A 280,965-nucleotide genomic window follows, 5' to 3' on the forward strand; every position below is an offset into this window, starting at 1 on the left:
AGCGCACACAAATTTAACTGTGCGAGCGTGCATCTTATCTTCCTTTTCCCTCCTCCAGTTACTTCAATTATCAAAATGATTCTAGTCTCATGTTTAGTCTGTGAAGTGTCAGTATAAAATTATGGCCTTAATCATGTAAAAATATTTCTTTTGAGCAGACCTCAAGCTTATTGACCAAGTACAAAACAGTATGAAGCACTATGGAGCAGTTTCTTGAAGGTGGTTATAGAAAAGGTTCTGAATGCCTAATTTTTCCTGTCTGAAGTGCTTAAATGTCTCTTCTTGTGAGATCTAGATATGCCTAGCAAGATGATGTAGTAAAGCACTATGATCCAAAGACACAGAGGTATTTTAAATACCACAGTAGTAACAGGAGGAGCAACCTTCAGAGGGGAAAAAAATAAATTCTCTACTAAGACAATAATTCTATTCAGAATTTTAGGTAAGTAACAAAATCTGGCTGTTCTTTCTATACATTCTTTGTTACCATTCTGAAAGAGATGGAAAATGCAAAACTAGCCGTTTTCCTCTCTGTAAGGTAAAAATGGAAATTCTTGCAGTAATTATGAGTAGGACAAGTCCTTTTGTCTGACAGGTTTGCATGTGGGAGCAGGGAGTGTGTGCTTAGTGCTTCACTGTGTCTTACCACTTGTTAAAATGTTTTGGCAGTACAGTCTGAAATGGACTTTTCATAAGGAGTTGATCCAGTGTGAGATTGCAACTCCATGTTTGCATTATCTTCCAGCTGTCACTCAGATTTCTGCCTGGCAAATGTACTTCAGGACAACCTGTGGCAAAGGTTTAATTCAGGCTGTGCTTAGAAAATAGGATTCTGTTTAATGAAAATAAGCTATGTAGTGAATGCCAAAGTAAGAGGAAGGGATTATAACTTAGAGAAGAGACACAAATATTGGTGGAGATGGAATTTACCACGAGTGGTCAACCTAAATACATTAACTGTTCCTAGTATCTGACCTGTGACACATCTGCATAAACTTAAAACACTGGTGTTGTCTAGTATGTGGTTTCCAAGTTCTGGCTTCAATATGTTCAGGTCCCCTTGTCTTACTTTAAGTAGGTGAATGCTGTCTGTTAATGTTACTAACTAAAATGTACTATAGCTTTTCTTCAGGGAAAACTCAGAAACTGAGTTGCAAATTAGAGCAATGCAAAGTGATCCCCTTGGGCAGGTGTCTGCTCTGATCCCTGCCGAGCCTGGGGAGGGGGGCCTGGGCTCTCCCGCTCTGCTCAGAGCTGAGCATCACAAGGAATCTCTGCCACTGTGCTTGACTAACCTGTTTGCAACTTTGCTGTGCTTTTTACAGGAGAAACCAGTAGTGAAAGCTAATAAATTCAGCCACACCAAGTCAGAGTACATCTACAGCATAGGCGTGCAAACTTTTTTAGGTGAAGTTTCCAGTTCAATTACTGAAAATGACTACTATGGTTTTACAAAGTAAAACTGCAGTATCTTTAAAAAAGGGACTCTTTTGTAGGTGTTTTTGTCTTGTGTGGGTATCCGTCTCAAACTGAATGTGGGGTTTGTTTGTAAGTAAATTCAGAGTATAGCCAATGTGAGCAAAACCAACAGCTGTATTCTGCTGCCCTCTGTTTGGACCATATTGTTTAATCAGTGGTGTTACCTTAAACTTTTAAGGGTATCTGATGTAATTACATTATAATGGTTTACAATAAAGTCTGACTTATTACAGATTTGTACACTTGTTTTATACTTCTGTTTCAAAGTGCCTGTATTTCAGTGTCTATGGTGTGCCCTTGTGGGAAGCAAGTTCTGCTACTTGAGTTTAACTTCAGCTCTAATTGTGCATCCTGTTATGTTGATTTTAATTTCAGTATATTTATTTACCTTAATGGCAAGTCCCGTTTGATTATGAAGAGCCATTGTTCTTAAGTTGCACATTTTGTTTACAAGTTTAAGAATCCTTGCAGGCTCCTCTCAGATCCATTTCCTGAGGAAGATTTTTTTAGGGCTGGAGCTGAACAGGATGGACCCAATCCTGCCTCTGTAAATCCTCTGTTACATTTTCCTATTATATTCATACTTTCCACCTACCACATCCAAGCAGCCCCGTACCCACTGCACCTGTACAGGGAATTCAGCATATAATCTTCACTCTGCCTAAAGTGTCAGTCCCCTGAGAGGTTGTTAGCACTTTCCTGGAGAAATCAAATCTTCCCTGAGATTTGGAGACCACAGTGGCAGCCGTGTGTACATTCACTTAATTCTCTATGGTCATTGCCATGTTTATTTGGAACCATTCCTCCAGCAAAGGAGTTTTCCACAATTCCTATTGCAGTGGAAGATTACAACTTGTATTTTTAATAGTCACTGTTGGATAAATGAGCCATCTTGTTCCATTGTCATTCATGTCCCGTTTAACAGATCTCAAGAACCTCAACCAGGTGAACAGGATTTCTACTCTAAAAATAATGTAGATTTAGGCTGGGTTCTTTCTTTTGCTTTGAGGAAAAATAGCCCATAATCTGTGCAAGAAAATGGTTGTGCCCCTTATTGAGTGCTGGTTTAGGAAATGGAATTGAAGAGAACAGAACTCTCCAGGCTTTGGGATGTTCTAGAAACCCCAGGATAAGCTGCCTGCCTCTCTAAGCAATTCACCTGCCCCAAATGGCAAGCAAGGTATGAGTGGTTTGATTTTGTTTGTATAGATTAAATTGCTATGAAAGCACAACTCTGTTGCTTTTGAGTGAGGAATATGCAGTACCAATTAACTGAAGCAATTTTGAAAGCTGAAGGGAAAATAATAGTTCAGTGTCTTGAATTCTAAATATTTGCTTTAAGCACACAGAATGTTATTTTGCTGTCATAATAGAATAGTGACGCTTGTGGGACTGTAGAGAAACATCTCAGTAGAGAACTGTTACTCTGTACAATAGAAAAAAAAATCCGTTTTTTCTGAGGTCAATGTTTTATTCTTCTGTTTTGTTGGCCTACTAAGGGCACTGCTGCTCTGCAGAAATGCTTCATCTGGTTACTAAGACATGGGTTTAAAATAGAAAACCTAAGGAATAGCTAAGGACGTAACATCCAAACTGCTTCTTGGCCTACAAATAATTCCCCCAATAAAGGAGAAGATCTCAGGCCTGGAAAGAGTTCAGCTTAAAGGCAGTTTGGGCATTGGAAGGCCTGGGAAGTAGTTCATAGCCAACAGATCCCACAGTGCTGCTCATACAGTGCTGGAGCTGTGGTTTGATGTCATGTTTTCATAGTGAAAAACAAATTTTTGTTATCTCTTGTGCTTCTCTGTACCCTAAAAGCACTGGCAGAGCCTGAGGAAAGGCTAGGGCAGATTTCTACCACTACAACAGTTGATCTCTCTAGTGGAAGGTGTCTGGAGGTCTGCCATGCCTGCCCTTCTCACATTAACCTACCTGGCTGGAGTCTTGGTTCTTTGAGTGCAGTCACAAAAGCTGATTTATTTTTATTTGCATGATGTAAAGATTTCATATAAAAAACCAAAAGGGAAGCAATCTCCCACTCAAACCTCTCCCAGTATTGAAAAATAGAATTAATGCTCAGAGATGGCAGGGCTTTACTTAATTAAAAAATTGTTTAGAGAACAAATATTAAAAGTTCAGAGAAAGGTTTTACTGCTGTCAGCAAGTAGAGTGGGGAACACTGAGTTTATCCATGTCTGAGTAAGCTGTTCCTGTACAGATGTGGGTGAAATGGTTAAACTTGCTGATAGTGCTGGAAGTAGAAAGTGATTTTACTCTCTCAGTTGTGTAAGAGCCAGCACCGGAGCATGATCAGAGATAGAGCTGTAAGGGTAAAACCATACCCTACTTTATTAGCTCTCCAAAAGACACAAAACACTCTCCCGTTAAAGATTCCTGTGCTGAAGTGATTCAGGGCACAGTTATGCTTTGGACTTCGGGTTTGTATCATCTTTAGAGAACACATATTTTGTTATGCTGGGAAAGCAATGCCCACTCTTTTTTCCCCCTCCCTCCCCCAGGAGTGTTCAGAGTCAATTTTGTGTCCATAACAACATTTTGCCTTTTAAAGCTATAAATAGAGCCCCAGCGGGCTCCCCGGGAAGCGTTTTTGCAGGGAACCCGGCTTCCCCGCTGTCGCAGCTGCCTGCCCCCGTCAGCCCAGCCCGGTGAATGCTGCACGCCCGAGTCATCGCCAGGAATAAACCTCCGACAACAACAGCCTGCCTCGACCTGAATCATCCCGCCGCTGCTTCGGGAACATGACCCAGCCCATGACTTCACTCGGATGCTCTATATAAGTCCAGGAAAACAACAGGCGCTCGCAGAGCTCACGGGCTGGATTTAATCAAAGTCGGGAACGACCTGGGAGGGATTTCGGCGAGGGAGCACCGCAGTTATGTCACAGGTACGGGGACATCTGTGCGCTGCCAGCTCTCGGAGCAGCGCCTGGCAAACCTGCTACTGGTTTGGATGCTGTGCTTGGAAAAGCTTATTAGCGAGTTCCTCTCATGAACCAGTGAATTCAGCTTTACTGCTCTGTGACTTGTGTGATTAAAATACTTTAACAAGTACATACTTAGGATGGGTTATTCGGTGAAGAATGAAAGCAGCTGCTCTCTACATGGTTAATTAATTTAGCTTTAAGGTGTTCTGGTTTACCTTAAATATTTTTATTTGTGTAGAAAGGGAAAAATCCTTTCCCCTGCTCTGCGTTGGGATGTTTCACAGATGGAGGAATCTCTGCCTTTCTAACACACTTTCTCAGACAGTGATTCTGAAATTCTGTTTTGCAAAGAGGTGCCTGTGCTGAAATGTCACTGTGTAAAGCTTGGTGCATTAACATGCAGGAGAAAAGAGTGTTACTGAAAATTCTAACTGTTAGGATAAGATATTTGAAAATTTGTATAAAATGAATACTTTAATATTTATTTTATAACTAATTGTTTGTCTTTATTACATGCCCCAATAATCAGTGTTTCAAAGTGCTCTTGAAATGAGCTCAGAAATGGTGAGGTTTTAGGTAAATGGTTACATTTGCATCACAAGCTGCATGTGCTTGGCAGAGCTCTCCTCAGCCTGAGAGTTTTACAGGAGTGGTGTGATGGAGAGTAGGAACACAGAGAAAGTAGGAGAGCACAGTTCTTCAGCCATAGAGAGTAACTCAGTTCAGCTGATTTTCTTTACTCCAAAGAAAATTGTACTTAAAACCCAGTTGTATGTCTTGTAAAGTAGCGCTTTCTGTCTTGTGACAGGAGTAGATAAAGCACAGGCTGCACTCCCGTGCCAGGAATGGCTCCTGGCAACCCCTGCTCAGGAATCCTGGCAGCAGATAGCAGTGGTGGGGCTGTGACAGTGGCAGCTGCTGGCCAGGGCTAGCCATAACCTGTCTATGCACCAGCTTTGCTCTTCAGCTGGGGCCGACTAATCTGCAGCAACTGTCCCGCTGGAAAATCCTCTGCGATCAAAGCATGAGATGGTTCATTTTAAAATAACTGGGTGACATTCAAGAGCTCTGCTCAGCCTGGCAGTATCTTTGTGCATGCCAAGAGCCACCTTTCCTTACCCTGTCCCCAGGAATTCCCTTGTCCTGGTGGGTAGAAGCCTCACAGTAACTGTCTGTTACCAATAACGGGTGACGGACCTTTGCAGATTTCACATTGCTCTTAAAGCAAGGGGCTTTTTCCCTTCCTGGGTTGGCTGCCTGTGGAGCATGCCATGGGCATGAGGGACTGTTCCCATCATGTGCCAGTTGTCATTCCAGAAGGACAGGTGACTCCTGGCTGTGGGGATGTTTGGTTCACCAGCTGAACACCCATGCACGAGGTGCTGTGAATTTTGAAGGGTTTGCTGACACCCTTTCCACTCGCTTGCTTTGGCTACTCATGAGTGTTTTCCCCAGAGATCTTATAAATGTTTTGTTTCCCACAACACATGCAAGTGGGATTGACAGTGAGCTATTCTGAGCGTTCCCAGGAATTTGCAGCAGGCAGAAAACGTGCTGAAGGTTCCAGTGGAGCCAGCCCACCCGTCCAGGAGCCAGCCATGCAGGCTCTGTCTCTGCAAGCTCCCTGGGACATGCTGCTCCAGCCATCTCTGTAGGCCTTGAGGGATTTGTTTCCTTCCACAACTGCTTTCAGCCTCACAGGCAGTGCCTGGAAGTGCTGAGTGGGCTCCACCACTACCAGAACCCAAATATCAGAAGCCCTGTGTATGTAGTGATGGTCAGAGAAGTTTCTTGTTGATCTTTCAGTGTGCAAATCTATTAGAGTTGGAGTGTGGGGGGTCTTCTGTTCCTCTTAATCATATCCCTGCGCCCCTGAATCTTGCCACGAGGGCTGCCTGGTGGGACACTGAAAATCTGTCCATGAAATAATAAACTGATGGAGGAATGCTTATGGTGTTGGCTGCTGCAGAGTGGGGCTGTGTATGACTGGGCAGTCCTAATTTAAAGATAGGGGTAGGCTGATGAAGCAATGTTATCCCTGTTTCCTTGTAGTGGAATAAACTGTGAACAGATTAGTACTTGGCTTTAGCAGTGCACCACCTGATGATGCATCTGTTTCTGTATTAGGTTTCCTTCTCCTTCTTTGGGTTCCAAGTCCAGGGCTTTAGATGTGTTCAGTAGAGAGCCCTGTTGAGTACTCAGATACTTTTGTTGCTTAAATTTAAGATGATCAACTATGGGTCAAGTGTTTATTTGAAGACAAGTCCAGATTTGGAATCTCTCTGACCGGTTTCCCAAAGAAGTAGTAAGTAGACTGAGGCACAAGCCCAATTTAGTAATAAAGTGATTTTTCCTTTCCAAATATTGGACAGGTTCTTGAATTACCAATCAGTACTTGCAGAATAAGCAGGTAGGGCTGGACAGAGAAAACCTAAGATTTTTTTTTTTTTTAATTAAGCAGTCCATCGCTCTTTCAAAGGCTGTACAATAAAAAAACAATTTCAGAGCAGTGAGAATGGTAGTAGATTTTAGAAAGGGCAGTGAAATTGTGATTATGGGAAGATCTGAAGTAGTTGAGTATGAATTTCAGAACGAAAATAGGTGAAATATTGTGATAGCAACTCTGTATGTTGTAGCCTTTGGGCAGAGGCAGCTCTGTTTCCTGTACTTTAAACACAAAATACTGATGTGTGGGTCTGTTTCTTAGCCAGCCCCTGTGAAAAAGAAGCGTCCTCCAGTGAAGGAAGAAGACCTCAAAGGAGCCAGAGGAAACCTTGCCAAAAACCAGGAAATTAAATCTAAAACCTACCAAGTGATGAGGCAGTGTGGTAAGTCTCCTCAACTGGAAGCAATTAAGCAGAGTAAAACATTGACTTAATTGCCCTTTTCAAGTGAAAGGGTTCCTCATCTGAGGGACAAGTGAGGTATTTATCAAATGTATATATGTATTTCAGCAGCACTAATTTGACTCCCTTGAATTTGGGTGGTATTTCACTGATTGTCTCTCCTGCTTTTCTTTTCTAAGAACAAATGGGCTCCGCAGCACCTTCCGTATTCAGCGGGGCTCGGACAGGGGGTGAAACAGTCTTTGAGAAACCGAAGGATGAGCCAGCCAAGAGCGTCTTTGGCTGACAGTGGAGCTGGACATGACTCACCAAAATGATTGTTGTAACGTTTTTCAAAATTTCTGTTCCTTGCACTAAAGTCACTGTAGACTCAAGTAGATAATTTCCACTGTAAGTCCTTAAGTAGGGAATATACTCATGTCAAAGAGTAAAACTTCCATGTTAATTTTTATTACATGCTTTCTTTCTATATATTGGATAATGTTTGCTATAATTGTTTAATAAAAAAGGTTGTTGGACTCAGCTTGGCACACTGTGGTGACTCATTTCACTTGGGGCTCAGATTAATTCCGTGGGCACTTTGGCACTACAGGCAATGATTTTGTCTGTCAAATGCAAAGAAATAACACCCTGATGACACAGTGTCAGAGTCAGTGCAATTTCTTCACATCGCGCCCTCACCAGGAGGGAGCTGATGAAAGGGGCAGCACAGAAATCTGGAGACTTCACCCAGATCTGTGTTGCCTACAGCGGCGCCTTGGCGAGGGCCCTCAGGGGGGCGGCATGGCTCAGGGTGGTGGCTCTCCCCTCACGGCTTCCCCTCACGGCTTCCACTCAAGGCTTCCCCTCACGGCTTCCCCTCACAATTCCCGCTCACAGTTTGCCGCTCACGGCTCTCCCCTCACGGCTTCTCCTCACGGCTCTCCCTTCACAGTTCCTGCTCACGGTTTGCCGCTCATGGTTGTCCCCTCACGGCTTCCCCTCACGGCTCTCCCCTCGCGGTTTCCCGCTCATGGCTTTCCCCTCACAGTTCTCCCCCACATCTCCCCCCTCACACCCTTCCGGGCAGCAATGCCATGATTTCCCTTCATGCAGCTGAGCTGTGAGGGCAGAGGTCCGGCTCTCAGAGTGCCCCAGCACCGAGGGAAGGATTTCAGCTCATTCCCCAGTGGTTTTTGCCTCCTGTCCCACTGGATCGAAGAGAAGTGGGGTGCCAGACCCAACCACCATGTCCTGCCTTACCATGGAGAGGAGAACCCAACGAGTGTCTCTGTACAACACCAGCACACTCTGATGGGAAGCTGGTTTTTTTCAATGCTGTTTGCTTCTTAATTTGCTGCATTAAACACCAAACCTGTTTCCCCCAAACCCCAGAGTGTTTCCTCTCAGCTGGATATTTGTGCTAAAACACAGAGGAACCTCTGTGGGCACCTGCCATGCTTCCCACACACCCTGAGTCTCTGCAGCATGTCTGGGATGGTAAGTCCTACGCCACCTTTGTTGAAGAAACTACTTTTATTTTATACAGACTAGACATGATTAAGAGGTAAAAGTGATGCCAAAGTTCTCTGTGCACCATGAAACGCATCATATTTGGCTTTTGTGTCCCAAACACTTAGATAAATTGTGACAATGCCCACACAGATCCCAGAGAGGCTGTGGAGAGGAGCTCACTTAAGGCAGCAGAAAATCCTTTGGCTTTAAGGGAAAAGTTTCTTTAAAGATATTGCTGGTGCATTGCCTTGCCCTGCTTTTTTCACTTTAAAAGATCATTATTTGCAGCCCAGACCCCACCTCTTCGCTTTAAGGGGCACAATTTCTCCATGGAGCACAGGCTCCTCACAGGTATGTACCTGTGGTGGAGCCTTTTCCCAAGATCCTTCCAGAGCATGAAAAAAGTCACAGTGGAAAAAATTCCTACCCTGATAATACTGGAGCTGCCTTTGCATTGGGTTTAACAAACTCTCCTTAATTAACCTGTGTTGAGAAGGTGGAAGGAGGTTGTTCAATAGTTATAGAAATGATGGCAAGGGGCAAGTAGGGCAAAATGTTGTCACTTTTTGCAGTACAAGGGCCTGACCTGCTGGCTTGCAGGTGGGGTAGCAGGATAGGGGGGTGCTGTATTTCAGACCCTGCTTTGGATATGTTGGTGCTGATTTAACAAAGCACAGAAACCTCTGTGTCCTACACGGATTCTACAGGGAAGCCAAGAAAGGTATCCACCAGAGAAGTGGGATTTGGCAAATAGCTCTGTTTCCAGGATGTTGTCAGGTTCATTTACTTGTGCTGCTTCCAAGTATGACAATAAGGACTGGGCATTGGTTTTGGTCTTCCTGTCTTTTAATGTGGACCTCATCTAAAAAATGGGAAGGGCAGAGCTGACGCTGCAGCCTAAATCTGTGCAGCAAAAGCAGCTCTTTAACATCCATGTGATTTTACACATGGTCATTAGAAAACTGATGACAGATCTACTTAATTAAAGCTTTGGCTCTTGCAGCTCTTAGGCCACTAAGTGTCTAATCCTGTGTATTTTAAGGGATTAGAGCATTACATGAGTTGTGCAAGTTAATAGAATGTATTGCAGTTTAATTTTTTGTCTTTTAAAATATATATATTTATATGTCCTGCTATAAAGGATATGGTATTTGCAAGTAGTATAAACAGTCTGCCTGAGAGGAGTAAAGTTTATTTTTTTTTAAAGTTACTTAAAGCACAAGGCTTGTAAGACCAGGCTGTGCTTAGCACATTTCTTTGTAGTGAACTTGTAGATGTCTGGAAAGTAATAAATTATTGAGCTGGGCTTTAGTGTCTGCTTGCAACTCTGGGGCCACAAGAAGCTTGCTCTCCACATGGAAACTTTATAAAACAGGCATGAAGAAAACACAGGTGCTTATATTTCCACAGGATCTTTCTGCTAAGTTATAACAATGAATGGCATTGCCTACCAAGGATCATGGCCAGCTGGGCAGGGAGGCACAAAGGTTGAGAAAGCTACCAGCTGTAATAGCTCATGTGAATGCTGCCTGTCCTGGCAATCTCCAAATCTCTGAAGTGCTTGTGATAATGTTAAGGATGTGCCCTTTCAAATTATTACTGTGGAATATGGTAAAGATTCCTGCAGCTTGCTGCACAGAGCAAGTCATCTGCCCAAGGGATTTCATGTGACACAGTGAAATCTAATTTAAAAAAAATATAGAAATTTCTTAATGTTATGTGTTATGAAACATTAAAATTCTAATGTTTAAGAGCAAAGATCTGTTGGGAAAATAAGCATTAACCAAGTCCAAGTTTTACCTATGTTTAATGGGTAAATATTACATTTCTGTGTCTCTTCAAAGCCCACATGATATCCGCAAGTACATGTTACTCATTAACTGATTAAGATAAATAGAGATTTCATTTGAAATTTTGTTTTTTTCCAAAATGGAGCAGAGAACATTGCTTGCATTGATGGTCTTTTCCTCACTCATAGTATTAGCAGAAACTAGTGATCAGAAGGTATTTGCTCTATTTTTATTATCAATATCTCGTTTGCTCATTTGCTGATGGGGTCATATTGTGGTAACTGGCCAGGTAGTGCAGGTAACTCCTTTGGTAACCGCCTCCCAGGGAGACTTGGGTGGATTGTGTTGAGATTTTAGAGCTTTGGGTCCTTTTATGGTCATTTTGGTTGTTTGTTTGGGCTATTATAGTATAAATGTAACAGGAGGCACTTGCAGATGTTTGATGATTCTCTTCTTTCAGAATGTAAGATATCAAATTTGAGAGATCAGTAACTCTGCTTTGGCTACTGGATGAGGTTTGGATCTTGACACAGGACCAAGCAAGCACTGTGCAGTGCCAGGAGGTTTCTGAGAAGTGTTTAATTATAAATATGGAATGGAAAAGAGGGAAGTAGAAAGTTATTTTCACTGTCTGGAGGAGCAAACTCTCTTTTGTACCATCACAGTGGTGACTGGTGGCATTGTAAAAACAACAACATTAGAGAGGAAGAGGAAGCTTTAAGTCAGAAGATTTCTCTGTCCATTGTGCCTATTCAGAAAAGAGTGAAGTGGAACTGAAATGCAGGCAGGTGTGGGTGGGCCGGGCCAGGCCTGATGACTGTTTCAGGGGCAGCCAAGAGCTCTGCAGGAAGCCATGGATGGGGTGTATGGGCCCACAGTGCCTTTGCCTGTGGGTACATGCCTGGGGCTGGTCCTCTCTGCTTCTTTTACCTCTCTGCCCAGCAAAGCTCCTCCCCATGCTGCATCCTGCCGACCCCTGGTTTGTTCTGGCCACAGCCTAAAATGCTGCTAGGGCTGGGTGAGTGCAGGAGATGCAGGTCCTGCTCCCTGCAGCATCCCTTGGGCATGTGGCAGCGGAGTAGATTCTGCACTGGGTACATTTTGCACAGGACAAGCTCCTCCTGTGTTGGAAGGATCCTCAGTGGGCAGCAATGGCCACATGTGCCTGCACTTTCCCAGTGAGCCACAGATTGGGGTTTGGTGTTCCTTATGGCAGAACCTCGCTCTGAATGTGCCATGGGCAGGTTTGAGTATGGCATGGCAGCCAAGTTTTGATTTTCAGCCAGTGTCCTAATGGAGAAGAAGCCACTGGATACTATAAATTGGCAAGCAAAGTACAGGACATTAATTATCAAAATAGCGAAAGATCAATTAGCCATTCAAAAGACTTGGAGGCTGGAAAAGAAAAAATAGAAGTGCAATGATATGCTCTGTTGCTAAGCTTTTTTATTTTAATCAACTATTGGACTGTTGTGAGGTTGGTGATGCCCAGATCAGCCTTAGTGCCACTGCTGGAACATGGGTAGGACCTTTAGGGAGACATCCCAAATGCAAAAGGGGGTGTCCATGTAGGCAGGTGCTCCAGTCAGTTCTCAGTCCAGCCACCCTCTGAGGTGCTCCAAGCAGCTCTGGAATGGTGCCCTCCTCCTTTGGCCATCAGGGGCCCTGGAAGAACCAGATCAGGAGAAACATGAGTGCTCAAAGGGCATCTCTGCTTGTGTAACCAGTGATGGGTTGGGAAGGCCATGCAAGGTTTCAAGCCTGCTAAACATCCTGTGGGATACAAGATACCAAGCAGGAAAACAGGAAGAAAAGTCAACAGCTGGGAGAGCAAATAAACAGTTGCACAAAAAACAGGGACCTTCCCTGGGTCAGGCTTAAAGAGGCTTCTGATCTTCCTGAGGAAAATCTTGGGATATGCACTGGGATGATGCAGCAGCAGCTTCACTGTACCCCAAGGAGAGAAAAAGGTTCAACAGAAGCTTCTGTGGTATAGCAAAATACAGATGTAGCTGCAGGTTTTGCATGGGACAGTAGCTATGGCTGCAGAGAATAAGCAGACTGGTTCAGAACAATCCCCTCCCCAGTTCTAGCCAGGCTTTCTAACAGGTCATTTCTTCATCAGACTTTTCCAACAGCATCATCCAGGTAAGGATGGTCTGGGACTAAAACCTGCATGTTTCTGTCTCAGTCTGCTTATTTTTTTCCCAGCCTGCTATTGAAATATACAGCCTCCACGTGGACTGCAAGGTCACATCACGATTTGCTCACACTGTCATCACCAGCAGAATTGTCAACCGAGCCAATGAGTCCCGAGAGGCCACCTTTGAAGTGGAGTTACCCAAGACAGCCTTCATCACCAACTTCTCCATGTAGGACCTGTCCTCACCTGCAGTATAAAGGAGGCAGCTCTGGGGGAGGGGGTTCATCTTTCTGCTCAAAGAAGGAGCACAAAGAGGGTCCTCTGCAAAAGTGCTCTGTGGGGCTAAGTAGTAAGCAGCCAAATAGAAAAGACGTGCCCAGGCCCAGGCTGCCTGCTGCATAGGGGGGTGATAGATGTGCTCAGTGGTGGTGTTTCTCCTGCTCCAGCCTCCTTGAGCCTCTGCAAGGACAAGGACTGTGTTGTGGTGGTGGCTCCTGGCATCCTCCTGGGTGGGGAGGGATTTGAGAGCCAGTGTCCCTTGCTCATGCCCAGAGAGCCACAAAAAAACTTCTGTTGAGTTTCTTTCCCCGGTGTATTCCTTCTATTATGAATTAATTTTCATGGAAACCAAACAGGTCTATTGATGGCGAAATATACCCAGGAATAATAAAGGAGAAAGCTGCTGCTCAAAACAAATATGACTCGGCAGTCTCACAAGGACAGAGTGCTGGCCTCGTCAAGTACGTTGCTATTCTGAGTAAGACTACTCCAACACCCCTCCTTGGCTTCCTGTTTGGCTGGGGGCAGATTAAATCCTGGAGATAGCCACATCCTAGCGGGGCAAATCAGTGAAAATCAGTCTTGGGTTCTTGGTGGGAAGGACAGTTATCTTTGTGTGTGTGTATACATACATACATACATACATACATACATATATAAATGATGTATAGGTGGTCCTGCAATGGGCTCCAAGTAGGAAGCATCCCTGTTTAGCAGTGCCTTAGGACTTGCTGTCACAGAATCACTGAATCACAGATCATGGAATGCTCTTGAAAGGGATCTACAAGGATCACCAAGTCCAGCTCTTAAGTGAATGGTCTGTAGAGGGATTGAACCAACAGCCACAGTGTCACTAGCACCATGCTCTGACCAATTGAGCTAATCTCTGGGTAAAAGGTCCTAAAAGATCATCTAGTTCCAAGCCCCTTGCCATGGGCAGGGACACCTTTCAGGTTGCTCAGAGCTCCATCCAGCCTTGGTCACTGTCACTCAAGAGCACCTTGCCACGCTGGGATGATGCTCAGTGCCAAGTCTGCCTCCTTGCAAGCACAGAGGACCATGGCACTTGAACAGGTATCACAGTTTCAGGGTATATTTAATCTGTGCTTCACAGGTATTCACTCTGAGGCACGCAGGGGTTTCTGCTCCGTTTCTCAGCTTGCACCCATGACATGTTTATCTAATGTACAATATGTGATGTGCATAATAGCACCTGCAATGTGAAAAATCCTCTCTATGATGAAAAATATTTACTACTACCCTTTTTTTTTTTATTTATCCCATGTGGCCCCTTGGAGGGGCCACAATAAAAGTGTGCAAATTATTTTGTACACTTCACAAAGTGTGGTCGCTTTCCAGCCACCACACGGAGATAAATCACAGTTCTTCCCCCCAGGATTACAGACAGAAAGATGGAGCGGTTCCACGTGTCCGTCAGCATCGCAGCTGCCAGCAAAGTCACTTTTGAGCTGACCTACGAGGAGCTGCTGAAGCGGCAGCTGGGGAAGTACGAGCTGCTCATCAAGGTCCGGCCCAAGCAGCTCGTTAAGCACTTCCAGGTGGGCTGTCTTGGGGAGGGCTGGGCAGGGAGCAGTGCTGTGGGTTTTAGCAGAGCCATGTTCCCTCTGAGACGCTGATGTTCACTTCTCTGCTGCCAGATCGATGTGCACATCTTCGAGCCCCAGGGCATTCACTTCTTGGAGACAGACAGCACATTCATGACAAACGAGTTAAGTGAGGCACTCACCAAAGAGCAGAATGAAACCAAGGTAAAGCAGCAGCTGCCAGAGGTTACTCCAGTGGCAGCTCTAAGTTATATTGCTTTAGATATTTCCTTCTGATTGCTTTGCAGGCTCATATTTTATTTAAGCCAACTCTAGACCAACAGAAGAAAAATTCTGAACTTGATGAAACGCTCCTCAATGGTGATTTTGTTGTGCGTTATGATGTTAAGAGAGAAGCCACTGCAGGTGATATACAGGTAAAAAATATATAAATGAAAATGCTTTTGGATCACAGATAAGTATGAATGTGAAGTGCAATCAGCGAAACAGCAACATTTGCTTTGAAACACTAAGAATGACAGGAAAACCTCTTCCCATTAGTCCAGGGTCAGCAAGAACTGAGGGTGATACTTGGTAATCCCCAGAGACACCAAGTAGATTGAAAGAAAGATCAATCTGGAAAAAAAATCAGTCTTTCAAATTTTATTCAAATGCCCAATCTCTATTGGTGTTTCATAGATGTCTTTTTACAGTCTTTTTTAATTATTATTTTGTCTCCTCTGAAAGTATATTTGTGGCTTCCTGTAAATGAAGTTTAGAGTAATGGGATTTATATAACTTAAAATGATGCTTGGTCTCTGTGTTTTTTTGTGATAACTGAGGTAATAACTAAATACAGCAGGAACTTAACAAACATTTATGAACCGATGCATATTCTAGGGAATAAAATAGAGTATTTTCCATATAATTTCACTAATCAAGTACACACGGGTGTGCTAAAAGGTGGCAGCCACAGTCATTCAGAGATGTACTCATAGGTAATGATAAATGTGATACACAGTGATAATATGCATGTATCATACTTATGGCACTGAGATATCTAATATATATGTATGTATGCATGCATGCTGCTCTCTGGTAATTTTCTCTCTACAGACCATCTTGCTTCCAGCTAGGAAATACATTTTACTTTCTTTAAGTTCTTTTATTTGGGCTTATCGAGAGAGCAGAATGCTGAGCATGCTCCCCACTTCTTGCTGTGCCAGAATGTTCAGATTTATTCTCTATTTCTTTAGATGTACTTTAATGGGTGATTTCACATTCTGTATTTCAGATTGTCAATGGGTATTTTGTCCATTACTTTGCACCCCAAGAAATGCCAGTGTTTCCCAAAAATGTTGTCTTTGTTATAGACCGAAGTGGCTCCATGACAGGCAGAAAAATTGAGCAGGTAACATCCCTCAAAGCATGACCTCTGTTAGCAGCAGGCACACACCCTTCAGCCTTCTGAGGAAGCAACTGGGAATTTTTCATTGGAAGCACACACTGGTTTTGTACACAGCAAAAGGTTCAGACATATAGATGTGCTTGAAAATACAGATGCATAGATTGAAGTTATTAAGGAGTGACTCTTGTCTGACACAACTATTTTCATGGGTATTAAACACTGAGGCAGAGAGAACTTTCTGTATTTTTGCAGAACTTCTTGTGCTTATATTTTTCTTTAATGAAGCTTAGAGAGTTAATTTATCTGTTATCTGTTTTACGTTTATCGATGACTGTGTATGCAGCTCTGTTTGAGAGCAGACAAACCCCCTACAGCCCTCATAGGTTGGATTTTGTGTCTGTAAGTTAAGTGAATTTTCTATTTCTGATGGTCTCAACCTAAAAAATACCATTAAGGTGTAATAAAGGCGTAGGGCTGCATCTAGAAAAGAGCTGTGGAGAACTCCCTTATTACACTGTAATTTCAATTCCAGTTCTGGCAAAGTGGAAATAATCAAAATCATTGTTTTCTCCTTGGAACAGACAAGGGATGCCCTGTTGAAGATTTTGCAGGACCTCCGCCAAGAAGATCATTTCAGCTTTATCACCTTCAACCACAAAGTGGTGGAGTGGAAGAGCTCTTTGCTGCCAGCCACTGAGGAGAATGTGGCCAGTGCTGCAGCACTGGTGCAGACTCTCACCGCCAGGGGAGGTACACGTGCTCGGAGCCACAAATATGCACCCAGTGGAATTAATTGCTTAGAAAATAATTATTTTTATTAGTTATATAGTGTCCCAGAGCTACCACCAGTGCTTACAAAGCAGGTCAGTTTTCAGACTTGTAAGTGATGAGTGGGAAAGAAAGCCTGTGAGTGCTCAGACTGGTGACTACATTTTGAGATAGATCTAGTTATATAGTATATAAGAGATGCTTATATCACATCTATGAACCAACGCTGAAAAGTTTTGTTTCCAATTTTTATCACAGAGACAATTAGAAGATTCCTTGGTAGCACACTTTTTCTACAGAAAAATGGCATTTCAGTCAACATTTGACAGCAATTTGTTGATTTTTTTTTTCTATTTATATCGTGTCCCCTTGTAAAAAAAAAAAAATAGAAACACATCCAAAGCTGTACTCCCTTGTAAGCCATGCCACATAAATAAAACAGGCAAAACAGACATGGCATTTCTTGCTGCACCAGTCAGTGTTTTAAGCACATCTGAAGGGCTCTGTCTCCCTTTAATGTTACACTGTCAGTATGAACAGAAGTTTCTTTACCCTAGACACTAACACCAATGAAACCACCCATGCTCAGCTCTTTTCTCTGACTTCTTATAGAAGGCAGGGAAACTTTTCTTAAATATAGGTTTACAATGACAGTATGTTTACTTAAGCACTTTTTAATGGCTCTAGACATGTTTGTATTTCCCATGACATACGTGTGGAAAATCCTCCCAGGAGAATACTCTGGCACTGCTGTTGCAATATAACACCCGGTAATTAAGTCCAGTAGGCTAAGTCCCTAAATCCTCCTCTCTCAGAAGGATTACTTCCTGCAGAAAACTTTAAACAAGTCTGCAGGGCCTCTGCAGATGAAGGGCAGCAATCTCTGCAGATGATTCTCCTGTTGAGGTGAGCGATGCCTGCTCTCTCTTTGCAGGCACAGACATCAGTGGTGCCCTGCTGGCTGCCGTGGGCGTGCTGGACAAAGCCGAGGGGCTGCCAGAGCGCAGCGTCTCCATGATTATTTTGCTGACAGATGGCCAGCCCACTTCTGGTGAGTGAATGCCATGCACCGTCTTCCCTCCTCTGGGGTTTTTTATCTGTTACACTTGCATCCTAATATTGATAGACCTAGCCTGTGTTTTAGAAGAGCTTTGGAATACACAGGCTGAGCTACTGCTGGATCTGGAGAGGTGGATTATGAGAGGGCTCTGCTGAGGGCAGTAGGGAGAGATGGCACAGCCTGCCTGCCCGTGACTGCACATCCTTTAGCTGGGAATTGTTTTGCTGCATGCCGTTGGCTTCCCAATTTATAAACTCAAGGGAATTGGAGATACTCCAGGCACAGCTGAAACAGAGAAGTAAAATACCTAGAGAAAAAATAGGGCCATTATGCAGATACTGTGTACAGTCCTATTTGAGAGATACTGCTTGTGCTTCTTCACCCTCTGGGCCCAAAACGTAAGGTATTTTCAAGGTGCTTCTTGTTCTGTATTCTTTGCTGTGTCTTAATTAGTGATCAGCTGTGACAGCACAAACCAAAGGATTGAGATTGAAATATCAGGTAAAATAAGCAGCTCCCAGAGCAATGGCACAAACTCTCGTGTCTTGAACAGGGTTTTGTCTTAGTTTTGTGTAGCACCAGCATCACTCCAAGGTCAGCAATAGTACTTCATCTGTAAGCCCATAATAAGATCATTCTGCCTCTTAGGTTGTGTAAGCCACTCTGCTTTGGGTTTCTTGATTTTGTTTAGATTTTAAAATAAAATTCGGCTCACAGTGCTGCCTCCCCAGCACAGCCACAGTGAGTCTCCAGTGCTCCCTGCATCCAGCAGTTAGAAATCAGGCCAGGGTGGAGTGTCAGACATTATTGCCTACACTGCCTTCCTTAGAAAAGCAGCTAAAAAGGAAAAATCTGAGCTGCTCCCATGGTATTGCTACAGGCAGTGACAGTTTCTGCCTGGAAATGCTGATGGAAAAGCTCTCACTACATGGCCATCAGCAGCTCTTCAAATGGAGTAAGGTGATGGTGTGAAAATATTTTCCTCTGTCGAACAAAGGGGCTGGGAGAGAAGCATGGCTGAGTTCATTGGCAGTTTGTTGGAATTGCACCATTAACCAATCCATTCTTCTCCGAATTGACACACATAATTTTTATAGATAGTACTTGTCTTTTCAATGCTTGATGAAGTGTATCCATCCCTCATGTTGTTAACTTGTAGTGTGTGTCCCTTCTGTACTAAAAACCTCCTCTGGCCCTGTAGTTCTATGAAATATTTTGCACTTAGCCATGACAACATCAGTAGAACCTAATAAAAGTCATTAAGGGGGGAGAATTGCATTCTGGCATTCCATATGCAGAGTTGTGCTTTCATTTCCAATTCGATTGCTAGCGTTCTATCCCCTATCTTTTTATTATTTTATTCTGAATTATTTTTTAAAACTTCAGGCAGAATTTTCCATTAACCTGCTGCAGTTTTCTTGCACTTCACCCAAACCCACAACAGTGTTTTTGTTTCATTTACAGGTGAGAGAAATGTAGAAGTAATTCAAGAAAACGTTCAGAAAGCAATCAATGGGAAGTATGCTCTTTTCTGCCTTGGCTTTGGGTTTGATGTCAGTTATCAATTCCTGGAGAAAATGGCCCTGAGCAATGGGGGAATAGCACGGCGTATCTATGAAAATGCTGATGCAGCCCTGCAGCTCCAGGTCAGGAGAAGGGAATGTGCCAGGAAACCCATCCATCAAGTTCTAGCAGCAAAATCACAGATTTTCTGAGATGAGATGTTGGGGTTGAGTTTGCCTGTTACTTTAGCCAAGGGAGGGAGGCAATTTTGGGGCATCTGAGGGTTTGTACCCCCCACGTTATATCCATGACTTAAAGTTTTCAAATCAGCCACACTCAGATAAACTGGGAAACTCACACATTTCTCTACTGTAAAAAGAGAAATTGTCCAGGGGAAGTGGACAATTTCTGAGTTTGTAGTAGTCTTGCACTGCTAAAGAAAAAGCTTTTTAAGGGGGCTTTCAACATATTGCTTTGCACAATTTTGCTGTCATTTGTATGTGTTCTTTGTCTTATCTTACTGCTTTTCTTTAGGGCTTTTATCAAGAAGTGGCTACCCCAATATTAATGCAAATTGAAATGCAGTATCCAGAAAATTCCATTGAAGGATTAACCAAGAACAATTTCAAGCTGTTTTTTGAAGGATCTGAAATTATAGTGTCTGGAAAACTTAGCAACGAGCTGGATCTTTTGCCAGTGGAAATTAAAGCTCAGTCAGTAAGTATTTAGTTTACTAATTGTGAAAAACATCTCTCCCTTCTGTCTTCTGCCTATTGTGGCACAATAGGAGGCTTCAAGAAGTGTTTTTTTGTTTAGTATATGTTTGTTACATTTGTGCTCTCAGCTGTTTTTCCATTGTTTGATCTCTCAGATAATTTGTTAAAATTACCCTCTCTGGAATTTGCTACAAAAGAAAAGCCTTGAAGAATATCCACAAACAAGTAAACAGAAATTTTAATTCAATTTTGTTAATTCTTTAACAAAATTCAAATATTTTAGCCTTTTAAGCACTTTTAGGTTTCTATTGTTACAATGAAGTAGGAAATCTCAATTATTCATCTCAACAATGCTGAGACAGAATTTAATTAACTTCTTTTTTCATCATTGTTTCAAGTGCAGAAATACAGATCTAAAATACATGCTTTTTAGATACTTTGGGGATGCATTTTCCAATGGGAAAGAACAAAACTGAAGGACAGCTGGTACTGAAAGATATGAAATCTCATAATGTGACTATAAATGAAGTTTATAGAGCTGAATTTTATGGAGCTGTTCTTTTGATGGTCAGTTTTCTCCCACTTCAGCATACAAGTAACTTGACTCTTAAGGAAGAAGCAAATGTCAAAGAGAAGGAGCAAGTATTCCAAAATCAAAGATACATCTTTGGGAATTTCATAGAGAGACTGTGGGCTTACTTGAGCATTCAGCAGCTTCTGGAAAAAGCGTAAGAGGTTTTAATGCTTCACATAACAAACTTCTAACTTCTCAAAACACAAATTCCTAATTCACAAATTACATGATCAGAAAATACAAAGAAACAGAAATATTTTCCAGACAGTATCAAAAACATAAGATACTGGGAGAATATTACATTACTGTATGATAAACATGAAGTGCCTTTCAGTTGATGGTAGCACTACAACATTCAATTTCATATATATACGAACACATAACACATTCTACACTAAATTACTATGAAATATATTTCAATTGTCTTGAGCTGTTCTTGCACACCCAGAAATATTGTCTGTAGATGAGGAAACAGCAATAGTTAGGGAATAGAACAATATGGATGTCCATAAGATACTTAATAGACTATGTATCTATTACTTTTATGTATTTAAACCATACATAGACTCCAGTGTTACAAAGAATGGAGCATTTCATTTCCATAATTTCAGGCACATTAACAGCTGAGTTATCCCCATAAGATTACTGACCCTTCAATAATAAATATCTGTGGAGACACAGCTAATACATAAAGGAATCTGAAGATCATTTGTTCACAGTCTCTGCACATTTTTTGCTACATCATTAACACAGACTTTAGTATTGCAGCCCAAGAAGAGAACCAGAAGGCCCTGGAGGCCCAAGCCTTGGATCTGTCCCTGCAGTACAGCTTTGTCACACCGCTCACTTCCATGGTGGTCACCAAGCCCCAGCAGCAGGAGGAGCTGGCAAACAAACCCACCGAGGCTGGTAAAAACAGCCCCTCTGAAACACTCTGCTCTTCTTGATTCATTGTTGTTGACTTCCACTTAGGTTCATTTGATAGTGATATAACAAGGCAAATCAGAGGTAGGAGTTCAGGGATTGGCTTCTTTTCAAAATAAAGCAAGCAGGATTTTTTTGAAAGGTGAAGTGATGAAACAGGCACTACGATTGAAATGGAAAATAGTTTGTTTAAATAGTAATTAAAGGTAGTCTAATAGTTGTTACTATGAATGCAGGGGGGAAAGTATGGCCTCAGTCAGAGTTCTGCAAGTGCTATATATACACCCATCCTTTAGCCCAAAAAACATCATCACGTGAAGCCCTTTTCCCAGTTTGCTGGTTCACGTGGGTAAAGTAATTCAGTCTTGACTGTATGACACTCATCTGTCCCTCTTCCTCCTCACAGATAATGAGAAGCCCAGCAATCTTCCAGGAGGAGGTAAATGTTTTCTTCTTTTCCAGTAGCATATTTTCATAGTCTCTAATTAAAAAAACCCAAAAACCACCAAAGCAAACAAAAGAGTTAATGGTGGTTGTCTGTAGAGGGAAGTATCTGAGACTTGAAAAAACGTGTGAAGTAAATTATAAGCAATGCCTGCCACAGTCTGTGCAGGTTTTAGGTGGATAACAGGGACAAAGGGAGAAAAATCTTACATTCAGAAAGTCTCAAAGGTCAAAATTATCTATGCTCTTGAGGAAAAGTAGTTCTTCAAGTCAATAGTATGAAGGATGCTTTCTGCTTCTTCCTACCACATGTGAAGCATCTTCCAAAAGATTCCACTCAAGAATGCCTTGGGAGGATGATGCAGGTATGTTTTTCCTCTCTGGAAACTGCATTTATTTGAATAACAATTTAATAGGTGAAGAACCTTGGTTTTGCTCTAGGTCTTCACAGAAATGTATTGAGAGAATCACAATGCTGCCCTGTTTCTGGAAGCTGCCTCTTTCAAAGTGCTTATGGGGAGTTCAATAGCAGAACCACTCCTCTAAGGGATGTAATGCAATCATGAGTAAAACACAGATATTCTTTTTTTTCTCTCCAGTTGTAGTGAGGGGTTGGCGACCTGCTGGTGAGTACTCCTCCTCTGTTTCTCCTCAGAATAATTCCATAAAATTCATTTCATATGTAGGGTCATATCACCCTTATTTTACATAAATGCATTTGGATTGGAGATGCCCACTTGATATACAATTTAGTTTTTATTATATGTGTTTCAGTACACAGATATTTTATAATGAACTATATTGAAAACAATCTTGGTCCCTTTTCAGGAATAAAAAAAAAATATACCGCCTGAAAATAAATGTGAAAGATATGGAAAAACATGTGTTAGTAAGCTGAAAGAAATGGATGTAAGAACAAAATAATTCACCAATCCTGGGGTATCCAGAAAAGTCAGTGGACAGCAAGCAGGACAGATCCCCTTTTTCAAAGTGTGGGGAGGGAGGTGCAAGGCATAAACTCAAAGCAACAAAACATTGTGAAAACCCTTTTCTTTCAGCTGGACTGCACTCGGAGTTCCAAACTGTCAGCAACAGGAAGATGTTTTCAACAGGTAGCTGCTCACAGTGGGGTCAGAGGGGCTGGGCTGGGTGTGCTGCATTCAACACTGCCCAGTGACCCTTGAAAACACAGCTCTAAACCCTCCTACAACTCCAGCTGAGCACAGGCCCATCCTTGTGCTCTTTTCCCTCTTTGGGACAGCTCATCTTAGGCAAAGCTCTCCACAGTTGTCAGTGAAGAGCTCTGTTAAAAAGGTTTCTGTACAGCATTTGTCCTGGTTCATCAGCTGACTTACAGAAAAATGTTTCATTAAACTCTTCTTATTAATTTTGACCATTTCAGTTCCCAGGTTCAGAGATGCCATAAGAGCACAACCTCCTGGTAAGTGACACACATCCTACACCCATTTCAATTTCTAATGTAACTGTAATGTACACTTCTTCATGCTACAATGCTTTTTCTGACTGCATCAACCATGTGAAAATCTTTTACCTCTCCTTGCAAACCTTGACTAGTTCTTTCCATTTAAGTAGAAAGTATCCCTGTATTCCATGAGTAGACCTCTCTTGCTTGAGGATATAAGAAATGCAGTACAGCAAATCTTCAGCCTGAAGCCCCTTCTTAAGGGCTCTTTAAGGGCTCTATATTTAAAATCTGTTGGTTTCATTCATATCAGGGTGCTGTGTCTGGGTGTGCTTTTCAACAGTTATTACTTTGTTTTAATCATTCTATCCTTTAAAATCTATAACTACTGTTTTAGGTATAAATCTATAAATTATTTTTGCTGTACCTATCCAGCACAGAGTCTAGATTTTTTTTGTTGCTGATATTTTTCTTCTTTCTTTTCAGCCAATGGAGATCCACAACTTCTCTTGCAATTACCCAGACAAAATGAAAGAATCTGCTTAAATATTGATAAGAGAGCACAAACCTCTGTCGACCTGCTGTCAGATCCAGAGCAAGGTGAGTGAGCTGTGTTAGCCCAATACCAAGATAAGGAAAGTCACTGGGTCTGTGAGTGCAGTTGGTGCTTTTGGGAATAAGCGCCTCTCATGAAGAGCCATCTCACACCTGCTGCTTTGCACTGACCAGACAGGCTGTGGTAAATTCTGTCTTTGTGTTAGGCAATATTAATGGTGTAAGAGCTGGGGGCACTTCTCAGATCTGGCTGCGAATCCCCTTCTTCTCCTGGTGTCACATCCTCCTTGGTCCTTAGGGTTTTCTCCTACTGAGGCTCTCTTGGGGCTTTGGAGGATATAGAGACCTTGAACCTTATGGTCCCTGTGTGCCAACAGAAAGGTGCATGCTCGGGTGCACAGCAGACTTTCTCTGGTCCTGTCCTTGAGGAACCGTGGCCCTGCTCTGATTATGGAACAGAGACACCTCTGTGCAGGAGGTGGAAGCATGGGGTTAAACCGGCTCTAGTGACCCCACCACAGACTTGGGGCATGTGGAGCTGCAAGCCAGAAATGCCCCACAAAATTAGATTTGAGACCCTGGAGTAATTTCAGTAACAAAACTGGAGCAGGTTTATCAGGATCAGAAGAATCACCTGACAAATTTGTATTAAAGGACTCACTGTGACGGGGAAACTTGGAGATGGAATAAACCACTTTGTGCAATTTGATATTAACTATGTGAATCCCCCCGTGCAAATCCATGTCTACACTCATGCGATCCTTGTAAGCCACAATAACAAGGACAATTGGCTGTCATGGACAACATCAGCCTCCTCCACCATCCAGGGGTAAGAAACATCTCCCTGTCTTTTCCTAAACTTGAAAATGTGTCAGATCTTTGTTCATTCAAGGTTCTACTTTCCCATTTACCTGAAGTAAGTGCTTCCAAATGTCCTTCTCCAGCAAGTATATCAGTGCGAGTAGCAGCAGGGTATCTTCATAATCCCCCATTTCAAATTTGGAGAAGAAAAGAAGTTTAATTCCCCATGCCTGTGTAAAGAGAACCAGAACAACTGCACCATCAGCCTGCTGTTCATGTATTTATGTTCCAAACGAAAGGATGCAGAGCAGCCTGGTGCTACCAGCAGCCACTTTGTGTTCCTCCAGGGCAGAACAAACACTGTCAATGATGGCTTTGACATTTACTGTCCCTTTTATACAGCACTTGGCTCCACACAGGCTGGGATTTTCTTTCTCCTCCATTTTAGCAATAACTGCCATCTGGGAAGCTGACATTTTTTTATGGGCAGGCATAAAGTGTTGGAATAGCTGTCTGTAAGTAAATGTCCACTGTAGGAGAAGGGATACTTTAAAAGCAGACTTCATTTGTTGCACTAATTAGAGCAGGATCCTTCAGTGCCACAAGGAAGAGCTGAGTGGAGCTGGTTCCCCCAGCCTTTTATATTGCTGGAACAAGTCTCCACAAGGATCCCCTGCTGGTCTGGGGCAGACAGGACACACATCGCTGCTCCCACACACACAGTTCTAGACAATAACAAGTCCTACAGCAAACTGCTTTCAATTATTCTTGCAATCCAAACAGAGCCAAGAGCAGGCTGGATTTATGTCCTAGTATAATTTGCCAAGCAGAATGATCCTCCTGCTTCAGTCCAGCACCCGAGCCCTTGCATCACCTCTTTGGGGGTGGCTTCGATAATCCTGTCTGCAGGGAGCAAAATGACAGTGACATTTGTGTTCTCCAAGACCACCTGGGATCACAATAATATCAATGAGTCAGAAGAAAGGCAAGATCTGAAAAGCTTGTGAAATACCCAAGAAAAAAAATATTTGACTTGTTCATTAAAAAAAGATTGAATTATTTTATTACTCTACCTTTTTTCTCATTAGAATGGTGAGAATTATTTTCCCCCATCCAAGCATTTCTTGTCATTATGGATAATAAGGTGTATTCATCAGCAAAAAATTGTCCCCTGGTATATTTGCAAGACCTATTGTGCAGCGTGGAGAGAAAAGCTGTTCTCCTCAATATTTTCTAGTTTAAAGATAACTACAAACAGATGAGGAAAAATGCAACTGCAAAGAGATAAAAGCCAAAAATGAAATTATTTTGATTAATTAATGTCAGTTAGTTAAAAACATATTCTTTCTTCACATTCTTCTTGGAAATAATTTCCTAATTTACTTCCTAGGCTGAAAGTGTCAGTTGAAAAGGAAAGAAGTGTTACAGTATCACTGCCTGATACGGTCACAGTAAAAATTTCCTTGGTCAAGTTTCCAGAAGATTTCCTTGGGCTCTATTTCTTGAACACTGACCGTTTTTCGGACAAAGTCACTGGAGTTCTGGGTGTGTATCAGCATGGATGTGTGCAGCAAAGAATACTCCTGTAACTCAGCTCCTGAAATGAGACTGTAGTCACGGGTTTGTTTCAGGGAGTTCTTGAGAAACTTTGCATTTGATTTATTCCTTTTGGACATTTAACTTCTACTGACCAGCAATTCCAAAAAGGAGAGGTCTCACCCTAGAAACATAACACACAAAACACAATGCTTTTCCACTCAGCAGTGGCACAACTCTAAGTAGCCCATTATGGGTTTAGAAGATGTTAAAATAAGACAGAAATAATAGTTGGGCTTAACCTCAACAGTGCTGTGGAATGACATGATTAATGCAGAAAATCCATTTGATGTCAAGTAACAGACTATAAATAATGGACATAAAATTGTTAACAATCGTGGTTAGGAAATGAAAGCCAGCTGCTCCTGAGCATCTTGGCTCCAAAAATCCTGGTGGGACCTAAGCTGAAGTTGTTTTGGAAACTTTGCAAACAGGGAGGCTCCATATTCCAAAAACCACAAGGAAGAAATAATTGTGAAAAACCATCAGAGAGAGGCTGAACCTTCCCGTGGAGAGCATTAGGGATAACAGGAGATCACAGATGAAACAGAGAAATTTTCTAATCTTACTAATGGAGTATCCAAACTTGATCTTTGGTTTATTTTCTGAGATGAAGAGCTGGTCTCCTGGTGTTAGAGCTGCCATTTGGCTTAAACAGACAGCAACACTCAGCTGGTTTATATTTTTTAATAATTTCTGTGTCTGTTGCTTAGGTCAATTTTATTCAAAAGCTCAATTTGGGAGTAACTCCAACAATGATCAGAGAGCTGTGGAAAGACTCCTGAGAGTGTCTGGATCTGAGCACAAAGTTTCCAGGTACCAGATATGGAAGGAGGGGAGGGGGTGTGCTTTGAGATGTATTTTATCAGCAAATACCAGAGATCTAAAGAAATGAAACTGAGGGAGTGTTTGTAAGAACACACCTCTTTGGTGTAAATAACTTGCATTTTAATTTTTTCCCAAAAGCTTGCATTTGTCGTTTAAGTGATGCTACAGGGCTCAAGGCTCCTATTTCACTGGGGGGAAAAAATTACACCCTGGGGGTACAGCTTGCATTGTTTTCCTGGAAAGGGAGGGTGTTCCTTCAATTGGATTTACCATGAGGAAAATTTTCTATCCTTCAACTGCTCTTAGCAACATCTGTGATGGGGAAAAAATGTTGTGAGTGTGCAGGTCCTGGCAGTGCTGAGGTGCAGCTCTGTCACCCAGACCTCTGACTCCTGGTACCATCTGCACATCCGGCCGATTCTGACCCTGCCCCTTGATTGTGTAATCACATTTTCTCTTGTTTTGATTTCATTTCAGGCCTGAGTCAGCCAGTGAACCTGTTTCCTGCTGGTCCATAAATCTAACTCCCTAGAAAAAAAAAATCTTTGAAGAAAATTATGCAAATGAAGCTCTTCCAAGCATTTTTGGTACTTTAATCAAGAAAACCACACAATTAAATCCTTACTGTTGCTCTATATATATGTCACAAATATCTTATCTTGAAATAATTATACTTTAAAGATATGACGGTCCTTGCTTGTTTGCTATTTGAAAATGGTTTCTAATCTGCAATGTGGTTTTGTTGTTGAAGATTTATGTGAATGAACTAAATAAAATTGACATTATCAGCTCACAGTTTGACATGTACACATGGACTTAAGTTTCCAAAGAAAAATCAGCAGTGGCATCATCCAAGCCAACAAATGTGTCATGCAAACAGTAATAGATCTCTAAGACTTTATCCAGTTATAGTGGTGTTCTTGAACCATGCATTTTGTGAAAACACCATGAAGTTTGAGGCAGTATTAGTTTACTGTGTCTCTCATTTTCTATTTTATTGCTGTATCAGTGCTCTCTTGGAGGTTCTTCTGTGAGACCATTCAAAGATCATGAAATCAGCAGTGAATGGGACGATGCAAACCCACACCAGCTGTGCTCTGGTTCATTGTTACAAAACTCTCTGAGGCTCCCTTTTGAAAACATCTGCAGAACAGCCATTGGCTGGTTGCAAAACCTCTAGTTGCAAAACACTGGATTTCAACCCCAAAAGTTAGCAGCTTTTTTTGGCTCCATTTCATACATTTTGCAAACATTGGAAGATGTTTTACAAATAATGAACATCTCAAACCCAACCTGCTGTGCACGGAGGTAACACTGCAGAGTAAACACACACACAGAAGCCTCTACCCATGAAATCCAAGCTGTAGTTTCAGTCTTCTGCTTTTTGTAAGTTTTAACTCCAAAATGATTTTGTTTTAGAATTTCAGTTCCTTTGTATCTTTGAACCAGTAAATATGCCAGCATTATAGGCAGTTTGACAGAAGTTTCTTTCTATCATACCAATAATATATAACTGGAAAACCTTTTAATTTCAAAGCAATGTACTAAAAGTGAAAGAATTTCTTGCCAAAGTCAATAAGCTAAAACAAACTGTGTAATTAGAAGCCTGTTTTTTGAAAGAACTGTGCAGACACGATGCCAAGATATGTTTGTGTGAATTGCTTATACTTTCAAGGTGCTGATTTTGCTGCACAAACTACATGACAAACTGTGGAATTTGAAAACTGGAAGTACCAGATTGCTCACTTCACTGCATCAAAACCAGGCTTTCCAATCTAATTCCATTATAGATGAACTTGGGATTTGAATCACAAGCTGTTGATCCAGCGTTATATCAGCAGGGTTACATGCAGGGTTATATCAGAAATTACCTGTTTTCTTTCACCATTTCTGTCTGGATTTAGCAGGCAAAGATCTGCAGACACTGTGACACCCTCTACTCTCTCCTATTTATTTTCTTCTACAAAACTGCTGCTTTCAGTAAAGGATTTTTCTCCTCAAAAAGGCTTGTATCTCCCATAAATTTTGCAGTAAGTATATATTTCCTCAATTTTTTATCTCTTTGATTTTTCTGCTGTATTTTTGTTCACCTCTACCCTTTTTCTTTCAATTTGACCTGTCATATATTCTATCATCTGTTTCTCCCACTACACTCCTTTTTTCTCTGTATTCTACATTCTAGTTTTCCACACAATGGCTTTCTTTGTCCTACTTCTATTGCGGAAATTTCTGCTTTACCATGTGAGACCACAACTGCCTTTTTGTGGCTGATTTGAGTAAAAGAAATCTTGAAGTAAATAAGAAATATGGGAGGGAGAGAACCTGTTTTTGGTTGGGTGGATTTTTTTTGCTTTAGAAGTAAGAGCTTGCAATGTCTTGCAGTAAAAAATGAATATATAAATAAATGGGGCACTTGCTCTGAATGTGTTCATAAATTCTTTTATGGGAACAGAAGGAAGAGTCTTCCTCAAGAAAGATACAGCTCAAAAGAGCTTTCATTACTCAAATGTGAGCACTGCTTGCAACTTTAGTGTTTCATTAATTTATAAAGATTCAGACATTCAAAAGAGAGGTTCAAATTAAAATGCTAAAATACAGAATTCCTGGATACCAACAGTCACTTCCTGTGCTGGCAGCAGTCCTCAGCTCTGCACAGTCAGGAGCTCAGGTGGTTCCAAATACCATGGGATTATCCCAAAATCTGGGCTGGGCTGTCAGATGTCCTCTTATGCTCAATTTCAAAATGCATCTGGCACCCTGGGCTTTGTGAAACTGGCATGAGAACATTGAGCTGTCAGAATAACAGAACCAGACACTGAGTACTGATACTTTTATTTAATCACTCCTGACACTCAATTATTGATTAGAAATTGGGTAGAGGGTTTCTGTTACGTAACAAAGTAACATTTTAAGTCAGAATTTTAAGCCTAGTAAGGAGGTCACTTCAGAGGATGAGGGATCTTGCACTTCAGATTGGATCAAATACACAGTAAAACTCTCTATGAGAATCCATCATACCTTGTCCTTGATAAACAGAAATGCTTGTATGCTTTGAATAGATCTTATATATTGAAAATGTTGTTCTTTCAGACAAATATTGTCTGTCTGTGCATTTGGAGGAAGTTGCTTAGAAGAGACTGGAAACAATATAATCTGTGTGAACACCATCTATCAGCCCAGCTCCATTGTCATGCACAAACCAGCAAGGAATATCAACCCCGTGTGTAGGATCTCTTCTGTAATCCTTCTGCCAGCCCCTGAAAGGGAAAACACAGCCATGGGAGTACTGAGGTAGGAACTGCTCCTGGACAAGGAATCTTGCCTCATTCTTTGCTAAGGGCTTCATTATTTTGTACCTTGTTACTGTCAGTTCATTGTTTTTAACAATCATTGTGGCATCTGGTTTCTTGGGATCAGACCCAGGATGAATTTCAAGTATGGTGAAATCAATGGGCTGGAAAAACTGCCCTAAAAAGAGAAGCTAAAATTACCATTTCAGGCATTAAAACAGAAGCAAACCAAACAGAAATCACAGAATTTCTACATTCCTGTGCTGGTTTCCATGTCCCTTCAGAGTTTGGATTGGATAAGCAAACACCAAGTTTCAGGTAAGCTGAACATATGCCTGAGGTGTTATTGGTATTATTTTCTGTTTATAACCCAGAATTGTATCCACGTCACCTGCATGTAAGCTACAGCTTCTGACTGCACAGAACAATTACAGCCTTTTCTAGATATCCTTCAAGATATCACTCAGTGTGTTGTCTATTCTGTTGAATTTATTATATATTTTCCAAGTCTTCCACTTTTAAATAATCAAATAATCCATGTGTTGATCTCTGAAATTTCTGGGTGTGATTATTCTCAGCACAAGTAGAATATTCTGTCTATAAATTATGTAGCCTTATAAGGAAAGGCCAGCAGGGAAACACTAAACAAAGTCATACCTAATAATCCATGGGTCTGTTCAGACAGTTTATCACTTTTCAATGTATACAGTCCCAGGAAATCTTGGTGGAGAGGATGTTTCTTCCACACTTGGTGCAAAACAACAACAAATGAGGCACCACTGCCCATTGAGAGCACCAGATTTTTTTTCCTATTAATTATCAAAGTTAAACTGAGGAAAAAAAAAAAGAAAAACATTAAACATTGTGTTTACCAGAGTTATCAGCAACAGAAAGAAATGTGAGGAAAAAAACCCCAAATGTAGCCTTATAAACTACAGGGCTTTTTAAGAGAGAGGGTTTGCTGCCTTGTTTGGTCCTAGTTTGGTCTCTGTGTGTTCACAGACAGTCACAGAATCACATTAAATGACACTGGAAAAGGCTGCCTGGCCTTTAAACTTTCCAGTAAGATGTTTTTAGCAAAACCTGTCCCTTAAGAGTATAATTGGTTACAGATAGGTTGGTGATATGTAGATACAGCACCTGATGCTCAGTGATACAAATTCCATTATTAAACCATCAGTTCTTTGCCTGAATGCCACATGACACTTTTTCCTTTAGTCTTTCAGAGAAGTCAACTCCCAAACTGTCTATTTTAGTGCTAGGAAAGAGAAGATTTGCTTCTGATTGTGTCAGTGATATCATCCATGTGTTTATCACAATAAAAAAATCATGTGTATGAATGAGAGCTTGCTCTTTCTGCTGCTGGGCCTTGAGAAGGCAGGGATTTTATTCTACACAGTGAAATGTAAAGGAGGGGGAAGAGAAAATGTTGCCTGTTCCTTCTAGAAACCTTTTGCACAGGTAAAAATGATTCTGTAATAGATCCCATGAGAAATATACCTGCTGACAAGAAAAAATATACCAATCCTGTAACTGCCACAAGTTCAATTTTTAAAATGGAGATTTGCTTTTGGAACACTATTATGCCTTTGAAAGATTGCACACTATGTCTGCAGTTACTCCTCAAGTATTGCAAGATGCTGCTGTACAAAGCACAATACCAAATCTAGTTTTACCTTAGTCAGAGCAATAGAAGATCAGGGAAAAGTCTTCATTTACTTATTTCAAGCAGAGAAATTTGTGAATAATTCAGCAATTACACAACAAAGTAGAGAACAGAATCCAGCAAGGCTTGAATCAATTGCTTTTGTAGATTCCCACACAAATCTTAGAAATTTATTATTGATCAACATTTTGAAATATTTTAAGAAGAGTAGAAAGTAATACAAGAGCCTGATACCCTTTCTGCAAGTCTTACCCTGCTTGTTGCAAGGTGACTGAGTCCAGCCAGGTGAAACCTGTTTTTTCATCACCATTCTCAATTGTGATCTTCTCAGGAGTTACTGTCAGCTTTACATCCAGGTGCTTATTTGCAATACCAAGTTTTCCAAAATATGAGTTTTGGACCTTTGCATCACTATTTGCTCTCTTATCACCAATAAGTTCTCCATTGACTGTGATGCCTAGTAAAACAAGTATTGTTTTATAGACAGGACCTGATCAACTGATGTCAAGGAGTGTCTTGAAAATTTAACAACTTAAGAAATTAAACATGAGTTGAAAAATAGATCAGAATTATGTGTATGATTAGAAATGTGAATGTTTGTACCAAAGCAAAATCAAGTTCTGGGGATTGTTCTGTGAATTTCCACAATGCCAACAATCACTTTGTTGAGAAAAGATCAGTTTTTCCCAAAGCACAGAGAGTTTGTGATGTGTACAGAGTCTGAGTGACATCAGTCTCTCTTTACCAGATAGTCCACAAACTGGTGACCTAATGATTATTTTATTGTTTCTGCTACAATTCACTGAGACAAATTACTACTCTCAACTCTCACAGTGGTTTTTAAAGTAAATTTAAAAGTTAATTTTGCTACAAGAAGTGAAAACAGTCATGGTAATGGCAATCTATCATAGCTACAGGACCTCCTGCTAGCTTTGCTGGGAAAAAAAGCTTATGCATTATAAAGAGAGAAATAGACTTTAAACATATTTTGTTAGAAGTATCCTGTATTAAAAGAAAAAAAAAGTTTAAAACTCACCTGTAACTGGATCATTTATTAAATTTAAGATCATGCCAGGGTTTTCATTGATATTGAAACAAATGGCATCTTTTTTTTGTGGCACTGATATAATGAAGTGTGGATCTCCATCAACTGTAAAGGGAAATCACTGATGTCTCTATTGTGATACAAAGAGTCAAAGCTCCACATGAGCATTTAATATTGCTTAATATTTAAATTTAATAACTAAATAGAAATTATTTAATAGAAAACAGGCAGTTAACAACACAAACATTACTGATGGGAAGGAGGACTGAGAAAATGACCACATATAATTTCAATTACTTGATCTTTAGATGACACTAAAAGAAGTTTAAAAAGTAAATTAAAATACTTGCCCCTTAAAAATGAAAAAATGGCTGCTGTTATGGAAGGGAAATATTGAAAATAGTCATAAGAATTATGTAATTTAGCCTTAAATACCCTCTTGTGTTCTCCTAGACAGGCACCACTCGAACTACTCACCACTAGTATACCATGTGGGTGATGATGCATATGTGTGATAGAGTGGTGAAGCTGCAGAAGGAAAGAAAGTTGTTAGAAAACTCACACCAAAATGGAAAATTGCATGGCCTATGTAAGATGTCAGGGAGTTAATACGCTAGGTAAATCAGTAATTTTATCCTAGCTTTTAAAGCATGTAATCTATGGAATGACAGTTTGTGTGCTATTTTTGAATCAAAAAAAGCTTCAGGATAGACACAGATTTCACTTGTCATCTAAATTGCTCTGAGGGTTTCCATATAGTCCAAACAACATATCTGTAGGATACAAATATTTCAGACTTGAGGATTAAACAATCAGCAAGGAAATGCAACATCATCCACTGAAAACTTCTGACACTTTGACATCTGGGGTGGTTTTGTTTGTTTGTTTGTTTTACTTTTTTTTTCAGAATGAATTTAAATCTTTTCAGAGAAGACTTGAAAAAACTGGACAGAGATTGGCACTAATATCCAGAGTAAAAGCATAACTGTAACTTTCCCATTTCCAGGATTGCCCAGCTGATCCTGATGGTGGATCAGTTGCTGTCTCTTGAATAAAACAGATGCTTTTTGTACAAATGACTGAACACATTAATTTAGCCAGAGATGCTGACATCACAGTCCCTTGCTTTATATAATTCCAAAGGAAATGCAAAGTGAAGTCCAGCCTCTGTTCTTGGGAAACAGCTTTCAGGAAAAAATGGTGGTTTATGAACAGGTATTTACTCCTTATAAACTATTTAGCTGAAGCTCTGTCACCTCCTATTGTTCAACCTTTAAGTGTCTTTTCAGCAGTGAGCAGAATTTTGTAGTATTTGTGTAAGTCCAGTTGTACTGCCAGAAAAGGCATCTCTGCCTCTGGTAATTTCAGTTGACAGATCCTGCTCTGTTCAGAAAAGTAAATTAAATTACTTACCCACCAAAGGACCTGTGAACATCCCTGCTTGAATGAAGCAAAATGTTATTTTAGAGGCTACAAAGAACAAAACCCAATCTCACCCACTTCATTCCTCCCTCCTTCCAAAACCAACCCTAAAATCTTGTAATTATGTATAAATTTCTAAATATTACAAAGTAAAAATTTAGTCAAAACATTTATTTAAAAGCACTACAAAGCAGCAGTCTTGAAGGGGTTGGAAGCACACCCTGCTTTCCAGCACAAATGTAATTCTCCAAGAGCACGGGGTTTGCTCTCTCTGGGACTGAGACAGCCTGCTGGTCTCTGATCCCTCTGTGCCACCTTCTTCTAAACTGCACCAATGGGAAGGAAGAATTGCCTGCCTTGTTCCACATTTTTCTACTCTCCTGCTCTTTTTACATCTGAAATTCTGTCAGGATGTCTGTGCTTTAGAAGTGGCAATCATGGCATAGATGAAGATATCTTTGTATGAGATTGCTACACACAGGTACCTGGAAGGCCCTGGTGGCAGCCCTGGAGAGCAGCTGACTTGTACTGGGCCTGGATTTTAGCAGGGTGGGATGCTGCAATCATCAGAGACAGGAACTGAACTGAAACCACTATTTACAAACTTACCCATCTGAAAAGTTGTATATCTATTCATAACACGATCTTGATTAATTCGTCATGAACTTTATGAAAATATTGCATCCTATATCAGATAATTAATGTAGAAAATCCATCTCTATTAAAAATATTAAGTAAATTTAATAAAAATTTACATACCTTCAGCTGTTACCATGGGCAGGTAAGAAGTAAAAGGAAGAAAAAGAGAAATTTACAGCATCAGTTATACAATTAAACAGAAGGGTTCTGACCCTAATAAAACACTGTAAAAAAATTAACTGTTTGAAAACTCAATCAGCTATCTTTAGTATTTTGTAATGCCCTTTCTTCCCAGCGATACAATTCAGTATTTGTAGCTCAAACAGAAATGTACTGAAAGTAAAAAGCTGTTATGTGGGGCAGCAGAACTGCAATTTATTATGTATGGGACAAGAGCTCTATTTGGAACTGTTTTATTGTTGTGCCATACCTATATTGCAAAATGTTCCTTACAGGTTTTATTATTTTGTGGTTTTCCAAGCATTTGGATGATTCTGTTAATACTGACTGGATGATTCAGTACATTGATTTGTGAACTGAGACTTCAGGGTGAGTAAAATTGGGGTTTTTTCTTACACAGGTGCAGAGCTTTGAGTATTGTTTCCTATTACTATGCTATACTATCTATATACAGAGAGGATTTCCTTTGAAAAAGGTTCAGAAAAGAGCTTTTGTACTACAAATACCTGGAAAGGGAAAGCAAAGAGCTGAAGATGACTGAGTGGATGCCACTTCTGTCAAATGTTTGGGGGTTTCCATCTTATGGAGACCAGCTGCAAATTTTAAAGTCATTGTGTTGTATAGTGACTTGAATGTTAAATTAATCATGAAGGGATTTCATGTCAGTATTCCATTACAGGAGTCATGAAAAATAATGCAAAAATTTATCAGCAGAATGCCTGAAGAATGATTCAGAGTTGAAGGGCACTTAGCAATTCACTGGTTTCAGGACTTACTGTAGCTGAAAAAACCTCACCAATCTCCAGTATCTGTTGTGCTAAAATGCCTTAAGTTTCTTTGCCAAAATCAGGAGATTAGAAAGTTTTTCATCTAGAAGGCAGCAGAGAGCCCACACAGAGCCTCCAAGGAACTTTTGGGGGTTCTAAACAAAAGTTGGAGAAGAAATAAAAGATGCTGATAGAAGAGATTGGAAAGCCTCTGTCAGACCTGTGGGGTGAGGGTGGCTCAAACAACACAAGGAGATGAAGTTAGGATGGCTGGGGGGCACACTGAGCACAGGGCACTGCTTTACTCAGCCAAAGAGCAAGGAGGAACACAGTATTTGTTACACAGGGGTTAAACAGAGAGGCTGAGCTATAAGAAAGAAGAATATTTCACTGAGCAAGGAGTTCATAATTAGCTAAAGCATCAGAGGAGTTGAAAACAAATTGTGTGTTTTCAATATAATTGCTTCTCTTTCTGCAATATATATATGACTATTGTGTTTTACATAAGTAATCTCAATCTTTTTACAACCTGATATATCCTGCCTGAGGAAGAGTTAATGCAAATTTTCCCTTTTCATGTGGAAAGAGGTTGCTACATCTATCCCTAGGCTGAAGTATGTAGAAAAATAAAGGAGAAAGTGATGGTAAATCATCTGAATATAGCTGGATTATTAGATTAGAAATGCTTCTTGGTTTTCAGGGTCTTTTTCTGTAACAGTTTTTCTATTTAGTTTAAAATACATTTATTTTAAATTTATAGTACTTTGCCCATATGATTTAGTAATGAAGGATAGTTTGATGGAAATGAGCTTTACAATGAGAAGTAATTTTGCATAAATCACACACATGCCAGGCTTGGAAAGTAGATTTGGAAGATACATATTTAAAACTGTGCCCACATGAAAGCCTTCCTTTAGGGTAACATCAAAGGAACTTTTAGCTTGTCAAATACAGTACAATTGTGAAGATATCTATACCTTCAGTGGGTTTATCAGCAATCCCCTCTTCATTTTCATTCTCTTCTGGTTTTGTTACCACCATGGATGTCAGTGGTGTTACAAACTTGTACTTTAGTGAGAGAGCCAGGGCTTGAGCTGTAAGGTTTTCCTTTTCTTCTCCTGTGGCTGTAATGCTAAATACAAGAAGAGACTCCCAGCATCAGTGATTGCTGAATCACTCACCACATCTCAGATTACATATTTTAAAGTAAAGTCATTTCTCTGCAGGTAATTTATCAATAAGATATAACTGTTACAGCCTAAGAGCACTTCTGATTCTACTGGCTGTCCAAGAGAAGGCAAAACTGTGCTTTATACTTGCAATAATTTAAAATTGTTTCATTTGCAACCTGAAACATGAATACTGAGGCTAGGGAGGAGAATGGGTTGATGGATTTCCCTCACTGATTTTTATGATTTTCCATTGGCACCTCAGTGGGATGTGAATGTCAGCTTCACATCCTAGGAATTGCAGGAGTCAGAGGCTGTAAGGGGCTCAGAGCTAAGGTATAATTCCAGGTGTAGTTACCGTTTTTCCAAGAGTTGTTCAATGGTAAGATAAGCCCAGAGCCTTTCAATGTACTCTCCAAATATGTATTGCTGTTCTTGGAAAGCCTGAGCTGTCTGCTCAGCTCCTTGCTGTGTAGTGTACGACAGGGCGTCGTGAGCCTGTTGGGAGTAAGAATGTTCTCTGCATCACAAGTAGCCAGGGACTGACTGAACTTCCCAAAAATTAAGACCTTCACACCTGAAATTCTTATGAAATTGAAAACCAGTCTGGTTCTACACCAGAAAATTGCCAGTGTTATATGAGGAATTTTGTCCCACTGTTTCTGGAAATTTTAGAGGTGTACACTACAGAACGTAACCCAGTATTCCACATTCACATGGCATTTTTGTTCATCACAATGGAGGCAAAAGAAGCATTCTGAGATTTTGTGTAGCTTACATAAGTCAAAGAAATCCATACTTACACCTTCGCCTCTAACATCTACAGACAAATGGTTTTGGTTGCTGTCTACAAAACGCCCAGCCACCACAATCTCAGACCCATCATAGAAATGCTTGAAGCTGTTAGTAGTTAGGTCTGATATTTCATTTTCTGGGTAGTTTAATTCCACATCTATGAGCATGGGATTTGACACCTCATCATAAAACCCCTGTAGGATTGAAAGAAAAAAAGAAAAGATTTAACTATCATTGTTTCTTTAGTTCGTGGATAGATCTGTAACCAGAATCATCCTGCTATTTCAGCAATGAAAAATAAAAGTGTATTTTATAAGAAACACTTAGATATATAGTTAAATCTCAGAGTGTAAGGTCTAGAAATCTACAAATAATGGAAATGAGAAAGGACATACAAACTCTTTAGTCTTGCTAAGAGAAAGGAAGAATATTTGAGAACCATGTGCTGTGATGATGAGTTCCATCAATATAAATCAAGAGGGATACCAAGCCTCCTGTTATTTGATAGAGATAATTTTCTACACCTCTTCTCTGCAGAGACTGACATGACAGCATAATCAAAGGAGACTGGGTATTTGATTTTATCAGAGCTTCAAATGAAATCTAATATCTAATTCTTTGGTGAATTATTTGAATGGCTGCTACTGGAATATGAGAAGTAAAAAAAGACAACCCTGTATGGCCTATACCAGTTTTCATGTCTTATACAACTCTAAAATGCCTCAGGATTGTGGTAAGATACACCTGCTTGTGGTAAGCTTCTTGAGAAAGAATATCTAGACCTTTGTGATTTGTTACTCTTCTTGTCCCTTGACATGACATTAACCACATGATCTGTGAGGTGCAGGAGATAAAATGACTGCAGCAATTCCACCAGAGTGTCCTTGAGAACTGTGAGTGTCACCCTATGCCAAGTTTTAAACTCCCTGCCACAGCCCACAGCATGTCCCTTTTACTGTCCCCGAACTTCCTGCTTATATAAGGGAAGGGGAAAATTAAATGCAACTAAAGGTCCCTTCCAACTCAAACTATTCTATGATTTTAATACTCTGACCACAGCAGACTCTGGAGCATCTCAGATTATATACTGGGATTTTGATTATTTGAAAATAAGAACATGAATAGTTATCTGACCTAATGTGGTAACCTCTGACCTCATGATTGTGGTGATTACTTCACCTGAAGCTGCAAAGCTGCGTCAGAGTCAGGGTAAATCCGACGGGCCAGTCCTTTATTCTCCAGTGCCATCCTCTCCAAGAAGCCATAGTCAACACCACTGCCAAAGCCAAGGTTGTATAAGGTATATCTGCCATCAATGGCTTTCTTCACTGCTTTCTCAATCTCCTGAGTATTTGATACACCTGCATCAAACCAGGAAATGTTTGAGCTGTTTTCAAAATAGATAAAATGATCACAAGATTAAATGTGACTTGGCATGTTCAGATCTCTTAGGAGACATTACCAAAAGCTTGATTCAGTACTATGATGCTGGGATAGTAGCGTTCAAATCATGAAAATATCCAGAAGTCAAAGATAAAGGCCATTTTTAACTAGCATTTTTTGTTAGTTAATGACTATCTTTATTATTCCATCCAGCACAAACTTACCTACATTTGGCTGACCATCTGTTAACATGATAATTATAGAAGCGCTTCTCTTGGGCACAAGGTTTTCTTCATGAGCAGCATTCAGAATATCAATTCCTCTCATCAAACCGCCATGTAAATTTGTCACTATGAGATAAACAAAGAAATTTGGGTTCAGCAAAGGCTGTCAAAATAAAGGTCCATTTTTCACTGGGGTCTGAAGAGATTTCATCACAATAAGAAAATGAAATATTTGGATTTGCGAGCAGGGGGATGTCTAGATAGAAAAGTACCTGGACTTTGGAAACATAAATAGATGTCATTTTCCAAGTAAAACTGAACTTCAGGAGTGCCTCATCAGCAATCCGAAACCCCAATAAACTGTAGCATTGTGTTCACAGAACCAATCAATAAATTAACTTACACAATGACCTCCTGGCAAGGCCCATCAAGTACTTACGGCCTTGAGCAGAAATTTGCCGAACAAACTTCCTCGCTTCATCCAGATTCTCAGGAGTGGCCTTGATTAATGTTTCTTTCCAGGTAGATATTTCACTATCAAATAATATGAAATTGAAGTAGTCATCTTCTTTAATGTCATCTAGGATTTTTAGCAGTGCTTCTTTTGTCTGTAAGGCAAAGTGATTTAAATACACGATTCAAAATTTAACAGAATATGTGCTTACAGATTTTACATCATTAATCTCTCAGCATTGGGCTATTTTTCACTCCTACACAGTATATATTGCAAAAATTCTGAGTTTGTTCTGTTCTTGCCAGTCCCTGTGTCAATTTCAGAGTAACTCTAGGGAAGTCAGCTGCAATAACATCTGGTAAATCTTTGTAGCTGAGATGAAAATCCAGTTTCCTGTCATGGTTGGTTGCTTACACGGAGATAAACTGGCATGGCAAATGGGTAGTTACAGGTTAGAGGAGAAGCTCATAAACAAGTATGCCTGGATATCTTGATGCAGCACCAAAACCTGAAAATTCTGAACAGTCATAACTCTGAAAAGACCTGCTGCTTCCCAGATACAGAGTGAACAGAGAAAATGCACATAATCTGTATGCACAGCTTATTTTGGAACTGTCAAGCACATGACAGCACTCTCTGGAAATGCTGATATTTAGAGTTTTGAACTAATGACATTTATAAGTAAATATAAGCTAAATGAATAGATTTTTGTTCTACAGCAACGCTGCAAACTAGTACATCTGGCACTGTACATTAGAGAGGTCACACCATTGAGCCACTTGGTAACAGCTTGAGCAGCACATGTGCACTCTAAGGCATCATGTCTCTTCCAGCACCATCTCTATCCCAGCACTTTGTTCCAGCTCTTTAACTGGAACTCTATAGTAATGTAATAACTTACTTGTTCTATTTCTCTTCCAGACATTGAGCCACTAGTATCCAATACAAAAATAATATTCTTGGACAACTTCGGAAGATTTGTTGGTGCAAAGAAGTGTACAAAATAGCCATTGACAATCTGAAAAAGAAAATGTTAAAATAAAAATTCACACCACCACCAAAAAGTTTGGTACATTATAAAGGTAAAACAGATAAAGGTGATATTACTCTCATTAAATGTCTAACCTCTGAGTGGTCTAAAAAGTTTTAATGGCCCTGATCAGTCTCACCTCTGTCCATGGGCCCAGGGGGGTCATTTAAGTGCAAGACTGGGCCTTTAGTCTTTAGACACTGAGCTAGAGCGTCAGGACAGCTTCAGTGTCCTGTCTCCAGCTGTGTCACAGCTACAGCTGTTCCTATCCATGGATTCCACTCTTTTGGATCACACACTGAAGACCCCACTGAGTGCTCCCACTCAGCTGCCTGTCCCTTAGGAAACAGCTGGCCCTCGCTGCTCCCTGACCTTTACTGTGCAAGTTAAACTGTTCAGCAGTTCAAAATTTCAAGTTGTTAGACTTACCTGCAAATTATCTGGAGTTGTTCTCTTCACATCATATCTTACAGTAAAATCCCCATCCAAGACAGACTCTGAGCAACTTGCACATCTTCGCTGCTGGGCGAGGGTTGGTTTGAAAGAGATATGGCCCTAAAAAGAAAAGCCTTCCTTAGATCTGACCCTTAATAGCTGAAAATCTTCTACAGAACACATCTGCATTTTTTTAAAGCTACTAGATTGTACAAATCCATATGTACTTAGAAATTTATTGGTGGTAACTGACACATGAAGGCTGCTATCCACAGCTTTCTCCATATGAGTACTTCCCCATCTGCCTCGGGTCAGCTCTTCACTCTGAACAACCTTTGATAAAGTTGTTGTATGTTTTAGGAATTCTACTATTCCCATACAAGAGAAAACTAGTTAGTAATTCAGTTTTTCTGTAAGAGATAATGTTACTGGTATCCAGGTTTCCTCTGCTGCCATTGCTAGCATTGAAATTATCATTTCAGAATTATAACCATAATATGTAAATCATGAAATGCAGTAATCAATGTACCTTTTTTCCTGAAAAAGTTTTTTTAATGGTATTTTGTAGCTCATTGGTGATGAATGTTCCTTCTGCTTCCAGCTCAGTGATACCCTGGGGCTCAAAGATATCTACTTCAATCTGAAATATTAATTAAAAATTTACTGTCGTTGATTAAACCACAATGGATCAACTCAGCCATTTACAGGAGGATCAGCAATACAGATGTGAAAGAGGGATTTTCATAAAAATAAAGAAATTTACTTTTGTAATACATAATAAGAGTCCAAATCTACACTTGTGTGGTGGACACATCTTCAGCCAAAGGGGCCTTTTCAAAAACAGAAGTTAAAAGCAAAGCTAGAAATAAGTAAACTTTAATAGAAATATGACTTGTTGGAAACCTAGTTAGTAGTACCTTATCAAGGCAGATAGACACAAAAAGCTGCAGTATTGCAGAATGTGACATATGCACCACTGTCATTTAAAGATGGTGTTGTTTCACAGTGGTGTGAGAAAGCTGGAGTTTATGCTATAAAGCTACAATCAGTTACTCCAAGGCATTGTAATAGCTTTTTCAGTTTTTCATACAGGATTTCTTTTGGAATGCACAGTAAATGAGCAAATTTGTCAGGTTTACAAGTAAAAGCCTGCATTAAACCATACCAATGAGTGGTCCCCATAGAAATGAGTTATCAGAAATGTTATCGTGGCCTTTAGCTGACCTGTGAACCAATGGGAATGACCATGGTACTCCATTTTCAACAGATATACAGAATTCCATCATCTCTTAAATTGCAGTCAAATTTGATCAGTTTGCCATTTACCTCAAAATCTTTGACAAGCTGCTTTGGTTTTACTTTGATGAACATTTCATATTTTCCAAACTGTCGCTTCAGCAGTTCCTCGTATGTGAGCTCAAAAGTGACTTTACTGGCTGCTTTAATGTTGACTGAGACAGTGAATTTTTCTGTTTTTCTTCCTGAAGCTCTGTATTTAAGTGGGTAGGAAAAAGATCTTTATTCTCTTTCACAGTATTTACTGTTGGTGGCATATGATTTTCAAAAAGAAGTAAAACAAAGATGGGAATTTTCATATACTGCTAAAAATCATTAATCAATACTCAAAATCATACTCAACCTGTAAAATTTATTCAAGTTTCTCACTGACCCTAATTCCAGGAATAGGTCCCACAAAGCCAGTGAAAGTTGCAGGAACAACCTTTCCATAGTTGCAGACAGTGCCTGTGCAGTCAGAGGCTGTATTTCCTTTCTACAATTTGTGCTACAATAACTATAACTTAATGATTGGTTTTTTGTCCCTTAATGCCAGCAAAGTGCCAGAATACAGCATTTCCAATGTCACAGTCTGCTATGGAGTGATGGTGTGGAAGCCACACAAGACATGATCCTTACTTGACAAGACCAGCAGTCTGTCCTCTTGAAACAGCCTTCTCATATTGCTTTTTTGCAGCTTCTTTTTCCTTTATAGTTCCAGGATAGGTGACACCATCAATTGTCCTGCAGATGAAAAAGTCCTAGTTCAGTGGAAGGTTATGACAGGAATTCTCCCTTTAATGATTTGTTTGCTAATAACCTTTCAGAGACCTGCTATTGCCAAGATTTGGGCCCTTTCATTGAAGTCAGGCTCCTCAGAGAATTCAGCTGGAATGAAGAGCTCTATGCTCAGTATCATAAAAGAGTCTAAACCAATTTTTACATTGAATTAGATCAAAAATTTGGCTACAGCAACACAACTTACACCTGCCATATTCCTGCATTTCAGCAGCTTCACCATCTCATCTCATCTAATGGCAAACCAACTCTCTGGATGTGACTCACCTGTCCAGATGTCGTCATCTACAGAGGAGCATTTCATCCTTGAGCTCCTTAGAGAATTAAGCAGCCATTTCTCATCACCTCATTCTACAAAAATTTCTAAAATGCATTTATGAGTGTGTCCTAAAGCTACCACTCCTCTTCACTGGAGATAAAGCAGGCACAGTGCGATTAGCAGAGATGGATGTGCTTAACTGAATCAAACCTCATCATGGTGGAGGACTGCACATGATTGCAACTAAAGGTAAAAATGTAAAAGAATAATTCTACTTTCTGCCTTTCATTCAAATATGATTTTTAAATGAAGAGACAAATCAAGCTATAATGCCATCAGGGAAATTAAGTAATGGAACTTTCCTGGTTTGATAATACCACAGTAAGTAAGAGGCATTTCTGAAAAGGTGGATGAACCTGCACGAAATGTCCTGCATTCCCTAAGGTTTCCTTCTATTCATGATGATGAATAGAAATAATTGAAAATTAGTCATCTTTTCTAGAGATGTACCAATGTTTGCCTTTCTCCACATATCTTGCATGTTAAGTTAATAGTACCAGAAAATTACCCAGGAGGTAGTTAGAAATCTATTCAAACGGCAAAGTAAAAATGAACATTCAGGTTCCATTTCTCCCAGTTGAATTAGCACAGATTTTTAGTCTTCTTTAACAATGTTGTAAAGATTACACACATGCTGAAGTTGGTAATGAAGGCTGTCTTAGGGAGTTCAACATCAAAGAAGACTTCTTTGGACACATTTCCACGATTGACAGCTCGGCTGGTGATGACATTGTGTGCAAAGCGGGAAGTCACTTTACTATCAATTTTCATGCTATAGATTTCCATCCCATTGACAACCTGTAGATTGAGAAATGAAAAAAGACAAAAAGAGCACTAGCTGCTACACTCATGTGTGTATCAATCAGTTGTGATCATATTTTTAAAAAGAAACCACAGCAGTACATTGATCACTCCAGAGCAAAAAGAAAGAAAGATCTAATATAAGAACTGGAGCACAGCTGTGTTTCCTTGGATATCTATTTCACTGACATGATGGTGCTATTCCACAAGTCATAACTATAGACTTTAACAAAATACTACCACCAAAAATATTGCCATTATAGGAATAGGTTTTTTCTCTGCTGAGTGAGTGAGTTTTTATGGTTATTCAAAGAGCACAGCTCTTTACTGCTGCCTCACTGTATTAGTGACTGTAGCTATCAGAGGAGTGGATGACTCCTACAGCAGGGATGTAAGTAATCCTCCTGTTTTAAAATAGCCCAAATGCCTCCAAATTCCACTTCATGTTTTTCTCAGCTTCCTCCCAGCTGGAGCTCAGTCTTTTAAAAACAAGGAAATGGGCAAGGCAATATTTAATTTCTTTGAATGTTCAGGTATAAGGTTTCTGGACACTAAGTAAAAGCATGGGAACAACAGATGTTCCCATTAGGAACTCCACAGCAAGGTCTGCTTCTTGCAGCAAAACCAGCACTGGAAAGAACCTTGGAGTTTTTATGATGGGTCTGATTTCTGCTGATTAATTAAGAAGGTCCCCAAACAATCAAAGCATTTAAGTATTGCTGAAAGGGAATCCAGGTGCCAAGTGGAATCAGCTCCAGAGATGAGGTCTCTTGCCTTCCTTCTAGATGAAAGTCTAGAGTCTAGTTAGAGATACAGAGGTGACTTCAAAAGAACTTAGGTATTTATTCAAATGCAATGAGATTAAAAATCATCTGTTCATTCTCTTTCCTTGTCCAGGAGCTTCCATCAGAGCTTGGAAAGAAACTGTCTAGTTAGTCCTACTGCCTATAACAGGCAGCTCTGGGCTGTTTTCCTTGTCACACACTCAGAAATATCCATTTGCTCACAGAAACATTTTGTGAACACAGTAAGAATATTCTTGTCACAATAAAATCTTGGTAGCCCAGACAAAACCAAACCTTACTCACCAAGTCATTATCAGCATTTCGCTTCTGTAAAGAGAAAAAAAAAGGGGGAAAATCATGATTAGGTAGGAAAGCTGCATTTTGAAATAAATCTCTTAGCATCCGTGTGTGTCACAAATTAAAAGAAGTCTGGGAGAAGGAAGGCTTGAGAAAAGTCTTCATTAATAAACTGAAGTAAATTTGAGGTTAAAGCAAGTAAGGGATGTGAGGCAAGTTGGAGGTATTTTGGCTTATGGCATTCCCAGCTTTGGTGAATCTTTTGGTTTTCATTTGAGGTCAGTGTACCTTAAATATTGTGTTTTTGAAAGGTAACTTAAACTTCGAATGTTGCTGGCTTTATGTTGCTCATGTGACACAAAAAATGTCTTCTTCCAGCTGAAAATAAACATAGACCTTTGAAATATGAGGGAGAATGAGAGGAAAAGAGGCTCAAATGCTATGGACCATTTGTAATTAAATGTCATTGAGACTAAAGAACACATGAAAATCTGTTAAATAGGTCTTCCTTGAGTAAGGGTTGGCTGTATGGTGACCTCAAGTAAAACCAAAATATCTTGTCCTCATAGTAACATCTTTTTCTTGAGAATTCCTAGATCTGAGTCCTGCAGCACATATTTTCTCTTCAAACTTATTTTCCTTTGGAAGAAAAAGAAGAGTTGTATCAAAGCATAAAACCCCACTTTGCACAGTTTTTTTTCCTGTCACTCAAATCCAAACTATCATGCAGATGCAGCCTTACATTTTTTTCAGACTCCTAAATTTTTCCCATTTCAGCCCACCAGCCTCTCATCCTAACATGACCAGGTAGGAAGGTAATTCAGCAGGATGAGATAGGAGAGGCTGTCACTACAAAAAGCTGCATGGAGGGGGAAAAAACAAGCAGTTAAAACGTGGGGGTTTTTTTCCAATATTTGCTCCTAGAGTAGGTGCAAATATCAGAAGCTGTACACCAGTATCTCGTACTCTGTTCTGAAAGAGAGGACAGGCACTAAACAAACTTCCTGAGTGCTGTTAAAATAACAGCTTGTGTAACTCAATTCCCATCAGCTCAGCTGCAAACACCTTATCTCATCTGGCTCTGAGAGCCTTGGGGGTCACATTTTGTGGAATTGTGTTTACCTGCTCCATCAAAGGCAGGGGTAAGGACACAACAAATCAGACACACATCTCAAGTACACTTAAGGCTTTCAGTACCTTTCCCAGTTGGAAAGTGAAATACAGAGGGTTATTTTTTCTTTATTTTGGGGTTCTTTTCAAGACACTATATTAAATCTGTGGTAATGCAAGATTTGAGGGAGAAGGCTTCTCTTCTGCTGTAAGAGTCTGGCAAAAAATGTCAGTGTGCATTCCTTTAGGTTCATCTTTCAAACTGTTAATGCCATTCAGATGATTTCTGTGTGTCCATGTCTCCTTTTCACAAGCATATATGGATTCCTTTAATGCCAGTGTAGAGTGTGCACCAACTCAAATCTGACCTTTCTAATATTGGAAATATTTTTTCTGTATCCATACTGTCATTACAGCTTGTCATTTCCACTTACAATACACAAACTGAGGTATACACCCTGGGAAATGAAAAGCTGGAACTGTGTGAAATGTCAGTTTGTTTGATACAAACTTTTCCTTACAGTAGAATCACCACACAGTTTATACAAAAGACAAAAAAAAAAAAAAAACCCAATAAAAATGTGTATAGCTACAAATTCTTCAATTCTGACTACTGCTTCCAAACTGAAAGATACTGTACCTACATTTGAGTTTTACAGAATTGTGTGCACATTCTTTATCAGAATCATGGCTTCAACTGTAGTTTTGAAGGAGTTCTATTTTGATTCTGTAAATGTTTTGAGGGGTACTCTGCAATTTCCATTGAAACTACAGAAAAATGTCTCTGTGAAAGGTACTACTCACTTTGCACTTGGGCTGATCTCCAATGGAGATACGCAATCCAGGTGGACATCTCCCAGCTACCTGCTCTAGCTGGCCCTGGTTTGTACAGGGGAGGGGATTACATGACTCTAAGTCTGTGATTGGTTTTTTCATTTTTAATGATTCACTTGGGTGGAACTTGAGCCATCACTAACATCAAGGTCGTTCCGAGCTATGTGGGCAAAAAGCAATAGTGTCCCAATCAAAATGATGGTGCAATTCTAGACTACAGTGAGAATTAACATCCTCTACCCTGGGTAATTGTTACTTGATAAAATGTTTCTGTATTATTTTCATATACTTGCCAGGTGCACCAATTATTAGAATTTTATTATTTTTCAGTTGTGCAACAGCAACAAACTTCTTTTGTTTAATACTGTTTTGCTGTGGCAGCAGAAAAGAATAGAGGTGCAAAGAATCTATGGAAATTGGAAAGTAAAAGAGAAATTTGAACTCCCAAGAAAACAGAGAGGGAAGAGAGGAGTCCATTACAGTATTTGCTAAAAGAAGCCCTGATTGTACAGCTTGGGAAACTAAATCACAGCACAACTAAAAGAGTCAGCAAAGACTGTGCAGTTATCTTGAGGTGACCTCTGGGAATCCGCAGCGCTGAACGAGGTATTTGCATATATCCCTAAATGCTACATAGGAAAACAAGGCATGAAAATTATCTCTGAATCTACAGCAGCACTGAAGATTTCATCACCCCAGGTGATGCCAATTGGATGCCCAGAGAAGAGCCCATAATGCAGCTCATAGGAACACAGTGTGCCAGCACACTCAGGGAACTCTGATGCAGATTTTTGTTCCATTTTCAGCAGAATTGGGTCTGCCAACTGTGTCTACCTGGCTGTGGCTCTAAAAGCAGCTTTGACAGCTTAAAGGTCACCAGACAGCCAGAATTCCAGCCACGCTCCAGCACTGGATACTGCTTGCTCAAAGGGGCCAAGACACAGATGGGCACTGAGACCTTCAGCCTGCAGAGCAGTCTTCCATTTCAATCAAATCACACTTGCATAAAATACAGAACAAAACTGGGAGAATCAGCTGGCTTTTCCATAGTGCTCTGCATGTATAGATGGAACATTGCACAGAGCTTTGGCAGTATTCCATTTAGAAAATGCTTTAGCATTGTAAAACACATAGAGAACTCCAGACACTACAGTAATCAGAAGAAAAAGCTACATCATATCTGGGCTACATGATGGTTAAATAATAAGAATCCCTGGCACTTCCAATTTGCAGCATTAGATCTCATGTTGACTTTCAAAAGTTAGGCATGTTACTATCCTGATTTTCAAAGAAAAAGTCTTGGCAAAGATCATAACCTCATCAACAGCAATCAGCTGTAAATTGTTTTGTCCTGTTCTACCCACTAACTCAGAATGCTCCCTAAACAGATTTGTCCTCTGTAACTTTTCAGAGCACACAGCCACTGAGAGAGAGGGAAATAATTTATGGAGGCAAGGAGTATTGGCCAGCAAGATAATCAAAGAAAATTAGGCAAAACATCAGGCAGCACTGCCTTAGTCAGAGATCCAGTCAAAACCAGAATGGCTCCTTTGAGAGATGTCTCTCATGTTGTGCTAACATGGAAATCTTTTGAGAAAAATCCTACCATGTCATTTGGATTGTGGGCATTTATCTTGATATCATATTACAGCTCTGTTTTCTGCTTCTTAGAGCCATCTTTTTCATTGTATTCCTTAACAGGTGCCAAAGTCAGTTCTCTGGCAGCACTGATTGCTCTACACATTTAAATATTTTACTAAAACATGTCACCATTACGTGGTGATGACAGGGAAAACAGAGGAAATGGATGTTTTAAAATGAGAGAGAAAAGGATTTCAGAGCTGGTTAAAAACTGAGTCTGATTAGAGATCAAGCAGTTTGAGTTCCAGCTTTTATTCTGTGTCCAGGGGTACCAGAGAACACAGAGCTCCTGTTGCCAGCATTGTATGAACTCTCTGATAAATGCTGATAAACTGCAAGAAATTAATCTCTGAGGAGTGGGAGACCCATACAGGGTTGATTACTTACCTTGATGTTTCTGACATGTGTTAGCAAAAAGTCTGAGGATGCAAAGACAGGAATCAATGCCAAAATACAAAGCAATATATTGTTTTCCATTTTGGGAAAAAAGTGATGTTCCAATTGGAATGATATGCATAAATATATAAAGCTTTGTTTACCCAGTGTTAATAAATAACCCAATGACAGAAATGGGATTAAGCATTAGGCATTTAGAAAAAAAATCAGGCGCTGATTTTTGAATTAGTATAATCTACAGAATACTGTTAGAAAATCTCTTAAAGAAGGTACAGAATAATTCAGCAGTGTCTCCTCTATGTAATAGCTCCAAACAGAAATTCACAGCCATTTCCGTACTGAGATTAATCTCCACCCCATACCCACTTTTTTCCCATATGAAAACTGTCATCTTTCTGATATTTCCTTAAAGGCTTCCCCTGGCTCAAATTTACTGCAGCCGTAACAGAGCTTGCAGTCTGTGAAAGCCATTTAAACTCCATTTCAAAAGCACCCCTGTAATCCTCCGTATCACTCAGGTACCCGATTTAGGTATCGCTATTTGACATGTATCCTGTCTAACCTAGACACTTCCCATTCCATGGGTTCCTATTCATCTTCGTGGCTGAAACCAGCTCCGAGCTCCCAGGTCTCGCATCTTTTACACTGAACGCGCACCCAGCCTGCGGCTGCAGAGCATTTTCCTGTGTTTGTTGCCTTGACGGTGTCAATTCTCTCATTCTCTCTTAAAACTTTTTAGCTGCTTCATTTCACCCTTAATGAAAGACAGACTTCGAGGACTGGGGGTTACATGCACAGTTATAACAAAACTTTTCCTTTTTTTTTTTTTTTTTTTCTTCTGCAGCCAGTGTTACTACAGGTGCTCAGCCACGGGAGAGCTCCAGGAGCTCCTTTTTACCCAGCCTGAGGATTTTTAACCAATTCTCTACACCATCCAAAGGGACGGGATGGCTCTGTGGAGCTGCTGCGTCCTGCCAGGGCTCATGACAGGTGGGGTGTTGTGGCACAGCCGCGTCCCCGTGGCCGTCCTTGGCCCGGGCTCGGCACGGGGATGTCCCGGAGCAGCGCGCCGGGGCGGGCCCGCTGCCTCCGCCGCGCTGCCCGCTCTCAACATGGCCGCCGCGCCCGCTTCCAAAATGGCCGCCGCAGCGCCGCGCCCGCGCCGCGCACCTGCGCGCCGGACGCTGCATGGCCGCGGCCGCCCCGGGCATCTCTATGGCAGCGGGCGCTGCCCGGGCCCGGCGGCGGGAGGATGCCCCTGGCTGCCTACTGCTTCCTGCGGGCCGTGGGCAAGGGCAGCTACGGGGAGGTGAGCCTGGCGCGGCACCGCCAGGACCGCAAGCAGGTAGCGAGGGGCTGGGGCACGGGCGCGGCTCGGCGTGAGGGCATTGCCGGGGCTGGGCTGGGCGGGGGTGCCGCGGCGTCTGGTTCGGCTGTGACCCACACCCAGCTGTGGCTCGGCTTCGGCTGGTGGTCCTCACCCACCCTGGGCACGACCAGAGACGTGGCATCGTGTCGGGGTACAGATGTGGCTACGGCCTGGTGTCAGAGTGGGGCTCTGACTATCACCAGGTGTCGGGGTGTTTTTGTGACCATTATCTGGTGTCAGGTGGGGTTGGGACTATCACCTGGTGTCGGGGTGTGGTTGTGACCGTCACCAGGTGTTGAGGTGTTTTGTGACCATTATCTGGTGTCAGGGTATGGTTGTGACCGTCACCAGGTGTTGGGGTGTGGCTGCAGCCACCCGAGCTGCTGTTTCTGTTCTCTTCCCTTGTCTAAAATAACTTTTATTAAAGGTGCGGAGAAGACTCTTCCCGGGAAGGTTTTGGTTGTGTCAGAGTAGAAGCACAAGCATTTTTGTTGGAAAACTGGAACAATCTGTCTAGTCTGGCCAAAGCAGAGGTGTTTGTTAGGGAATGTGAGAGGGCGAAGAAATGGGGATGGAGAACATTCAGAGAGCAGTGCCACAGGAACCTGCTGTGTGCGTTTATGGCCGGGATTTTACTGGAGATGATGGGAGGAGGATTGTTCCCAGCAGGGAGCAGAGGTGTGTCCTTCCCGGACCAGGGCAGTTGTTCCCTGCTTGGAATCCCGAGGTGAATCCCTGTGACCCTTGGCGTGGGTAGCAGTGATGGCAGGACTTGTTCCCTCCAGGCCACCACCACGTGCACAGTCCAGTGTCCTCAAAGAGTTTCTAACCCAACCTGATCCTACAATCAAACCGTGCATGGAGGTCACTTTCACTCGGATACAGGTCCTTGGATTTCATTGTGGTGCTGCTGGTCATTAACACTAGCAAGAGCCTTGCTTCCTGATTGTAGTTGCATGATAGATATTTGGAGTGCTGTACTGTGTTTTATCTTTTGCCAACTTTTAAACTTTCTTCTGTAGCAATGATCAGGACTTTTTGTTGTGGCTTTGGCACAGTGCCACATTTTCTGTGAAAGAAATTGTTTTATTTTCCCATATTTGCTATTAACTGAATACCAGATTTTTGTGGAGAAGGTCAAGTAGCTATAAGTGTTTAAAACAAAACTAAATGGAATTCATACACAATTTGGTATCAAATAAGGTGGAAGAGCTTTGCAATAGATTTTGGTAGAGAATCTTGCCAGGAAAACATGCTCATTAAACTAAATATAATCAATGCCAAGTTTAAAGTAAGGCTATATGTTCTTTTTGCATTTTGGTGTGTATTTTCTAAAAGATGCTGATATAAGCTTAAACAATTTCCATGCCCAAAGAGTTGTGGTTGATTTGTCACATAGACCACAGTAGTTGCAGTATTTCTATTTTATTTTGAAGTTAGGTGATGCTGTACACAATTAGCTTTGTGATATTCCTCCTGGAAGCTTTGCAGCATCACGGGTTCTATCCAGAAGGCTTCTGAAACACAAAGTCACAAGGTGCTGTGGGTTTTCTGGGTAATTGGTTCCCTTGGTATATAGGGGCATCTCCTCAGCACTAATTAAATGTGCTGGGCTAATTAATAGGTGCAGCCTGGAAAGCAGACACGGAACCATCTCTGAGGATGCTAAAATTCAGCAAGTAAAAATATTTTAGGAATTTTTATTTACAACCTCTCCAATAAGAGCAGGCACAAATGTAACCATGATATGATTGCTCTGTGGAAAGCTGATGCTCCAAAGTGATGTCCTACAAAATTTTCATCAGGATTAGGGCCAGGTCAGACCTAAATATTGGTGTTGTGGGTGATGAAAGTGTTCTATGGATTTCATTGTCTCATCTTCAGCTTCATGAATGTTTTTGCTGAAACCTGAAATTCCTTAAAATTACATTTAATGTAGTTCATATTAAGGAAGTAGATAACAACTTTTGTATGTAGGTTTGAGAAATTCTTAACCCATCCTAATGAAGAATAAAGAATTTAGGCTTGAGCATAAGACCTTTTGTCTCTTTCAGATGACTTTTACAATTTGTTTGCCCATGGCTGCATACTTTATATGTATTTAATTTTATTATTGATGTGGCCTTTTTGAGAGTAACTGTGGTGCACAAACAGGTACTTCAGGCTTAAAAGATGAGTGACAGACACACATTTAAAGTGAGAGAAAGAGGAGAAAAAAGGGGGAAAAAAGAGAAATGTGAACATTAGTCGGAAGAAAGCAAAACACCACGAAATTTCTGAGCAGAGTTGTATTCAGGTGGATGAATGGAACACACCTGTTTCATTTTTATGGTGAAAAAGTAGAAGAGAAGAAGTTCTACATAACTTTCATCCAAACTGCAGCCTCCATGTAGATGAGTCAGTGGATATTTCAAATACTGCATTTCCTTTAGGTCTGGGGAATTCACTAGGGCTTCTGCAGAGTCACTTTCATCTCTTTCCATACACCTTGCCTTGTTTTTTACAGTATGTCATCAAAAAGTTAAACCTTAGAAGTGCTTCCAGCCGTGAGAGGAGAGCAGCAGAGCAGGAGGCACAGCTGCTGTCCCAGCTGAGACACCCCAACATTGTCACCTACAGAGAGTCCTGGCAGGGGGACGATGGCCACCTCTACATTGTGATGGGCTTCTGCGAGGGAGGAGACCTCTACCACAAGCTCAAGGAGCAGAAGGGAAAACTCCTGCCTGAGAATCGGGTGGTGGAGTGGTTTGTGCAGATTGCCATGGCACTGCAGGTACAATGAAGTGTCATTTTGTCACCTTCAGATATAAACTTCATTTGACTTTTTATGTATTTAAAAATTCCAGCTAAGCTGCAGCCTTTGGATTCCTGTTTGGCCGGGTTAGCATCTAATTACAATGGTTATTAGTCCATTAACAATGGATCATTGCAGTCAAATCAACTATTTAAAGTAAGAAATTGCTGACATAGTTTATTCCACGCCTCTGTAGCACAGTAGGCAGTGGTTGCCTTTAGGGTGTTTGCAACTCTTGTCTGATATGCTTCTCTGGTTTGAAAGTTTACATTAAATTTACAAAATGGAGGTTTTTTGGGGGAAAGAAAAAAGCTATTCTTTCAGAAGCGTTTTGTGTTCAGTCTTGTTATTATTGCTGTTTTTAATGGTAAATTTAGACTACTAATGCATCATTTCTATTAAACCTTATCCTACTCTTTAAAATTTATAATTGGAGGTTATCAAACTTTAAAGGCAATTGTTACAGCAATAAAGACCAGATATAGATGTTACCATTAAAGAAGACGAAATTGGACAGAAAATTCTATCTGAAAGTTTGCTGTCATGTCAAAAATACACTAATTATGTGTACTGCTTGTTGTTTATTATGACTGATTTTCTTCCCTGTTTACACAAACCTCACATTATAATTTCCTCTGAAATGTTTTTGGACTAAGATTGTCAAGAAATAAAAGCAGCAGAAAGTGAGTTACTGATTTAAGTTTACATTTTTATGTCTCCTTTTCTGCTGATTTATAAGGGCCACGCAGGGAGATTTGGTTAAAACAGTGCCAAGTTTTGGGCTCCTGCCTGTATCAGTCACTTTTAATGTTATTTCACCAATACTGTCTTAGCAGGTCACTCCTGACCTTGAGAGGTATTTCTGTGTTTCTTCCACTTTTGTGTTTTCTTTCTTTGACTTGTATAATGAGAGTGTACAGTTAAAAGTTGATTAACCTTATTTATATGATTTTTTTTTCCCCCTAGTATTTACATGAAAAGCACATTCTGCACAGAGATCTTAAAACTCAGAATATTTTCCTGACACGAACAAATATAATCAAAGTGGGAGACCTGGGAATAGCCAGGGTGTTGGAAAACCAGTATGACATGGCCAGCACTCTCATAGGCACGCCGTACTACATGAGCCCTGAACTCTTTTCTAACAAACCCTACAACTACAAGGTACAGTATGACAATGTCACTTCTATTTTTTAGGAACCTTACTTTATTTGTCTGACATCATTACAGTGGATTTTGGTTTCTTATTGCTTCCAAGTCTTTTTAATCTTCCCAAATGCCAAACAAAAAAATAGGAGATAGATTTGTAGGAACGTTTTTTTTTTTTCTCAAACTGTGTTTAGGAATTCAGAGCATGTGCTAAGTTATCACAGCCAAGGTGTTCAGCAGGCTGCCTGTACCTCTTACAGCTGGAGAGATAGAGAATGGGAACAGAAATATCAGCCTGTGTTAGAGAGATGCACTTTCTGAATTTATTATATACCAGATAGGAATTTTACACTCAAAAATTGTATTAGAAATAACAGCAGCATTAAAAAGTAAAACAGAAGAAGGAAAAGAAAATTTTAATGAGAGGAATAAGCAATGTTATTGTGAATTTAAAATATAACAGAACAAAACCAACATGTTCAGCTCTTGCTGTAAACACACCATAAAAATATGCGTGTCTGTAATGAGCAAGAACTGAGGGGAAACTTCTTCCAATGAAAAATCAAGATTTTTCATTTACAGTTAGGACAGATATTGTACTAAAAAAGGAAACAAGCAACATTTCCCCCAGAGATGGCTAATTTCTACCCTTCCTTTTGGAAAAAATCGGGGATATTTTTAAGGAAATAATTGACTTGCTCAAAATTAAAAACACAAGAGTGAGACTGAAGCCAGAAGTTTGCAATGGGATTTGGGCTTTATTAGCTTAGTGTCATTAAAAGCCTGTTTGAAAGCAGGTAACTAAGTCCAAAGATAAAACTTGTACAACTTACAAGAAGCTTCCAAACATTTTCTCTTCCTCTTTTTTCAGTCTGATGTTTGGGCCTTGGGCTGCTGTGTTTATGAGATGGCCACACTGAAACACGCCTTCAATGCCAAGGACATGAACTCCTTGGCTTATCGAATTATTGAAGGGAAGGTAAAAACTCCTGAAATTTTCTATGTACTTGGATTTCCTATCTAGAAATTGAGATGATCTTTTCTAATCAGAAATATTGCATGGAGTTAAAAATACTTGCATGTAATGTACACCATCATGTGTAAGACTTGTTTCATGGTGGTGGATGATGTGATACCAGATCAAGGGAGTTATTCCTTTGTAGGTATGGCTAGAGTTTCTTGTTACCTCTTCATTTAATGAATATACTGAGTAATTTTCAAAGTTCTGAGACAACTTTCTCAATTTGCTTCTCGTTTTTCATAAACATTGCATAAAAATTAAATTTCTGTGTGATGGCATTTTCCTGGTATGTAAGATAAGTTTATTTAAGTGTCTTCTTGCTTTGGCATGCAATGAAGTGAATGTGGATGTATTTTATAGGAATGTTTAAGCCTATTTACAGAACTTTTACTTTTAATATTAATAAAATTTGGAGCAGTTTTTAACCACACACTTGGAATTTCATTATTTTGTTTAACATTAGGCAGTTGAGTAACTTTCAGCATTTCAACAATAAGTCTATTTTTTACACATATTTTTTTATGTATCTGACCATAATGATGGCATATAAATGTTCTAGAAGTAGCCCTTGTTGATGAATATATTAAATAATATCAGGCTTCCCTTTCCTTTCACAGCTGCCACCCATGCCAAAGGATTACAGCCCACAGCTGGTAGAAATAATACAAACTATGCTCAGTAAAAAACCTGAGGAGAGGCCGAGTGTGAAAAGCATCCTGAGACAGCCGTACATCAAACAGCAGATTGCTTTGTTTTTGGAAGCCACAAAGGCGTAAGACAATTTCATTTTTGAGTGATTCTGTGCAAAATATTCATGCTATTGTTGTCTTTTTTTTTACAACTTTTCCTGGGTTTTGTAGCAGGATAAAGTAAGTTTTGTTATGTGCAGCTACAAAACATATGAACATCAGTTTCTTTGAATTCTTTGAGAAATATGAGAGAATTAGAGTGGAAAATATTTTTTTTCTGCAAATGCAGAATAAAACTCCGTAGTGCTTAAAAATATAGAATTGGTAGAAACACACACCTTTCCATATGGTTCTTGAGGCCATTTATCATCTGTGAGTTGAAAAACCAAGTTCCTTTTGATATACACTGATATAATTATTTTTCTTTGTCAGGTTTAGTCAGTTATTTTACTGCTTCCAGATAGAACTGACCTTGGTGCTCTGCAGACCAAGAGTATATTGCTGGCAGAGTCTGAATAGAATTTTTAAGCTCCTTTTCTAGAATTGAAAATGAGGTTGTTGTGCACAGTCTATTGAAAAATCCCAGTATCTGATACTCTATGTATGAAAGCTCTTTAGTGAAGCAGGGTTTTTTGAATTAGTATAATTAAAAAAAAAAAAAAAAATAAGACCTTGTTGATGGTGATTGAATGAGCAACTTTCATTTTCTTTACAGGAAAGCTGCTAGAAATCATAAGAAAACAGTGGATTCTAAACCTAAAGACCCTTGTTCTGTCATCTCAGCAAAGAATGAATCTCACAGCAGGAATGTTACACACCAAAACCACTCCTCTGAACAAGCCAGAAAATACAAAGTTGTAAGATATGGGGGTTTTTACCTTAAAAAAATGCCAACAAAACCCAAATCCCTCTTGCTTTTTCTAGATAAAAACCTCAGTTTTATAACAAGTGCCTTGAGCATCCCTGAGAACATTAGATCTGAATCCCAGCAATGTGTAAAATTCATATTAGGGAAGGAAATGTTTTTAGATAAGAGTGGAAGTCATTAAACACCTGTGGATCAGTGCAGCTAATTGCAAGATCTCTAAGATTTTAACTAAACAACACCTGGTTTTATGTGAGTTACCCTTGGAGTATTTGGGGTCAAATAATTTTTCAAATATTTCATGACAAGTGGTTATAGTTTTTTCCACTCAGAAACATATTTAAAAACTAATTATAGTCACAACCAAAATTCTTTATTGTTGAAATTCTTTCCAGTGGTCACAACAAACCTTTTGTAATGGTTAATCTTGTGCATGTTTTTTGTTTTCTGTAAAAAGTCTTCTGTTCTTTTGAGCTTTCAATGTTGAATTACTGAATATATGTGGTGGAGCACATCCTAAAAACTCTTGGTGCTTGTTCCTCCCGTAGGGAAGAGCCAAGTGAGTACAACTTTGCTTTCATGGTCCTGGTGAAAAGCAGCTGTATTCCATGTGTATAAACCAGTACCTGAAATAGGTCATTTGCAAATCTGTATCTCTTTAAAAATGTGGATTTTGACTTTTTTGAGGCTCCTAATCTGTTATTGATCATAATTTCCTTTCAGTTTATATGCTGTGGTATGTTCTTGATTATCCTTAGTGCTTAGAGAATTCTTTTATATGTGTGTAAAATGCAAAAGATTACTTTTTTGTTTTTCTTTTAATCCTAGGATGAAGAAGATTGCATCAGCAAATGTAAAGCCAGCAAATTTTATCCCTCAGAGAAACCAGCTGTTGAATTGGAAAGAAAACCAAGCAAAAATGATCTGAACAGCTTGGGAGACTCCATAGCTACAGTCAGTGGAGTGAACATTGATGTCCCCCTGTCTGAAAGGATGAACCATGGAAGTGACAAGTGTGGCAGTGAGAGTATTCCAGAGAATAACAAAGCAAAGCATTTACATGTCCTAGGCCATTCTAAAATAACATCTAATAACCCACCAATTAAGGAAGATGGACAACAACAAAGAGCAAGACAGGCTTTTAAAGCTGAAAGTGTTGAATCAAAGCCATCTTCTGTGGATTCTGTAGAAGATGAGGATGACACTTTGAAACTCCTGCAGCCTGTATCAAAAGACCAAAAGCAAACTGACCTGGTAATGCATTTATGCTTATTTGAAGTAGATTTAACCAGTGGCCAGCTCTTAAAATTTAGACAGCTGCTGCACGTTTTTCTGTCAAAGTAAGATGTTGCTGATGTAATTATTCAGATTCTTAAGTAGTTTGGAGCCTTGGGTTCAGATTTACAAAGGCAGTATGGTAAAGTGGTTTTGGGATTGCATCTATCTAGATGATTGGAATTCTGTTTTTACAGGGAAAAAATTTGCATTCCCAGCTGTGAACAGAGAGCGTAAGAATAGTTTTGTAACTTTTGTTCTGTGTTGTAACTAGGCCTGAATAATCTTGATTTGGATCAGGGGGCTAATTGGTAGTGATTGTCTTTTCACTTAATTTTGGTCTACTATGAGATTTTTAATGAGAAATCATTATTTGTTGTAGAGCTTGGATTCTACTGAAAAGCTGCTAGCTCCGTTTGTTCCTGTTGTAATTCAAGTAAGTGACCTTCTTTGAAGGTTTAGTAGCTAAAGATGCTGGTACAGCAGGTACTTTATCTCTCAAATAAGAATTTATTGTGGTTGTACCTGTGCTATGTTAAGGTGGTTGCAGTCCAAATCGTAAAGGGGCCTGTTTTGATTTTTTTTAAAGTGTGTTTGTGTAAATCTGGAAGTGACAGGTCTGCATTTTTTTAAAAGTGCTTTTACTTATTAGGATGATGTCAGTCATGGAGCTTCAGGAGATGCTCAGGGAAAAATGACCTTCCACAAGCAGCCTCAGAGCTGTGTCAGTGAGCCCTCTCTCCCACGGCAGCAGCAGCAGAAGAGAGAGCTTGCTGAAGGCTGCTCAGAGAAGGTGCAGATACTTGAAAAATACTTCTCCTCTCTCCTTTAAGACTCCTGTGTTTTTCCTCTTTAAACGTGGGACCTATTTTCTAAAAAAGGGTGGGTGTTTTTATGCTGTTCTTGTTTCATGTGTGTCTGTATCACCTCAGTGGTAACAAATGCAGATCACTGAAGGTGACTGTTAGAAGCAGCCTGAGTAAATCTTTGAAAATCCCCAGTACCTTTCAGGAATGAGGTGGGTGTGCCAGATGGGCTGTGCCTTTACTGGGTTGCAGTGTTTCCTAGGAAATTCCATCAGGACTTCTCACTGTTTGTGACTACAAGTCAGTACCTTTGTGGGTAAGGATACTTGTGGTGGGTAGTGGCTTAGTAGTGCTTTAGAACAGATGTGTAATGGCTGCCCTAAGCTTCTGAGTGCAAACTGTAGGAAGAAAATCTTGGCATGCAGACAGGATAGAGCTCCTGTCAGTTCCTCCACACTCAGCAGGGCGGTTTCTTTGGGGAAAGGCACAAGGCTACAGAAGAGGGTGATTGGTCATTGATAACCTGGTTTTCTCTTTGGGTTTTGCTGTTTGGACGTGGGGACAGTTGTTCCAAAGACATTGGCTGAAAAATAGTCTGGGAGGAGGGGGATAAGATGTAGGGATGGAAAGAAGGGAAACAGATGCAAGCAGACATGGGCAGAGGGAAGGATCAAGCTGGGAGATGTGAAGAGGTTACAGCAGGATTCAGAATCTCTGGCATCCAGCTTTACCATGCAAGAATGTCTTCTAGGTTGCAGAGTACTTGAACTTTTAATTTAAAATGTATAAATTCTTGCTCGCTTCTCTGTCAAGTTCAGAGCAGTTTCTCCTCGGCCTCTACCTGTTCCTTCTGATGTGACCCCAAAGACAGCCCAGAGGGGTGCAGAGCACCCTGAGCCTGCAGATAGTGCCAAACCCAGCCAAGCAGCCATTCCAAAGGTTAGTGGTGAAAACTGTGTCTGCTGGTTTCTGTCTCTTTCCTTCTGAGCAGTTTGTTCCATGTATGTGTGCACAGTGAGTAAAGAAATGTTTGGTAGCTTCCTGCCTCATGGAAGCCCTGCTCAGTGTGGGATGAGCCTTGCTGAGCCTTGGAGGTCAGAAGCCCCTTTTCTAGAGTTCAGATTGGTCTCATTGAAGACAGTTCTGTAATAAATAATTAAGCATTAAATAATAGCTCCATCTCCCATATCAGTCCAAAAGGATTTTTTGCTAATAGGTGATTAGAAAACAAAAGCCATAATAGTGATTGCAAATTAAGATCAAATTAACTTCCTTTGAAGGAGCGGCCCTTGTCAGCAAGAGAACGAAGGAGGCTGAAACAGTCTCGGGAGATGCTTCCCTCTGGTAATTTTTATGTTTATATGTTAACAGTTTATGTATAAAGAGGCTAATGACTTCTTTGTGAAGAAATTATAACTTGGTAATGCATTCAGAACGATGCACTAAGGGGCTAGTTCTGTGTTAAATAAAAAGTTCTGTTAACATGTCTGTATTTTTCTGCTTTTTAATTATGTTGTGTTCTGTGTTGACAACTTGTCTTTGAAATGTACATAAAATGTAGAATATTCACTTTCAAACAGAAGCTTCAATGTTTTCTATTAGCAAAATACCTACCTCCCTGCCTGTCTTCTGCTAGGTGATAGATTTTTTCTTGCATGAGCGTGAAACTAATTCAGAATACACACAGCTTAGTTGTAAATATTCTCAAAATGTCATCCTTCCAGTGGTTCCAGTGAGACAGTCATTAAATGGTGCAGCAGTTGAAGCTAAGTCACGTGTGGAAAATTGTGTTAAAGTCCCTCAGTCCTCATCAGATCCCAGTATTTCCCAGGTAAACTTTGTCAAAAGCATTTCTTCCATGTAGGAACAGTAATAAATGCCATATTGCTGAATTACTTTCAACTATTAGAATTGTTATTTATCTTCCCTTAGAGAGAAGCCCATTGCCTGTCTGATGATGAGCTAAGCTCTTCCACAAGCTCTACAGACAAGTCTGATGGTGATTCCAAGGAGAAGTAAGGATTTTGTTTAATACTCTGCAAGAATTTTCACTGCTATACTGGACCTTGACTTGGAGTGGAAAAAAAAGGCTTTCACACTTAATCTGTGCATAGTGAGTGATTGAAGAAGTGTGTGATGCATAGAGGAAAACAGCCCCATTGGATTATTGTCTCTCTGTGACTATACACTTTCCATGCTGAACTTTCTGGGTTGTGGAATTGTGTACGATGGTTTTGTGAACTGCAGCTTCCCAGGAAACCAATCTTCCAGCACCAAAGGACATCTGCTGTCAGGATGCATTAAAAGCACAAGTTAAAAGGTGCCAATGTGCATCCTTTCCACTATAAATGAGGCTGAATTTATTTCTGATTTTTGTCAGTGTAAGCAGCTTTCAAAAGATGCAATTTGTTGCATTACCAGAGTCAACGGTAGCCAGTAGGATTGTGGGGTTTTTGCTGGGCTCTGAGCCTTTGTTAAATGAAATAGTACTGATGTTGCTCTTGATAAAACTGCACCACAACAAGGAATTTAATGTAGAATACTTATTAGGACCTCAGTTAACTCATTGAAAGCCCTTGGAATGCAGTGTGGAAGTTGCATTATGATGGTGACTGAATTATTCCTTCTCTCCTAGGAAAAGCAATGTGAATGAAATGAATGACTTGGTGCAGCTGATGATGTGGACACTGAAAATGGACTCCAAGGAGAACTCTGAGTGCTGTGTAACCTCGACCCCAGCCCCAGAGTTTAAACTTCATAGGAAGTATCGAGATACTTTGATTTTGCATGGAAAATCACCTGATGAATCAGAGGAATTAAAAATGGAAGAGATTCCTTCAGGTCTGTTGCTCTGGGATTCTGTGGTAATACGTAGAGTCGTCCCATATTCTTCTGCAGAATATGAAAATTGTCTGTACTGAAAGTAATTAGTACTGCACCGATTTTTTAATTGTATTTTATTTTTAATAGATATGTCATTGGTCCCTTACAAGATTAGAAGAATGGTTGAAATCCTGAGATCTGATGTGGTACAAGGATTGGGAGTGAAACTTCTTGAGAAGGTGTACAGAATCATGGAAGAAGATGATGAAGCAAAAAGAGAGGTGAATGTCTTCCATAATAAAATGGTCTAATTTCTTTACAAACCTAGATAAATGAGCAGGCTCTTTATCCTATTGAGCTAGGGTAAACCATGACTCCAGAAGGTCTTTATGTAGCCATGGGCAGGCAAGGACCTAAGTATATTGTCATTTTCATGGTTGAGTAGACTATGTTCAAATGCAGCTTTTGTTAACCTTCACATTACTTGCCTTATGCCCCTTATGTCCAAAATAAGAAATAATTTAACATCAATCCTCAGTAGAGGTGAATAAGGAATTACCTCCAGGTCCTTTGATTCAAAACATGGTTACACTTACCCAGGCAATATTTGATTTGTAACCTGTGAGGTTCTTGTATTTTAAATTTTTGGGTGGGATTTGAAAGTCTCTTGCTTTTAAACAACAGTGTTCAGTATTCTTCTCTCTCATCCACATTGCCAAGCTTCACACGCTTCTTTCAGCTGAGTGCTTTGGTATTTTTCTGTTAATATTTTGTTAGCATCTGCTTTTTTCAGTGGCAGTAAATGTTGTGGGTTTTGTTCTGTGTGTGTTCTGAGCAGCTGCAGTTGCGGGAGCACATGGGAGACAAGTACGTGAGTTACAGTGCAAAGGCTCGGCACCTGAAATTCCTTGAAGAAAATGTGAAGCTCTGACCAGAATCTTTTCCTTGGAGAAAAGAACTGTTTTCTAGCTCCTTTGATAGACCGGACCAGCTTACAAAGCATGTTCATCTACTGATCTCCTTTGCTGGAATAAGGAGGTGAACTTGCAGAAAACGTTAAGAGTTCATAGTAATATTTGTCATGTTAAAATGTGAACCAGGCTATCACTTTCTCAGAAGAGAAACTTCTGAGTTTCTCTTTGGTTTAGTTTAGTTTTTATTCTCTTAAAAAGTTGCTTTCCATAGGGGTCGATACCAAGTTTTGTATACTAAGGAGTGTCAAAAAAGATTATGTTCTGGTTTGAATTTGTCATAGCAAAAGGTTTTTGGTATGGTCTCACACTAAATACAGTAACAAAATCTCTGCCAAGGCTCTGATGTGATAAACTATAACCTATTACATCAGATAGTTGTGAAAATTTAGCATGAAGAGACAATTACTAATTTTTGTGGAACTCAAGCTCCTCAGGTTGTGTAAATTGCCAAGTCCAAGTGCTGAAGGGGGCAGCTGTACTGTTTGTAAGGAGAGACTTTGCTCTTGTGTTTTGTTGCTGAGGCAGTCACCAAGGTGGGGGAAAGCATTTGGTATCTGGATAAAGTAAGGCTGAAAATGTTTGAAAGGAATGCAGCCATGGTTACCATGGTTCCAGCTGGAGAAATCCCTTTGCCTTACAAATACTAATTCCTTTTAGGAATGAAAGTGCCCAGGACCAGAATCTCTTAGGGAAAAGATGAAACACTTATTTCTCTTTGTTTGAATCCAGAGTGTCTCGCTACAGCCCCCAGGCATTGTTGTGTACCATACCTACAGGAAAAGCACACGTTTTTTAAATAATAAAGAAGTCAAATGGAATCGAATTTGTAAAATAAAATTATAAACCTGTCTCTTTTCCTGCCTGTAGTTGAAATACTGTAACCTCCAGCAGCTGTGAGGGAGCTTACTGACATGACAGTAGTAAAATAAAACACCATACCTATGGATCCTGCTGCCTCTCACACACTACATGCTCAAGTTACAATGTTTCAAAAGCTATTCTTACTTGTTCTTCCCAAGGAAATTTATTTTAAACAAAAACTGGCCCTCTACAATCTCCTATCCAAGAACAGTAATATTCAGGACTGTGGGGTATGTCCCATTTCACAGTATTTGTTACAACCTGGCACTACTGACAACTCGCTTTACACACAGTTAGAAACATTCCAGTAGAAGTTCAGCTGTTTATTAATCTTTTAGGCTATGGCAACAGCTTAACTAGAGTTCATTTGATTCACTGTGTTCCTTTTCAGTGAAATACTGAAAATGTGACCTCCAGTAGCCTTCTGAAGTTAATCCCCCCCCATCTGTTTGTTCCCAGTGACTCCCCTGAACCTCCAGGCCCAATTTCCAGCCTTCATGCTCCCTGCAGAGCTTGGTTGTATTCGTGGATGGATACAAAGTACTAAGAAAAAACCCAAACACTAAGCCAAGAAGTATTTCTCTGTGGAAATTAATTTAACAAAACTTAACAACGTAACAGCCTGGAAACCATAATTTTTAGCTTTTAGAATGCCTCTTTGGCTTCCTGTCTGCTGCCTTCTTCTCTTCCGTGCCAGACTCCTGGACAGGCAGCCACTTGAGGGGATTGCGGCGGTACATGGGCCACGGAGGGAGCGTCAGCTGAGGGCAAAGGAGGCGGTCACAACATGGACACTGAGTGCTGAGGGGCTGTTCTGGACAGCTCCTCAGGAAAATCTTCACCCCTAACTCATTATCTATTAGTCCTTAAAAACTCTTACAATTTCATATACATTTACAGTTTACATTGCAAAGTCATGCTTAAGTATGTGACTAAAGCACCCCCGAGTGTTGCAAGGAGGAGGACAGCACCCACCCTGAAGAAAAAAGGACTCCTGAGGTGACACCAGCATTCCCAGCACCTCCCACACTGCACTGAGACCTTCCCCTTATGTGGCATCACAGGTAAGTAACTCAGGAATGTCTAAGTAAGTAAGGAGAGGAATGATGATGCCAGAGAATTACAGGAGCTTTTCAAATGTGTGTGTGTCTTGAGTAGTGATTGGTCAAATTGTGCTGTATCTGAGCTCTTGAGAGGTGTAAGAACCATGTGTAAAATGGGACTGGGAGTGCCCCAATAGGAATGGGACACCTCTCATATATAGATAAGGAATTACTCCTGAAATTCCATATTCTGCCTCATTGTCTCCTCAGGCAGCAGGAGACAGCTGCAAAATTGTCATGACAAGTTGCTACTGCACAGAAAACCTCCCTGTCCTTTCTGCTACTAATGCTGTCAGCTGGACTTACTCTAACTTTTAATTGAAGTGAAAAATGAACTCAAAAGTGATATTAAATTGTAAAAATTCTGCTAGCATTTCAAAAAAAGCACTTAATGGGCTGCAAAGCATTTTATGCAGATCAAAGGAAGCACAAAAATGTATTAATAAATCTGAACTGCATAGCAAGCATTAGTCTGTGCTGACAGCCCCTCAATTTAGCAATTATTCCAGATTAAAAAGTGCATGTGTTTTTTGGTTTGGGGAAAAAACATTCTTACCAAACACGATAAAGCAAATCCAGCCATAACTATGTAGACAGTCCAACCAAACTGTTCAGTGATGTATCCATAGATGAAACCAATTACCTGGAAAAACAAACATTTTAAAAAAAATCAAACTTTAAATGAAGGAAAACTTTTCCCATGACATGATTAAGATGCAGGGGGTGGATTTAGGTAGGAAAATACAGGTTTTTCAAAAGCATGTACATCTTTCATACCTTTTCAAAAGTGCAGGCCAACAATGAAAGTAAAAGATGGGAAGTAGAAAAGTTGTAAACCATGATAGCCCCTCTGACTTTGTTTAAAACTTTTAGTGACCCCAAACAATAAGAAAAATATTTATAAGATCAGAAAATAAAATAGTCCTTTATGTTCTCACTCACAGGTCTACTATACTTACTGCAGAGACAAGAATGATTCCTTGAAAAATCTGTTCTGCTAATTTTTGGCCCTTGTAGTCCTGTGGAAAGAGACACTTTTTAGTCAGTTATTCAAAACACAGACCTGCCCACTTAACTCTTTCAGGTTAGATCCTACAGTCTACCTGACCATGGATTCTCAGCGTTTTTGTTCAACTTTCAAACCAGATTGGAATTATTTTTCTTACAGTGGCTGAAAACACCTCCTCTGCAGGCTTGACCACATCACCTAGAAACAGAAGCAAGCACTGTCTGATCAGGGTAAGTAATACAAGTTCAAAATATCATTGTAGTCACTTTAACATCACTAAGTAAAGCTGTATCACCACAGAAGAGGCTGTGCCTGAGAGGGCAGGGTGTGTGTGGCACCTGTGTTCTGGAGAAGGCTGACAGATAAATATCTCCAGGGTGGGTGCCAACAGGATGGTGCCACACTCTTTTCAGTGGTGCCCAGGGCCAGGATGAGGAGCAATGGCCATAAACTAAAACACACCAAGTTCTACCTCAACAGAAGGAAGAATTTTATGTTGAGGATGGCAGAGCTGGGACAGGCTGCCTAGAGAGGTCATGGAGACATTCCAAATTCACCTGGATTCATTCCTACTCCAGCTGACCCTGCCTTGGAGGGTTGGACCGGATGATCTCCAGTGGTTCCTTCCAAACCCAACTAATCTATCTTTGCATGACGTTAGAAAACGCGGCTCTCTGGGAGCACACGCTGCCTTCTGTCCTACAGCAGAGGAAGGAAAGCACAGAGGGGCTTCCCTTACACAGACAGCTTCCTTTTACAGCATGACAGTCCCAACTCGTAGGTCAAAACCCGAATTACATGGATTCATTCTGCATCGCCCTAGCCGTGCCAAGACCGCGCAGGGGACACTGAAACGCGCGCCGGCCGTGTCGCCCGCAGCGCCCTGGTGCCGAGACCCGGGCGGGCCCTACCATCTGCGTGGGGATGGAGCGGAACACGCTCAGCATCGCGGCGGCGCTTCTCCGGCTTCTTCCCGTTCCTCTTCAAAGCTGTCTCCGCGCTCCCGGGTGGGGCCCTGCTGTTGGCGGGACGCGGCGCGGCCTCTCCGCTGCTACCGGCAATCGTCGCGGCGGAGCGGAAGGCGGCTGCTGAGCTGGCCGGAAACGCGCCCCGTTCGCCCCGCCCAGAGCCCCGTCGGTCGGGGGTGCCGCCTCCAGCCCCGGCCATCGCCTCCGCGCCGCCGCTCCGGGGCTGCTCCGCTCCCGCTCCCCCCAGCCCGCCGGGACGCATCTCCTCGGCAACGGCGGCTTCGCCCCGCAGGACCCCGGCGGAGGCGCCCTCCCCCGCAGGTGCGAGGCGCCGCGGAGCCGCCTGTCGGAAACCCGCGCTGACTCGGGAGCTCGCGGGCCGCCCTCTCGCTCCAGCCTCGGGCTCGTCCCACGGAGCCGCCGGGCCCCTCCGCGGCCCCGGTATCGCGGGGAGGTGGGCGCGGCGGGGGTTCGGCGCCTGGCGGCGGTCAGGCACCTGGGCGGGCACCCGTGGGCCGCGCGCTGCCGCGGTGGCGGAGCGGGCGGACGGTCCGTGAGGGGCCGGGGCGCCGCGGGCCGTGCGGGAGAGCCGGGCACGGGCCCGCCGGCCCCGGAGCGGGGCTGTGCCCGCAGAGCAGCCCGGGGAGCGCGGTGTGGGTTTTATTGTGGTCCGTGACCATCCCTGTGCAGGGGACGTTCTGTCACTGTCCCCAGCCCGGCTGCGGCGTGTCGCTGAGGCGCCGGCCGTGGCCGTGTCCGCGTCCGTGCCCGCCTCAGCCCTGCCGCTGGGAATCGCACCGCGGGACGTGGCGTTGTGCTCCCAGGCAAAGCTGCGTGTCCCGCCCCTGCCAGCAGTGCGGTGGTGCTCGGAGAGCTCAGGGCAGGGATTTGTTGGGCTCCGCTGATGTGTCTGCAGCAGCGGGAAGAAGGTGGTTCTGATGCATGTAACAGTCACAGCACAGTCTGAAGAGTTTTAATTTAGGGATTTCGCAAGTCTTTCACAGTTTCTGCAATTTTGCGTGTTGTTAAGGAGCTTTCTGTGTGTCATTTGACAGCTCCTTCACACACCAGGATACACAGCTCTTGTTCTGATTTCACCTCGGCCCTTAAATAATGAACAAGCATGTTTGAATTTCATACCGAAATTGCATTGGTGTTGTGTTTCTACCCCCTTCTATAACATGATGGTGCTGCCTTCTTTCCTGCTTTTTTTTTCCCAGTTCAGATAGTTAAATAAATAGTTGCCGCAGTAAAGAAAACATACATAATTGTCCAGATCTTTCAGATTACTTTTGGCCGGCAGAAGGAGTTTGGCCCTTTTTTTTGTCAGTGAAGTGGCAAGATCTGCATGTTTCCTTTTTATCTCTGGGATCTTCTTTAGATATGTGATTGTAGTGAGGGGGTCCCTAACGCGAGAAGGACATGGACCTGTCAGAGTCCCTTCCAGTGCCTACAGGGGCTGGCCAGGGACTTTGGACAAGGGCACGGATGACAGGACAAGGGGGACTGGCTTCCAACTGACAGAGGGGAGGTTTAAATGAGGTATTGAGGAGAAATTCTTCCCTGTGAGGGTGCTGTGGCCCTGGCACAGGCTGCCCACAGAAGCAGGGATGATGTCTGTGCCCATGGCAGCGGTTGGAGCCAGGTGATTTTGAAGGTTCCTTCCAACCCAACCCATCCTGTGATTCTGTGGTTGAAGTTAGGAACTTCCTGAGACCATACTCACCTTTTAAAATGTGACATGGAGTTTTATGTATGTCATAAAACTGACAGAGGGAGACAGTCACTGCCTTGGACACTGAAACTGTTGTGAGTGACACTCCTTGTGATAGTGTGCTGTGCCTCATGGAAGAATGCACTGACTGTGACTGCTTTATTTTTTTTCTTGCAGATTTACGGGAACCTTAAGCTAATAAAATAAGAATAGTAAAATGACGTTAAGGAAAGGTATGTGTATATGTGCTTGTCTGATTTATTTTTTTATATCTTTTGTATCTGAGTTTCTCAGTTGTTCTCTGGTTATATTGATAAAGATTTTTCTTCTTAATTTTCAGTGAACATTTCTATCCTTATAGTGGCTGTTGTCATATTTTTGCTAGTTATTCATCATAACTTCCTAAGCCTCAGTGACTTCTTGAGACGGGAATTGTCAGGTACGTTGGGTTTTATTTTAATTTTATATATATTTAAAATTTGATGGGAAAGCACCTGCTCTGGCCAGACAGAACCTGCCATGTGATTGGAGTGAATGGGAGGGGGAGGTTAATGAGGTTATAGGTGTGGCAGAGGGGACCAAGGGCAAGTGCAGACTACTGTAGCTCAGCCTTTTAAGACCTTGTGCTGTGTGTGAATATGTGTGGTTAAATGTGTGCAGTTTTCTGTAAATGTGTTATTCTATTCAGTAGCATCTCAGATGCTCAAAAGCTGATGCTCTGAGTGTTTGATACTGGCTCACTGTAATCCACACCTCAGACATCCAAGGAAATAGCAGAAATAATTGAACTGTTGGGAATTTTAGTGTGGTAATAATAATATATAAGAATAAAAACAAGTGTGTCATTTTTACTCCACAGATCCAAGTCCCTTAGGACTTCAGCCTATAGATTTCATTCCTGCAGCTCCCCAGAGGCTGGCAGATGAGAGGAATGACAAGGAGATTCCTGTGGTCATTGCAGCCTCAGATGAGAGGCTTGGAGGTGCAATTGCAGCCATGAACAGCATTTACCAGAACACCAGAGCCAACGTGGTTTTCCACATTGTTACTTTGAATGATACTGTGGATCACTTGAGGTAATGGTCTTATCATTGGATTCCCACAGCACTGTGAACTCTGTATTTCTGAGAGGAGAGCAAGCTGCCTTTCCCTGGAGCTGCACTCTTCTGACTCCCAATCCCAGCAGCTTTTTGACAGAGCTGCTGTGGGAGTCCCACCATTCCTCCTGGTCAGGTTTCAGGGATGGAAAAGAAATATCTTTTCCAATGGGCTTATATCCAACCAGTGAGGAGTTTGTTGGTGGAAGGGTTGTAAAAGGTACTTTTACATTTCATCTGAGCAATTCAAATGCAGGCAATCATGTTTCTCCATTTTTGTAGATTGTTCTTTGACCCTGTTATTCTAATCCCCTTCTGTCTGCACTGATGGTTTTGGGAAGGGCCTGTGCTAACAGGAGTGTGTATTTCTGATAAAGCAAGAAGTGACCTCGTACCTTTCACATGCCCCAAGTGTGCAGTTGCTGACCCTGGACTTGCCCCTGTGGCCACACAGGACAGCACTGGTGTCAGCATCACTTACATCCCAGATGTGTTTGTTGGGCAGGGAAGTGAGTGGCCACATCCAGATCTGTGTCACTGTTAGCTGGGTCTCCTGCTTTTCCCTTGATTTTGTCTCATCTAACAAGATCTGTGCCTTTCTCCTGCTTGCAGGATGTGGCTGAGGAGCCCTCCTCTGAAAAACATGAGGTACCGAATTCTGGATTTTGACCCTCGTGTCTTAGAAGGCAAAGTACAAGTGGATCCCCAAAAGGCAGACAGCTTCAAACCAGTGAGGATGATGCTGATTACTTTTTGCAATTAGTAGTTAATAACATTATATTTTGATGTTGGCTTTTGAACCCAGCTGGAGATCAAAACTAAGTCGGTTAGCATAGAAGCAATCTTTCATAATAAAATCCCTACATTTCAGTAAAACTAAATATCTAGATAGTGAGAGAAGGATTTGAATATCTACATATGCATGCCTAGGATCATTTTTTGCTGCTAGCCACAGTGAAACACCGCAGCTGGCACGTCAAGCATCCCAACACCTCAGAGATGCTGCAGATCTATGTGGAGAAATAATAAATTCTTATATAGACCAGTTTCAAAGTTAGTTTATCAATGCATACATTCATGGTAAACCAGGAATTGATGGAACCTATTTATTTTAAATTGCAGGATATTGCTGCCTATTTTACTTCCTTTATAGAAGTTGTCTTGGACATTAATGCCATAGATAAGTGCCATAAAAATCAATGTCACATTTATTTGGACATTTTTAAAATTTAATTCTCCACTTCTCTTACTTTGCTGTTCTCACAGTTAACATTTGCAAGATTCTACTTGCCCAGCTTTGTACCTCATGCAGAGAAGGTCATCTATGTGGATGATGATGTAATAGTGCAAGGTATGGGACCTTTGTTAGCTGCCACTGGCCTTATGCTGAGGTCAGTATCTTATCCCTCACAGAACCCAAACATGTCTGTACACAGTTTGTAAATATGAGTGGATTGTATTAAACTGAGTAGCTTTATCTGCTGTAACAATGGACTGAACAAAGCCTAACTTGGCACTTAGTCAGGATTGCTTTTGATTTTCTTGTGCTTGCTTCCATTTTCCAGATGATATTGTTGAACTTTATAACAACCCATTGAAACCTGGACATGCAGCTGCATTTTCAGATGACTGTGACTCAACCAGCAGTAAAGTTGCTGTCCGTGGAGCGGGCAATCAGGTTAGTTTTAGTCTTGTTCAGTGATAACAATATTGTAGATCTCAGGTATTTGGGAATGCTCTGAATGCTGAAACCTAAACATGTGACTGTCCCTGCCCAAACCAGTTTTACAAATGGGACCTGCAGTTTCTGTTCAGGCACAGTAAATTACCTGGAATTTTTGCTGTGCTTTACAATGAGAGCAATTCTCGTTGTGGAACAGTGGGAGGTCTGAGAACATTGGAGGGACAATTTTCCATTCCTGAATGCATAAAAAGTACTTTATCTGAGACTGGTACCATATTAATAATATGGTATTATTAAGACCATGCAGCATTCCTTAAAATATGTAGTCTATATAATCATATTTTTAAAACATTTCACCTCTTAAGGTTGCCTTTCTCTCATTTTAAGGGAAGGGATATTTACTATAACAACTTTACTTACACCTGTCTGCTGTGAGTTGTGCAGAATTTTTCTTTAGGAATTTCCCCATATATTCTAATCTAATTTCTACTCTCTTTTTTCCCCCCAGTATAATTACATTGGGTTTTTAGATTACAAAAAAGAAACCATCCGAAAGCTTGCCATGAAAGCCAACACCTGCTCTTTCAATCCCGGAGTTTTCGTTGCCAATCTGACTGAATGGAAATTACAGAACATCACTAAACAACTGGAGAAGTGGATGGCACTTAATGTGGTGTAAGTACCCTGGCCTAGGGGTGCCAGCAGCTCAGGGCTTGGGTCCTGCTGGTGGCATTTCCCTCTTGAACAGAGGGCTGTGTGTGTATCTCTGCTGCAAGTGAAAAATCAACTGATCAGCATCCTTTCAACTTGCAGAGAGGAGCTCTACAGTAAGACTCTGGCTGGCAGCATCACAACACCTCCACTGCTAATTGTGTTTTACAAGCAGCATTCCAGTATTGATCCCATGTGGAACGTCCGACATCTTGGTATGTATGAAGCGTTTGTGATGCTGCTCCCCCAGGGTGTTTTTCCAGGTCTGTAGCTGGACATCTTGTTGATGATGTAGCAAAGTGAGCTTTTATTCCCCTATTCTGTCCTTTGTTCTTTAGGAAAAACAGCTTTGCAATTCCATCGTGGGGCTTGTGGGCCTGAGTCTTTCTCAAACTGCTGGGGGTTAGTTCTTGAACTGACTTACTCAAAATCCTTCTCATTTTCCACAATATTGTACAATATATTGTATCTGATGTAATCCAAGGTGTTTCTTCCAAAACTTTTGAGAACTGCAGACATTCATGTCTGTTCTACTGGTGAAACCCCAGTGCTGGGAGAGCTTTTTCAGGTTATGTTTCTGATGAACAATACATAGGCTGCTGAATTCATCTGGGTGTTAAGTGGGTCTTAAAGAACTTGGAAGTTAAGGCAGTGTATGAAAATAGACACACAGAAATCAAAGTGACATTTAGTTGCACTTGATTGTTTTTCACTTTGCCCTTATTTCTGCTTCTCCTATTACCTCCTTTCTCCAGAAATAATAAGATTTCCTTTGTTAAGTCCTTTGTTTTGAAGTTAATGTTTTGCACGTTGGTGTTTTGGCTGCCTTTATTTCAAACACTAATGCTTCTTTTTCAATTGAAGGGTCTAGTGCTGGGAAAAGGTACTCTCCTCAGTTTGTGGAAGCTGCCAAGCTGCTCCATTGGAATGGACATTTCAAACCCTGGGGAAGAACAGCTTCCTATGCTGAAGTCTGGGAGAAGTGGTATGTTCCTGACCCTGCAGGCAAGTTCAACCTGATCCGCAGACACTCGGAAGCAAATGAAGCAAAGTAGAGTCCATTTGAATAAATGATGACGTTTTCTCAGGAAGCTTCTGGAGCCAAGCAGAATATTTTTCTTTAAGCCAGCTTGTATTACAGAGCCGACCCTGCCTTCTGGAACACAAGGTGATGCACTTATTCAGGTGCAGTTCTGAAATGCACAGGTCAAAGGAGGCTTATGTCACCTGTGTGACAAGATGCTACTCCAGCAGCACTACAGGAAACAAGGGAAGATCTCCAGAAACGAGCACTTTTTTGTTTTGTCATTTCAGTTGTGTTCTCCTGCTCCTTACTACAGGTCTTCTAGCAGGGGATCATTCTGTCAATTACAGAAACAAAGTTTCTAAGAACAAGATACAAATTCAGCTGGTGCTTGCACTAGCAAATCTTGCACAGCAGTGTACTGTAATTAAGAGCTGCCTGGGTTTTGTTTTGTTGTTTATTTTGTTATCCTGTGAAATAATTCCCTCAACAACCCTTTCTTGCATGAAATCTCCTCCCAAAAATTTCTGTTAAAGTCTTACAGAATTCTGCAAAATTGAATCCTTTTTGAAAGATTAATCCTTCAAGTATTATTTCACTATGCAAAATGGTTTTAACTGCCAGTGAACACTAAACCATTTTTTTGTAAAGTGGTGGATGAAACTTTGTTCAAAAATAAAGCTAATTGTAACATGCTGACTCCAGCCTCAGGTAAATGGCAATCTAATTCCAGTCTGGATATAGGAAGTGTTTCTGGTGTACACAGTAGCAAGTGATTAAGGCCAAAGTGAATTGATCTGGTCTTTGTGAAAGCAATCTAATTATAAAATAGTACAAACTACTTATTTTGGGGACCAGGCTGTATTAATTACGGATTAATTTTGTTATTGTTGAGTTCCTCATAGTTCTCTCAAGTGACCTACACTGATATAGTTTTTCCTGCTGTGCCTTTCCCCATCTGGGAACTCATCAGATGAGAAGCCTGTGCCCTCTGCAGCCAGCTGCCCCTCACCTGAGCTACTGGTAAGTTGGTTTGTTTTTTCTAGTTGTACTGTTGAGTGATAGTTATTATTAGCTGATACATCCCAGCAGCTACTGTGCCAACTACTCCATTTAACAGAGGGTTGCACTCAGGCTTGTGAAGAGCCCTCGGTGGAGGATGCTCAGACAAAAGGCTTTGTGTTCATGCAATGACAGCTGAGTCTTCTGGTCTGAAACACAGGGCAGCAGAGGTAAAGGACTCCTTCTTGACTGTTTTAGTTTTGCTTTAAAAGGATTTCAAACTGCTGCTCTCATTGCAGTCAGTGCCTGTAGTTCTGTATATGTCATGGATAGCCCGATCCGGTTTGTTACCTGTTTCTTTTCCTGGGTTTTGATGAACCATTACAACAAGAACCATTATTGTCCTTGAAACAGTTAGGAGTAATTAAGTAAATTCACTTACCAACTTTGAAAGATTTTACTTTGATTAGCTGACAATGCAATTCAGCTGAGCAAGCTGGGTTTTAGCAGGCTTAAAGGAACTGCCTGTTTGTGTATGAACTTGACACCTTTTTAAGCTGCCCATGAGAGTCTATGCCTCAGCAGACATTGAGAGAAAACACACTTATTTATCAAAGAACACAGAAATCTTACTTTTCAGTTAATAGGAAGAAAACAGATGCAGAGGAGATACTTAGTGTCAGGCATTTATTACAAACACTTAATTCTTTGAGCAGCTGCAGGGCCTCTTGGTAATTCTCTTGCTATCCCACTTCTGCTACAGGCCGAGCACAGCAGCACATCCTTATTGCACTTCTGCTCAATACTGGCCAGTTATTGCCAGGTGTAACAGGTGCCATCGGGAAACAACACTCTTGTTCAAGAGCACTGTTCAAGATCAATCAACTTGTTTCCCAGTGGAGATGGATTACTAATAAAATCTCATCTACCATTCCCAGTGAAGGTTCAGAACATAAAAGTGTGTTTGGGTAAAATACCTTATATCTAACTGAAATAAGGAGCATTTTCTAGCCAACCTTTACAAGTTTTGCAAAAATGTACTGAGAAGTCACTGTCTAAAGTCATGCTCTAAGGGTAAAATCTTTGTAATCCCCTAGGAAAAGATTTGTTGTCTGAACATGACTAGAATGAAACATCTTTCAAAGACAAAGGATTTATCCTCTTGAAAGGTATTTTAAAAGGCAAAATGAACAGGCTAAGTGAGTCTATTAGGAATTTTTAAAATAGGCTTTAATATAGGAAATAAACCTTATGACAAAGTTGAACAACAATCGGTTTCCTAGACCTGGAAAATCTGGAACTATCCAGGGAGATGCACTATTATGTACATTATTTGACACAACAACAGCTGAGTCTTTGCAGCAGCTCTGGTTCTGCAGCACTCCTCCAGCTTCTGCTGCAACCCCAGTGCTCCTGACTGTTCTGAAAACCAGAAGCAGCTCTCCAGACAGTGCCTTCCCACCTGGTTTGTTACACATAGTCTGTATTAAAATCATAGGCATCATCTTCATCTGCTGGTTTATCTAAGCTGAAGGACAGTGATCTGGAACGTTCATTTCCTGAAAAGAGAAAATCATGTGTCAGTGACACCAGTGCAAATCCTGGAGGTACCAGAGCCCATCCATCCCTAAGCCAGGGTTCTGAATACACACCTGCCCTCTGCTCCTTGGAATTCATAGGATTCGTTTGGCGTTTTCCAGGCTTTGCTTTTCTGGTGACCTGAACTTGGCTTTCCTACAAGTCAGAGGTCAGACATCATTAACATATTTTAACATCATTAATGAAATCTCCTATGCAAATGAAGCCTAACAGAGCCTGGGGAAAGTGTGGATGGCCCCTTGTAGAGCTGAGCCTCACTGCTGAGGCCAAGTGACTTGGAACAATGTTGTTTCCTTAATTCAGGAAAAAAGGCCAATCCTAGTGAAAACCTCATTTACCTCTTTGACATCATCATCATCTTCTTCCATATCATCTTCATCATCATCACTTTCTGTGAATTCCTCTTCCTCCTCCTCTTCTTCTTCTTCTTCTTCTTCCTCTTCTTCTTCTTCCTCCTCCTTGCTTCCTTCCATGTTTCCCCACTTTGATCCTTCCTCTATCACTTTATTTTCCTCTATTGTCCCATTTGTCATTCCAGCTGACTGAAAAGCAATGCTGCTTGCTGGACTGGGGTGCTTTAAAGCTGCAGGAAACACAGGAAATGTCTGTTCAGTCTCTGTCATTCAGCACAGACGTAATGCCCAGCCCCCAAGTGGGGACACTGCAGTTTTGCCCCTCTCCCTGCCACAGACAGGGCTCCCACACAGGGTTCTGCCATCAAGGCAAGGAAATTCTCTGAGAAAAGCTTTCCCTGAGGCATCTACAGAAAACTGCTAGGAGCTGGAAAACCTGGATTTGATTATAGGTAAGTTTACCTAAGTGGGTTTAGTTTGGATAGCAGGAAAAAATTCTTTACTGTGAGGATGGTGAGGCCCTGGCTCACCAGGTTTTCCAGAGAAGCTGTGGCTGCCCCATCCCTGGAAGTGTTCAAGGCCAAGCTGGAGGGGGCTCTGACTAATCTGGTCTGAGTGAAAGGTGGCCCTGCCCACAGCTGGGGGTTTGGAACAAGATGGACTTTAAGGCCTCTTCCAACCCAGGCCAATCTGTGACTCTGTGGTTAATGGTAGTCTATTACAGGAACAGTCCTACCTTGAACAGTGTTGCTGTTTTCTTGTTCTAGGTTATTTAAATTAAAGCCTTCTTGCATTTCAGCTATTTTTTGTTCTGTAAGATAGGGTGGTGGTTTCTGAGATCCTGGAGGTTGTGAGTAGTACTTTATTCTGGCTCTGAGAAAATAAAAAGCAGCATTAAAAAGCAACTGAAGATAACACAGTTAAATCACTGTTTTTAAAAATAAAATCCAGAGCACAAAGCTCTCAAACTAGTAAGTGCTTAACAGCAGTTCAAGAGATATTAAAATTTGACTCTGAAATTGTCAACAGTATTAAGGGCATAGCCCACTCCTGAGAGGAAAATGCAATGGCACTTTTGTCACCATAGACCAACCTACCTGTAAAAGCAGCTGTGTCACTTGAGCAAGGGAGATAATCATAGTTAATTACTGAATCTGAATTACATTTATTCCTACCCTCAGAATATAGGAACCACCCTAAATTCCAAAAGAAAGCTTGCCATATCCTTTCCTGTCTAGAAGAGGACAACATGGATTTGGTATCTGAGAGGAAAGCAGATTTCCATTACAGAAACTGTCTATGAAATAATGTGCAACAGGCTTTGATTCTTTTCATGTATCCTTCACTACTTCAGAAAATTATCTGTGGGTGGCATTCTCTAAATCTGATGGACAATCCAGCTCTTTAACCAAGTGAAATGTGAGAAAGGAAGGGAAAAAACCAGCCTCTCCTTTTAAAGTAGTTTGCTGGACTTTGTGCTTCTGCTGTTCTGGATTAACTGTGAGGAAAAGGTGAGCAGCACAGAGCAAAGTTCACAGCATACATACCCTGTCCAGTCACAAAGCACTAATTTAGCCATATTTTCTATGTCAGGAACACCTCCCTTTTTCAGCATGCCCCTCTTCTGAGCCAGTAAAGACAAAAACTCTTCAGGGTCCCTGAAATCTGGGATATTATAGTGCATCATTACCTAGGGCAAAAGAAAATGGCACATTTAGAAAGAGATGCCTATCCTTCTCATAGTTTTAGGAGTAAAAGAGCAAATAAAGTTGGATAAGAGTGAGGATAAGAGTGAGGACAGAGTAAGAGAAAAGCTGTTTTTCTCACACATGTGGGAGTAAACATTAAAAAGCAAAATGCCTACTTCATCAACAAGCTCATCTGCCATTCAAGCAGACTCGTGGGTGTACAGACAGTGGAGGTGCACAGTTTGTGGTAACTGGGAGTGGGGCTGGCCCAGCCTCATCCCCATGGGCACAGCTGTGAGCAGCAGGTGAGCAGCACTGACAGCAATGAGCCAGGGAGTGCCCAGGGGCACTGAGCAGCCACCAAGGGGAGCAGAGGGCACACAGGGGCCCTGCATCAACAGGAGGGGATAGAAGGTTGTGCTGAAGAACAAGGGCAGATGCTTGCAGCCTTCTGAAGGGGTAAAGTGTTACTGTGTGGGCTGAAGCTTTCTGATGTTGTATGGGGATACACAGTGCGACATGTGCTGCAACAGGACAGCACACTGGTCTGTGAAAACACTTCTCAAAGAACTGAAAGGCAATTAGGCTTAGGTTAATTTGCTTGAAACTAGAGTGAAATCAGAGTTGGATCTGAGGTCTTCACTGTAATCTAGGCAGTATACAGGCAGTATCATCATTTTTCACTCTCTGATTGTGTGGTGATGAGGTCTTAAAAGCAATGCTCTTTACTCTAGCTGTCAGGATCACAGCATGCTGTTCTGCCTTCTCTTTGAAAGGATGAAGGATCACTCTTGGCATCACTCTTGCCACTTTGCATGCTTAGGGAAAGCAGTTCAAAGACTAGCAGAATTAGTTACAGCAAAATGAACTTTCATTACTAGGCCTAAGAAATCTACAAGTAAGTCTGATGCAGTGAGAGATGTAAAAGACGGAGCTCACCTGCTGCTTACTGCAGTGATTTATTATGGCATTTACTCCTTCAAGCACATCTGCTGAGTCTGATCCTTCAGGGTCTATGATACTTCTCAAGGCCAGAGCAAGGGCACTGTTAGAAGGATCTGCAATTATACTTGGACTGTCCAGCATCTTTGTCTGCTTATCAAGGTGCACAGTTTGCACAGACCTGTTCAGAGGAAAATGCACTGTGAGCAGATAATCAGTGAAGGACTGCTAATAGTGAGGGATGCAAGACACAAAGCTCAGAGTTGGATTGAATGTACTTCATACAGTCAGTTTCAATGTTTTGTCATCATGTGCTTTGTGCAGGACAGAAATACAAACAAAACATCAAGTTTGCACACTGTATCCCCTGGAGAGAGTTTCCATCACATATCAATACTTTTCATCTTGCAAATTTTAATGTGCATTGAAAACTGCACACTGGTGTGCTTTGCCCCTAATGGACTGAAACACAAACTCATGGTAACTGAAACACAACAAACAAGGGAAGGAACAGCTTTGATCACACTGAGCTTACTTGGTAACACCTCTTGCCAGGCCAACATTACAAGCACGCTTTCCTTTGAGACTGTTGATTATGCTGCTCTTTCCCACATTAGGGAAACCTAAGGAAAAAAATCCCATAAATCCTTGTAAGTTAAATAAGAAAACAGCTTTTTAACACCCATCAGAACAGCTTCTCCCAGGTATCTTTGCTAAGGTAAGCATCAGTGTGAGATCAGAGTTGGATCTGAAGTCTTCACTACAGAAGTAAGAAAAAGAATGTATCCTCATTTCTCACACTTGTAGGATTTGTAGTGCTATGTTCTGTGGGATTTTTGTCAGGCATGAGGAAGGCAGGGCCAATGGAGCACATATCCTGCCTTCCTCAGGCTCCCACAGATCCCTGTGCTACACATGGAAGTGCACCATGGATCCCTGGCAGCTGAAGCACTACAACACTGAGAGCCTTAGATCAAAGAACAATGACTAGAAAGCTCACTAGCAAACCAGCTGTTAGCAGATTTACCCAATTCAGTAATACAGGATCCCAAAGCTTTATGGGAGAAGGAAATGCCTCCTGTTTCTGCAAACACTTACCTACCACTCCAACCTGAATGGCTTTGTCTTGGGTCTTGCCATACCCGTGAAGAAGCTTCAAAAGGCATTTGCTTCCAAAATACTGAGAGGTTTCTGAGAAATCAACACGTGCATGTCTTTTTGTGACCTGTTCCTGCTACAGGATTCAAAGGCAAAAAAACCCCCATGGTCAGGAGCTATTAAGGAAGATAAAATATGGACACTTAGAGTTATTAATCTACTGTAATTGCAGAGGTAAGAATTCCCCCACTGTGCAGCAAAGCTCAAAGTGTAAAGGCACATCCATCAGTCCCAGAAGTGCAATCAAACCAGGGGAAAAGGAATTTTAAAGATGTTTCAACATGTATGACTGCAAACACGTGTCCTTCTCATGGGACAGCCTGCAGTGCTCTTACCATAGTCTTGTCCTTCATCATTGTTGCTGACTTAAAAGCAACAGTTGGAAACTCCTTCTTCAAATACTTCAACCATTTCTCTATGTTGTCCTTTGGCACTAAATCTGGAAAGAAGAGCAGTTCTTTCACTCCTTAAATGAATCTTATCATGACAAATGCCCTTTGGCTGAGAACTAGTACAAAGTACTTGGTACGTTCCCCAAAGGCACACAGACACATCACAATTACACTTCTGGCCTCTGTATTAAGTTTTTAATGCTGGGGTCTTATGAGAAGACTTTGTATGGTACAGAATGATGTTCTGTGAAGGGTTATCCCACAATCCTTGCAAAGGCTACTTTACCACAAAATTCCCTTTGCTCTTCTTATTTTATTTTCTTTACTTAGCTGCTGGTACTTGGTAATTTCCAGCCTTTTTAGTGAGCTCAGAGTTGGATCTCATGTCTTCAATGGAATCTCAGATTCCTTTAAAATCTTCATAGCTCACCTACCACAGAACCACAGTGCCAGTGACACTGTGAGAAAACCTGCGTTTCTTACCAATTTTGTTCAGAACCAACAGCAGCTTTTTGTTCCCTCCAGAAGAAATGACAGCTTGCTCCAGCTGAGGACACCTGCAGCCCATTGGATCTCTGGCATCCAAAACCTCCAGAACCACATCTGAGGCCTCAAGCACCTGGGTCAGAAAAAAGACAAGACTCAAACGTGACATCACAGACCAGATGACAATTCTGGTATAGCTGTGGCTTACAAAAATAGTTGTTAACGTTTTCTTTTGTAAAATCCCTTATTTCAGTGTTCCAGTTTCTCACAGACAAACTTTGTGTTCTAAAGAGTAACACAAAAAAAGGAAAATAAAAAGTGGTCTTATTGCTAACTCTCATCTAATGATATAAAAATAGTTAAAGCATTTCACCTTCATAAGCTCTCTGCAGAATGATTTCTTAGAATTTTTATTCAGTGTTTTCTTGGTCTTTCCCTTAGATTTGCCAGAGGATTCCTAAAGCAAATAAAAACAAAGGGAAATTGTTTAAATGAGGATTAGTGTCTAATATTTGTGTGCATATTCAGCATGAAAATGTAACATGCTGCTTAAGAAGGTGCAGTTTCAGGATGACTTCTACAGATTCATAGAATCAAAATCATACAGGACAGGACCCTTACCTGTCCCTCTGCTTTCTCCTTGATTGTGGCTGCATTCTTTTTAGCTTCCAGCTTCCTCTTCTTCTCATGTTCTTTCTGTCTGTTGAGCTTCTGCTTTTGTTTCAATTCTTCAAGCTGATTGCAAACAAAAACCCAGGCCAGATAAAACATCTTTGAAGGTGATGATGAGGAATGTTCTTTCTCCCCATTCCTCACCCAAGCTCCCGAGCCAGCTCACTCGGAAGCCCTGGGTCTCCAAGTGGCTCTGGTAACTTTTTTTTTTTTTTAATTTTTTATCCTACCCGGAGGCAGCCATGCATTAGCTTGATCCCAAAAGAGCAGCTCTGCAGCCACTCCTACAGCTGACAAATGTCACATTAGTCCACACTGCAGACAGCAGATCCCTATTTTCTGTGTAATCACATAATGCCATGATGTAACTCCCAGCACCACAGGGAATTCTGACCCTTAGAAATGACCCTTCCAGTGTCTTCCCGTGCACAGTGAGGAAACAAAAGTTAAAATAAAAGAGCAAATCATTGCACACTGTACAACTGGAAATAAATACATCATTCTTCCAAGGCATGAGTCTGCAGGGACCATCTACCATGACTGCTCCTCTGAGAGCACACTTATACACACAAAGCCTCCTTAAAGAGAGGGATGCTCTCGGGTTTTGCCTTCTTTACCACAAACTGTGTTTTACCCTCTGCTTTCTTTGCTCCGCTTCCCGCAGAAGCTCCTCCTTAAACGGCGCAGCACTGGGAATTCCGGGATCCTTCTTGGGCTTTTTGTGTCCGCGTTTCTTGGCCTCCTTCCGGACTTTTCTGTGGTGTTCTCTGATCTGAAGCAGGCACAAGAAACGTTCTCAGCCTAAGGCCCCAAACTGCAGCGCAGCGGCCCCAGAAAGGCCAAGCGCGGCACCGGGCCGGGCCTCACCTTCTTCTGGATCTTGTAGCGCTTGTGGCAGCTCAGCCTCTTGCTCGCCTTCCGCAGCTCTGCAACGCACCGCGCCCGTCAGCGCCGTGTACCGACCCGCACATCCCCGCCACCGAGCTCCCTGAGCCGCCGTTCCCCCGAGCCCAGTCCCCGATTCCCGCCCCCTCGATCGCCGCCACTCGCTCGGCCACGGGCGGCCGCCACCCGCCGGGCCGCCCCCCCTGCCCGTGCCCGCGCTCGCCTCCTCCCTCCTTCCCTCCCTGCCGTCCCGGTGCCCGTCCCGTCCCGGAGCCGCTCCCGGCGCTCACTCGGTCGCTTCATGGCGCCGCCACGTGCTCCCGCCGGCGGGCGCTGCCGTAAAGCGCGCCGGCGCTGCCCCGCCGGGGTGTCGCGCGGGCTCGGCGCGTTGGGCGGCCGGGCGCGCTTTGCGGCAGCGGCGGCGGCGGCACCGGCGGTGTCGGGACGGGCGGTACCGGCGGGACGGGACGGGCCGGGTCGGGCGGACCCCGCGCACCCACCCCGGGTCGGCCGCGGCTGCGGGAGGCGGAGCGGAGCCGGCGGGGTGAGCGGCGCGGGCGGGGCGCGGGCCGGAGCTTGGAGGCCGCTGCCTCCCTTTGTGTGGCGGCGCCGCCCGAGCGCGCAGCGGCCCCGCCGCGCCGGGCCCGGGGCGCCGAGCGCCGCCTGCCCCTGTCACCTGCCCCGGGCCCGGGCCGTGTCGCCGGCCCGGGTGCGCCTCAGCCCTTCCCTCCCGCCCCGTTCCCGCCGTGTTCTCCGTCCCGGCGCCGGGCCGGGCCCGCGGGGTGACAACGGCCGCTCCCGGGGCGGGCCCGGGGACAGCGGCGGGTCCTGCCCGCGGTGGCGGCAGCGCGGGGCGGGCCCGGGACACAGTCCTGTCCGCCCGGAGCCCTGAAGGGGCTTTCCTTTGTTTCCTGCCGGGGATAACCCCTCACCTCCCGGGCAGGGGCTCCGCCGCCTCGGGGCAATTACGGATTCGGTGTCTTTGTTCCTTGTCCCGGTGTGGATAAAACGGTGGCTGTGTTGTCCCTCTCGCTTTTTCGCCAGCTTTGCCCTTTTACCGTGCCTCGTCGCTGCCAGCCCCCTCTTTCCATCCCGTGGCAGCTTTCAATGGGATCAGTCACCGGGGAAATTCCGGCTGCGTTTCCCTCCTCTGTTCCCTTGGCTAAGTTTACCGTGTTTGGTGTTTCTGGTGAAACGTGGGAGATCCTGATAGCAATATGTACTACCCGTGGTATCTATTGGCTTTTAGCTCTCCTCTGCCTGGAGGCAGAAAATGAACCTCTAGTGTGCTAGAACGTTTTATTTTAAGTGTATGATGTCCGACCTGTGTAAAACCTGTTGGTGTGGGGAGGTCGGAGTGGGTGACACTTCGTGGTCCTTCTGTACAGCTTTTGGGAGAGACAGCCTTATTTCCCCTGTTGTGTGTATCAGTGTACGTGTGAATTAATAATGGCCAAAGCATTTCTTGCTGTGGTTTTGTGACATTTTTATGGCTGATGGGGGCTATTACCAAGGAGATGCTCAAGCTGCTGTTGCATTGGAGGTGCTCATTGATAGCAGTGGAGGTTCTTGGTGTGACTGTTGAGACTTGTGAGCCAGCAGTACAATTGTACAAGAAGCTCTGGGAGAAGTTCTGCAGTAAAACTGTGTTTCTGTGCACAGCTGAGTTCTCTGTGCTTAGGAGTGTGGCAGTTTAGGGAGAGGTTTTTGTTTTGGATATCAGCAAGTCTCTCACTGAGTGTTTGTGATGTTGTCCAGACTGATCCATGTTTTGCATGGTCATTAGAAGAGAAAAACTTGTTTTGAAGGCTGTGTGTGAGTGATGAGGGTACCTTGATCGCAGCAGTGCCAGAGTATGGCTGAGAGCTACAGCATTGTGCCTCGGACAGTGGGCACGGAGCAGCTGATGTGCAGTCTGCAGGCAGGTGCTGGTTGGGAGGTTTCCAGATGTTTATTTCAGGATGGGACTGGACTGAGTGTACTCCTGAGTTCCTGGTTGAAGCAGAATTATTGATTCTGGTAGTCCCTCCTGCCTTTCTTCCACAATCAAGGGCTTGTGTTTCCCAGCACATGCCTGGTAGAGCCACTCCAGGCTGTAGCCCTCAGATGGAAGTTGGAGGCAGTGTCAAAGCTTGAGGCTGTTGTCAGTTCCCAAAATGAATTGCCTGCTGATAAACCACAGAGCTTCTCTGCATGTCCATGTTATGAAAATGTCCAGAGTGCTGAACAGGAAAAGAACCTCTCTGAGGTTTGATTGAAGGCAGAATTTGGACGAACTACATAGAAGCAAACATTTTGCCAGATAATGGTTCTGTATGTTTCACATGGAATTTCTGTGAAAAGAATCAGGCTTGGAGACTGTATAGAAATTGAAACTGGTTTTTTTTTAGTGTATGGCTGCATATTTACTGCCTACTTCTGAGTATAAAAATGTACTCTGGAGAATGTTGGAGGTGCATCATCTTAGAGTTTATTAAGTGTTTGTTGACCTTAAGATTACATTGTTATAAGCCCTTTACTGCTTTGCATTCTGTAACTTACAGCTTTCTGGTTTGTACTCTCAGGTCAGGTATCACTTCTGTTTACTTTCTGCTCTGCTTGATGAATCATTCTCTAGCAAGTGGCTGTGAAATCTGTAATGCATATTCAGGAACATTAGCGACATGTATTTTTACTGTGACAATGACAGAAGTGTCTAGCATTCTGTGTACAAAATTACATTGTAGAGTTTCTGATGGGCTAAAAAAAGTTGCCTTCTGTTTCTTGCTTTTTTTCTCTGTCACTGTAATTATCCATTTTATTCTTTGATTTTATTCTTTACCTACCTACTCTGAATTTTCTTCCCTCTCTCTTTCCTTTTTTCTTGTCTTCCAGTTGTGGCTGTACTAACACCATTACTGGTTTGCCACTCTTAGAGTGTCCCCTTCTCGCAGTATCTGTGCTTGCCCATCAGACACTATGAGGAGATTGGCTTTTCGAGGTGCTGGTTCTACTCTGGTAAATCTGGTAAATTATTGATTGTGTCTCCATCCCTCTGCCTTGGCCTTTTGCTTTTCTTTTCCCTAACTGTTAATTATTCCTACCTTATTCATCTCACGTGTGTGCCTGAAGTTATCTCTGTCTCTAACAAAAATGCTTTAATGCAGTTACATTGTGCTGCCATACCTTGTCAATCATCTCTGAGTGTCTCCTAAAAGAAATCCCTGGGTTTGGTTGGAAAATGGGGATAGGCTGGGATAGATGCATCTGTTCTGTCCTCAGCTTTTGAGACAGCCCCAAATAAAGATACTTTTCTGGTGCTGTCACTGGAAGTTGGGAAAGAGCCAACAACTTGTTCCATAAATTACCATAGTTTTTGGATGGTGATTATTCATTGTCACTGCTTGTGTTGGTAAATGCAAAACTATGGCCAAAAGAGGAGGGGGCTTTCCCTGCTTCTTCATGGTTGAGCCATTCATCCCACACATAAAGTGGGAGTGGGAGGTCCCACGGTGATCCATACCTTTTTTTCACTTGAGTGTAACACAAGGTATTCTGTGGCCCTTTTCATTTGTAATTTGTTTTGGTTGTTTGTTTGGTTTTTTTTTTTGTCTGTTTTTTTAGTTTGAAATGGAATGAAGAGTTTTTACACCAGAACTGATCATGTGTCTCTGTACAGCTTTTTTACTGAAAACAGTAGTTCTTGCTTAGTTGTTGTGCATGGGATGGGGTATGAAAATGTAGAGTTTAAGAATATATTCTGTGAGGGGTTGCTAATTCAGTGTGAGCTTGGGGGTTTCTGGCCTTGCTGTCGTTGGTGGCTATAAAACTGTTGGAGCATTTTGATTTCCCTTTACTCTTGGGAGTTTCCACCAAGTTGGAGTTTACAGGAATGGCTTAACTGGCCTGTAGTATTTGGCAAACGTATCATTAGAAGCTTTGCTAGCTCGGTGGGTAGCTCTGAGCAGAGAGTTTGGATGCAATGCCAGGGCTTTAAGAGGGTTTCTGTTCATTATAGAAGAAGTTGGATTCCATGGGTTCCAAGAGGCGAAGAGCTACCTCTCCTTCCAGCAGCGTCAGCGGCGGAGACTTCGACGACGCCCATCACTCCACCAATGTACCAGGCCCAAGCAGGAAGAGGAGGAGACTTTCCAACCTCCCCACTGTAGATCCTGTTAGTACCTTCTTACTGATGGCACCTTTTTTCTTGGGGGTCCTGTATCCCTGTGTGGAATATGCTGGATTGTAAAATGAATGACCATATGTAGCACATGTACACTGGTCCTGAATCGGTTCCTGCCTTGGCTGAGCTGTGCTTAGGACCTCATTTGGCTTTGGCTTAGTCCTGGCTCACCACTTCCATGTTTTTCTTTGCTGTTTTGTTTTTGCTGCTTTTCTCTTTTTGCTGATGATTTTAGCAGATGGAAGGATGTTGGAGAATGAGCTGAAATCATAATGTGCAGAAGTAGAGAGCTGTGTCTGCATAGCAAATGCAGAGGGATGAGTGGGGAATAGCACAGGCAGTGATTGCTGAAGTGTACAGTGCCTCTGCTATGCCTTTGCATGAGCAGTCTAATGTTAATTAACTGCAGGGCAGAAGAACCCCTGTTGTTATTGTTGATGCCTGTAACTTGGAGAGAATTGCACTGAATTAATTTATATGTTGGGTATTTTACTTAGAATTAGTATTGAAATAAAGCTCCCTGTGTTCAAAAAATAAATGGAGATCCTGCAGTACCTGGCACACTTGTCAGGTATCCTGCTAAAGTGTGAGGTGCTCCAGTTGCTTCTCACTTCAGCTTTAGAGCGTGCTGTGGATTGGCAGCTTGTCCTTCCCTTTGTAAGCAAGCTTTTGTTTGTTACCTCCTTAAAATCCTCTCCCTTTTCCTCATTTCATTGTGCTTGCCTTTCAGATTGCTGTCTGCCATGAGCTCTACAACACCATCAGAGACTACAAAGATGAGCAGGGCAGGCTCCTTTGTGAGCTCTTCATCAGGGCACCCAAGAGAAGGTGAGGCCACAGGTCTGGTTAAACCTTGAACCTGAGATTTAATCAAGGAGAAGTGGAAATTGATAAATACTTCAGCAGTAATTTGTGAAAAATCTAAGCTACATTTGTCATCATTTTGCATCAGTGGTGTATGTAATTATTCAGTGGGAATAGCTTACATTGGTGCTCTTTTTCAGGAAAAAGAAAAAGGATACACTGAATTAATTTGTGACACCTGCTAAAACATCCATGCCTTTGATTATAAGATATTCTGTATAAGTGGTGGGATGTAATACTAAGGACACAGCTTGGGAAGGTTAATAGAAGCGACCCTTGAAAATGCAGTAGCTAAGAGGCTGAATTTTCTCTTAAAATCAAAACATTGAAGACAGTAGCAGAACATACATGAAGTGAGCTGACTGATAGAGCACTGTCCACATCTTTTAGCTGTAACAAAAATGTATTGGAACTTTCTTAGGTTTATTTAGTCATAAACATGCACAAGCTTTAGTGCTGTGGTTTGGGTTTTACTGCTTGGAATATGATGCCTGTTTTTGTCATTGCAACAGAAATCAGCCAGATTATTATGAAGTGGTTTCTCAGCCAATTGATTTAATGAAAATCCAACAAAAGCTGAAGATGGAGGAATATGATGATGTGAATGTGCTGACTGCTGATTTCCAGCTTCTCTTTAACAATGCAAAGGCTTACTATAAGGTGAGCAAACTAAAGGCTCAAATCCATTGTAAAAGGAGTAGAGATGTTCAAATTCTGTCCTGGTTTGGCCAAAACCTCTTCAGTTTAGCCTGAAGTATTATTGGTCAGAAAAACAGCACACATTGCAGTTATTTGCATGTATTTCCATAATGTTGACTGTATCTTTTTCTAAGATGCCCTACTATAGCAATTTTTTGTGGAAAATCATAAAATAATGTGGGGATGATCTTCATGTAGTTTTACAAAAGAGATCAAAAGCAAAAATGGAGATACAAACTGAGAAAAATATTTCTCTTTCAAAGCTTTCTCATTTTACAACCTCCTCTGTGTAACCCTTTGAAATGGAGAAAGATTTTTTTTTTTTTCCCAGAAGGAAAAGTTTCTGCTAACAGTAAGCTTATGATAGGAGTGTTGAATCTTTCTCTTCCATTTGCCACTTAAAAAAAGTAAAAAAGGCACATTGACTGTCATGGTCAGTGATGATAGATGTGAATGTAATGTCATCAAGACAACCTCCATGGCAATTCCCCCAAACTGGGTGTGTGTTTTATTATGGATACTAATGGGTTTTATTGCAGTTTTCATAAGGAATTGAGGAAAAAAATGGATTGATCTTGTTTAATGAAAGGCTATGTTAAATCCATAAACCAGTGAAACTGTATGTGGTGAATGAGATGATACAGCAAATCTAAACCTGCTAATACTGCCTTTCACATGTCTTTGACTTTGGAGATGATCCAGATGAGTCCCTTCTGAATAACCCAGCTGGGATAGCCAGGTGACATCCAGAAAGGCATTGTTTGTTTCACTTGTGTGTGTGTGTGTGTGTGTGTGTGTGTGTAGTAGCTTCTTGAAAACAGATTTATGTCTTAATGCATTTGCACATTCTGCTTCCAGGAGGAAAAGCACAAAGATTTCCAAATCCATTTTGTACTCCTGGAGCTTTGCAAGGCAGTCAGTGTGAAACCCCCAACATTAATGGAATGGAGGCAGCAAAGAATGATTGGGGTTTTACAGATTGTGCGCTGCCCTTGCCTATAGAATTGTGGGCTCAAAATTTAACTGTGTTATAGAGATCTTGCATTAGACTAAAAATAGGTATCCATTATTGCAGGATGAAGGAATGTTGGCATTTCCAGAGAATTATGGAGCTGTGGCACACAAACTTAACCTCTTCTTCTTTTCAACTTTTACCTTTCCCAGGCTGCTCCATGGCACGGACAAACCAGGGACAGTGATTGATTGTCAAGGTCTTTATTCCAGCAGATGTTTTATTGGCAGTGCTCCAGCAGAACAGCAGCCTTTGGGTTTTTTTTGTATTTCTGGTCAAGTCTCTCACTCCTGAGCATCTTGCATTAATACAGAAGGAAGCAGATTTGTAGAGCAGGATACCCTTAAAAAATCTGCTCTTCATAAGCAACAACTGGTCTAATGTGCTGAGAATATTTAAACCTAATAAGGCAAGATTAAGAACAGTTCTCATGTTGGTTTCTCATTTGTATTACAAGCTGTCAGAGGTTGAGAGAGTGAAGTAAGAAGAGTGCAATCAGCAGTAATAAGGTGATATTATCAGCAGGAATACCTGAAATAGAGCCTAAATGTCAGAGGAAAGGGAAGGAAAAATACATGGGTGGAAAAGCTCTCTTTGTTCTGGGTAGTGGTAATAGGCACATGCTTGTCTGCCACTGCCAGCTCTGTATTTTTAAAAGCTAATTTTCTAACTAATGCTTCTACCTCTTCTAAAAGATGTATCCAGAGGTGTACCCAGGTGGTAGGATGTTGTCAGGTTCTTTGGAATTTCCCAGTTAATGCTGAGTAAACCATTGCAGTGCTTTCAAAAATGTTTATTGGCATTCTTCTATAGAAATTAATTTTCAAGTGCCACGCAATGACAGCAGTATTGGTTTAAATCAAATTTCTGGCACACTGAAATTTAATCTGTTTTAAATGCTGGTGGTGTACTTCAACAAAACCCAGTGATTTCTCCAGATTCATCTAGTTGGCTTGCCTCAACCCAGCTAGTTTTATTGCAAAGTTTTCTGAAAGACTTGGATGCTTTTGAGTGATAGAGGTTATATTTTCTAATGCTTATTGTGATTCTTAACTCCTCCATCAAAGAAAAAATGAAGCAGGAATTTCCCAAGTTTTCTATTACTCATATTTAATAACTTTCAGCTGATAACTTACAAATTTCCCCCAGATGAGAATGCCCTGAATTTTGACTGGAATGTTTGATTTGTTTTTGCAGCCAGATTCTCCTGAATATAAAGCTGCCTGCAAACTGTGGGAGCTGTATTTGCGCACAAAAAATGAATTTGTTCAGAAAGGTGATGCTGAGGAGGACGATGATGATGACGAAGGACATGACAATCAAGCAAATTCTGAATTAGTAAGTGTGGGCATGACAGCTGCAGAAGGGGGAGGCTGTAACTGTGGATGTCAGCTGAGGGTGAAATTCATTGAGTAACATTTTCATTGTTAAATTAATGCCCCAAAGGGTATTTCTTATGAAAGTTTATTAGTTAATCACTTCACAGCGTTGTATGTTTGTTTCACTTTTGCCTAGCAAAAAAAGCTGTGAGGTTTTCTGATGTGGGTAAAGCAAGGTTCTGGTTTAGTTGGGATAATATGAAGTGTGCTTGAGTTCATGCCAGCACTGAGGTTTGTTGAAAGCAAGATACATGTCTAATGACATCAGTTATCAGCAAGTGCCCCATTCAGTCAGTGCAGCTGTTCCTGGAGTGTTATGAGAGAAAATTTGGACTAGCCTGGTTTTTGTGATGTTGGAATGCACATTTTCAGTAACTGTGATGTGTGTCTGACAGTCTGCAGTGTAAAGCTGAAATTACAGTTTTTTAGTGTACCTTTACGTGCATAAACAATACTGTCTTCAAAAGCTGCATCTGTATTTTGTAGCTGATTTTTTCTGCCTTTGAAGTGCAAGTTTCTGTATTTCAGCAGAATTTGAAGCCCTCCACTCTGGCTGCTATTAAAACTTTCTGTAATTTTTGTTTCTTACATTAGTCATCTCCAGGTTACCTGAAGGAAATTCTGGAACAGCTTCTTGATGCTATAGCTGTTGCCACAAACCCCTCAGGACGACTCATAAGTGAACTGTTTCAGAAACTTCCTTCTAAAGTGGTGAGTATTTTAGTAGTGTAGGTTGTTTGCTAACTTGGAAGCCTGGACATTTCAATCACTGGTGTTACAGGCTCTGATGGCCACACTCAGGGTGCAGTTCTCTGTTTCTGCCTCATCAGTGGCAAATTCCACTTGTTTGTACTGCTGTTTCAGAACAGTGGTGTTCTGGTTTTGTGGTGAAAGTTTTGATCAGCAGAATAAATATTCTGAAAACCATCGCCATGGATTTGATTTTCAATCAGAACTGGTCCCTTATGTCAGTTTATTGATGAATTATTCCTTGTATCTGCCTTATTTGAGACTTACACAGTTCTTACCTTCAATTCATGGCTCGTTCTGTGAGCTGTTAGAACAAAACCTTTGTGACTGTTTATAGTAATACATAAATTATTTCTGTTTTCCAGCAATATCCAGATTATTATGCAATAATAAAGGAACCCATAGATCTTAAAACCATTGCCCAGAGAATACAGGTATGAACATGTTAATGTGTCAGGGTACAGCCTTTTTTAACAGTAAGCATTCCAGAAATGTTAAAGTCAGGATTTATGGTGGCAGGAAAGGCAGTGTGTTTTCCCTCTGCTATTAAAAATCCTGCACACTGTGGTGATTCAATGTTCTGTGCTGGGTTAGTGCTGCAGAAGAAGCTGTGTGAAAGATCAAGCATTGTGAGCTTTGGAGTGCTGGCTTTGAGCCAGAATATCTCAGGTTCCTTGATGTTTAATGGCTTAAAGCAGTTCCTTGACAAGTGCTGCTCATGTAAAACATTGGAGTACTGAGGATTGGTTGTGCATTATCATCACCTACTTCTGTTCTAGTGCTATAAATAGATGTTTTGTACTGATGCATTTTTCATCTTACTTCTCCAGTAATTTGAAATACTGTTCTGTAATTCTAGCATTTTGTATAGTAGGGTTGGGACATAGACTGATTAAACTAGAGAATCAAGTTAAAACAGCATTTTGTCAGAACTCTTCAAAATAAGGGCACTGTTATCTTTTAAGTGTTTTTTCAATCTTAGCATATATGAGCTTTATAAAGACTTAGCATATATGTATGCTACTGTCTTTGTCTGATGACTTTTTCCAGATACTTATCTGTTGTCTTTACAAATAAGTTGCTTTTCTATGAACATTCCCTTTATTGAATATGAATTCTTTTGCTTTTCACTATTGGCTTAGTTCCCATGCTGTCTGAAGGTTGCCACTTTAACCACTTCTGCTTCTTCTTGTATAGAATGGAACTTATAAAAGCATTCATGCCATGGCCAAGGACATAGATCTTCTGGCAAAGAATGCCAAAACTTACAATGAGCCTGGATCCCAAGTATTCAAGGTTAGTTTCACTTGTTCATAGTGTGATTTGAGTTTAGATTTTCTTGACTACTTTCTATGCTGGTTGATCCTTAAATAAGTCTTAAGCATAAAGCTCTCAAGACCCTGATTGCATTTTTTTTTTAAATAGCTTTTAGTGGGTTTTTCTTTTTTATATTGCTTTTTTTAGAATTGGGGTGCAGCAATGACAGAAAATGAGCCTGCAGCTGCTCTGGTCTTCTATTCAGTTTTTTTCAGGCCACTGTAAAAATACTGTGTGGGAGTATTTCAGGCAGACTTTGTTCCATGCTTCATTTCTCATGCAAAATTGTTTTATATCTAAATGTAAAAACACCTTAATTTTTTCTTTAGATAGCTGAATATATCTGATTACAGTATTATTCACTTTCAACATTAAACAAAAAAAAAAATCTTTTCATTGACAGGATGCAAATGCAATTAAAAAGATATTTAATATGAAAAAGGCTGAGATTGAGCACAGTGAGTTGGCCAAGTCAAGTCTCCGAATCAGGTACTGCAAATAGACTTCTTTCTATAATCTTGAATGAAAACCTCTATGGACATTCCCTTAATTGTGCTGTGGAAGGTATAGTGGGAAATAATGGCTTGAAAACTTAGATTAGTGTTGTTTTATAAGTTGTACATTGGTTAAAGTAGTTGAATGAAAGAAAGCTTTTTTCGTTGGAATACTTCTATGGTGAAATATTTTTGTGATGTGCTTGATTATGAAAAATACTGTCAGTGGATATTTAATAAGTTATGGCCAACTTCCACCACATGTTTGTAAGTTAATAACAGAAAATGAATAGTAAGGAACAAGATGCTTTGTTTTATTGAAAAGTGCTAGATATTCTTGAACCTTGTTAGGAACTGAAACCAAAGGGCCTACAGTTAGGTAAGGGCAGAAACATAGGAACAGAACCTTGGGCAAAAGATACTTAGAGGGAAATCCACTCATGTTTGAAAAGCAATTTTAGCTATGAAGACAGGCACAGGAACCTGAAGATCCAGATTTCTTAATCAGTGAAGCAGAGATTTGGCCCTGAATATGCAGGTATAAAGCACTTGATGAGAGTTGATAGCTCTGTTTGTTTCATGGGGTGATTTTACTTAGGAAACAGCTTTTTCTTCTTGTGAAAATCCATACTGTACAGAGAAGTGATGCAGTCATTATAAATGTTTCTTAACTGAAATGCAATTAAATTTCTTCTCATATAAACATTTTACTTATAAGTAACACTCAAAAGTAGGTTTAGATATTATTTGTCAGTGTGAGCTGTGTCACTTATCCCCAAAAAATTAAGCAATATCCTGCAAGCCTATCAAGGATTTTGAAAACTTACAGGGTGGAATCTCTTTATCTATTGGAGCTGTTTACTTATATTTCGTGCTGGGAAACCACTGCTGTCATTTCCTGCCAAGGTTTGTATGGTACAGCTGGAAACACTGTCACTGCCTTATGTAACTGAAAGCTGCTTCAATTTTTTCTTGTGTATATGGTGTCAGTATTAGAAGTGTTGCCTAGGATTATTGTGTGAAAAAAGTGGAAGTTGTCTGGTTGATTTTTACTGCTTGGTGTTTTGAGAAGTGGTTTTTTTGGTTGGTTTGTTCAGCATCAGCATCCTTCCCTTGGCTGGGTGAATCACTGCTGGAGCATATAAAAATAAAAACCAGAAATACTCTTTAAGTAATTCCTGACACATAGGTGAATAATTCTCCTTCCTAAAAGTATGTGTAGTGCCAGAAGATTTGGACTCTACAGACACATACATATGTGTTTGCTTTGCAGAAACTAGAATTACACAGAAACACAGAGGTTTTCTATTTAAATTGTGATTGTATTTTATCTTTCTCACTGTGTTGGCCATTGATGAAGCTCAGCATGTCAGGGTGTGTGTCATATTTTTTTCTGAGGCTCAATGTTTTTTCTTTAAAATCTGATTGTGTGAGAAGGGATGACAGATAAATCACACTGATATTTGTTAGCTGAATTCCTCTCTTGCACTGCCAACCCATTTCCACTTCTGAGCTGCCTTATTCTAGATGTTCCTCTTGTGTATTGTGTTCTCAAACAGACCTTCAAATCCTGAAGTAATCTATCTATCAGAATAGAATCATTGACAGCTCCCTTCTTTGTTTCTTTAACTTGGGGGGAAAAATTAATGCCTGAAGCAGGCTACAATAATACTGGGCTGAATGCAGAAAAAATGTGCATAAGAGAAGCAGTGTCATGAAACCAAACCTTTCACCTGCTATTGTGTGTTTCACTGGTTGCTTTTTCTGTTGAACCATTCTTTTTTGTTTATTTGTTTCTTTCTCAAGAATCTGCTTAACAGAATCATTATTTTTATTTAAATTCCTTAATGTTTAATTGTGTTAAAGGGGAGTTCTTTACCCATTGCTGATTTGGGTGAAACTCCTTCATAAGTTCACTTCAAATGATTTTCTAGATTTTTCTTCTAAATTTGCATCTGTTGTTCTTTGTCATTGATGGTTCAATCTCAAATCATCATAATGCTACTAACCTAAGCTTTATATGTTGCCCCTGTGTCAAAAATCATGGTTTTTATTGCAGAGCTCGTTGTCTCCTTTGCCATTCTAAACTGCTCTTTGTGGGTGCATTTAACTGTCCTCCCTTAAAGTGACAAGATTGAATTCTTTGATAATATACTCTGTCAGCCAATCTGACAGTGACTTTAAGTGTTGATAAAACATGACTGGACCTGTATGATTGGCTTTATCTGGATGCTAAGGAACATTTGTTGGCTGCTTTCACTGCTATTTAGGCTGAGCTGTGTGTACAGCTATCAATGCTTGAGCTAAACGTTACTTTCCTCTGACTTTATAAACAACATCCACATAAATGCTGGAGCACTGAAAGGATCTCACCTTTTAGCTTCCAAACATCTGTCTCTGAACTTTTTGGCTGATCTATCAAAGTGATTCTGTAAAAAGCTTTTTTTCTTGCTGCGTCTTTTTCATGGGTTTAAGGTGGGCCTGTTTTTTTTCCTCCCCCCTTTCCTTGGCTTGCCTCTCCTGCCTTAAGGACTGCATCAAATTTGGCTGCTTCCAAGCTGACAGGTCCTTCCTCACAGGGTAAAGGCAGTGTTGGGGATGAGAGAAATTCTTCTAACAAATATTATCGGTAAGTAAATTGTGCCCTTGGAGGAAAAGCTGGGTCCTCATCCTATGGAAATGCTGAATTTTGTTTGATTTTCTTCCTCATACCTGCTGTGGTGCTGGGCTTTGGATTAGCATGAGATTAATGCTGATAAGACACTGATAGTGCAGTTATTGCTGATTGGGAGGTGTGTGCAGTCCTCCATACTGACAGTGCTCCGTGGGGGTGGCTGCAGCAGCTGACACTGCAGGGACAAAGCCACCTGGGCTGCTCAGCTGGGCCTGGTGCTGCTGCTCAGGCACAGAGCCTGCTGGTGAAAGTGCCTCATGCAGGTGCCCCTGGACCCAAGGGCTGGGCCCCTGAACAGCAGCACAGCAGCCAGGGCTGGGGCAGGGCACTGAGGCTGGAGTGGCACATCCATGTGGATCTGCACTGGCAGTGGGAAGGTGAATTCCAGCTCCTGTGGCACCTCAGGCCATCAGGAAAGAGGTGCTACAAGTGGATGTGCTCGTGATCCAGGTGTGCACTTGCACACCCTGTCAGTGGTACTGTAATAAAAATGGCCCAGGTGAATGAATGAAGCTTTTTTGGTGAAAAGAGGCAAAGCATAGCAAGGATAGAACCAGAAGTGGCTTCACCAGGCAGCAGCCCAGCACCAGCACTGCTGCCCTGCAGGACTGCAGGGACAGATGGAACCCAAAGTCACGGACTAAAGGAGCTCAGTGGATGCTTTAGAGGGATGGCCCACACACTAAGGAAATGCTATCTGTGTGTTTGTATCAAAAGGCAGGAAAGGATGTGTAGGAGAGTGCAGGGCCCAGGCATGCCCTCAGCCCATCTGCTTTTTCCCAGTCTTAACTTGGCTCCTGCAGGACAAGGCTGAGCCCATTTCTGGAGGTGCCTAAAGAGCTGATCTTGTAAAAAGGCAGAGAATGTCAGGCATAGCTTATATAGTGTGCTGTGCCCCAGGTTTGGGACAAAAGAGAGGGGTGCTGAAGAAATGTAGATGAGACTGTAGCCAGTGTGGATGCCAGTTTACTCCACCTAAGAAGCATAGGAGGCTGCTTCATGTGCAGGCACTGTGTGTGCTGAAAATGCCAAAGGTGGGGATGAGGGAATGGGAGGAGATAGAATATGCAGTGTGTTGAATTCTTCCCTGTAGACAAATCCCAATAAAACAGGATCAAATAACAAAGTTATTAATTGGGAGAGACTTCTTATCATTCCCCTTTTCTTGCAATTAATGAAATACTCAAGTATACAAAACAGGATAGAAGGCAGTAGGCTGGAGCTCAGTTTTCTGACTGTGTTGGATGCACCAGCTCATAAAATAGAGGCAGACTCATGGCTTGGTAAGGATTTCTCCTATTAAAGGCTCTGGCCATCTTTAGTCACAGCGGTGTTCCTACTTATGGAGTCATGACTTGTTTGCTCACACACTCTGGGTGACTGTTAATGGTTAATGTGACAACCCTTTCATTTTTTTTTATTATAATTTTCTCTTTCTTTTTTTTTAATTTTCATTTAAAAAATTCCTTTACTTTTTCTCTTTCATAGTAACAAAAGGTCAGCCCAAGGGGATCGTTTATCAGCAATAACCATGGCACTGCAATATGGATCAGAGAGCGATGAGGATGCAGCTTTGGCTGGTAGGAGCTGAAATGCACTTTCTCTAATTCCTTTCATTAGAATGTTCACAATGACCAAATCTGTAGAGCTCCTGATACACTCAGATACATTTATTTCAAAAACATTTTGTACTCAGTGTGTAATTCCTTTTACAGCTAGTGAGATAGGGTAGGCCAAACTTGTTGGCATACTTTGAGTTTTCTGTGTGTTTTCAATTATATTTACCCAAGCTTTAGGGAGCTGTTGCCTGATTTTATTCCTTCTAAAATGGAGCAGAATAGGAGATACTGGAGAAGACTTTGGGTGCTCTATGCAGCAAAAGAGATTTGTAGTGCTTGAATTGTTTCTTTGTTTATTTTTTTGTTTACATTACTTCTTTGATGTTGAAAGATGCATCTGTTCAGTATGTATTATTGGGGCATTTTTTTCTTATCTGATAATTGAGCTGTACTCTGCACAGTTTTCTAGTGAATGGGTATGTAGATTTTAGCTCTTGCTGTAAGCAAAAGCATTTTGATTCCTGGTTCGCTCAGAATTCAGTTACTGCTTCAGAGCAGCTGTTTTCTGGGAGGTGTGGGGAGTATTTATTAGCTAGGTTTTGCTTGTTTGTTAGCTGTTATTTTTTCTAGTTGCAGTGCTGTAAAAACATGTAGCTTTTTATGTTTTAGTGATTTGAATTCTTGCACTGATTAAACCACTTTCAGGTGCCACCTTTGCTATGGACATTATTATAATTTTTTTAAAGACCTCTCTCTGTGTGTGAGGCTTTTGCCTTGCTGCTGTTGAAGCTCTCCTATCTTTATTGCATTCATCTAAGAGGCAATGTTATTTTCTTTGGCAAACCTGTCACCCCCTAAGATTTTCTGTGCTTCCAGTGTGCTACTTGGACAACCCTGTGCTGCCAGTCTCTGGGTGACAAGGGCTTTTCTTTAAACCAAGTGGTATTTTTATTAATTGCTCTGCTGTCTCATTTTTTTTCATTCCTCTAACACTTGTTAAAATAAATGAGAACAGGGCTGCATGACTGAACATTAATAGAACTCTCTCCTTCTTGAGACAGAGAGCTGAATCTTTATGAGCTTCTTCAGTTGTAGCTGTTGCCTAAGCAATGAACAATATCAGTTTCCAACTGAGAGTTTATCCTGACAGCTGCAGATGGTGTTTGCTGTGGTGGAGCTGGTAGAACATTTCCAGCCCCAGTGTAGAAGGTTGTGAGCAGCTTCAGCTGCTCCCTTGCTCCTCATTATAAGCCTACAGAGGCAGGCATAGGTGGTCATTATGTATTACTTGCATGTATTTCATTTTGTAAACAAGGGTGTTTTGTTTTTACTGTCTCATTTAGAGATGGTTTAAGACTGGATGCTGCTTTTGGTTTTACTGGCAACCATCTTCAGTTGGACATGGAGCATTCATTGTTGTTTGGGTGCTCTGGGACCTCAGAGGAGACAGTGGGGTTTTTTGTGGTGTCTGCAAACTGTAGTTGTGGTAGCAGCACAAAAGGGCAAAAACTGCCTGTTCCTCTCCTCTGCCAGTGCTTGCTGGGGATATGGGACTTGGTGCTACTGCACATTAAAGAAAGTATAGTCTTACATCACATTGTTTGCTCTATAAGAGCAAAAATATTATTATTGCAAAAATAAGAATTTTCTGTCTTCTGGTCTGAATAATACATTCTTCTTTGGCTCTTAATAGAGCAGGTTTCATATTAGATCAGAATAATTTTCTAGTTATGTAAGAATATATGATGTTTGCATATCACTTTTAAAGAACATGCACATCATAATGAAAATGCAGCTGTATATTTATTTTTCTTTATTTATAGCTGTATATTATTTTAAAATAGTTATATTATACATTTATAAATATAATGTATATATGTATTTATTTATAGCTGTATATTATGATACAGTAAAACTGTAATACATAAATACTTTCATTTTAGTACTCTTTTAAATCACTAATTAATGTCTAATTTACTTAGATATTCCCTTTTTAGGGAATGCCTCCTTTCAACACAGTGAAAGTACATTTCTTACTTAGGGAATTGAACTGTTTTGTTGCTGGCTCACACACAGCAGAGAACAGCAAATACTTGACTAGTCCCTTTGTGTTTTTTCTTTCATGGAAACAAGTTATTCTGCTTTTCCAGTTTCTTACTCAGAACTGAGCTATTTGAGTAAACAAATGAAACTGTTTGAGTAAACTAAACCATAATCTATTTCTGAAACTTCACCTGATTTCAGTGATAGCTCCAGTGGTTTGTTTCTACCTGAGTTATTCTGTCCACCTCCTGCTGTGCTGGCTGTGGTGTACTAGATGCTGGGTCATTAAGTGATGCTGATTGGCATCATTAGGGTAATTTTGAGTGTCTCCCCAAATCAGTAATGCACATCTTCATTGCATATTTGCACATCTGCTGATGCCTGGTTGTGTTTTAGCTTTGCTTCTGACCCTGGTAGGTCCCGCACACTGATGCAGATCTGGTGTCAGGCTGCAGAGCAGCAATGACAGCACTGTGTTGTTTCAGTCTGAGTGTCCCCTGGCTTTGTCACCATTTCTGTATGACCTTACTGAAGGTGGATAGAGAGCTTGAAGCTGTGGCAGCCTCCTCTGGGCAGTAATGGAAGTGCCAGCTGGAAAGCTGGTCTTAGAGACCTGTGTGGCTGAATGACTCAGTGTGTCACCTGCCAGGCTGTCCTGCAGACTCAGAGGGGAAAAGGGGTGAATAATTTAACTCTAGCATGTGCAAAGTCACGTAGATTTTATGTTATGTCTGTCTGCAAGGTACAAAGTGCACTGTTTATGTGACTTGGAAGTGTAGAAGGATTGGCCATTTATTGCTTCCCATCCTGTGTTTCCAGTACCAGTGTTTCTCCTTCCTGTTGTGTTTCTGTTGTTCATGTAATGTTTCTCCTAATTTTATCTGCAGTAAGTGTTAGCTCTTCATAGCTTTACTTTCATTCATCCTAATCCTGAAACAAGATAACTGGAAAAGTTTGCTATGAGATTTTTAAGTACTTACTATGAATTTTTTAGGCTTATTATGTAATCACTGTAAAACATTTATTTCTTCTTCATTTGCTGTATATATTAGAGGAGCATCATCAGGCTTTAGTGTCATTTTTTTTCTGCTAAGCTTCACAATTTTGTATTGAGCTGTGATTAACATTGTCCAAAGGATTGCAATAAAGTGGGTTTTTTTTGTTAGCTTGAGGCTCATTAGATATTCACACCTCATTTTCTGAGGTGTGAATCTGATTGCCAGAGAGGGCTTTCCTTTTCTTCTGCTTTAGACCTTTATCCAACAAAACACCCACTCTGAGTTGTCCTGCTGAGTTTCCTGTTTTTCTTTTCTCTCTGTGCAGCTGCTGCTCGTTATGAAGAGGGAGAGTCTGAGGCTGAGAGCATTACCTCCTTCATGGACACCTCTAATCCTCTCTACCAGCTTTATGACACAGTTAGAAGTTGTCGTAATAACCAGGGCCAGCTCATCTCTGAACCCTTTTTCCACTTGCCCTCCAAGAAGAAGTATCCTGATTATTATCAGCAAATTAAAACACCCATTTCATTGCAGCAAATCAGGTAAGAGAACAGAATACAAACTACATCTGCTGTGAAGCTATTCAAGAGTTTATCTTGAATAATCTTCTCTTATGGTCAAGTTGTTGGTACCTAATGCAGTGTTTGCACCGTCTCTCCTCTACATCTGATTGCTGCTTGTTTCAGCTCAGCTGCATCAGTCTTTAGATCATCTGTGATACATGGCTGCTGTTTGGTTTATTTTTCATTAAATTTCGTTTGTAATGTGCCTGAAAATTACCATATGAATAATTCTGAAGGCTAGGTGTGCAGCAGAGATGAAAGCTTTTGCATAACTCTATTTTTCTTTTTCCCTGACCTGATGGCTTGATTACCTCTTACTGCCATATTCTTTAAGTTCAAAGTCTTCAGTGTGAACTGTGGGAAGATGCTTGCAATTACAATCCTCCTGTCTAGGTCACTGTGTAACTGTGGAGAATAATTATTTTCATGATGATGTAGCTGGTCTGGACTGAAGCCAGCATTTATAAATGTGTGAGCCATGAAAGGTCTGTGAGTTGCCAGAGTGCAGCTGTCAGATTAAAGACCTGGGTGAAGTGAGCAGTGTGTTTCTTTGGTGGCTCAAGATAAGCCAGTGTGATGGGTGTGAGCAGGGCCCTGGCAGCATTAATAGGCTTTAATGGTGCTGCCCAGCCTCAGGGAGCCTGGGCCTCCTCCCCAGAGGCCACACCCTGGGAGTACCAGTCCTTCAGCTCCAGTGAGGGAACACTGGGCCCTCCCACTCCTCATCCCTTTGTAATCCACTCTGATGCACAGGTCTGTACATTTTAGCTATACCATAATACAATCTGTCAGACTTGATGGAATTGTTGAATGAGCAGGGTCTTTGTTAAATCAGAAACTAACAAAGCTGCTTTTTGGTTTTTTTTCTTGTCAGAGGGTGTTTTGCATGTGCTGGGGAATAAAAGCTGCCACACTGGTTATCTTTCCATCAGTGGCTTTAAAGCATTTTTTCTGATGTCTTAGTACAGCTGTAATAGTGGCAAAGAAAGTGTTTTGCCTTGAACAAAGCACAAAATGTTCTTCATGAAAATAACCAAACAGTGAAATTAAGAAGAATCATTGACATTTTGTGTCTGAATCTACCTAAAAGTACTGGCTCAAATTATATATGAACAGATTTGTTTGGGAGAGATTTTCCATTAAAAATACCCTTGATATCAGTTATAGAACAAATAACTTGCCATAGAGAGGCAGCTGCATTTTTGCTTTCCTTACAGTGTAGGCAGGTTGCATCTGGCTGTGTGAGCAGCACAGAAATTCCATACCAGTGTGTGAAGAACTGTAGAAAAAAGTAACTTGACTTACTGTCTGGGGGCTTAGAAAATAGAAAAAGGAACAGCCAAGCTTTTTAGAAATAGTGTTTGAGGCTCACAAATCAAAGTACAACGTTCATAGAATCTAAGTTCCTGCAAATGCTGAAATTCAGCTGTCTTTTAAATTACCTTGTAATCTTCACTTCTTACTGTACCTCAGAAGCCTTGAAGTCATGCATATGTATTCTTAGTTGATGGGCTTTAGGGAAAACTGAAGCATCATGGCTTTGCTGATACTGCTAATGTGTCTTTGGTATTCAGAACTGCCACTCATTGGGGTGGAGATTGTTTATGGGGTTCTGGGTGTTTGGTTTTCTGTGGGGTTTTTCCCCTTCTTTTCTTGTGGTGGTGGTTTGGGGATTCTTTTGAGATGTACATAAATAGAGCATATTGTCTGTTCCCAGATGGGGACAGAAAAGTTGAATGTCCCAGTGAAAGGCTGAAGGAGGTGGAGTGGAGCCTGCCATTCCTCTTTCATGTCTGTGGGGCTCTGGCATCTGCCTGCCTCAGCTGTCCTGCCAGAGTGAGCTGTGAAATGTGTGGCTGTTGCAAATTTTACAGCTAGTCATGTATTTCATGGGGGTTTATGTGGGCTAAATGCAGGAAAAGTCTTTAAAATAATTCATGATTTCCAGAGGGAGTGTGTGAGTGTGTTTTGGTTTAATGAGATTTTACCTATCCCAGCCTCTCAGTCACTTTGAGTGTTATGAACCTCAGTCATTTGAGCTGAGTGCTGATCCTGAGCACTGCCTGGGTGTGGGAGGTAATCATGCTGATGGCTTTTAGTTGTCTCCTGATTTCCTCCTGGCTTGCTGCTCACAGATCACAGAAGAGCTGAGGCTGGGAGGGAAACCATCCTGCCCAAGCCCTATGGCAGGGTCACCCAGAGCCTCATGTCCAGACAGGTTTTGATGGTCTCCACAGATGGAGACTCCACATCCTCCCAGGGCAGCCAGTGCCAGTGTTTGACCACCCTCACAGGGAAACACATGTGTGTTCAGCTGAAATTTTCTGTGTTCCCCTTCGTTCCACTCATCTCCTGCCCAGTCAATGCTGTCCCTTCATTCCCTCCCAGCAGATGTTGAGCACATTGATGAGAACTCCCTGCCTCAAAGAGAGCAAAGCTCAGAGCTGGAGAACAAGAAAATCCTATTTAAAAAGAAAGGCATGATGCTGTCAAGGCTATGGCTTGGACATGTGGTGAAAGTGCCTAATGCAAAGTTGACATTGCTGGGGAAAAGTCATTCTGTTAATTACAAATAACCACAGAACAGTCAGGAAAAGATGCAGGAGAATGAGTTCAGTTACCAAGTGCACAAGTGCTAGATCCTGGCAGGCTTACAAGAACACTGTTCCTTATTAAATTTTACAGTGTTGGGAAGTATCATCCCCTAGGCAAGTGGGTCAGGCTTTTTTATCCCAGAGGAGGAAGGTGTGCCAAGGAATTCCCTGGCAGCAGCTCTTTCTGGAACACATGTGGGAGTACAGGCACTGAAATTGGTACCTTCACAACACACCCTGGTCTCTTGTGCTCCTGGGGCTGCTGCTGAGGTTTAAAAATGTGTGGGGGTCTGGTGTCAAACACACTTGGCTTTGTGTTATAGCCACTTTTTGGGGAATTCAAATCAGTTTTTCTTAATGAGTGTGATCTTTTTTGGACAATGCTCTGTGGCACAAGAATTTAAATGTTGGCATTTATGTGATGTGTTGGGGTTCTCTTGAATTTTGTGGTGGCTCTTGGTGGTTTTGGATTAGTTATAAATGGTTTGAGTGGAGCTTATAGTAAATGTTATCACCTGGTCACGGATATTTTTGCCATATAACTTAAGCAGTTTTAGCAATATGGCAAATCAAAAAGTGGAACTAATTTTGAAGTATTAGATTGGTACCTGGACTAAAGTTTTTGAAGGGTTTATGGAGAACTTCTGTGTTTTTGTTTGCCGGATTCATAAATGAGTCAATTGGGAAGAGAAAATGATGCCTCTAATATTTTGAATACACTGTAAATTTCCACTTTATCTGAGATTTAGGACTTCTTTCATTCCTTTTGTCACTTACAATATTCACCAAATAATAAGTTATATTACATTTTTGAAATCTTCGGTTTGTGTAACCAGATTTCCTGCCTTAGGAAGTGTTTTCAGTGCATGTTGTATGTTTATAAAAATCACAGGTTCAAGTAAAGAAGTTTCCCAATATATTCTAGAAGAAGACTGTCATCTTCAATAGGACATTTGTCAAATGCATCTCTTGACCCCACTCATTCTTTGTTAGTGGGTTGTTTTTCCCTGAAGAGGCAGGACTAGCACTTCACAATTTCTGAATAAAAGAAAATAAGTTGCATAACTGATCTTATCCTGGTATTTGAATATTTTTCAGTAGGGAATTTTTAGGCTTTGTCTAATAAATTGATCTTTTGGTTATTTGGAAAAGTATGTCTCACCTGCAGTCCTTGCAGATATTCTACCTGGATGGACTGATGAGTTTGCAGTAGACATTTTAGGGAGTTGAGTGCCAACTTACAGTATTCTTTTAATTAATCCTCTGATTTCAACCAACTTAAATGTCTTGTCAGTGTTGTTTTTGGCTTAGTGGTCTTATTTTTAAACTTTTTTTTCTTCATTTTGCAAAGGTCATTTTGTATGAAAGGAAATTCTTTCTAGTTTTACTCATGCTTTCTGGTACTGTTATAGCCCTGTCAATAATTTTCATAGAAATTTCTCTTAGTTTCTAGTATATGAATTGTGTTATGTTGGCAGTGGCTTTCTGTAGAGCCATGAGTTTGTTAGTTTCAGCCTCGCTTTGTGAAATAAACTGATGTTTATAAAATCCTTTCTTCCCAAGATTGGTGAGATGGCTTGTTAAAAATATATTGTAAAGCTGCACTTCATCCTCCAAATCCAGAGAAGTCATGATGCTTGAGTTCTGCTGAGTTTGAGTGTAATTAAATCTGTTCAAAGTACTTATGTAAATAACCTACCTAATTAATCAGCCTATTGTTTGCTGACAGCAGCACAGAGAATGGTAGGAGAGGAGTTTCTTTGCAGAGGAGAACAGGATCACTTCTGTGCCTGTATATTTTTCATTCCTTATGTCCCTGGTTGAAGCTGTCAATTTCCAAACCATTCAGTCTAGGTATGGGTTTTTACTTTTGCTTCAGGCCTTTGATGAGCACAGCTGTGAATGTAAATTGTTTGCTTAAAATCAGATGGCCTGCACCTTGGTTGTTGGGTAGTGGATAAGCAAATGATGGTGGGAGCAAGCTTGGGACTGAAAGGTTTTATATTAAATTTATTTCATGGTAGTGATGATGCTCCATCAAGCAGGGACGCATTCAGCCAGGTGCTGCAGAAGCCAGGCTGGGTGTAAAGCTGCTGTGTGACTGCTGACTGTGCAGGCAGGAGGAGGAGGAAGCTCTGCTGCAGCTGTGACAGCCTTTGGGGCTTGTGTTGCTGCAGATTAGTACTTTCTGTGTGTGATGAAGTATTGGAAGGTTTAAAAAAGGTGGCTAGAACTTCCAGCATTGTGCAAGAAAACACATTAAGTTAAGTATTAACTCCTGTTCATTCATGTGTTTAGCATGTGAAAAATGACTTTGTTGTTGTTGTTGTTACTCCTTTTGTAACTGTTTTCAGGTGAAGTGCACTTTGCTGTACCACCAGTCAACAATCAGATGTTTTTCTAAGGGGAGGCACAGACTGAAGGGTTTAACATGAGAGGGCTGGGTGCTTTTGGCTCTCACTGAAGATGAGTGGAATTGACAGAGGGGAGGCACCGTTTGGGGCTGTGCAGAACTGGCCTGGCCTGAGGTCAGGGCCCAGGGGCACTGCAGGAGTGTCAGCAGCCTGTGCTGCTGCCTCACCTGTAACATCTCACCCCAGTGTGAAAACGGGACTTCAGTCAACACAACTTCCAAAATTCCTGAAACCATTCTTTGAGGAGATACATTTCCCTAATATAGTTACCAGTGGAAGAAGTTACTAGAGAATCAAAAAGTAAATCTCATTTCTGTAATTAGAGCTCTTTGACTATTGCTTTATCATGAAAATGAGGATATTAAAGAACTCTTTTGCACTGTGTAACTAATGAAATAGCTGACTAGTATTTCTCTTTTGCAGAACCAAGCTGAAGAACCATGAATATGAAACTTTAGATCAGTTGGAGGCTGATCTGAATTTGATGTTTGAAAATGCCAAGCGCTACAATGTCCCCAATTCTGCCATCTATAAAAGGGTGCTGAAAATGCAGCAGGTTATGCAGGTATGTGGAGGAGAACAAGCAAAAGGATATAACTTCACATGTAAATTTATTTCCCTAAAGGATATTTTTCCAGAAAAATTTTTAACTAGACCTGTATTTGCAGAAGTATTTTCTTGCTTAGAGGGAAGTATGGGAATGGAGAGCATCATGAAGTGATTTTTCCTCAGCACACCTGCTGCCTTCTGTGATTTCTTTCAGTCACTTTATTCCTTACTGTTAACTGCTAACCTAATTAAATTGCGAGAAAATTGATGATGTCGGGTTTTTTGGAGTTTGCCTTTAATTGAATAAGGCTAAAACCTTTCAGATTTCATTAAGTGTTCCAGCTAAGTGCTGTAGTCTGACATGGCATTGTTTTCAAGTTGGTTCCTCAAAAGTTGTTCTGTCAGTTAGAAAGAACTATACTGCTCTTTAATTCTGTTCTGTAAGTGTCCAGCAATGAGTTTGGCTTCAGGGCTTTGTTCTTTTTTCAGGCAAAGAAGAAGGAGCTTGCTAGGAGAGATGACATTGAGGATGGGGACAGCATGATTTCTTCTGCTACATCTGATACTGGAAGCTCAAAAAGGAAAAGGTATCTACTTCTGTAGTTCCTGCAGGCCATAACATTGCTGCATCTCTTTTTGTTACAGAGAGTATTAAACCATGGTTTTTAACATTTGTGTAAGGATTTGTAATTCTGAAACATCATTAAGAGTTGATTCTAATTAATTCAAAACTATTTGCTGACTATTAATTCCCTATTTTGTTCTGTTAGTTGGCAGTTGTCAATATCAGTTCAATAAGTAAAATGGGCACTGTGATTGCATGAACTAGGTGATTTTGTCAGTGGATTTCAGGATTTTTTGGGGAGAGTTGTTTTATTTTAGTCTGACAAATAGATAAACTGATTATAAGAGGTTGATTACTTAGGGTCCTGTAACATAAACAAAATTCCCAGTGATTTGCAATAGACTCTTCTACTGAGCATAATGATGGCTTATGGAAGGTATTCTTTTTGGTGATAGCTGTTTTGTAATTAATACTAGTGATGCATTGCACTTCAGCACAAGGCAGTTTCTCTAGTCTGCCTTATAGTGTCATTTGAAGTTAAGTCAGCTCAGATAATATTGCAGTGGTAGCAGCAGCCAGTTGCAATTGCAGTTCAGCATCTCTCTTTGGTGTTGCTTATGAACATTGGCTTCCTGGGTATTTATTTCTTGTTTTGTCAAAGGAACAACAGTCATGGGCAGGAGAAGGGAATGGAGTAGAGCATCAACAGAGAGTCACTGAAGAACAATGAAATAAGTGCAGAAATGTACACTCATTAAAAAGCTTCAGAGAGAAAATATGAACATGGATTTAGGAGGTGATGCAGTCTAGGGATTCTGGGAAGAAGAAATGTAATGGAAAGGAAAGGCAGACCACAGAACCAAGTAATCAAGAAGGAACAAATTGCAAAAATCACTTGCTTTGTGATCTTCAGATTTAAAAAGAAGTACTAACCTAATCAAGCAAGTCAAATTGTCATCAGAGTCCTTTTAACCCCATGTTGCTTTTGATCACCTTATGCTAGACACTACTGAAATGCTTAAAAGGAAAAAATCTGTCAGGCCCTGTCATCTAAGAACAATAAAAGAGGAAAGGGAGCAAGGGATTTCCCATGTTGGTAGGTAAGGGAGGTCAGAATGATGCCTGAAGAGCCCCTGAAAATGCTTTTGATGTTGTCAGTTTGATGCTTGTTATCCATTCACTTGCTGAATGATAGCAAGGAAAAGATCATAAATGGTGCTGATCACAGAAGTGCAGCAATGAGGGGAATTCCAAAATGTTGCTGGAAAAAGAAACCAATAACCCATACAAAATTCATCCTATTGGGAAAATAACAGAAGAAAGTTGTTTGAATGTCCCCTTTTATGTATCAGATGCATGACATGAATCTTGAGTATTGGCAGGCTTTTTGCTGTTTCTGCTTTGGTCTTGCTTTGCCTGTATCTGTTGAAATGAGTGAGAAAAACCTGGAAGTACATTAAAATGGGGGATTTGGCAGCATGTCTGTGTTCTGGCATTGCTCATCTGCTGGTGGGAGCAACTAACCAACATTTGCCAGCAGTGGTAATGTTTAGCCTGTAGAACATGTATTTTGACTTTTCTTTGTTGTTAGTTTTCTTTAGTTATTTTGGTGATCTCACCAAGGAGTAAGAGATATCTGAGGCATGAATAAGTTATGTTTTAAGTGTATAATGAAAGGATGCACATCATGGGAAGTCTGTGTTGCAGTTTGGTTTCTAATAAATTGCACTGGGATATTTTGCACATTCTGAATTGAAGGTAATTTTTTGTGGTGGTTGTTGTCTTTGCAGATAATGTAAAAGTCAAAGTTATAACTACCTGAATAAGTCTTGAGGAGATTGCAGATTGGAAGCCTGTTTACAAGTGCTTTGTAGTGAGTGTACTGCTGAGTGCCACAGTACCTGAGCTGAGGCTATGCATTATTGACATAAGTTTTCTTCTCCCTTATTTGATTTGCTTATAGGCCACGTACTACGTGTGCAGGGAGCCATGTACTTTTTTGTGATAAGCTGTGTCTTGGTTGTGCTGTCAGATTTCTTGAGACAACCATCACAGCTACACACAGAGTGACTGTAACATTTGTGGGGATGGCATGTACCATTTTCTACCTGGGCTTGCAGTCTTGGTGAGCTTTATTGACTTCAGACTTCATTTGGATTGACAGATATTTAAGCAATTCTTTCTACTACATCCTTGATGTCCTTACTTGGTACTGAAAAATATACAAAATTTCTCTGAGATAAATAGCTCATGTGTTTGATATTCTGTGTTCACCAGAAGTAATCATGAAGGTACTGACTGGTGGTTTTTACCCTGTTCACTCTGGATCTTGAGCTCTGGGATTCACGTGTCTGATCTTGACTGGTCTGTTTTCTCTGCAGCTGGAAGGTGCTCAGAGCTCCTTTTGGCCTTTGCACTTTGAAAAATGAGTTAGTTGGTTTCTTTTGTAGAACACTTCAACTCAGGGGCAATGAGAGAACAATCATCTCAAAGAGTCATTTCCTGTTTCTTGTGTCAGGCTCTGGATTGTGGTGTTGTCATTTGCAAATTCTGGTCTTAATGTTGAAATTCTTGGGTGTGTTTAGGTGGTTCTGGTTGTCTCTTCATGGTAGAGGATAATATCATTTTGATATTAGCGTTGGAAGTGGGGATAGGAACCCCTGACATTTATTCTTTTTCCTTTGTGTTCTTCTTAACCCAACAGTAAAAAGAACATCCGGAAGCAGCGGATGAAGATCTTGTACAACGCGGTTCTGGAAGCTCGAGAGCCCGGCACAGGCAGGAGGCTCTGTGATCTGTTCATGGTTAAGCCATCCAAAAAGGACTATCCAGACTACTACAAAATCATCCTGGAGCCAATGGACCTGAAGATGATAGAGCACAACATCCGCAATGACAAGTACGCGGCGGAGGAGGCCATGATCGAGGACATGAAGCTCATGTTCCGCAACGCCAGGCACTACAACGAGGAGGGCTCCCAGGTACTGCTGGGGTCAGCACCACGCTGCTCTCTGCTGCTTTGCAGACAAAAATTGCTTTTAGGATAGTTTCACTTCGACTATTACACGTATTAATTATTGTCATTGTTTTTTGAACTAAAGTAGAAATTCTCAGAACTTCTGAGAAAGGGTGGCTTAGAAGGAAAACAGCTTTGTTTTCATGGAAGTGGATGGTGTAGGAGATCAGACTAGAAGACCTGACTTGTTTAGCTTAGCAAAAGGAGTCTGAAAGGGATATGGTTTTCATTTACAAGTTTATTGTTGGGTGTGTCAATATTGTGGTGTTTCTCAGGCAGCAGGAATGATGTGAAACAGGGAGGTGGTAAGAAACCTCCAGCTGTTTCTAATAAGGAACTTGGTCAGCAGCTGCACTTCATCACCAGGACTGGGTTTGAAGAGCCAGGACTGTTATAGTCCTTTGTACCTTGATGGAATCTCAGTGGTTCAAGGGATCTTTCATTGCTCAGCAGAAGGGTTTGAGGAGGAAGTTCATAACACAGCTTCCCCTTGCCATTTTGTAGTCTTTGGAATAGAGATGCATATTAATTGAATAATTTTTTCAACATTTGTAGCTCCCTGATTTAGAGGGTGTCATCAGTTCTGTTTACCTGTGTCAGTTAAAAAGAAAGGCTTATTTATCAAAGGTACAGTTTAAATAAAATACTCCATTTTGCTTTCAGCTTCTCCAAACATTGTGTTAGTGTTTCTTAGTGTTTCTTAGGAGCTAGTTCTTAACTAGTAAACACGGTAAATCTTGTTTTGGTTGGATTTTGATTACTTTACTGATTAATAGGTGTACAATGATGCCCATATGCTGGAAAAGATCCTTAAAGAAAAAAGGAAAGAGCTGGGACCCTTGGCTGAAGATGATGATGTTGCATCCCCTAAACTAAAGCTAAGTAAGACAACCTTGTGCATTGCCTTGTCTCATTTCAGTACTTACAACACAATACAGGTGAACAGATCTTCCTTTTAGACATAGACATGTTCTGCACAGTTGTTAACACTGACAAGGAAAGTAGAATTATATTTTCAAAATCTTGATAGCAGTGGCATGTCTGTATTATACAATATAATTAAGTTTTTACACGTAGAGTTTTCTATAGAAAAGTAACTTTGAGTGAAGAAAAAAGACTTGGGAATGGGTGGAAGGATTAAGATTTAGTCATACAGTGTTATCCAAATGTTAGATGGTGCATTATGAGCTCAGTCAAGTAAGGGGCTTCTCAAATTGAGCAAATCTCTTAATTTCACTGGTTAAATGTCTAAGATTTCCACAGAATGATTAAAAAAAAAGTGAATCCTGTTTGGCAGATTATTGAAAGCCACGAAGAACATGAAAGTAAACTTCCTTGAGCTATTGCCCTTACAGCCTTGCTACTACTCAAATCCTATGTTCTCTTTATATGTGTTCAGAGCTGAGCAAACTGAGATGGATAAAATTGCACAAAAACCTTAAAGAAAATAACTGCAAACAGTCCTCTTGCAAATTAAATGTGCAGCTCCTGGGTAAAGTATAGGTGTAGAGTACAGGTGTAGACTTAGAGTCTGCAATGCAGTAACAGAGATCCTGAACTAGTCAAAAAGCCAACCTGATAATCCCATGGGAGGCCTTAATTTACATTTTACTTATAGTAATCCTTTCTAATTTGGCATAAACATGTCATAAAGAAGTCTGATCAAATTTTGAATACTTAATTTTAGTGATAGCCAAACCCTGTGATGGCAGGATTTTTAGCAGCTGAAGAGACAAATTCATGAAGAGCTGTAAAACCAAAATGAATTTAGAGGAGTTTGTTAATGCTGTTAGGTAGGAAAAGATGTTTTCCATGCTGAAGCCTGAGGAGGCCTTTGTCAGGTGGAGTATGGAGCAACACAGAGTTATGAAAAATAAAGGAAGCTGCAGCCTGGAACAGGCTCTGTGTTGTGAGGCTTCCGCTCACACCATGGAGCAGTTCTCCCATGAGCAAATCTCTGGTGGAGCTAGAGCTGGACAAAGAAACGTGCGAGTTCTCAGCTTTGTAATTTTAACTCCTTTTTTATTTCTGTGGTGTTAGGTAGGAAAAGTGGCATTTCTCCCAAGAAGTCCAAGTACATGACTCCGATGCAGCAGAAGCTGAACGAGGTGTACGAGGCCGTGAAGAACTACACGGACAAGCGCGGGCGGCGGCTGAGCGCCATCTTCCTGCGGCTGCCCTCCCGCGCCGAGCTGCCCGACTACTATGTCACCATCAAAAAGCCCGTGGACATGGAGAAGATCAGGAGCCACATGATGGCAAATAAATACCAGGACATCGACTCCATGGTGGAGGACTTTGTCATGATGTTCAATAACGCTTGCACGTACAACGAGCCCGAGTCTTTGATTTATAAAGATGCCCTGGTTCTCCACAAGGTTCTGCTTGAAACTCGGAGAGAAATAGAGGGAGATGAGGATTCTCATGTGCCCAATGTCACGTTGCTGATTCAGGAACTTATCCATAACCTCTTTGTATCCGTTATGAGCCACCAGGATGATGAGGGCAGATGCTACAGCGACTCCTTAGCTGAGATTCCTGCTGTTGATCCCAACTTCCCAAATAAACCTCCTCTGACTTTTGATATTATCCGAAAAAACGTTGAAAATAATCGCTACAGAAGATTGGACTTGTTCCAGGAGAACATGTTTGAGGTGCTGGAGAGGGCCCGGAGAATGAACAGGTGAGCAAACCCTTATTTTTCAGATATCTTTATCATGAGGTTTGCATTTAATGTAAGACAAAGGCTGAAGTTTCTTAAGGTGTTTGCTTTCCTTGATATGGGTGTTTGGAAAACTAAATCTCAGAAGCTCTGTCAGGTCCTCAGTGGAACATTTGCTTTGATTTAAAAACAAGGAAGAAGTTAGTTTTCTGCTAAGAGATCATTTTGATAATGATCTTCCAAAGGAGCACCTCATGACAAAAAGGTTCCTGCTAACTTTGAAATTGAAAAATGGAAGAGAGCTGTTCTCTGACTGTTCAAATAGTGAATTACTCTTTTGGAGCAGTCATACTTGGGTGAGTTATGGTGCAAAAACGGTGAATACTTGCAACTTCTAGTAGTGTTTTTCTTGAATTCAGTGGCCTTTTTGGGAATGTGCAGGTGAGAGCTTGACTGGGAAGAGAGTAGGTAAAAAAATGATCTTAAAACATCTCCTGAGGGGAGTATGGGTAGTTAAAGTAAGTCACTTTTGTTAAAAGCATTGTTATTACTCAAGTTTTCAGAAGTTAACAGATTATAGAGGTCCAGTGACAAGTAGCCTTGGTCACAACTAGTTACCTTTGACTTTCCTGCATTTCAGGACTGGTATATACCAAAATACTCTTGTGGGTAAACTATAATGGCAAATTGACAGTGGACTAACAGGTGAAACATCACTTAATGCTTCATGGCTTCAAGCCAGTCTCTGCTGCTGCTTATGAGTAAGCAGAGAAATCCATTGGCAGAGTGAAACTTTCAATTGGTCGCATAGAGTGGTGATTGGTGGGTGTGTTTAGGCTCCTGTTTGACCCTGCACAAACTGTGTTTTTACCCTGTTGCTCATGTTTTTGTACAGGACTGATTCAGAGATCTATGAGGATGCAGTGGAACTTCAGCAGTTCTTCATTAAAATTCGAGATGAACTGTGTAAAAATGGAGAGATTCTGCTGTCACCTGCTCTCAGCTACACCACCAAGCATCTTCACAATGATGTAGAAAAGGAAAAGAAGGAAAAGCTGCCCAAAGAAATAGAGGAGGATAAACTCAAAAGGGAGGAGGAGAAGAGAGGTAGCTACTTTTGTTTCAATAATTTTGAATGTACCAAATGAGAAATGTACCCACACATATAATGTGTTGCTGCAGCTTTGCCTGCTGAAAGGGCCTCAGTAGTCTGCTTGTCCCCCAGTCTTTTATTTTCAAGTTATGAGAGATATATTTTATTTTAATCTTTATCAGCCAGGCCAGAGAGCTTTTAAGAAAGAGATGTAGGTAGATATTGTCCCTATGTGCACTCTTTAATCAGAATACATTGGGGTACCAGTATTATTTCAAGAACATTATAAGAGAAAACAGTTTTTTACTTTAGCTTTCTGCTGATAATAAACTTAACAATAATATTCCCATTGACCTTTTAGTAATTTTCTTTTTGACAAGTACTGGTGGTGTTGTCTATGATCATGTTTTTAACACTGCCGAAGAACTGAGATTTGATAAGCCTTTTTTTTTTTTTTTTTGCTGCTGTGGATGTGTAGAGGAGTGGGCTTGCACTATTGTAGGGCATGAAGTGTACCCTGAAGGTCCTTTGTTTCACAATTCCTGGCTGTTTCTGTCTGTGCTCCATTGTGCACCATGCTTAAAGGAATAAATAAGCTCTCCAGTTGCACCTTTCCACAGTCAGGAGCAGAGCTGTTGGCAGTTTTGTCCATGAATCCTCTTTCTAACATGGTTGATCTTCGCTCATAGATGTCAGCAGCAGCAAAGCCTGATTACTCCAGGCTCAAAGCAAGGCACTGGCATCAAGAATCATGGCTAATATGGAAATGTGACATTACTAACATCTGGTTTTCCCTTTTTGAAATAAGAAGCTGAAAAGAGTGAAGATTCCTCTGGATCAGCTGGGCTGTCGAGTTTGCATCGGACGTACAGCCAGGACTGCAGCTTCAAGAACAGCATGTACCACGTGGGGGATTATGTGTATGTGGAGCCTGCAGAGGCCAGCTTGCAGCCTCACATTGTCTGCATCGAGAGGCTGTGGGAAGATTCAGCTGGTAAGGATGTCCTTGCTGCAGGAAAACACTGGGGTGAAACTTATTATTATTGTTTTGAGCTTCTGTTGTATTTGCAGGGACCCCCATGGCAAGGAGGAATGATCAATCTGACTCCATGTTCTCAGAAGGCTAATTTATTACTTTACAATACTATATTATAGTATATTAAAGAATACTATGCTATACTAAAGAATACAGAAAGGATACTTACAGAATGCTAAAAAGTTAATAATGAAAACTCGTGACTCTCTCCAGAGTCTCAACACAGCTTGGCACCAATTAGCCAAAAAGTCAAAACAACTCACACCAGAATCCAATGAAACAATCTCCAAACACATTCCACATGAGAAAAACAGAGGAGAAGCAAATGAGATAAGAATTGTTTTCCTTTTCTCTAAGGCTTCTCAGCTTCCCAGGAGAAAAATCCTGGGAGAAGGGATTTTTTCAGAGAATATGAATGCTACAAGCTTCCAATTTGATTTTTTTTTTCCTGTGTAGTTGTTACTTATTTTGTTTGCAGAACTGTTTGAACCAGTGAGTAATTTTCTGTTGCTACTTCTGAGTTCCTTTTTTCTAAAGGATATTACAAGCAGAAAATTCTTGGGACAGCATGGGCTTTTTTGGTCTTCATTTCTGCCTACTCTCAAATTGCAGGGATGGAATTCTGAGTGGGATGGACTCCTTATAATTTAGGTACAGAAGAGCACTGTTTTTCTGTGCTGAGAAATCTGAATAAAAGATGAGCACAGCTTTCCTTTGATTTAGAAAAATAGTACATATTTGTAACTTCTTTATACATCATTGTTATCAATTTGAGTTTGTCATCACATTATTTGTCACATAATAAAATGAAAGAAATTGTTATTAAAAAGCTTAAAAACAGTTAGCTGAGATTCTTTAAATAATCAGGTGATTGTTGTGTGGACTTCAAAGCCATTTCAAGGCCTGAAAGTCAAGATCTATAAGTAAGAACAAATTTCTCCTTTATTTTGCTGAGTCAGGATTTACTGGAGAAATAACAATTGACAGGCTTTTTAAAACAACTTGTTTTCCTTTTCTGAAAAGTTGAATATTTTCCTGTTTAAAAGCAGATTGCTCCTAGTATAAATGACTACATGGCTATTTGATTAATCAGTCAATTGCTAATTGTTCTTACTTGGCTCATGCACTAGAGAATGTCATTTTACATTTTTTTCTTTCTATCTCCCTTCTCTTTTTTTTTTGGTTGTTTTCTAATTTAAAGGAGAGAAATGGCTCTATGGCTGCTGGTTTTATCGACCAAATGAAACTTTTCATCTTGCAACACGAAAATTCCTGGAGAAAGAAGTTTTTAAAAGTGATTATTACAGCAAAGTTCCTGTTAGCAAAATTTTAGGCAAATGTGTGGTCATGTTTGTCAAGGTGAGAGACTGTTCAGACTAATTTATAAAACAAGTCATGCTTTCTGCTATTTCCTGTAGAGCTGTAGGCACTCTAACATAGAGACATTCCAGTTATACCTAAATAAAATAGGACTTGCTTCTGTGGGCTGTCTGGATCTTCTTTACTTCCTGAGATATGTGGTTCACCCAGGTGTTGGAGATTCTTGTGCTGGTTGATTTGTGGTTGTGGTCACCCCTGGCTTGGTGAATGTGTCCTTTTCCCAAGTCAAGCTCAGAAATCTTCTGAAGGTGATTTCAGGCTGCAATCTTGTGGTTGTTAATGCACTGGTTAGGAAACCTAAAACCTAACTTTTCTCACATACCAACCTGTACTGAATTAGCTCCTTCTCTAAAGGTGGGATCTCTTGTTTGTTGTTATTCTTGGTAAAACTTGGACATCAAACTGGAAGAAGAGAACTCAGGCAAAAAGGCTTCTGACAGAAGCATAGGAAAAACTGAAGCCATGAGAGGGAGTTCACTCTGTGTCTGTGGAGTGTAGGTGTTGCTGAAATATTTCATATTTTTTCCTTCAATCTGCAGGAATATTTTAAATTGTGCCCTGAAAACTTCAGAGATGAGGATGTCTACGTGTGTGAGTCGCGCTATTCTGCGAAGACAAAGTCTTTTAAGAAGATTAAACTGTGGACCATGCCTGTGAGCTCTGTCAGATTTGTCCCACGAGATGTGCCCCTGCCTGTGGTCAGAGTTGCTTCTGTGTTTGCCAATACAGACAAAGTAGATGAGGAGAAGCACAGTGAAACACTGGAGGACAGTAAGGTGGGAGAAAGTATCCTTCATCTTGAAAAGGTATGCAAGGGGAATGTTGGTTGTATTTGACAGATAGAGAATGACAAAATATTAGCCCTCGTGGGGTTTCACCTTGGGTTTCACCACATCCAGACACAATAAAATATAAATTAATAGTTTTGTTATAAATTACATTACAGACATTTGTAAATTAACACCATCAAAATATAAAGAGACATAACAGAAAATAATGAACTGTGTAAATATTTGTTACAAACCTCTTTCTTGTGATCATGTGATGGCATTGGATTGGGTTTTTTACCACTCCAGAAAATTACACTTTTGCTGTAAAGCCTGCCCTAAGCCTTAAAGAACCAGTAGAAGTAAAAGTCTAATTTTAGTTCATGACAGTGCTGAGATGCTTTATTGTGTAGCATTTCAGTAAAACAGTCAGTAGCTAGGCAGCAGAAAGTAACACATAATATTCTATTGTTTGTGGCCTGTTTGTGGTTGATAACTAAGTAGTTTATTGTCAAAATGCTTAAGAATATTTCTGTCCAACATAGTGGATAAAATGGTTCATTTATTGTACCTAGAGTAAGAAAACAACTAAATTTAGGTAAGTATATTAAAATCAGGTTAATTTAATTAGTTTTGTCTGAAATAAATTTAGAGCCATTAAAAAATAAGAAATTCATAAAATATCATAAATCACTAAAAAAACCATGAAAAATCCACTTTGCATTTTCTAACAGAACCTGAGAACACAGTACTCAGCACATCCATGGTCAGCTTTTGTCAGACACCTAGTATATATTAGTATATTTATTCACATCCTGGCAAAAGATGGAATTAATTCTACTGAGAGAATGAAAACTCAGAGGATCTTTTCCTTCCGTGCCTTGGTGAGACAGCCTGTGTTTCCTTGGCTTTCTGGAATCCCAGGCTGAAAGATGGACTGAAGCACAATTTGAATTTTTACTAAAAAGTAAGAAATTAAATAGGGCAGATGATATGAATTTGTAAGCAGTACATGGAGTGTTCACATTATTGTATAAGAGAGTTGAATCATTACATTTTTGTGTCTGTTAGCTTGGCCATATATTCAGTTCTTGCTTCCCAAACACATTACTGGGCTTTAAACCATCAAAGCTGACAAGGCATGGCTTGGCCAGTTTACTTTGCAGCACTAGAACAAAAAAAAAAAAAAGACCAAATTAGATCTTTGTAAAGTAGGAAAGCTTGTGACAGACATGGAGGGTATCTTTGGCTTTGCAGTTTTTAATTCAGGAAACTTTTGCACGCCCATCTCTGCTTAGTGCTTACCTATTACAGTTAGCATAAAGATAGAGCAAAGCCTTTCACTGGTACCTGACATCTCTTTATTCCTGTGCTTGGTTTTCCTCCTTCCTCAAGTTTCTAAATGCTTCTTCTCCTGCAGGACAAAGAAGATGTTCCAGTAGAAATGTCCAATGGGGAGCCTGGTTGCCATTACTTTGAGCAGCTCTGCTACAATGACATGTGGCTGAAGGTCGGGGACTGTGTCTTCATCAAATCACACGGGCTGGTGCGGCCTCGAGTGGGGAGGTAGGGACAGCTTCTTGTTTGCAGTTTACAGCTGTAAAAATAACTTGGATAAAAGAGGGACTGGTTGTAAAAAGGTATAAAAGAAGGTGGGAAAAAATGTGAGTGAAGTGTTTCAAGGTGTTGATAGATTGAGGTGGAATTTTAGCTGCCTAGTAAAAACCTGGTCTGGTTGTACAGTTGGAATTGGCTGTTCTGTATTCATCTTCCACTGATAGTTTTCCTGAACATCCTGCTGCCTCATTTGGGAGAAATGGCCTTTTATTTATGTTGCTGGGTTGGTTTCTTTGCAGAATTGAGAAGATGTGGGTGCGAGATGGAGCTGCTTATTTCTTTGGTCCAATCTTTATACACCCTGAAGAAACTGAGCATGAGCCAACTAAAATGTTCTACAAGAAGGAGGTGTTTTTGAGTAACTTGGAGGAGACCTGTCCCATGACTTGCATTTTGGGTAATTATTAACAGCTTTAATCTGATGGACATCTTCTTTTCCTACCCAATCTGAAGTGATTGAAGGCTATGTGTAGGCTTGATATTTTTCATTGAGGGAGGGAGGAGATACTATTCAGTGACTTTGTAATGTGCATTCCTGCCTGTGGGACCGGTGATGAGAATTCACTATTAGGAAGATTTTTGCAATAAGGGAATTACATGTATGATATAAAAGTGAACATTGCAGCCAGAGAACAGAAAATTCCATTATTCTTGCATATTAATGTAATGACTCCAGTACATATTACCTGCAGAGTTGAAAGGAGGAGTAGGAGGTTAAAATTTGATTTGTTGCAGAAGATGATGGCTGTGTACTTTGTTTTGGAGTAATGATGCTGGGATAAATATGGTAACTGACGGTGATCATGGGGGCTTTTGATTCTGTGGGTTCTCTAGGTCTTAAAAGAAATCCAAAAGCTGCATTAAGTTGCTGTAGTTTCTTGTGAGTGGCATTATTTGATCAGAATATCAGTTGATGTATTTCCGTAGTTGCGCCAAATGCCTGGAGTCTTCCAGACTTATGAGACAGGCAAAAAAATGGACTTGCCACACTTCTGAAAGAAAATCTGCACGTGTGGCTGCCTTCTTACCCAGCTCTTTCATTTCTGCAGGAAAGTGTGTCGTTCTGTCATTCAAAGACTTCCTCTCGTGCAGACCAACAGAAATCTCCGAAAATGACGTTTTTCTTTGCGAGAGCCGCTACAACGAAAGCGACAAACAAATGAAGAAATTCAAGGGCTTGAAGAGGTTTTCACTGTCTGCGAAAGTTGTAGATGATGAAATATATTATTTTAGGTAAAAATGTGAGGGGAATGAGAGGGTCACCTGAGCACTCTTCTGGATTGTAATGGACTGGCAGCTAAGCCCCCACCCAGCCTCTTGGTCACTGCCCCACAGTGGAATAGGGGGGAGAATCTGAAGGGCAGAAGGAAGAAAAACTCCTGGCTCAGCTTAAAAACAGTTGGAAAAGTGAAGCAAAGCTACATGAACAAACAGAACAAGATCAGGAATGAATTCCTACTTTTCATCAGCAGGCAGATATTTAACTGTTTCCTGGAAAGGAGGGCCATGGCACCTGTAATGGTTACTGGGAAAGACAAGTGCCATAACCCTGAATGTACCCTGTCCTCTCCTTCTCCCCATATTTTATTGCTGAGCACAGTGTCAGAGTTTGGAATATCCACTTAGCTGGTTTGGCTTAGCTGTCCTGGTTGTCTCTTCTCCCAAATCACTGCCCAGCCCCAGCCTGCTGGGGCACAGAGTGGGGAAAAGAAAAGCTCTTGAGGCTGATCTGTTCAGCACTAATTACAGCAGGATGTGTCATGCACCCTATTGTCTCACAGATCCAAAACAAGGCACCTCTCAGCTGCTGTGCAGGGAATTAACCCCATCCCAGCCTGACCCAGGACATCCACAGAAGTCAGAGGTGTAATTTCAGATAACCACACTCTTGGGAAGAAATGCAGATAGCATCAGTCTTTTTATGGTCTTAATACCAATGGATGTTTTCTTTTTCTTCCTCTGACTTCAAGAAAAATCATTACTTTATCAGATTGGTACATTCTCTTGGATATTGTGAAAATACTTAAGTCCTTGTTAAGAGTAAGGAAAATCTTTTGGTGAACTTAAGTTCTAACTTAAGTAAAATGTGAAATCTAAGGAAGCTGTGGTGTTCACTTCTACAATAGAAGACAATTAAGTACTTGTATTGAAATCCCCTTCTAACTCATAAAAAAAATCCTTCTGACAAGTGACTGAAATGAACACTGGCCATAGACACAAAATTAGTTCTGCTCAGGGTTCTCAAAGGAAGCATAGGCACATCTCAAGACACCTTTGTTTCTATACAGTCAGAAATTAAGAAAAGTTGGTTTTTCTCTTCAAAAATGAGTTCTTTCTCCTGTAAGGTATGAGTCTGTTCTCAGCTGCTTTTTGTCTTCCTCCTCCACCTTCCAGAAAACCCATAGTTCCTCAGAAGGAGCCATCTCCTCTCCTGGAAAAGAAGATACAGCAGCTGGAAGCAAAGTTTGCTGAGTTGGAAGGAGGTGATGAGGACATGGAGGAGATGGGAGAAGAGGAAGGTGACATGACTGAAACACCTTCTATGCCTCAGCTTCAGGCCCCCTTAGCCAGTGATTTGGATATAATGCCTTATACTCCACCCCAGGTAAGGACTTTGCCTCAGGAACTATTAAACCTTGATAGTCCACATTCTTTTCCCAATCCTAATAAAGAAAGTAACATTTTATCATATACAAAAAAGGGATTTATACTGAAGTTTACAAGTGTATGGAGTAAATTGCACAAAACAATGTTGGCATGTGCAATATGATATCCAGGTGATAGTGTTTCATTCCATTAAAACATTTTTAAAGGAGATCATTCAGCTGAGGAAAACCCAGGGTACATTTTTATGTGTTAATGTTGTTTCTAAGGATGAGGTTTTGTGTGACACTTTTCCAGAAGTATCAGGTCTTTATATAAAATTCAAATACAAATTTTCTTACACAAGGCCTGGAATTTATGTTACTGAGTGTGGTAGCAGAGTGAGGAACTGCTTTAGCTGGAAATTCAACTAACCAAAAAAGTTTGTTTGCTACTGGTTTAAACCCTGTATCTGTGTCACTGTACTCCCACATCCAAGCTAGTGCCAGTCTTAAAGAGGCAAAGGGAAGGATCTGCTGGAACAGGAGGGAGTTCCAGACTCTTTTGTGACCAGCAGTGTGGATTTCTGCTGCATTGCATTGAAAGGGTGTGACCCCGGGGTAGAAATGTCTTTGGGTGTTGGGAAGGAGTTGCTGAAGTTGAAAGCTCTTGCCTGGTTTGAGTGTGATGTTTGGCCACGTGGGCAACCACCAAATGCACTTTCCCTTGCAAGGTTACTCACTGCTCTTGTTTAACATGCTGAATTTTATAAGCAGCTTGAAAATTCTTGAAGAGTATTCCAGTAGAAGTGGAACTTTATCTAACAACTGTTAAGCCCCAGAACTTTTAAACATTTTTTTTCTTCTTCTGCCAACAAAGCTCTTATAACACCTAAGAGGAGACAAGACAAGTGACTGTGTGGTATTGTGGGGCTTGGCAGATAGGTGGGTGATGCTTTCCTGCTGCAGTTTGCTGTGAATCAAGTCAAAGTACTTTAAAAAAAGATGCTCAGCTTCATTGTTTGCTTCAGCAATGGCTGAGAAAAGGCATGAAAAGGGGTCCTGGTTGGTTTCTTCTTGTAACAAGTCTGAAAGTAAATACACAGTTATCTGGCTCCAATGGAAAAGACTGTTCTTTTAAAAATGTGTGGATGGGAAAAGAACAGAGAATGCAAGAACCAAATTTAGAATTCTTACAATTTCTCCAAGTCCTGTTTGCCCTTCCAAACTGATGGAAAGGCTTTTTGATTAGGTTACTGTTATCAAAACTGTATATACTGTTGCAAGAACTATATAGGCTGAAACAGCTGGTAAACTTGTAGCTCTCTATTTGCAGATGTATCAGGGGCCAAAAGTGCAATTATATTTCCCTCTTTTTGGTTTGAGAGCTCTCCATCTGCCTCTGTGGCTTGCCCAAGAAGCCAGATGGAATTGTATCTGCCCTGTGTATCATCCCAAACCCTGTGTGGGGTTTGCTTCACTTCCCCCAATCTTTATGTTTATAAAGAAAACTTCAAGGGTGGATTGCAAGCTAGTACGGTGAAGTTTGGAGTTATATTTAAATGGGCCTCAGTTAATCTTGTTTAAATTGATAAGCAAGACTTTTTAAGCATCTTGGTATTACTAAAACTTTGTTTTTAGCTGAGAGGAGAGTGTTGAACTGTGGGGTCAAAGCAGCAAGTAGGAGGAGTCAGTAACACGGTCAGAATTTCAGGAGAGGAAGGAAACAGTTGAATGTATTTTTGTTTGCTTTTTTGCCTCCACCAGGTACTTGGAAACAATGGCACTTTTCAGGATGTGATAGATTTGTAATGTTTGAGTTTGGGAGAGAGGCCTTTGAGGGTTTTGATGTGGTGATACATTTATGGGTCCTACTGGTCAGAGTATGGATGAATTATGGTCTCCTGTGATGAAGATGGGTGGAAAGGCCTTCAAAGAGGGGCTCCAGCTGTGGAGATACAGCTCCAGCTGTATCTCAGTATGGCCATGTTAGAATAGGTTCATTTTTTGGTGGCTGAAAACATCCAGAAGCTCTCAATGCTGGCATCCATAGTAGGAAAAGCAAAGGAGCAGAGTTTTTGTTGCTCATCAATATAAGAACATGATGGGAATATGTGGTGCAGGAAAACAGTGATCAACAAAACTGGGCTTTGGTTTTTCAGGGAGAAATGACTACTTATGTAATGAGAAATGAACACTGGAGAGAAAGGAAGGTCTGGCAGGCAAAATAACATTTAGAAGGTGGAATGAGGGAGAGTAGAGATTGTAAAGGCAAAGGAGGAAGTGGAGAAGCATTTTCCTAAAATGTGTGATGGCAAATAAAATATTTTACTCAACTCGTGTTGGCAACATCTCTGAACAGCTCAATGGACGAAATCTGTGACATGACACAATTCCTTTTGTTCTCTTCTGGCCTTCTCTTTTGTACACTTGTGGTCATAACTGCTTTTTCTCACAGTCCACTCCCAAGTCTGTTAAGGGCAGCACCAAGAAGGAGGGATCAAAAAGGAAGATCAACATGAGTGGGTACATCTTGTTTAGCAGCGAGATGAGAGCTGTGATTAAAGCTCAGCACCCAGACTACTCCTTTGGAGAGCTCAGCAGACTTGTAGGAACTGAGTGGAGAAACTTGGAAGCAAACAAGAAAGCAGAATATGAAGGTAAGTAAAAACTGAGATGCTGAACTCTTTTCTACCTTTTTTCTTTCTCAACACTCTGTTGTTCAGATGACAGGTTTAATAAAAGAAAATATTTATGTTTGTGTTCTGGACGTACCTTAAAGAGAAGCTCATACTGAGAGATGACTGAAGAGGAGCAAAGAGCGTGTTTCAGTTATGTAGAGCACAACTGATAATTTAAATGTCTTTGCCACAAATAACCAAATTAACAAAGTCCAAGAAAATGGGGACAAATTAGAAATAAAGGGGTATGGAGCTCCTGGGCTACAAGGCGGTTGGAAAAATATTTTGTCAGTGTTTCCTTAAAGAAGGACTGAGGGGTATTTTGGACAAGAAGCTCTTGAGAGCTGTAGCAGCAGGTAAGAAAGGCTTACAGGGGAGTGGGGAAAAGTTCATTATTAGCAGTACTTAGAGTCCTAAGAGGCTGTGTACTGTAGTGTAAATATGACCTATTGTTCAGAACAGTATTAATCAACTGTTGTAACTCATTTTGTTGAGAGATTTTGTATCCTGAAGTAAGCCTAGGAATATTTTATAATCATGAGATACTTTAGACCTATCTATCTCCCCTTTCCTCCCTTCTTTTCCTCAGTTCCTTCCCTCTTTTCCTTTCTTTGCCTTCCTCCTTTTCTTCCCTCCCTCCTTTCCTTCCATTCCTTCCCTCCCTTCTGATAAATAGTCACTGTGTTTTAACTTTTATTTGATTGAAATAAAATACAGCTGATCTTTAACAGCCAGCCCTTACCCAAGCCAGTCACATGGGTTTAACATCCATAGTTACTTCTCTAGTTAGTAGCATGTCAACACTATTAACTACTGTATTGATGCAAACTTTATTTTAAAAAAATGCTCCTTTGGATAGGAACATTTCAACACCTGGGAAAGTTATGGCCCAGTTCAGTTCTAACTTTGAAAATGAGATTCGATAGGTTTTCTGCACACTCATAACTTAAAGGCAGCTTTGATCTTGAGGCTGGAAGCTTGCATGCTGTCACTGTCCACTCTCAGCCACCTCAGTCCTTTCTGATTTTCAGTAGCTCCTCTTTGCAGCTCTGGAGGGAAGCACAGCACCCTTTGCTCTGTGCAAGTTTGCTTTGCAGATGCTGAGAAAGGAAACGGTAACGCTCTTTCTTTGTGAGACTGCTGGGGCCTTACTTTGTTCTGTAGTTGTTTCCTTTTACACCCTTCTAGGTGCATGTGTGATCTTTTTATTGGCAGATGCCTCCTTACAGCCTCATCCTTCAGCAGGAGGATAGCTGGCATGTCACTGCTTCCTTGCTTAGAGCAGCTTGAAGTCCTGCACTTCTGTGGGAAGGCTCTGTTTGTCCACCATGTTAATGATTGTCTGTGTGCTTCCATTTGAATCTTCCTTCTCAATTCAAATTTTCCAAAGCTTTTGGGGTTTGAGCTGTAGTTTTCCTGGCTTGGTGTCTGCCCTGAGCTAGACTTGCTTTTACTTGGTTTTGAGGGGTTGGGATGGGGTAACAAAGTGTCCAAACTGTGTTTGCTTACCATGTGTGAAAGGAGAGAAACTCCACTCCTTCCACTGTGATGGGTCAGAATTCATGTGTTCCCTGGTGTGGATGTGAACCAGGGAGCAGGGAGTGGGCATGATTTGACATCTCAGTGGAAAAAAAGGGCTGCCACTTTCTCGTGAGAAGTAGTTTACATTTTAGATCCGTTTTGACCCACTGAAAATTTCATTTTGTTTATGTTCAGGGTATTAGTTGGTTTTTTAGCAAGAGTTGGGTAGAGAAGAGGCTGTGTTGGAAGTGCCTGCGTGGCTAAATAAAAAATAAAATGGGTTGGAGGAAAGGCCTGTTGTAAGGAAAAGCTCTGTTCAAAGCAGAAGGTCTCTTCCCTGTCTCTTGAGATGTGATGGCAATGTTTGAATGATCTCAAGTCCTGGCCTATGTGATTTGGGTTTATTATTGAGTATTAGGGTGAATGCTTTAGGCTGAACTTTCAGATATCTCCTCCAGTTCCCTTTGGCAGTGTTATTCCATTTGTTACTTCTTTGGCAGTCAGGGCATGGAAAGGGGCTATGTAAAACTTGAGTACTGTCCTACGTCAGGTCCTTCTTCAAACCTCAGCACTCTGAAGTCTGATAAAGCTGAACACTTCACAGTAATTTCTCATTCATCAGAGTGTCTCTTTTGCTTTTGTCTGACCATTTTTTGTTTTTTAGCTGGCCAAAAGTAGGTGAGAGTCAGAACAACTGCTTCATCTTTTCCCAAAGTGCTTGCTCTGCTCTGGAGAGGATTTTCTCATTTTTTTACTTCAGGATCTACCTTTTAATATCTTGTGTATTTTGTTTTCAACTGCTTCTGAGTTGCCTGTATAAATGTAGGAGTTTTTCTGCGTCACCATCACTGCCTGAAATTGCAGAAGTGGGAAGAAGGAAGGAAATGCCTTTGGAAATGAAACTGGTCTTTGAGTGTATGGAAGTAGTGCTAGAAGCTGCACAAACAGGTTCTAGAGGAGTCAAAAGTGTGATAATTGCTCAAAGTCATGTCCTAGAAGAAGCAAGTAGCACTGGCAGGATGCATAACTGAATCTCCTTGATGAACTTCTTCTTAGCCTTCGTTTGACAGAGGACCTTGATTGCTGGTTTAGTGGCAGTTTCCATCTTTCACCAACTGCAAGAGAGAGCTCATAGCCCTGCATTCACTGTTGTTAAAAATTGCTGGAGATGTATTCTGCATCCATTTATTCTTCCTTGTTCCTCATTATGCCAGTCAGACACAACGTTCAGAGTAAACAAAGCAGGAACTTGCATGCCCCCAAAGCACCTGGAGTGGGCATTCAGTATTTCTCCTTTTTTGTTTGCTTGGGTTTTGTTTTTTTTTTTTTCTTTCTTCTTCCCATGACCCTTTGCCCTTTCCTTAATATAAAATTGTCCTCTGGTCAGATTACCCTGCAGTAGATCTTTTGTTCTTGCAGTCACAGTGAGAGACTTGATTGAGATAATGACCAGATTCATCGTACAAAGGACACACATGACCTCCAGTGAGCAGCACAATGTGAGTTAGACATCTTCAGAAAAAAAAAAATAACTCATAGGGGACCAAACGGGGAAATGACAGAAAGAGGCAGAGAAAAATATTTTTGGATTATCAAACTGCTGCTTGTTATGTTCCAAAAGCTAAGGACCAATCTGCACTAGGGAAACTTTACAAGTGCTCCCCTACTTTGCCACCACTCTTCAGCTGCATCAGTAGTAAAATACACAGGGAGCCCAGAAATGACCATGCCACCAGCTGGCACTGCTGTCTGCTCTTTGCAGCATTCTTTAGGGCACACCTGGCAGATATGGGGCTTCAGTTCCCACAGCAGCTGGTAGAGGATCCACCCAAGAGCTGCTGGCCTTGGCTGCAGCTGGTTTGGCTGAGCCAGTGGTGTCAAAACAGGGAATGTTTTGCCATGCCCTAGTGCGGACTGAGCCTAGTGCTGTACTGCTGCTTCATGTTGGTAACACTGGTGTTATTATCATCAAATTTGTTTTTTTAATTTTTTAAAAATTTTATTTTATTATTTATTTTAATTATTTATTTTTTTTAAGAAAGAGATAAAACTTTGTGGAATATTTTTCATGAAAGGTTCTCTAAAAGTCTTAGCCGCAGCCACATGAAATCAAATCATATGCTGTATAAAAAAAGATTCATCTGTTCTACTTTATATTTGACTAAACTATGCCAGTGTCTGACTAGTCCTTTTTAATGAACAGATAATATTTTGAAAGTCTGGGTTACAAAACAGAACTGAAAATCTAAAATACTTTTACAGAGCGGGCAGCTAAAGTTGCTGAGCAGCAGGAGAGAGAGCGAGCAGCACAGCAGCAGAATTCCTCCCCCCGGGCAGGCACTCCTGTCGGGGCTCTTATGGGGGTGGTGCCGCCACCAACACCAATGGGAATGCTCAATCAGCAGTTGACACCCGTTGCAGGTAAAACGTAGGAGCTATGACCATTTTTTCCTCATCCACTTTATCAACCCCCTTCATAACTCTGAACAAACACTCTCTTGGGTCACTTTGGAAGCAAAAGCTCAAACTCTTCAGTCCTTCTTCATGATGAACGTGCCTAGTGCAGCAGTGGCCTGGTGTCCAGGGAAGCAGGGTCCTCCTCGTGCAGTGCTCCTGTTCTGGTAGTGTGCAGTCGTGTTTATTCACTCTGCCTTGCAGAGTTCACCTTCAGCCCTGCTGTGGCAGGAGGCCAGCAGCTAAATAGTCTTCTAGTGCATGCAGCATCTGTGACAGTGGTAAAGCAGGAGGGAAATTGTTGGGGGCTTAATTACCAGGGAGGTGAGAGGCCAACAGAGTCTAACCCAGATTTTAAATCCAAGCAAAAGCTTTGTAGAATTGCCTGTTAGGCACTGGTAAGCAGAGCAGACCAGGATCTAGAGCCGTTGCAGAAACAAAGCCAAAATGACAACATTGCTGGTTTTATCAGGTTATTTTTCAGAATAGAACTGAGCTTGGAGAACTCTTCCACGAGGTCCCTGTTGCTGGGTGTTGAGCTCCTTACCAGTTGTAATCCGGCTTGATTTCATAGGGAGTATGCTCGGAGTAAGTATTTTCAGGATCAGATCTGAAGACAATGTAGTCCACTGAAGATTCTTGTATGGAAATCAGCCATACATGGGTGAGAAAATTAATTAGGTGTGACCTGATAGGTTGTTTTCCTTCCCCAGTTTCTAATTAAAATAAGAATTAAATTGCTTCAGTCAAGGTCAAAATAGTGTCAAGTAGATAAAAATGAGTATTTGGAGGGTTCTGGGTTTGAGTTTTGGGATCTTTTTAACTTTCCCTTAACACATTCCAATTATTCCATTTATTCTTTTGTCATTTTTCTTTTTCTTTCTCATCTCACAGGCTGTGGCCTTATTTCAAGCTGACAGCCTGAAGTGTTTTTCATCACAATCTCTAAATCCCCTTTCAGTAAATAGGCTGCATGGATGTTTAACTGAAGGCACATTCCTTAGTTGGCTCATGATCTCCAGGTTATAAAGCATTTATTTACACTGAGTTGCTTTTTTCTTTTGGCTTTTTTTCACTCTGTTCATGGTAATTTCCCTCTGAACTGTTTGCAGTTGGTGTATGTTTGTGTGTGTGTGTACACTTATCTGTGCATATATTAAGAAAAAGGAGGGGGGAAAAAGAGTTCCCCAGTGCTGATCTCTTTTGTGAATGATTTACTTCAATCTAGAATATGTAGAAATACCATCCTCTTGTGGTTGTGTTTTCTTCCTTTGGTTCTTGGGTGTTTTGGCACTGAGTCAATTCTCCAGTTTTTGGAGGCAGGTGTTGATGGATGGTAATTCTTGCTGTTAACACTTCCTTAAAACTTCCCCAAAAATGTGCATTCTGCCAACTACACATGCTACCTTATTTCCTGTGGCAGCAAACCTCTACTTCAGGCCATTGTCTTATTTGAGAAGATCACACTCAACACTGTTCACTTTGGCTTTGGGAAATACTTCCTTAAAATAGATGATGGAGCAGATCCTTTTAAACTCCTTCTCCTTCTGTGGCCCATTTGAAAAACACAGTCTTTTGTCTTTTGGTTTTCACAAGTCCTACTTGGAAGTATCTTATTCTGTTTGGACCTCTTTCACATCTTCCTCCATCCTTGGATTGCTGATTCAGAGAGCTTCTCCATCACAGAACTTCTTTATGGCCCATGGGGCCAGGAAATCTGGAAGCCTTCTGAAGTGTATTTCTCTTAGTGTGCAGCACTTTGGTGTCTTCTACATTTAGGTATTGCAAAAGTTTACTTAATCTTGCATTGCTATAATAAAAAACAAAAGAAGAAGTGATTTCAAAGACATCCTAAATCACAGTTGTGGGAGCTGGAAATAGTTTGGCCATGTTTGGTAGTTTAAAATAAAAGTTTGCAATTCATACATGGGGTAAAAAATGGCTGCTCTTACTTGGAATGAGCTACAAGAAATGACTTCTCATGGAGGTTTGATGGCACCTTTATCAACCAGTTGTTGAGTATTTTAATTGGAAATGTAGAACTAAGCTTCCATGATTGATAAATATGGGTTTGATTCCTTGGAGAGTTTTCTGTTTGTTTGTTTGAAAGCTTCAGAAGTGCATTGACTGCTCTGAAGATGTGTCAGCAGCTCGGGGTGCACTGGAGGTACCAGGCAGTAGCTACAGGGTGAAAGCTCTTCGTGCCAAGGAGGCTTTTGTTGTGTTTCTTCTTTTCCTTTCTCCATTAGAAATACGGATTTCACTGTAATAAAGAGGTACAGATAAGGTTCCAGATATTTGAAATATGTACCTACAGCATATTTCACATGTCATTTTAGGTGCCTTGTGGAAAATAAAGGCTTGAGGGAGATTAGTTCTTTATTTTCTTGTTGTTTTCTTCATGTGAAGCTTTTGGGATTAGAGGTTTCTCACTTCTGTAACATCCTGAGGAAGGTTTAGCTTTTATTTTGTAGCTGCTTCTCCTATTTAGACCCTAGGCTTGTTTCAGCTTTGTTCTCAGTCAGAACTGATGAGAGTTTTTGACAAGTCTCATTCCAGAAATCTCTGTTTTTAAAGTTCCTTCTATGAATCACAGGGAGTGTGGCAAAGACTTGATGGTTTCTTAGAGCATACTATAGAAGCCCCAGCAAATCTGCATTTCTAACTTACCTCATCTCTCTAGACCTGCTTCTGTCCTCTGTCATCTTTTCATTGTCTTTCCAGCCCCTTTCCTTGCTTACCTGGCAATGCATCCATTCATCCATTTAAATTAAACATTCCAGGGCCTAACAAGAATAGTGCAGTTACATGGATAGCAGAAAATCTGAGCCAAAGCCAGAGAAAGCTCTCCATTTTCTTCCCGTACATGCAGAAAACAAAATTTTTCAGCAGCAGCACAATACAGTGTTTGCAGTGCCACTGATTTTCCTCTAAAGACACCTTGGACAGTGGAATTCTGTGAGGAACTGCAGGTGCTCCTTTAACTTCAGTCTAGTGTCATGAGTGTAAGTTACTGCAGCCCAGCACTTTAAACCCAAGTTTAAAATTTGCGTTACTGCCTTGGTTCATTCTGGAGATGGTTTAATAAAAATCACCCATCACTGCCATTAGTTTCAAGTATGTGAATGTTGTAGGGCTTTTGTGCATCAGTTTTGCATGTGTACTGCAGGAAAATGACTGGGGTTTGATTTTTGTGGCCTCTGAAGTAGCCCACAGAGCAGGGCTGTCCATGGGGCTGGCCAGGCAGTGTTGTGTTTGTAATCTGTATGCAGATGGCAGAGCTTTAAGCTGTATTAAAACTGCTTGCATTAGTAACATTTAATTGTGGCTGAATTTATTCCTTGTGTTAACATATCTGAGTATTCAACATTTATTGCCCCTTGAGAAACATACAAATACACTAAATACTAATTCATCAGAAGTATAATGTTTCATATTTATTTTTAGTTTTTGTTGTGGTTTTTTTTTTTGCAAGATACTAATTGTAGTATTGTCTTGCTGTACTAAAGGTGCTTTTTTTAATGTGTGTGTGTGGATAGTGCATGTCTGTGCATACTGTGTAGACCATATTGCATGTTATTGATGCATGTTTGAAATTTGTTGTGTCCTTCAAGGCATGATAAGTGGCTATCCACCGGTGCTGCCACCTTTGCAGGGCCCAGTTGATGGCATTGTTAGCATGGGCAGCATGCAGCCACTTCACCCAGGGGTGCCCCCACCCCACCAACTCCCGCCAGGTATGCCAGGCATCCCAGGCATCCCAGCACCGGGTAAGAGCCTCATCCTCATTCCCTCTTTATTTCATTGTCATGTACTTGGTTTGACCCATTCTTACAGGAGTTCTCTGCAGCTTGTTCTGGTTGTGCCTTTGGTTTGTGAGCAGCAGCACTGCTGGATGTGAGGGGTGTGCAAAACACTGACACTCCAGCATGTCCGGTGAGCCCTCAGGGAGAGGGTACTGGAGAAACTGGTGCTGCTCCAGCAGGAGGTTTGTTCCAGCCAAAAAAGCCTTGGTGATTGTACTTGAGTTTATCAGAAGTGTGAAAAGGTGAAATCAGCCTGTTCATATCCTTATGTCATTTGAACAGTGTCTCTGCACTCATCCTTTTCTTATTGGAAGTGAGCTTATAAATGAAATTTATTGTTCTCATTCCTTACCCAAGTCTTTTTCAGTGTGTTAATGTCAGACTGCACTGAAATAAGCCTGGTCATGTAAGACTCCTTGGCCACTGGGGCAGTGATGTGTTACTGTAAAACAGTGTTCAGCTGATAGAACAGTGACTGGAAACATGTGGGGACAAGGTGAATTCAGTATTCTCTGTGGCAAAATTTTGAATTGATTTTTGAGACCATTTCTACTGCATTTGCTGTATTTTTGCCACACTTTTGATGAAAAGTGAGGCTTAAATGAAACAAATATTTTGCCAGTGTTAATGCCATTAATGTGTCCCAATTAAGGGGAAGAACATTCATTTGCCCTCTGTTCCTGTTTCCTGCTGATTCATTTTTTACCTCTGATAACTCATGTGCCTGTGAAAAAGATCTGTGCCATCCCTCTGTTCAGCAGTAAACAAGCTGTGGACAAAATGGTCTCATTTTCCTCTCCCTAGCCCCTTGCAAGTGTGTTTATCAGAAACTCTGTTAAGAATTTTATCTGTACATAAATGATGTGAGTTGAGGAGTTTTTGTTTGCCTGCCTGGTTTTCAGCACTACCCTGCAGCTTGGCTGGTCTGTGGATTCCCTGCCATGGCACCAGAGGGAGCAGCACAGCAGCTGTGCAGTGACACTTAGCACACAGCAGCCAAACGTGTGGGAGGTGAATCCAGGACACTGCATCCCTCTGAAGGGCTGTTCCCACTGACAGGATGTGGATTAGCAAAGAAACAATATCTGGGAGTGAAGTGGTGCTGAGCTGGGCACAGCAGGCTGAGGGTGAAGCTCTGCTCTGATGCTGGGAAGGGGAGGGTGCCCTCTTCCAGAGCCCTTCCTTCCCTTTGGACCAATTCCAAAGCTGGTGTTGCCAATGTTTTCCCAACTTCTGACATACTGTTGGTACAGATACGTTTAAAATGGGAGCTGTGATCAAATGGAAAGTGCATTTGAAAAATGCTTTAGTGAGTGAAACCCAGTGGCACATCCTTTGATCACTGATACAGAAATCATGCATTTAATTCATGGAAATTAAATCCTCAGGAAGAGCACAGTTAGTCTGCAGCTTTTCCAGTGAATGACCATGAGAAGTGGCACAAACAGAAAGGAAAGCAGCAGCACACATAACTTTCAAGCATCTGTATGTCAAATGTCAGGAACTGCATGACTCTCATTTAGATCTGTACATTTTTGTGTGTAAGACTGACACAGTTGTGCTGCACTCTGTGCAGTTGGGAGAAGTCCCAATGTGCCTGAGAAAAAGAGCTTTTATTTTTTGTCATTGATTTCAAATATTCATTGTTCTGTATTTAAGGCTATTGAAGCTTAACCTGCAAGTTGCATTTTGTATTAGTGAGAAGTAACAGAATTTGTGCAAAGGCTTGAATTTCATCCTGCTGTGAACATATTTTACAAAACCAAACACAAGGAAATGTTAAGTGTTGCTAAAGCAGATCAGCATTTCCTTTCTTAAAGGAAAGGACTTCAGGAAAATCCTGTCAAGCCAAAGGTGTATATTATAAATAAAAAGATGCAGTCAGGCAATCACTAAGTAACATCTGAAAAGCAAAACCTATTCAGTGTGCATTTCTCTAACTAAAATAATTCAACAGGCCACATATTAGTGTTTGGTAGTTATCATGTTGGCTTTTTTTTTTTTTTCATTCAGAAACTTGTGGAGTTTTTTATTGGGGGTGAGGGGCATATTTGAATGTTGTACATCTACTTAAAATAACTGTGAGCAGTGATATCAAAGTATAAATTCTTGCTATTGAAGACCAAAGAGGTATTTGTCACTGCTCTGAAGTAAAACTAATTATTTTATATTTTGGAATATAGGTGTTATAGGCCAAAATGTGTCCCCTATGGTAGGCACTCCAGCACCAGGAGCAAGTCCTTTTGGACAGCAGGTGAGTCATTTTTGCATTATTTATGAGGCTTTAAGGCTCAGAATTGGGATTTGAGCAACATCCCAGTTCAGACATGCAGGAATGCACACAGGCTTTCCCAGGGAGAATAGAAATGAAATGTTCTGATGTGTTTAGAACCAGTTAATATCTCACACTCAGAGAGTATGTCTGCATTTGATGGTGGAATTGCTGTTACCTCACTGGACAACCTTCTGAGTGTAACTTCAGTATAAACAAGGCATTGTTTTGTCTTAGTTTTCTACTAAACTGAGTCATTTCAGCATAGTGTGAAACTGCTGATAATTTAGGTTTTGCTTGCTTTGTGACACTGCCCATTTTATCAGCTCTTGATGAGTAGGTAAAAAATACTCATATTTCACAAACTGATGAAGTAGATGTTCATTGGCAATTCAGAATTTATGACTTTGAGTAACTGTGATGATCTGATGTTTCTTCTCAGTGATTAATGCAGATTTACTGTTCAGAACATTCCCAATTTTACTGACCAAATTTTTGCATCATAAAGAGAAATGTGGTTTTGTCTTGAAAAGGAGGGAGAGTGGCTATGCACAGGCAGGTAGTGGTAGGAGGCAGTGGAATAATTTTAAACCAGAAGAGGAGGGGTTTAGGTTAGAGGCTGGGGAGAAGTTATTTATTCAGAGGCACTGACAGAGGGTGCCCAGAGAAACTGTGGCTGCCCACCCCTGGAGTTGTTCAAGGCCAGGTTGGATGGGCTTGCAGTGACCTGATCTAGTGGAAGGTGTCTCTGCACATGGCAGGGGGATGGAATAGGATGAGCTTTAGGACCTCTTTCAACCCAAACTATTCTGTGATTCTGTGAGTACCAGAAATTAAGTGGTGAAGTGTTGGTGTAATGACATTGAGTTATTCCAGACCACAGGATGTCTGTCCTAAGAGTTCTAGTGCTGCTGGTTAATCACAGTGGTGGGAATACTTCTGTGTAACTGGGAATTTTCCTGCCTGAGATTTTTGACAGTGGTTCTGTGGAAGTAAGCCAGTTGTCCAAGGATCCATATCAGTTTGGATTAGATGTTTAGAGTTAAATTTTGCACTTCACAGACCACATTATTTCAGATCAAATTGGAGAAAACATGCAATAAAAAGGAGATAAAAGGTGTAATTAAGGTTAGAAGAGATATGGTGATGATAACCAGAGTATATTTACATAAATCAGAAATATGAACAATATCTGTTGAGTATGAAAGGAAGCGCAAACCAATCATTCTCTGCACATCTCCAGGGAAATTTCCCCAGCCTTTTGCACATAACCTCAGTTGAAACTGCATTGCAGGAGGATGCCCGAGGCTGGGGTGTTCCCTGCAGTCCCTGCTGTGCCCTCTGGGGCGTGACCCGTGGCCGGTTTGCCTTTCAGATCGGGATCCTGGGCCCGCCGGGCCAGCAGGCGCCGCCGCCGTACCCCGGGCAGAGCCCTGCCAGCCAGCCCGTCATGCAGCAGCCCAGCACGCCCATGTTCGTGTCCCCTCCACCAAAGACACAGAGGCTCCTCCATTCTGAAGCCTACCTGAAATACATCGAGGGGCTCAGCGCTGAGTCCAACAGCATCAGCAAGTGGGACCAGACCCTTGCAGGTAAGGCTTTGTGTTCTTCGTCACCTGTTATTTTTGTTTTCATAGAAAATGTGAAATAAATCTGCTGTTTGCTTATTAAAACATAGACATGTAATCAATTCCTAAGGATAGATCAACAGATTGAGAATATATGCGTTATCCACAGGCAAATTCCACCGGTGCTGCATAAACCTAAGATTTAAGCCCAATGGTATGGGCTTAAATACTAGGAGCAAAAGTAGAATATCTTCTATTGTAGAGTTACATTTGCCTTCCTCTAGAATAAGCCATGAGGTGTTGTATTGCACTGGGTGTTTTGGTAATTTGCGCTGTTGACATGATTTGTATCCTATGACCTCATGGTCTTCCCCTTTTTTTCCCCCTAAGTGTTAGCCCTGGTGGTCTCTTCCCTGCTCAGTCCTTCCCCTTATATCCCGTTGGTTCTGGTCCTCCTCCGGGGTATAAAAGTCATGTTCCCCGCCACCACCCCCATCAGGCCATGCCCTCTTTCTCACCTGGGGGGTCACCAGAGCCTGAGGTGTCTCCTAGCAAGTCAATAATCAGAGGACATTCGTCCCCACGTGGAGATGATCTGATCTTTTGCATTGTGTGTGTGAGGCCGCGTGGGCTGGGGTCAGTGCCTGGCCGGAGCGGAGCCAAACGGCCCGTGCGGGCACGGCCTCTCAGTGAGGTGACGCGGCCCCTGTTGGGTTTTGCAGCGCGCAGACGAGACGTGCACCTGTCCAAGGAGCAGGAGAGCCGCCTGCCCTCGCACTGGCTGAAGAGCAAGGGCGCTCACACCACCATGGCCGACGCGCTGTGGCGCCTGCGGGACCTGATGCTGCGCGACACCCTCAACATCCGCCAGGCCTACAACCTGGAGAACGTGTAGGCGCCGCCCGGCCCCGCGCCAGCCGCTCCGGGACAATGGCTGCTCCAGTCGCTGGGGGGCAAGAGATAACCAACAATAATTTGTATTGCATTTTACTGTACATTGCAAGACCATTTTTATATAAGGACACTTTTAATAAGCATATTTCACTTTTTGTTATATTAAGTTGACTTTATCAAATACACAGATTTTTTGCATATGTTTCCTTTGTTTGAAAGGCGATTTCATAATTGGTTGAGTGTAGTCAAGGATTCATCTTTCTTATACTTTATTGCTGAGAATCTGATGCCATTGTTTTTATATAAAAAAAAAAAAAAGGAAAACAAAGTATTTACAGATTGATACAGTGGAATGTGAAGTAGTCATAGTTTACATCCTATAAGAATGTGTGCACCTGTGCTTGTGTGTGCTGGCCGCTTCGGGCAGAGCTGCCCGGGTGTGAACAGGGAGGATCTCTTAAAAGAAGCTGAAGGTAAGATGTGCTTTGGCCCTAAGGAGAATTGGCATTCCAAGTCAACACTGAGGCAGCTGAGTGGGCCACAGCAGCCCTGGAAGTGCTGGTGTGGACGGGACAAGGGTGTCTCGACTGCTCATGTTGTCCAGTCCTGTCCAGTTATTTAACTGTGTAGCCAAGGCCATTGTGATCCTAAATCAGTAACACAGCCCCTGTGCTGGCAGGCCCTCAGAGGAGAAGTGTTTCATCTGCCATGGCCTGTGCTGGGGGTTCTGTGATGTCCCCAACACCCAGCAGTGGGACAGGGAAGCTCCTTCCCTGGGAGCTTCTGTCTGTGCTGGAAGAGGCTCGCAGAACTGAGAACCAGCCCAGGTCTTGGAAGGTAAGTTAGGGGAGAAAAGTGGAGCTGTTCTGTTAGTGAAGTAATGTGATGTTTTTTGAAATTCACACAATTGGGCATTGTAAGACATTTTTGTATGCTTTCTTTAAGTGTATTCATTAACCTTAGTGAAAGTTTTGCAATGCAAATTGGAGTGAAATTTGATGCTCAAATTAACTTGAAAGTAAAATACTACTGTATGGTATGGTATGTGTAAGGTCAGCATACCCAGTACATTGGAGAAATAGAGTACTTGCATTGCAGACTTCAAAGGGTTTGGGGTTGTTTTTTTCTTTTTTTTCTTTTTTTCTTTTTTTTTTTCTTTGTTTTTTCTTTTTTTTTTTAATCTAAGTAAAGTAGGTATTGACTCTTCTTGCCAAATTTCAAGGTTGTGGCTGCCTTCTGCTAAAAACTTACCTGTCCTCAACTAACCAACCTTTTGGACTACAAAGTTATTGTTTAAAGGTAAATCCTTTCATTTATTTAATTTTGGTAAAAGAATTAATACTTTTGGATTGCTTTAAGTAACTGGGAAAGCTCTATGAATTTGGGAAAAGCCAGCAGGAATGTGGGCACTCCAACTCAGCCCAAATGAACTGATTTACTGTTACACTTCATTTATGCTAGAGATTGTTCATCATGTGGAAATGAGTTCTAAAGTCTGTTGGTACAGAATATTTTCATTTCAGTATATTTGGCAGAAGGTTAAATTAAATATTTTCCTTCAAATACTGGATATCTTGGGGTTTGTTTGGCTGATGTAATTAATATTCATGAGGGAAGTGACCTTGCAAGTATAAACTGTGATTTAATTTTACTGGCCAATTCCTCTCCCTCTCCTACTGCAATCTTCCAGTCATTGCACAAAATACCCCAGGTAATTACAAATAGGCACTTAAAGTTAGTTTAGGTCACATGTGCAATGGATGCGAAGGAAATGAGCAAAACAACATGGAGGGAAATTACAGTTTTGAACTCTACAAGTAGCACACCCATGGTACAGAAGTTCTTTACTGGCCTTTGTAAATTTCTAATTTTATTTAATAAAGTAGCAATTGAATAGTCTTAGACCACCCCTATAAAATGTGTTTAAGTTACCATAGGTTTTGCAGGTTTTAGCCACAAAGATGGGATGTTGAAGTGAATCAGGCAGCAAAATCCTAGTTTTTGAGCATTTGGAACTATCATGGATTGTACTAATACACCACCAGATTCTCCTACTTCTCAGCATTAACAAAAATTACACCAAAGAACCTGGGATGAATTTTAATTAAATTATTGTTTTATTTATTTTCTTTTGAGGACTGGATGGGACTCCCTTTGGAGCCTGTATAACTCAGATGTTTAATTTATCTGAAGGTCAGTGATGAGCAGATGTGCAGCACTGGCTCTCTCCTGCCGAGCAGCTGAATCCCTCCTTTCACTGCTCTTTCTGGCCCAGGAGCAAGAGATTGGAAGTCCAAACAAAACCTGGCTCCTCCCTCAAGGCAGTGCAGAGCACTACCACTAAGGCACTGGGCTGGCCCTGATCAATTATTTTAAGCCTTATTTATTTCAAAATCGTTTCTCTCTATACTGGAGGCATTTCAGTCGATTGCAGTGAAATTTAGGATATAATGGCTACAGTCTAGAATTCAAAACCAGCAAAAGAAACTTTTCTCACTCTGGTTTAAAAAAAAAAAAAAGACATGTCTGTCTGTCTCTTTTTCTCTCTTTGTGGGTGTTTGAGCCCCTCATCTGTTTTTCACTGCCGTTCATTGTACTGGCGTAAACAAAACTTTCATATTAAAATAAAAGGATGTGTGGCAATGGTTCGCTTCTGTGAGAGTGGAAAATAGATAAAACCAGGACAGGTATTTTCATAAACCAGTTGGAGACAACTAATAATTATTTGTTCTCTTCCTCAGTCCTTCCCTTCCATGAGAAAATTTACTGTTTGTGTAAAAATTCAAAATGTTGATGTTGGTGACTTTTTTTCAGCATATGTTTTTGTACCTGGTTTATCCATGCTTGGCTTTTCATTAGATCTTGTACTGCTGAAGGCTGAGCTGCTAACCAGGTTTATAACATGTATGTACCATCACTTTGTTTACCTGAGTCTTTTTAATTTGAATAAAAATAGTTTGCAAAGTGTTTTGGATTAACCAGGTTTGAGTGTTCCATTAAGACTTCTGTTAGGATTTTATTTCAAGTAATTCTGGCTGTAGATGATCCAGATGTTCTCAAGTCCTTGGTACATGTGTGCTTGTGTGTGGATAAAATATCCTTTTTCTATTGACCTGTGTATTTTGAGGTGTTCCTGTAGGTGATAAGAACAGTGGTGTTGGAAATTGAGCCACCACGAGCATGAACAGTGAACCTTGAAAAATATCTGAAGCATTGGAAACCAGCTGAGTGGAGGTGGTAAGATTCAGTCAGTCCCAGATGCCCCCTTATTAATTGGCTTGAAAATAAACAGCAAGCCTTAATTTCATATGGAAGCTAACATGGTTCAGGACTGTCTTCCATGTAGCTGTTTAATAGAGGAAATGAGATGAGTAACATGGAAAAAACATCTTTTACACAATTCAATTAGAACCAAGGATAGAAATTTTCTGTACAAACTGCAAGAAAAATTAGGTGATAGGAACCTCTCAAGGTGCCTGGCATTAAATTTACAGAGAGCTATTTAAACAGTCAAAACATAGCATTATTTAATTAACACACAGCCATGTTTTCAGCCTGGGGGATAAATGCTGCCTTTCATACAGGCTGCCAGCTTCACAACATTTCTGCCCTTCTGTTGCAGTTGCCCAGAGGAAACTAATTTTAATCATCCTCCACATCTTAGTTGCTCAGTCTGAAATCTAAAGATCAACCATAAATGTATGTAGCTCCCTCTTAGCTACAAGTGCACAAAATTGAAGTTTCAGAGTGTCTGGGCACTGAACATTGTGTGAGCTCTAGTTCAATGAAATTTTGATTCATAAAATGAAACCTTATATTAATTTTGCCAACTGCGTTTGCCAGTGAGTCTAATTTGACCCTCATCTTTGGTATAAAGCACCAGCCTCCAGTACTGATTTCAGGAAGTTCCTCAGGAGCAGCATTCATCCCACCAGTGTGGGGAAGATTTTTTCCCCTTTGAAGGAGCTGGGGATGGCCAGGAGCAGAGTGCAGCTGCAGTTTGGATCTGTGTATTAAGTCCAAAGTGAAAGCACGCCTCCACTGATGACAGGAAGAGTTTTGCACCAAGGAAAAATTCCCCAATACATCAGATGGCTGTTACTTCCTTTTGCTGCTTTTGAAAAGCTTGGACAAAACTGCTGCAGCCCTGTGCCAGGGAGGAGTGCAGGCTGGGCACAAACACCCTTCCTTGACCATAACTTTTTTTAGCTCTTCCCCTGGCTCACCGCAGGTTTTTCAGCAGATCCTTGTGTGCACAGCTGCAGGGGAATGATCCACAGGTCCATTTTTTCCACAGAATCATTCTGGATTGGTGGTGGAGTTGTCCCCTCTAATGCTGGAGCGGTGAGCAGCATTGCTTGTGCGTAGGTATTGCTGTTTGTTCCCAAGTGACTTTTTACTGCTGCTGCCTTACTCAGTTTAATTTTTCCATGCTTGGTATCAATCTTGCCTAACTTCCACAGTTTGGAAAGCTTGCAGCAGGAATGCTTTGCTGAGTTTTGCCCAGAAGCTGTTGCTGTGGCCGTTGCAGAGCACATGAAAATGCTGTTGGTGGTGTGAGCTGTGCTCCAGGTGGACACAGCTGAATTCCCTGCAGAAGAAAGGGATGTGCTCAGCCCTGGAGCTGGCAGGGGCTGGCAGGGCTGGAAGTGAAAACTGTAACCCTGGCTCACTCCAGCAGCCTGGAACAGCCACACTGTTGCCTGAGTGCTGAGCCAAAGGAGAGCTCTTGCTTCCTCCCTGTTCCCTTTGCCACAGCAGATGGATGGGGGAAGCTGGAGGATGGGAGGGAGACAGGGACACGAGAGTCAGAAAGTACTGGGGAAGGCAAAGAGCACAGAGTTAGGAGTCAGCAGGAATAAAACTGCAAAACCAAATGAAGGCTTTGGTTGCTGAAGATGGGGTATAGTTTAAAACTGATACTAAATCCCCGAGTGTGCTCAGCTGTGGAATGGGCTGGAATTTTGGAATGGGGAATTGCAGCTATTCTGGTTTCCAGCATTAGTGAGAGACTGGCAAAAATCTAAAAATGCCAAAGGGTCAGCACTAGCAAACACACTGAGGTTTGGAGACTACAGCTCAGATTTCTATATGTCAAGCTTCATATTCTGTCACAACAGCTCTGTGTTGCCTGAAGTGGTGCGATGCCAAGTCAGAGGATTTTATTCCTGCAGCGCTCAGTGACATGGAACTCCCTGACACCAGACATCTTGTGAGTGACTGCAGCCTCCCTCCCTCCCTCTCTGTTTACCTGGCTGGAGACATCCCAGATGTGCCTGGCATTCTCAGCTGCCAATGGGAAACAGTCACTGCAAAACAAACAAGAGGTCTGAAGTGGGAACTGAGCTTGGCTCACTGTCTGTGGAACACTCTGCTGCTATCGCAGGAGTGCTTCAGGGAAGCCTCAGGAAGTTTTCACATCAGGCTCCTGAGTCCTGGGAAATAACTAGGGCACATGGCTCTTGCTTAAAAAAAAACCCATATATTGAAAAACTTACTTGTTTTATGACAACAGAGCACCAGAGAGTTTCAAAAAGCTCAAGAAATAAAATCAGATGGAGCTAAAGTTCAGCAGTTTTCAAAATCTGGCTTTTTCATTATTCCTTTATTCTTTACTGCTACAGTCAGGGTTGACTTCAGCATGATGGTCTGTGACTTCAACAAGCAGCTTGTTCATGAGTTTTGGGCTCTACCTTGGAACTAAATCAAAGGTTCTTATTCTAGAGGAATAAATAGAGGCTTTCCTCAAGTTGTTCACTCACTGCTCTGTCAAAATATGCAGTGACATAGTCACATCTTTAATTGTCTGTTTTTATCCCTTGAAAACACATGTAGCACTCCAGATCAAGTCCTTGGAAGGCACAACAGGAAGGTTCCCCTTTGTTTTGCAAGTAGAGAACCTGCCCCTTGACCTCTACAGAGCTGCCCCTGTCTCTGAGTTGATGAAGACTTAAAAAGGCTGGCAGGAGGGAGCACAGGAACCCCTGTAGTGCATTAACTCCCACCGGGTTGATTTTAGGCTAATCTTAAGAATTGGCTTCTTTGTTGCACCTTCAGCCTGCAGCCCTACCCTCAAAAATTAAACAATTGTATCAAAGCAGGATCCTCGAGGATTACACTGCATCAGTCACCGACCTCACCACGCTCCCAAACCCTGCTGGGACACACAGCCAGCCCTGTTCTCCTGCCCTGGGGACAGCATTCCCACCCCAGGACTCAGGGGTGCCAGGACTGACACTGCACATTGCTCTGCTCCCTGTCAGACCTGGGCAGCACAGCCCAAACACAACGGGTCACTCTCCACACACTGTGGGCTGAGCAAACACCAAGCAGCAAATCTGTGCTCTCTGTATCCAGTTAAAATTGTGCCACACTGCAAAGAAAACAAGTCAGCTGCCAGAGCAGTTCCTGTAAGTACAAAAGAAACTAACTCAAAATTACTATTTCCACTATGCTGAGACGGATGCACCCTGTAATGTTTCTTTCCCACTGGTCTTGTCACAAGGGGGGTGAAACAAGCTTTGTTTCACCAAGCAAACAAAAGCAACAGTCAGACTGTTTACTCAGTTTATTTAAAAGCACTAAGCAAACATTAAATTAGTGGCAGAGCCCCAAATACAATGAAATTTTCACTTCATTTAAATATGAATATTACTGATATGGAAGAACCATCTGAGTGTATTACACACATGTGTGGATCACAGTTCATCTTGCAGAGCCAACATCTTCCCCCACCTTCAACGTGGCAGTGCTGTGGCTTTGGCACTTGTACAGTTGAAGCACTCAGGAGCTCCCCCTTGAAGAGTTGCAGCTAAAATTCCCCTTTCTCCATCCTTGCCTGGTACAGTCTTTCAGATTGTTTCCTGCGGTAAACATCATCTGCAGAAAAAGATGTTTTATGTTAGAGTTTCCCCAGTACAAGCTGGTGTTAAATACGTGAATCCTGTCAACTCTTTTTAAACTTTTCAATCCAAACTTCTCTTGCAGATGCTGACAGGCAACTGGAAATTCAAGCCAACAGAAATCCTTATTACCACTTAAAATAGCTCGGGTTCTCTCCCATATAGGCTAAAGTTCTTCCCATCAGTCCCAATGAAATATTTTTCTAGGAAAATTAAGTTTCCAATGTGAAACAGTTGTTTCTTGTCTACTTTCCCACGAGGGTAATTAAAATTACAAATGCCCTAAGTAGCTGAAGGGAAATAAAATTATAGGCATGAAGTCAATGCCTGAGGGCTTCCAGCCTGACTTCAGTATTTTAGTTTTTTATATCAACAAAATGCAGGAATATTCCCACCTCCATGGTCTTCCCAGTCATTCTTCCTGCCTCCCTGCTCCCTAATACCACATACAATCCCTTCAGTGAAGTACACAAAAAATTTCTACCAGGGTTTATTAAGGGGAGGAATGTCACATTAGAAATAAATGCTTTGACTTACAGAAATTAAATGCCATTAGCCAAGTTCTCTTGAGCTGTTTTCATACTTATTTTTTAAATTGTAGAAGTCACGTTTCAGATAATGCCACTCCTCTGCTTACATGCTGGCAACCCTCCTGAGTCTTTTTCAGTTATTGTAGAATAGTTTGAGTTGAGACCTTAAAGATCACCCCGTGCCATGGACACTTTCTGCTAGAGCGGTTTTCTCCAAGCCCCATCCAACCTGGCCTTGGACACTTCCAGGGCTGGGGCAGCCACAGCTTCTCTGGGCAATCTGTGGCAGGGCCTCGGAATCCCGAGGGGAAAGAATTTTTTCCCTAATACCCGATCTAAATCTACCCTCTTTCCATTTTATTCGGTCCTCTAAACCCAGGATTTTTGGTTTTTTCTGCCCAGTGTTTCTGCTGGGGAGGCAGAGCCGGCAGTGCCCGATGCTGCCCGCGCAGGAGCAGCCGGAGCGCTGCCGTCCGGCGGCTGGGACCGCGCACTCACAGAAGGTCTCATTGCCGATGCGGACATGGATCATGAACCACTCCATGGCTCCGCCGAGCACAAAGAAGAAGGGCAGGAACCTGTAAAAGCCAAAGCGCCGCTCCCCGGGCACCAGCCTCAAAAGGCGCTTCAGCCTCTCGCTGACCAGCATGGCCGGCGGCACCGGCGCCTTCGCCCTTCCCGGCTGCAGGAGAGAACGGAGGGGGGCGTGTGAGAGGCGGACCGGGACGCGGAGGGGACCCTGCCGAGCCCCCGCGGCCATGGCGGCCCCGCGCCCCCGCCGCCCCCTCCCCGGAGGCGGGAACGCGCAGCCAATCAGGGCCGCGCCCGCCGCGCGCGCGACCCCGCGCCGCTCACCTCCCGCGCGCGGGCCCCGCGCGCGGCCGGACGGAAGGACGCGCCGAGCGCCACGTGACCCCCACCTCGCAGCGCCTCGCCTGATTGGCCGGGGTGGGGCGGGGGCGGGGCCTGGCGTGAGGGAGCCGTGAGGCTCCAGCCCCGCCCCCCGGGCCCCGTCCGGCCCCTGTGGGCGGGGCCCCGAGCCCCGGGGATTGTCCGCCCGCCGGTGCCGCCGCGGGCCGGGAGCGCAGCGGAGCGGTCCCGGCAGTGTGCGGAGCAGCCCCGGTGGTGTGCGGCGCCCCGAGGCTGCGGCGTCCGGCGGGGCCATGGCGGCGCTGGGCTCGGCGGCGCTGCGGAGGGGCGGCGGCGCGGCCCCCCGGCTCCTCGCCGTGGCTGTGTCCTGCCAGAGCTGCCGGCACAAAGCCACCGGGGACGGAGGACACGGGCAGCCCCGGGAGCAGCACCCGGCTGCCCCCGGCAGAGTCGGCGGCCAGCCCGTCCCGGCCGAGGGTGCCGACACCAAGACCTACCTGTGGGCCAGGTACCACGAGATGAAGAAGCTGGTCTACGGTAAGGGGCTGCCACGTCCTGCCGGGCCGGCCTTTCCGTTCTTTTTTTCCCTCTCCTTTCTCCGCTTCGCATCTCGGTGCCTTCCCTCGCCCCGCAGCCCTGGGGATGTGCCCCTGCTCTGCAGATGCCGCGTTAGGAGCCTTTCTAGCCGGCCATGCCATCCACATCTTCCGTGGCCCGCGGGTCTCTGGGTTGGTTTTATTTCATTGAAATCTGGTCTTGATCTTCCTCTCCCTACCCTGGGCTTCCTTCTGTGCAGATTCCCCGTCTGCACTCAGCGCTGCAGGAGATGCAGGGTACATGGGACTTTTCATAACTAGCCATCGTCGGCATTGTCGTGGCAAATGGTCTAAATGAAGGGCTTGTTGCCTTTTTCTCCAGTTTGCCTTTGCTGGCACACGGAATCGCGTTAGATTCGGATAAATAGATGGCGATGCTGAGTGAAGGGGTGACGAGTCTGAGTCGCCACTGGCACAGGGGTGAGCCTGGAGAGTGCTGATGCTGCAGCTCCGGGGACGGGTCCTGGTCCTGAGCTCAGTTTGTGTTCCACATGTGTCACACTTTTGCTCAGGAGTGAGTTTTTGCTTCTCTGACCAAGAAGTTACCTGGCTCTGTCGGGTCCTTTGAAATCTTGCCAAGTGAGGCAAAAACTCAGGCTGCTCGCCAAGTCTGTCTGTGTGTAAAACAGGATTGTGGTCTTTTTGGCAGCAGCAGACCTCCACTGTATTAAACTCTCCTAAAAATAGCTTTAATGACATGAGGGTAGGAAACTTTTTCCTGTTGGTTTCTTGATTCTTGGAATGCTGAAGGTAAGCACTGCAGAGAGCTAGGAAGGGAGTTTGTGCCTGCTCTTACAGAACTCGCTGTTAGCTTTTGTTTACTTAAGGGCTTGGATAAGGAGAGCAGTCAGCCCCAGGCATCTGGAAGAACTTTCTCCCTGTTCTGAGATCGACAAGGTCTGTCATTCCTTCCTCCCCCATCTTCCAGTCCACTGGATTTGACATCAAATCTGAGTTCTTTATGATGCACAAAAAGGAATTGGCTGCTGATCCATTAGGTGCTCAGGCTGCTGCATTCCAGGATGGGATCTGCTTTCCCAGCGCTGTTGAAGGCAGTTCAGGATGCTGACAGAGGACTGGGGCTTTGATAATACCCTCCAAGACTGAGTTGTGGTTTTAGCCCCACAGCTTGAAAGAAATTCCAATTTACAATGCTTGTATTGCTGTTTGGCCCTTGCTATCCTCAAAGGCATTATTTTCTTTTCCATAATGGTGTTGAAACCATAAATGCAGATGTGTGCTAATAGGCTGTGTCACGGTCTTTGGCAGAATGCTTGGTTTGCTATGTGAGACTGTGAAGTTTGTGTTCGCATAACTCTGTTGTGATGCAAGAGATGCAGTTTTTAATTGAGGTGGAGCAATAATCACCAGGGGTAAATGCCAAATGAAGTCAGGTGAAGTAGCCCAAGTGTTACAGAGCAGACTCTTCACAAACCTTCAGGAAGCCATCAGATATGTTGAATAAGGCCTTTGTTCAAAGAGTATCTCCCCAAACTAAAATTTCAAGACTGTGCTGTTATTCAAACCTTGTCAGGAAGAGACAGAGTTGGTCCAAGTTTTAATTGTTGCTTTGATGACTGAGCAGTTGTGCAGAACGTGGCATCAGTCTGTTCCTTCGGGCTTGGTTTCTAACCCTGGTGTGAAGGTGAATGTCTGTGCTTGGCTTCCCAGTATTGCCCAGCACTGAGTTTGGGCAGACTCCTGTGGTGCCTCTTCTCCTTCCCCCTCTGAAACACCACCTTTGTGCGGTCCCTTGTCCTTTGTTGTCAGTGACTGTCACTGGTTTGGAGAGAGTCTCTGCCTGGAGAATTCCTGGTGTGTTTTCTGCCCAGCCCTTGCTTAGCACCAGCTCCATGGAGCGCTGTTTCATTTCTGCACCATAAATGCTGACTGAGTTGGACAGGGCAGGACGTGCAGGACGAGGTTCTGTGCAGTGGAGCTCAGTGGTGGTGCAGGTTTGGGGCCAGAGGAGAGGCACAAGGAGTTCCCAACTCTGTATAAAGACATCTGTGCTCTGCCAGGCTGGAGTGGGGTGATATAAATGACAGCACAACGCAGCTACACAGAGAGTGCCTCTGAGGTAAAACTTCCTCTCGAGAGAAACCATTCTCTTCATTATCCCCCCTGCCTATCGCAACACTGACTTATGACCAAATTTCATTACCTGTAAAAACTTGAGGCTAAAAATTTGAGGCACTTACTGTGCTTTTTTTTTTCTTCTGCCAAAAGGAAAGGTACATTCACAGTAATCAGAGAGATAGGGTTGAGCAAGACTTGCTGTTTTCTGATCTGATAAATGTCAAGGAAGGCTGATAAGCTCTCTCAGTAAGCTTTGAATTTTTGTACTCTAGGAAACATTGGGACAGCAAAGCCAGTGATGCTTTGGCTATAAGCAAGTGTTTGTTTTTTCCTAGGTGTTCCAAATCTGTAAACAGTGGCTACACTAACTCAGCTTTTCTACAGAACTTTACAATACCTGCAAACTTCTTGCCTCTGCATGTCAAGTTTGAGCAGGGTTAAGTGTGAGAACAGCCAGAACTGGAAGAATGACCAGTTATGTAAACTTGTCAATTTTGCTTTCTTGGCTATAACCCATTTTTTTCTTGTGAAGAACTTTTGTAGCATTTCTCTAGTGCCTTTGTATAGTTTAAATATGTAATTTTGGAATGAAATTATATTTTTAATGTTGCTTTTAGTTAACGTAGATTTCATTGGCCGGAAGTCCCAAAATATTTAGGCATAATAGCATAAAAATCCAAGGTCTTTTAACGTGGTTCCTATGAAATTAAATGGTCTTTAGATAATATTTTTCCCTTCCTACCCTATTGGTAGAAGGATCTGCTTTGGCTGGTGGGAGTGCTTTGCAGGAAATGGCACAAAACAACACTTCAAAAGGATAAAGGGGAACTTGGAAGGGAGGAAAACTGGCAGTTTGTCTTTAGAAAGCAACTTAGTGTGAACAAGGGAAACTTTTTGATTCATGAAGGATGTGGAGGATGATGGCCATCTGCTTCTCTGTGCCCTTCTTTTCCCTGCGTGTCTTATGAAGAAATTAGTGCAGATGTCTGCTGGGTTGAACTTCTGGGAGTACAAAGGGTGTGAGACACACGGGTGAGTTGCCTTGTTTGTGTATTATTCTTCACCAACATGCTGGATCTGAGGCTGAGAGAACAGGAGGGTTTCCTGCAGGATGCTGTTGGCACCCCGGGAGCTCAGAAAAGCAGGAGACGTGCTTGGCACCTCCTGCCCAGAGCGTTTTTCACATCAGAAGGGGCCAGACGGCGTCTCTAGTGTCTACTTACAGTTAATTACCTGCTTTTGTTTCCATCTCTGCCCTCCTGTTGGGGATTGAGGGTTATTGCTTTCTAACAATGTGGGTTATTGCCTGGGAAGAGACACCTGGGCCCTCATGGAGACACTGATTTCAGCAGCTGCCCAGGTTCTCACAGTGGGAAAATGAAGGAGATATTGTGTGTTTACTTTGCATTTACAACCAGGTGTAAGCGATGCACGAGATCAAACACACTTTCTTGTGGTCTGCCTTTGCTGCTGAATTTCATCATGTGCTGTGGACATGCAGGCACTTCCCTAAAATCTGTCTGAGTTGCAAACAGGAGCCAATTGTGCAAGCAGGCAGATTCCTGGGGCTGCATCCACTGCAAGAGCAACTTTTTCCACACCGTCCTCCCATGTGCTCATGCTGCTTCTCCCTCAGATCAGACTTCCTGGGTGAAGTGCTGAGTAGGCAGTGACTAACTGATATTGTCTGCCTTTCTAGTTAGGACCCAGACAGAAAGAATAATAATCCCAACTAGTCTTTTTTAATAACCAAAACTGGTCCTCATTTTGTTTTGTGTGGTTGTTTTCTTTAATTTATCATATCTGTCCAGCAATTTGTTATGGTGTCTTGGCAAAGGAGAAAAGCAAAAGCTGTGATTCTTGAAAAATGGCATCTTCATGAGCTTCTGGTAGGTGTCTGTTTGTTTTGATTTGACAATTGCCAGGAAATCTGAGACAAAGATCCCTGGCAGATTACGTGCAGAGCGTCAGCAGAGCAGCAGCAGCGCCCAAGCCTGCAGCCCAGGACTTGATTAAGCACTAAGGATTGGTAACCACCCAGGAGGATATCTTTGAAAAACATCCAAACAAAGCACCACAAAAAAGCAAACCAAACCCCCAAACAAACACAATTAAAACCAAGCTTCTTGAAACCTGGCTCAGTAACCCTGAGGCATGTTTGGACTCTGGTATTGAAGCTGATTTTATGTGTGTGCTCCCAGGTTGTCTTTTCCCTGCTGTAGTTGGAACCTGCCTGGAGACTGCATGAGTTTGAGGAGATGGAGACCTGCAGCTCTGTTGAGGAGGGTGCTGCAAAAGGACATTTACACTGAGACAAATGTGCATCATGGATCTCTAGACTGAACCACAGAGATTTCCTCCTTCCCAGAAGAGCAGTGACTTTGAAATTACCGTAAATTCAAGATGTAGGATGATGGGGGGGACAGAGCAAGCTGCAAGTTGTGAGTGATGTGGAATAGGAAACACAACAAGGAGATGTGTGGTGCTTGGGGAAGTGAATATAGGGAATGTTGTGTGTGAGCCAGTGGGTGTAAATCATTTTGGCTGGTGTGTGCATCTTTTTTCAGCCCTTAGGGGGTAAGAGAGAATATGCTGTGTAAGTGAATGACAAAATGTGAGTGGGGAAAAAGGACCTGGGCAAGAAGCTGTCAGAGGACAGCAGAGAGGCTCTGTACCTTTGAGGCTGGCAGGGAGGAGCATTGCTTCACTCTCTGGGTCTAAATGTACTTCATAAGCTGTGCTGTGGCACAGTAACTGCTTATGCTTCCGATCACAGATAGGACTTGCTTGGTGAAGCTCAGACTGCTCTCTCCTTGTTACAAAATCATACTGCTCCCTTAGTTTTTCCTGATATTTTTGCAAAAGTTGTGGCTGGCGTGTGTGGTTGAATCTAGAAGATTCTCTCTTCTTCTGTGAAAAGAGAGGTGGGGTTCAGGCAATGGTATTTTGTGATGCTCTCAGGCTATCAAAATGTATGGTCCTGCGTACATTAGCAAAAGAGGAATGTTGAAAGAGCTTGACCTCTCTGTAGGGACACTGTAGCAGCAAGTTGGGTACATTGATCATAAAAAGAAAAAAGTGCTTTAATAGAAGAGGAAAGCCCTGCACATTTCCCCTGAGATATGATTAAGGTTGTGTCATCATTTTTCTTGTGAGGGAGAAAAATAACACCCAGCAAATCCCAGTGTAAGCTTAGGAAAAGGTCTTTCCACAAGTTGACTGGGGGTGAGGCTAGGAAGTGGAACTCTGTTTATTTATGGTGCAAAGAGCATTTATGATGAAAGTATGAAAGTTGTGATAATCTGAATCCTATTTACATTTCCCATCTTTTAAAATCTCAATGGAAAGTACTTGGATTGCATCCTCTCTCCTAAGCCTCTTCCTGGAACTTTGCCACCAGCTGAGCCCTGACAGAGAGCATTTGTTCCTGGTGTGTAGCCAGTAAGTCAGCCCTCCTGCCTTAATACACCGCTTTATTTTCTAGTGATTCCTTGCCACATGATCTGGTGAATTGTATTTGAAGGCCAAATGGAAGTCACTTAGGAGAGAAGGAAGGGTATGCTTTGTAACAGTGATTTTTTTTTTCCCTGCAAAAGAAACATTTTGAAATATTTGAATCTATTTCTTTGGTTACTTCTCTGAATTAGAGATCACCAAAGAACTTCAGCTTTTTTCCTAATTTCTGTTATAATTCCAGACAAAGTCTTTATTGGGAAGGGCTGATATCTCTTTCTAATAATGTATTTTTTGTCCTAGACACAGATGGAACTTGGTTTTATAGCAAGGAAGCAGTAAAGAACCAGGACAGGGGTCCTTGCTAAATGCCAAAAGTTAAGGTAGGAAAAGAAAAAATCCTACCCACTGATGCTGGCTAGGATCTGGAAAATGCCTGCTCTTTAATCATTCAAAGAGAAAATTACCCATCTTTGAGGAGGGAGGAAATATCTCCTTACCCTCTGTCCCCCAGTGTGGTTGTGACCAGGCAACCCCCTACAAAGAACTATTTTTATTGCCCTTTCTTGCAAGGGACAGTTCTCATGGAGAGGGAAGCCTGTGGGAAGATCTGTTCCTGCCTCCCCCATTGCAGTGGAGCGAAAGCTCTCCTCTCTGCACTGGCTCTGGGAAGGGATCTATATCCAGGTAGTTTAGCTGCTTGGTCACTTAACCCCATTTTCTCAGTGGTCTGGGGAGAAAAGTGTTATTCCCAAGCACCTTGAACAGTGACTCTGCTTTGCAGTGACAAACCACATGGGAGGACTGAGCTGTGTCCACAGCTGTTTATCAGAGGAAAGCAGATCACTTGCTGCTATCAGCATTGCATGCTACAGGAGCATAACTTAGTGTGGGGTATTTTTTAGATGCAGGTGTTTGTACTTTGGTTTTTCCTGCCAATTAATACAAAAATTTTAAAAGTCCTAATGGTATTTGCAGGAGTTCTCTGTGAAGTCTGGTTGCCTCTTTGAGAAACAAAAAATGCCAAAAGACAAGCCTCAAAATTTCTGATTTGGAGTAATCTGGACTTTTTCAAGAGCCTGTTTGCTTGTGTGAGTTGTAAGTGAGGGGTGTGTATTTTTCTGGTGATTTATCACAGCTGCCTTTCACACTGAAGCCTGCAGAAACTGCAGCTGCTCTGAGATAGAAATTTGACACTTCAAAACCTCGGGTCTGCTTTTCTTCATGTAGACCAGAGACCAGGGGGCATTGTTTTGCAGCTTCCTGACACCAAAGGTCGGTCTGGCTGTGCAGATGGTCAGACAGCATTATCTCCAGGTGCAGCCAGAGGTTTCACAGTGTGTTTTTTCACGGGGACATTATTCGAGTGAGCAAACGGCAGCAGCCTTCCACAGCAGCTCTGTGCTCTTTGCTGCTGCTGTGTGGCATTTCCAGCTGCTGTCAGGTCCAGAACAAAAAGTCTAAACTTCAGTGATGCTCTCAGTTTCTCTAACTTCTCCCCTTTCCCTTCTTTTAGATCTCCTTCCACCAGGAGTCTGCAATCTCCTCAACCCCGCTGCCATCTATGCTAACAATGAGATCAGCCTGGGAGATGTGGAGATCTATGGCTTTGACTACGATTACACATTAGCACAGTATTCTAATTTACTACACTCCATGATTTTCAACACTGCCAGAAACATCCTAATAGAACAATTCAAGGTAATGAGGTGCTAAGAGTTTCCACTCAATTAAGCTTGCTGCTGTCTTTGCAATGCCCCAGACATGCTTGTGCAGGCATTGTGCACACATGTCAATTACTTGATTTATTGAGATAAACTTAATATTTCACAATCTTTGATTGCAGAATTAATTTCCTTTGAGATTATTTAACATGATGTACATTCCTGAGGTTTTATAAACGTGGAGTAGGAACCTTAGTGTAAAAAATCCTGGTCAGCTGTACTCAATTATGGAAATAATGCCTACAGGATTGCTGGTTGGAGGTGCACATGGTGCCTGAACATAAATCATGGGCCAACACTGAAGCTGTGCAGGACTTGGAATATGCTGGTCGATGGGATGATGCCCTAGAGCATGTCCCAGAACAGACACTCTGTTTGCAATGGGTGACTGCTTATGCATTTTTTCTCATCGTGCCTTTCTGTTTAGAGGGGCTCTGCAGTACCAATCTTTGCCAAATATATGCAAAGATTACAAGAAGTGTCCTCACTGCCTCAGTGAACCTGGTGCTTTTTCACTACTGTCCCTTGCATGAGAAAAACTAGTTTTGGGTATCCTGGTCCCTTTGTATTACTCAATTCATCCACTTTCTTTGCTGAAGGGGTAAAATTAGGCAGGACTAAATGACCTCAGGTGAAATGACTTTGTTGATTATCCAGTGCTTATGCTCTAATGATGTCGCTGTTTGTCTTCCCAGTATCCAGAAGGGCTTGGGAAGTATGACTACATTCCAGGGTTTGCCATACGTGGACTTCACTATGATGTACAAAAGGTAAGCTGTACAAAGTTCACTCTCCTGGGCTTTGTTTTGCTCTGTTATGTTTTTAGTGGAAATACTTTATGTCATTGCTTGCAATAACATCTGTCACCAAATGACCAGTGAGTCTGTCTGGCTGGGCTTTTCACTGCTTGTGTTCTTCCCCAAAGAAAGATGTCTATTGTGCCAGCCTGGCCTCTAGCAGAATGGGGCATTCTAGCAAAGGCCTCTGGTAAACAGCCTTGCCAATTTAAAAGTCAATCCATTGCACAGGCTAATTAATAGAAAACTGAGCTTGTTTATGTGATCATTTCTGTCTTCCAGGAAATTTAAACAACAAAACTCAGTCCTGCATCTACAAGTACTTGCCAGGAGCAGAGGCATAAGTCTTACTCTAATAATAGAAATGACTTGTCAGGAGAATGCTTTAGGAAGCCTTCCCCACCCCCCACCCCGAATAATAGGACTGCCTGGAATAAGATCCAAGCTACTTGAGATGCATACTTCTTAAGAACTCAGGCAGCAGAGTGCAGGCATTAGCTTTAACCCTTTTCAGTGCTTTGGCCTGATTCCCTGATGCCCAGTTGTGTCATGCTGGCTGCTGCAGCCGGGCAGTCAGGTGGGAGCGCAGCAGAGAAAGTTGCTTCACCAAAGTAGCTTTCTTGTACGTTGAGTTTGAGTGAATTCAGAGAAGCAGGCAGTGCAGGCTGGAGTGTGTGTGGTGTCCTCCAGCAGGAGGGAAAAAGGAGAATGAAGGAAAAAACTATAGAGATTTTCTGTCTTTTGTCCTATCTGTGGAGACAGCATGGCAGCAGACCACTCATGCCTCTGGCTTTACAAAGTAAGAAGTAGATCTGTGGGAAACTGAAGGTTCTTTCTCTGTTTAAATCTTTGGCTGCTGTATCTGAGAAACACGGGTGAGTGGCCTGGCCAAGCAAAGCACCCTTTGAGTGAGTGGAAAGTAGAGAACTCTCTTTTCTCAGGATCAGAGTTTGCAAAAAACACAGAAATCTGGGTTATGCCTGTCTAAGTAAAACTTTCAGCACATTTACATGCACTCCTCACAGATTACTTGGAGGTCTGCCCACAGTGTAACAACATGCACTGATATGGGATCCTGATGGAAGAAGTTCAATGCCACGTTCCTGGTGCGAGCTGTGGAGTGATGTGGGTTTAGTGTGAGGCTGCTTTCCATCCCAAGGACTTGTGTTACAGCTTCAGAATGATGGATGGAGAAGGATGGCTCATGATTAGGGGAGTGTCTGTTAGCAGCCTGGTGTGCTCCTGAACATCTTTCCTTCAATGTCTGCTGGGGAGGGGAGAGCTCTCATGTGAGAAAAATGACTGAGTGCTGCTGTGCTCTGAACTAAAATTTGCCCACTTTGTTCTGCTTGAGATAAAGGTGGGGGGAAATAGATTTGTGCACACAAAGCTCCTTTGGAATGTGTGTTTTCTTGAAGGCAGATAAGAATATATTGTCTTGAATCACAGAAATATTGTCCCTGTTTTCAACTGCATCCCTGTCTACAAACTGGGGTGTAACAGACTTTGGCTCATAGAAGGATGGTCTTTTGCCAGAGAGGCCAATAAAGAGTCACAGTATGAATAAGTGTGTCTAAAAGTAGCTGGAGAATAAGTGCTGTCTAAACTGCATAGAAGTGGGATGCTCATACTGAACTTTATTTTCTGAATGTCATTTGTGTGGAACTTTAAACTTGAATAAGGTTTCAGTGTAAATTTTAACAATAACTGAGTTCTAACAGTAAATATCTATCCCTTGTCACAGAGTCTCCTCATGAAGATCGATGCTTTCCATTATGTTCAGCTGGGGACTGCATATAGGTCTGTCAGTTCTGAAAATCACTTTCTAAATGCTTATATATGCAAAAAAAGTGGATTTCTACATCTCAGTGTATGTTCATGGCATATGTTGTTCTGCTTCTTTCCTGAGCAGAGCACAGTCTTGTCTGGCTCATCCTGTTTGCTCTTGCTTCAAATGCTTACCTGGCATATAATTGCAAGGAGTTATTTTTTCTCAAGCATTTCAAGCCAGGTGTGGGTGGGAAGACCTGGAGCTTTTTTGTAATGGTTAATAGCACATCTGGTCACGTACACTGCCTGGTGTTTCAGCTGCAGCTACAGCATGGCTGGGTTAACACCTGAGAGCAAACAGAGCCAATAGGGAAGGGCTCTTCTGTTCGTGGCTCAACACGGGCCTGTCTTTTCCAGGCAGGAGTTTGTCCCAGCAGCGCTCTGCTGTGCCTTGGAGAGTGATCTGGGTGTGCAAATTACATCTTAAAGCAACATAGACATGCCAATAGAGTAATAATGCATCAGAATCTGGCCTCACTTTACATCCCAGATTGTCCTATTTTTCCTTTAGTTCTCCAAAAAGAGCTGGGTATGCTTTGGAATAAGTGGCTGAAACAGTGCAGAGCAAATTCTTCTCCTATGAGTTGTGAGACTGGAGACTGAGAAAACACCTTGCTCCAAAGAGGAGTGGGGCTGGTGTGTAAGAAGTAGTAATTTATAAATATCAATAGCAAACCTCCTGTAAATCCGATGTTTTATTTCCCAAGCATGGAAGCCAATGTGGTTTTTTTTCTCTTGATCTCTGCCTTTTTGCTGTTAAGCTTTAGTTACAGTAAACACTCTAAGAATATTAAGAAGGGAGTTTCATAACCAGAGAGAATTGGCTTCTTTGAGTGCCAGCTTGGGGGGGAGGGGACCAGCAGTTTGTACTGCTCCATATTTTACTTCAGCTTCATAAAGAGATTTTTAGTGAAAACACATTTTAATTTTTCTTTTCCCTAGTGTCCTTTTGTAACTATCTTTTTTGGAGAGTCCTTCTAAACCTTCCTTTGCTGTTGTGCACAACTGAGGCAGCATTTAACTTCTTAAATGCTGTGTCATAACTGAGTAGAAATGGAGAAAGGGAAAGTTGCTGACTGCTTGAGCAAAGAGTCATCAAAATTGTGCAAGAGGCAAAACCTGCAGCAGTCAGATAACCTGATGTTATGAACTACACAGATCAGCCATACTCCTGGCTTTGGTGTTTTTGAGAAAAACAGCCTTCTCTGTTCAATGGTCTTAGTGTCAAGATCTTGTTCTGTTTAGGAAAACTGAATAGAAGGAAACCCTGTTTTCAGGAAGCCTTTTCCTACACCCTTTCATTAAAGGTGATGTGTTTCATGGAAACAACATCTCCAAACTAAGTTAGTTACCCAGTGCTGCCCAAGTCAGGTCCTGGGGCTGATTTGGTGGGGCAGTCCTGTCAGCAAATTGACAGCAGACAGAGAGAAGCCTCTGGCTGGACTCTGCTGGAATGTGGATAAAGCCCCTCAATTAACTTGTAGGAGCAAAAGAGGTATCTGAGGAATGTCTTGGGAAAGATTTTGTGTGAATCTGTAGAGCTGTTGGGCTCTCTGCCTGTCTCTTTTGAGCAGGAGGAATTTTTGAGTTTTAGGAAAGAGTCTGTTTGCCCTGTCCTGTTTTTCCCCACTGTTTGTAGCACTGCTCAGACTGGTGATTGTTGACAAACTGTGTTGTTTTGTGTCTAGAGGGCTCAAACCGGTGCCTGATGAAGAGGTGATCGAGCTCTACGGTGGTACACAGCACATCCCCCTGTACCAGATGAGTGACTTCTACGGCAAGGTATTGTAAGCCCTTGGCTGCTGGGATGCAGCAGCTCTTTGAACAGCTTGGAAAACAGAGGGAATTGTATGCGCATGTAAATGACTGCAGCCTCCCTTGGAAAGGCTGGTCCCCAGTGAGCTGCAGTGTGTGTTTTTGTTCTAGTGGGAATATGCCCCAGAGGTTATTTAGCAGTTTAGCATCTGAAAGACATCTGCAAAGCATTTTTAAATACCAGGGCTATTGGCCTAGAGCTGAATGGCTTTGAAGACTGATAGGGAGATGTTCCCTGCTTGTTTCTTGGCCAAATCCAACTCCCAAGCTACCCCGGCAGCCTGCAGTGCTCATGTTTGCAGTGAGCTGTTGGGGAGGAGGTCTCTGTGGGTAGCAGCAGTAGGGTGCTTGCAATGCCTTTCTCTCTTTGGTTTTGGGTAAGGTTTTTTTCCCTTCATGTTAAGGATCTCCCTCCACACTCTGTCAGAACTGCTCAAGGGAAATTATTTATATGGTTGTAGTCCATGAGTGTAGGGATAGTAAAATACTGACCTTCTGTTTGTAGGAGCTGTAAAAATCCTCTGGTTGCCTGAACCTAGAGGAAGTTAGGAGAGATTTTTCTTCCTTGAGTGTCTCTTGTGGGGCAGTGGCCAAGCAGGACCTTTCACATCCCTTCTTCCAGAACTGCTTTGTTTCTTGCCTCAGTTCCGGTGCCTTAGGGGAAGCTGGAAGGAGAAGGGCACACTTCCTCTGTAATACCCCTGTGAGTCTGCTCTGTGAAGTCTCCAGCAAGGTCACTGCTTGATTTTTCTCTTTCTCTCTTGGGAACAATTAATGAGTGGTTGCTTTCTGGATAAGTATATATTCTGTTTATAGCTCAGTGATGTTTCCAGCTTTGAAATAGGACATTTTTGTTTAGAATTTGATCTGTCTATAAACTGGCCTTGATTGGCCTTCTCCTGTGCAATTCTCCTCACTCCTGCCAAACTTGAGCTGATTTCATCTTTCTTTGTAAATAATTGTAAACATTAAACCTGCTTCAAGTTGTGGCCTTCTGGAGGACCAGGTGCTTATGCTGAGGTGCTTTTCTGTGCTTTGTATGTACCAAGTGCTTTCTTCTTTCCTGTACATGGTATTGAAAAATTTGGCTACAGAAGTAGAGACATCAGCTTAGTCTTTGTGAAGAGGTGAAGCTCTTCTCCTAGTAATGTGATAGACTCCATGAACTAATAGGTGGATCCCAAAGAGAACAAAAGGATTTACAATTAATAGCATTTGCATTCAGCAATGTCTGCTCAGCCTGTGCCACTGAGTGGGACATATTTTCCCACATTAGTCAGAAAGGTGAAAGAAGGGTTGTGATGACTGCTGGTGTGAATAGGTGCAGTGAACTGGTGGGGAGTGAGCCTTTAGGAGGGGTCTTTGATTTGTTCTCCTCAGTCTGCCATGCTGATGTTGCTGTATGAGCAACAGGAAGGTTGCCAACAGGCAACAAGAGAAGTGGGACTGATATGGCTGAAGTGTGTAAATACTGAAGTATTTACTTAAATACTTAAATAAATCCCTTCAGTGTTTTCCTGGTTCTCTGTTAGCAGGAGTGTGTGGACAGCTGCCAGCATCCCAACACCTGCAGTAGGTGGGCACAGATCTTTCCCAAGGTTCAACAGTGCAGCTGGTGTGGCTTTACATGTGATGGCCTGTAATTAAGATGGAGATTTCAAGGGAGTTGTAGAAAAAGCACATGTAACATTCTGAAAGCACAGTCCAATTTCTGTCACGACTCCTGTCACTATGTCTGCCTAAGGAAGTCAAGGCCATTAAAGAGAATTGGGAGAGGTTGGACTTGCCCTGTAAAAAATGAGACAAGGCACAAAAATTTCAACTGTATGAAATCAGAGTTGACAAGGTATATCTTTGCTGTTAGCACTGAACATTTACCTCTCTCCTCTGTACTTCAGGTATTGAGAGGCAGGACAGGTCGTTGCTCTGCTGCGTTCTGCTAGATCCCATACCTAGTTATTTCAGTAGGAACTGCCTGTCTTTGTCCCTCTTGCTTCTTTCCCAGAATCTCTGAACAGGAAAAAAAGATGAAGGCTGTTTACAGAAACTTTTGGGTTTGCTATGGGAGAAATATTCCCTTAGCTACCAGACATCAAAATGGACAGAAGTGTTGGAAGGAGTCAGTGAGTATCCTAAGGAGCACCACTGTGTGTGGTATGTGGCCCTTTGTGTTGTCTTCTGCTGTAGGTGAAATTGTCCTGTGCTGGGTGGATGGAAGTTATATAACCCTCAGCATACCCACATAGCTTTTGATTGCAGCATTTTTTTGGTAATACACCTCAAGCAAAATGCTGTTTGTTATTCCTTTGCCCTTTTGACCCCAATTTGCATTGCCCCAGGTGTTGCCTTTAGACAGGGCTGGTCTCCTGCCACCCTTACCCAGCCAGACTAAATGGGAGATGTTCTCTTGTTACACATCCTGGCATGACAGGGCCACACTAGGCAGCAGGCAGCATTAGGCAGCAGGGGCCCTATCAGCTTCTCACATCTGCACCTTCTGTGGTTTCTGGATGCTGCTTTCATGTCTGTCACACAGCTCAGATAAACACTTTCTGAAATGGGCCAGTACTATCCTACAGTATTTCAGCTTTACAGCTATCAGTCCTGGATTGCTCAATGCTCATGCACAGACATGATGGACCTGGATTGCCAAGGCACTGCTGGTGACCAGGTCATGGGGAGGTCTGTGTGCTTCCCAAGCTACTTTCTGTACACGGAACCTTAGCAATTGTCACTATTCTGGTCTGGAACTTTATCAATGGAAAATGAAAAAATTGATCCCCAGCTTCATCTTGCAAGGCAGACTCACTGCAGTCCTCTGCACAGGTGGTATGTACAGAATAAACAATGTTTATTTTACTGGAAAGCCTCTCTGGGGCCAAAGTTGGCTCTTGGCCTGCTGATAGGTTTGTGATTGATAGGCAATAACAGCAAATGTGGGTGAGAGCTGCAGCTCTGCATAAAGCAGGGGGAGTTATTCCTTGGTCAGGATGTAATTGTCCATTTCCACTTGACTGCTGGTGGACTGGAGTTCTTTTTCCTCTGGGCTTTCTCTAGTGACAGACAGGCATTGACAAAAGGCTTGTTGGAGTGATTCTTACACTGCCTTGTGAAATCTCTCTGAATGTGGTTTGAGCAGCTTGGTGCCCTGTGTAGCCTGGTTAAGATGAGCAATGTGGCATCTTCAGCAAGGCCTCTGTCTGCTGCTGTAGCAGAGCATTGTCTGTTGGCACCTGTATTAATGCCAAGAGTCCAGGGGGAAGCAGAGGTTGAAATAAAAATACATGGGACCAACTCCCTGCTTCTTCCATCTTCACCATGTGGTATTAATGATGCTGGGTTTGTGTAAAGATTTATGTGAAGGAGACACTTCTCTCTCTTCAAGGTTGGTGTTTTGGTTGAGAAGAGAGGGCTGCTTGCTGAGTGACTGGGATTTCCCACACTAGTGTTTTTATTAGCCTGGAATGTATTTCAGATGATGCTGGGTAATATGAGTTTTTTTGTTGGCTTTACTATTTTTTTTCCAGTATTTTCAGTCTAATGCCTCCCTTTCATTTTTGCTTTCCAGGGTCCATCACTTAAGCAGTTTATGGACATTTTTTCCCTTCCTGAAATGACATTGCTCTCTTCAGTCATTGATTACTTCATCACTCATGGCATTGAGTTTGACCAGGTGCATCTCTACAAAGACATATCTGTAAGTGAAATGTCAACTGCCCCACAACTCACACCACATCAGAGCTGTGAGCTCTGCAGCACCTAAACCCAAGAGGTTTGCAGGGACCAGCTTGATATGACAGCTCTGTTGTCCCTTTAGATCAAAGCATTACCAGGGAATATTCAAAGCTGTGTTTTCAGAACATGTTTGGGCTCTGTCTGTACTACAGAGCTGGTGTTTCTGGTGTATCTCGTGTAGGAGTGCCTAGGCTGCTTAGGCTGAAGGTCCTTCCATGGGATTATCAGCATTGTTGGGGCTGTTTAACTTCTTAGTGAATGCTGTATACAAAGATGTAAGTGCTTGAGATTGCTGCTCTGAGTGACTTATGCTGACAGACAACATGTTTTCCTTATTGCAATCCTTTTTCCATGGAGAAGGGTTTTTGATTGGTACCTTGTGGGAATCTTAGGTTCACCCACTGGCTGTTCAGTTCTGGGAGGGAAATGGGGCTCCAAGTCTGTGCTGCTGCCTTGGGATAAGGATCCACCTGTCAGCTGTGTGTCCTGGCCTTCTGTAGGTCCTTGATAGGAACCTGCCAGCCCATTTCCCACAAGACCTTAACATGTTTCAAGGGTGTTGGGTGTTGTTTTTTCTCTTGGGGTGGGGAAAATGTGAAGAGGGGATACAGCTGACTCCTGAGGCCTTTTGTGAAGAGTATCTTCTGAGAGATTAAAGTATCTTCTTTTGAGATCAAATGGATGTGTTCCTAATTGAAATCTTGAGAGGAGGGGGATGGTTGCCACAGCTGATACATGTCCAATGCAGGGCAACTGGTGTGGTCCAGCCCTCAGACTCCTGAGTGCTAATCCTGGTTTTGTGTTTTTGGTGGAGAATGTGGTCATCCCTGAGGAACAACTAAAGTAGGCAAAGAAGAGAGCTATGGCAGAAAATCTGTGGCAATGCCTGAAATCTCTAATTGAAACTAGGGACTATCACGTGCTCTCACCAGAAGAGTTCTTGCTTTTTTCCTGTACAAAGAGGATAAACAAACATTTTTGCAAAACTTATCCCTTTGCAGTGCCCAAGTTCAAGTGCAAATAAATGCTTTGTGAACACGAGCACAGAGATCTTTCTGTGCAGGACTTGCACAGCCCAGCTGTCAGGACAGCACAGGCTTAGCCTGACACCCTGCTGTAACTCTTGGTGGTACTGCTGATGCAGCCTGTGTGCTTGGGAGCAGGCTAAGTGCTACGGGCACTGCACTGAGTCAAAAGGGCAGACCCTGGGGTATGGCATAGGCTGAAGCTGACATGTAATTAAAGTAGTTCTGTCTCACCAGTTTGGTCACTTCCTATTTGAGAGTAAGAATGTACAGTTTACCCTGCTTCCCCTTGGAGGCATTTTTTTTGAGCTCTGTTTGATGCCTACCAAGGCTCCAAGACTTTACCTGCAGACACATAGTTTTCCTTTTTCTTTTCTTCTTCTTTTGATTTTTTGGAGGGCAAGAGTTTAGAGGGAAAGAGCACACTGAAATTTTTCTTCTCTGCAAAGGTAGTTTTGACACAAGCTGTTTTCTTGTCAGAGCTCCTGCCCTCTTTTCAGATTCCTTCCAATAAGCCAATGAGATATGACCTCTGCCTTTTTGCCCTTCAAATCCACACGGTGGAAAGAAGCTCATAAAACTCCATTTTGAGGTGGTTATGCCTCCACCTTCATCATCCCCTTTTAAGCTGTAAATTGTGGTTCTCTCCGGCTCTGAAGAAATTTTTTTGGGGTCATGAGGAGGTTTCCCCAGCATTGCCATGACAGCAGTTGACTGTGTGGCAAGTGTTACTGTAGTGATGTCAGTGGTGAGTGTGGGACTCAGTCTGAAAGGGCAGCTCCTGAAGGGGTACACACAGTGTAATAGGAATTTAAGGGTCCTGGGGAAAGGCAGCAATTGTTTACCTGTGTGAATTGTCAGGGATGAAAATGGTGCTGTTCAAACAAGCATTTGCATGTGCAAGCACTGCAAACTGTGTTGCTGCTCTGGAAATGGTTTTGTGGGTCTGGCATATCTTGCTGGATGGAGACTTGTGGAGAATCTCAGTTGGGTGTGTCTAAAACTGTGCTATATCTTGGCTTCTGGCCTGGAAAATAAAGAATATTTGGATGCCCTTGACAACATCTGTTTTAACTTGCTTCCCTCCCAGCTGTGTTTTGTGCCACCCTGTTAGTGGGAGCTTCTGCTCTGCCTGTGCACACTGGTCACCCAGGGCTAGGAGCTGTGGGCCTCCTTGGCTTGTGGGGAGCACTTGGGGTCACAGGTGCTCCCCTCTGGTGCTGTTCACCCTGGCCACACTCCCATCCTTTGGGCCATACCTGGCAGAGCTTCCACAGGCACAGGGGGAAGAAAAGCCACCTGGTGTCTGAGACAGTACAGTGCTGGGACAGTAAATGGTTTTGGAGTGGCACAGTCTCTATTGCCTTGGAACCAGTGGGGTAACATGTGCTTGTTTCCAAGAGCAGGAAGGAGCTTGTGTTTCCATAGATAAGTTTTGAGGTTTGCCCTCTTACACTACATCAGCTGAGCCAGCCACCCTGTTCTTCTTCAGGCATCTTGGTGAGCCTTGCTGGGCAGGCTCTGCTGCTTTGCAGTGATGAGCTTTTGTTCATTCAGCAAGGAGGGGATGTATCATTACTGCCTTGGTCCTCAGTGGTGGCAATAGGTTTGCATGCTGGGAAACAGGAATGCCATGTTGTAAAACTGAAACATTTTCCCCCCTGCTCTTTTCTTTAGGATGCAATTAGAGATGTTCATGTGAAAGGAGTGATGTACAAATGGATTGAAAAAGATATGGGTGAGTTAAATAGAGCTCTGGTGCCAAATTCACTTGTCCCTTCCTCAGTCTTGCTCTTTAGGCAGAACTGCTGGGGATGAGGAAGGACACTTTGTCACCATGGTGGTTCATTGCCTGCCTGCCTGAGGGGGATCTAACTCTGACCTTTTGCATCTTTAGTGGTATATGGGCTAGGTTTGGTTTGGTTTATAGAAATGTGGTCATGACTTATGCCAAAGTGTTCTGATGGATGCTGTGTGTTTCATTCGGGTACAGAACAGTATATCCTGCACGGGGACGAAATCTATGCCGTACTAAACCGCCTGGTGAACCACAAGAAGAAGCTGTTCCTCATCACAAACAGCCCCTTTAGCTTTGTGTGAGTACCATTACTGCTCATCAGTGGGTCACCATGGCACAGCAAGAGCTGTGCAGGGCACTCCCTCCTCTGAGTGCCTGGAATTTGTACGGGACAGGGTTTTGTGGCAGTAGTCATGGAGCTCTCTGGGAACTGTTTGTGGTAAATATTGCAGCACAGCATTGATTTCACTTTTTGGAGAAGTTACAAGGCTGTGGCTGGCCACAACATAAGAGAGCTGACACTTTCTGTTGCCTCTAGCAGCGTTTGCTGTATCACAGACTTCCCTGGGCTTCCAGCGTTGCAGAAGAAAGCGTGTGACAGCTTGAAACAAAGCACAGCATCAATACTTCATACAATGAGGCAGCCTTGGGGGGTTTGCAAATCTGTTTTCTTCTCTGTTACTGAAATAAGAGTGAATTTAGGGCACACTGTTGTAAAGATGCAGTGTTGGGGTGAAAAAAGAGTACTGGATCTGTTAATTTTTCTGTTCCTTTGCCCTTAGGGACAAAGGAATGAAGCACATGGTTGGCAAGAACTGGCGGGACTTATTCGACATGGTCATTGTGCAGGCGGACAAGCCCAACTTCTTCACGGACCGGCGGAAGTACGTGTGCAGGGCAGCCCTGCCTGGCCTTGGGCCCCCTCCCTCAGGGAGCTGCTCCTCTGGCCTGCCAGAAAGCAGGGGTTTGCTAAGCATAGCCTAGCTCCAGGAGGTATTCAGCCTTACAGTGATCTCTCAGGTACCCTCTGAGGAGGCAGGAATTGACCAGTCTGGGAGTAAGTGGATAGAACGTGTAGAGCCAAGCAGAAAACGTGTTTTTAAAACTAGCATGAGAGATGGCCATTTCTTGTCCTGAGAGTGTGACAAAATCTTTCCTTTTCCCCACAGCAAAAATCTGTGTGGTTTGTTTTTTGAGGTTTTTTGTGATCTTGTTTGTATTGGATACGTGTTTGGGAACTGGCAGTTCTGGAAGCCTTTGTATGTGGCAGCTGAGTTTTGTGGTCAGTTAGGAGCTGCCAACAGACAGGCTGCTGTCCTTACTTTGCTCTTTGGCTTCTTTGCTTTGGGTACTTGTGTCTGCTTAGTTAGGGGATTGGTCTGTTTTTTCCTTGTGTGTATTTTCCTCTCTCACTACCCACACCGTTGGCATATGCTGGAGTAAACCTATGGAATGGCTTTATAAGCTGTGCTGGCCTGGTAAAGGTTTTCTTCATGCGCTGCAGGGGAAGTGCTTTACAAGCACAGCTTGGAGCTATGAGGATCTGGCCCTCTTGGAAATAAAATCTACAGCTGTCTGGTGCCTTAGATCCACTCATGGAGTGGAGAATGTCATGGCAAGTCCTCAGGAAAACAGGAGACAGCTCAGTTCACCTGGTGAACTCAGCATGGGGGCTGCTTTCCATTCTCTCTGCAGACTTGCTTTACCCTATTAGGACATTCCATGGTCTCTGTTGGGCTGGGGCATAGCCAGGTTGAAAGAGCACACAGAGTGTTTCATGGCAAAGCCTTCTTGGCCTTGGCATCTCAGAAGGAGTTATTATGGTTATTTTCTTCCTCTCTGTATTTGAAAGCAATAAGAATTGTTAGGGATTTTGACATTAAATGTTTACAGTCAATGGAAGCATTTTGGAAAGGTATTTCCCTTTCATACTTTCTCTTCCCCTGAGAAAATAGTGCAGAAGGCCCAGAAGGTCACTTAGAACTCATATAGAGCTTTTATTTTAAGTTCTTACATAGGTAAACAAGTTTTGTGATTCAAATGTTCTGGTTGCTGGGTAACAATCACCAAAAATCAAAAGAAGTTGACATCTCCCCCTGTTTTTTCCCAGACCTTTTCGAAAACTGGATGATAAAGGCTCACTGCAGTGGGACAAAATAAACCAGCTGGAGAAGGGAAAGATCTACAAAGAGGTAAAGTGAAGGGGGTGCAAGCAGGAGTCTGAAATGGTGGGGACTTATAACACACCTACAGTTTTGGAAATCACTGGGAAAACAGGACAATCTGCTTGGTCAGGGTGAGGGGAAATGATGGGTTCTGTTGTGGGACACTTGTTCATGGTTGGTGTTTGAAAAGTAGAACACAGAAGTCCTTGGAAAGAGCATCTGTGTCGCTGGAGGTGTTTGTAAGAGGACACACTCTGGGCTGTGCTGGCTGTGGGCAGTGGGAGGTGCCCTGTCCCCAGGAGCTCTCGCTGGCCTGGTAGGACACTGTCCCCCAGAATGCTTTCAGCATGGGCTTGGCACTAAGGATGGAAGGACAGAGGCAAGTGGGAAAAGGCAGAGCAGGGCCAGGTAACTTAAGGTGTGGGGTAGTTGCTGTCTGCCCAGGGGAACCTGTGCTGAGTTACCTGTGCCAGGCTGGGTTGTCCCTGCTGCTGCCCTGTTTGTGTGAGATGGGGTGGTAGGGAAACATCCCCTGGATGTGTGGGAGGGGCCAGTGAATGTCCCCTGCCTCCAGGTACAATGAAACCTTCATCCTGGGAGCTCTGCTCTGACATGGTCCAGCGTGGCCAACTGTGCACTCTTCCCTCAGCTCTTCTGACTGTCCTGGTCCTGAAACTCTTGTCCTGGAGGGGCTCTCCAGAGTGGTAGTTGAGGCTAAAAGGCACAACTCTGAAACCTGTTGTGAATGAAACGATCTTCCACACCTCACTCCAAATTCTTCTGCATAAGGTTGGAAAAAGTGGATTTGTGTAGAATAAAGAAATAAGGAATAAAGAAACAAGGGTGATCCAATAGGGTACAAAGTATCAGAGACTATAAAGCCTGGCTCCTGATTCTCCCCTTCTGGAAGGACCGGCATGTCCAAAGATGAGCTGCAGCTCTGGTGATCTTGCTGCCCTGGATGTTGTCCTTGCAGCTGGTCTGTCCCCTGAGACAAGTTGCCTCTGGCTTTAGGACGGTTTGTTCTTGGTTATTTGAGCTGTCCAATCCCACGGGAAGAAGCTGTTAGTGAGATTTCAGTCAATTAGCTGGGACCTGACCCATTGTAGCAGAGTAGGTCATGTCCTTGAGTAGTCTGTTGGGAAACCTCTGTCTAGTGGGTCTGCCAAAGTGCTGGGCTGGTGTCCCATCCTCTGCCAACAGCTCAGAGCTGGGAACATGCAAGTAGAGCTCATTCCCAGTGGGTTACAGCTCCCTCAGGAGAAAGGGCACACCTCACTCATTGCTGCATTAAATCCTGCTCTTGACCCACCTATGTCTTGTGGCCACGGGTTGCTCACCCAAGTGAATGGTGCACTGAGAAAGGGAAAATATGAGGGAGGAAGGTTTTTTATGAGGGCTGGGTAGGATTTTGGGCTCCTGTCCAGTTCTTCCCCACTGTCATGTTTATCCGACTGCATTAAGATTGTTGCCTAGCTGTGATTCTTGGGGTGTGACAGAGTGTGTGTCCTGGTTGTAGCCCACCCTGTCTCCAGGATTTTTGGTTTCTTGGAACATCACAATATGCTTCTTTCTGGCAAGTGTTAGTGGCCATGGACCTTGCTGTGCTGGGGATGTTGCCAGAGGCCTCTGAGCCGTTGTTGTCCCCTGAAGCAGGGCTGGGTGGCAGTTTTTTCCTGTGGGTATCCCATGAATGGGACCTGAGGGACTGGTGTTTTTCCTTAGGGACTGGGAAGTGGGAGTGATGCCCTCTAGTCCCTCTGTTCCAACAGATGTGGTATTTTCTGTATGTGCCAAGTTTGTACTCCCTTCCCTCTCCAGATCTGTGATCTTGGGGGAAAGGAAGGCAGGACCTGGAGATCTCAGAACAGGTCTGTGGCTCCTTGGAGCTCCAAGCACAAGTTTCCTGGCTGTCAGGTCCATTGCTGTTTGAGGTGACTGGAGCACAGCAAGAGGACTCTGCTCCTTCCAAGGCTGTGCTCCATTTCCTTCTCTGCCAGTGGCTTTCTGAGCAGGCCTCATGTGGGCAGCAGCAAGGTTGTGTCCAAGAAGTGCAGGGGCTGCCTGGTCCTGTTTCTGTGCTGTTAAGGGAAGTCTGCTCAGCTCCAGGGATGCTGCAGGAACAAAAGGCTCAGCAGCCTGGTCCTGGGCAGCCTTAGCTGTGCATTCAGCAAGCTGCCAGTGGCTGCTGGGGGGCTGCCTTGTGTTTGGGGGCTTTCTGGCCAGGCTGGGGCTGGTGGCTGGGGGTGCTGGCTCCCTCCTGCCACTAGAGACTGGCCAGAGGGATTGCTGCCTCACAGGTTCACAGTGACTGCTTGTGCTGCTCTGCTGGCATTGATGGGCCCATTTCCTTTCCTAGTGGGTTTTGTTTTCGTGACTCATGTGGAAAACTTGTGTGGAGATGGAAGGGTAGGCCCTGAAGTGCCTTCTGTGCATGCATGGATGTTTGGAAAGCCTTGAAAGCTGCTTGGTGCTGTGCTTTAGCTGGTGCTTTGGGGTTTGGTTTGTTTTACTCAGCTGTGAATCTGTGCAAGCTGCCTGGCTTTTCGGCTTGGTTAAACAATTCCTGTGGACATGGGGGTGGTGTTAATCTTTGGGGTTGGGATGGTGGTCAGGGATGTAGAACAGCTCCAGAAGCCTTGCCTGGCAGTGCTCATCTTCCCTCTGGTGCACCCTGTGAGGTGAAATCATTATCACCTGAGAACCACAACTTCTAAACCAGGGGTTCTTTCTGCCCATCCTCAGGCTTTTCTAATTTAGGCATTTCTTGGCCTCTAAATTGCCTCCTTCTGTTGCCTTTTTAGAGCATGTTGTCTTCTTGACTTGCTGTTCCCTAGACCACAGAACTTGCCCTGAATTCCCTGTTTGCAAAAACTCTTTGGAAGACTCTTTGCCTTTTTTAAGGTTATAGAAAAAGCTGAGGGATGTACAGAGAATTGTCACACGGGAAAAAAGTGAAGTGAGGTGAGGAAGGACAGGAAGCCCTGTGTGTAGGTGATGGGGCAGACAGCAGGCTGACCCCCCATGAGAGTGCTCACACCTGCCTGGGGTAAGGTACCCATGTTTCACTCTGTGCTCCTGTCACTTGCAGGGCAACCTCTTTGATTTCCTGAGGCTGACGGGCTGGCGTGGATCCAAAGTGCTCTACTTTGGTGACCATCTGTACAGTGACCTTGCGGTGAGTGAAATGGCTCTGCCCTCCAGTGGGCTGGGAGCAATCCCACACGGCTGCTGGGGCTGGACATAAGGCACGGCCTGCTCTGAGTGCTCAGGGCTGTGCTGGCTGTTCCTCCCCACAACAGGACACACAGGCTTCCCCACTGCTGTCAGACAGAGACAAGCACTGGAGAAAAGGCTCCTGAAGTACTTTCTGTGGATAAAGTGTGAATTTGAGAGCAGTTTGTATTGATCCCACCTTTCTAGGTGCTTCATGCAACTGATCCTAGTGACCAGGAGATAGTTGTTATTGGCACTGGCCACGGATGGCTGTCCCTTGAGAATGAGAAATGGGAACAAACCCACTCTTCAAGGAACCAGGGTTGTGTTTGGCTTTCAGTCTTTATGTTGAATTCTTAGTTGTTTTTTCACCCTGACCTCCAGGACCTCATGCTGCGTCATGGCTGGAGGACTGGAGCCATCGTTCCTGAGCTGGAGACGGAGATCCGGATCATAAACACGGAGCAGTACATGCACTCCCTGACCTGGCAGCAGGCTTTGACAGGGCTGCTGGAGAGAATGCAGGTAAACAGCTCCTGGCTGAGCAGGACACCTTATATGCTGCCTTCTGAGCCTGAATTTTGGGTTTAGCATGGGGATGGAGGGGATGTACCATCTTGCCTGGTTCTCAAAAATATCTCATCCTCCTCCTGGTGCAGTGGGCTCTGGGTTTGTGAGTTACAAACTCAGGTATGGCCTGCAGGACTGATGGCTGTGATGCTTTCTCTACTGCCGTCTTTGCAGATGTATCAGGATGCAGAGTCTAAGCAAGTACTGCTGGAGTGGATGAAGGAACGGCAGGAGATCAGGTGAGCATTTTCCCCCCTCACTTGTGAAGTCTCTTCGGGGCTCCAAGGCCCTGTTTTCTAACCTGCTTTGGGGACAATGCTGCTGCAGCTGCTGGACTCTGGTCCTGCCTGCTGTCACTTGCCTCTAGGTGGGGGCCATGCAGCAGTGCAGTCCTGCAGCCTAGGAGGTTGGACTGCTTTGAAGGCAGGATGGGAACGGGGAGTGCTGGGAGGGGCTGGTGGGCCTCGTAACAGGTGGAGTAAGAGTGCACTGAATATTCATCAGTCTCACTGCACAGGGCCTGCACCACAGCCTCGGGAGGGTGTACTTGGGGTGAGCCTCCAATGTCCAGGGAGTGGAGTAGCCCAGGGCTAAGGGAGTGGGAAGAATCTATGACCACAGTTTTAGCTCCATCTCTTTGTTCTCAGGTCTCTGACGAAGAACCTGTTCAACCCCCAGTTTGGAAGCATCTTCCGCACCTTCCACAACCCCACGTACTTCTCCCGCCGGCTGGTGCGCTTCTCTGATATCTACATGGCTTCCATCAGCTGCCTGCTCAACTACGACGTGAATTTCACCTTCTACCCGCGGCGCACCCCTCTGCAGCACGAGGCCCCGCTCTGGATGGATCAGCTCTGCACGGGCTGCATGAAAACCCCCTTCCTGGAGGAGATGGTGCACATCCGGTGAAGGGCAGGTACTGCAGGCAGCAGCAGCACGGCCGGGGCAGCACCTCTGTCTACCACTAAAGGGCGTTTGACACTTGCGTATGTGTGCAGATGGTGTGTTTATTTCCTCCCTTCACTGGCTCCATCCCTTTCCCTGAAGTGCATTGCAGGCTGGACAGAGGATGGGTGCTTGTGCAGGGAGTCCTCTCTAGGAGTAGGTGAGATGGAGGGACCAGTGCTGGTGGTGGGACACTCTCCCTCCCTGCTCTGTGCCCAGACATGTGGCTCAGGCATGGAGCTCCACCTCTCCAGTGCTTGGTGACAACAACCCACGGGAGGTGTGACAAGGTGTGTCAGGTCTATAGCTGCCCCCATAGCCTGGGACTGCAGCATGAGTGACTGCAAATGGACAGGGAGGGTCAGGGCTGCCAGCTGGGCATCTACTCAAGCCCATCAGTGCGTGCATCACATGACAAAGCAGCAGCAGCATTACCTGTCCAGCTCCCCACCAGACTGCTCTGTGCAGCTGGCGACTCTGCTGGGTCACTGGGCAGGATGTGCAAGCCTTGGGTGTGAGAGTAGGTCACAGGGTCTCAAAGTTACTGTCTGGGAACATGACTACTTTTTGAGAAAGCTTAAGGTATTTGAAGGTATAGACTGTTGGTATTTTGGGCTTTGGTCCCACATGACATCAGTACTTTGGCAATTGATGTGGTGTGGTCTGCTGTGAGCTGCAGAGGGACGTGTTCAGTGTGTTTCAGCCCTTCAGGTAAGGTGCAGGGCTGGCAGCAGAGGTGGTGACATTTAATCTGTGCTTACTGAGATGTGGCCTAAGGTGGCTGGAGGGGCACATGAGGATGTTTGGGGAGGGGGTGAGTGTGAAGTGCCGTGGGGAGCGTGGCCAGACAAAGCCCTGTGGTGCCTCCTCAGCAGGAGGAAGACCAAAGAGATGCTAATAGTGATGCCAGAGCCTATAGGATGGGACAAGGGTGACAGGCAGGAGGCCCAGGAAGGTGAGAGCTGGTTTAGGATGTGAGGTGCAGAAAGTGGGCTCTGCACTGGCCCAGGGCCTTGCTGGTCCTGCCCAGGCTTCAGATTGTCCCAGGGCCATGCAGGGTGTTGGAGAGGGGCAGAGGGCAACGGGGGTGGAAAGGAGGTGTTGGGAGTTTGTGCCACTGTGATACTGGTTGGCCCTAAGAGCCAGGAGCTCACGCCCTCAGAAAGCTGGTTGGTGTGGGGGAAGTGATGGCTATAGGATGAAGGGGTGGTGATTGCCTTGGTCGTCCTCCTCCCCTCACTGCTGCACCATTTGCAGATGGCAACAAGGGTGACAGTGCCAGCTTGCTCAGGGGCAGTCAGTGCTGAGGGGACAGAGGAAGGAGGGCCTGGCAGTGAGCAGGCACAGAGGAGCTGAGTGACTGACTGCAGGGTGGACAAGGGCTGTGGGTTTGGAGGGAGCTGGGCACCAGGGGCATGTGAGCACTGGGCCATGGTGATGGCTGTAGGGGCTGGGTGTGTCAGTGTGGGGGCAGCTGAGGGAGAGGAACTGGGGTGGTGAGGAGGACCCTGTGCCAGGACCTGTGACTCAGAGAAAAGTGCTGCGTGTTCAGCAGCCCTCAGGGAGTCACACACACACACACACACACACACACACACACTCTCTCTCTCTCTCTCTCTCTTCTCCTACCTGTTCCTCCCCAGTGCTGTGCCAGGCTGGTCTGTCAGTCTGTCACGTGTGTGTCACTGCCTTGTCTTTGTGCCATGTGCCCGCCTGTCGCACACTTTCAAGATGCCTTGTGCTCAACTCAGTGGCTTGGACAATCTGTTAACGTGGCTACTCTAATCAAACACCGGTAGTAGGTGCATGTGGCACTTGTCTTTGTGCTGTGTGTAGTGTGTAGCTCAATAAACGTCTGCAGCATGTGTCACTAACTGACTAACCTGCTCACTGCGCTCGCGGGGCTCCTCTGCCTGCCCTGGGGGCACGACCAAGGGCAGCCTGGGCTGAAGAGCCAGGCTGGGGCGATCAGCACGGAGCGGTGGCGCCCTTAGAGCGGCCGTGCAGGCCGGGGGCACCTGGAAAGGTGTGCCCAAAGCGTGTTCGGGGTGGTGACTGACGAGACTCGTACCTGACTACGGGGCAGGGTGAGGGCACGGGCGCGAGGTCCGGCGGGCCCCGGGGAATGCTGCACGTGAACAGTGAGGGCCGTACGTCCCTGGGACGGCTGAACTGGGCTCTGGGTGCTGGAGGTTTGGGCAGGCACCACCTCGTACGGGGCTATAACAGGCAGGGGCGGGGCCACGAGGGGCTGGAGCTCCCACCTGCTGGGGGCGGCCGGTACCGGTGGGGCGGGCGGTGGGAGGCCGGGGCCGGGGCGGCGAGGCAGGCGCGGGCACAGCCGGTGGCGCTGAGCTGTTTATTTCCCCGCGGTGCGGTGCGGTGCGGTGGGGGCCGGCGGAGTCACTGCGGGAACCCGCAGGGGTCGGTGCCGGCGTCCGCCAGGGGCGGGTCCTGCGGAGCAGAGAGCGCGGCGTGAGCGCGGGGCGGGGCGGAGGGGGCGGGGCGGGGGCGGGGCGTGGCTCACGTGCAGCGGTTCGTAGTCGGGGGCGTGGCCGCCGTACAGCGGGTTGGGGATGGCCACGAGCGGCCGCTGCGGGCGGGGTCTGGCGGTGCGCGGGCCCGCGCGCTCCGGCCGGGATCGCGCCTCCTCCTCCTCCTCCTGCTCCTCGTCCCCGCGGAGATCGGCCTGCAGCGAGAACGGCGGGTGGGCGGCGCTGCGGCACCGGGCCGGGAAGGCCCCGCCCACCCCTTGCCCGTTGTCGCCCACGGGCTCCCCCTGGCGGCCCGCCCTCTCACGCGCAGCCACCCGCACCCCGCACCGGGACCCGGCACCGGCCCCGGGCGATCCGCCCGAGCCCCCCGCTCCATCCACCGCCCTCGGCCCCCGCCCCGCTCCCCAGCTCGCCCGTACCTGATAGTACCCGAACTGCCCCTGCTGCCGCCGCCTCCTCACGCAGTAGTAGGCGACGCCGGCACCGGCAAGAAGCGCCAGCGCGAAGCACAGCGCTGACAACGTCCCCGTGGCCACGGCCCCCGACCCCTGCGCCGCACCGTTCACCTGTGACAAAACAGCGACCCCCCTGACGGCGCTGCCCCGGCACAACACTGGCACCGCCCCTGCTGCTGCTCCGCAGTGGGGCCGTGGGCAGCCCTCCCAAAATGAGCCGTGCCAGGAGCAGAGGACAAGGCCAGTTCTTGGGATGACTCTGTCACATCAGCCCCAGGCCTGTTCGTGCCCAGACTCACCTGGCCAAGGTGAACAAGGGGCGGTGGGATCCTCAGCGGCTCTGCTATCACGTGAATGATGCCATTGAAAGCTAAGATGTCCCACTCCACAATCATCGTGTCATTGATCCCCTTGGCGTCCTACAGCACAGGACACAGATGATGTCACCTGCCCAGAAAGGCTCCCCATCATTCCCTGTCTCAAAAGAGATGTGGTGAAAACTTGTGGTGCTTTTTGCCCTCCGCCAAGGCTAAACCTACTGAGCGCTTTGTACTGTTGCTTGCTGAGAGCTCTGATACATGGAGGTCGTATCCTGACTGGGATGGGATGATGGTGCCCGTTGTGAGGTTGAAGCTGAAGAGGATGACATTGCTGGATGATACGTGGAGCTTCAGTTCTTCTCCTGTCAGTGTCTGAATAAGCACCAGTGCACAGGGGTGAGAAATAGATGAGCTGGTCCCTCCTTTTCCCTGCTACTGTGCAGCCCCCCCAGCCAATCCCAGGCTCTCTCATGGCCACAGACAGCTCCATTCACAGATAGCATGGCACAGAATGTGCAGAGCAGAGGGGAATTGCCACCCTTAGGATTGTCAAAGCTCAGCTGGAGAAGGCTCTGAGCATCCTGACCTAAATGGGTTTTCTGAGGGAATGGTTGGACTGGAGACCTCCAATCCACTGGTCCTCTCTGACCCACATTCCTCCTCCTTCCCCAGGCTATTTCACACTGTCATGCCAGCTTTAGTGGCACCTGCTCTCCTCTGGGGCTCTGATAGTTCAACCCTGCTTGCTTACCTCATTGTCTGCAAAGCCAGAATTCAGAGGGGCAAAGAGAGTTTTAGGAGCAGAGACATCAGACAAATACATGAAAAAATCCAGTCCTTCTTCTGTGTCATTGGCAAAACTGAGCAACATCTGGAAGAGATGGGAGATCTTCCCCATCAGCACGTTGCTGGCAGCACAATGCCATCCCCTTCCCCGACCCAGGAACCCCCAGCCCTGGAAAGAAACCCCCTCTGTGCCTGTAGCCTCTACCTTGCAGACAGAACAAACCCCAACTCCTCCCTTCCCAGCTGATCCCTCCCCCTGCCTTGCTGCTCCTGCAGCACCAGGAGAGCGTTGCTTACGGAATAGAAGGTGGAGAAGCGGTCCTGGTCTGCGAGCACATCGGGCAGTTTCCCACTGCACCAGTACCCATCTCCCACAAACCCATCGCGGCAGCTGCAGGTCACGTCTGCAAAGGAACACCAGGCTGTGATGGGACTCACCAGTGCTGGCTGCACCAAGCAGCCTTTGATTTCTGATACCCTCATCATGTTCCCTCTGGACATGGGCAGGGGGAGAGGGGGTGTGCCCACCTGCCCTCATGCTCCAGGGCAGTTCCCTGCCTGCTGCCCTGACACAGGACTGTCCCCAGGGAAAGTGCTGGCACCCTCACCCTTCTCCCGGTAGCAGAACGCATCCCAGGTCTCGCTCAGGTTACTTCGGGAGCCATAGTCCACAATGCCCACATGGCTGGACCCACAGCTGGGGTTGGGGTAGGCTGTGGGGTATCCAGCTGTGCCATTGTCCAGCCAACCCACCAAGCACAGATGGAATCCCATCTAGAAGAGGAAAATAAATTATTAGATTGAAAATAGCTCTGTCCCAGATTTTCCTCCCCAATGAACATTCCCATTGTCTCATCCACCATACCCCCAATACCCAAAGTCTTGGGCACAGTCACAAGTACCATCCCAGTGTGCCTAGCAAGACCCACCAGCCCTCGTGGATGTAGATGGAGCAACAGGGCCTGGCTGAGGAGTTGAGGTCACCCACCCACATGTCACCCCTGGGCTGGCCCAGGTCCTGGGAGATGCATGGCCTGTCCCAGCCCCACAGGGGACAAAGCCACCTCTGCTCTGACCTGCTGCGCTGCTCCCAGCTGCTGGAATGTGGCCAGGGAAGCACCTTCTGCAGCACAGGCTGCCTGAGCCTGCTCATAGGTGAAGTCGTACTTTTTTCGGGGTGACTGCAGGTGAAACACACCCATGGTCTTATCTGCAAAATACCAGAGCGCCGGAGCATCAGTACAGGACACACTGTGCCACACCTCCCTGGGCAGCCATGTGGGTCCCTGTGTGACTGTGGGCAGCACTGCCAAGGAGGGTGGGACGTGGAAAGGAACAAGTGAGGGAGAGGCTTCCTCTGAGCTTCTCGCCTTCCACATGGGAGGCACTGCCACCAGAGGCCACATCACATGGAGCAGACAAGGATGGCTCACCCTCCCCATATGACATGTAGGGAAAAGGGAAATGTGAAAACCATGCCAAGCTACAGAGATGAGTCTCTGTCCCCTTGGCCATCCCACCCTCCTGAGGGGAGCTCCAGGCCAGAGGTGAAGGATGAGGGAATGTGGCCTCTCCACAGAACACCATCCCTGGCCCTGCAGAGCTGAGCACACTCACCGTGGAAGTGCAGGTCCGTGCAGATGGCCTCCCTGTGGCACTGCCCGTTGGCCTCCAGGCACCGGTCCGTGGGGGGCACAGCCTCTTCCAGGCACTGGACCCCGTCACCGACATAGCCCTGCTTGCACTCGCAGCGCCGCTCGTTCTGCAGCACAAGGGAAGGGCGGCAATTGTGTGAGTGCAAACACACAGATGCCAGCTGGGGATCCCTGCATCCCTGTGGGGATGGGGATGAGCTTTCAGAATGCCTCTACAGCCTGCTGAGGCTGTGACAGAGCTGTGAAAGGCCACATGGCCTTGTCCTACGCCCACACCCAGGCAATGTCACATCGAGTCCTTGGCTCTTGCTGTTTGAGTTTTGTGGTATGCAGCTCCTCACTCTTGCACTATACCATGCTCCCAGTCCCATCTTCTGGCCTGTGGTGATCAGCTTTGGTTCTTCTACAAAAATAGCCAGCATTGTCCGTGAAGGACCATCCAGGAGCCCCCAAACCAGCCCAGGAATGACACAACTGTCACAGCTTTTGCTCCTTAGACAGAGGAGTGGGGAAAAACGGCCTCAGCCCCAGAACTGTCACAGCAGCACAGCCCCTGCCTGGTGCTAAGCTCCCACAGGATGAGCACAGCACATGAGGGCACCGGAGAGGAAAGGCAGGGGACTGCAGGAGGGGGGACACTGTCACATGGCTGTCCCAGGGCACCCAGCTGGGGGCTCTCCCAGAAACACGGATGTCCCCGGCCCTCGGGGCCGCGCTCACCGGGCCGGTGCTGATGCAGTGGGCGTGCTCGCTGCAGTCCCCATTCCTGCCGTCGGCACAGCGGTCGATGGGCTCGCAGATGTAGCCGTCCCCTCGGTAGCCGGGGCTGCAGGCGCAGGACACGTTCACGCCCGTTTGTGAGCACTGTGCGTGCCGGGCGCAGCCCCCGTTATCCTGGCTGCACATGTCGATCACTGCGGGAGGGAAGTCCTGGGTTAACTCAACCATCTCATGAGGTGTCCTGGGGGTCAGCCTGGCTGTCCTGTCAGCTGTCACCCCAACGTGGCCATCGGCAGACGGTCACCAGCTGTCCTGCCCCCTTGTCCGCCACCCCTGCAGCCCAGCCCCGCGGCTGCCCGTACCTGAGCACGTTCTCCCGTCCCCCTCGTAGTGCAGGTCGCACTCGCAGAGGTTGCCGGCGCGACAGGCGGCCTGGGCGTGGCACGGGGGAGAGCAGGTGGGTGTCACCACTGAAACCAGAACACACCCGGCTCACAGTGACCGCAGGGCTGTGACACGGGCACGGCTGCCACCACCAGCCCCTGCCCCAGCCCCCCCCCCCCCCCCCCCCCGGTTCTTTTCTGCAGGTGCCTTGCCCAAACACTGAGGTTTATTACTCCATTGAACCTCAGATCTTCACCTCAGCCTTGAGCCCTGCTTGGAGCACCTCTGAGCTCAGGGAGTTGCTCATGATCCAGTAGAGCTTTTCTCCTCCATCCCTTCCTCACCACCCCAACCCTTGTGAAATTCAACAGCATGTGGCAGATCTTGGGATGAGCCTCACAACTGAGAGCTCCTTTTTGGAACAGCTGCTTGAACCACCCAGCTCCTGGGAAAGCAGCCATGGGGCAGCAGGTGCCGGGGAACAGCAGGTGGGTCCCAGGGAATGGCTGAGCACCCCTCACCCAGTCTGATTTCACAGCGCTCCCCAGTCCAGCCCTCGGCACAGAAGCAGAAGCCGTTGCCCTCCAGGCCTCCATTGCACACACCATTCTCAGTACAGTTGCACTCTGTGAGGAATGGACAAACACAGCATTTATGCCTTGGTGGAAGGGCCCTGGGACAGCCACGTGACAGAAATGTGGCATTATGGGCAGTGTGGAGGTGGGCACAGGAGCCTGACACATCCCCTCCTGCCAGTCCTGGCCCCCTGTCACACACACCCTTCACAGAGGAAGAGAAGCCCCTGAAGCCACAGCACCCCATCAGTCCTCTCCCCTGGGCATTTCTGGAATGTGTTTCTCACTCTGAAACATTTCTTGAGACCCTATGAGGCCTGGTTTGGGATGGGAGGTGGAGGACTCTCTTTTCCCTCTTTGCTTTTGTCTCACATGGGCACAGGTCCCAGGTGATGCTCTTTCTGTACGGGGTTCATCACAACTTCTGCATCCCCCAGCTCACAGTACGGTGAAATACTTTCTCCCAAACTGGGCTTCTCAGCTGTGCTCGACAAACGAGGAGGGCTCTGACGCTGTGGCCTCATCAGCCGTGGGCTGCGAAGGGGGGAGGCCAGCACTGCCCCCTGTCCTGCAGGCGCGGTGCCCCAGCCCCGCCCAGCCGCGGTACCTCGGCAATCCGGGCCGTATCTGCCGGGAGCGCACAGCTCGCAGCCCGTCCCGATGAACTCCTGGCTGCAGTTGCAGACCCCCGAGCCGCCGATTTTGTCATCGCAGGTCCCACGGTTGTTGCACGGCGCCTCCAGCCCTCCTGGGCACGCTGCAAATGGGGCACCTTAATGAGGCTCTGGTGACAAAGGGACGCTGTGCTGGAGGGTCCCTTTGCTACTCGCTGCCCCCTCCCCTCAGACCCCCACACCAGGTGCCCCTGAGCTGCTGCTCGCAGGGTGCTCGGGCCACAGACAGCTCAGCAGTCTGGGCACTGAGTGCTGGAGACATGCCATGACAGGAAAACTTAGGAATGAGGGCAAGAGGGACTAATTTGGCACAGCTTCCAGCCTGGGAAGAAGCCCTGCTGCGGTGCGCTTGATCTGTGCTGTCCTGCCCCACACTAACAGCAGACTCACCCAAGGATGTGAAAGCTGCCCACGGCACAGAGGGCAGATGCCAGGGAATGGTTGAGCATCGACAACATCTAGAGGTGAGTGACATGTCTGAAAGCTACCACCAGCGGCCCTGTGCCCAGGGCACTTTGCAGAGACAAGATATTCTCCAAGGAAAGGGAACTTCTTGTCATAATCTCAGGGTATTGCTCCCTGCACCCTCTGCAGGCTGGGGCTCCCCGCCTGGAGTTTTGCCCACCCTTCTCCGGGGAAGCACACTCATGGGTGTGCTGAACCAGCAACGCCACCTTTCCGCAGGGCACACGGGCGGGGAGGGACAGAGGGCGTGGCCCTTACCCTGACAGTTCCGACCATAGTGGTTGGCACAGCACTGCGGGACCCAGTGGCTGGACACGCAGCTCCTCCTGCAGCCTCGTCTGAGAGGCCCCCTGGAAGAGAAGTGTCTCCTGAAGGGGTCCCACGGGGAGTGAGGTGGCCAGGCCGGCCGCAGCAGGGAGTTGTGGTGGAACAGGAAGGTGTTCCTCAGCAGCTGGTTTCCATAATAGTAGCAGCGCCTGGTTTCCCCCTGTGAGGGAACAGGCAGAACACAGAGATTGCCACGCTGGTCACTGTTAACTCACCTTTTCTTGTGCCACTAATTCAGATTTATGGCAAGCAACAGAGGCTTCCTAACATGTGCTGGGCTGGTGACACTGGAGCCCCAGAGGAACCTCAGGGACATGCCAGAAGCCAGCAGGGAGAAAGGGGTACAGCCACTGCCTCCCAAAGCTGCTCACCATGGGATCCCTGAGCCACTCCCAGACTGAGCTTTTTTGCTGTAAAGCACCCAGAGCCACCCACACACGACTGACCCAGCAAAGACCACTGGACCCCACATTTTTCAGCCCAGCTCCTGCTCATGACTTAGGGCAAGGCATGGACCATGTGACTGAGCCAAGGGCTTGCCACAAGCAGGTGAGCCTTCATTGTGCTGCATGAAGGGGCACACAGGTGTTGTCATCAGTCCCCTATGGGCCTCCCTGGTGACAAAGCTGTGAGCTTTACCCGTTGAACGGAGCCAGCGGGGCAGGGTGGCTCGAAGCCACAGAGTCCACAGCTCTCTGTAGATCCCTGTGGAGGGGAGAAAGAAACCTCTCAACAACTCAATATGTGCTGCTGCCTCTCTTGGCGGCTCAGAGCTTTGCCAAGGAAGGACAGCAAGCCCTCTAGAGATCCCTGTTCCCAGGCATGGGCTGCACAGGTGGCCCAGATCCTCATTCAGCCCATCACAGGTGCTCACCTGCAGCTCAGTCAGGGTGAACTCGTCACACCGAGATCCCAGATCCGGTGGCTCCAACAATCTATCAATGCCATGAGCAATGCCCCCATTGAACTCTATGTGCCTCTGGATGATGGTGGCGTCGCCATTCCCCACCAGAATCTCCCCCTAACACAGAAGAAAGCAACTTGTGATTCTGGCACATCCTACATCCTGACTGCACCACCCAAAAGTGGCTTGGTTTTGGCTGCCATGGCTCCTTAATCACTCCAAGAACTCCAAAATCTTTGTGCACATGTCCTTGACCACCCTTCCTATTTAAAACTTTTCACAGCCACCTCTCCTAATGTTGGCCTCTGTCCATGCAGCCCATGCTCTCTGAAGGTTGTGGCATCATGCAGCCAGGTCATTGTGACATTTATGTGCAGGTGCCAAACACCTGTGCGCTCCCCTGCCAGCTGGCCATGCCTTGTGCCTCTTCACAGCCCAGCTGTAGCCAGGGAAGGGGGTGTCCCAGCCTGCAAGCACCCCAGTTCTGTGTTCACTCCCTACCAGAAGCACCAGCTGCCCCATGGCCATGCCCAGGGACACTTGCTCCATGGGAAGCCAAGCCTGGAATCACCAACACTCACCACATGGGCTTTGCTGCAGCTGAATGAGATGGTGGAGCCGTGCATGGTCCGTATGGTTTTAACCTGGGGCACGTTACCAGCAACAATCTAAGAGGGAAAAAGAAGAATGTGAAGGAGAGACTGGCAAAACTGGCAGTTTGTGTTAAGACATGCTGAGGGCAGGGGTCAGTGGCCAGCCTCAGAGGGGTGTGATGTGGCAGTCCCTGAAGCTGGTGTGGGTGGGTTAGTCCCAGATTTCTGCACAGTGAGGGGCCAGTGTGAAAAAGTAGGGCCTGGCTTTGCTCAGCTGGACTCTCCCCTCGCTCATACCCCTGTACACAAGAGCCTGTTTGTGACCCTTGCAGCTCCCCAGAAGCTGATGACAGAAGTTTCAGCTCAGCCACCAGAGGTTCACCATGATGCTGTAGGTGCCTCAAGTGCTCAAACAGCTTTGGGTCTTCCCAAGACAGGGGATAGATACGCTGTGTGCTCTATGGCAGCAGAGTATTGGGCAAGGCCACCCTGACACAGCCACAGCAGACAGTGGCACCTGGCGGGGCCCTGGCAGCCACGAGGCTGTGTGCTGGCAGTTTACCTTGGTGTCCCTGATGATGTGTGCTTTGAGGTAGGAGGCCAGCACGTCGCGGTGCTCCCTGCGGTACAGGAACTTCTGCCGGCTCTCCGGGAGGGCGCTGAAGGCGACGTCCGTGGGCCAGAACAGCGTGAAGGGTCTGTGCACGGGGTTAGCGAGCAGCGGCAGCAGCTCCGCGTCCTGCCGGACAGCACAGCGACACCAGGAGGGAGCCCCGAGCCCACCGTGACCGTGCCCAGGCACGCAGCACCTCCCCGGGGCAGCAGGGGCAGCGGCTCACCTGCAGCAGCTTGCTGTAAATGGTGTACCCAAAGGCCTCGGCCACGTCCGTGATGTTCTGCTGCACAGGGAGGAAGGCAAACAACTGACACCAAGGGTTCCCCATCCGGGACCAGCAATGCAGGGGAGAAACCAGACAGGCAACAACTACAGTAGCTAAACACAAGTTTATCTCTGTCACCATCATGCTGATGGTTTGGCCTGGGAAGGGCTGGCATTCAGCAGCCACCACTTTTCTGATTCATCCTGGATAGACACTGCTACGGCAGGAGCTGGGATGAATTCCAGCACTCTGTTGTGCTGCACAGAAAATATGTTATATCCTGTAAAATGCAGGCTCTATAAGCCCCTAATGCTTGCTTGAGGAGTCACAGAGAGACATTGGCAAGCTCATGCTGCAATCTGCTCTGTGCTGGAAAAGGAGTGTAATGGTTGGCACGGGACAAGATCTTCCTGCCTACATCCAGAACTGTTGCTCCCTCATGATGGAAAAGGCTCCTTATGTTCCAAATATCCCACAAATGCTGTCACCTTCACAAGCCAAATCTGTGGCCTCAGACAACCCCTGGGCAGGCAGGGACAGGGAGGAAGAGCAGCCCAGGCAGCTTTGGGCTGAGGCAGCTCTGCTGGGACAGAGATCCTGTCCCTGAGCTCAGCACAGCCCTGACAGCAGGGCACAGCTCCAGCCTCACCTGTGAGAGCGTTGAGGAGATGTTCTGGCCCACCAGGTCACTGGGAATGAGGACCTTGTTGATGAAGTGAATGACCCCGTTCACACCCACGATGTCACTGGTGAGCACTGTGGCTTCCTCGTTGAGAGTGATGCTATTCTGAGAGAGAGGGGACCTGCTGAGGCCTGCACAGCCAGCACCGTCCTGTGGGCCCCGGGCAGGTCACCTGCCACGGCCACAGCACCTTCACACGACAGGAGAAGTGACATCCCGGCAAATGGGACAGCAAAGGGAAGTACCTCGTTCACTGTGATCTTTATTGTGTGGCCAGATAAAGATGTAAGGGACTCCTGGCCTTCCAGGTCACTGGAGAGCAGCTTCTGGCAGCCCACCATGTGGTAGCGTAGCAGGTCCCGGAGGAGGCCTCTGCTCTTCCACTCCTCAAACTACAGACAGAAAACAGGAGTGAGGTCACACCAGGGCACTTTGCCTTGCACACAGGGCCCCCCGCCCCAGTGAGGGAGACCTGGACTGCCTGAGTTCCCTCTGACTCATCCCTGAAGGGAAGATGGTCCCCCCAAAACACACTGAAGGCACAAAACCATTTGAGAGCTTTGGGAAATTTCAAGCAGCTTGAGTAGTCAGTGATGGGGTTAGGCTACTCCATTACACTGACACCAAAAGCTGCCATTCTCTTATTCCTGAGAAGTAGTAAGGGGTCTGTCACAGATGCATGGGAGCCTTGTTGTCATCAGCCCCATGGGCACCAAAGGCCCACAAACCACTGATCTGGCACAGTGCTTCTGAGGCTCACAAGATGTCATCTCCAACAAGAGGAGATATGTCCACCCCTGTCCAGGCTGTCTCCTTAGTGAGATGCCTCCAAACTTCTGCTTTTACACTGATGGAGAACAGGGAATGCCTTTAACTCTCCATGGTGCAGTCCCTTTTCCTTGATTTACTGGGCAGAACAGTCCCAGGGGGGACATTGCCACAACTGGAGCTGTCAAACACCCGACAGAGTGGGAGGGCATGGGAGGGCACTTACCACTGTGGTGTTTCCTATGAAATCTGTCTGTGGGATGAAGACAGTGAAAGGCCCTGCCCCACTGAGCTCTTTGATGCTTTCTGCCTGTGTTAGAAGAGCATTTGTGGGAAGGGAAGCAGAAAACATTGTTCCAGTTAGCAAGACCCTTTGAAGAAAGCCCTAGGTGGGATTTACTACACAGAGACAAGGACAAAGCTGTCACCAACCTGTATCATCCTAAAGAACATGGATGCATCTGGAATCCTTCCAAGCTCCTTAAACAAAGGGAATCAGCTGGTGTTAGCAGGGTCCCTAGGGTCCCTTCCACTGGTTCCTCACCAACCAGCACAGCCACCTGCTCCTTCCACTCCAGGTCACTCTCCCACCCCAAGAGACACCAGTTCTCCTGGCACACCACAGTGATCTTCCCTCCCTCCCTCCCAGCTCTGCAGGCACAGGTGACATGGATACTGCAGTGAGCTCTGCCTGCACCTTGCACGAGTGCTGCAGGATGGAGTGGCAGAAAATGAAAGCTGGCTGGTCCTGCAGCACCTCTCATGGGCAACTGCCCTGTGCTCACAGGACACCTCGAGTGCTTCATAAAATCTCTGCTTTAATCTCACTGTGCTGCCACTGCCAGTTCTGGGGTGCTGTCCAGAGGGCAGACACACCCTAGAAGGCAAATGCCCTCTCCTCACCACACTGACTTTCAGTAAGAGCAGAAGCACACACAGTCTACCTCTTGTCTCATGGCTCTGCTGTGGGCACTGCTTTATTTGCCACTGCCTGAAAAGGTCACCAGCTTGCCCAAGGACAGCCATTGTACTGGCAAGAGAACTGGACAGAGACTGCTGCCCTCCACGCTGGGTCCCAAGTCCTGGCATGGCCTCAGGGGACACCTGCCCTCGTCCCACTGGGCAGAAGTGAGTTGCCTTGGGAAAAAATAAGATCACTCCCATTTATTTCTGACATGAAGCAAGCAGTCCCCTGGAGGTATGGCCAATGTTGCTGACAGCAGTAGAGTGTTCCTTCCCTTTGGAGCAAAGTCACTTTGCCATGTCCCATAGCTAGCACACCAAACACACCTATGATTTATGGAGAGTTTGCTCAAAGCACCTGTCTCCTCTCCCACACCAACACGTGTCAATGTGACCCCAAGATCTGAGAGGAGGGAGCAGTTTGCTGCAGGGCAGGGGACACAGAAGGTGCAGCACAGGCCTCTCACCTGATGCACTTTGCCACGGCAGGTGAAGCCATCTCCAATGCTGTGCCAGGAGCAGGAGCAGTTCCGAGTGCCAGGGCCTGTGTACTTGCAGAGTCCAAAGGGGCTGCAGCCTCCATTGTTCTGGCAGGAAAGCAAAAGGCTGCTTGGAGGGGCTTCTCCAACCACCTGAACTGCTGCTTGTGTGTGGGAGCTGCAAACTCCATCCAGCCCAGAGAAAGGAAACCATTCCTCCCCCCTGTTTAGTGCCTTAGAATAAACATCACCCAAATTCTCAAGGGCTTCCCAGCACCAAATCCTCCCATGAAATAAGACTTTCACACCACACTTTGGAACACAAGGTCCATGACAAAGCCCCTGATTCAGAGGACAGTCTGACATGGCAGTGATGCCTGTGAGCACAGAACTCTCTGAGGCTTTTGAGCACATCCCACAGAAAATGGACACAAAGGAAAAAGGCTACATGCCTCCAACCCTATGTCCCTCTTCCCACCCTGAGGGAATGCTGGGTGACAGACACAACTGCAAGTGACTTCAGGAGGCAATGGAGAACAAACACACAAGAAAATCCCTCAGTATGTGGAAAAGCAAGACTTCAGCTCCAACCAACCAGGTGAATGCTGTTCCTGCTGTTAACTCCTGGGAGAAGGGAACACTCCCAGGCTGTGGCCTTCACCTCTGGAAGCAGCCAAATGCTGACATACCTGTTCACACAAGTTGATGGGGTTGCAGTGGCTCACACCATCCCCACTGTAACCAGGCAGGCAGTTGCAGGCGACCTGGGGGGAGAACAGAGCCTTGGGCTCAAACTTGGAGCCAATAAAGGAAACATACAACAAACAAGGGCTGCCCGGGACAGAAGGCATGTGGTGTAGCAACCATTGCTGCCTCCATGAATAACCAAGCTTGTGTCCACAACAAATATAACCCAAGACTGCCTTCAGCCTCTGGCCAGCAAAGCCATTTGCTCTCATGGAAACAACAATGTTTTCATGCTCTTCCAAGGAACCTTCTCTGCATGGAAGGGAGTAAGCACAAAGCAGGGCACTGCAATGGACAGAACTATCTCTAGTGACAAGTTGTGACAACTTCCATGGTAATGTTGCCCTGACATCCACCCCACACACTCACCTTCTTTGGGCCTGTTTTGATGCACTCTGCGTGGGTATGGCAGCCCCCATTGCTTTCCAGACAGAGATCAATTTCTGCAGCAAAACAATAAGGCCAAGTTATTGCTGAGGGCCACTCAAGGCAGCTGGGAACTGGTGATCCAAAGAGGTTTTGGGAAAGCAACAGGGAGAACTTTCCAACTCGGGGAACACTTTCCTGGGAAAGTGTCTTGTGATAGCAAAGGACTAGGGTGTAACTACAAAGTTACTCCTGACACATGTGGGTCTCTGAGCTGTGACAAATCTGCCCAAAGAAAATTCTAAGCCTGTCTCGGTGTACTTTAATGAATATGAGAGGACTGGACTCCCCCTAGTTCCATCTTCACCCAGAGCACCACTGCGGGAGGCTGCCCTCACCCTCTGTCTCTGTGGCTCTCCAAGACATGCATAAGAGCAAGAAACCTTGCAGGAATCTTTCTGAGACCAAAACATTGGTGTTTTAGTCTGAATTTCCCCTTAGTATTGATGCTGCTACCCCCAAAACACACCCTGAGTACTCACCCATGCAGAGGGTCCCATCCCCAGCATAGCCTTCCTTGCAAGCACAGGTTCTCTCTCCTGGGGACACTTTGGTGCACACAGCATGCACGGAGCAGCCACCATGGTCAATAGTGCAGGGATCTATTTCTGTGACCAAAAACAAGAGGAGCAGAATCAGCTCAGAACACCTAGGAATGAGCAACTGTGCCAGAATGATCATCTATCTTAACAAAATCACATCACCCTGTTAAAATCTTTGTTTCCCATTGAAACTGTTGGTTCTTTATGGATGTGGGGCCTCGTCCAGACCTGAGACAGGTCAGTCCAAGTAAATAAGCTGAGCTTAAGTAAGCTCCAAACTGGAAATCTTTCCCTCACAGCATTTGCTCACTGACCATTAATGGTTAGATGAGAAAAAATATATTTACCTGAACAATGTACATGTTTGAGGGTTTTTTCCTTTTTCTTCCCCCCCCACCCCCTTACTCACTATCCAACAAGGGCAATACTGAAAAGAAATTGGAATGTCTACCAGTGTTTTGACTGTTACAATTTTATTCCTTTTTTTTTTTTCCTGATCTGTTTGCTTTTGACATAAACAAGGTATGCAATGTAGCTCTGGTGAGGTATCCTGAAATCCCACCTCACTCTGGTTCTACTGCTGCACTATTACCTGATTTTGGTATGGCCAGCAAATAGAAGAATCACAGTATTCTAGGGAATTGAAACACCCACATTCCAAGGATTCATGGCCAAAATTGTTATAACTTTCACACTAATACTGTCATATTAGGAGGAGTACAATCCATTCATTTATATCAGGCAGTTAGAGCTGCCCTCCTACACTTGCCTGCCTTTTTATCCCTCTCTTGCAGGCTTTAGCAACATCAGGAGCATCCTGTGTAAAGCTTTGGACTAGAAAACATTCCTACCAAAGCAGGGCAGAGTTCATGGTGGATGGCTGAGAGGAAAAGGATTTGAGTGATCTTTCCTCTGGCAGCTTCCTGCCATTTATTTCACCTTGTCTTTGCTGGACACACCTGTGCAGTGGGTCCCATTCCCTGTGTATCCAGCAGAGCAGAAGCAGGTAGGCTGGGAATCTGTGGAACTGTTGAGGCAGCTGAAACAAGACAGGGATAAACAATCACTGACTGATAAACACCTCCTGATTTGCTCAGCTGGTGGGAAGCACTGTTCAAATCTGGCATATGCAAGAGACCACAATGACCACAGGAGGCACATTCCAGGTATTCCTTTACAGCTCCAAACACTTCAGTCACGCTGGCCAGGACCTGGTGTCCAGCCCAGGCTTCCCACAGTGCACCCTCACCACACCCATGAGCTTCTGCAAGGTTCAAGGGCCCCGGCCTAAAACAGGAGTCTGGATAATGGATGGAGAAGGGAGCATGGGGGAGTCATTCCAGCCCTGTTTCATTCCTTGGCAGGGGCAGAAAGAGTTTGCAAATGGCTGGTTGATTTGCTCCATGAATAAGGCCAGCCTTGGAGTACCTTGGAATCTCTGCTTTCTGCATCCACACATGCTGAAGGAACTTAGAATGGATTTATGCCTGGACAGACAAAATCCTTGGGGAGAATATATGTGGCTCAGGTCCAAAGGAACTGACAATTCTGCATCTTTGATGAGTAGGCACCTTCTGCCAGCCCTCTGCCAAGCCCTAAACCAGAATCACCTCTGTGTAAAACTCACACAAACACACATGGATGACTCAGCCCCTCTTCTGCACTTACTTGGCCATTTGATGGCAAGTGTTATTGCATAAGTCAATCTTGATCCCTGCAAGAGAAAACACAAATATCACTTGGAATTTTCAGCTGGGCCATTTCTGCCATCTAGAGAAAAGGATCCTGCAAACCAGGAATGATGCTAACTCTCTTGTCCCATGTGGCAGCAGGAAAATCTCATGGGATTTATATTTTGGCACTTTGGAAGGGAGTGAATTTGATGTTTTCAGTCTGAGCTAATGGCTCAACTTGATTTTATCTGTATGGCCTCTGCAGTGGTTGGAACAAAACAAGGACTGAAACCTTGTTAACCCAGAACATAGACCCATTTGGTTTTGGCCCTTTTGAAGCAAAAGATGAACTGCTTTCATGCTTGACATTTACACTAGATAGGACAGCTCTGCTTGATTTCTATTTCTAAATTCATAATAAAATCAACCTTTATGTGCAAACCTTTAAAATCCCAATGTATTTAGAAGCTCAGGTTTCTCCTCACCCAAATGCTAATCAAAATCCCAAATCCATCTTCAACACGTTATTTTGACACACAATGACAGGTTTATTGAAGACTGCACACCACGGCCTGAGCTCACCTGAGTGACTCAATCTGTGAGCAGAAAAAGCAGCTCAGCAAACACACTGGGGTCTTTTGAAAACTCAAATCAAGCCCTGCCACTTTCTTAGGAAAGTAACAGGAGTCATGACCAACCCAATGTGGCTGGAAGCTCCCATTTCTCTCCCAGAGCAAGGGCCTGTTTTTGAGGTGCCTCAGTGGAGGTAGAAGCAGGGATAGGCTTTTCTTGGTTTACCAAAATAACTCAAGGGCTTGTGTATGGTTGGGGAAGTCACAGCAAATGCAGCTTGTGTGCAGGAATGAGAAAGCAGAGTCTGAAAAGGTTTTGGGGGAATGCAGAGCACATGTGACTCTGTGGTCAGAGCAGACAGAGCTGCTCTGAAATCTTGATAGGATGCCTCAGATTTCTCTGCCACTGGCACACCAGGGGCCCCTCACACTCACGTACTTTCTTGGCAGGTGGGGCCCGTCCATCCCGGGAAGCACTCGCAGCTCCCGTCCCCTCGCAGTCCATCGTTACAAATGCCATTGTCACAGGCGCATTCTGCAGGGGAAATACAAACACCGCTGTCAAACCAAACCAGCCAGGGCTCACCAGAAGTGCCTTGCTGCCATTCCCTTGTCTGCTCTGTTACTAATCCAACACATCAAACTCACATCAAGAAAATGTCACAGGAGTATCAAAAGGAAATGTCACAGGAGTAACAGCTCTTGATCCCTCCTGCCAGGCCAAAAGCCCAAGAGATCATCTGCCTGTGCTTGCTGTAGTTTGGGTGGCCGCAGGAAGAGCAGCACAGCACAGCACATGCTTGGTTTGAGGATGCAAAATGGGGCCACTCTGACTGGCCACAAGTGCTCACTCCTGCTGTCTCTCTCTCAGAGACCTGGCGGCCATTTGCCTGTCTCAGAGTCCTGGCACCTTTCTGCTCTCCCACCACCCCTCCTGAGAGCTGAGATGTGGCCACCTTTCTGCCCTTGCAAGCAGTTTGGTAGAGCCAAGATGCCACAGCCGTCAGTGTCACCTGATTTGCAGTCGGCTCCGTACCGTCCCACTTCACACATCTCACAGGCAGTGCCGTGAAAGCCCTCCAGGCAGCGGCACTCCCCGCTGCCCTGGAGGCCATCCTGGCACTCCCCGTTCCCGGAGCACCACCGGCCTGGCTTCCCGGGGCACATCTCACACATGTGGCCATAGTAGCCGGGGCAGCAGACGGACGTCTGGAAAACCGACAAGAACAAACTGGGGTGAGCCATCCTGTGCACACAGACAGGGTACAGCTTGATTCCCCTCTCTGTGTGACAGCCATAATTTCTGATAGCACATGGAAGGAACAGGTAGGATGGAGTGAACACACTGAAATGAGGTGCTCTGTTGCCCAGAGCTTCATGTAAAGGTCTGCACTGCCCTTGAGAAACACGGCCCCTTTGGTGAGAAACTGAAATATCCTGTGCCCCTCCAGCCTATTTCCTGCCTGTGTCCTCAGAGCAGAGAGAGGCTCTGGAGGAGGTGATTTGGTTCCAAAACCTGATTTAACTGGTCTCACTTCTTTCTGTATCTACCCATGGAGGGAAGAAAATCATGACAGGACAAAGTTAGACATTACAGATGATGAGAAACAACATCTATTGAAGCAATGCAAAAGTGCCAAATGAGATACAAGTGCTGACTGAAACTCTCTATGTGAGTACAGGAAGTCTAACTCCCTCTCTCCCTTCTCAATTTCCCATTCCCTCTAAACTTTCCAAGTGATGCTGCAACACCTACAAGACGTCAGTTCACACAAGGCTTTCTTTTATCATTTTCTCTTTAAGCGTTTTCTTCCAACAACCCATTTTCACAAAACTGGTAGGGGCCATAATACACACAGCATGAGGTGTGAGACCTTCTGCTCCTCCCTTTGGTTCAGCTCCAATGAGTCATCAGTTTTTCGGGAAGGCACAGGCACAGGCACTAGCAGAATACCATCGCTCATGCCTCATTTCCTTAGGAAACCAGACTGCAAACATTCAACTCCTTCTCTTCCTCTGCAGGACAAAACCCAGAGCAACAATACCGAAGCAGCAGACCCCAATCCATCATGGTGCAGACATTTCTGCAGATCTTTTGTTGTTCCAGCGCCCTCCACCTCCTGGATAGAGAGCAATTCCCAGACAGCCCCAGTCTCAGCTATGCAACGGCACAAACACAGCCAGGATTTCAGCACAGCCTGCACTTCCATGGCTGTGCTTCTCACACCCATCTATCTTGCTCTTGCCACAGTGAATCAGAGGCAAATGTTTTGCTCACCAGAGAAACTTTTGCACAGGTGAAATGGCAGCCTGTTGTTCCTGCACCCGCAGAGCGCAATCTACATTTAGGGAGATTCCCTCTTCCAAGGGGCTCCTGGGGATATAATCAACATAGACACACATAGGAGATACTACAATATTTAGACAAATAATGTACATTTTGGTGCATATGGCAGTGTTCTTGCTTTGTATCTGACAGGAATAGCCCTAAAAATCTGAACTATCCAGAGCTGAGACTAATGAAGCATCTCTGGATGTGAGGTCACCACACAGAGTCTATTTTTTACCTGCCAAAACCATGGCACATGTTAGTCCGCATACTGAGAAGAAAAGAATTGGGAATTTTTGGATATAGGGTAAAGCAGAAAGGCCTAAGAAGCCAGATGCAGCTGCTAAGCATTTCACAGCCTGCATGGAAATGAAATGCTTAGTTATTTTCCTCTCTGGATAGTGAGTTTGTCACTCACTCACAAACAAGCTGCAGGCACAACCAGCCCATCTGCATGAACAAATCAATGCTCCAGACAGGAAAATTGCTACAGGCACTCTTAAATTTGCTTTCCTTGATGCTAATAGTCAAAGATAAAATAAAATTTAAAAAAATATATCTCCTCTTCCCTCTTAAGTGGGAAAACGAAAGGGGTCCTGAAATTCAGGCAAAACTTGGTGCCAACTCTGGGTGGAGCTTCATGATTCATGTCCACTTTTTCCTGTGAAACTCTCCCTTGGTTTCTGCTTTTTCTTGAAAACCTTTGCAATGGATGAGCTACAGAGAACTCAAGGGCACATTTTTTCAGGTATCAAGATGACACCTATAGAGCAACAAAAGGATCCCAAACCACTATCTGCAACAAGTCTGTGAGCTGTCACATGAATCCAAGACTCACCAAAAGAACTGATCCAGAAGGACACTTGATCCCCTTGTCACACTTGCCACACCTTGACTAGGGCACAGAGAACAGGACAAGGTCACCAGTGTGCCCTCTACCCACATCATACCAAGACACTAATCCTGATTTACAAATGCTGCTCTACAGGCTGCTGGCTGGGACAAAGATGTTTTTATCTCTGTGGCTCAAAACACCAAAAGAAGAGATCATATGCCACACCTTTCCTGAATCTCAGGGATTTTTGTAGCCTCCAGGTTCCTTCACACAAAGCTGCAAATAGTTTTTTTCCTGATCTGTAGCAGGTAGTCTGACACTGCAATCTTCAGGTTTAGAGGCTTAATTGCCATGAGCCACAAGGTACATGCAAGCTGGACTTTTGGCCATGACTCCCAAGCAAACCAGGGAACATTTTCTAAGGGAGCTTATGATCATGGCATGCAAAAACTGGGTTGGATTTTCCTTCCACAGCTGAGTATCTGGGAGTCCCTACACTAGCCAGCCTCATGGCTGGCACTGTGAGGGAGGCTCAGCAAAGGAGCTGAACACGATCTGCACAAGAGCTGCATTAGATGCACAGAATCTCCAGGTAGCAGGTGCCAATTCTCCACAATGTCCCATTTCATGAGGCTCGTCTGGGATTACACCACAAGCTACTGTCTCACCTATGAGGGCAGCCAAGGAAGGTTGTCTGTTACCCCTCAGTTTGGCTCAGCAGGGGGAGGAACCCTGTGAAATGGTGTCAGCTCCTTGGACATCACCATTACCTTCAGTATGGTGGTGGTATTGGCAGTGCAGCGATTCTTCTGGACCTGGAGCACCTGGGACACCCCGATCAGGATGCCATTCCTCGTCTCAAAGGACTTTCCATCCAAAGGAATGTTATTGACAAACTTCTGCAAAGCAGGAGATAACAGCTGAGACAATAACCTTCAACTCCTTCTGCGTGGATTGCTTGGCAGCTCCAAGACAGTCCCAGCAGTAAACTTGTGAGGGTGTGCAAAAGAGAAATGGGAGTGTTGAGTCATCAGCCTTAGGAAGTGATAGGTCAATCCAGAGCCTCAGATGGCAGAACAGCCTGCCTCCCTTACCTGGGTGCTGTTTTGGTAAAACATCAGCCAGTAGGAGAGCCCTAACATGCTGCTCTTATGAACTCCACTTCTCAAGTCTGCAGGCAAGAGCTTCTCTCCCAGTACAATGTGGTACTGCACTGTTTCATTGTCCTAAATCCACAAAAATACAAGTGTTTGGAGTCTTCTGACTTCCTAGACTACAATTCAGTCAGAGGTATGTTCCTAAGAACCTGTAATGGCTAATTAACCCACAGAGCCTAGTAACTCTCTCTCACAGATGACTGATCACAATTATTCTGATACTTGATTAGCCCATTAATGTTTTTTGGAACCTTTCAGAAGTCTGAAAATTGCCACAACCAGCAAGAAAGTGGAAGATGCTGTGCCATCTATCCACATACTCTGCACTTGGGGTCCAAATATTCTTTTCAGGTCCCACTGCAACACCCCTGGAAATCCTCTCATTTCTCTGCCACATTTCTCCCAGCTTCTAGCATCAGATATTCATCTCCTCTGTATGCTGAAACCCCCTGAGCTTGTTTACTATTTGGCAGTGTACCTGCCCCTGCGCCCACCACAACACATACTCAAACTGCAAGCAGTGAGCTTACCAGCTGGGTCACATTGGCAGCATGGCAGTACTCCTCAATGGAGTTATTTCCAGGAACAAAAATTGTGTATTGTTCAGAGGACTCAACTTTCCCAATGAGCTGGTACTCCTACAAAATGTCCAAACAGTGACATTAGCAATTACCCTTGTAGTCACTAAAATCCAAACCACACAGGAGATCAATAACAAAGGCAAGAGGGAAAGCTTAAAAATGGGATAGACAACTACTCAGCCATAAACATCTGATTGCTTGCTCCTTGTCCTGGCTGACATAAGAGTAGCTTCCCAGCTATGAAAAAGCTTTCTCTTTATTCTGGTTTTCTCTGCCTTGTACAGGCATCAGAGCACCTGCAGTAGACAGGGCATCTTCCACTGTGACAGTGATCTATAGATCTAACTGTAATTATGTAACTCTGGCTGCTCAAAAGCTTTCCTGGAAGACCCCTCATGCAGGACACACACAATCTCCCTTTCTTACCAGGCAGCCCAAGTTTAGGTCCCCCAGCACAGGGTGAGGTGGGCATTTGCTCCAAAGACTGCTGTGACAGTGACAGCTGTGCTCACCTCGACTGCTTACCTCTAGCAACTCCTGGAATGTGCTGAAGGAGGCCACAGTGCTGAGCTGCTCCTGCAGACCAGGAGGGCTTGGTGGGATATCTCCTGGGGATGGCAACAAAACCTGACAAAAGAGGGAGGCTGAGCAAGGGGCTGAGGGGAATCTCACTGGACTCCTGCCCTGCTTGCAAGAAAGGCAATTAAAAGGCCTCATTTTACACAGTCCTGCAATAGCCTGAACTCTTCTGTCAGCCAAGAGAAGGGGAACTCTCCTCCCACTGGTCCTGGAGACAAATGTTTTAAACAATGAACACTGCTGCACAGGAAACATCTGTCAGGACCTTGTGATAACCTCATATATTTTGCCTTTATATCCTTTCCTAACCATCCAGACATGTGTTTCTCCTTGGCCCTGTAACAGAGGCTGCTACACAGGCCTGCTGCTACAACTGCAGCATTTCCCAGTGCCACATGTACTGACATACCTTACTGAGGACATGGATGATGCCATTGCTGGCAGGGATGTCACTGACAACTACACTTGCATTCTGAATGGTCAATACCTGCACAAGGACCAGAGGGAAAAGCAAAAGGATCAGGAAGTGCCAAGCAAGTTCAAAACAAATACGTTGTTCATTCTAGGTTAACCTGGGTACAGTTTTTGAAAGATGCCTGCATTTGAGGGCACCAGTGTCCCACCCAGGCTCCCCAGTGGATACAGCAGCCCCTCAGCAGTTAAATTTGAGATTGGTACATTTCTTATGTAAGGAAGCCTTACGCCACTTGTGGTGTTTATCTGCCATCTGGTCTGTGGGTTGAGAGTGGGTAATTCTGGCCCGTACTTTTTGAGCTTTTCAGCAGTGAAGACACCTTCAAGGAAGTGGGCTCTGTGGGGAACAAAATCAGATAAAGAAAAGATTAGGGAAGTGCTGGTAATGACAGGGAGATATGACCATACCACCCAACATTCACATCTCTCACAGGAAGTCCTTTAGCACGTGGAGAGAACAATGGAGAGAATTGTTCTGATGCCATCTGACTGGGAAAATCTCTCTGCAAATACATGAAAAATAAACCCACTTCCCATGGCCTGTGGTCTGTTATGTTTTAAATGCCTACTTTATTTTTTGCCTGCTAGATATTTAAATTTACTTCTATATTTATCTCAAGGTATGTCCTCATTGGTCATGCACAAGAAAAAACCCATTTCATGGCTGTGTTACTGTTGTTTGGCCCAGTAAAGCAAAGGCAGGAGGCTCCTCGTACCTGACTAAAAATGGCAGCATGTAAGGGGTCAACCAGAAATCTTTATCAGCATTGCTCAAGTTCTTGATAGCTGCCTCTGATGGCACCAGCACAGTGACATTGGCTCCTGCTGGGATGCTGAAGAGAGATTTCTGTTGTCCAAAGCAGAAAAATGAACAAATAAGACAAGCCACTGCCACATCTATAATGCAAAATACCCCCACCAGCCATCCCACCCTCACAGCCACGTGAAAGGGATGTGGAGGAACAGGGCAGGTGCTCAGCAGCACAGCAGGATCTCCTGCCTCTCCTGGACATGGCAAGAAATGAATGCCACAGGTAGTTTAGCCAAAACAGCTGACACCTGATTGCCAAGGGAAAAACTGCTGCTTTAAGGTCTACCTTCCCAATTCAGTTTTCCTTCAAACACATTTAATCATATCCATAAATCCTTTTTGAATGCCCAACATCAGTCCTGGGGGAGGAACCAAGATAACTGCTGGCAAAAGCAATTTTGTGTGCAGCAGGTCAGGTGAGCAAAGGCTCAAGTTAGAGGCAGTCCATCATAGTGAGTTTCCACAGACTTAGTGCAGTCTGTGGAGGGTCTCTCTTATTCCCACACTAGAGGCAGGGAAGCAGCAACGAGAAAAGGCACAAACATGCAGTCTAATGTCCCAAAGGATGTTCTTCTGAAAGACAGTGTTATAATGCTACCCTTTCTTTCCCTTCTGTACTATTTTTTGATAGCCAGGAATTACAGGTGGTACAACCATGAAAATTAGGTGTAACACAGCCCCAGCTTCCTCTTGTGAGACATACAAAGTCCCCAAAACACACTCATGACCCTCATTCTACCACAACTCCACAGCTTTTCCACATGCCTGCTCTGTAACCATTTCTCATTTGCTTTGCTATGTTTTCTCTAAAGAAAATGATAAATGGAGTTGCTTGTCCTCTAACAGACTCATTCACAGACTTCACTTCAACAGAACTTACCCATGTAGGTGTCCCATGGTTTCTCTTACCTTAACCCAGTTGTAGAAGCCTACAAAGTGGGAATTCCTGGCCAGTTCCTTTCAAATAGAAACAACAAAAGAGTTACCTCTGCTGAGCACAGGGTACAGGGCTGGGGGACTCAGGGTGAGGGAAAGGAGCAATATCAAATATCAAATCTGGCAATGTCAAATCTGGCAACAATGACTTCAACATTCTTCTCACTTGATAACCATTACAGGTACCACATATTGTGAGGAGAGATGGGCACTTCTAAAACAAAACTTCAGCCATTAAAATACATATATTTCCAAATAAACAAACTATTTTCAACTCATCTGCAGTGAGTTCATGTGTATCAGGGACAAAAGATTGAATCCACAAAGGCCTTTGATAGTTCTAAAGACAAAAAATAGGCCTGACAGCTCTGACCTGAAAAGCTTTCCTAACAATGAAGGAAAGATGACTTATTGTACAGGACAGGTGCTCCCTGCACAGGGGTGAGGCAGCTTAGGAATTATGCTTTCACTGGCAGTAATCAGTGCTGGCATCACTTCTGTGCCTGTGGCCTTGGAATACACTTGGGCTTCACGCTGAGTTGACTCCTTCATGCTGGTAGAAGGAGTCAACTCAGGTAACAGGGAAAAGTAAAGAGAGAGCAGAGCCAGTTCTCTCCAGTCTCAAAAAAGGCTCAGACATTTGGTCTTCACTAACTTTTAGAATGTCTCCATAGCATGTCATGCCATCCCCAAAGTAGCCTTCAGAGCAAACACAGGATCTCTCTCCTCCACCAAGGGGTACACATGTAGCCTGCAAATACAAGGAAAAGAAGAAGAAATTAGAGAGCAAACACAGCTTATGCAATGTTACACCCATCTCAGAATTGAATTCTTGCCTTCCAAGGGCTGGGCTAGAGTAGCACACACAAACTCCTCCCTGCTGCCTTTATGGTGGCACTGAGCGTTGCCCTCATGCAGCTAAGCCTAGGTGATTGCTTTGGTTGTGTGAACTCACAAAAATCAGAGGATCCATCTTTGGAGCACATCAGTGCAGGCCAGGAAGATGACATATCATAAACCTTTGCAATTCTCTCAATGCCATGGCTGCTGCAAAACCTGTCAGTGAGCCTGCCCTGCCAGCCTTAAGGACAGCTCCTTAACTACTCACCAGGTCATGGCAGCCACCATTGTCCATGAGGCATGGGTTGATGGCATCACAGCTGTGGCCATCGCCAGCATAACCCCTCTTGCAGACACACTTGCTCTGCAAGAAAAATATTTCAGTTTTATAGACTTACCAGAGCATCCTCATTTACTATCCAAAAAACGTCTAAGGCAGCAAAACTTATCCTTAATTTATTTCCCCAAGTTTTCTTCCTGGTCCCTCAAGACCTGGAAATGTGGAGTTGTTTCCTTAGCAGAGCATCATCCTCTATCACAGCACACAAGCTGCCTGGTTACTCAAGCACATTGATCCCCTGCATTTTTTGGCTGTGGGGGTCACTTGAAGATGATGGTTTCCTCCTTTATTTCCAGGTTTTTAGGGAATGACACAGACTTTGTGAATGGCAGAAAGAGGAGTTGATTTCAAAGCTTCTTGCTTTGACGATATCTAGGAGAGGAGTTGCACATCTCACTTCACTAAAATCTGCTACAGCTTTTGTACTTTTTTCCAGCACCTTGTGCAATGCTCCCCATGCTCCAGGGGGAAGCAGCACCCTGAGAAGTCTCCTCTCATGTGCACCTTCCTCCTACCTCAACATGCATTGCTCCTGGCCCAGCTCCCTGCACAGACTGTCTGAACAGCTGCACATGCTCTTCAGTGCTGTGGTCTGGGACAGGGGCATGCAGCAACTGCTGCCTTAGGTCAAGCTGTATTACAGAGTGCACTCCTGTCCCTTTGCTGCACAAGTCCCAGAGTTGAGCAGCAGTCCTGAACACACCAGTGCACCTCACATGCAAGTGTACTGTGATGCTGCAGCTGGTGTTTCTGGCAGTGGACAAGCAAGCTTGGCTGCTGGCCAGCCCAATTTTCACCTCTGGCAGTCCAAGGCCACTGAGAGCAGCTGAGGGAGTGTTAGTCCTACCAGCAGGCTGCTCAGCTTTGCTCATACCTGTCCAGGCCCGGTGTACACGCAGTCGGCATTGAGGTGGCAGCTCCCTCTGCTCTCCAGCATGCAGTTGTCTATGGGCACACAGGCCTTGCCATCCCCAGTCCAGCCCACATTGCACTGGCAGGTGGCAGTGCCAGGGCCTGTACTGGTGCACAGGGCCTTCAGGAGAAGGGACAGAGAAGGAATTACACCCAGCAGAAGGGAAAGAGTGCAATGAAAATACAGCAACAGATCTCCTTCCTCACACTGTGGATAATTTCTGATGGACTGACTCTGATTCCAGTACTGGGAAGTGGGGGTGGAAGCATCTTCTCCAGAAAAGTCATAGAAAACTTCATAATAAAGTGATTCTGGAAACATTTTGTGTTTTCAGAGAGGTAGACACTTGTGTCTAAGATGGCTCAGAACTTGCAGGGCATTCATTTTCATCATGTAAAGCTCTTCCATTACACAGTAAGTATTCCCTGAAGAGGGGGACCACAATCTCCTGCCTGGGATGGAATCAATGATAGATGGCAGACCTCTCTCAGGAAAAGACCTACTTTGTACCCAGTGCCATCCTATTCTCTTCTATATGGCCCAATGTCTTCCTCTGACTGAAGGGTCTAATTTATGATGAGGTTTGACCATTTGGCAGTAATTTCCAACATGAAGCATGGATACAAGTGTAGTGTTGATGGTTACTGGGGATATGTGTTGGATCTCACAGTTAAGCTATAGAGAAAGTAACACGTTAGAAGAGCTTGAGGGGAATATCATTGCAAAACAAAAATTATCTGTACAGCCAATCTGTGTGGCTGATAAAATATCTGGTGTGAACCAGCCAAACTATCCTTGGAGTGTCACATTTTGGTACCAGCCCAAATGATCGACATCTTTACAATGACTATGCCAAGGCACTTGTTATTCCACCTCATCTGACAGACAGGAAAAATTAGCACACAAAATGTGTAACATTCCCAGGAGTCCTGGATCCTTGTTCTGATTGAGAGGAGCTGCCTCTCCACTCTTCACAGTCTGAGTCCACTTACATTCTGTGAACAGCCTCCCCGTTCTGGCTGACTGCACAGGTCAATGGGCTGGCAGGAAAACCCATCCCCTTCATATCCATCCATGCAGATGCACCTTAAAAGTATAAACACAAAAGGGACACAGGTAGAGCAGTCCCTCAAGCAAGATTTATTACTAGCAGGCTGGCTGAGTCACCCAAACCATGCTGTGCACCAAGTACACAGACACACAGAGCCACAGGGGTAGCAGCCATGTACTAGGGCCAAGTGCCCCTGAATGTGCCACAGAGACTGACCTTGCTGTGTCATTGAGGCTGCAGACAGCGTGCTGGTGGCAGTACTGGGACAGCCCACTGGGGCCACAGTTCCTGGATGTCCTGTCACAGAATTTCCCGGTGTAGCCTTCCTTGCAGGACCAGGACTGACACACCCCCCCACTGCCAGGCCTGTTGTCACAGACACCATGGACACAGCCACAATCTGTCAAGGACATGCAGTAGGATCAGTAAGTACAGAATGTCCAGAATCCACCACAGTTGTAGATTTCCAGCTTTCCTTCACAATCTCTTGTGACACCAAATAATCATTCCTTTTTTTTTTTTTTTTTGACAAAGGGGATGTCTCCTGAGAGACATCCATCACAAATCAAGCCTGGCCAGGGAACAGATCCTGTGACTGCCTGGGTCCATGTTTTCTATAGGCTGTAAGAACTGACTCAAATTTAGGCTATCAAGCTCAAGGTCATTGTCAACTGTCTTTTGTTTCTTAACAGGAGAGATCTAAATTAGGTAGATGTTTCCAAAACATCACCACTGTCATATCAAACATGTTTTCTCCACTGTTGTTTGGAGGGACACACATGATGACATTTTTGTCACTTATTTCACGATGCTGGTCTTGCCAGAATGGAATCCAATATACATGAATTTTCACCATTATATTTGTTCTAAATTCTCCTTTAGTCTCTCCATCAGAGTTACTAACCTTCATCACAGTTCTCGCCGTGCTTGTTTGGGTTTGCACAGATGTGGCAGGCTGTGCCTTTGAAACCTTCAAAGCAGTGACAGTTGCCATTCCCTTGAATGCCATCGCTGCACTGGATGGAAAACAAGAAAAAACTGAAGTGATTGAAACTCAGAGAAATGCCAAGGCATTAATATCCATCAGAGGTACTTTGATGCACACAGTAACTAACAGGATTTGAAGAGTGGTGGTAGTAATACAAGATCCCTTACAGCCAGAGCTGTGTCCAACAGCCATGACCTAATTCTCACTAAATATGTGCCATTTTCCCTGGATCTTCTGCGACCACCTCTGTGGGTTTATCCCTGGAGCACAAACTCTGAATTGTACCTGTCTCAAATTATACTCTCCAACCACACTGATGCACCTGCTTGTTGCAATGCAGAAGGTTCCTCCACACTTACATTTCCCCGGCCATAGCATGGGCTGGAAAATCCCCCAGGGCATGGCATGCAGTCGGGACCAAAGAACCCTTTGCAGCATCCAGGTTTCTGAAAAAAAAAAAAAAAAGCAAAATTGGTAAGGTATGACATGACTTAACAAGAATTTCCTGGAGTACTCCTGTGCTCATAATCCTCAAATTCTGGTCCTTGTCTCTGCCAGGGAGGGAAACAGAATGTTGTATTTAGCATCTGTGTTTCTCAGGAGCTCCTGCACCTAAATTATTTTTCAACAATGACCCTCTTCCTGCTCACAGCCAATTCTTCTCAGAACAAACCACTATTTTGTGCTTACTCTGTAACTTCAACACATGGGATGCATGTTTTTTATGAACTTTTAATTCTTTAATAGCACTGGTCCACTCACGTTTACTTTATCCTTGCCCAGAACTGCATTCCTGTGGAGGGATGTAGCAGTCCTGGATTGCAGGCCTTGTCATGACTGACCAAAGGAAGAACAATCATAATATAAACAATCAGCTGTATTTAATGAAACACCCACAAATCATTACATACAGTTGGCACTGTGAGAGCTCAGGAGCTGCAGACAAACATGAGGTCCATAAATTCACCAAGAGAGATTTTCCTGAACCATCTGACAGTGGTTCATAAACAGGATGCAATCACTTCACAGCTTACAGCACTTTCCCTGTGCTCAGCTTCCTTTGGGAGAAATGCTAAAGCTGGCACACTCCAGTTAACACTGCACCATCATGGCTTCCTACAGCTTGGCAGGCCACAACAGGGATGCCTTATTTTATTTATTTGTTGCACTCAGGTTTAATTGAGCTGCCTTCTAACATCTGCAGTAGGTTGGTACCCTGTGTTCTCCTGGACAAAGCTCATTTATGTGATGGTCCTGAGGACAGCTTTCCTTCTGCTCCCATCCAGCCCCCTGGCCTCAGAGTCAGAGCTGCTCCTGGTGAATGAGGAAGGGCAGAGCTGAGCTCTCCCAGAGGGAGCGTGTTCCTCCATCCCACTCACCGTGACGGTTTGATTGCAGTACCTGGCGCATCCCTTCTTCAGGACGTTGAGGCCCTGTGGGTCATGGATGTAAACACATTCCTTTGGGGACAGCGTTGGTTCCTGCACAAACAAAACAAGCCACTAGCACTGTCACCTTCCCCTTGGCTCTTTCTGCTGCAGAGAGCAACTGTGCCTATCTCTGAGCTGGGGAAGTTCACTGAGGAGCCAAGGTGAGCAGCACACAGTTGTGGCAGGCCTAGGATGGTCCAAGGCACACAGTGGCCTCCTCCTGCTCCCAAGAGTCCCCAGGCCTGAGCCAAGGTGCTGCCCTTTAGTTGTAATAATAGTATCTGTGATAAGGGAGAGAGCAAGCACAGGGGAAGGAAGGGAGGGAGAGGACATAAGGGGGAGATAAGGGTGGCAGGGAGGGGAAAGAGAGGGTAAGAAAGAGGGGAGGAAAGAGATAGGAGAGGGGACAGGGGAGGAGGGGGGAGAGTGGGGAATAGAAGGAGTAAGGAGAGAACTAGACAGTGAAGGAGGGAAGGAAAAGACAAAGGTGAGATGAAGAGTGGAAGACATAAGAGGAAGGGTTGCAAATAACATTGGAACAATGCTCAGTGACCTGTCTTGGAGTTGGGCACAGGTAGAACTGGGCCCCAGGTGATTTTGCCTTTGCCAGCCTCAGTCAGAGAGGAAAATGAGCAACTGGTGATTTTGCAGATCTCCACTTCAGACACCCATGCTGAGACAGCATTAGCAAGTTCCCCTGAGAGTCAGACCTCTCAGAGGACACTCAAGAGTTTAAGGGTGGTGAGCACCTCTCTGGCTTTCACAAACAACATCTTGGGTCTGGCCTTCGCATTGCCATTTCCTGGAACTTGCTGTTCTGCTAACCTCAGCATGGGATAACTCAAACAGCAGCACTCCTCCTTCCTCCACCTCAAGCTAGCTCTGCTAATCTCTGAATCAACAGGGAGCACAGGTCAGGAACAAACTGTTTCCCACCCTCTGCAGAGCAGAAAGGTTGTTGTGATTCTCTGGCTGTCATATAGGCAGAGGCAGTACTAGATGGTATTTGTGGAATCAGGTTTGCTTCTGAGACTCTGGAGCAGCTGGCAAACCTTGCCTGTGGGCAGGAAAGCTCTGCCTGAGGCAGAGCAGAAGTGCTAAAAGCTGCAAGTCTACAGTTTCATTTAGACCAGAATTTCTCACCGTGCTCCACATTGATTCAGCAAGCAGGCTCCAGAATAAGAGAGTGCAGAGAGCAGTGAGTGGGCAACAGTCTGGGACCACAAAACTTGGATACATAGCCCCTAACAAGCCTCACTGCTGGCTGCCTTTCCTGCTCCCTATTTAACTGAAAGTGGCTTGAGTCAGAAACTGTCAGTGCGCCTGTTTGCCATTATGCAAAGAAATTACAGAAATAACTACAAATATTTACCATTTCCTTGCTGCCAGGTGGGCAAATGCTGTTGTTGAGGGCCTCACAATCCACACAAGTGCCCTGTTAAGAAAAGAAGAGGCAAAAATGTAATCTTCTCAAAGGAATCCCTTCCCCATGTGCCAAGAATGCTACAGAGCTACTGTTCCCAGTACATATATCCAAACCCTCACAACATGGATCTGATATTTAACTACTATTATTTTCCATGCTCTAAAATGAGCCAAGTTTATCATTTAAATGAAATCTCTCATGTGCCTCAAGCAGATGCTTGCACCTGCCTGAAGCTGGGGTCTGTCTGCACTCTCTGAGTTTCTCTGCCACTAGACATCCTGGTAGGCTGGAAATCTTTGGGAATCCAAGCAGCTTTGGGAAACCAAGCAGCAAGCTTCATTGAATCAGCAAGTTATGTGGACACTGTGGCCCCTTGGGATTCACTGTGTCTCTCCAAACCTCTTGCTATGCAGAGCCTCATCTTCTTTCCTCAGTAACCTACCAATGATCAAACTGGGGAGCAAGCACCTCAGCTAAGGTGTATGAAGCAGTTTGGGTGAGAATACTGCACAGCATTTGTAGGTCCTGCTACTGAATGCCTGCTTCCTGTCCAGGCTACAGGACACCAGTGCTGATAGAGGTGGGAACAAAGCACTGTCAGCTGAATTAGCAACTCTAGTGGGAAGAAGATCATATAAAGGAAAAGGCAAATGTGCTTTGGAATCCAAGGTAGGATGGGGACACAGAAAGAACAACAACCTACAAGGAACATTTGCTGATTAGCAGGAAAGCAGTGCCAAGTGCAAGCAGAAGAAACACTGACAGTGCTGCCAAAGTTCACACCAGGGGAACTCTCAGACAGACCACCTTTCCCAAATGCAGCTTACACAGCCTGCTTTTGGCCCTCCAGCTGAGTGTGGGGTGCACACCAAGCACCAGCTGTGCTTGGGCATGAGAATGGGAGGAGCTGACTTACCATCACAATCTTATGTTGCTCTTCATTGCATCTGTGAGGCAAAATGGGAATGATTGAAGGAGGGATGAAGATGCCATCCAAAGTATGAATAATACCATTTGAAGCCACAATGTCTCGCATTTTTAAGGGGATCCCTGATTCATCCATCAGAATTCTTCCCTGATGCAGAAACACAATTTTAGCCCATTAGACAGGATCAACTACACAAAGCCAATGTGGGAAACAGATGGTTTGCAGCATCAAGGGCAACCACACAAACGGTCAAGACTCCTAGTGGAGTCACAGATTGGATAAGAAACAAACTAATTCAATGATCTCATTTAAGTCTAGGTTTTTAAGCAGAGAAGGAAGTAGAGATTGGCTGAAACCACATTGTTCAGAACCACATCCAAACTTTCTCCTAGCACAGAAGGATTTGCCTCAAAGGGTTTTGATTCACACTTACATCTGCACTAATGTTGATGGTAAGTATCTGGTTAGCCATTGTAACAATGTGTGGCATCATTATCAGTTGCTCTATGGTCACCTGAAATAAAACACAACGCGGTGGTACCATGAAAAATGACCATGAAAAGGGTCATTTCAGTGTAGCTTACAGAATCCTCCCATGATTCCTGCCACTTGAGAAACTTCTCAAGGGGTCTTAACATTCACATTTCATGAAATACCATAAAAACAAGCAATGGGTCAGAGGGTAATCCAGGACTTTGTGTGAACTGTTTGCAGAACCACAAACACAGCAGTGCTGGTGGCAGCTGCCTTGGTTTTCATTCCTTGTGTAGGTAACTGTCCAGCACAGCTGAAATCAAGTCTCACTAGCAGTGTCTCTTGCTAATACAGCTGCAATTGGGGTCAGACTAATAATGTTTTTTTCTAGGACATATTCAATAAACAATGAAAGTTCAGCCAGAAGCATAATAGAGAACATATTTTGACTGAAAAAATAAGCTCTAAGGCAGAAAAAAATGTAAATTGCAGCTTTGGTACTTAGAAATGTAACTATTTGAGTAGAGAGTTCTGAGAACCAGGACAATTCCTATTTTTGTGTCCTGCAGCAAACTCTGCTGGACAATATTTTCATTGAAAAGGCCATCCAACAAGGGAGCACCAACACTCCAGAAAACTCAGAGTTCCTTCATAGAGAGAGAGCACAGCTGTCCCTTTTGGCAACCTCTTTCATGGTAAACACTTTGCTTCATGAGATCCTGCAGAGTCACACCTCTGCTCCTCCAGGGGAAGCCCAAGAAGCAGCAACTCAAGTCATCAACACTGTGACCTCTATGCCAGACAAAAGAGTTGCTAAGGGGCTGGTCTGGGGGAGGTCTGGGGTCAGAGCTGCCTGCCTTACCGCTGCTGAAGTGTAGATGTGATGTTTCACCAGTTCCTGGAGCTTATTGATGCCCTAAGGAAAAAAGAGAACATGAGAATTAGATACCCCTTCAATGCTCACGAGTAAGAGGATGCAACTACATTTTCTTCTAATCAGAGATTGACAATGCCAGTGCCTATAGGAGTGAATTCACTTGGTGAATAAGTTCCTTCATTTTCCCCTGCCCAAAGCTGGGTGAGGAATGAAAGTCAAACACCAGATTTAAGCAATCTGGCTGACCTTATTTCTCACTGCAAGCTCCATCAGCACCCACTTCTCTCCTAGAGCCTTACAGAAACAAAGACTTGGTTTAGCCACCCCCAGGAAGAACAACTTTCAGCAATGACCAAATCCATTGCACAAAGTCATTCCAGCACAGCCCAGTGCAACTCAGCCAGCCCAGGATGTCTTACAGTACTATGAGCTCCCACCTCTGTGAAAAGATAAATGAGCCTTCCATCTCTCAGCCTATCCACAGCATCATTGCTGGGTACAAACACAGTGAAGGGGCCTGGTCCATCCAGTATTGCAGGCAGGCCACAGTTCTGCAAAAGCAACAGAAGATTTCATCATGGATCTAACATGGGTTACTGAGGGGGGGTCCAGCAGGAAGTGAGAGGAAATATTAAACAGCTCATTAAAGGCAGAGCTGTTATAAAGCAAAATGTGCAAGAGGCAACTGGACACCAGGGACAGGTGTGTGATGTAACAGAAGTGTAAGTGCCACAAAAGCACAGCTGGGACAAAGAAGCCACTGGTGGGAATGCAGCAAATATGAACAAGGGAGTCCTGGGCTAATGCTCCCTGTATCCTTTAGACACACAGAGGCACTCAACTGTGGTCAAGAACTAAACATGCTGTGGAGAACAACTCTGCAGGGACAAGGGGAAGATGGGAAAGAGGCATGTACCCTTGCTGCTTGTGGCAGATCCCCTATAGCTGTGAAAACTCCAATATTTTCCATTACATTTGCTTAGGTAAAATAAGAAAATAAAACCCCAAAATGGCACAGAATAAAACCTACAGAAAGAAAGCCAAGCCACTGAGATGTATTTAAATGCTATTCAAATTCCCCCCTAATCAGTAGCAGGCTTTGTCCAGCAGGAATACCACAGCTTCCTGGGCAGACACAAACTTGCTTACCTCCAGTATAGTTTCAAATCTACTGAAAATCTCCATTGAGGCAAGGATCTCACCAATGGTTTTCTGCAAGAAGATACAAAGAGGAAAAACATGGCTGGGGCTGAAGCCAGGTCTGAGCACATACTGGAATGCCAAGCTTGTGGTTTTCATGTAAAGATCTACAGGAGACTGTCATCTTCAAAGAGATGGGCACAATCAAGTGATTACTTGTTCTCATTTAACACACAGACAACTTTTTGATTATAATTTCAAAATGCACTACTGACCAATTAAAGAAAATCTTAGTTTGATTTTTATGTGAAAAACACTTTTCAATACTAGTCCTGCAAGATACCTATTCTGTAAGATACAGCAGCTGAAGAGCTCATTTGTTGATTTTATTCATAAAAGTAGAATTCTCTTCTCATCTAAGCACTGTAAAAGTATCATTGCAAGATTTTTATCTGGCTTATGCAATACTAGTAGCTATTTTTAAAGGTATTTTAATAATACCTAACAGGCCTAATCAGAGATGAAGACAAAATAAATAGCCTTTTCTCTTTAAAAAAAAGCCTCACTGATTCGGAAGATTAATGATGAAAATTGTTTTTAAAAAACTGTTTATTCTGCTGCCCCATAAAAGAAAAGAAATATGAATGCTTCTGTACCTGTGGGTTTCTGAGGTTGTCAGTGCTGGGTTTTTTCCTGAGGCTGTTGACAATATGTATGATGCCATTGGCTGCTGGGAGATTTGACTGCAAGATGTTGTACAGTTCTCCTGGCAGATCTTGATACCGGAAAGATTTGATGTATGTCTGGGTGATAATATAAACAAACAAACAAATAACCAAACAAGTGAACAAACAATAATAATAACAAGTGAACTAATAATAATAATAATAATAATAATAATAATAATAATAATAATAATAATAATAATAATAATAATAATAATAATAATAATAATAATAATAATAATAATAATAATAATAATTTATTTCCTTGTGGTACATCTGTGTTACCATGATAGAGCTATAAATCAGTCCTTATGGCTCAGCAAGGGGAAGTCACAGTCAGAGTTACCCTTGTAAAAATAAGTGTAAGGGATGGCCTGGGTGTAAGACAAGCACCCCACCCTACTTGGATTTGGGTGATATTTTGATCCTGAGTGGTACTTTCAAGTCTTAATACAGAAAAAAAAGATCTCATCTGGGACACCTGCTCCAGAATGACATTTGAGTGTGAGCAACGCTTGACCACAGCTCTGGATCACAAAAGGATGTCCTGACCACCACATAGCTGATTTGGAGGCAGTTCTGGAAGAACAGGTTTGACTGCAGTTTTTATTGACTCATTGTGCCTACAAGGAGTGTTCATAGCAAAGCCAGAGGAGTCAGGCTCACTGAATTACAAGGCAGGTGTCTGGTCCCTCCACTTTGTATGGATCTCTGCCCTGCAGCCTGGTGTGGGAGGGTGTCCCAAGGTTCACCTACAAAGTAAGCATCCAAGCTTTGCTGCTGTAGCCGTGATTCAAGTTCAGGGAAGCACAGCTTTCCTGTGCTCTTCATTTTACCATGTGCATTTTGAATAGCTCCTAGTGCCCTAAACTTCAGTTCATATCACTGAGGACTCTGTTTGAAACAAAGGAAGGGGAGTGCAAACTTCCCAGATCAAAAAGATCCTAAGTAAACAAACAGGAAACAATTTTAAAAGGACCATTGACACACTTAGTTCGGATTCCCCTGCTCCAAATAATGCTTTGTCCTTTTGATGTATTATGACCTGGACCTTAAGGCCAAGGCTGGATCCTCAGAGAGGAAACACAGGGCTCTCCCCCTTGGCCACCTGTGGGTTTGCAGGAAAGGTCCAGGATGGGGAGAGAGAGAGAGCAGTGGATACCGGAAAATGTGAGTCAATTGGAAAAGGAAAAAAAGAGCCTTCTACGTCAGAACACAACAATGAAAACTTCTTTGCTAGAAGGCTAAGGAAAATTTAACAGAGAGGAAAAGAGAAACTACAAGAGGAAATATTCATCATGTGGCTGTGTCCAAGCACACAAACTCCAAGGGAGCATTCAGTCTGAAGGGAGACTTTGTTGCCTCCTCCACGTCAGCCACATGGATATTGTAGTAGGGAAGAGGTCTCCTCTCCAGAACAGGGTGCATATAGAGAGCATGGAAAGACCATTCACATTCACCTCTTGCTTGTCTGTGAGACAGAAGATGTGGTTGCTTGGGGTGTCTGGTCTTTAATCAGCTTGCTTTAGACTACAAAAAGGAGATTCTTGTTTTGATCACAGAAAAAGGTTTTCTGGTGAAGAAAGCCCATCAAGGAAACCATGCTCAAGGTCCAGCCTGTCCTATGTGAAAACAGTGGCCCAGGCCTTCAGGAGATTCCTCACCTGGCTAGTGAATGTCAGCTGATGTCCGGACAAGGTCCACATAGTCTTGGCTTTTATCATATCTTCTATCAAGTGCAGACCAGGAACAATGTGCATTTTGCACAACTGCTCAGCAGCTGTGTCCTTTGGGGGGCAAAGCCCACATAAAAAAGAAAAATGACAAGTTCTTTCAAAAACTTCATTTGCCACAACACCACCCTGGACAGAAACCTATTGGACTTGGACAAATTAAAAATTATCCTTGCATGCTGCAGATTATAAAATTAGCTGAAGTTCCCCAAGTGCAATCTTTGCCTATGCTGGACCATGCAGGTGGTCTAATCTGCTGAAATTACATTTAGCTTCTTCCTTTCTTCTCTGGGCTTACCATCATTGCTGTCTTTTAGAACAATCTTCTGTCAATACTGATTTAGGTGGAACTGATCCTTGGGGGAGCAGGTTGACTAGGTAACTTGGGGGCCTCTCCTGATATATTTTCTGTGGATCCAGAAGTTAGTATTTTTGACCATAGTTTGAAATTCGAATAGGGTGTAATACTTGGCCCCTTTTGAAAATCACACCCTCAGGTAGTAAAAAGCCACTTAAAGTTCTAAGAACAGTCATACATAAGAGCGACTTTCCTGACATTAAAAACAAACAAACCAACTCTGTCAGTATTGAAGAAATAGAGGTTTTTTTTTTTTTAATAATGTGAGGGATGTAATATCCTCTATAAGGCTGCAACTTAACCAGACAATGAAAAGTATTCCCAAGAGATGATTTCTATAAATAGTGCATGCCAAAATTCCTCTCTTATGTCAATCAGTTTTTACAGGCTGCAGAGCTGAAACAGGAAAGAACCTTAAGACAAAAACTTGCTAAAACCAAGAAAACTTACGTTGAATTCCATTCTGTCAAGAACGGGAAGAAGGGATGGTACAAAGACTGTGAAGGGCCCATATTTAGTCAGCAATGTTGAGCACCCAGAAGCTGTAAAAAGAAGGGCAGTGTGAGTAGTTAGGCAGTGATGGTTTAACCACAGCAATAAATATTGCTCTTTTTAACAGCACAATTCAATCACCACAGTATCAGCCTGGTACAAGCCACAAGTATTCGTTTACAAGGAGGCAGAGGGAGTTTGGCACTGCTACCCTGCCCCCAGCTTGCTCCATCCCCCAAGCAAAATAAATAAGCATTTACCAAACATTTTCTTGGCGACGTTTAGCTTCCTTATAAACCTTCCTCGCAAATTGTGCTGATTTATCTCACCCAAGAGATCTTTGTAGCAACTTCTCCCATCTCCAATCTCCCCTTCTTTACACACACAGCTATGAGGCAAGGATGAAACATAATAAACCATTGTAAACCAGTTTGCAACACATTCAACAACTGCCAAGTAGAACAACATGTCAGTATCTACACTTGAAAGACCAATCCCAGTTCTCACATCATAGAATAGTTTGGGTTGCAAGGAACCTTAAAGATCACTTAGTTCAAACCTCCCCTGCCATGGGCAGGGACGTCTTCTATTAGACCAGGTTGCTCAGGGCCCCATCCAACCTGGCCTTGAATTCTTCCAGGGATGCAGGTAAGGGCTGAGTAACTTCTGCCTAAACTGAGTGACAGGAAAAAAGATACACATTTCTGCCAGGAAAGCCAATTTGTATCTACCCAAAGAGAATAGAGATGTATCTTTCTCAGATACAAACAACATAAGGATTGTCTGCTCTAAAGTTCAGAGTACAGATTGCCACAATAAAATTACTGACACCTTTTTAATTAGCTACTTAGTCAGTTGTAGTAATTTCAGCATCTGAAAATCTGAGGTAATGCATAAAACCCACAGGGTAAGTGACAATCTATCAAACAACTCCTGTGTGAACCCTTGGCTCCAGTGAGAAGCCAGCCCAAGCACACCAGGTGGCTGCAGTTCATCTGGAACTCACTGAAGGGCCCAGACAGGTTAATGACTTTTCCAGAAAAGCTTATCTACATGTGAAAATCTCTGTCCTGGTTCACACGGGTTTGCAGTCATCACTAGACTACCAAAGCTGTTTTTTCCCGTTTGGGCTTTGTCCAAGTATCAGCTCTGCTCTTTCTGCTTCAGCCATGCAAAGACATGCGACACAGGGGAGGAATTTGACTCCACTCCAGCCTCAGAGGGCTCAGTGCCAACTGCTGGGGAACAGATCTGTAAGGCAGGGACTGCACTGAACACTGTGTCCTGCACTGTGCTAGCACATCTTCAGAAAGGGAAGCCACTGTGTTTCAGTCTTGACCTGGAGCACACAATGAGCAAATGGATGCTAATAGTTTTAGCAGCATTGGAGAAGGAAGGATCAAGGAGATGGGATTGCTCTTTCCCTCTTCAGTGTCTCAGAGAAGCTCTACCTTTTCTTGAAAACACTTAAAATTCTCAGGGAAGCTTTCTCAGGTGTTTGAGAAGCCATTATGCAAAAATGATCCTCTATCCAGCCATTTTTCTCATCTAAGGGGTATAAACTTGTAGGTGTTTTGCTCCAAAGGACTATGTGAGGTCTGGTGTTTCCTCACTCAACTTACCCCTTCTCTGTCACTCTGCAACTCTAATTTATTTATTGCTTACAGATCTGACTGGGAGAAGAGACAAAGTCTTATTCCTCACTATCAAATATGCGCAAATGTGAGCAAACAACCACACATCTCCCTTTAAATGATTGATTATTAACTTCTACCACCACTAGTTTGGGGAGCTACACACCCAGCTCACATCAAAGAAGACTCTGCCACCCCAGACTTAAAGCATTTTGTGACCCACGTGCAATAATTTACAATGACTGATGTCAAACTCTACTTTCAATAGGTTTGTTACAAACAGGCTCTTCTCAAAGAATGACTCTGGCCTGTACTCCTGACATCACCCTCAGTTTCTTCAAAATTCAGCTCATCCAAACCAAGTTTCCATTCTAGCTGCAGAAAAAGCTTCTTCATTTGCAGTTTTCAAACTGGCTTACCTAGGAGTCCCCTGAGAGTTAATTTCACACGTGGCAGTCACGTCACAAAGGTACTGCCGGCAGTCAGTGGGAAATGCCGAACACTCGGATGAAGGAGTTCTCCTACTCATCCCAGACTTGCAAACACACGTTGCCTAAGGGAAGGCAACACAGTGATCATAGAGCTGCATTCACCATCTTTTACCCTGTGAGTTATCCTACAAAAGAGCTTCCTGGTTTCCCTTTGCAAAATCTCAGGTGAGAAGAGCAGATTTGACCAACACATTCATCAGTTCATGTGAAGATCTTCTCCCAGTTTTGGCTGTTGTTGCCTTACCTCTCCTGGACGTCTGTAAACACAAATTGTAGAGTTTTCTGGGCAGCCTCCATTGTTGTCAACACAAGGGTTGATGGGCTGGCAAATCTTTCCATCTCCTTGAAATCCTTCTTTGCAGGTGCATTCATATGTACGTGATCCAACAACTTTACATACAGCAAAGGGGGAACATGGAGAAGGAGCACAAGGATCCTCAGCTGCAATTAAAGAGATTAGAGGTGAGCGGAACCAAACTTCTGTTTTTAAAACAGCACTTAATTTAGCACAGCACGCTGCAAGGAATGGAAAGAATGGAGCATAAGGAATTTGTACTGTTAAACCTCTAAAATTTCACAAGGAAATGAAATAATTCCAGACAGCAGACATTTGGGGGTTTTTATTCTGAGGAATTTGGATGACACATTTTCCATGTTACTTCAGTAACAGAAGTGTGAGTGACAGAGGATGCTTGGATTGATTCTGAATTTGCATCATATCTGAGGATACATGAAACTGCAGTTTGGTCAGCAAAACTTTAAAGAGCCAGTGAAAACATCTATCCATAGCTAGCTCATCACATGCATCTTATCAATGTTCTTTTAAGGAAACAAATTCAAAACCTTAAATTTGAAATCAGGGAAGAACTCCTCAGACTCCACACCTTATTATTTTAACTGGTTCAGACCCACCAACATCCTGCTGTCACTACTTAGTACATAATTATAAGTTAGTGCTGGATGGAACTTGCAACTTTAATTCACTTATTGCTTTTATGACCAAGTGAAAGGAGAGCCAAAAGCTTAGCCCTTAACCTTTTGGGTATTCCTGAAAAAAAAGGGTTTTAAACCTCTGCAGTGAAATAGGCATCGTATTCACAGCAACCGAACTCTTCCACAGATAGAGCAGTGTGAGAGGATTTTTTCCAAACAGGACCATTTAGGGTCACAGAGAAGTTTCTCACCTTGGCAAGTGCTGCCCTGTTTTCTGTAGCCCAGCTTGCAGTCACACCGGGCTGTCCCATCCCTCACCACACACTCGCTGTTGGCCTCGCACGTCACACCTTTGCAAAGGGGGAGCTCTGCAGTCACACAGCAAAGAGAGTTTCCCTTTGAGCATGCAGGGCACTGGTAGGAGATATAGTTCACTTTACAGAATGTCTGGAAATAAAGGCAAATGTGGTTTCCCAAACTTTTGAGGTTCCAAAACATTTCCACATTTGAGGACCCCAAACTGGCACAAAAGCCAGAGGATATGAGCAGTGCAGGCAGCTCTAAGTTCCTGGCAGCCCAGGTAGTCAAGTCCCCCAAGGCTGAGAGAAGAGATCTATCTGGTGTCCAGAGAAAGAACAGAGGCATACAGGGATGGTACATCTTAACCCCTCTCACAAAGTGGGGAGTAGACCCCAGCTCTTCCCTCTATCTTGATCTCCGGTGCTCAAATCATCTTTCCTCTACATTTCCAACCTATTCAGTGCCTCCCTGCCCCTTTAGGGACACCCAAGCCCACATCATAGGGCTGCTCTCCCAGCCCCTCTGCAGCTACCAGTGTGTTTACCTTGGTCACACCTGGGGCCTGTGTAGCCTCCATAGCATGTGCAGCTCCCATTCCCAGCGAGGCCGCTGTTGCATTCCCCGTGCACACAGTCACACTCTGCAAGGGAAGTCCAGACAAAGCTTCAGCTTCAGCTTAGCTGCCAGGCAATGCACAGGGCTCCAGGAACACACTGGCCACCTGCCCTGGCTCTTGGCATTCTGATTTCCCACCAATAATCCACAAGCTCATTTTAAAATATGACCATGCCAGTCAGAGCTTTGAGAGGGTAAATTGCTTGTCCTGGACTCAAGAAGATCAGGTAAGAGCAGCCCTGATTGCAAGACCTAGACCAGCTTTTGAGGTGTGTCACAACCTCCAAGATCACACCTATCTCATCTGTGTGGACACAAGGAAGCAGGAGCTAGATTGCACTGCCAGGCTGCAGTCTAGCATAATTAATAGTCTGCCATAATTCACTTCCCAAAGTGCCATACACGAGAGGCAGCATGGTGTGTAAGCATGTTTTTATAGAGGAAGGAAGGAAGGAAGAAGCTGAGAGACAAGTGTAGCTGTTATAGGAATCTGAAAAACAGTAGGGAAGTGAGTGGGGGTTGTTTCAGGGATGTAGGTAATGGCCTGGCTGGAAAGAGAGAGGAAAGTGGGGACAGCCTGGGTAAGGGGGGAGAGAGAAATTTACAATAGGAAAAATGGACTGTTTGAGTGAGACTGAGGATCATTTATTTAGTGGGACAGTGCAGAAGGGCACAAAGACAAAATGCCCAGACACCTGCTATTGAACACTGCCAGCTCTCTGCTACTTTTCCCCTCTCCAGCACCTTCCTCACTCAACCTCTTCCTCCTCCTTCCTTGTTTTCAGTTATCTTCGAGGAGGTTTCAATTGAATGACTTGTTCTTACCTGACTGACAGTCTGGACCAAAACGATTTTCATTCCGGCAGTCCTGGCAGCCATACCCACTGTATTGCTCCTAGAAGAGCCCCAAAATATGCCAGGTATTATTTTTCCATATCACTCTATTATTTCTCACATCATTATAGTTTAAAGTCTCTCCCCATTTTTGATTTTCTGTGGTATCTGAAGCAACACAGTGAAGAAAACTGATCTGCTCAGTGCTCCAGTACTAACCAGGCCCCGTGGCAAAGGAGATCACAGTGTAAGCTGAAAGAGGGCATGAAAATGCCAGGAAACTCTGCTGGGCACTGAGCAAATAATGTCCTAATTAGAGATGGACAGGAAACTTACAGCTGGCTCCTGATATCTCTCTGAAAAAGGAATCTGGAGGTCATTAATACCAATGAGATTTTTTACATCGATTTTATGGGGCTCAGGGACCTTCAGCATACATTTTAATTGATATAAGGTGTCTTTGAGTTAAATCCAAAATCAACTTTTCTCAAACATGAGTCCAAGAGGTAGGATTTGAGCTGTTAATTAAGGGTGTTGTAAAAATATACAGTTCATCAGGGAAAGTTTCAAGTTGAACACTGATTCATTACCCTATACATTTTAGAAACATCACTCTATTCAAGTCAAGTGTGCAGGAATTGTTTATACTTTGGTTGTACTAAGTCTGGAGTAGTACAGAAAAAAGAAAAAAAAATATGCCCTAGATTCTTTCTCATTTCTCCTGTTTTTCCTGAGAGAGGGAGTCTCTGCCTTCCGGGGTACAGCTCATTAACAGCCAAGTGTCTCAAGGCTTCTTGCATCCACAGACAGATACAATTATTTCAACTGATCAGGGTTAAATTAATGCAATTCTTTCCTTATTTCACCCTTGAGATTCTTCCCAGCTCCACACCATCACCAACAGAGTTTTAGTGCTATTGCTGACAACAGCAATGCTGCAGGAAAACCACAGACACTGATTCTGGGATGAGAGGAGCTGCAAATGGCCTTCCAGGCAGAAGGGCAGCCTCCACCCAGAGCTTCTGCACAGACATCAGACAAACAACTCCCTCTGACAAAGCACATCACCCTCAGAGTAAATCATGCACTCACCTTGCAGATGCAGGTCCCATTTTGCTGTATACCATCCAAACATGTTCCATGGCCATTGCAGGGATTTTCAGAGCCACCTGGACACTCTAGCATGTAAGAGACAGGACAGATGAGATTAAATTGAACAACCAGCACCTTTCCATCTCCTCCTGTCCCAGGTATTCCAGCTGTACAAAACAAAGGCCAATTCACCAGCAAATTATCCAGCAGGCCCAACACTGGCCCAGAGGTGAAAGGTCTAAGGAAAAGTCCTAACAAGCCCTAAAGAAATTTCAACAAAGGCACTGAAACATTTTTTGAGGTTGGGCCACTGCAGCACTGAGAGGTGAAGGCAGTTCTGGAACTAGGAACAGACAGGAGCCTGCTTTGCAAAGGCACTGAGCATCTTCAGCTCTCCTTGACTTCATGGAAAGCTGGAAGTGTGCCAGAAAAACAGGGTCTCCACATCTTTAGAGTGGGGTACCTCAAAATTTTGAGGACTATTTCTGATAATTCTGAAATCTGTGATTTCTCTGATGAAACTAGTTGCTTATTCAAAGCTAGTATGAGAACAGGCTCAAGCACTCAGACAGTCTCCCATTTTCTGCAGAACTGGAAGGGGCCTTTCCATATTCTGTCAGTCAAACACGTGAGAAATGTTCCGCTTAGTAGGTCTTGGTTTTGGATTTTTGAGACAAGACAAAACAAATTCTTATTACTTGGCATAAATCTGAGTGGGAGTTTTGGGATTGTTATTTTCACCTTGGGTTGGAATTGCGAAGTATTTTCTGTGGCTGAACAGCTGACTGACTCCAGACTGTAGAGCAGCACACGTGGCACACGCGCTGCAGACAAGAGGGATATCAGAAAGATCTTCCTCTTCCTTTGGAAACTTTTGCAAAGAGGAACAAAAACATCCCTTTCCAAAAGTTTATTTTTATAGAAGAGACAAAAGGAAGTTCCACCACAGGAGGTTATGTTATGTGTTAAATGTAAGGGGATTCAACTCATCTGGAGCAAAGAGACTATGTGCTGAACAGACAGATATGCTCACAGACAAATAATGGAGACCTTGTGAGTGTTCAAGGAATAATGAAAATTAATCACCTCAATATATATTTAATGCCTCCTATTAAAACTGGTTTGACCTGTTCAACAGCTGGAAGTTGTTGTAAAAAACCCCAAAACTTACCATAGCACTCTGTACCCCAGAATCCTGGACAGCACTTTTTCTCCTCTATTTCCTTCTTACACATGTGATGGCACCCTTGCAGGGAAATGGTATTTTCTCCTAACTTGACAGAGTATCTTAAAAAGAATAATCCAAGATTATGATTATAGCACAAACCCAGCACAGACCTGCTGGAGGGTTTCTAGGCAATCACACTGCAGTGCCCTGAGCTCTGAAGGGAAGGAAGGGTCCTCATCCCCTGTTCCATGCACACACACAAGAGGTTTCACTCCAGTTATGTCTCCTCTAAAGAGGCCCATTGATTCAAGCCTCAGAGACTGGTTAGAAGAAACCTGTCAGGGACTGGGCATGAGACAGGATCTTGCATCAAGATGGAATCCTTGGGTGCTGAAGGGTTAAACAGCACAGGAGAAAAGATAGGATTTCTAGGGTGACTCAGCATTCAACTTCACATCTAAAATGAGTTTGAAAGAACAAAATCTCCTTTCAGGACTCATCTCTTTGTGTCTTTTACTAAAGACTCTAGATCAAGATGCTATAAATTTGGATTTAATAGCAACATTATTCACAGAATCTCTATTAAATATTGGACAAATGCCTTAAATCCCTCAAGGAAGCAACTTCTTTTCAACTCATCATCCCTCCCCTCCACACACAGGGTGAGTCCTTGGTGGCAGTGCCTCTTGTTCTGCACGTACACAGTACAAAACTATTCTTGGGTCTGTCCAACAACCACCACAAGAGTAGATAACACTCAGAAAAGCTGCATAGACTCACATTATTCTTACACTTCATTTTATTTTTGGCACCACATCCTTCCCAAAAGGAACTTGGAAATTGTCTCAATAGCATTGCTGCTTTGGCTTCAATCTGACTCCTGTGTGCAAAAACTGCTATAAACTGCAAAACTGCCACCACTATTTTTAAAGTATTTTGAGGGAATCAGAGAAAGAGCAGACAATGGGGCTATATACTAACAGTTAACATTCACTGCTGAATACATACACAAACAATAATCTATAGTGTTTCATTTTACAAAAGCCTCCTAGTAAATTCAGTTTTCCTTCATCTTTTTCCTACCTGCCAAACTCAACAGAGTATGAGCAAGGAACACATGAACAAGCAATTGTCATAAAGTGAACTAGGAAGGTTAAAAGTTCAGAGGATTATTGCTGGAAGCTGGGAGGATATACAAAGGGAACTATCATTAATTCTTTTTCTTAATAAGCCACTAAGGAATTCTGGGTCTGAAACAGGTTTTTATGCTAGACAAATTGCTATACAGCAGGATTAACAAACTCAGGTTATTTGGGACAAGTTAAGAGGTTATTGTCATTTAATTTGTTCTGTGTATATAGAATCTGCCCAGCCAAAAGTCTGTGGGATTTGCAAAGAGAAAAAAGCAACAATAACAGGGGCCAAAAACCCATCTGAAACAGAACTCCATGGACCTTTACAGCTCAAAACCACGTGTGTGTTCTCCTGAAGAGCACTCTACTCCCTGCATAGAAGGGCTGCACCAAAAGCATAACACAGTCAGGAAACAGGCCTTACCTGCAGTCCCTCACCCCTGATCTTTGGGTGGTCTTTAACCAGCCTCTTGGACACAACATTTTAGGCACTGCAGCACAAGAAGTACACGCTGTATTCAAGGTGAACATCGTCTTGACATTGCATCGCATGGATTTTAACTTAAAAAGAGAAAACAGCACGGAAACAGCCCCAGATTAAATTGTTATCCTAGGCACTTATCTTGCTCATTTTGTAATATCTTTATCAAGTTGCACCATTAGTTAGATATCACTGGGGAGGGCAGTGGTCATTGCAGCATACTCTCCCATGGACTAAACCCTCCTGCCAAGGTGCTGCATGCTTGGATCCACTGGATCTCAGCTAGAAGCAACAGGACAGATCACAGCTATTTTATCCTTTCCCTATGACCCACAGCAAAATTTCTAACCATTTCTAAAATAACCACAACTCTGCACTGCTTATTTCAGCTGATCTTTTACAAACATGTGGTAGTGGTGTGTGAGGACCAGCCCTAAATTAATAACCTTTGCCAGAAGACACTGAATTAAAAAGCAACACAGCATTTATCTTTTTCCATGCCACTGATAAAATCCAGTTCATTGCTGTTCCATGGATCTGCAGTGCTGACTGTGTTAGTTCACTCTGTTTCCCAGAGCCAGGAGCTGCTCACAGAAATATTTCTCATGGCCACTGTCTGTGAGGAGGCACAGGGAGGTGGATGAAAAGGAAAGGTGCTCTGCACCTCTCTGAACACCTTGATGCTTTGACCCCAGGTGAGAATGACTCCATAAACATTGGCATGAAGATCAGGTAGGACACTTGGATATACCAGATGGCTGGTGAACAAATCAGTAAGTCCTTCCACCAAACCAGAATGACTTTAGGGGTTTGGTTTTCCTCACAGGGCTTTTCTGCACCCCTGCACAACCTTGCTTTTCCGAGAGAAACAGAGATGACAAAGCACAGCCTCAAGAGTGAATGATCATCATCACATGTCAACCTGTCATTAAAATTTGTGATTTTGTTCCAAAAGCATTTCCTTGAATTTCTAAACTTCTGCAAACAAGCAACTGCATGGAAACCTCATTGGTAATTTTGAAAAAAGACAGTATTTGCCACTGCTGATGACAGAGAAAAGCTGAGAGGCATGAGCTGTGTATGCTCCAGAAGGTCATTGACTGGAAAAAACCCAGAGCTCATCTCAACTGTGCCTCTACAGGCATTGTATTTTCTAAAAATAAAAACATTATATCAAATTTTGGGAGAGGCCTTGATCTGGAATTTTTAAGCCAATCCTGAACAATGCTGCTAATGTAGCAGCCCTCCTGTTCCCAGAACTCCTTGTTTTGGATTCCCATCAGCAATCTCAGCTTTGCTTCCTCTGAACTTAAGCCCAAATACATACATTTGCCTCAAGGCAAGGGAGGAAGCCCATGGCTTCCCATCAGTTATCAAGAGCTCAGGAAGGCCCTCCCAGATGATAGGTAGCAGACCCTGTCAGGAAAACCTCCTGAGAGATAACCCTCAAGTCTCAAGTGCACAGGGACATGTCCCTGGAATATTTCCCGACTCCTTCCCTCTGACTGGAGTCATTGAGCTTTTGCTCATGTTTATGGACCCACCTTCTGCAGCCATACAGGCAAGAATGCTGCCCAGTGAAGGAAATTACTTCTGTGGCTGTGGTTGCCCTTCCAGTTGTGCTTCTGAGGCTTTCCTACCATACAGCAACAACCAGTTCCCCTGGCAGCAGAATCCCTTGGAACCTCTTATGTCAAGGACTCCCTTGCAGTATAAAGAGCTCAAAACCAATCTGAGATCCACCAACTCCACTTCTCCTGTGAGCACCAGCTTTACTGATATTATCCCAGCAGAACAGAGATCAGCTTTGCTGTTCCTTATGCACAGAGCAGGCAGAAGAGATTTCCCATTTTTCATGGAGCAAAGCAGAGAAGATAAACAATATGGATGAACAAACAAGGAGATGCCTCCAGAGTACTCTGTCTCTAAAGACCAGCAGGGCCATTGATGGGGTCAGCCATCTAATTGGATCTTAAATGAGGACTCCAGATTAAAGCTGGGCTTTTGAAAGGAGCCAGTTGAAGCCAGGCTCTGGAGTCTCACAGAACAGACAGCTCCTGCCTTTTTGGTTCCACCAAATCCCAGCATTAGCCTTTCCTGAGACAATGGCTCAGAAAAAGAAGTAGGAAGATGTCTGGGCAAGAAATACAAATGTGGACTCCTTCCTGTGAGTTACAATTATGCCACAAACCTCTGCCAGGTATCTGAGCCACCCTATCTGTACCAAAAAGACCAATAAACAGTAGAGCACAAAACACTAAATTAAAATTTCCCAACCTTCTATTTCATCTGTACTTTCAGACATCAGACACAGTTGGGCCATTAAATGTGTTCTCTGTCATGGTGGTGCAGGAAGACACCATTATTCAGACATTATTCTATTTCCTTTCTCTTTCCCTCATCAGTGTGGCTCCATTTCTCAATGGAAATGAAGAGTGGGAGAGATGGATGTCTGCCATTCCTCCCTCTTGGCATGTTTAATTACTTGCAGACCTCTAAGACAAGACAGTTATTGTGGAATCCCCCCTACCCTACTGGGACACTTGATAAGCTTTAGGCAGCTTTCCAGTAAGACCTTCCCCTTTTTATAAGGAATATGCTTGTGTCAGCAGCAACAGGCAGGAAGAAAGAGGAAGAAAACAGCTGAGTGGAAAAGTATTAAAAAAAAAAATTCCCTTCTAATTTGAGTGACAGAATTGATGAAGCAGTCATTTTCTGGAGAGTTTTGCTTCTTAGGAAAGCAGAAGAGGGAATCAAGGGACATAAATGCAACAGTCTGGATACTCAAATTCTGGAAAGGATGAAAGACAGACAGAAGTTTGAGTCAGAAGTGGCTCCTGGAGCACAGCCTCATGGAAAACAATGATGCACTACTCCCTTGGGCTCATCTTTGACTGCTGTTTCTAAGTGCAAAGCCACTCGAAAGGAAGCAGCAAGAGGGAATATATCTGTCCCTGTGATGCAGCAGTGCTGCCTGGTGACAGTCACTGTTTTAATCAGGTGATATTGTCAGCCTGGACTGGGTCACAGTTTGTGCACAAAGGAACAGGAAAGGAGGAGAGATGCTCTCAAACATCTCCAAAATGAAGTTTTTAAAGCAGAGACATCCAGCTATAGCCAAATAAGTTAAGTGCCAGGGTGCCTCTGTCTTCTAGGCTGTGCTGTGCACTCTCCCTGCACTCAAATGCTTGTGCAAGAGCTACCACTGTTCTCTGCACTCAGCTGAGACACACAGAAGCTTCTGGATGCTGCAGTGTTTCCTTCCCTCCTCTCTGAACAGATGTCCCTCACTTCTCAAGTGCTCATTTCTCGTATTCCACCTCAAGAGAATAAGCTGGGAAGTATTTCGTAAGGGCTAGTTTCATTCCCCTCATTTTCACTCTTTATCTTTTCCTCCCAAAACATAACAGAAATCCTTCTGCACGGTAAAAATCTCAAGGAAGAAAGAAAAACATATTTGGACGTCAGTGCTCGGCTCCAACAATCCTGGGAGCCAGTTCTGGAAATAGCCATTATCTAATGAATCACCAAGTTTCCAGGGCACTTGTCCTATACAAAACGGAGCTGTAGACACATGCTCGAGTCATTATAGTCATGAACCTCCCCAAGTAGTTCTCAATAATACTTGAGCTGAACAGAGCAGCAGCTCCTGGACACACAAACTCTTCACACTTGTTCAAGGAAGACACTTTGTAGTGTGAAGATGAACAATCAAGCTCAGAGATCACAAAACATGAGATTTACTGTTGCCCTGGGTTTTTCAGCATCTCAGCTGCAGAGCACTGGAAACATGGGGATGCTCAGACCACTCTCCTCATTTCCCACCTTCCTCCATTCCTCCTCCAGCACAGCCTGGGATTGGCCTCCTCCCAGCAGAAAAACGTCCTTGGTTCTCACACCTGCTGCATCTTCCCCAGCCCATAGCAAGAGATATAAACAACCAAATCAGACTAACAGTCACTGTCATATTTGAACCATTAAAGCTGAGCCCTGAGGTCACATCACTGAACAACAGGCAGCACACAATCTCTCTTTTCTCTCAATGGCCCCTGTGAACCAAGAAAAGCCTCTTGTGGAATCATGGCACTTTTATTCCAATCAGATCCAATGGGTTTTCTAAACTGCCAGCAAAAGCTTCATTAGATGCTTATTTTTCCTTATCTCCCATTATACCCTTGCAAATGTTTTTTCTCTTTCTCCATAAAGAGGGAATTTTTGAGGGAAAAAACTCTAAAAGGGAGTTATTCTTGGATTAAGTAAACTGCTCCAGAGGTGACTCAAAACATTTAACTTCTCTGTAAGTGGGTACTCACTACCTAATAACATAACTGTTTCATGCCAAGCCAGACTCCTCAGTGATCACAGAGATCAACAGAGTGTCTCCATGTAGAAACACCTACATTTCCCCTTACAGCAGCTGAAGACACAAGCCCATGCCTCTGAACACAACCTGAAACCCATCCGCTTGGAACCCACATCTCCAAATAGATGAAATCCACCCCTAGAAACACTTCATGTTTGTGCTCAAGTCACCACCGTGATCCTACAAGCCTTCCTAGTATTCATTTATGGCCCTTTCATGAAAGAGTCTATACAGAAGCTTCCACCCAAAGGTCTGACACTGAAGCATCTTTCCGGTCCTCTGGCTTTTTCTAAATCAAGTCCTTAAGGCTCACAGGTCTGTCCACTCCCCACAAGGCCCTGCTGTATCATTCAAGGCAAGACAACCACACACAGGGTGTTTCCCCTCCCCAGGGAATTTCCAAATGTCCCCCACGACTCTGGGCTTAGCAGGCCAGTTCACTACTCCAACGGCAGGACACAAGGAAGGGGATGGCAGGAGACATGATAAAGTGAATTAGTGTGAATTCCAGCCCACAGGAACTGGGCTGCCTCACCACGGAGTCTAGAGAACAGATCTACAAAGGTATCACACATTCTCCTAGCTGCTGCAGCTAAACACAAGAACAGAGAGGAAGGAATCAAAAGAAAATCAACAAAATTGAAAGAAAAAAAAAAAGGAAAGTATTCAACAATCCTTACCAAGGAGATTTTGGGAAATATAATTGAAACAAACTGTTGCAAAGGGAAAAATTGATGGGATTGTAAAAAAATTTTTAAAGTAAAATTCTCCTGGGAAACTTATGCATCTGTCCTGATGGATACAAAGTTTCTGTCCCACATACTGAAACTAGCAGAAGGCAAAGATGGTGAGTATTTCCCTCTGATGTTGCTTCTTTCAAGTTCAATAATGAACACAGACATGAATTTTATCAGATTTAAAACTCAAGCAGCTCCCTTCAACCTTATATTTAATCCCTGAGTTTAGACTACAGAGAAGATACCTTACAGCCCTACAGTTTTTACTGATTTTATTCTGCACCTTTTTTTATGTAAATAAAAAAAAATGAGCTGTGGAGAGGACTCTTTCCTAACATGCTACCATCCAAATATGAAGAACTTTTCAATGAACATTTAAACAAAGACCCGCAGACTTACCTTCTGACTCTGGCAGTCAGCTGTGGGAGTGAAGTATGCTGCTAAGAAGAAAAACAGCAATCCAGGAGGATGCATTTTCATGCTTTTACAGGCAGGACCCTTTACACAAAAGGGGTGGTGAGAGAGGCTGCAATTTCTGTAAGATAACACCGCCTACTAAGAATCAGATCCAAGACAAACCAGAGGTTAAAAGTAAACAGGCAGAGAGCATTTTTGCACTGTGCTTTTTGGCTGCAAAGCCTTCAGAAATGGATCTGCTACTTCTAGTGTGATTTCTGAATCAACATAACCTTTTTCTTTCCATTCTTTTTTTAAATGCACAAGCAGAACTCCTTAGTAAAAGGTTTACTCAAAACAGGAACATCTACGGATTTCCTCTTACATATCAGTTCAAAACAGAAGGAAGGAAATCCTTAGTTTTCAGCTAATTGGAATGAAAAGAGATTAACTGTATGCTTAACAGAAGGCAAATGCAATGGGCAAACTTAAATACCATAAATTCATGAAGGCTAAGTTAATTTCCTTTTGCCACTGATGTGAATATGTCCATAACACCTAAAATTGAAGGTAGAGCTGAGCACTGCCTATGCCAAAGTATTGCAAGAACAAAGCAATGCGAGTGACAGGCTGTGCTTCAGAGCAGGAATGGAGCACATTGCATCAATCAATCAATCAATCAAGCACTTTGGGCAGGCTTTGATATTTTTATTTTATATAGTTGACTTTCTCAGCAAGAAAAGCTGATGCTATGGCAGCAATGGCAAAATTTATAATTTCCGCTTGATGAATCCCAGGAGCACTTCCACAGCACTCAGAACAGGAAAGTCCCAAAACAGGATTAAAAAAAATACACACTAACCTGAGGTACAGTCTGGAAATTATATTCTCCTTTTGAAATTCACAAATAATTGATTATTGACAGATCTTATTGACAGGTCTTTGTCTCCCTGCACTGCCAAGAGAGCCCACTATCTTGAGCAGTCAAAGGACTGCTTCTGTTAGCAACAAATCTCACTAAGCAATGAGGCACCTTCATGTTTTCAAGCCATTAATAGCAAATGAAGGTGTCTAAATGAAACCAGGACAGGGAGCCATTCTTGTGTTTACATAAATAATGAGAGCATGAATACCTTTTTGCCCCTGCATCCCCACAAAGACACACATGCTGTAACATACGAGGCGTATAGGAAGCGCTGTACTTACTGGTGCCGTTAGCTGTGCTTTACTTCTGCCTTCATCCTACAGGGAAAGGCAGCATGATGAACAGCCAGCCCTGCTATATATCCTGCACTAACAGGAAGCAGATAAGGCACACAACCATCCACTGCAACCCATGTGAGCAGCACCAGCCCACAGCTCAACCCAAGAGCTCAGCCCACTTGTCCTCCTGCAGGACAGCTGCAGCCCTGGGACTGTCGCTGCCCAATTGGTGCCCCCCTGTCAAGGTCAGAGGGCTCACACTGCTCTGGAAACCATTTGGTACCCTGAAGGTCTTCAAAATGAGGCAGAGGTATCATGGCTCAGCCAGCTCTGGTGGGATGGGAAAGTCACAAATGGGCAGTGGGGACACTTGTGTAGAGAATGGAAGCTGTACAGTGTTTTCTTGGCCTCCAGTCACAGCCCTGAGCTGCCCATGGAAACAAGAATGAGGCTGCTCCTCTGCTCCATGCTGCCCCAGGAGGATGGTGCAGATGGCTGGGTTTTCCAAGAGCTGGCTGCATGACACAGGGATTAAGTTGCCAGCATCCACACATATCTGATAAGTTTTTAAGGTGAAAATAGCTCACCCTGGGGCACTTGAAGGTCCACTGGATTCTTTAATGGGCCTTCAGACAGTTTTCTAAATGGCTCAGCACTGAAGATGGCACAGGGCAAGAAAAGACACACCAAGACTGATTCCAGGGCTTTCCACTGCTGCTTATCATCACTGTATCTGACCTACTGCAGGGAAACCAGGAAGGGAGAGAAATGCTTGGTGGAATTCCTGTCTGAATTAAATGAATCAGATTCACAGCAACATCAAAAGATTCACAGCCAGCTTCCTTATCTGACCTCACCTCAATTAAAGACTAGCAATACAAAAGCAATACACAGGCTAAAAATGCAAATAGTGAGTAGTGCCATTGTACAACAGCAGAGCATAAACTGAAAAATCAAAAGGTCATCTGTCATTAGACCCTGCCTTCCTGACCAAGCAGCATAAGCAGTGTGTGTTTCAGCCACTGCCTATGAGCTGCTCTGAGAGAATGGAAACTTTGCTGACCACCTCTGCTGGAGCTGGAACACCAAAATCTGCAAGAACTTTGGATCTCCATGATTCTGGAAATTAGTAAGAAGGTGAATCACTGACCACCAATAAATTGAAAGGTGGCCAAGAGCCATTAGTAATGTTCAGTGCACAGAAGCCAAGGTGTTCTCAGCAGCAGTTCCAGCTGGCAGTGTCATCAAAGATGACAACACCAGCAGAGAAACAGCACAGGAAGCAAAAATGAGCTAAACAAACCCAAATTACTGCTCCACTCACAGTTTCTGTTCTCTTCTCATAGATGGATTCCTCCTAGGCAGATAAAAGTATTTTCTCAAGGATGACATCTATAAAAACTTAATGTCTTAGAGGCAAAATGCATTGGATCAATTTTTTGATTCCACTGTTTAGTCCAATACTCTTCAAAACTGTCAACAAATAGAAACCCCAGTTCCCTCACTTATTTAAATACTAGACCCACTCATGCACAGAGGCATCTCTACAAAGTATTTCAAACCCCCAAAATCTCATAAAGCAAGATCCTGAGATTTGCCAGAGAGCCTTCATCAAAAAAGAAAATTTAGGCAAGGCTTGTAAAGATCTGATGACAGAATACACAAACAGCCCTGTGCAGGCAGGGTAGGAGGATTTTGTTCACATCCTAGTCAATGTTTGATTGAAATAGGATTGCGCAAATCCAATTTTAAAACATACAGTAGGAGTTGTCAACTGCCTGCCAGTGTGTTTATCTGTGAGGTTTCACACATGGACTTTATTTGTTTTAGAAAGCATGGAGATCGACTTATCTGTCAAGTGTCTCTTGCCCACAGAAGGTGGGCAGAGTTTAACAGAAGGTGGCTGGTTTAGCAGAAGTCACAGATGTGGGTCTCAGAAACATCTTCAAATTCTGGCCCTGACTTCTTCAAGATGACTACAAAACTCAAAATTGACCTTGTGGGCTCAGTCTCCCCCATCATCAGCAGATTGTTAGCAGCAGAAAAGCTCAGGATTTTTCTCTCTCAGGGAAAAATTCCCTCTCTTTTTATTTATGCATCAATGACAAGCTGAGTCCTCTAAAGCAATTTTTTAAAGACCTGGAATTTTTATTTTGTACACATTAACATTTAAAGTTGAGAATCTGCTGGCAAAAATTACTCAACCCGTTTCACAGGAAAAGAAACCAAACTTCCACCTGGATAAAGGCAAAGGATAAGGCTACAAACCGTCCCAGACTCCCTGCCTGCCTGTGCCACACACGGTGTTTTAAAATGCTGGGTCACCAGCTCTGCTCTGTGAAGTGTCTGCAGCTCTGACCAGATTGGGCAATTTCCTGCTATTGAAATCTTTTGTTTAGAAACTACAGAGCCAAGGCAAGTGATTTGCTATCCAGTCCACCTTGCCACACAGCTTCTCTGGGAACTGACCATTTGGTTACATCCACAGAGAGAAAAGAACTCTTGTTCTGCACTTCTGGCAAAGCTGGGAAAGGACATTAAGTCCCTTTGCTCTGAATTGTAAGGCTGTGAGTCTGAAAAGGATTAAGCAGACCAAGCCAATAGTGCTTGTGTTTAGGAATGGGGCCAGCTGAACCATACTTACCCAACATACCCTCAGGGTCCTGGTGAAGATGCAAGGACACAACCCTAATTTTCTTTTCCTCTTGGCAAGTTGGAAGGAACTAGAACTTTAAGGTTTGCTCATAAAAGCAAAAAAACCTGCAGGGATTGCACAGACAATAGGAGTCTGTTTATCCTTCTCTTTCCCACACAGACACAGTAGTCCACTTCCAAGCAGGCAGGTAGGGCTGCCTGAGCACAACGCTGTGGCACAACGTAGAAAGAAATTGTCATGGTTGCTCACATCCTGTTACTCCATACCTCTATGGGCAGCAGTCCCAACATCAGTAGATAAGTGCTTTAAGTCTGGCCTATCACTTTCTCTTGACTCTGAGTTCATTTACATGTTCTGCTGCAGTGAAAACCAGCAACATTTTCCTGTCTCTTGGTTTTAGTTTTGTACCTTTCCCATTTATTAATCTGGGATTGTACTGGAAAGTCAGACTCTACACTGCCCACAGGTACCAAATATTAATTAGAATTCTGGGTAAAACTGTTTGTTCCAATAGCTGAGCTATTGAATCTCAGTACCTGCTGACAGGAGCATGATGGCAGAGGCAGTGAGCTCTCCCATGAAGTGCTGCTGATTCTTCAGGCCCTGTTATCTGTAAGGGATACAAAGGGCCTACAATGTGCTTGACTCAAGCTGTACCCAACAGTTTGCCACGGACAGCACTGAATGTCTGCCTGAGAACAGATGGAGATGGGAGTCAGAATCCTGCTAGCTCTGCATTTTCAGCAACTTCAGAGATGCTAGGGGGTTCTTGTCATCCCCTCTCAGAGACCCTGAAGACTTGAAGCACAAGGGCTTGGTGCCTACCTCATCTACTCTGACTACTGCTCTTCATGCACCTCTTCAGGTAGATTTTGCCAGTGTTGGCCAGTCTTGCCAGTCTTTCTGGATCTAATGAATTTCCCATTCTCCCTTTTTATCACCAAATTTTAGCTTTCCAAGTCACTAAATGCCCTTTAAAATCAGGTGGACATTATGCTACAGAAGCTTGTAGTCTGCTCTGACCCACAACTTACCTGCTTTTCCTCATGTTGCTGCTTTCTGCCTAAGATTTGGTATGTTTGAAGATTACTTCTGCAGAAGTAAACTTTCTGATCAGAATGCAAGATGAAGCAGCACTTAGTGTTACACCAATTAAAAAACCCCAGCTCATTATCAGGCCTGATAACAACAAGAAGGTGAGCCAGAGGGGCTGATGGAAATACATGACTGTGCAGTATATCCACAACCAGGCAGAGCAGAGCTCTGTAAAGCAGCACAGGAATGGACACAGGACAGGACACAGGTCACACTATCATTTCTTCTTGCAGAGAAAACAGTGGTAGCCCAGGTCAGCACCTCACTTACTTTCCTTCCTAATGAGGTTCACTTACAATTTTTCAATTGTAATACAAGGGAAGTTTTAAAACCTTTGGGCAGATCCTTGGCAGATGACACTGAACAGTAATTGTCTGGGTCTGCCTAGGGTGGCAAAATTCTACATCAGCTGCAAAGCCTGAACACAGAAGTTTGAGAGTTCAGGAGATATTTCCTGACAAAGGTCCCCCCACCTGCCTCTGTGTGTTTCTGGTCATAACTTCAGCTACTCAGATATTGTCTTAATGTTGAACAAGGGTTGGAAGCTGGAAAGAATTTGAGGACAAAGGTTACTAAAGAAGAATATTCCTGCAGGGCTTTGTAGTGCTCTTGCAGAAAGAGAGGCAGAAATCAAGACTATTCTATGTGACCTCGGCTGTTGACAGCACTTCATTCCGCAGAGCTTTCTGTAGAAACTAAATGTGGAAAGTTCTGGGAAATCTTTGAACTAAACTGAAGCAATCAGTTTAGTTTCAAGATAAATAATTGTACATTTTCAAGAAAACCTCACTTACTTAACAAAACACTACATTAAAATTAAACAACAAAGACAACAGGTTGGCACTGAAAAATGAGAGTTTATGAAAATTTTCAGTTTAATACTGCACTTAAATGAACAGAAAGGCACACCCACAAAGCACTGACTCCAGCAGGCTCTAACACAGAGCATCTCTCCTCTGGAGACTGGCTGGGAGAGTTTGAGCTGTTCAGGCTGGAAAAAAAGCAGCTCTAGGGAGACCTGACTGCAGCGATATCAGTATTTAAAGGGTTTTTTAATGAGGGACTTTTTACCACAGCAGACAGTGATACAACCACAGGAATGTTTTTTAACTGAAAAGAGATTTAGATTAGATGTAAGGAAGACATGCTTCACTCAGAGGCCCTGGCACAGGTGGCCCAGAGATGCTGTGGATGCCCCACCCCTGGAGTGTCCAAGGCCAGGCTGGATGGAGTCCTTGGAAAAATCGATCACGGGGGTGGCAACCCTGCCCATGGAAGGGGGGTTTGAATGGGATGATCTTGAAAGTCCATTGCAACAGAAACCATTTGTGATTCTATGAAAGGAGCAAGGGATCAGATATCTGGTAGCAGGGGAGAGGGGGGATTTCTTGTTTGCAGTTTGGTTGGGCTGTCGTTTCTATTTTTTCTAGGTAAAAATGGAAAAAGAGGTGAAGTACCAAGGAAAAAGCTTTATATAGCCCATGCTCTACTTAGCAGAGAATAAAAGGTGATTTACTGAAAAAATGCCCTGAAAATAAACAATTCTGATAGCATCACAGGTAAGATAGTTAATGCAACAATCAAAACATACTGCAGTATGTTCAGTACATACTTTCAGTATGCACTGAACATTTCACTAATCTTGAAATGTGATCAATGCTTACCAAGATATAAAGGAGGAATTGCAGCTATTTCCTGGAGTAATATGTTCCAAAGGCACAGATTCTATGTTTTAAACAGATGTGAACTTAAAAAGAATTTGAAGTTTAACCAGAGATGTTTTTTCTGCAATAAAATATGAAAAAGAAGCCTTACCTGCTAAAAGTATGTAACATGCAGGGGGTTATTCCTGCTTACTCTAAGATTCTCTGATACCCACTACTGTATTAAAATACCTTTAAACAGTTGAGCTTTACAGAAGATGCTTAGAACAGAACTCATGTCTCTCTCGAGCACAGGGCACCCCCCAGAACAGCCCGTATTTATAAGATGGAAGCAGGGCTGACTTATCCAGAAGCAATGACAAGTATAATCCTCATATAAGAAACAGATCTGTCCATGTTGGCCCAAATCCCATGCAGTTCCAGAGGACTCCTTACAGACTCCCTTTGTATTCACTTATAAATTCATTTGTAAATTACCTGTTCACCTGGTAAGTCCTCAAATGCTTTTGAAAATCAGACTGTATAAGTTGCCACAGGCTCCTCAAGTGTTACCTTGGACAATTATTAGTAAGTGATTAACAGAGCTACTTCAGAAAGAACTAGTGAAGACCTAAGATTTCTTTTAATTACTTTATTCCTAGGATGTTTAACTTAGAAATTAGCTTTTTCTACCCAATGATAATTAAACTTAAATGAACATTACCAACCTTAAGATTTCAGAGAAGTACAGAAAAATTTCGTTTTCTCCAAGAGCCTGCAGTACCTACCTTAACTGTTCAGTTCAGTCTAAGCTTAAGGAGTTAGGCTTCCTCTGTCAAACTGGGAGCAGAGCTGCACTCCAGTTATGCTCATCTCTGCTTTCTTAGGGAACTCCACTGCATCCTGCAATACAATTTGACTTTGGCTGCCTCTGTCTTTGTCATTCTTGCACTGACTGCAACATTCCTGGCTTCTGAAATCCAAAAAACACAACCAAGCTCTGCAACAGCATGGAAAAATGCTCTGTGAAACCACCAAATTCCTAACACCACTGTGGACATGCCATTCTCGAAGAAAACTCATAACTTGTTTGGACCAGGCCCTGAGCAATCTGCTTGAAGATTGCCCTGTTTAAAGCTTGACTGTTGGGTGTCCCGAGGTCTCTTCCAACCCAGATTTCTCTGTGTGTTTAAGGGGCACCACTTTTAAGCAGCATCAGCTGCCACATAAGTATCAAAACTGTTTTTCCCTTCTTAATCCCACTGGACATAGAACATTCTTTTTCAGTGTCAATATCTGTCTTCATAATAGTGAGTGGGGATTTTACTGTCATGGGAGATGCTAAAAGCTGTTGGCACAGGAATTGTCAAGTTAAACATGACAGCTTAGAAAGAAAATCCCTACTATCTAACAGATAGGCAAAAGTACTTGAAATAAATCCTCAAATTGTGTTTAGAGGCTGCAGATCCTCAGTTTCCATGACTCAGCTGTATTTCTGGACTAACAGTCTTGTTGTAGCAGAATGAACTATTTTCTTCTTTCATCTTGCTGCACATTTCATACTTTACAATGCACTCTAGGAACAGAATGTGTGCTGCTGAATTGCCATATGGTATCCTGGAAACACAAGATATAAACTTGAATAAAGTCAAGGCCAAAAGAAAACTGTCAAATTACACTTTATTTGTATTGACAAGATAGGCAAAAGAAAGACTTTGTGTTCAGAGATACAAATCCATTATTTGCTGACAAAATGCCGATATACCCACATTGGGTATTTCCACTTTCAAGACAATACTGAGGGGATCTTTACCAAGCAACTCTTTTATCCTTGGATAAGGAAAATGAATGCCTGTGAAAATAGTTTCATATGAAAATTTGTTACCTGCTTGTGGCTCAAATTTTACTGTTAAGTTAATGATTGGCAGCAAATAATTACACTTGGCCTCAAGGAAAAACATATGTAAAACTGTAAGATCATTAAATAATAAGCATTAGCAGCATACCCAAAATACTTCTTGTACAAAGAACATTGCACTTGAACATACACAAGCATTTACCCTTATTTACACATTAGAATTTGTATAGAACAGCAAGACTGATATATACAGAAAAATAGTGGAAACCTTAACAGCCCCAGACGACAGAATATCTAGTGTTGACTCCTTAAATTTTCCATACAGTTTCCCAGGATGTCTCATGTGGTTTTTTTCACTACCTACTATTGCATAAAAATAGACTGTACAAGAAGGTCAGTCCCCAGTTGACACTTCAGAATATTTCTATGTACTATTACATGTTCACTGCACCAGGGAGCAAAGGAGTCTAGGTCAGCTCCTCATGAAAACAAAGAGAACTTGACAGGTGCTATCTACTTACTCACTGTGCCTTACCTTGTAATACATACTGAAATCACTTGGCTGTGCAGTAACTACCCAGTGAGTTCCAAAGGCAATTCCCTACCACACAGGATCTCCCACTGTCTTGCAAGCAATGAAATTAATTTCTCCCTGCTTTCTGCACTTGGGATAAAAATGTACCACTGGATCTCTCTGCTCCTGCTGCCCTCTTGTTTGGAATTTCCTTTTGGGATGCTATCAGTTTCTCCAAAGTGATCCAGTGTTAAATTCTGCATCAGGTCCTGATTCTGAACATCATCAAACACAAATGTAAGGGCCTGTGGATATGTCTGATACCCCATGAGCACTCTGTCTAAATCCCGGATTCGTCTTCCATCTGCAAGCTGGTACTTGTCTCTCTTTGGTGGCTCCTTAGCAAATTCAGGTAGTGGGTAACTGATATAATCTTCATCAAAGAGGAACAAATCAGAGCTGGTCAGTATCAGTGTTTTAGGTTGAAGTGAACTAGTGTTCTGAGCAGATCCTTCAAAGTGATTTACTTGAAATGCCAACACATACAGGAGGATGTTGAGGGATGGAAGATTGGTCAAACCATCCATCTTCTCTGCCACTAGAAAAGCAAGGTCCCCAATTTCCTCTTCATTTGGATAAATAAATTTTACTCTGCTAGAGTGAATCAGTTCATAATTCTCCATTTTTCCTGCAAGAAACATACATTATTATATCTCTATTTAGTGCTATACAATATTTTCTTAATGTACTAGGATAAACAACAAGCAGCTTGATAGCCGGTTGTAGCCGGAAGAATTTCAGTTTTGTATCTATTGATACATGGCTTTTGCCTATAAACAATACTGGAAGAGCTGTATTTGGATTGCAGGTCTCTGCCAGAGTCCTTCTTGCATTACCAACACACTTTTCTGCAAATTTCTAACCATCTAAGTCCAGGGTGAAAGCAAGAAGCCGTCACTAACTTCACTTGTGCAAGACTCTTACATACATTTAGCAATCCTGCTCACATAAGGCACATCTAAGATAAATAAAGTCAGAGAGTTTAGTTGAAGTATCTAATAGGAAATGACTGCTGCATAAGTGTCCCTCAAGAGAGTTTTTAATCAGAACAGTTTAGGTGAAGCCTTGAGTATGATGCCTAAATAAGTCATACCATGTAGAAAAGACTCACCTGTGTTTTTACTCCCAAATTCAGAGTAGAAGTCCTTATCTACTGGCTCAGGTGAAGGAGTGCGTGCAAGCAGTGACAGGACTGCCATAAGCTGCTGTATGAAGGTGTGAGTGTTGTAACTGTCTCTTGTCAGGCAGGTGACAATGTGATCTGCAGAATGCCCTGAGGAAAACACAGAACATAATTTACTCACTGTGGCATTACCATTTCTTGAACCAACATGCTACTGTCATCAGAAAAGATTTTTTTTAAGGATTATTTCTCCTGAGAACATGCATCACTATTCAGAAATCTTCCAAATTCTTGAAAACAACAACAGAATCCTTACAAATCCCTCAAAAAATACGTAATTTTTCTTCATTTAAAATACAATGTATACTTATGATTCAAATCTTGCTCTGGGGATTCAAGAAAAAGGAGCATCAGAAAACCTCTCTTCCATCTCACTAATAAAGACACAGATTCATCTCAAAAGACTAGAACAAAATAAAATTGAAAAAAGCTTAAAGCACAAGATGTACTCACCAGTAATTCGGAAGTATTGGTCAAACAGGCCAACATTTACTGACTGCAGATCATTAAGTTTTAGCACAAAGCAGCAAGAGAGGTGGAAAGAACTGTTTTCACAGTCTGAGTTTTCTTTGTTCCAAAAATCTGTTAAAGTAGCATGCATGATAAAAAGGTAGAAAGAAAAAGATTGTTCTGTCCATAAGCATAATTTTTATATTACAATCTAATACCTATCTGACAATAGAAGAAATTAAGAAAAAAATGGGTACAGTGGCTGAAAATTTCTCAAGCAAAATACAAATAATTTTTATTAGGAACATTTAAAAAATTATTTCTCACACACCAGATTTAAATCAACACATGCACTAATAACACACTTTAACTGAATGCCCACCATGAGGTTCATTACCTTTCACTTTCCATTTTCATTATGAGAGGGACTATGAAATGACAGGAGAAAAGAACAGATCCCCATGGCAGCTAAAAGGGTCTGCCTGAGAAGCAGACATGACTCAAGACCCTGTTTTTTGAACATAAAAGCCTTTTGCAAATACTGACACCTTCAACTAGGAGGTCTAATTAAGAACAATCACCAAAATTGGTTCTTAGACTGAGGACAAACACAGAGAGGGATCAAGCTGGTAATGTGATTAAAGGATCAAAGTAACTATTTTACCTGACTGGTGCTCATCTGCATGAATGAAAGAATCATCCAACAGAAAGTAAATAGCTTTTGTTGAGAGAAGCACACAAGCCATCACTTCCACACTGGGAGTCTTGTAAAACAGAACTGAAGACCACATGAGGTGTCTCAACTCTTCATTTTCCACCTAAGATGTAAATTTTATTTCATAAACACATAAACCTTGATATTTCAGACATTTCATCACCCTAGAGGCAACTTTGAACCCCCAGAGAAACAACTTCAAGATCTTAAGCCTCTGAACATGCTCTGGTCAAAGAGAGGTAGTTCACCTCAAAGCTGCCAAATGAGGCCACAATGGCCACTGAAAATATCTTGTGTTTATATAAGAAAATTATTTTTCTGTTATAAGCAAATTATTTCTTGCTTTCTAACCAAAATTAGGAAAAATACAGAAAAACATCTCATTTATAAGAAAGACTTTTTAGGGCAAACACTGCAGGCAAAACTTTAATCACCAGCTGAGCAGTGGCCTCCCAAACCTCAAGTCTGCTGAGCCTTTAGGTGTTTCTGAGGGTTGGATTAGACCCTGGAGACAGGACATGAGCACAGCTTGCCACTGCAGCTGCTGCTCAAACTCAGCATCTTTCCAGCTTCTAACTTGATGGGCTTACTGTGAACCCTGCAATGAGTCACCTGCTTTTTTAATCACTTCTCCTGATATAAAAAGAGAAGGACAGCTTGTAACTGTGCTTACTTGAAACATTTGGAAGAGAGGTAAGGGAATAAGAAAAATGTACCTATTTCTCAAGCTTTTCAATTTGTACTCAAATCACAGTGATTTATCACCCAAAAAGCCACATCACCGATTTTGGGTAATTGATGATGACTTTTCAATCTAATGTTTTTCAGAAATCAGGTTTATCTGTTCATGTTTCTGGAGTACCTGCAGTCATGCACAGTACTACAAAAACATGTCAGAACACTTACTTATTGATGTAGCTAAGAACCATGCCAAAATAATTTCATTCCTACTATTTTGCCATTTTAAAGAAAATAGAGGAACATTCTTGGAGCAATCACATCTTCAATACATAATCAGCATACTCACCTGTTCAGCATCACAGATCTTGAAGGCAAAATATGCCTTGCAGGATCCCAGTTGCTATAGCAGGGAACCCAAAATGGAATAACACACAGATTCCTGATCAAAATGTTTTCAGGTTTCTCAGAGCCTAATTCTTGTGGCTAAATTTGATTGGGAAAGTTTTTATAGATACTGTATAGTACAGAAAGGTCACAAAGCATATTTTTGTACACTTGATATAGATATGATACCTCTGCAATGTTGCTGTGGAAAAATTCAACCAGGGCTCTTCCCTTCAGCCCAGCCACATACTGCAGAGACACAGAAACATGAAGGTGAACAGGAATCTGGTTGTCTTCTGTTATCTTCTGCATAAGAAGTTCAGATGGGTATAAGGATGACAATGTCAGATGAGGCTTGCAAAAACTAGAAAAGATCCAGAACACAAATAATCAAAATGTAAAGATCTACACAACTTTTTCCCTTCAAACATATATGTATTTCATTCAAAAATTAAAACCAGGTAACTTAAATTTTTAATAGTTTAAATTATTTATATCTTGACCATAGCTGTCGACCTGCTATGACCTCAGCCTGCAGGCACATGAAATAGGAAGCTTCTTTCCATCAGAAATTACATTTTACATTGCAGAAAAAAAATCTGTCCAGAACAACCATTCACACTTACACCAGACTAGCACAATGCAGAAGTATTTCATCAATACTAGAGTCCAAACCCAACCACAATGACAGCAGCAAACACAGGGGCCAGGCCACATCAAGCACTGTGCCAGAGACCTTTCACAGGAACCATTACCTGGCTGCCTGACCGTGTCTGTTTGCCTCCACAGCATGATTTCTTACAGCATCCAATTTGCTTGAAGCTTTGAAAATAATAATGGTCTTAACATCCTGGAGCAGTGTCCTTAGAAGGCTGTAGATTCTTAGAAAGTGGAATTTCTCATGAGGTAGAACAAACACTGCTGTAACAAATCTGTATCCAACAAGCAACTCCAGCACGTGTCCATCCAAAAATGAACCCTTCTGCTGCGTGGCACCGTGAGTTGGATGCAGCACAAGTGATGCCAATGGAATTCTATTCAGCTTAAATACACTTCCCAACTCCTCTGTGCCTGCACATTTACCTGGCAGTAAACTGAAATCCACCTTTACTATGTACAAATGCTGGGGCGTTAGAAATATCCAACAAGGATGGACCACACAGGGACTCTGGTCAGAGGATTTATATACTGAAGAATAAAGTGCAGGACACAAAACATTCTTTGACCATTCCTTGTTATTGCCAGCTGACTCTGGTTGATGCAAGACTTTCTGAACATTGGTTTTATTCCCATAAACAAGATATGTTGGGAAACAACCTTTTATTTCAACATCTTCAGCTGAAATGCAATTCAATTCCATAAGCTGACAGAGAAATTCTTGGAGATTTGCTTTTCTACAGTACCATGTGGAGCTTGGTAACACTGATGTGTAGTGTTGAGAGCAACACGTTTGTAAACAGGAATAAAAGTCTTGAAGATTCTGGGAGTCTGAAACAATAAACAAGCAGTGGTCACTGTTTTTCAGCTTCAGAGTTAAACAGATTTCTGGCAGGAGAAAGCCAAATTCTATTAGATCAGTGTAGGGAAAACACAGTGTTAATTTCAAGGCTGAAGGGATGTGCTGGCAATTTCCTCTCAATTCCTGATGAGGAATCTCAAACACAGCTAGCATCTCATCGGTCAAAACCAAACAGGAAGCAAACTGTCTGAGTCCTTTATGAATGTGAATTGAAAAGCTCCAGAGAATTTTGACTATGTCAACACTCTCCACTGCTATGTTGTCAGATGATTGAGCATCCAAAGTAGCACTGAACTCAAAAGTCTGATCTCCTTCATGAAGTCCCATTTCAAAATATCCATCTGCTTTGTCTGTGGTTGTGGAATTACCCACAGGGCTTCCTTTATTCTCTGTGGGAGAGGGGGTAGATTTCTGCACAGCCTGCACTATCGAGGCAGAAAGGTGCTGGATAAAGTCTTGGTTGGTGGCAGTGTAGGACATACAATTAAAAGGCAAGATGATGGTGTTACAGGGGTCAGGCACTGCACAGTGTTCTCTCTCCAAACTTCAAAAGAGAGAAGAAGCCACAGTAAGTACAAACTTGAGTTTAAAAACAGTTATGGCTACCTACAATTCACGGTGCTGCTCCTCAGAACTTTGATATTTGCTCATGCTAATACAGTTAAATCAGTGTCATTTTGTAGAACACCTTTGTACTGCACAGCCACTGATTTTAAAGGCTGGTAGTGTGTAATCCTATAGAAAGTAAAAACTAAAATGTTTAACTCCTCTTTCCTTTCCCATCCCCAGTAAGCACAACCTCACAAGCTAAAGGACTAAACAATACAGCCATTGCTGGTTTTGAAACCACCAGCTGCATTCCAGGGTTCAAAGGTTAAAAACATATTTTTGGTTCAAAAAACCAGAGGCAGAATACAATGAAAGAGACTGTTTTGCCTTAAAGGCTGTGTTTAAGAAAACAGATTACACTGTTATTACCCAAAAGCTAACAAGGATTTAAACCAGAATTTATTTATGTAGCTTACCACACATGATGACCACCACCATACTCTTTGCTTGAAGCCAATAAAGAGGCAGGTGCCTAAGGAGAAGAAAGTAACATCAGGAAGCTTTAAACAACTTAAGAGTTCATCACACATGAGAAGTAAAGTTAATGCTGGCTCATGCTTTTTAAGCTGGCCAAGTCCTGCTGTTTTCACAAGGAGCTTAAAAGCCATCCTTTGAGGACCAAAAAATACTGCTTGCTTTAGGTTGGGCATCCAACTAAGGCAGAAGAAGAATGAACTCTGCTGCTGACCTGAGAACAGATCCAACCTGTGACCCAGGCATTTCAGCACTCTACAAAGTTTTACTGAATTAGTGTAACATGAAGCCAAACACTAAGGGAACCTGACAAAGACCAACTACACTGGTAGCAAAGGAAGAGACACCAAGTCTTCCTGTCTTATTCCTTGAAGCCATGCGCATGAAGAGTGCTTCCAATAGCACAAAAGAAATCACAAACCAGAAGTTATCAGACAGGAGGAGATTGAAGAAGACAAATTAAGGCCATTGCCTATTGACAGGGAGAAGGTTCTTCTGCTCTACAAGCAAGAGAATCACCTTTCAAAAACTGATACTGTAATATGATAAGACACAATTCTTACACTCAGCATCTAAATGGCTACTAAATAATGGTATACTAGTACTGGGTAAACATCTCAAAGCGATAGTGGCAACAGTTCTCTGCAACTCTGGTAAACTTGGATTCTGCATTTAATTTATAAGCTGGACCAAACACCCTTGAATCAAATTTGGGGCTGCCTCCTCTTCCACTAAAATAGCTCTGAGAAGCAAAAAACCCTTTGCTATGGATTCCTATGATAATCTAAGTTTAACATCAGAAATAAGTTTGCAAAAGCTTTTTAAAATACTATCATATAAACAGAAGTGTGGCAATTACCTGAATTTTACATCTTGAGTCTGGTATTTCAAAGCATCTCTGGGGAACTGTATGGTCTGTAGGAGTCAAATCACTGGATTGCAAAAAACTGCTGGCTAGGACTGTTTCTTCACAAATTATTTCTAGAACAAATATAAACAACTCTTTAAATCACTGAAGTAAAACAAAAATAAATGTCTTATAGTATCTGCCAATCAGGTGGGATTAAAACTGTATAATCAAGATCTAATCATAAATCATTAAAGCTAAAGGATATCTTCACACAATAGCCAGGACAAAAAAGCAAGCAGAATTTTAGTTTAATTGAAAAAGACTGCTACAGCTTCTTTCTCAAACTAACAATCAATTTGAATCTCAAATTCTGGTGTAAGAAATCTTGACAGAGTTCAGTTTTAACAGAACTAGTCAGCTGCTAGGCTGGCAGGGCACTCTTCATGAACTTTGTAGCATACTCCCAAATTGCTGCAAGCTTCAACGGGACAATATCTGTAATATCTGTGTACAGCATTCAACCAGACTGAGAAGCTCTGATCTCTCAAATGCCTCTCAAGATATTATCTCACCTTATTTGGAACCTTTTTCACGGGTTCAAAGCTGAATCATCAGTAAAAACTTATAATGAGTGAATACAAGGCAACATTCGCAGGGATGTTTGACTTTTTGTCAGTTTGATATTCACAGCATTGAGCTGACACAACAGAGCAAATAAATTTTCAGTATTGTCACTGAGCCAGCCAGCTCAAGTATTTAAATATGGAAATAACCAACAAAATTACAGTGTGGACCTGTTTCTGGCTTGAGTATAAAAAACCTGTATGCATCTTTCTGGATTGATGGTAAAGTTCAGCAGATTACACCAAGACATCTCATGGCCAGAGGAAACACAAGAGGTATTTATTACTTGAACAAAATACTGCGTTAGCAAGAAGGAAACTCAAATTGACAGGAAAACCAGAACATGACAGCATTATTTTTGATTTTCTGTTTCCTATATAAATATTTAATCTTTTTCCATAAGCCATTTCCCAATGACATTAAGAATGAATAATATGTTACGGAAACAGATGGTGTCTAGAAAATGCAGAGAAAACAATTCATAGAAACAGCAAATCAGGAAATTAATTCCATTATTCATGACTTAAGGTCTAACAGTGAAACTAATTGCTTAGCATATTTCCATTTTCTTTAAAATAGATTTCTCAAAACTGGTATTTTGAAAGCAACCCTTCATAGTTCGATATGTAGCAAATCATACATTTTTATTGTTGAAGCTGAGAAACAGCCTGCACAGCCCTCATTTTCCCATTTTTTAAAAAATCCTTCCCCAAAATTTTACTGAAAGAATTTTATGGAAAAGGACTACAGTAAATAAACCTTGACTCTTATACCACTCTATAGAACTCCTAAGTCCTTTAGAAAAATCTGTATTTTCTTTTCTCCCAAGATTTGTTTGCTCCTAAACATTTACTGTAGTAGAAAAAAATCTATTGATAAATAATTTAAACAGTCCCAGGGGTTGCTGACATATATTTTTACAGGAAGTCCTGTATAAAACAGCAGGTTGTTACATAATTACCGAACTGAGACAGTTTGTCAAGTGCTTAATATTTTAAAGCAAGCATTTACTTGATTTTGGAAAAACTGGCATTTTTTTCTGCAGATGAAAAATTATCTAGAAGGGCTACAAAGGCAAAGTACATAAATAGCAACTAAATGTGTATCTAGGTGTCTGCCCCTTAATCAAATGCTGTCAGAACAGTTTCATTTTTCTAGAGTGAACAAAGAAACCTCTGCTGATTCTGCAGAAGTCACAGCAATGGACTTTTTCCGAAGATCAAGCTCCTCAGGAATGCTCCTCTCCCTTATCCACCAATCCACTGTTAATGGCAAGAGGAAGCTGTGCCACCCCAAGAAATTAAGATAATCCCTGCTCTTTTAGATGGGTATGAAGTCTTCTCTCACTATGCATATTCTACTGCACTTTTCAATCAGAAAAAAGCCAAAACCAGCAAGTATTTTTATCTCTTTTTCTCAGTCACAAGTGAATATTCACATAAGTCAGTCCGATGGGCTAAAGAGGAAAGTTAAGTCATTCTTCTAAGTTCCTAATGCAGCAGGCACATTCACTTGAAACACAGTGAAAAAACTTGAGGTGAGGTCAGCAGGTACTATAGAGCACAACAGATGTGCTGAAATCACCAGCTCAGCCAGAACACTAATCCCACAGGTGTCTTTTACTCATCTCCTTTCTTTATCTTCCCCCTGGTGTGACAGAAATGCACCTCTTGCAAAAAGCACTAATGGAACATATGCTGCTTGAGCTCACATTTTGCAGACCAAGAATGGCTAGAGTGAAACAGTTTAAAAATATTTCTCAGTATGCCACAGTTTTGCATTAAGGCATGACTCTAAACCTGGAAATGGCATCATCTGCAGGATGATGCAGTAAAAAGTCCTGTATCCAAACTCTCACTTGAGGTACTTAACCACTACTGGGAACTACAGGCCAGTTTTGCTGAGTCACATTCCATACAACTTTCACTTTCAAAGCCAATTCTACCATGTCTTTGTGCTTGTCTTGAAAGCCCTAAATCCATGCACATAATATTCATGTATATCAATGCAGCTTAGAAAAGCAGAACCAAGAGGCTCAGCCCAGCAGCACGATACATACATGATTACCTTGGCTGGAGCTGACAGGACGAGGCAGAGAGGGAGAGGAAGGACGAACAGTAAGAGAAGAACAGTTTGATTTGGAGCTGGCAGCAGTGAGCCTGGAGTCCTCACTGATCTAATAAAGAAAGTACGCAGCAATTAAAGAAAAAAACTAAATACACAGGACACATGAGATCCTGAACTAAAATAAGTCCACACAAGCTTTCTCAGTTTTAGTAAAAGGAAAGTTAGTGCCAGCTTTTTTATTTTTCTCTTTTTTTTTTTTTTTTTTTTTGGAGGGGCGGTGGTGGGGGTGGTCACCTCCTCTAAGTCTCAATTTTCACACTAGGTGGAATTCCACTAAGAATCCTTTTAGAGAAGTCATTCTTATCACTGACTAACCACTGTACTGACAGAATTGGCAGTGTCACAAGTCAAAACAATGAAACCAGGATTTCTACATTGTAGGGACAGACCCTCTTCGTTGTCTCTACGTTGATTTCCAAAACAAGACTAACCAACTACACAGCACACAGCCAGGTATGAGGGAAGGCAAGGAGAATTCAGATTTCTGATTCTCTCCCACTGCTGAATACCCACAGGAAGAAAGTTTGGGGAAGTAATTTCAGTACTCTGCAACACAAGCAGTAAAATCACAGCTCTGCAATACTTGTGTAAGATACAAAATATGGCTGTTAAGGTCAACTGTGAATTCACTGTGTACACCATTAAGTCATTTTATCTTTTCCTCCCACTTCCTCTCTCCCAAGCCAGCTCACAAATAGAAGGTCAGATAACTACCAAAAATGCATTGAAAACTAAATAGGAAAAAAGAGGCAACATTAAAAGTTCATATCACATTAAAACACAAAGCATAAAAAGTTTGATTTTCACAGAATGCACTAAATGCACTTTTAATACTAAGGAAAATTTAGTGCATTCTGTGAAAATCAAACTTGAAGAAGTAATTCTGTAAGCTTTTGTAATCTGCACATTCTACTACTCTCACAGCACCAGACTCACCTTTTTATCAGAGTTGCTGAGTTTGTATTTCACCTCCTTTGCTTTTTGAATAGCTTTTAGCACTTCCACTGTGTCTAGTTCCTTTTCTGTGGTAACAATGTTATCCAAACAAACCTAAAAAAAAAATTAAAACATCTAAAAGTATTGCAAATGAGGCATTCTCCAATTTTTATTAACAGAATAATCAAAAACTACCACAGCTCAATGCAAACCAAGTGCATCTTTGTAACCATTACACAGAAACAATTACCACGAGACCTTGAGCTAATATCACTTTAATGCACACTCAGCAACATTTGGTAAGTTTAACACCATTTCAGCACAACAGTGTTTCAATATTAACAGACTGTTACCCGGTGAGGCAGGGTAAAAGCTCATTTAGATCTGGGAGCACAGCTGAGTAACATTAATAAGGTTTCACTCTCCAAACACCTTCTCCAATGCACGCCAAAAACTCATCAGGTTTTCAGAGCCTTTGCACCACTTCCCTTAACTGGCTGAAGAGAGGGTGAGAAGAGCAGCACTGGGACTCACCTCTGAGGCCCTATCTCCAAACTGAGCAAGGACTTTGGTGCGGTAATCAGGGATGATGCTCAGTGGGTTGCTGGATAACATCACCTTCTCCAAGCATGGCAGGCTGCCGATGTTTTTTACTTCATCAATCTGAAAGTATTTGAGAATAAAAGCATGAACACAGACTGAGCATTTCTTCCATGGATTACATACAAACAACAACCAGGAAAAATCACAGCCACTTTTATTTATTTGCAGTTTGATCCACTATAAGAAATGGCTTCTGATCTAACACACATTTTGACACCAAAAGTCAACACTTACCTGTTCTATTTTGTTGTTGCTCAGATCCAAGTTGACTAATGAGTACAGTTTGTTAAGACCACACAGCCTTTCCAGCTGATTTCCTGCTAAATTCAGAGTTTTGATGTTTCCCAGTTTTGTGTGAACACCTTCTAGTGATGTAAGTTTGTTGTAGGATAAGTCCAGGTGAACAAGGTTGTACAGATGCTACAACAGCACAGAAGATTCATGTCATACACCAATTAAAACTGAACAAAGATGCTATCTTATGGCTGCCTCATTTTATTGTGCAGCAGTGTTTTTTGGACACTACATAGCATGAAAGACATGGCCTGAAACTGTTCATTACAAAGGTCAAAGCCTGTAGAAATGGAATTTCCTCCACTGCATTTTTACCAACCCACCCATACAGCTGGCAGTGAATGAATTTAGTTAAGAACTAAATGTTGTATGTCAATATTGGCAAAGAAATTAAATTATCCAGGAGCAGTTAAGAAATGCATCACTAAAAGAGTACTTCATGTTACAAAGAAGCAGCTATTACTGTCCACGAAGATGAGCAACAAAATTCTGAAGCATGAAAATCAGTGTTCTAAGGTCTCAGCAGCTGGGTAAAAAATTCACCTTCAAACGCATCACTTACCTGTAAATTTTCCACCAGAGACACCCCATTGTGACTCAAATCCAGGAACTCAATCTTTGGAATTAATTTCTAGAAGGGAAAAAAACCCACATGTGTTAAATGCACTTTAGTTTTAAGTCAGGCCACACTTCCTTCAGTATCTGCTGACCAGCAAAAGCAATGGAGAGGTGTAACCCAACAGTCTCTCTTCCCAGCTTCTGGCATTAAGAAAGCATTCTGTGTGACTTGGGGCAAAAAAGAGCTGACTCCTGCTCATAAGAAAACCAGGTTACTCTGAGGGGCACCATTCAGTTTTAATCTGAAGCCTGCCTTCTTACCGAAGACAAATAATTTCTCCTAGCTAATCCTCACTAATTATAGATAAAACTCACTAATGCTGCTCCGGTCTTATCAAGCAGACAAACCAAGAGATTTATGCTACACACAAACTTAGATAAAGACAGTAGTACCAAAACCCAGAATAAGTCCATTACTGATGACACCAGCTAACAACTACAAGGTCACACAAACTTATAGAAAATGCATTTTAACTTAGAAATTCTTTTCCTTTTTACTTGGCGGTCTCAAACCTTGAACTTGATGCTAAATTCTGACATCAGTGTTTTGCATCTGCTTTATTTTGGTTGTAATCTCAGAATTTATTTGCCTTGACAGGCCAGTTAAGACCTGCACACAGACTTGAAGCATTTTAAATCTACATCACAAAAAATTATGAACAAGATAATTATGCTCCAATTCTATGATGTCTGGTTGAGCTACACATGTAACTATTTCCAGTTTCACAAGAGTAGCTCAAGTAAAAAGTTATGGTCATATTTTACCACACCCTTGTGATGAATGTTAATTTTTTTCTTAATAGCTGATTTACAAAATAGCTGATTGGCAAAATACTCCAAATTTTGTTTTTGTGCTTTTCATATTGTTTTGATGTCAAGAAAGCTGCCAGGCAAGTCACAGGTTTTCAAATATGCAGGAAACTCCAGCCTTGATAACCACCCCAAAGCTGAGCCATGAGGCGTTTTTTCTTTAAAAAAAAAATTTAAAAAAATTCTAATTGGCTCCTACAGCCAAGGCAAACAGTAAAAGCATATTTCAAAAAGTGAGAATTCATGGAAATGCCTACAGAACACAAAATGACAGAACTACTCTCCTTTAGCAAAGGAAATTAAGTTCTTATAGAACAAACCTCCGAAGCACTAACTTGGGTAGATAACCAACATAAAGTGCAACTGAAAATTCTCCAGAAAAAGCCGTAGAGCAAATCCAAAATCCTTGCTGTCTATAATGTGCCACAGATAAGTAATCTTTTTTCCACAAATTAAAAATGCTTCTTACCACTGAGTCATCAATTTCAGAGATGCTATTGTGACTCATATCCAAAGTTGTTAAAGTTCTCCAGGTTGGGATAATTGCTGTCACTGGACAATTTGAATCCAGTGCATCCTCTGGCTCCCACTGATCAAATTCAGAGGCTTCAGGCACCAGGATTTCCTATTTAAGAGAGGGACACCAACATTTGGCTTACATCTTCAGGGAGAGCTAATGGTTTTTGGAAACTGTCCCAACAATCCAATGTAAGCAAGCATCAAAAGTGTCCCTGTGAAGGGACACATCCAAACACATCCCTCACTGAAACTTGAGATTCTGTAAGGTTAGAAAACCCTTAGAATTCCATGGTTTTAAAAACAGAACCTGCAATAGACAGTACAGAAAACTCCATAAGGATATTTCCCCATTGTGCATGTTGGTTTTGCACATGCTTTGAACACTCACCAGAAGGAGGAACTTGCTCTTACCTTCATTGATGTTGCTGAAAATCGAACACTCAGTGTGGCCAGAGCATGTTTTGATGAAGTCAGCCCTTTGATAAGCTTTCCCCCACAATGACTGATCTATTTAAAAAAAAAAAAATCACATTACAAAGTCAGAAGTACTAGGACAGACAAATGAGACACAAAAGAGGTAGCTGAATCAAGCTCCAACAGCAGATTCTACAGCAATTTGCAAAGTAGTTACAGCACTTCCGTAAAATCTCCTGAGATTGTCAGGTCAGAAACACTGACACTTGGCAAAGATAAAGCAAGAAATTAGAGACATAACTAGACAAAGTGAAATTCAAACATTTATTTAAACAAAGCTTCTCCATTGACTTTACACCTGTCCCACGTGCTCAAGGTGAAACTACCCAGGGGACTGAAGAGGTCACAGCATTTTTACTGTTACCTAAAAGAGATCTATTTCAAGCTATGACTCTACCTACAGACACATTCATTTGGGTATCAGATGTCCTTTTTAGCATAAGAAAAAAGAAATGCCTAGAAAGTGAGGACACTAATCTAATGACCTGTAGTCAGCTAATTACACAGACTAAGTTTAAGATTACAAAGTCTTTTTTTCTGTAGCTCAGTTTGAACCAATATTACTGAAAATCTGCTACAGCATCTGTCCAGGTCATTCTCCACAGACAGTCACACACATTGTGCAACCATGAGAGCTGGCACACTTGCTGGTGTATCAGGAAAACCACAATGAACTGACAGAGATTGAAAAATCTCTGTCATTCTTGAAAAAATTCTTCCCAGATTACCACTGTTACTTTTTGGACAGCGCTTACTTTGGGATGAAAGTGTTCATCTAGTGTCAGCCAATCAAAACCTTTCATGAACATACAATTTCAAAAGTCCTCAAGATCTAAAATCTTTTCTCCTCACATTCATGCTCACAGAAAAGGGGAAAATTGATACAATTCTGCACTATCCTCTCTGCTGTGTTAGACTCTCTCACTCTATTGTAGTTTCTTTCCCATATGAGAATGACAATAAATCACTGACTTCAGAAATACACTTCAGTTCTCAACCAACAACTGTCTCATATCAATGAGACAATAGCATACATGTACTAGAAAAACTACAGCAGAAGTCCACCAAAAGTGTCACACAGATACTGCTAGAAACCCTGGTATTTCTATTGCAAGCAGAGCAATGAAAAACATCTGTAAATTATCAAGCAAGCAGCACCACACCCAAAAGGGCACTTTCACAAAAAAATTGAATGTCAGTGTATTTTCACAAATACTTGACATACTTTTTTTTCCCAAACTTTGGAATAGGGGATCCTACTATAACCACTTGTTAGTTCTTTAAGTAGTGGAAAGGCATTCAGATATAGGTTTTGTGTGAATACTGGAAACTCTTTTTTTTGAAAATACACACAGTGAAAGGTCTTCTAATTTAAATGTTGCATCCTTATTTCCAAAACTTGTGAAAAAACATTGTTTCACAAATGAAACAGTCCTCCTAAACTCTGCATTCCCCAATTCCAGCAGCAAATCAAAGCAGAGAATCACTAATTCTGAGATATAGGCAGCAGCCCTGACATTTGCAGAGTACATATGAGCAGTATCTCAGCCCTACCTCTATTTGATGAAGTGATTTGAAAATAGACAGATCAAAAGGCAAGAGATGCTCCTGAATGTTACTGGTTCCAAAAGGTCCCCCTGTTCCAGTGACCTGGCATTTAAGACATTAAAGAACTGAGTTAGTGTACACAATCCAACTTGTTCACATTCCAGACTTACACAGGCAATGGCCCAAGGGCAGTGGCTTGGAAAGACAGCCAAAGTTCCAATCAATTTTTCAAATATGAAATGATTCAGGACACTTGCAGGTTAACTCTTCAGGAAAACAAATACTAGTTGCTCCAGCTAAGTGCACTGAACTTGAAGTGCCACCTTGTGCTTGCATTCTGCAGCACATGGGGCATGCAAAAAGCAGTATCATAAGCAAGGCTGACCAAGGCTCCATTCTTAGCTGAAAATCAGAGAAAATTCACTGAAAACAACTTCCATGAAACCTGTGAACCCTCCAAGTCAGCACTGTTTTTATTCCACTACAAGGGATGAAGTTCAAGGCATTGACAAGATGGGTTTGAAGAAAACAAGCATTACAGTGATACATCAATAAAAATGCATCTGGTATTTCCATATGGTCATAGGATTCTGGCCTCAGAGCATGTCAGCAGCATAAAAAGCAGGTGGCTTCATTATGTTTGCTGAGAATAGAATTTTGAGAGAAAACTCAAAGGGTTTTCTCCGGTTTTATGCATCTTACAAGTTCTGAATGTGCCCACTCACAAGCATTCAGAAGGGCAAGAAATTCTGCAGATGCCGATTTTTCTAAACAATAAGCTCTTCTCCAGCCAGAAAATCCTCCCTTTAGAGGATTCTATACAGACAGAGGATGACAAAGGCAACTGAGGAGCCCCAGGAACACCAGCACAGCTGTGGCTTAGCTTCCCTGATCCACCATTTGATTTCAGCTTTGAACACACGACACAGTTAAAAGGCAGCTCCTCGTGCAATAAAGGGGCTAAAATGAGTTTTTGAGTCATAGCAAGCAGTGTTAAAAAAATTACTTTAGGGAAAGTCTAATTCATTTATTTGGTAGAAAAAAAAGTCAAATTGTCTCCTGACAAAAACTATCTGTTCTGAGGCCATTTTACATTTATTCTGAAATGGCTTTTTAGCTAGACATGCAGGGCCATCTATGAAACTGAGGCACTTTTTAGGGTTTTATTTTTAACTTTCAGATGCAGTCAGACAGTGAGAAAGGGGGCAAGATTTATATAGACGCACATATGCTCATGTATTCATATACAGTGGCCTACCTATAGTGCCTGCACAGAAAGCAAGGTTGAAGAGGTCAATATTTATTTCTTTACCCATCCCTACCGGCACCAAGCAAAATTCTGAGACTGCATCTATACAGAGGGCACTGCTGAAAAGATGATATCACACAGCAAACACTTGGCAACATGGATTGAAGGTTGGCAGCATTAACACCTATTTAACATTGACCTCACCTTTAGATACTTGAGTCTACAAGTGAAATCCAGAATATGCCCAAGATCTGTTTTGGCATCTCCATTAGCACAGGTAGGTTTGCCCTGCAGCAGCTGCTGAGTGACAGCATACAACTGCAAGGGCCTGATGGTGAAGACTTCTCCAGCCATTAAGAGCTGCTCTCCTGGAAAACAGAGTAGCTTAGGATCAAACACAATGCTGCAAGGGTTACACAGGAATAAATGGTACATGGAAAACAGTACCTTGTAATAGTACCTTCATTAAAAAATGTGTAGGGGTACACATTTGTCATTTGTACTCTAAGACGAAAATTGAGGCAGCAAAATAATTTGTTTAACACTGAAATAACTCAGGTATTCAAGTGGGCACTCATGATACAGGCATGAAATTCCTAATGCAACTAATGGCAAATTTCCCTCGGTCTTAACAGACTGGAATCAAAGTTCCTTTACATAATGTAAGAGTTATGAAACTTTTCCTGAGACATCTCTAAGTTTATAGCAGTTAGGTTTTTTCTATTAAGAAAACACAGCACCTGCTATCTAAAATACAGACCTCAGATCTTTTGCTATGCTGCCTAAATGCAGAATTGTAGTAAATGTTTTTTTTGAAAACACATTTGAAAGTATGCGGATTTTCTGCATGCTAGCACCAAAGCAAATGCCCAGAACAGGAAACGCCATATCTAATTATAATTTCACAATCCAATTTAACAGTAGGAACAGCAGGAAGCAGCACATAAAAGCCTCTCTGAAGGCACCATAAGCTCGATGCTACAGCAGCTGGAACACACATGGAATGAATATCTTTCTTCCTTTTAGGGATACCAGTTTGACTTCATGGACAAGAAAGCATCAGCTTTTGTGATAAGCATTGTTCTCAGAAATGCTCTGAGGAGTAAAATTCCCTTCAGCTTCAGTGGGATCAAGTCCAAGAGTCCAGCTGCACATACATCACTGGAAGGTTACACTAATACAGAGCAGTCAGTGACACATCAACAATTCTCGCATCAGTGAGACTGCAGGCACTAGAAAGTCAGCAAAGATTTCTTTACAAACTTAAGATATTCCAAAATTCGCTAAATGGACTCTCTGAGGTGGCTTCACCTAAAGATAACTTCCTGCCAGAAAATCTGAAATGGCATTGCAGAAACATGTTTCACCTATCATGCCTACCACGCCTCAGCCAAGTGGAATTATAAAGTAGCATCTTGCATGTCCTTCAAAACAAAAATAGCAGGGATTAATCCTTTCACATGCCTCCTGCTGTTAATGCAGCAGCTGGAGCTGTTGTAGTTTACAGTAAGAGCATTTCATTTTCATCTGCCAGCCTCAGAAAAGCACACCCTTAAATTAACTGACCAGAAGGTCTTCTGTTTCCTGAATTCTGGAAGATTAATATCTAGATATGTAATCTCTTGCATTTAGTACAGGGACTGTCAGGACTCACTAACACAGACCAAGCTTCCACTAAAACACACTGAGACAGAGAGCTTAGCAAAAGCTCCTGATCACCACTGCCACATCCTGTCTCTTGAGGACACAGACTAGGAGGCATTTTTCAAAACATACATTCACCAATTTCTTTTTTCCAACAGTGGCTGCAAGACTGTTGCAGCTCCTCACAAAACACAGCTTAAATTAAAGTGCAAGCACCAAGAAAAAGACAAAAAGAAAGAAGGGAGAGAAAAAGTCAGATATGGAAGAGCAGATCTCTCATTGTGTGGAGGTAAAATATGAAAGATATGTGAATGCATGAACAGAGAAAACATTCCTGAATAAACACTGCAAGTTCCTTACCTTTGTGAAAGAGCTCTTCAGCCAATGCAGCAGTGATCCCATTGATCTCCTGCAAACAATAAACCATTGCAATAAGTGTTTTTTGCATACTTATGGTTCCAATTTTTTAATTTGGACCTTTAGTGAAGTATCCTTTTTTTGCTGTGGTAGAGGACTGGTTTGTTGTGTTTTGGTTTTTTTTAACTGAAATCAGGGGTGACTTTTTAATATATTTATTTGTAAATTGAAAATGATTCCTAGAAATTACTTGACATTGTTATATTTCATATGATTTTCGCTTCCAAGATGAAAGACAGTGAATTACATTTTAAAAATCTCATTCTGCACACATTAATAAAAGGGCAGCAGCAACTAGAGCAAGTTATTACTAGCCATCATTACCCCAACTTGGAAGACAGCTCTGTTTTGAAGAAAATATTACAAGTGTAGTATTCTTCAAATTTCAACATTAAGACCATTCTAATGCCTCAAACACTCAACATTTCCTCAGAATATCACTAACAAAGAGAATGCTTTAGATTAACAGGTCTAGATATAAAAACTAAGTCTTCAGGACTTCAACTCTACTATGCTTGCTGCGAAGTAATGCAAATCCCTCCTCTTCTCATCATCCCTCTTCCCCTCCTGTACCCACCCAGGTGCTCAACCTCCATTTCTGACACTGATGTCTCCAGCATGAAAGGCTGAAAACTCCCAGTGCAGGGATTTGTACTTTCTGAATCTGCAGGTGCACAAAGATCAGTACGAGTATTTCCCACCTGGGCACACCACTCTCCACAAAATGCAAATGCTTTGTGCAAGTCCAGAAATAGTTCTGAGCACTTCCAACAGCTCCCTTTCAAAGGTCCACAAAAAGAACAAAATAAAACTGTTTGTGAGGATGAAGCTTCCCCTAGACAAGCATCTCATTTTAAGGTAGCTGCAAAGTACGAACAGATATTATGGATCATTGCCACATGAATATTTAATGAGTTTACTTTGCTGACAAATACCTCATGATTCATAACAAGGGAATACATCCACAGGACATCTGCAGCAGACAGCTCAGTTCATTTGATGAGGCAAGGATTTCAGAACATCACATTCTTAGTGCAACTGAAACCCCATTCACTGAGGATGAACAAAGCCTCCACACCATAGTTTTGAGAACAACAAGCTCAAAGCTGTATTCCAAAAAAAATTAAACAATTCTGATTCACATTTGAATAAGCCAGTTACATTCATCTGGCAAGCACAGACTTAATTGAAAACTCTACTCTGTATCTCTTTTGTCATCTGGGACACAGAGCCAAATTTTTTTTTCCACATTTATAATTGGAACAAGATTATGACTTAAACTGTTCAGTGACTAGCAGGCATAAAAAAGGAACTCTATTCCTCTATCAGATCTACAAGAGACTTCTTGTCTTAGCTATAACTACTTAAATGCATCACACCCACAGAAGTCCATTGTTTGCAGGTGTGTCTGAACAGCAGTTTGTGGGTACTCAATGCTTTTCCTGCAAAACCTTCTACATGTAAGTTAACAAACCCAATCTAAGATGACAAAGACCATGCAAAAAAATAAGCATCTCCATATCACTGCAGAAATCCTTTTCAATGTCAAAGTAACAATGAAGTTCTACATTGTAGTCACATGCAACTGTTTCTCTTTGCTAGGCTGTACCCACGAACAACTAAAGGCTTAAAGTGACTTTAATGTATCGATGGCTGGTATTTTTGACTCCATTTAGTTCTATTATCCTGGGAAATGAAATTAAATAATCCTTACTGGAAATACTGCAAAAAAGAATAGACAAAAATATTGTAGCCTTCCTACATAAATTAATGAGGCAATATCACGGATTATAATGGCTCCAGTATGCACATGGGTTGTCTGGTAATGAAGACATTTTAAAAGATCAAAGTTCTGCAGAAAGGTCATTTTTTCCAGTAGAATTACTTCAGTAAATACTTAGCTTTTCTCCTGAATAATTAACACATTTTTGGTAAATATTTAAAAGTATTCTAAAGTTCCAAGCAAAAAAAACAATAGAGTATACAACTAAGTCAGATCCCCTTAAAGCAAAGAAATGCAGATTGAGCAACATCTTTCTCTTAATATCCAAGAGCAGTTTAGAAACAGGGAAGCATTCATACACAAATAATGCTAGCTCTTTGGATAAGCAAAAAAAGATTACAAGAGGAAAAAAACAGTCCTGAGAAAAAAGTCAGGGGCAAGGAAGAACTTCTGCTTGCATAAAAACCATGTGGAAGTTACAACACTGAAACTTTAATGAAACAGACCTCATCTACAAGACAGAGCACAGAACAGAAAAATCATGCAATTTGCTGGTGATCACTGGAATTTTGGTTTATTTGAACAGAATTCTCCCTACATTGTCAGGCATTTTGAATACATTTAAAACCTCAAATCCATCTCAGAGGGCTGATAGTTACAAATCTGTGCCTCTCTCTCAAGCCTGCAAGGCAATAGCAACACTGTGGAATAAACCTTTTACTATTTTTATCTAAGAAACTCTGAAGTCTCACCAGGATAATTATGTTCATGTAACATAACTAAACCAGGCTTTCTTTTGTTGCTAAAACTTAATTAACACCTAACTGATCACTTGTGACTAATTTCTGAAGCTATTCTATGAAACCCTGAAGAGCCTTCTCAAAACATCCCACCCCAAAGCAGTTACTGCTCCTTCTTTCCACTCAGTTCTCCAGTGCTTTTTCCTCTGGATGAAATTCCTTCTCCCCCTTACAACATGATGCCATATTGTAAAAAAAGCCTAACTTTACACAAGAGATGAACAAATTGCAATCTGAACATGAAATCAAGTAATTGCTTCTCGCTTCAAGTATCCTTTACCGTAACATTCTGTCTGCTGGAGCTATTTCTCCAAAGGCCACTCCATCATTGTGCTTCCACAGAGAAGAATCATTTTTCTTCATTTGGGCTACTGGAAACTGTTTCAGTATGAACCACAGCTCCAACCATTAGCCACTAAGTAGGGGGTGTGTATCCATTATGCAATGTTCATTTGAGAGCCAGCATTTTTGACTTCAGCCTAACCAATTCAGCCTCACATTTATTCACATCTTCTAACTCTCCTGCCAGCATTTATTTTTTCTTCTTAGAGTCCCTGCCCACACTACTTCCCAGCACAGTGTCTACTGCAATAAAAAGCAGTGTCAAAAATCTTAAAAATATGCTTTGTTATATTATGCAAAATGTTGAAAAATAACCATTTCAGCAAACTCTTGAAGATTCCACAGAATTCTCTCCAAGTCAAAGAATTAGGGAAAGAGACTCAGGCCTCTATTCAGACACTAAAAACATAAACTTACATATAAATGAAAGTGTAGGAAGTGTGACAAAACTTTTGGTGCAGTAACAGGGAACTTGAGCAGCAGAGTTTGCAGATAGATCTCCAGTTCCTTTTGTCTTTTCTCCACAAGGCTTTTGGAATTTTTTCCAATGATCTTCTTTGGAGGTAACAGATTTTTATCTATTTTCTTCTCTGAAACAAGCTGAAAGACAAAGACCAGAGCTAATACCTGGCACACCATCTGAACTTGCACAAAAGATGCAATGGAACACAATAAGTGCATGTTGCCTGATGCCGGGAAGATCCAAAAATAAAATTACTTCAGTAAATTTAGCTACTGCCTTCAAAGAATTAGGTACTTTCAGAAAGAACATGTTGTCATGGAATGATCAGAGTGTAATAACAGTGTCTGCCCAAAGAATCACTCTCAGTTCCTGGGCAGAATGCAACAAATGTGATAAAACAACAAAATAACCAGTGCATTTCTGAGAAAGCAGAACACTCTTGAATAAAGTAGACTTTTCCTCATTTTTGTTTTTTATCAGCGCTGGTTGGTAAATATCCCATGCTACTTTAAGGATGTTTTTATCATCCACTGTGATGAGACTTTGGCCACCAAATCAGCTGATCATAAACATCCTTCTTAGCAAAAAGTTCACTGACTCCAGCCTGAACTCTCCTCTCTGACACAGCTTCCAGCCAAGGCTGATGTTGTCCTGGTCAACCTCCCCCAGTTCAAAAGGGGAGTGTAACAGGGGCATGTAACAATGTTCTCACAAAAAGGACTTAGTCTGCAGTTCAGATGGCATCTGGCAGATATTCTCTTTCTTTATTGAAGAAAGAAATTATGTAAATCACTCTGTAAAACAGAACTGCAAGAACTGTACAAAGTTTTGTAAGATACCAAGGTCACAGTTTTAACATTCTTACCTTTTCATGCAGGTCATGGAAATCACTGTAACGATGTTTGACTGTCCACTGATGATTGCCAACGCTGACCTGAATAATGTACACCTGAAAGGATGAAATTCAAATAAGGACACTGCAAAACATTTAAAGAGAAGCTGACTGTGAGACCTGCTGATTGATGGAGCACTGTAAGGTGGGTATATATTCTGCAAGAATGAGAGCTAAGGAAATGCTAACCCCAGGTCTGAGGGGGCTTTGCTGATGGGGGATGTCTGATGTCACTCACCAGGGTGCTCCACAGCAAGAACATGCAGATGCCTCAGTATAAAGCAATGGCTTTTTTTTGCAACCCAAAGGCTAATGACCAAGGGCTCTAAGCTACTTCTTTTCCCAAAAGTTTCTGCTAACTGAAGTTGGTCCTCATAGCTACCCACAAGCCTGAGACAGCAGCATCCCTTCTTCCATCTACCAAGCTCCACAATGGGCAGAGGAACTTGGCAAGCATCCTGCTGTCACTTAAGCAGAAATCTGGAGCTTAATCCTTGAGAAAACAGAACAAATCCTTTGGTTGGGTGGATGCTGTTTTATTCCTTTTGGGTTAAAGCACACAAGATTTCTTCCTGAAGAGTTACCGAGCCCAAAGATTCACTACAATTATCTAAAGCAACCCAATATCTCCTAATACAAAACCAAGTATTTTTAGCCCTGCATGTAGCAAACAAAGATTTTCATTCTAGGTGACTTTTTTCTGGATTGAACAGTACTGGTTTTGCAAGAAACTCAGCCTACCTTTCGATATGCCAGAAACAAACTATCCCAAAGACATTTTGAAGGTACATGCTAAAACACAAGCCAAAACCAAAGAAGGCTCTGCAAAACCAGTTCCACAGCTACTTGAATACAACAAATTAAATAAACTATATTATCCAGTCCAACTATAGTCTTTGGGGAAAACACCAGCTTGTAATCAAATCTTGAAAGCATTTAATACAGTTAAGAACTTGCTTACTACCACAGATCACCCAGAGCTGACTCATAGCTGCTATGAGGATGATACACATCTAGTTGCTAAACCCACATGAGAAAACAAAAATCAGTAACATTTTCAATCTGTTACATAAAAGACCAGTTTTCACTTACTGCAAGTACAGAGCAGCACAATGTCAAGCATTAAATAGAATACCACCTGCATTTTAGAAGATGAAGTATAGTTCATGCCAGTTTTATTTTTGTAAACATCTGACACTGGCTCACTGAACAAAACCCAAGCCCTACAGAGAACCAAACCAAGATGTCTGACTCGTGCACGCGGTGAGTGACACATCAGTGCTGGGATGAGCACTGAAAACACAGAAGAATGCCCACACAGAATTATGGACTCAATTAAGGCCTGTGCCTGTTTTCCTGTCATGTTGTGTTGGGAAACAGCAGATCAGGATTAATCACTGTGCTGGTGACAAACCAGAACAGAAATAACACCAGCATTCAAAAGCACCTCACAACCCTGAGGAAAGCAAGGAGAAATTCCAAGAAATGAAACTTAGAAGTAAAGAAGTACTACATTTATAAGCCATAATAAAAATACCAATTGTTTTGAAAAGCTGACTGTACTAAACTATAGGAGAGCAAGCAGTACATCTAAATGCAATGCACATTGAGTACACAAGGCACGAAACCTAAGATTAGACACTGGAAACTCACATGTAACTTCACATGTTCCAACTGTCAACTCACCAGGTGAGCAAGCAAACCCCTCCTCCTTGTATAAAACACAGAGTAAATTTGTAAAAAAGGTTTAATATCCTTTTGCTGAAATGGCAAGCACTGACCACTTCTAGAAACACAGCACTAAGTGAAATGGAGAGTCTGGTTGGGAAAAGTACCTGTTAAAGTGAGTGTTTGCATGCACTGGTACAATTCCTTAAGTAAAGTCTTTAAAAAGCTGTACCATTTCCCATCTAGAAGGCAGCCAAAGCAGGCAGTACATACTCACCCCCCCCAAACAGCATCAGTATGCAGAGACAGCAACTGATTTCACATCAATCCACAAGCTGCCATTATCTTGAAGAATAAATATATAAATGCAATATGCTGATGTGCATATTAAGACTTGTCTTAATATAAAAATAAATCATTTTAAAGCAAAAAATCCCCTTAGATATTTCACTGCTTTAGGAGCTTAAGTTCATCACCAACAAGCTGAAGTTAAGGTCCTCCAAGGGCTGCCTGTCACACCAAGTGCTGAAGGAATACATGGATAGATGACATCCTCACTCTGCACTTTCTTGCAGACATAACTAAATACACCATGTGAAATGCCCACCCACCCTAATGCCACAAACTGCGCTTCTATTGAGTTAAACACAAAACCCTTTATGTTCACAGGATTTCCTCCTCCGCCTGTCTCTACCAAACCCTTCTGCATAAAAAGTTTTGTCCGTCTTTCTATAAATCAGCTCTTTTGGTTATGTTCTACTTTGCAAATCGTTTGACATATTTGCAATGCTATATGTTTTTTTTTTTGCCTTCTAGCAAGCCACTACAAGTTCTTTGCAGTTAAGAGCCCAGCCCACACCACCAAACAGCATCCCTTCATCTTCTTAAATACTGAGAGCTGAAAGACCTACTGAACATTTTTAAAGTAGATATTAAATGAACAACAGTGATTCCAGACTGCTCTTTGTTCACTTCCTATACACAGTACAAAAACCTGCCTACCTTGCTTTACATGGAGAACTGGCATTTCTGCATTGTGTCTCATCCCACTGTACATCCTTCAGTACTGTAAAAAAACCAAATAACAACCCAACACTTAAATGACAGAGCTCTACACAGGAAGTCTGGGACACAGGTGTGACTACAGCCAGTAGGTCCCAAATTCCAGAGCAGTGATGCAGCCATATCTCCTCCTTCTGCCTCATCATGTAGTCAAGTTTACACCCATTCAAGGAAGCAACAGTATTTCCTTAAATATCAAAGTCAGTATTTATGTTAAAAACAACTGCAAAAACCAGGAAAAGCAGGAAGGCAATTTTAGGCCAAACAAATGCATAGCAGGAAACAAATGAAGCACCAACAGCCTTGAGGCCTTCTACTTAAAACCAGACTTCAGTCAGCATCAGCTGGACCTGCACACCCAGGAGAAACACCCTGTAGAAATGCTCACAGCTTACTAACCCAACAGAAAACACAACCAGTGCAGCATTTTTTCCTGTTGGATTTATTCATACCTTACCTTTCACGCTAAACACTCCATGGAGAATCACATTTTTGAAAGTACCTTCAACATTACACAGAACTGTGGGGCTCCCTGATTTATTCTACAGGATCTGATATCACAACTGTCAAACAGATGTCATGACAGCCCCCTTCTCTTGAGAGTGAGCTCTGAAATACAGAGTGCAACAGGAAGCTCATATGCCACAAGAAAAACAACTCTTAAAAACAAGGACGTAAATAGGATCACTGCCACCTGACCACATGGTAATGGATGAAGATGCAGATTGCTACAGCTGTATTTCCCTTCTTACCTTTACCAAATTTGACTGACTTTTACACCATTTAACAGTCTCTGTCCTGCGCAGGTCTTTGTCATGTCCTTAAGCTCCACTCAACTAATTATGAGCACTAAACACGTGCTATTTTTTTCAAAAACTTTTCAGCCTGTGACAAATTTTGTAAAACTTCAGCTTTCATTTAAAGATCTAGTCCCACATTTCTAATGGCTTGGGCCTGTCTCATGAAAGCTAACAAGCAGCCTTGGAGTCCTGCTAACAGCTTCAGGAGGTTTACACAGGCAAGCTTAGTGCCACCATGCCTTCAAAAATGCAGCAAGAGAATCAAAGCAGGACAAATACTGGTAAATCCTGTCTTTCATACACTGTACTTTTAAAGCTCCCAAGAAAAATGGCATTAAAGTAGCATGGTATTTCCATAACCACTAAAGAAAGAAATCTGGTCTTGAAAAAATAAACTTCCTTGGGCTTAGCTGCAGCAGCTTAAAATGTTATCCTCAACTATCAGCTGATTAGATGAACACCACCTGCAGAGTTACACACCTGAACTCCAGCTCAAACTAGAAAATTAATGGTGTCACCCAAGGGTGGCCCTACCACAGCACTTGTCTGCAGCCTGAAGCAGCAAAGGAGCTCCTTTCACCTCCTGCACCATAACTTTCAGAGGGATAAGGGGGCAGATGACACTGGCATTTTGTCAACTGAACACACCTGATTTTCTCATTCACTGGTATTGCATAATACTGATTGAAATTCTCAACACCAGCACCAGCACTGCTGAGTCTTGGTTCACACCTGACATGGAAGTTTCCAGCCCCCAAGCCACAGGTCTCACTGTGCCTCTTGATTGACCGAGGGTTGAACCACATCCTAACACACCCCCAGTAACACCTCAACAGCAGTGGTACCATTTCTGAGAATACACATCATGCAACTTAGAGAACGAGCTCAGGCACTTCTCAAAAATTCATTTCAAGCTTGCAGTCAACTCCTTGTCCAAATGCTCCACACATTTTTGCCTGTAAATATGGCAACTCACCACCTGAAAGTCATTTCCACAATCATGTTCCAATAGTCATCACCTGGGAAGGAGTTAGGCTCTTCATGTGCCACAGCTGTGTAAAGCTCTGTCCTATTAACAACTCAGAAACCACACTCCTGTTGCTGTTTTCCCTGGGTATCTTTACAGAGGCAGGTGCACGAAGTATTACTTGTATCCATCACACAACTTTCCAAATACTGTCTTTCTAAACCATTGCTCCCCTTTCCCTTTTCTTTCCCACAGCAGGAAGCTGTCATCCGTGAGCATTCTACCGAAAAAGGTCTTTCAAATCACACTAAAATAAGGCAGAAGGAGAAAACGTTTTTAGTTATATAACTAAAGGGTGGTGTGCTCGAGGCATTTTCTATCTGCAATTATACTGAGGTTTGCTTTAGGATGAGCTTCTTCCTGAAAAACAGACCAATTAACTCTTGGTAGAATGCGACCAGATGAAAAACAAGTTATACATCAAAAGCTTCATTCCTTCCCCAAATTAAAACACTGCTGACAATTTTTTTTTTTTTTTTTTTTAGTGGGGTAAAAGAAAAACTGTCTACCCTAAATCATCTGATTTCCTCTGGAAATAAGATCAGAGGGGTTTTTTTATGATACTTCCACGCGAAGGAAAGATTTTCTGCTTTGTTTAGTCCAGCTTTGAAAGCTATGTTTACTCGATAGCAATCTCTCATAAACATACGCACATACACATAGATATATACGGGCAAGAACAGGACACTTGCCCACGGAGCCTCCGCCTCTCCCAAAGGACCGAGGCTACGCGGAGCTCGGGGCCGCTTCTCCAGGCGCAGCCCCGCTCCCACGCGGCTCCTTTCCCCGGAGCCCCTCGGAAACTTGTGCCAAATGTCTCGCTCCGTCCCCAGCGTGGGCACGGCTCCGGCCGGGCACAGTTGCCGGCGGCACCGAGCCCGGCCTCACCCGCTCCCCCGGCACCGCTGAGGCGGCGGGCCCGCCGCCCCATCCCCGCCGCCCGCCCGTCCCGCACGGCCTCCCCGCTCCGCACCGTGTATGTCTCCACCAGCTCTGAGCCCAGGACTCGGGCCTCCCGCGGGGGCTCCTCGCCGTCCTCGCCTCCCGCCGCCGCCTCCATGTCGCCGGGAGAAGCACCGGGGCGCAGCCGCTCAGGCCGTCACGGCTCCCCCGCGGCCGCCGCCACCGCCCGCACCCTCTGCCCGCCCGGCCCGCACCGCCGCCGCCGCCATCTTGGCTCGACCCCCTCAGGGCGCGGCGCGCTCCGCCCGCGTCCCTTTATGGGCACAGGGGGCGGGCCCCGGGGCGAGGGGGCGTGGCCTGAGCTAGCGAGGGAGGTGCTCGGTGCAGGGGCGGGTCTTGGTGCAGTCGGGGCGGGGCTATTGCCCGCGGGGGCGGGGTCTAGCCGATCCGAACGCGCATGCGCGCTAGCCGTGCTGGGGGCGTCGCGCAGCGCGGTGCGGTGCGATCCAATGGAGGCCAATGGGATCCAGTGGAATCTAGTTCAGTCCAATGGAGTCCAGCGGAATCCAGTGGAATCTAGTCCAGTCCAATGGAGTCCAGCGGAATCCAGTCCAGTCCAACCCAGTCCTATGGAATCCAATGGGATAGAATCCAATCCAGTGCAGTCCAATGGGATAGAGTCCAGTCCAATGCAATCTGATGAATCCAACCCAGCCTAATCCAGTGCAATGCAGAGGGATGCAATCCCTGCAGTGCGGAGCTGCCAAGGGCTGAGCTCCCTCCCAGCGCTGTGGCTGTGACACTGTCCCAGCTGCTGGCAGCCTATAGTGCACATCTGTGGCCACCAAGGGCTGCTGGAGGCTTGGACACTGTCACACCTGGCTGAGGTGCCACCTCAGTGGTTCTGAGATGCCTGGTGCCACCCTAAAAACAGAGCTGAGGAGCTGGGCTGATTCACTCAGGAATGAGCCCAGAATGAACTTGGGGTGTTGTTTGGGGTGATGTGCTGTCAGCATAGACTTTACTTTCACTGTCCCACTGAGCATGGGGAAGTGTTTCAAGCCTGTACACACTAAAGGATCTTGCCAGGAATTTGTAACAAAAGCGGAGAATCTAAAAGATGGCAAGCAAACTGTCCTCAGCCTTTTCCCCTGAGCTGAACCTGAGTTGCCCTGAGGGGAAGTCATACTATGGCAACCTTTCTGACAGGCTCAGTGTGCACCCCAGGAACAGAAAATTGCAGGAGAGAGGATATAATAAGTTTCTTTAGGAGTATCTGAGTGTATTAAAATTGAGAGGTTATCTAGAAAGATTATGTTTTGGCAGAAGGATGCATCAAGCATCCATCAAGGCTTTGAAGTAAACTCTGTGCTACATTACACACAGAAGGATTATGTTTTGGACTGTCAAATCAAGGAGATTTTGTTTAAAAGTACCTTCCAGCAAAATGAAAGCAACATCTGTCTGCCCTACCTTATGCTACCAAAGAGAGGATGCAATTAGCTCAGTATGAATTACAACAGAAGTGCAAATGCCCTGGCTGGATGTGTGGAGCTGCAGGGGCAATGCCGGTGTCTGTCAGATGCCACCAGGACTGCAGTGGCAGATAAGCAAACACACCTCTGCAAACAGAACTGGAAAAACCCATTCTGTTTTTTTTTTTTTTCACTGAAAAATGTTTTTCCTTGGTCAGGATGTAGCCGAAGGATGATGTGTACAAGGACAAAACACAGAGAGCACAGGCAGCTCAACAGGGATTTTCTAATGCTGCCCCAGCATCAGGAACTGCTGCTGAGCTCAGCCTCTTCATGAGAAAATAAGTAGGTTTGGAGAGCAACTTTAATTAAGCTTCCTCTGAATGTCCCGGCTCCTTAATTAAATAAAAATGTGCAGCCCCGGCGCGGCTGTCGGGATTGATCAGTGCCCGTCTCCGCCTCCCAAAGCAGTTCCTGCCTGCAGGCACAGCGGTGGCTCGGGGTGTGACAGCCCTGTCCTGGCCCACAAAGAGGAGCAATGTGCCTGGGGAAGGGGGAAAATGGGGGCTCCTTCAGCTGAAATATTCCAAGTAGGCTTTAGAAGCAGTAAATTAAAGAATTTTGCTGTTGCTGGGTCTGGACTCTCAGGGTCAGGTGCCCAAGGGAAGGGGGATGCTGGAGCATTTTGCTGCAGTTTGGAGCCATGACACAGCCAAAGGAGCCCTGCAAACATCCGTAATCTCAAATAAAATTGCAACTTAGTTGGGCTTCTGCCTTTTATTTCCTTATATTCGACCTCAAGAGTGCCTCTGCTAGTTTTGCAGTGGGTTACAGCTGCTTGCAAGTGAGAACCTGAAATGAAGTTTTGGAGGAGAAAAGCTCAGTAAAGCTTCCCAGTTGTCTTGGTATCTTGGAGGGACTGACAAATGGCACAGCATGCTAGGATGCAGCTGGAGCTGGAGCTAACAGGCTGTACCTGACCCCAGTGACAGCCGTGCCCAGATTAAAGGCACTGTGCTGGCAGCCCTCCTCAGGCTATAGATAGCCACACTCCCTCTCTGCCATGGGGCTCACGTGGCGAGGCACAGGAAGCAGCAGGAGAGGGTGGTTTTCCCTCAGAACCTGCAGTAGCCCCTCCCTGTGCTGTGCATGGCAGAGGCTCTGGGTTTCCCTACAAAACCCCAATTCCCAGTTCTTTTGTAAGCAAACAGCTTGGGAGAGCCAGGGGATGCTGGAAGCTTTGTCTCCAGGCAGCCGGTGGGGAGGCAGGGGTTGGCATAGTGCCACTCGCCTGTGCCTCGTTCCCCAGGAGGAACATCACCCCCCTCCTGCTGCCAGATGGGATTTCATCCTCTCCTCTGGCCTCAGCTCTGGTTTGTCAGTCTCTGCCTGCATCAGATGTGCAGCTTTCCCATGCCAGTGTGTAGGGTGGCAGTGGCCCAGATCTCCCCTCTCTAAGCACACAGAGACCCTTCCTCCACATCCCAGCCTGAATTTCACCCCAGCTCTCTCCAACAGACCTTTTAAAGGCAATGTTGAGCCACCCCTCCTGTGCCACATTGACCCTAAATACATTCTGACACATCCTGGGGGCTGTTTTCAGGGTGACTCAGAGCTATCACTTCCCAGGATGGAGGGACAGGGCCAGGCAGGATCCCTCAGCCCCTGGTGCCTGGCAGTGCCCAGAGCTGGCACCTGCCACCCACTGTCTCTGCAGTGAGTCCCAAGGCCAGAGAAGCAGCCAGGGGCTGGGGTTTGCCTTGGGGCAGCACTTCCTTGGGAAGCTCTTTCTGGGGTTGCCCAGGAGGTTCTGGGTGGTGGTTTGGTTCTGGGGAACTGCAGATCTTCCATCCCAGCCTGTGCCCTCACCTAAGAACAGGCTACAATGCCCTTTAACAAAATAACTGCTTCCCTCTGCTGCTTTTTCTGACTTTTGTGTTTTAAAGGCAAGCAAAATATTAAATACATTCAAATTAGGAAGACTAATTGCTTCAAAAATCAATTCCTTAAATGTAACAATTTTCCTTTTCATTCCATCTGCTACCCCTATGCTGAAAAGAGGCAGGGCTGGGCTGAAGCCTGGGCAAATCAAGGCCTGCAGGTGCCCGCAGGACCACAGTTCCTATCAGGCTCTGCAGTGAGTTAATCCTTCAGGACTCAAAACCTGGGAGGATGTGATGTGGGGACGGCTTTGTGCTCACCTGCATCCCCACTTTGTGCTGACACCACCTGGCTCCCTGGTTAATGCTGCTTTGGCTTGGGCATTCCACAGGGACTGCAGGTTTTTCCATGCAGCAGGATTCCTCTTAAAGGCGGATTTGTAGAAAGGATGAAAAATAACAGTTGTATTAATTGCATTTTTAGTTTTGCAAACTAATTTTGACATGAGCCAGCTGGAGGTGAGACTTTGCCGCCCTGTGGTGCCAGAGCCATCTGTAGCCCCTCTGGACACAAGAGGGAGTCCTGAATCATTAAGAACAGAGGTTTGTCTTCCGTTGCTGTGGATTAAAACACTTCTCACAGCACTGAGAAAACTGCTCATCCCTTGGAGGCCTTTGCTGTGTTTGGCTCTCCACCGTGGCAGGGTAAATCCGTGGTAAATCCACAGCCAGTCCAGGAGTGTGGATTTTAGCTGTTTGCAGCGGGGACATGTCAGCTATAGCTGGCTGGGTGAAGCGAGTCATGATTTCCCAAAGGACTGGCAATTATCCCTGGAATCAAGCAGAGCTGATACCCCCATTTTGATAGCTGGTCCCCACATTTTGCAGCCCTAGCTGAAAACAGAAGACTGGGGCACAGCTCCGTGTGTCTCCACACTCCCCTCCGTGCCGCTGGGGCTGCACATTCCCCCCGCTCTGCCCGCTCAGATCCACCCCGGCTCCCCCGAGCTGCAGGTCCCCATGGATCTGGGGACACACCGCAGAGGGGATGAGGGGCCTGACACCCCCTGTTCCCACCGCCCCGGGGGACATTTGCTACTGGACAGGGATATTTTGGGACACGTACCTTTCCTGCAATACCCAATCCTATATGGCACAGTATGATCTTTCTAAGGCAGCTCCCAGGGGGAACACTCTGGAGGTGGAGGTGACATGATGGCACGGCTCCAGCCAGGACAGCCAAGAGCCGCAATAGATCAGCAATTTCGGCGGGTCTTGCTGAAAAATGGTGCCTTGATCCCACAACAAAGTCACGAGGAGAGCTCCAGCTGCCGCCGGGGAGGGGCCCGGGCCGGGGCCGGGGCTGGGCCTGGGGCCGGGCCTGGGGCCGGACGTGCCAGCGCCGGGCCCCGCCGTGTGCCCGTCCCAAGGCACGCAGGCCGGGCATTCCTGGGGGGCCGGGCGTGCGGGGCTGCCCGGGCCGGCCCCAGCCCCCTATATCAGCCCTGCCCCGGGCAGCGCCGGCACAGTGACCGCGACAGCCCCCGGCGCCGCGCCCAGCCATGGATGACATTTACAAGGCAGCGGTGAGTGCCTCCCCTGGGGCTGTGGGCTGGGCAGGGGGGTCTGAAATGGATCTAAGGATTTCTGTGGTAGGCTCCCCAAAGCTGCGATAGCAATAATTGGAGAAATGGAAATGAGAAATAATTATAGGGCAGCGACTTTTAGTCAACATCCTCATCCAGGACTCTGACCCTTCCCTGTCATGGCTCTGGAAGTTTCACACTTCTCTTACAAGTGTGAAACTCTCAACCTGCGGTTCAGTTATTTACAATGACCCGCTGGTTCCCCACTGTAAAGCAGAGAGATGGCTCCTAGGTGAAGCTATAAATCTCAATAAAACCTGCACAGCATAAGAGATGACTCTTGGTTTTATCCCAGACAAAGCAGAGGAGGATTTCCCAGGAAAGAAACATTATTTGTATGGGTTAAAACTCACCCTCTTCTTTCTGGTGCTTTACAGCTCTGCCATTGCTATGTTCCCCCACTCCTTAGCTGAGTATTTTTCATGGGGATTTAAAAAAAAAACCTGGGTTTTTTCTCAGTTATTTCCAAACCTCCTGCTCTGCTTTGCTGCTCCTGCTCTGTGCTGTGCAGAATCCAGAATGTGAGCTATGCCCTGGGGAACGTGGAGCATCCTTTGGCTATTTTAACTTCCACAGCTGCACACTGTGCTCACTGTGTAAACCCAAACTATTTGGTCTGTAATAAGAACTCTGCATTATTCTGTAATGCAGACAGACAGAGATGTGCAAGTGGAATAAGGATGAAAATAGATTCTGGATTGTGTGGATTGCTACTGCATCCATAACTGGATTTACAGTAACAGCTTTTTGGTGCTTTCCCCCCCTTAAATATACAGTTGATCAAGCTTGATTTTAAGCAAGAGCACAAAAAATGCATCATACCAGTCTTATTATTATGCCAAGGTTTTTAGAGGGAAGGAATGTAGTCCTTGGTAGGTAACTGAAGAAAAAAACCCCAATGCTCACACATCCCCTGTCCTTTTGTCAGCCTTGAACCTCGGAAATGGAACCCCTGTAGTGATCCTGATAGTGTGAAAAGGTTCAGGAAAGGCTGAGTCCCCCAGCCAACACCTTCAAAATGGAGAAAAATGGAACCTGTAAAATCAAAGGAAATCCAGGCCTTTCTAGTTAAGGTTTTTAATTAAATAAGCTCTCTGTGACTCAAGGCACAGGCTCTTTCCTCGTTGTATAGAGACCACATGGCCATTAATTTGGTAAATGTAGGGTTTGAGTCCTGGGCATTAACTCTCAACACCTTCACAGAGGCAAAACAAGTCCAAGACAGGCACAGCTGAGACAGACAGCTCTTTTGTGTATCTAATTCCCACAATTTAGACTGTAAAGAAATCATTTTCCTGTGGAAAAAAAAATTAGGAACTTCAGTTTCCTCTGTCTGACTTCAAATGGAACCATGGGAATGGAGAGAGGAGCTGATAAAAGCAAAATACAGCAGATTTGGCATTACCACAACTGCTGCAGTGCTGTGAGCTTAGAGCTTGCCTTCCCACACTGCAGGCAGAAAAACCTGTTCCTGCAATGATGTGGAGGAAAAAGAGGAAAAAGGCAGCAAGCAGGACCCATGTCCAGAGCAAACTATGAACAGCTCAAGAGACACTTCTGTGACAAAAATGTCACTCTATAGCAACAATGCATTTAATTTATATACACCACATCTGTCACTACAGTACTCAAGGAGGCTTCAAAACAGAATAATTGTATATTTTCTGCATGCTGAGAGCATATATTAATATTACATTTATGCCAAATCCCCTACGTGCAGCCAGAGAACCCAATGGATTTTCATCTTACCCACTCATGCCTAGATAAGGGCGTGCAAACACAAAGCTATTTTGGGAATATTTTTAGGCTCTGTTAAGCGGTGCCTAGAACAGTGCCAGGGACAAGTGTCCAGATAAAGGGCTGCAAGGATAAATACCAAAGCCTGGGAACAATCGGGGAGCTCATCTTTATCTCCAGCACCTCTCTCCCCCAGGCTTATAAATAGCGACTGCAACAGGAGTGTCGTGTTACACAGCAGGACTGGCTGTGGCCATCGTGGTGCTGGCTGCTCTTGCTCTGCCCAAAAAATGTCTACAGAGGGCCAGCAGCTGCCTGCCTGCCTGCCTTCAGCAGCATCAGAAACACACTGGGCTTGGGTTTCCTCCAGCAGCGGAGAAAAATCCTGCCACCATCCCTAGTGCTTTCTGCCAAGTTCTCACCTCCTGGAGCACAGGGAGTGGGATAAAATGCTCTGCCTGCTCCCACAGGCTCTGTCCTGCTAAGGAAAAGTGCTTTCTCTGCTTCTTGCTGCAAGCAGGAAGAACCAGCTGGCTTTTGCAAAACCATTGCCCTTCTGGGCAAAAGAATCAGCTTTCACTCAAAGACACAACCCTGGGTTGTGGGGTCCTGCCCCAAACAAAACCGGGCAGGGATGGGTGTTGGGGGCCACTTGCATGGAGGTGGCAGCAAGGAGACTTCAGTGGGGTCAGACAGGGCAGGCATGGGGTCCTACCTGGCTGGATCTGGGAGGCTGTTGACCAGCATAGGAAGGAAAAGTTGATGTTCTCGTGGATGCTTCCAAAGGGGCAGTTGGACATGGTGGTGAGGGCAGCAAGTTCAGCTAGGCAGTACCTGAATGAAGCCAAAGAGAGAAAGGCACTTAAACAGGTATGGCACAGAGCTGACAGATTCCCCTTTGCTGGCCTTATTGATTATTTTCATTAATTCATGCTATCTTGTAAGCTCCCACTGATGGTCTGTGGGGATTGAATTAGGGCAGAGTTTGGGAACAGCCTGCCAGCCCATGTCAGCTAATGCCTGTTGGCTCCACAGGCCATTCCTTCAGAGATTCCCAAACAGACTAAAGGGAATAGCAGCTCCCTTCAGAGCCAGATGCCTTTGTAAGAACACTGGCTGAGATGGAAGCAGAGCAGTTAAGCTCTGGATAGGGCAGCAGTTTCCTGAATCTAGATCTGAAAAACAACTACCAGGGATAGTTTTGTCTACCTCTCCCTCCCCAAGGAACTCTCAAGCTCTGATCTGGCATTGGCCCACATGTGAGCAGCCCTCAGCAGTGCAGCCATCCTGCAGTGAAATAAGAAATTACCCCCAGATGGTTGACAGAGGCATATTCATTTCCCAGTGGGCTTTCCCTGCTTGTACAAAGGCTATTTCTGCCATGTATTAGCATCTATTACTCTAGAGAAGTCATGTTTTCTTCAAAGGAGATGTGAATAATTGTTTTAAAGGGAAGAACCTCTTAGACTGCAAAATCTTGCTGTGTCAAAACCCCTGTGGCTGTACATTCCCTGGTCCACGAGGTTGCCTCTTGTGAGGTTTGGTTGACCCTGACAAAGGCTGTTGAACAAACAACATGTCCTTTTAGCAGTTAGTGATGCTGACAAAATTAAAATTACTTAGTGTCTGTGTTTTCCTTACAGGTTGAGCAGCTGACAGAAGAGCAAAAAAATGGTAGGTGCACCTTCAACCTGGCACCACAGCCTGGAGCTCCCCAGGCAGCAGCCCTGCCTGCCTCAGCAAGAATGTGCTGGAAAATGCTTTGGTCACACTGGCCAAGGCAGGGCATGGCCCAGGGATTTTGATCCACCAGCATTCCTAGCGAGGCAGTTTCTGTGGTGTGCCTGGTGTCCCACAAGGCCATGCCTGGGCACTGCTGGGTGCACAGTCAGGGGAGGCTGTGCCTGGGATGAGCTCCCTGCCTGCAGGCTCCAGCTGCAGGGCAACACCCCCTCACCTCTCCTCTCCTCTCCTCTCCCCTCTCTCTCCAGAGTTCAAGGCTGCCTTTGACATCTTCGTGCTGGGGGCAGAGGATGGCTGCATCAGCACCAAGGAGCTGGGGAAAGTGATGAGGATGCTGGGGCAGAACCCCACCCCTGAGGAGCTGCAGGAGATGATAGATGAGGTGGATGAAGATGGTGAGAAGTTTGGGTTTCTTCTGCTCTCTCAAGCACCACCCCCACATCTGGGGGTGTGGGGCCATCTGTGCAGTGCTGGCAGGATCTGTGCTGGGGACAGTCACAGCTGTGGGGTGCAACCTGCTGTGAATTCAAAGGACACCAAACACCCACCAGACCTCAGCATGGTTCCTTTAAGGAATTTCCAGGCAAAGAAAAACTATAGACATTTTTATTCCTACAGTGGTCAGACTGCTTGAACTGATTTTGGGAGTACTGTGAAATTGTACAGATCCATTTAAAAAACAAAATACAGGCTGAATGTAGGAACTGCCGTTTCAGAAATGCCACTTAGAGGATTCGATCAGGAAACTCTCACTGCTTAAGTGTACACACCCCCACATAACTAACTGTCAATACTGATTAAATCGGTGTACTGATGATCACACATAACAAAATCCACTGTGGGCATTTAAGCAGAAATACCATACTAAGTAACTGGAAAATAAAAAGCAGTTAAAAATCAGGCAAAAAAGGAAAGCATCTGAGTCACTGAAAACAACTCTACTACTAGTGCAGGTGCAAAACCACACTGCATGAATACCTGCCTTCTGGAGCTTTTAATATTAATACCTAGATGAGATGGACAGGTATCTCCATAGCAGGAATTTCTATCCTTTGGTGCTTCCAGAAGGACTTTTACCAAGGCAAAATGACTGTGAAAGTTAAAAATTCTCTTACAAGGTCAGAGGAGGGCCTCAGTCAATTTTTCCAGCATCCTGAGAGCTAACTCTTGCTGCAGGGCTGCTCTCTCGGGTTTTGGTCCTTGGTTGCTGAAGGGAAGGGTGATCCCTCACTGGCATTGCCCATCCACCCCCTGTAGCTCCAGCTGATGCCCCAGCTAGGCTCCCCTTTCCTGCATTCCTCAAGCCCAGTATGAGAAGAGACGAGGCATCAGACCTTGTATATTCTTCCAGTTTGACTTGTAGAGACACTGATGGCAGTCTTGATTTTTAACTTAAACAATAATGGGTTTAACACCACCACTTAAGGTTTTGGGGTTCTGAATTCACATGGCTGTGCAAGGAAGCTGGGTGGAACAGTCTGGTAGAGCTGCTCATGGAGAGGAGTGGAGCTCAGTCAGGGTCCCAGTGCTGGCCAGCTGGCCCCAGAACATCCATTCTTCCCTCAGGCAGCGGCACTGTGGACTTTGACGAGTTCCTGGTTATGATGGTGCGGTGTATGAAAGATGACAGCAAAGGAAAAACTGAAGAGGAACTCTCAGACCTCTTCAGGATGTTTGATAAGTAAGAGCCATGAGCACAGCGAGGTGGGGTGGTGGGAGGGGTGCAGCCAGGCTTGCCCCCTCCCCAGCAGCTCTGTGTGGTCCTGAGCTCTTCTGTCCTGGCACAGAAACGCTGATGGCTACATCGACCTTGAGGAGCTGAAGATCATGCTGCAGGCAACAGGAGAGACCATCACCGAGGATGACATAGAGGAACTGATGAAAGATGGGGATAAAAACAACGATGGCAGGATTGACTATGATGGTAGGACTTTCTTGCATGTGATTTGGTCACAAACCCTTGGTCATGCCCCTGGGCAGCTCCCTTGGTCTTGGCTGCTTTCTCGGATGAGCACGAGCTGATGCAGGCAGTGCTGGGCAATACATCTGACAGGAGCATGTCCACAGGGATGGGGGGGTTCTTACACTTGTGAAATGGGAGCAAGGACCTGGGGCTGCCTTACCTGTCCCCTTGCTGCACTGAAGCACTGCCACTTTTCACCAGTCCCCTCCTGCCCCCATTAACACCAGCACCATTTCTGAGGGGCTGTATCTTTGAATGTGGTGCTGACAAAATGATGCCCAGACCATGTGGTGGCAGCTGAGGGTGATGCTGGGCTCCAGTGACATTTCCAGCAGGAGTCACAAGGAGTCCTTGCCACAGTCAGAGGAGCAGTAGCCATCCCCCCCTCGGCCTCTCGCATATCGTGAGGGTGGAAAAGGAGACGGGGCTGGGAAAAGCTGCCAAGAGCACACTTGACAGCTGTGAGGGCACTTCAGTCTCACCTCACACCTCTTGTCTCCAATGTCTTCCCCTTGGCAGAGTTCCTGGAGTTTATGAAGGGGGTTGAATAAATCTGAGGCCAGATGGACAGCTTGAATCTCCTAAACCCTCCCGCTCTGCATCTCATCTCCTTGACTCAGTCCCCTGGCTACCAGCATGAAGACTGAGTGCTGAGAAGGGTGGCCAGGGGGAAATAAAACCTGTTAATACCCAGTGCCTCAGCTGGTCATTCCTTGGAGGTTCAGAGACAGCTTCCCCCCTGTTGTGTGCTCATGATTAATGAAACCACTCCTGGGGGCTACTTCTGGCAAAGTGACATCAGAGCTGGAGCTTCAAGCCTCCAAGGAGGTATTCTGCTGCCAGCCCAACAGCAAAGTCCATCCAACAGAGCCATGGGTGCTCATGGGGAGCTGCCACGTTCCACGGTGAGCAGGCTTGGGAGCTGGCACTCTGGTGCCTGCTGGTTTAACTGGAGCATTGGCAGCATTTTAGCAATGAAATATGAATTAAAACCCACTTCAGCCATCACTGAAATCCATGTGCCAGGGACAGTACCTCTCCTCCCTACTCTCAGCCTGGCTATCCTGAGGGTACACCCCCTCCTCCTCCCTGCCAGCCTGATTGGCACCCTGTAATGCCCAAACAAGACCTCAGTTTGCTTTGGAAACATGAATAAAAGCCATTCCTGAGCTGGACTGGATGCTCCTTCCTGTCTCTCCCAGCCTGGTGGGAGGCAGGTACCGGCCCCTCATAGTCCTCCTGCAGCCCTGGGTGGGAGCTTCACTACAAAAAAATGAGACCCCCAATTATCCCTGTCAAATCACATCGATCTGGGCCTCTGAGAAATGCACAAGCCCACTCTGAGGCTCAGCTCCCAGGCACAGGGTGACAGCAGGGCCAAGAAGCCACAGCACCGTCTCCTCTCATCCCAAGGAAGTGCAGCATTCCTGTGGCATTAGCAGCTCTCCCTGCACATAGCTGCCTCCTCCCATCGAATTACAGCCCCAGCACAACTCCCACATTGCAGTCGTGTTGCTAAAGTCAATCGTTTACCCAAGCAAAACAAACATTGGCAGGGCAGGCACGGGACTGTGCAGGTGCAAGCCCCGGCCGTGCTGCCCTCAGCCCTGTGTGGCCACGCTGCTGGGCCAGTGCCCCAGCTCTGCTGCTTGTCCTTCTGCCTTTCCTCCCCAAACCAGGTTATTTTTTCCCCACTTCTGTGGAAATAACACCCTAAAGCAGCTGTGACACAATCTCATTTATAGCAATGATGAAATATTGCAGTTCAGGGAAAACAGGGATGAGAGAGGTGGTTGATTATTTGCAAGGACATGGCTGTGTCTTTCCTCTGGACAAGCAGCACTGAATTCTTTGCTAAACCAAGGCTTATAACAACAGAAAAACTAAGAAAATGAACCTGTCAGCTAGAAACCTAGGGTATTTTGGAAACAGCTCTAATGCAAACATCTGTTTGACCCACTCAAAGGGGTCTCCCCAAGGGTTGCAAGCCCTTGATGCCTTAGCTACTGCAGATTCAGCAGGACTACAGGTGCACCCGGAGGCAATGGAAATGGGGATCTAAGAACCCTGTGACAGCAAATGCTCCCAGATGTTGACAGATTCTGTCTTCAACTAATCTGTAGCCTGGAGTTGAAAAAGAAACATTTTCCACCTCTGCAGTGTAGCAGCAGCAGTTGTTTCCCACTGAAACCTGTGAGGACACAGCACATCCTCATGTTTTACCCCAGGCCTGGGAAGCTCCAGAGTTGCCAACAGCTGGGGTTCAGCCAGGAGCTGAGGTGATGCCAGCTGTCCCCACACCCATGGCCACCCAGCCTATGGGCAACCCACACCTGCACTCACATCACATCAGGCACCAGTGACAGCCCCCTTATCCTTCTCTGTCCAGGCCAAATCCCAGCATGCAAAAAGGACTTCTCCAAGATATTCCTCACTGCTTACTGATAGGCTTTGGCTACCTGGAGGGTGAACAAGAGAGAAAATAAGGTTGACCCCTTTCCTTCAGTCAGCTTGGTGGCTTGGACTGTGCTGTGACCCAGGAAAAGGATGGCTGGGAAGAGCCACCTGGTCCTGTGGCTTGGCTCTTCCCCCTTGGCTCAATGGCACTGGCAGCAGAAAGCCACAGCCTTGCCTGCTGCCCACCCTTTTCCCAGAGTAAAGCAGGGAAAAGTTGTGGCAGGAGAGAGAAGACAAAGGTCTTGTAGCAGCCAAAACTTGTCACTAGAAAAGCAGATACACTGGGACTATTTTGGCTTTTCTCATCCTTAGAACAGGAGGTTGGGAAGCCAGGAAAAATGCTGCCAGGCTGGCCTGCCTTAACACACTGCCTGTCCTCCCAGTCAGACAGCAAATGCTGCAGGGTGAGGAGCTGTGGGTGGATTCTCTGTTGGCTAAAACACAGGAACAACTGCACAAGGAATGTAACACGACATGACAGGCCAGCGAGTGGGTGAGCAGGCTGAAAAAACAGTCCCCCTGGAGGATCAGCCTGGCTGAGCCCCCACACAGGGGATGTGCTAACAGTGAATGAAAACCACTCTGAGCAATCCATGGATCTGTGCAACTCCAACCAATTCATAGTTTTCAGTGCATGTGCAGTGAACCTCTGGGGCCCAAAAGCATTTGAAGAATGTGACACAAGTCCCCATTGTCTGGGGAAGAAAAAGCAATTAACTTTTTTTTTTTTTTTTTTAATCAGGCAAAAAGTAATTTACAAGTGTTTAAAACAGTCCCTAGATCTGTGTGCTTTTACCTCCCCAGCAGAGACAGGAGCTGGGCAGGCAGGTCACAGCAGCCCATGCTACCAGACACTGCCACAGCTCTCAGGCCATTTATATGCTAGCCTTTGCTGGAGATTTAAACTCCTGTCCTGGTTTGCAGCTTTATCAGCATATTTGGGGCCTCTCCTCAGCCCTCAATAAAACTTTGCTGTGTGAACCAAGTGACTGCAGGAAGCTCAGATGAAATTTGGTACTCACTGCCCTAATAAAAACCTCAGGGCAGTGGCAGTGTAACATGAGCTAAAGTACATCAGATAAACACTTCACCAAGCCAAAGCCCCTGTGGTGTAAAAACACCTGCAACAGCCTTGAAACCTGGGCAAAGCAGAACTCACGTTCTGTTGCTGCTTCTTTTTGACTACACTATTGAAAGGCAGTAAAGGGGGACACAGCAACACGTGTCTAGCCCTACTTTTAATCATCACTGTGAACATCAATGTCCCCAGTGAACACCTTGCCCCATCAGAGCATGTTGCAGGGCTTTGATTTCCCCCCCACCCCAGTTCTGTGCTCTTGGCTTTCAGAGCAATGGCTCACCTTTGCCAAACGAAATGATTTGGTATTTAGTTACACGCCCTTTGCCTTTTTTCTTTTTTAAGTCAAAACAGAGAAAGGAGCCAAACTGGAACTTGATACTGAGTCGTGTTAATTGCAAAAGGGAGAAATAATCTGCAGCAAGTATGACGTACAGCAGCAGCAAGCGCAAGATGTATAAGCTGATGTACAGCAGTTGTTAAGCACTGAGATGCTTTTGAGCTCTTTGTCTTCCTGCAGGATACCAAACACTTCATGACGAGAGTTTTGCAGTTTTCAAATATCAAAGATGAGAGAGCTCTGCGTAATAGGAATAGTTTCAAGTGGGCCACAGCTGCTGGTCCCCCATCCTGGGCTCTGTATACGTAATGTCCCCAAAAAGGATCTCTAGCCTCACTTCACCAACAGAACTCACATGATTTCACAAGGCAGGAGAAAGTGGATGGAGACCCACCCGGAGGCAGAGTCAGCACAAACTCCCCTCCATAGCTTCCCCTTTGGGGCTGGGACAACTGTACAAAGAGGAAAGCTATGAACACAGGCATCACAGGGTTAGCAAATGCAATAGGCGGTCACCGATGTCCAGGCAGCGTCCTGCAGAACCACCCCATGAGCAGGGAGCACACAACAAACCTGACACCTGTGGAAGCTCACAGAATTCCTGTCACTTGCTACACAATGATGCCCGGATTAAGGTTACGTTCCTCTGGGCTGCATTTTGTCACGCAGCCGCTATTTTGGTCAGAAAGTCAGCAAGCCCTTATTTGGGAAGCTGTCCCACTGAAGGGCAGCATGAAGGGCAGCAGGATGAAAAGGCTGCTTCTGAAGGCAGGCCTGGGGGAGCTGCCTGGAGCCACAGGAAACCCAAATCTTGCCCTCTGCTTCTCCTTAACATTCCAACATCCTCTTCTCAGCCCGACCCTTGCCTTTCCCCTCAGACTGCATCTTGTGGGTGAGCTACTCTCACAACACAAGCACTCTGGGGGAGACATCAAGGGGGTTGAGATGAAATCTCCCTTCTTACCTTTTTTCTTATGGAAGTTTTAGTGCTAGAGATTTAAAATGCAGAACTTACACTGGGTAGAAACTCTGCAGACACACAGGCAAAGGTGTAGACTGACAAACACCAAGTGCATTGTTCAGAGGTTTTTTCCTCTCACTCTTTTAACCCACATCTACACCAGACTGACCACACTGACCCTCGCAGGACCAGCCACTCCCATCTCCTTCAATACCAGCAACAACTCCATTCTGTGTGCCTTAATCATCTAGCAAGCAGTGGAGTGGACCTTGCCAATGAACTCTGCCATGCTGATGCTTAATATTAAATCTGGTTTTTACTGATACCTTTGCTGGTGATCCTTTAAGCTTCTCAAACACTTGTTTGTAATAAGCTGACAAACACCAACCTCCACAAAAGCCCAAGATATGCACACATCAGGAATCAGACAGCTAAGGGCTACAGACATCCCTGACTTTACAACCCCCTTGACTTGTGAGTTTCAAATTAGTAAATCTCTTTATGTTGCTTTGTTTAGGGGTGGGTGGGTTTTCCTAATCAAAAACAATTAGAAAGCAGGAACTGGGAAGATTTTTGAATTTAAGCCTGAAAGCATTCAAGCTAACACATATAATTTTGGTAATTGGCTAAACTATTAAAAAACTACATGGATTAGATGTTCTGGTTAAAATAGTTTTTCATCCTGCAAGTGTTCTGTTGCTCTACTGCAGTCAGGTCCACGTGAACTTCCAGCCCTGGTGTGCTCTGCTGATTTACCCCACCGGGTGGACGCGCACAGGAACTGCAATCTCAGAACAGCTGGCTGCATTCCAACAGGTGCCTCATGCCAGAAGTGGAAAGCACAGCCTGAGCCAGCTTGGGGGGGCCCTGGACAGTGAAGCCTTCTCCTGATGTACAAAACAGCAGGAGCAAAACCCGGGCTCAGCTCCCCCCGGGATTTCACACGTTATTCCCCTCATCTCCCCAAGCCAACACATTTCATCAGACAGTACTAGAGTGAAGACATTCCCTAAAATCAGTCCCAATTAAAAAAATGTGCATTTTGTATATTCTTAAACCCTTACATGTTGCCATGGGTAGCTCCATTAATGCTTCAATATCTACAAATATTTCAGGATACAACACACACCAACTCCACAGACTCCTGTGGTCTCCAGCACCACAGCCAGCAGTCCTTCCCCTCCAATTTCCCTGGATTCCCACAGCTGTAGGGAGCCACACAGTGAAGCAGCAGACATGTAACAACCCTTGGAAATTTCAACTTGCTGTTACAGCACCAGGAATTATCACTAAAGTCATGGTACCTGAGAACAAAAATGTCTACCCAGTTTTCAAAAGCACAAGGAGGATCCAGGGAACTGCAAGCCAGTCAGGCTCCCCTGGATCACTACTCCCAGGCTTGATGCACAGCTGGCAGCTAAAATACAACTCAAACAAGGCCTCTCCTCAAATTCAGGAGGTGAAGGCTTTGTTACATACAATTTTATTTTAAAAAATGCTGTAACACACATGCCAGTAAGAAAACTGGGTCTTCTTGTTAAAGCACATCAGTCCTTTTTCTGCTGAGCAGCCTGCTGAGCTGCCTGCTTGGCATTGTTGGCCTGCATCTTCTTCAGCCCCTTCTTGTTGTGTTTCTTTGCAAATCTCATGTTCCTCAGAAACTTGGGATCAACCTATAAAAATAAAGCAAAAATAAGCCATGCTGCAGAAGAGACATCTATAAAAACATTTGTAGCTCCATATTGTTCCAATTATTCCCAAATGCAGGCTGTGACTAGTTCAGACTTCTTTTCTGATTTTTCAACAAGATTATTTTAGTCATCTATAACCAGATGTTAACAGCTGCTTCCCTTAACTGCTATAAACAAACAAATATCCCAAACTGCAGCAATAACCATAAAGAAAGAACAGGATGGGCAAAGCTGCAGGAGAGGCAGGACTGAACCCTCACTGAGCTTTGCAGAAGATAAAATTTTTACATCACTTCCAAAAAGCTTTGTAGATTGTGACATCTACAAAGCAAAGAAAATCACAACCCTCCCTAACAAAAAATTTACTGTTTTCACTTTCAAGTGTGAAAAAAGATCCTGTTGTACCATTTGGATAATCTCAGAAAAAGCAATATACTGTCACTTTCATGTGTTTTGCCCAGAAATGCTAATTCCTCTTATTTTTTAAAAATTTCCTGTAAGTGAAATTATCTGGATTAGTACAGAGAGTAAAACAATACTGAAGGAGAGAGCAGAGGAGGAGGAGACCCAGCAGGACTCAAAAGGGAAAGGAACCATTTAACTGGCAAGTGTTTGTTTTACTGGAAACAGCACTTAGTGACAGCCACCAGAACAGGACAGGGACAGAAACGGCCACTGACTAAAATGCAATTTCACAGATATACAAGGGCAGATTTCATGTGGGTCAGAAATATCCCAGCTGCACATCAGGTAAGTGAAAGAACTGAACCCCACAGTGGTTCTGACCTCCTGCAACACAGGCCTCTGTCTGCAAAAGAAGTGTCAGTCAAAATAATACAAACTCTGGGTTCTTTCCACAGTTAAACCTCAGTGACTCAACAGCCTGGCAATATCAGCAGAAATACTCACCCCTTTGAGAGATTCGTATCTATGGGTTTTGGGCTTCTTGATGCCATTTCTGTGCCACTTACGGGCTATGTGGAAAACGAGACAATTACTTAAATTCCAGTTTCTGCTCTTATTTAGCAGCTGCATTAGTTTCTTTTCTACGTGTACCCGACTATCAAAGCGACGTGGAATAGACAATTTCCAGACCCTTCCTATCCAAACTAATTTCAATTAAAAACACATCTCTATGCCCATCCCTTTGCATGGGCTTCCAATCCAAAGATTTCAGGCAGCTCATTACCTACTGAGACCCTGACGGCACCACCAGCAGAGTAAAAGCCTCATTCATTAATGAACTGAAGCCCTTGTGGTCAGTGTGCAGGACCAAGCAGAACCTATCTGTGACCTCTGCGAAGTCACAGCACTGATGAAAGACCCAGGCCATGAAATATTTCATCACTGTGGCCATCTCTGGATTGCACAGGATCCCAGGGACGAAGCTTTTCAGGAATATCACACAATGACAGGATGGCTTGGGTTGGAATAACTTTAAAGACCATCCTGTCTTTAAAAGACATCTCTCACCAGACCAGGTTGCTTCAAGCCCTGTCCTTGGACACTTCCAGGGATGGAGCAGCCACAGCTTCTCTGGGCACCCTGTGTCATCCTCACGGGGAAGCATTTATTCCTAATATCCAACCTAAGCCTACTCTGTCAGTGAAGCCATTCCCCCATGTCCTGCCACTGCCTGCTCTTGCAAAAGGTCCCTCTGCCTGCTTAGCTGGTGGTGACCAGTATGGGATCACTCAGGTTGGAAAAGGCCCGAGATCCTGAGTCCAGCACCACCACCCAGCCAACCAGAGCAGGGCACCGAGTGCCACGTTCAGCCTTTCTCTGAACACCTCCAGGTATGGTGACACCACCACCTCTCCAGGGAGCCCATTCCAATGTCCAGGCACCTTTCCTG

At 43.6% G+C, this 280,965-nt stretch overlaps 14 protein-coding genes across 33 annotated transcripts in view; 7 read left to right on the plus strand and 7 right to left on the minus strand.

The window, feature by feature from the left end:
* Window positions 1–4,264: 4,264 nt before the first annotated feature.
* On the plus strand, window positions 4,265–7,791 carry MUSTN1 (musculoskeletal, embryonic nuclear protein 1; the record flags this gene model as incomplete). The annotated part of the gene is given in 5 exon segments (XM_084214286.1): window positions 4,265–4,321; window positions 4,323–4,365; window positions 4,368–4,384; window positions 7,131–7,251; window positions 7,449–7,791. Coding segments are annotated over 5 exon segments (345 nt in total). The 3' UTR covers window positions 7,556–7,791.
* A 2,901-nt stretch (window positions 7,792–10,692) lies between these two features.
* Window positions 10,693–27,801, plus strand: LOC311158841 (inter-alpha-trypsin inhibitor heavy chain H4-like; the record flags this gene model as incomplete). Its single annotated transcript, XM_084214489.1, has 22 exons — window positions 10,693–10,767; window positions 12,765–12,925; window positions 13,332–13,436; window positions 14,372–14,534; window positions 14,634–14,744; window positions 14,828–14,956; window positions 15,814–15,930; window positions 16,509–16,677; window positions 17,630–17,746; window positions 19,220–19,401; window positions 19,793–19,975; window positions 20,563–20,702; window positions 21,309–21,457; window positions 21,879–21,911; window positions 22,516–22,542; window positions 22,975–23,028; window positions 23,319–23,357; window positions 23,826–23,939; window positions 24,549–24,723; window positions 26,086–26,240; window positions 27,005–27,107; window positions 27,597–27,801. 22 exons carry the CDS (start codon window positions 10,693–10,695, stop codon window positions 27,649–27,651), a joined length of 2,556 nt encoding a protein of 851 aa, XP_084070615.1. The 3' UTR covers window positions 27,652–27,801.
* Window positions 27,802–29,967: 2,166 nt separating this feature from the next.
* Window positions 29,968–49,955, minus strand: LOC311158975 (inter-alpha-trypsin inhibitor heavy chain H3-like; the record flags this gene model as incomplete). Its single annotated transcript, XM_084214757.1, has 19 exons — window positions 29,968–30,376; window positions 30,476–30,587; window positions 31,067–31,239; window positions 32,328–32,532; window positions 33,112–33,225; window positions 37,106–37,260; window positions 37,656–37,795; window positions 38,101–38,286; window positions 39,272–39,453; window positions 39,700–39,825; window positions 40,139–40,307; window positions 41,055–41,171; window positions 41,613–41,738; window positions 42,148–42,258; window positions 42,945–43,107; window positions 43,533–43,637; window positions 44,642–44,808; window positions 45,900–45,923; window positions 49,866–49,955. 19 exons carry the CDS (start codon window positions 49,953–49,955, stop codon window positions 30,247–30,249), a joined length of 2,595 nt encoding a protein of 864 aa, XP_084070883.1. The 3' UTR covers window positions 29,968–30,246.
* A 1,119-nt stretch (window positions 49,956–51,074) lies between these two features.
* Window positions 51,075–64,941, plus strand: NEK4 (NIMA related kinase 4). The gene is made up of 16 exons (XM_084214625.1): window positions 51,075–51,219; window positions 53,750–54,016; window positions 55,004–55,201; window positions 56,058–56,165; window positions 56,825–56,979; window positions 57,612–57,753; window positions 58,590–59,015; window positions 59,419–59,472; window positions 59,689–59,829; window positions 60,656–60,781; window positions 61,123–61,186; window positions 61,567–61,673; window positions 61,775–61,857; window positions 62,478–62,683; window positions 62,813–62,946; window positions 63,504–64,941. The coding sequence occupies exons 1-16, from the start codon at window positions 51,127–51,129 to the stop codon at window positions 63,594–63,596; spliced, it is 2,397 nt and encodes a 798-aa protein (XP_084070751.1). The 5' UTR covers window positions 51,075–51,126; the 3' UTR covers window positions 63,597–64,941.
* A 134-nt stretch (window positions 64,942–65,075) lies between these two features.
* SPCS1 (signal peptidase complex subunit 1) lies at window positions 65,076–67,707 on the minus strand. The gene is made up of 4 exons (XM_084214627.1): window positions 67,524–67,707; window positions 66,563–66,622; window positions 66,160–66,246; window positions 65,076–65,261 (listed from the first exon to the last, which is right to left on the minus strand). Exons 1-4 carry the CDS (start codon window positions 67,557–67,559, stop codon window positions 65,139–65,141), a joined length of 306 nt encoding a protein of 101 aa, XP_084070753.1. The 5' UTR covers window positions 67,560–67,707; the 3' UTR covers window positions 65,076–65,138.
* A 36-nt stretch (window positions 67,708–67,743) lies between these two features.
* On the plus strand, window positions 67,744–74,509 carry GLT8D1 (glycosyltransferase 8 domain containing 1). Its single transcript, XM_084214626.1, has 10 exons — window positions 67,744–67,901; window positions 69,472–69,527; window positions 69,635–69,733; window positions 70,154–70,370; window positions 71,004–71,121; window positions 71,658–71,742; window positions 71,957–72,069; window positions 72,584–72,750; window positions 72,889–73,001; window positions 73,651–74,509. The coding sequence occupies exons 2-10, from the start codon at window positions 69,512–69,514 to the stop codon at window positions 73,839–73,841; spliced, it is 1,119 nt and encodes a 372-aa protein (XP_084070752.1). The 5' UTR covers window positions 67,744–67,901; window positions 69,472–69,511; the 3' UTR covers window positions 73,842–74,509.
* A 1,100-nt stretch (window positions 74,510–75,609) lies between these two features.
* Window positions 75,610–83,343, minus strand: GNL3 (G protein nucleolar 3). The gene is made up of 15 exons (XM_084214137.1): window positions 83,278–83,343; window positions 82,970–83,028; window positions 82,737–82,874; window positions 82,052–82,165; window positions 81,804–81,887; window positions 81,428–81,563; window positions 80,888–80,991; window positions 80,493–80,628; window positions 79,930–80,017; window positions 79,392–79,575; window positions 78,312–78,454; window positions 77,501–77,637; window positions 76,750–76,994; window positions 76,465–76,546; window positions 75,610–76,371 (listed from the first exon to the last, which is right to left on the minus strand). The coding sequence occupies exons 1-15, from the start codon at window positions 83,288–83,290 to the stop codon at window positions 76,283–76,285; spliced, it is 1,752 nt and encodes a 583-aa protein (XP_084070263.1). The 5' UTR covers window positions 83,291–83,343; the 3' UTR covers window positions 75,610–76,282.
* Window positions 83,344–83,390: 47 nt separating this feature from the next.
* Window positions 83,391–138,220, plus strand: PBRM1 (polybromo 1). Of its 13 annotated transcripts, XM_084214139.1 has the most exons (32): window positions 83,391–83,531; window positions 85,862–85,984; window positions 86,985–87,140; window positions 87,880–87,977; window positions 88,526–88,673; window positions 90,922–91,062; window positions 91,698–91,814; window positions 92,219–92,287; window positions 93,051–93,149; window positions 93,574–93,659; window positions 96,195–96,293; window positions 97,827–97,918; window positions 101,264–101,480; window positions 106,933–107,074; window positions 107,548–107,645; window positions 110,328–110,604; window positions 111,416–111,521; window positions 112,680–113,322; window positions 114,197–114,408; window positions 115,203–115,388; window positions 116,632–116,789; window positions 117,350–117,616; window positions 118,998–119,143; window positions 119,434–119,591; window positions 120,244–120,427; window positions 121,589–121,799; window positions 124,235–124,436; window positions 128,241–128,399; window positions 132,047–132,202; window positions 134,422–134,492; window positions 135,886–136,102; window positions 136,801–138,220. In XM_084214139.1, the coding sequence occupies exons 2-32, from the start codon at window positions 85,946–85,948 to the stop codon at window positions 136,971–136,973; spliced, it is 5,127 nt and encodes a 1,708-aa protein (XP_084070265.1). In that variant the 5' UTR covers window positions 83,391–83,531; window positions 85,862–85,945; the 3' UTR covers window positions 136,974–138,220. The 13 variants fall into 13 exon arrangements, 11 of the variants coding, with proteins under 11 accessions (XP_084070265.1, XP_084070264.1, XP_084070268.1 ...); XM_084214138.1 differs by lacking the exon at window positions 128,241–128,399 and having other exon boundaries at window positions 85,862–85,993; window positions 86,988–87,140; XM_084214142.1 differs by lacking the exon at window positions 128,241–128,399 and having other exon boundaries at window positions 85,862–85,993; window positions 86,988–87,140; window positions 117,350–117,586.
* A 5,305-nt stretch (window positions 138,221–143,525) lies between these two features.
* Window positions 143,526–145,327, minus strand: UQCC5 (ubiquinol-cytochrome c reductase complex assembly factor 5). Its single transcript, XM_084214210.1, has 3 exons — window positions 145,260–145,327; window positions 144,903–145,086; window positions 143,526–143,851 (listed from the first exon to the last, which is right to left on the minus strand). Exons 2-3 carry the CDS (start codon window positions 145,051–145,053, stop codon window positions 143,784–143,786), a joined length of 219 nt encoding a protein of 72 aa, XP_084070336.1. The 5' UTR covers window positions 145,054–145,086; window positions 145,260–145,327; the 3' UTR covers window positions 143,526–143,783.
* A 134-nt stretch (window positions 145,328–145,461) lies between these two features.
* Window positions 145,462–173,225, plus strand: NT5DC2 (5'-nucleotidase domain containing 2). Its single transcript, XM_084214622.1, has 14 exons — window positions 145,462–145,811; window positions 152,919–153,103; window positions 153,822–153,896; window positions 155,668–155,723; window positions 157,442–157,535; window positions 161,137–161,265; window positions 164,006–164,066; window positions 164,322–164,424; window positions 164,909–165,010; window positions 166,237–166,318; window positions 169,383–169,469; window positions 169,892–170,032; window positions 170,252–170,316; window positions 170,725–173,225. Exons 1-14 carry the CDS (start codon window positions 145,568–145,570, stop codon window positions 170,984–170,986), a joined length of 1,686 nt encoding a protein of 561 aa, XP_084070748.1. The 5' UTR covers window positions 145,462–145,567; the 3' UTR covers window positions 170,987–173,225.
* A 142-nt stretch (window positions 173,226–173,367) lies between these two features.
* STAB1 (stabilin 1) lies at window positions 173,368–225,949 on the minus strand. 4 transcript variants are annotated; one of them, XM_084214619.1, is made up of 70 exons: window positions 225,909–225,949; window positions 224,706–224,841; window positions 219,150–219,286; window positions 217,596–217,711; window positions 216,425–216,510; window positions 215,324–215,393; window positions 214,428–214,523; window positions 213,835–213,951; window positions 212,895–213,091; window positions 212,579–212,712; window positions 210,786–210,913; window positions 210,484–210,575; window positions 209,607–209,729; window positions 207,874–208,020; window positions 207,227–207,289; window positions 206,515–206,628; window positions 206,063–206,116; window positions 205,160–205,240; window positions 204,715–204,873; window positions 203,745–203,807; window positions 202,322–202,423; window positions 201,302–201,388; window positions 200,859–200,970; window positions 200,171–200,354; window positions 199,896–199,989; window positions 198,865–199,023; window positions 197,919–198,014; window positions 197,466–197,561; window positions 196,784–196,831; window positions 195,780–195,910; window positions 195,292–195,400; window positions 194,999–195,076; window positions 194,536–194,637; window positions 193,960–194,067; window positions 193,367–193,498; window positions 193,043–193,171; window positions 192,276–192,332; window positions 191,387–191,482; window positions 190,122–190,317; window positions 189,548–189,643; window positions 188,532–188,577; window positions 187,823–187,902; window positions 186,804–186,929; window positions 186,265–186,338; window positions 185,838–185,912; window positions 185,137–185,256; window positions 184,139–184,186; window positions 183,933–184,016; window positions 183,184–183,330; window positions 182,906–183,043; window positions 182,215–182,274; window positions 181,938–182,114; window positions 181,364–181,450; window positions 180,753–180,899; window positions 180,518–180,583; window positions 179,810–180,038; window positions 179,020–179,169; window positions 178,359–178,463; window positions 177,816–177,923; window positions 177,454–177,647; window positions 176,696–176,840; window positions 176,155–176,288; window positions 175,687–175,852; window positions 175,376–175,482; window positions 175,044–175,163; window positions 174,512–174,664; window positions 174,272–174,391; window positions 173,937–174,083; window positions 173,550–173,711; window positions 173,368–173,476 (listed from the first exon to the last, which is right to left on the minus strand). In XM_084214619.1, exons 2-70 carry the CDS (start codon window positions 224,784–224,786, stop codon window positions 173,426–173,428), a joined length of 7,836 nt encoding a protein of 2,611 aa, XP_084070745.1. In that variant the 5' UTR covers window positions 224,787–224,841; window positions 225,909–225,949; the 3' UTR covers window positions 173,368–173,425. The 4 variants fall into 4 exon arrangements, 3 of the variants coding, with proteins under 3 accessions (XP_084070745.1, XP_084070746.1, XP_084070747.1); XM_084214620.1 differs by lacking the exon at window positions 225,909–225,949 and having other exon boundaries at window positions 182,215–182,271; window positions 224,706–224,950; XM_084214621.1 differs by lacking the exons at window positions 219,150–219,286; window positions 225,909–225,949 and having other exon boundaries at window positions 224,706–224,950.
* A 7,013-nt stretch (window positions 225,950–232,962) lies between these two features.
* NISCH (nischarin) lies at window positions 232,963–266,773 on the minus strand. Of its 4 annotated transcripts, none has more exons than XM_084214724.1 (21): window positions 266,621–266,773; window positions 256,653–256,736; window positions 255,742–255,924; window positions 252,403–252,451; window positions 250,603–250,766; window positions 249,156–249,251; window positions 247,539–247,634; window positions 247,078–247,233; window positions 245,743–245,811; window positions 245,121–245,306; window positions 244,818–244,946; window positions 244,284–244,397; window positions 243,288–243,396; window positions 240,606–240,727; window positions 239,689–239,744; window positions 237,900–239,207; window positions 237,334–237,508; window positions 236,029–236,182; window positions 235,368–235,496; window positions 234,843–235,004; window positions 232,963–234,359 (listed from the first exon to the last, which is right to left on the minus strand). In XM_084214724.1, exons 5-21 carry the CDS (start codon window positions 250,750–250,752, stop codon window positions 233,731–233,733), a joined length of 3,840 nt encoding a protein of 1,279 aa, XP_084070850.1. In that variant the 5' UTR covers window positions 250,753–250,766; window positions 252,403–252,451; window positions 255,742–255,924; window positions 256,653–256,736; window positions 266,621–266,773; the 3' UTR covers window positions 232,963–233,730. The 4 variants fall into 4 exon arrangements, with proteins under 4 accessions (XP_084070850.1, XP_084070849.1, XP_084070851.1 ...); XM_084214723.1 differs by lacking the exon at window positions 266,621–266,773 and adding an exon at window positions 262,210–262,410; XM_084214725.1 differs by lacking the exons at window positions 232,963–234,359; window positions 234,843–235,004; window positions 235,368–235,496; ... (1 more) ...; window positions 237,334–237,508; window positions 266,621–266,773 and adding an exon at window positions 262,210–262,410 and having other exon boundaries at window positions 238,507–238,632.
* A 116-nt stretch (window positions 266,774–266,889) lies between these two features.
* TNNC1 (troponin C1, slow skeletal and cardiac type) lies at window positions 266,890–273,279 on the plus strand. The gene is made up of 6 exons (XM_084214232.1): window positions 266,890–267,080; window positions 270,521–270,551; window positions 270,869–271,015; window positions 272,187–272,301; window positions 272,408–272,544; window positions 273,103–273,279. Exons 1-6 carry the CDS (start codon window positions 267,057–267,059, stop codon window positions 273,132–273,134), a joined length of 486 nt encoding a protein of 161 aa, XP_084070358.1. The 5' UTR covers window positions 266,890–267,056; the 3' UTR covers window positions 273,135–273,279.
* Window positions 273,280–278,879: 5,600 nt separating this feature from the next.
* The window catches only part of RPL29 (ribosomal protein L29), a 2,759-nt gene continuing 673 nt past the window's right edge, over window positions 278,880–280,965 (minus strand). Inside the window, exons 1-3 of one of the 2 annotated variants that reach the window (XM_084214441.1) lie at window positions 280,958–280,965; window positions 280,020–280,084; window positions 278,880–279,092 (exon numbers count right to left, since the gene is read on the minus strand). The exon at window positions 280,958–280,965 is cut by the window's right edge and continues 181 nt beyond it. In XM_084214441.1, the coding sequence (XP_084070567.1) occupies window positions 278,967–279,092; window positions 280,020–280,084; window positions 280,958–280,965 (199 nt within the window). In that variant the 3' untranslated portion in view covers window positions 278,880–278,966. The remainder of the gene's footprint in view (window positions 279,093–280,019; window positions 280,085–280,957) is intronic. The other variant, XM_084214442.1, reaches the window with a different exon arrangement.

Source organism: Fringilla coelebs (genome assembly GCF_963513975.1).
Source record: "Fringilla coelebs genome assembly, chromosome: 13".
In the NCBI taxonomy this organism is placed as follows: domain Eukaryota; kingdom Metazoa; phylum Chordata; class Aves; order Passeriformes; family Fringillidae; genus Fringilla; species Fringilla coelebs.

Coding starts and splice junctions, on each gene's coding strand:
- NISCH (XM_084214723.1), bottom strand. CDS start 262,296: ATGGAGGCGGCGGCGGGAGGCGAGGACGGCGAGGAGCCCCCGCGGGAG. Junction 255,925..256,652: donor TCCATGACCTGCATGAAAAG/GTAAGAATGTTA, acceptor TTTGTCTTTCAG/CTTGTTTCAGAGAAGAAAAT. Junction 245,812..247,077: donor CTGAAATTGATGACTCAGTG/GTAAGAAGCATT, acceptor TTTCCCTTCTAG/AAATTAATTCCAAAGATTGA.
- STAB1 (XM_084214619.1), bottom strand. CDS start 224,786: ATGAAAATGCATCCTCCTGGATTGCTGTTTTTCTTCTTAGCAGCATAC. Junction 203,808..204,714: donor AGCAACATAAGATTGTGATG/GTAAGTCAGCTC, acceptor TTTTCTTAACAG/GGCACTTGTGTGGATTGTGA. Junction 176,289..176,695: donor CACGGACCTGCACTTCCACG/GTGAGTGTGCTC, acceptor GGTATTTTGCAG/ATAAGACCATGGGTGTGTTT.
- SPCS1 (XM_084214627.1), bottom strand. CDS start 67,559: ATGCTGAGCGTGTTCCGCTCCATCCCCACGCAGATG. Junction 66,623..67,523: donor GCTCCATCCCCACGCAGATG/GTAGGGCCCGCC, acceptor CTCTTTCCACAG/GACTACAAGGGCCAAAAATT. Junction 65,262..66,159: donor GATTTGCTTTATCGTGTTTG/GTAAGAATGTTT, acceptor CTTTGCCCTCAG/CTGACGCTCCCTCCGTGGCC.
- GNL3 (XM_084214137.1), bottom strand. Junction 79,576..79,929: donor CTGGCAAGAGGTGTTACCAA/GTAAGCTCAGTG, acceptor TCCTCTGAACAG/GTCTGTGCAAACTGTGCACC. Junction 77,638..78,311: donor GTGCTTTGTGACTGGACAGG/GTATGTATGCTG, acceptor TTATTTTCTCAG/AGCCAGAATAAAGTACTACT.
- GLT8D1 (XM_084214626.1), top strand. Junction 70,371..71,003: donor GATACTGTGGATCACTTGAG/GTAATGGTCTTA, acceptor TCCTGCTTGCAG/GATGTGGCTGAGGAGCCCTC. Junction 71,743..71,956: donor TGATGATGTAATAGTGCAAG/GTATGGGACCTT, acceptor TCCATTTTCCAG/ATGATATTGTTGAACTTTAT.
- UQCC5 (XM_084214210.1), bottom strand. CDS start 145,053: ATGCTGGTCAGCGAGAGGCTGAAGCGCCTTTTGAGGCTGGTGCCCGGG. Junction 143,852..144,902: donor CATCGGCAATGAGACCTTCT/GTGAGTGCGCGG, acceptor CTTTTTCTGCAG/ATGATGTTTACCGCAGGAAA.
- NT5DC2 (XM_084214622.1), top strand. CDS start 145,568: ATGGCGGCGCTGGGCTCGGCGGCGCTGCGGAGGGGCGGCGGCGCGGCC. Junction 145,812..152,918: donor GATGAAGAAGCTGGTCTACG/GTAAGGGGCTGC, acceptor CCCTTCTTTTAG/ATCTCCTTCCACCAGGAGTC. Junction 169,470..169,891: donor ATCTGTACAGTGACCTTGCG/GTGAGTGAAATG, acceptor CCTGACCTCCAG/GACCTCATGCTGCGTCATGG.
- NEK4 (XM_084214625.1), top strand. CDS start 51,127: ATGCCCCTGGCTGCCTACTGCTTCCTGCGGGCCGTGGGCAAGGGCAGC. Junction 56,166..56,824: donor ATCGAATTATTGAAGGGAAG/GTAAAAACTCCT, acceptor TTCCTTTCACAG/CTGCCACCCATGCCAAAGGA. Junction 59,830..60,655: donor CTGAAGGCTGCTCAGAGAAG/GTGCAGATACTT, acceptor TTCTCTGTCAAG/TTCAGAGCAGTTTCTCCTCG.
- PBRM1 (XM_084214139.1), top strand. CDS start 85,946: ATGAGGAGATTGGCTTTTCGAGGTGCTGGTTCTACTCTG. Junction 93,660..96,194: donor AAGTCAAGTCTCCGAATCAG/GTACTGCAAATA, acceptor TCCTGCCTTAAG/GACTGCATCAAATTTGGCTG. Junction 136,103..136,800: donor GTGGGACCAGACCCTTGCAG/GTAAGGCTTTGT, acceptor TGGGTTTTGCAG/CGCGCAGACGAGACGTGCAC.
- TNNC1 (XM_084214232.1), top strand. CDS start 267,057: ATGGATGACATTTACAAGGCAGCG. Junction 272,302..272,407: donor CTCTTCAGGATGTTTGATAA/GTAAGAGCCATG, acceptor GTCCTGGCACAG/AAACGCTGATGGCTACATCG. Junction 272,545..273,102: donor TGGCAGGATTGACTATGATG/GTAGGACTTTCT, acceptor TCCCCTTGGCAG/AGTTCCTGGAGTTTATGAAG.